Source organism: Scyliorhinus torazame, chromosome 20 (assembly GCF_047496885.1).
Source record: "Scyliorhinus torazame isolate Kashiwa2021f chromosome 20, sScyTor2.1, whole genome shotgun sequence".
In the NCBI taxonomy this organism is placed as follows: domain Eukaryota; kingdom Metazoa; phylum Chordata; class Chondrichthyes; order Carcharhiniformes; family Scyliorhinidae; genus Scyliorhinus; species Scyliorhinus torazame.
The window spans coordinates 8,803,465-9,084,900 of record NC_092726.1 but is presented as its reverse complement, the minus strand read 5'-3'; the positions used below and the strand labels follow the sequence as shown (position 1 = coordinate 9,084,900).

The window sequence follows — 281,436 nt, the reverse complement described above, 5'->3', positions numbered from 1 at the left end:
AAGGAATGTGCTCACCCTGGACCCGAGAGGACCCTGGTTAACACACTTTTGAAAGCCTCCCACTCATCAGCCGTCCCTTGGCCTGGCAACAGACTCCCCCAAACAACTTTTGAAAGTTCCTATCCTAATACCATCAAAATTGGCATTGCCCCAATTTAGAATTTAGCATTCCCCACGGCTATCTTAAAACTAAAATGGAATTATAGTCACTGGTCCCAAAGTGATCCCTCACTAACTCTTCTGTCACCCGTCCTTGCTTATTTCACAAGAGGAGGTCAGGTTTTGCCCCCTCTCTAGCCGGGCAATCCACAGACTGAATGAGAAATTCCTCCTGAATACAATGAACATATTTCTCTTCATCCAAACCCCTGGTGCTATGTCTGTCCCAGTCAATGTTGGAAAGGTTCTAGGTGTGGGGGTAGCCCCGAGTCCAGAGGTGTCAATATTTGTTATGTTGGAAGATCCGGAAGTCCAGGTGGAGAGAGGCCGATGCGTTGGCCTTTGCCTGCCTGATAGCCTGCAGACAGATTTTGTTGCATTGGCGGGACTCGGAGCTGCCGAAGCAGGGGGTATAGGTAAATGACCTGGCTAGAATTCCTGTGGTTGTAGAAGGTCAAGTTTGTTTTGCGGGGGTCGGCGGAAGGGTTCACCTTTGTTTAAGCTTCCGGGTTCGTGTAAAGGAGTCAAGAGTTATGCTTCTCCAAAAACACCTTTATTTCTTTGATCCAACTTCACACACACATCTCCACCGTGGGCCAGCACAGTGGTTAGCACTGTCACGTCACAGCTCCAGGGTCCCAGGTTCGATTCTCGGCTTGGGTAACTGGAGTCTGCACGTTCTCCCCGTGTCTGTGGGTTTCCTCCCACAGTCCAAAGATGTGCAGATTAGGTGGAATGGCCATGATAAATTGCCCTTAGTGTCCAAAAGGTTGGGTGGGGTTGCTGGACTGGGATAGGGTGGAGGTGTGGGGTGCTCTTTCCAAGGGCCGGTGCAGACTCGATGGGCCGAATGACCTCCTGCACTGTAAATTCTATGAAAGGTTAACATCCCAGCTATTACCACCCTATTTTTTTTTTTTTAGCTATTTGTAATCTCACATATTTGCTCCTCAATTTCCCACTGACGATTTGGGGGGGCCTCTCGTACAAGCCGATCAAAATGATCTCACCCTTCTTATTTATCAGTTCAACCCATAGAGACTCAGTGGAAGAACCCACGGATATGCCCCTCTCAGTACTGCTGTGATATTCTCACTAAACAAAAATGCAACTCCCCCATCTCTCTTCGCTCTTGTTTTATCTTTCCTATCGTGTCTGTACCCTTGAACATTGATCTCCCAGTCCTGTCCCTCCCTTAGCCATGTTTCAGTAATAGCTATGATATCCCAGCCCCAAGTACCAATCCATGCCCTGAGTTCATCTGCCTTACCTGTCAGACCTCTTGCATTGAAATAAATGCAATTTAATCGAGACTTCTTTTGCTCTCTGCCCTGCTTTCTCAGACCATCCGACCGGTCATGTTTTGTACAATGCCCATTTTTATTTCTCTAAGCTTTCCTGGACCCATTCACTTAGTTCTCAACGGTCTCTGTACTATGGCCCTTTTTGTTTTTTGACTTTGGTTTCTCTGCCTTTCACTTTTCCCCTCACTGCCTTTTGTTTCTGTCCCCACTTTACTCCTGTCTGACTTGCTGCATCGGTTCCCTTCCCCCTACCACATTAGTTTAAACCCTCCCCAACAGCACTAGCAATCACACACACACCCCCGGTCCCCCGGACATTGGTTCCTGTTCTGCCCAGGTGCAGACCGTCCAGTTTGTACTGGCCCCCTCCCCCAGAACCGGTAACAATGCCCGAGGAATTTGAATCCCTCCCTCTTGCACCATCTCACGAGCCACGCATTCACCCTATCTGTCCTGACATTCCTACTCTGACTAGCTCATGGCAATGGTACCAATCCTAAGATTACTACCTTTGAGGTCCTACTTTTTAGTTTAACTCCTAACTCCGTAAATTCAGCTTGTAGGACCTCATCACGTTTTTTACCTATAGCGTTGATGCCTGTATGCACCATGACAGCTGGCTGTTCATCCTCCCCCTCCAGAAATAGCCGCTCCGAGACATCCTTGACCCTTGCACAAGGGGGGCAAAATGCCATCCTGCAGTACATCTTGTAGATGGTACACACTGCTGCCACTGTGTGCGATGTTGGAGGAAGTGAATGTTTGTGGAAGGGATGCCGCAAGCGGGCTGCTTTGTCCCGGATGTTGTTGAGCTTCTTGAATGTTGTTGGAGCTGCATTCATCCAGGCAAGTGGACAGTATTCCATCACATTCCTGACTTGTGCCTTGTCAGTGATGGGCAGGCTTTGGGGAGTCTGGAGGTGAGTTAGGGGCTGGTTTAGCACACTGGGCTAAATCGCTGGCTTTTAAAGCAGACCAAGGCAGGCCAGCCAGCAGCATGGTTCAATTCCCGTACCAGCCTCCCCGAGCAGGTGCCGGAATGTGGTGACTAGGGGCTTTTCAAGTAACTTCATTGAAGCCTACTTGTGACAATAAGCAATTTTCATTTTCAGATGCTCACTGCAAGATTCCGAGCATCTAACCTGTTCTTGTAGCCACAGTATTTATATGGCTAGTTCAGTTTCCGGTCAATGGTAATCCCCAGGATGTTGATGGTGGGGGACTCAGTGATAGTAATACCATTGAATGTCAAGAGGCAATTGTTTGATTCTCTTTTATTGGAAATGGCCGTTGCCTCACACTTGTGTGGCACGAATATTAGTTGCTACTTGTCAGCCCAAGCCTGGATATTGTCCAGGTCTTGCTGCATTTGGATGTGGACTGCTTCAGTGTCTGAGGAGTCATGAATGGTGCTGAACATTGTGCAATCATCAGCGAACATCCTCACGTCTGACATGATGGAAGGGAGGTTATTGATAAAGCGTCTGAAGATGGTTCTGCCTCGGATACTACCCTCAGGAACTCCTGAAGAGATGCCCAGGGACTGAGATGGTTGGCCACAACCATCTTCCTTTGTGCCAGGTATGACTCCAAGCAGTGGAGAGTTTCCCCCTGATTCCCATTGACTCCAGTTTTGCTGGGGCTCCTTGATGCCATACATGACCAAATGTTGCGTTGATATCAAGGGCGGCCACTCTAACATCAACGTCTGGCATTCAGCTCGTTTGTCCATGTTTGAACCAAGGCTATAATGAGGCCAGGTGTTGTGACCCTGGTGTAACCCAAACTGAACGTTAGTGACCAGGTTATTGCAAAGTAAGTGCCGCCAGATAACACTATTGAGGATCCCTTCCTTCACTTTACTGATGACTTGGAGTAGAATGACAGGGTGATCATTGGCTGGATTAGATTTGTCCTGCTTTTTCTGTACAGGTCTTACCTGGGCAATTTTCCACATTGCTGGCCAGATGCCAGTGTTGTAACTGTGCTGAAACAGCTTGGCTAAGGGCGCAGCAAGTTCTGGAGGACAAATCTTCAATACTATTGCCAGAATATTGTCAGGGCCCATAGCCTTTACAGTATCCAATTCTGCTGATAGCCCACAGCATCTCATGGATGTCCAGTCCTGAGTTGCGAGATCTGTAATGAATCTATCCCATTCAGCATGATGCTAATGCCACACAACACTATGTAGGGTATCCTCAATGTTGAACTTCCATTCATGAGATGTGGGGGACACTGGCTAGGGCTGCCTTCTTGAACATCTTGAGCCCATGTGTTGCAGAAACACCCACAGTGCTGTTTGGAAGGGAGTTCCAGGAGTTTGACCCAGAGATACTGTAGGAACCGTGATATTTCCAAGTCAGGATGGTGTGTGGCTTGGAGGTTCTCATGTGTCTGCTCCCCTTGTCCTTCCTGGTGCAGAGGCACTGGTTTGGAAGGTGCTGTTGAAGGAATCTTGAGATCCTGCAGTGCAGCTTGTAGATACTATTGTTCTTTAGTAGTTCTTGTGCCAATATGAAAATAAGATGACAAAATGGATTGTTGGAAGTGATTGAGAAATCGAACAAGATGTCATGGAGGGAACAGTCCCTTTGGAATGCCAGTGAGGGGACGGGGATCAGGAAACGTGTTTGATGTTGACATCATGCCGGAGGTGGCAGAAATGGTGGAGAATGCTCCTTGTCAGCTGAAAGGTGAGAGCAGAGTGCTGAAATTGTGATGGATACAGTTAAGGGTGCTATCAGCTGCTGTGGAAGGGAATACTTGCAAAGGAAGACAGCAGTACTGCAGTGGAAAGGGGCATCAGAGGACCATGCAACTCAAACTTGGCGAATGAAATAGAGTCTTTCCGGGGAGAGGAATGGAAGAAGTGCCATCTTGTGAGGTTTAGCGGCAGACACCGGTTGGCAGTCCACATCTGGAAATGGGAGGCGCAGGTGTCAAGGTGGGGAAGAATCAGAGATGGTCCTTGGGTATGAATTTGAAATGAAGCCTAAGAATGAGATACCGTCACTGGATAAGGAGGTGAGGCAGAGGTAGGGTGGGGGAAATGTGAGTCGAACTGGAACAACAAAAGTTTCTATCTGCTCTGTGAAAATGCCCTGTCCCGGATGATCCATTTTCTTTTCCTCCGACCTCTGTACTTGCTTGAAACCTGTTTTTGTACGATATATAATCACTACAAATAATGAGAATTGGAATATAATATATAAATTCCAATTCTGGGCAGCACGGTGGCGTAGCACTATCACGGCGCCGAGGTCTCAGGTTCGATCCCGGCTCTGGGTCACTGTTCGTGTGGAGTTTGAACATTCTCCTCGTCTGCGTGGGTTTCACCCCCACAACCCAAAGATGTGCAGGGTAGGTGGATTGACCACACAGAATTGCCCCTTAATTGGAAAAAAATAATTGGGTACTCTTAATTTAACATAATAAATAAATAAATTCCAGTTCTGCTGAGCTGAATCATTGCACCGCCCCCCTCGATCTCTGCTGGTGTGTGAGATGTGCAACAGCCACAGTATGGAGCTGTTCTGCTGCAGGGAGTGTGCAGCTAGTTTCCCCTCCCCCCACCACTGGGGTCCTTCCGGCCGTGGCCACGCCCAGGGAAACCGCTCTATCTCCAGCAGTGTCCGGGCCGTCTGCCGCAAAGCCCGCGCGCACGCGCGAGAAGAATGTTCTTTATTCTTATCGCCGCAGACTTCGATTTGGAAATCAAAGGCTTCCCGGGAGGAGTAAAAGGGAGGAAAAAAAAGTAAAGGGGACGCCGATTGGTGGGGGGCAATTAGGTCGGGCGGGTGGGATAGACGGCGTGAGGACTGGGGTTCTGGAGGTTGACTTGATCAAAGATGGCGGCGGTGAAGTTGGGCCTGTATCTGATCCTGGCTTCAAGGTGAGTCTGGGCTGGTGGCCCAGGTGAGCGGTGAGCCCTCCTCCAACGCTGCTGGTGGTCGGCCCCTTCTTCAACTCGTCTGAATGAACTCAGGAAGTGTGCAAATGTCCCGTCCCTCGTCTCCTCCAGGGTCATTCCACAGGCCTGCTGAGCAGTGACATTGTGTCCTGGGAGACCAGGTGGCTCCAGCATTGTGGTGTCCCTCAGGTGGCAACGACATGGGCGGGCTCCGCCGGCAGCACCTGTCGGACCCCCAGTCTCCACCGCCTGAAAGGGGCGAGGGCAGCAGGTAGGTGTGAACACCGCCGCCTTGCCATCCTCCGCACGCCATCCCCCGACCTGCGGACAGGTCAGCCGTTCCATCACTGCCGCTGGGTCAAAATCCCTCCGGCGTGGCACGTGGACTGTGGCGGCTCCCCCACCCCTCCACACCACCTGCTCGACGACAATCCGGGATGGGCAACAAACGCCCGCCACTGCAGATGGTGAAATTTGAATTCAATAAAAATTGAAAGCGGAACAATGACCATTGTCGTAAAATTCTGGTTCACTCAAGTCCTTTAGAGAAGGAAATCTGCCTTCCTTACCTGGTCTGGCCCGCATGTGACTCCAGACCCACAGCAATGTATTTGACTCTTAATTGGCCCCCTCAAGAGCAATTAGGGATGGTCAATAAATGCCGGCACAGCCTGCGACGGCCACGTCCCGTGAAGGAATTTTTTTAAAATCCCGTGATAGAGCAAGTTTTTAAAAAAGGAAATTCTTTGACAACAGCATTTTAGAGCAAAATTAGAGAGTCCGCCGGGTCAGGAGATTCTGGCAGTAGAACCGGAGGTCTGCCCAAAGAGGCAGCTGAGAAGTCGGGTCGTAAAGGAGGAGAGAGATGAAGTGATTTACGGAAGAAATTCTTGCCGAGGACCTCGGCATTGCTACCACTGGCGGGAGTGTTTAAAATTAGGGACACTCAGGAGGCCAAAATTGGAGGATGGCAGAAATTGCAGCGGGTTTGGGGCTGGAGGAGATGACAGAGATGTGGAGAGGGGGGAAGCCGGAGAAGCCGGAGAGGGATTTTAAAATGAGGATTTTTAAAGTCAAGGCATTGTTCAACCAGGAACCAATCTGGTCAGCGAGCACAAGCGTGATGAGTGAACGTGATTTGGTGCACAGATTTCATCAAAATACGGGCAAGATGACCTCAAGCCTCCGGTGGCCAGAATGTGGGAGACCGGGTGGGAGTGTGTTGGAGCAGTCAAGCCTGGAGGTTTAAAAAAAAAAGGCAAATGTGAGGGTTTCAACAGTGGAAGAGCTGAGACAGAAGCCGAGTCGATGGAATAAACTGTGTTAGTGATGTTGCGGATGTGTGGTGGAAAGCTTATTTCTGAACCAAGCAAGTCGTGATTAGGTTGGTTCAGCCTCCGTCAGTCGCCAGGGAGGGAGGTGGAGTTGGTGCCTGCCGAGCAGGGACATTGGTCGATTTCAAATACATTCAGCGGCCGAGGGGCAGCGTGTGGGTGATAAATAAGAGGGGGGTCAAGGAAGATCCTTGGGAACACCAGAGGGTCACGGTCTGGAAGTGAGAGAGAGGAGTTGTTACGGGCAATTCTTCGGCTGCAATAAGAGTGGAAGGATATTGTAATTCACTTGGAGCAACAAACAGCTTGTAATTGCACTTCAGTTTGTTTGTGTTGGTCTTGGGTGGACGCTCATTGCGTTTGCAGCTGAGAAACAGGCCATTTGCTACAAGAGACTCCTGCCTATGTTTGTACTGCACGCAAACAAAGAACAAAGCAAACCTCCTGACTTGTTATCGTGTTTGTTAGTGAAAAGATGCGTTTCCAGAGATACATGCAGCCCGGGGGCGACAGATGGATTGACTGTTTTCTGCATTGGCAACATTTGAGTTGGAAATAAAATTGCAATATTAACGCCTGTTCTAAAACTAGCAACTTGAATCTGATGGGGAACATGTTTATTTTTATAGCAGAGCCCTGCAATGTCTCTCCTCCCTCCTTTGACCGAGCTGAACTTCATTGCTGATTTAATTCCTCTTTTTATAGAAAACCCACAGGCCGGTTGGTGAAATGCTTGTCCTGCACACGGAGATGGAGTGGGAATGGCCCGGGATATCAGAAGACTCTGAGACCATCACCAGCATTCTGCGTTCCCTGTAAGCTATTCAAAATATCAACCTTTTTTTTCCCCCCAATCAGCCATGGGATGCGAGCAAGCATCTTTGGTAAGGACAGCAGCTGTTGCCCACCCCTAATGGCCCTTGAGACGTGATGGTGAGCCGCCTTTCCGAACCACAGTCCGTAACTGTTCTGTTGCGATTTGATATGGGGGTGAGGGGTGAGAGGAGTCAACGCCATTACTATTGGTCTGGAATCAAATGTAGGCCAGGTTAGGATGGCATGAGGGACAAGCAGGGTAACCTGCTCACTGAAGCAGAGGGCATAGCAGTGGTACTAAATGAGCACTTTGCTTCTGTCTTTACCAAATTAGAAGCTGGTGACAACGGCCTAGTTGAAAATGTGGGTGTTGAGTAACTGAGCAAAATAGTGACAGATAAAGAATGGGTGTTAAAAAGGCTGGCAGCACTCCAGGTAGAGAAGTCGCCAGGCCCAGATGCGATGCATCCTTGATTGCTGAGAGAGGTAAGGAAGCAAATTGCAGAGCCGATGACAGAAATTTACCAGGCCCCTCTATACACCGGATTAGTCCCATGGGACTGGAGGATTGCAAATGCCATTGTTTAAGAAAGGGGCGAAGGATAACCCACGAAACTACAGACCTCTCAGCTTGACATCAATGGAGGGAAAACTGATGGAGGCCATAATAAGGGATAAGATAAATATATACTTCAGAGAATAATAAGTTAATACTCGTCAACATGGCCAAGGGCAGGTCATGTCTGACAAATTTAATTGAGTTCTTTGGTGAGGTGACACAGGCAGTGGATGAGGGCTGTGCTGTGGATGTTGGAAATTTGGACTTTCAGAAAGCATTTGATATGATGACACATGGCAGCTTGTTTCGCAAATGAAAAATGTTTGGGATGATGGGTCCTTGGCAGCATGGATTAGAAGTTGGCTAAGAGATTGGAAACCGAGGGTAGGTACAGATGGGCATTTCTCAGACTGGAGATGAGTATTTGAAAGCGGTGTTCCCCAGGGCGTTTGGGACCCTTGCTTTTTTCCGATTTATATAAATAGTTTAGAAGAGGGCGTTGAGGGCGAGATCTCTAAATCTACAGATGATACTCAGCTGGAGAGAATAGTGAATTGTGAGGAAGATGCTGAGTGACTGCAGAGGGACATTGAGCCGGTATTGTCTCCCTGTCTTTCTTCTACCAAAATGCATTACCTCACATTTTGCTGCATTGAAGTTCATGTGTCAGGTGGCCAACTTGTCAATGATACAAGGTTTAGGGGAGCAGAGGGACCTCTGGGTTCAAGTGCATAATTCTCTGAAGGTGGCCAGGCAAGTTGAAACAGTTGTTAAGAAGGATTGTGGCATCCTTGGGTTTATGCATAAGAGTAGAAAAGCAAGGGAGTGATGCTACACCTCTATAAATCATAGGTCAGACCACATTTGGAGTATTGTGTTCAGTTCTGGGCACCTTATTTAAGGAAGGATGTTACAGCCTGGAGACAGTGCAGAGGAGATTTACTAGAATGATACCAGGAATGGGGAATTTTAGATCCAAGGAAAGATTGGAGAAATTGGGTTTGTTGTCCCTGGAGTATAGAAGATTAAGAGGCGACCTTATTGAGGTGTTCAAAATTCTGAATAATTTTAAGAGGAGAAAGAAGGATATTCTGTTTCCACCGGTTGGTAACTCAGTGACTCGGGGTCACAATTTCAAGATGGTCAGCAAGAGAGCTCGGAGTGAGATGAGGAGAAACTTCTTTACTCCAAGAGTTGTTGAGGTTTGGAATGCGCTGCCTGGGAGAGTGGTGGAGACGGATTCCAGAGGCGGTTTCAAAAGAGAGCTGGATACATGTGTGTAAGTGATAAATCTAGAGGGCTGCGGAGATAGGGCTGGGGAATGGGACTAGCTCGATCGCTCTCCCGGGAGCCAGTGCCGAGATGATGGGCCCAATGGCCTCTTTCTGTGCTGTAAAGTACTATCATTCTATTTTCTTCCCCGAAGGATGTGAGTGAACCAGATGGGTTTTTAATCACCTTCAGGCATCTCAATGTCACCAACATTGATACCAGCTCTCTAATCCCAGATTGATTTCATGAACCAAATTTAAAATCCGCAGTTTCTGCAGTGGGATTTGAACTCGTGTCTCCTGCATAATTCACCCAGGCCTCTGGATCCCAGCAAGGTAACCACAATGCTAGCGTTCCCAGCACCAGCTCAAGATTGAGTCAAAGTTCTCGCAAACACATTTGATGACCTTAAGACAGAGGGGCAGAAGTAGGCCATTCAACCCACCGAGTCTCTCTGCCATTCTATCAAATCATGACTAATATGAAATTCTGATCCTCAACTACACTTTCCAGCCTTCTCCTCTCCCCGCCCTACCTCAGCCTTCAACATGCCCCAAGACCCAGCCCCCCCAGCCCTCTGCTGATTCTCTTTATTGCCAGTCGGATCCGTTCTCAGTTTGTGCAGGCACCGTCGACTCTTGCTGAACCAGACTGTTACATTGATATGTTTTGGTTTAAAGTAATTCTCAGTGACTTGATACATCCTCCCACACAGCGTTGAGCCCTGAAACCCAGGAAAGTTGTTGACCGGTGGTGAATCAGCTATCGTAGTTAGCCCCAGTGACCTGCGGGTCGGATGAAGTGGAGGGGATGCGGGGGCAGAATTCAGCCACACTTCCAGCTGCTGATTAGTTGCCACTGGCTACAGCTTCAGACATGCACATACGTGTGGCTGCTTGCAAAGGGCTCAGTTGCGAATGTCAAATGCCTTCTGGAAATCCAAATAGATCACGTCCGCTGGTTCTCCTTTGTCTAATTTCCTGGTTACCTCTGCAAATTCTAACAAATTTGTCAGACCTGACCTCCCTTTGACAAAGTGCTGATCAGTCCTATTTTACCGTGCATTTCCAAGTACTCCACAATCTCATCTTTAACAATGGACTCGAAGATCTTACCGACTGAAGTCAGGCGAACAGGCCTATAATTTCCTGCCTTCTGCCTCCCTTCTTAAACAGTGGTGTTACATTAGCCATTTTCCAGTCCTCTGGGATCCTCCCTGACTCCAATGATTCCTGAAAGATCATCACCAATGCCTCCACAATCTCCTCAGCGACCCCTTTCAGAACGGTCCGGGTGATTTATCCACCTTCAGACCTTTCAGTTTCTCCAGAACCTTCTTAGAGATGGTCATTCCGCTCACCTCTGACTGTCTCAAGTTCTGCTAAGTTTTGTTGTATCGATCATGTTGTACCTCACAGTTGTATTCATTCAGAGAGTCTAAGCTTGTTACATCTTTCGGAACTGATTCATTGAATACCAAATTCAAGTGCACGGAAAGTGTGCACACACACCTGGGCTTGAGCTTCACAAGTGGCAAGTTACATTCATGGCGCACAAGCGTCGGGCAATGACACTCTCCTACAAGAGAGAATCTAACCATTTCATCTTGACATTCAATGGCATTACCATCACTGAATCTTCCGTTATCACCATCCTGAGTTGACCATTGAGCAGAAACTGAACTGGACTAGCCACGTAAATACGGTGGCTACAAGAACAGGTCAGGTGCTCGGAATCCTCTGATGAATAACTCACCTCCTGACCCCCCCCGAAAGCCTGTCCACCATCTACAAGGCACAAGTCCGGAGTATGATGGAATACTCTCCACTTGCCTGGATGAGCGCAGCTCTAACAACACTCAAGAATAAGCTCAACACCATCCAGTCACCCCATCCACCACCTTAAACATCTACTCACTCCACCACCGATGCACAGTGGCAGCCGTATGTACTCTCTATAAGATGCACTGCACAAACTCACCAAGGCTCCTTTGTTCGCATCTTCCACACCCATAACAGCTACAAGGACAAGGGCAGCAGATACCTGGGAACCCCAAGTTGCCCTCCCAAGTCACACACCATCCTGACTTGAAAATACATTGGCCGTCCCTTCACTGTCTCTGAGTCAAAATCCCGGAACTCCCTCCCTAACAGCACAGTGGGTGTGCCTACACCACAGGGACCGCAGCGGTTACAGAAGGCAGCTCACCACCACCTTCTCAGGGGGCAATTGGGGATGGACAATAAATGTTGACCTAACCAGCGACACACACATCCCGTGAATGAATAAGAAAATATGTTCCTGGGTGCAAAATAAAGCAAAATTGACAGTTATCCAGATGGAGATGTTGTGTGGGATGAACAAAAGCATGGTCAGATTGGGAGGTTTTACTGCCGTCTTTGAGGAGAGAGAGGGAGAGAGAAAAGGAGAGGTTTAGAGACCACATTCCAGAAGTGAAGTCCAGGCGACTGAAGGTGACAAGTTTGGGGCTGGAGAGATTGCAGAGAAATGGGGGGGGGGGGTGCTGGATGCAATAGAACACCAGACGTATAATTTGGAAACGGATTTGGACGGGGTGTTGAGAACGAGGGATTTAGAGGGTGACGGGCGGAAGGCTCTGTCAGAGGGGACACCGGGCGGAGGAGCCTCCAGATAGTTTGCACACTGGCATGACGCATAATCTCTGAGTGTTAATTATACCTGGCAGCCCCATGGGCGATGCGACCTGATTGGCTTGAAGCAGCTTAATTACTATGCTCAGTTGGTGAGGCGCTGAATCATCCCTCTGATCATGAGCCTGAGATAACGTTGCTTCAGTTCTGCAGTCATCAGCCACTGCATTGCTCTCAAGCTGCTGCCCACAGTATTGCCAGTCACCATTGCTTTCAACAGACACAAATGTGTGGGACAAGGGAGGTGAATTCCCATCATTTGGAGCTGCGGGGCAATTTCTTTTGAAAGAACCCGATGGCTGCATCCTCTTTCTCGCGTGGTAACCTGTGTTTAATCTCTCTCAGTTCCTTCTCTGACCTGAATTGGTTGGAGGTGAAATTCTTTGTCGCCTTTCCTAACTCAGGCTGCGCTGAATCAGGTGTTAGACAATTGAGGTCAGAGTAAATTAGAAAGAGGGAGTGGATGCGTTGACCGAGCAAATTTCTTCAATGCAGTTTATACCTGCCGTGCAATCTGTCAGCAAGACATGGGCGAGTGTATTCGGGGTTGTCTAAAAAATACACGTGTTCCAAGAATTGTTGAACAGAATATTCTCAAGACGGCTGATTGAGAGGCGCTGTTTTAACCTTGGGTTTGTATCATAGCCTTGGAGTGATTCCCTGAGTCAGCAAAAAGAGGAATTCATTATTTAATCAATTATAATTCTTGCTTCAGTTTGTTACATTTAGAAACAGACTTTATCAGACATATCCCTTCAAACAATCTGTGTAACAACAATCCGATCTTGTTAAAACACGGACAAAAAAGCAGTGCCAGGCATCTTGCATCTTCCCGTCCCAGCCTCCCCGAACAGGCGCCGGAATGTGGCGACGAGGGGTTTTCACAGTAACTTCATTTGAAGCCTACTTGTGACAATAAGCGATTTTCATTTCATTTTTCATTTTTCTCCTCCATATCTTTTCATACCACCATACCATACAATCCATGCAAGGCCATTCGGCCCGTCAAGTCTGCACTGACCCTCTGAAAACACTCGACCGAGACCCACTCCCCCCGCCCTATCCTCCTAACCCCACCTAACCTGCACAACTTTGGACTGTGGAGCACCCGGAGGAAACCCACGCAGACACGGAGAGAATGTGCAAACACCCCACCGACAGTCACCCGAGGCCGGAATTGGACCCGGGTTCCCGGCACGGGGAGGCAGCCGTGCTAGCCACTGTGCCGCCACACACCTGAAACGAGACCAGTGCTTGACCCCCACTCCTGCAGTGTCAAACCTGGCAGCCCCCACTCCATGCAGGTCTTGCTCACCCACAGGAAGAATTTATTTTCCCTGAGTCTTGTTGCTGTGGGTGTTTATCAGGCTTGACTTGATGTTCATGTGGGGGAAGTGCTGCTTCTGGTCCACTGTTGATAGGCCGCCTTCCCCTGGGTTTGTCTTCTCCTGCCCAAGTCTACTTGTTCTTTCTCCAGCCCTGGAAAGTACAGCACACACTCTTTTGGCCAACTGAGCCGAGGTTATGGAGCAAACATCCACTTCCGGCGTTGTAATCATCGATGGTGGCCACCACTGACAGGCGTTTGCACCGATGGCACCTGGAGGAAGGAATGTTGACGGGCAGATTACCCATCCCGTGCATTTACGAACACAAGTGAATTTCTTCATCTGAACAATGAAGGGAATGTTCCCTTCCAGTCGGGGAACACTTCAGCAGTCGAGGGCATTCAGCCTCTGATCTCCGGGTAAGCATTCTCCAAGGCGGCCTTCAGGACCCGCGACAGCGCAGAATCGCCGAGCAGAAACTTATAGCCAAGTTCCGCACACATGAGTGCGGCCTCAACCGGGACCTGGGATTCATGTCGCATTACATTCATCCCCCACCATCTGGCCTGCCAAATCCTACCAACTGTCCTGGCTTGGTACAATTCACACCTCTTTAACCTGGGGTTACCCCATCTCTGGATCTGTAAAGATTTAATCACCTGCTAATGGTCGCATTCCAAGCATTGTCTGGCATCTTTGAATTTGTCTATATATATGTTTCTGGAACATACCTCTTCATTCACCTGAGGAAGGAGCAGCGCTCCGAAAGCTAGTGACATCGAAACAAACCTGTTGGACTTTAACCTGATGTTGTAAGACTTCTTACTGTGCTCACCCCCAGTCCAACGCCGGCATCGCCACCTCATAAACATATAAGGCACTGCTGTGAAGTGACGACAATTGGGAATAAAGTTTGGACGATTCCCAAGGCACTGACGTGATGAAGTAGGTGTCCTATTTGTCCCAAGCATGTGCCGATTTCCTCATTTTTGGCAGGCACTTCCTTTATTGTCTGTCAGGTGCTGCTGTTCTGTCACCGGCCACCAGGTGGGGCGTCAGAGTAGTTCAGGAGGCTGCCCTGTGGTGCTTTGCAAATAATGATCACAATCTGAACTATTGTCACAAGTAGGCTTACATTAACACTGCAATGAAGTTACTGTGAAAAGCCCCTAGTTTGGGGGGAGGTGTGGTCTCATGGGACAGTGTGTGTCTATTTGTGTGCATGGGGCACTCTCACCTCTGGGCCAGACGCTCTCCGTTCAAGTCCCACCCAGGACGTGATGGCCAGACAGATTGACTATCGGCCCAATCAATGTGCCTAACAGGAGACTTTCCTGGTCAGCTCTCGAATGCAATGGCAGATTACTTTGCCAAGCACAGTGATGGGCCAATCAAATATACGTGCCTGGTTGCCAACACCCTCTCAGGGCAGGGTAGCTAAAGGAGGGGATGAATCCTGTGTTACATGTACAGCTTGGGTCTCCCAAATTCTGTGGAAAACAAGCTCGATGCAGGATTAGACTGGGCCGAAACAGAGCACCTCAGGCAGCAGTGCTTCCTGTCAATCCCGCCCAATGTCTTGCCGCCCTCTGGGGCGAGACAACGTCATCATTCCGAGAGGGTAAGTCAACCCTGGTGTTAACCCATTGTCTTGTTGCCTTTTGTTTTCCAGCGAGAAGTATGTTTATCCAGACCCAGGACACACCAAACCCGAACAGCTTGAAGTTTATCCCCGGCTGTCCAGTGTTGGAATCGGGAACAATGGATTTCTCCGCACCTCGGAGTGCCTTCTGTTCACCTTTGGCCCGGTACAGTATGTCACCATTCCCATTGGTCCTGGTTTGGGAGGAAATGGAAGCCAAGTGCAGGGAAATCTGTCAATCTCAGAATTGAATATCCTGCCGGGGCCTGAGCATTGCTGGATTAGAAAATCCCACGGAACCCGGTCAGGAGAGTGTAAAATCCAGGGCCATCGTCGTACGATAAAGACACTGGACTTGCCATTGAGGTCTGAGATGAGAAGAGTCACTCAGAGGGTGAATTTCCACCCCAGAGGGTTATGGGAGCTCAGATGTTGCTTATGTTCAAGGCTGAGATTGGGAGACATTTGGACAATGAGGAATAGGGAGAGAGCAATCTCCCTATTCAGTTAAGTTAGAAGATCAGCCATGATCCATGGAACATATCGAGGAGTTTGATTTACTCCTCCTCCTGTTTCTTCAACTCTTAAAGACTGGCGTCACTAAGATTCAACGGGAAATTATTTGAAGATAGAAGGTCGACCGTGACCACCTTCAATTACAGGACTGGTTCAAACAGGACGGGTTACACCTGGGGGGGGGGGGGGGCAGTATTTGCTGGAGTGGCTAAAACTGAAAAGGCAGGAGGATGAGAACCAATGCAAGGAGTCCGAGGAGGGGGAATCGAGGACAAAAACAAAAGACAGAAAGGGGAATAAGTGATAGGCAGAGAAACGAAGGGTCAGATTCAAACAGGGCCAGAGTGGAAAATTTTGCGAGCAGGACAGGTCATGTTAAAAAGACGAGCCTAAAGATTTTGTGCCTTAACGCGTGGAGCATTCCCAATAAAGCGGTTGAAGTGATTGCACAAATAGATGTAAACGGGTTTCATATAATTGGGATCGGGGAGACATGGCCGCAGAGTGACCACGGATGGGAACTGAATATCCAGGAGTACTCCGTATTTAGGAAGGACAGACAATAAAGAAAAGGTGGTGAGGTTGCAGTGCTGGTTAAGGAGGAAATTAATGCAATCGTGAGGAAGAATATTCGCTCCGACAATGTGGAATCTGTATGGGGAGAGCTGAGAAACAACAAGGGGCAAAAAATGTAAGTGAGCAATCTCGACCCCCAAACAGTGGTGGTAATGTTGGGAATGGCATCAGAAAGGCAATTGGAGACGCATGCGATAAAGGACATCTGTAAATATGGGTGACATTCACCTGCATATGGATCGGGCAAATCACGATTAGTCACGATACCAGAAGGAAGGAATTTCTGGAGGGTATCGGACATGGTTTTCTGGACCAATACGTCGAGGAACCTCTGTGAGAACAGGCCATCCAAGGCTGGGTATTGTGTAATGAGAAGGGAATCATTGACAATCAAATTGTGCGCAACCCCTTGGGGAGGAGCGACCATAATATAACAGAATTTTGCGTCAAGGTGGAGAGTGACGTAGTTGATTCTGAGATTAGTGTCCTGAATCTTAATAAAGGAAACTACAGTGATATGAGGCGTGAGTCGGCTATGATTGATCGAGAATGTTACTCAAAGGGATGACTGTGGATAGGCAATCTAAACATTCAAGGAGCGCATGGGCGAAACTGCAACAATTGTTTATTCCTGCCTGGCAAAAAGTGAAACGGGAAACGTGGCCAATCCGTGGCTGACAAAGTTAAATTAGAAATAGGATTTGATCCAAGGAAAAAGCATACAAATCTGCCAAGAAAAAGAACAGACTTGAGGATTGGGAGCTGATTAGAATTCAGTAAAGCAGGACCAAGGGATTGATTGAGCAGAGTGCGAGTGTAAGCTTGCAGGGATCGTAAAGATTGTCTGTAAAAGTTTTGACAAGTCCGTGGAGAGAAAAGGGATTGGTGACGCTAAAAGTAGGTTCCTTACAGTCAGAAACTGGGGAATTTGTTAGAAGGGACAAAGAAATGGCTGAGCAACTAAATACATACTTTGGTTCCATCTTCACAAACGAGGACACAAGTAAGATACCAGAAATATTGGGGAACGCAGGATTTAGTGAGAGGGAGGGACTGAAGGAAATCAATATTAGTAGGGAAATGGTGTTGGGGAAATTGATGGGTTTGAAGGGTCATAAATTCGAGGCCTGATAATTACATCCCAGAGAACGTAAGGAAGTGGCTCTAGAAATAATGGATGCATTGGTGGTCTTCTTCCAGGATTCTATAGACTCTGCAACAATCCTACAGCTTGGAGGGTAGTTCATATAACTCCACCATTTAAAAAAGGATATCAGGAGGGAAAACAGGTAAGCCTGATGTGATAGTGGGGAAAATACTAGAATCCAAGACTTTATAGGAGAGCACTTTGAAAACAGTGTCAGGATCGGACAGACTCAACATGGATTTATGAAGGTGAAATCATGCTTGACAAATCTGCTGGAATTCTTCGAGGAGGTAACTATGAGAGTTGAGAACGGGGTGCCAGTGGATATAGTTTATTTGGACTTTCTGAAAGCTTTTGACAAAGTCCCACGTAAGATAATAGCATGTAAAATTATAACGCATGGGATTAGGGGAAATGTATCGCGATGGATAGAAAACTGGTTGGCAGACAGGAAACGAAGAGGAGCAATTAAAGGGTCTTTTTCCAAATGGCAGTGACTAGTGGGGTATCACAGCGATCAGTGCTATTGAGTTGGATGATCAGCCAAGATCATAATGAATGGCGGAGCAGGCTCGAAGGGCCGAATGGCCTCCTCCTGCTCCTGTTTTCTATAAGAGCCTCATTTAAAGGTGAGGGAATCTTGTTGCAAGCAAACCTTCTGGTGGCCCACAGTTTGGAGGCAGCCTGCGATCAGGCTGCAGTTGTTTTGAGATGGATTGTGTGACAGAATCAAGGGTTCCAGAGATATTACTCGATCTGCCTGATGGACGCAGGGGTGAGAATGAGCCTGTTCTGGTGGCCTGCCGAATTGTGGACGGAGTGGATTGCTTTTCTCGCTCCCAAGCTGCTTCATAACCTCCAAAGCGACGGTCGCACTCTTTCAGCTCGTGGGTGTGGGTCTGTGCGAGGTTCTATTTACTGCTACGTCAAAGATAGCAACGGCAACTTGCATTGAAATGTCACAGCAGTAAAATTACCGACAAAAACCCTCACCGAGCTAAAGAGGGAGACTGCGATAAGTTCAAACATTAGAACTGAAAGGAACATGGCTGCTTCCACTCCCTTGCCTGGTTGCAACCAAACAGAGACCAAGAGCAGAGGGAAGAGGTGGGTTTCAGGAGCGCCTGCCTGACAGGAGATGAGGAAGGTGGAGAGATTTAGGGGTGAGTCTGCGAGCTTGGGTCGGAGGCGTTTGGCAACAAAGCCATCAGTGAGAGTACGGATGAGGAGATCCGGGGGGGAACGGGACGGGACGGGGGGACGGATGAGGAGGTCCGGGGGGGGGTGGTGGATGGGCGAGAATTGGTGGAAGGTGAGGGGCCTTTGACAGCTCCGGGGACGGGACACCCCGGCAACCGCCACCCTCCAATGGGCAGAAACAACGCTGCCATTTTACTTTGAACGGTTTTGTTCCTTTGCTCCGCAGACAGCTGTTCCGGATTGACGGAGTGAAAGGAGTTTTCCTCGGGCCTGACTTCATCACCGTCACCAAGGTAAGACCACACTGCACTGCCGCCCTCTCCAACGTGACAAAAGCAGAGTGAAGGGCAGATTTGACTGGAGGAGTTGGAAACCATCCACAGTTCTGACGCCTGAATTCGGAGCAGGAGGAGGCCCTCAGCTCCTCGAGTCTCCTCTGCCGGTCAGGAAGATCGTAACCCCTCAACTCCTAATTTGATTTGCCCAATCTGTGTGAAGATTAAAGTCACCCATAATTACAGATGTTCCTTTATTGCATGCGTCTCTAATTTCCTGTTTAGTGCCACTCCCCAACATCACTGTACAGTTTGGGGGTCACCCACTAGCGTTTTTTGTCCCTTGGTGTTTCTCCGCTCGACCCATACAACTTCCACGTTGTTGGAGCAAATATCCTTCCTCACAGTTGTGTTAATCTTTAACCAGCAATGCAACTCTGCCGCCTTTATGTTTTTTGTCTGGCCTTCCGAAAGACGGAATACTCCTGGATGTTCAGTTCCCACCCCTGGTCATCCAATTGGAGACGTCAGCGAAGGAAATCCCTGCTCCCTTTTTTTTTTCACCAATTAGTAAAGTTTAAATGCCCAAGTGCGTCAGTGAATCGGGGGGGGAGATCCCGTTCAAATCCAGTTCCAAATTGTCAAAATAATGGGTAGCGACAAATGCGCTGCATTAAACGTGCAGTCATGGATGACGTTTCCTAAAATATCTGTTTTTACTGCGTGAAATAAATAAATTCTCAAGCCTCGGGAACGAGCCAGCGGATGATTAAGTGAGGCGACATTACTGAAGGATATTGCGGTTATTGCCGCAAAACAGTTGTTGTATTTCTACACGGGCCGTCCGACCAGCATCGGAATGGATTTGTAGCAGGCAGTCGAAAATGAAATCGATCCGCTGTGAGAATCGGTCATGATCTCATTGAATGGCAGAGCGGACCCCATGGGCCGAATGGCCTACTTCGCCTGAGGGTCTTGATCCCTATTCCGGCTGCCCCACTCGGAAGTCTGTTGTGTGTTTGTTCCTTCAGGACCGCTGGCCCTGGGGTTAGCTTACTCCTCTTCCATGGCCTGGTCAGACCTCATTCTACCTCCTGGATAGATATTAGCCGACCTGCCAAATGAATTAACTGAGCCGAAACCATTCTAGATGATTAAAAATAGCACATCCAATAGTGTAAAATCTCAAGCCGTCGAATTGTCTTCCCGGCCTGATTAGGCCTGGACATGCACTGCGAATATTTAGCCATCATCTCCCAGCCCAATAGCAGTTATCAGATTCGACCAACGTCAAACCTCCTGTGAAACCACTGACCAACAAGAGCTGCTTATCGTCACTCTCGATATTTGCTCTCCATGTGCGACGGAGGAGTGGCAGCTGGCTGAGTGACAGGCATCGCTGCTCGACTGTAATAATAATAATCATCTTTATTAGTGTCACAAGCAGGCTTACATTAACACTGCAGTGAAGTTACTGTGAAAAGCCCCGAGTCGCCACACTCCGGCGCTTGTTTGGGTACAGAGGGAGAATTCAGAATGTCCAATTCACCCAACTAGCACGTCTTCCAGGACTGTGGGAGGAAACCGGAGCACCCGGATGAAACCCACGCAGACATGGGGAGAGCGTGCAGACTCCGCACAGACAGTGACCCAAGCCGGGAATCGAACCCGGGTCCCTGGCACTGTGAGGCAACAGTGCTAACCACTGTGCTTCCGTGCCGCACAGCAGGGGTTGGTTACCAAGTTGAGGCCTGGAAGAGGGTTACCTGCGAAGTGATCTGCGCCAGCAGAACAGGAATAATAGGGAGGAGAGAGATCACGTCTGCGAGGTGTGCGTGAGCCCCCTCACCCTTCACAATCATAGTCGTCAGACAGTGGGAGGAACCCTGTGTTTCTCGTCGGGTAAAGCTGGCCCTGCCAGGATCGGGCAGGCTTCCAGCAGAGATGGAATATTCTGTTGATGGCTTCCTCTGAGTTACTCAATCCAACGTTGGGGCATCACGGTAGCACAGTGGTTAGCACTGCCAGGGTCCCAGGTTCGACTCCTCGCTGGGTCACCGTCTGTGCGGAGTCTGCACGTTCCCGCCGTGTGTGCGTGGGTTTCCTCCGGGTGCTCCGGTTTCCTCCCACAGTCCAAAGACGTGCAGGTTCGGTAGATTGGCCATGATAAATTGCCCTTAGTGTCCAAAAAGGTTAGGAGGGGTCATTGGGTTACGGGGATAGGGTGGAAGTGAGGGCTTAAGTGGGTCAGTGCAGACTCGATGGGCTGAATGGCCTCCCTTTGCACTGTATATTCCATGTTCTCTGTATGTCTCTGCAGAGAAACATTCCCGTCATGGATAGAATGGATCGATCAGACAAGTTAGATCATGTGAGAAACGTATACCCATTTCCGATGATTTCCAAAACAATCAAAAGTGGGATGAGGAGTGCAGCACGGTGGCGCAGTGGGTTAGCACTGCTGCCTCACGGCGCTGAGGTCCCAGGTTCGATCCCGGCTCTGGGTCACTGTCCGCATGGAGTTTGCACATTCTCCCCGTGTCTGCGTGGGTCTCACCCCCACAACCCAAGATGGGCAGGCTCGGTGGATTGAACACGCTAAATTGCCCCTTAATTGGAAAAAATTAATTAGGTACTCTAAATTTTTTTTAAAAGAAGAAAAAAAAAGTGGGATGAGGAGAAAATAATCTTCGGCAGCACGTTAGTACGGTTTGTAATGTCTGACCTATATGGATATCGGGAATCAGGTTCAGCATTTCAAAAGGAATTTGGTTAACGATTTGAAAGCGGAGAATATTACAGGGCTACATGGAATCTCGGGGTGCTGGGACTAATCGAATAATTCTTTCACAGAGCTGCCACAGGTACGATGGGCAGAATGGCCACTTCCTCTCTTAACTCTGATTGTGTTCCATGTGTTCCCAGGCAGATGGCGAGGTGGAGTGGAAGCTGCTCAAGCCGGACGTGTACGCCACCATCATGGATTTCTTTGCCTCTGGCCTCCCGATACTGACGGACGAAGCTCCACGTTCTGATACAGGTGGGTGCAGCAGCTGGGCCGCCGCTCGACCCGAACCCAGAACTCTGCGACGAGTCAGGCTGCAGCCAAAGCTAAACGCTGCTCCTCCAGTCTCCCTGCCTTCGTGATGCCTTGGATTTTGTCTCCCAAAGCAGGCAAATGAGAAGGTGGAAGGTGGATGGAGATCAGGAGCAGAAACCTTGGCCGCTTGACTCCGCTTGATCCTGGGCCGCAATTCAGCGTCACTGCTGCCGTCCCGATTTGTGATTTTGAGGGCTTGATTTCCGAGCGACCCTGAGCTGCAGGTCCTCGGGTTGTCTGAGGTGAGACCTTTGGAATAGAGTGTGTTCAGACCACGACTAAGGCCGAATCATTAAACCCTTTGCAGAAGCAAGCCTTCTGAGTTGGTTAATTGCGAATGGAGGTTGTTCTGATGTTCTTCCCTGTCTGAGTCAGAAAGCCCGGACGTGCAGAGGAAAGTTGGAGGTCGCCTCTCAGCTTTCAAGATGTGACACCCGCCCCTGCTGAACCTCACACAGGGGCACATCTTTTCATTGGAATTTATCAATAGGATGGGGTGAAGAAATGATGTGGAGATGCCGGTGTTGGACTGGGGTGGGCACAGTAAGAAGTCTTACAACACCAGGTTAAAGTCCAACAGGTTTGTTTCAAATCACGAGCTTTCGGAGCACTGCTCCTTCCTCGGGTGAATGAAGAGGTCGGTTCCAGAAACATATGTATAGACAAAGTCAAAGTTGCATGACAATGCTTTGAATGCGAGCATTTGCAGGTAATTAAGTGTTTACAGATCCAGAGAGAGGGGTAATCCCAGGTTAAAGAGGTGTGAATTGTCTCAAGCCAGGAGAGTTGGTAGGATTTCATAAGGCCAGGCCAGATGGGGGCTGAATGTAATGCGACATGAATCCAAGGACCCAGTTGATGCCGCACTCATGTGTGCGGAACTTGGCTATAAGTTTCTGCTCGGCGATTCTGCGTTGTCGCGCGTCCTGAAGGCCGGCTTGGAGAACGCTTACCCGGAGTTCAGAGGCTGAATGCCCTTGACGGCTGAAGTGATCCCCGACTGGAAGGGAGCATTCCTGCCTGGTGATTGTTGCGCGATGTCCGTTCATTCGTTGTCGCAGCGTCTGCATGGTCTCGCCAATGTACCCCACTTCGGGACATCCTTTCCTGCAGCGTATGAGGTAGACAACGTTGGCCGAGTCGCACGAGTATGTACCGCCTACCTGGTGGGTGGTGTTCTCACGTGTAATGGTGGTATCCATGTCGATGATCTGGCACGTCTTGCAGAGATTGCCATGGCAGGGTTGTGTGGTGTCGTGGTCGCTGTTCTGAAGACTGGGTAGTTTGCTGCAAACAATGGTTTGTTTGAGGTTGCGCGGTTGTTTGAAGGTAAGTAGTGGAGGTGTGGGGATGACCTTGGTAAGATGTTCATCTTCATCGATGACGTGTTGAAGGCTGCGAAGAAGATTTAGTAGTTTCTCCGCTCCGGGAAAGTACTGGACGACGAAGGGTACTCTGATGGTTGTGTCCCGTGTTTGTCTTCTGAGGAGGTCGGTGCGTTTTTTTGCTGTGGCGCGTTGGAACTGTCGATCGATGAATCGAGCGCCATACCCCGTTCGTACGAGGGCATCTTTCAGCGTCTGTAGATGTCTGTTACGCTCCTGCTCGTCTGAGCAGATCCTGTGTATACGGAGAGCTTGTCCATAGAGGATGGCTTCTTTAATGTGTTTAGGGTGGAAACTGGAGAAGTGGAGCATCGTGAGGTTATCCGTGGGCTTGCAGTAAAGCAAAGTGCTGAGGTGACCGTCCTTGATGGGGACGAGTGTGTCCAAGAATGCAACTGATTTTGGAGAGTAGTCCATGGTAAGTCTGATGGTGGGATGGAACGTATTGATGTCATCGTGTAGTCGTTTCAGTGATTCTTCGCCGTGGGTCCAAAGGAAAAAAATGTCATCGATGTATCTGGTGTATAACATCGGTTGAAGGTCCTGTGCGGTGAGGAGGTCTTGTTCAAACTTGTGCATGAAGATGTTGGCATATTGAGATGCAAATTTGGTCCCCATGGCTGTTCCGTGCGTCTGGATGAAGAACTTGTTGTCGAAGGTGAAGACGTTGTGATCCAGAATGAAGCGGATGGGTTGCAGAATTGCGTCTGGAGATTGGCAGTTGTCGGTGTTGAGTACTGAGGCTGTTGCAGCAATGCCGTCGTCATGGGGGATGCTGGTGTAGAGTGCCGAGACGTCCATTGTGACGAGGAATGTTCCTGGTTCAACTGGTCCATGGGTGCTAAGTTTCTGTAGGAAGTCCGTCGTGTCGCGACAGAAGCTGGGCGTTCCTTGTATGATGGGTTTCAAGATGCCGTCGATGTCGCCAGAGAGGTTCTCACACAGGGTCCCATTGCCTGATACAATAGGATGGCCTGGTGTCTTGGCCTTGTGTATTTTCGGGAAGCAGTAGAGATGTCCAACGCGGGGAGTGCGTGGGATGAGAGCACGTAGGGTGCTCTGAAGGTTTGGATCCAAGGTTTTGATCAGTCAACAGGACCTTGATCAGTTGATAGGAATTAAGAGCAGAAGGAGACAATTTTGCCCTTCAAGCCTGTTCCCCCATTCAATCAGATTATGGCTGATCTCTTCCTGGTCTCAAATCCATCTCCCCACCTGTTCCCCATATCCCTTTAACCTGATTATTTTAAATCAGAAATATATCTATTCTCCTTATTGAAACCATTTAATGACTCAGATTCCACCCCACTATGGGGCAGTGAGTTCCACAAATTCACCACCCTCAGCGAGAAGTAGTTCCTCCTCATCTCAGTCCTAAATCTACCGCCTCTCAACCTACATCTGCGACCTCTCGTTCGAGATTGTCCCACCAGGGAGAACATTTGGTCTACGTTTACTTTATCAATTCCGTTTAGTATTTTATGCACCTCAATCAGATCCCCTCTCATCCATCTCAACTCCAGCGAGTATAAGCCCAAACGGTTTAATCTCTCCTCGTACGTCAACCTCTTCATCCCCGTTATCAATCTGGTGAACCTACTCTGAACTGCCTCCAAAGCCGCCACATCCTTCTTCAAATAAGACCAGCAAAACTGGACACAATACTCCAGATATGGTCTCACCAGCACCCTCTACAATTGCAACAACACTTATCTTCTTTTACACTCCAGTCCTTTGGCAATAAACGCCAACATTCCATTTGCCTTTTTAATTACATGCTTTACCTGGTTACTGACTTTCTACGATTCGTGAACAGTGACGCCCAGATCCCTTTGCCCAGATGCATCTTGAATCTACTTTCCATTCAGATAACACTTTGCCTTTCAAGTTTTTTCGGCCAAAATGGATAACCTAATTTTCCTAGATTAAACTCCATCTGCCAAATTTTTGCCCAATCGTCGAGCCTAGCTATATCCCGTCTGTAAAATCAGTACTTCACTGCCTCCTTTCCCACCTATTTTGGTGTCAGTTGAGGTCGGAGTGAGGGTCCTTTTGGAAGCAAGAGATTCTGAGGAAACTGCTATGACTCTTGTAGCCTCTTGGCCCTCTTGGGAGTCACAGGTGCGGCCACTGGGGTCCAGGGGCGAGTGGGTTGCATGTCCTCTGTTTCGAGCGGTGCTCGGCGAATAGTCACGATTTTTAAAAATGTAGCGATCGACCCACAAAATGGGAACACGACCCCGCGAATAATGTGTATTCCTCGTCGCGGATTGGCTGAAGTTTTTCTTTGCTCCCCTGTTGTTTCTAGCTCCTTCGGAAGAAGATGATGAAGTTGTCGCCATCATCAAGGAGTTGTTGGACACCAGAATCCGGTGAGTCGCAGTGGAGCACCGCAAACACACTTCAAATATTAACGCGTTCGTCTTGATTCCCATGGCAAGAGTCAGTCAACACTAGATGTTGCCACAGAAGGTGCTGGGTGGTGGGCCTTTCTTCCAGCAACCACCAGCAAATTGTTTCCTGCTTCAGATGCTGTTTGGGGTGGGGGGGTCCCCTCACTGGACAATTGTCCGTACACCGATACTAATTGATCAAGAGCTATTTGTCTGCAGAGTGGATGTTTAACAGAGCTCCTGGCCTGCAAGTTGAGCTGGGCTGTGTTGTTCGCATGCACTGAGCAGAGAGCAGGGAGCTCACTTACTGCGCCTGTTTTGCTTCGCAACGATTTGTTCCTGTTGATGCAACCTGCAGGTCACAATCTTCCAGCTCTGGGGGTGACTGGAAGAGCGAAATGTCCTGTCCTCATTGAAAAATCACCTTACCCACCGGTTCCCACTGACCAAACGGAGATGGGGTACGTCCCTTTTCATCAGCTCTCACTGGATTGGGATGAAAATTACACCCAGAGTGTCGGAAGGTTTTGCAAATCTCCGATTGACAATCCTCTTGGTTAGCTTCTTCCTTCTCCCTTTAATCATGTTTTTCATGACGACGATTGCGGGAGCTCGCCCACAGGTGTCTTGGCCAATATTGATCCCTCAGTGAGCACGACTAAAGTGGATAAACCCAGACATTATCACACGGCTGCGTGTGGGATCTGAGTGTGCAGACGTGGGCTGTCGCTTTTCCAACACCACACCAGTGTCTCTGCTGCAGAGGGGGCAAAGCACTTTGGGGTGCCCTGAAACAGTGAAATGCGCTATCTCAATGCAAGTCTATCGAGCGCACTGACATTCCAAAACGTTGACCTGAAGGCTGCTCAGAGAGCTGGACCCGCAGTCCTCGGAATGGAAATGGGCACACCATGAACTACCCGGGACCTGTGAGTGAGACTCTGCTGTCGCAATCGTTTGTGGTCATCGCCCCGGAAGGTGGCCATCATTCCAAACTGAGCTAAGTTTTCCACCTCCACCACTTTTTAAAAAAAAAAAACCCCAAGATAATTCATTATCTGCTTCTCGTCGAGGAGTTTAATTTTGGGTGTTCAGTGAACCTCCAGTGAGGTCGCAGACAAACGCACACAAAGGTTCAGCAGACTCGTACCTGCAATGGGTGGTTTGTCTTCTGTGGCTAGGCGAGGCACTGGAGTGCAGAAGAGTAAGAGGCGACTCGATTGAAACACACAAAATCCTGAGGGATATTGACCGGGTGGGATGCGGAGAGGATGTTTCCTCTGCCGGGAGAACCTGCAACGAGGGGGGGTCACTGATTTTTTTTTTAAAGGGTCACCCATTTAAAACGGAGATGAGGCAGAACCTTTACGCTCCGAGGGTGCAGTTCTGTTCCCCGAAGCAGAGACGTTGAATATTTTTAAGGCAGAGTTGGATAGATTCTTGGTCAGCGAGGGGGCGATGGGTTATTTGGGGGGGGGGGGGGGGGGGGGGGGGGGGATAGGCAGGATTGAACTGACTCAGATCAACACTGAGCTTGCGAAACGGCGGAGCAGGCTTGAGGGGCTGATTGACCTAATCCAGCTCCGTGTTCAGTTTGTAAACATGAGTCATATCCTGTATCCTGCTGTTATCGTCCTTTCGTTGCCTTTACCAGCTGTGTATGTTTTGCCCCCCCCCCCTCCCCGGAGTTTAATTGTGACCAAAAGATAAGGTCCGCCACCACGCGCTTCCAGGTTCCCTTGCTGCCGACATGGCTGAGGTGAGCAGGGTGGATGTATTTCAGGCGAGGCTGGATGTGGGAGAAAGGAATGTGGCAGGGGGCTCGGGTGAAGCAGACACACCGGTTTGATTGAATCTGTGGCACTGCGTAGCATGTTTCTGTGCTGGAAGGAATTGATCATTTGCTGTCTCCATTTCTGTTGCGGTTTGGTCACCGCCCCTGTTCTGCGTTACCAGCAGGTGGCAACCAAGCACCAAGTCCTCCTTCCCCCTCATCCAATTATATTCACAGAGTGGAGTGCCTTTCCTCAGCGTAAAAAAAAAAGAAATCAAACCACTACTTTTCAGATAATTCCAGCTCGAGGGGGCCTGGCTAAATGTCACGTGCGGCCTGATCCTTGTTTTGAGTAGTGCCCGTGTTGGGAACAAGGTCCGGGATTCGGAGCTCCGGCGGGAGCTGGAGTCAGTGTGCCACACCCGCGAGACTGGGCGTCAATGGAGAGCACGTTTAGAGAGGTGGTCACACCACAGCTCGAGGGACTTGAGGAAAAAGGGGAATGGATGACCCACGGGCAGTACAAGGCGAACAGGCAAGTATTGCAGGCACCCCCCTGGGGTCCCGCTCCCAAATCGGTTTTCGATTTCGGAAGCTGGTTCCTCCAGGGAGTGCAGACAGAGCCAGGCTTCTGGCTCCACGGGCGGTTTGACTGTACATGTTTGAGGCTATGCCCCCCAGTTCGAGTTTCACCCGCTAGTGGAAACAACCTCCCTGCTTCTATCTAACCTATTCCCTTCATCATTTTATATGTTTCTATAAGATCCCCCCTCATTCTTCTAAATTCCAATGAGTATAGTCCCAGTCTTCTTAGTCTCTTCTCGCAAGCTAATCCTCTCAAGTCCAGAATCAATCTAGTGAATTTCCTCTACACCCCCTCCAGTGCCAGTACATCCTTTCTCAAGTAAGGCGATCAAAACGGTAAACAGTGTTCCAGGTGTGGTCTCACCAACACCCTATACAGCTGCAACATGCCCTCCCTGTTTTTAAACTCCATCTCTCTCTCTCAATGGAGGACAACATTCCATTTGCCTTCGGAATTACCTGCTGCACCTGCAAACCAACTTTTTGCAATACATTCACAAGGACACCCAGGTCCCGCTGCGCAGCAGCATGCTGCAATTTTTTACCATTTAAATAATAGTCCGTTTTGCAGCTTATTCCTCCCAAAATGGATGACCTCACATTTACCAACATTGAACTCCATCTGCCAGACCCTTGCCCACTCACTTAAACTATCCGTACCTCTCTGCAGACTTTCAGTGTCCTCTGCACACTTTGCTCTACCACTCATCTTGGCCATGATGTGGAGATGCCGGCGTTGGACTGGGGTGAGCACAGTAAGAAGTCTTACAACACCAGGTTAAAGTCCAACAGGTTTGTTTCGATGTCACTAGCTTTCGGAGCGCTGCTCCTTCCTCAGGTGAATGAAGAGGTATGTTCCAGAAACATACAGATAGACAAATTCAAAGATGCAAGACAATGCTTGAAATGCGACCATTAGCAGGTGATTAAATCTTTACAGATCCAGAGATGGGGTAACCCCAGGTTAAAGAGGTGTGAATTGTGTCAAGCCAGGACAGTTGGTAGGATTTTGCAGGCCAGATGGTGGGGGATGAATGTGATGCGACATGAATCCCAGGTCCCAGATGAGACCGCACTCATGTGTGCGGAACCTGGCTATAAGTTTCTGCTCGGCGATTCTGCGTTGTTGCGCGTCCTGAAGGCCGCCTTGGAGAACGCTTACCCGGAGTTCAGAGGCTGAATGCCCTTGACTGCTGAAGTGTTCCCCGACTGGAAGGGAACATTCCTGCCTGGTGATTGTTGCGCGATGTCCGTTCATTCGTTGTCGCAGCGTCTGCATGGTCTCACCAATGTACCACGCTTCGGGACATCCTTTCCTGCAGCGTATGAGGTAGACAACGTTGGCCGAGTCGCACGAGTATGTACCGCGTACCTGGTGGGTGGTGTTCTCACGTGTAATAGTGGTATCCATGTCGATGATCTGGCACGTCTTGCAGAGATTGCCATGGCAGGGTTGTGTGGTGTCGTGGTCACTGTTCTGAAGACTGGGTAGTTTGCTGCAAACAATGGTTTGTTTGAGGTTGCGCGGTTGTTTGAACGCAAGTAGTGGGGGTGTAGGGATGACCTTGGTAAGATGTTCATCGTCATCAATGACGTGTTGAAGGCTGTGAAGAAGATGTTGTAGTTTCTCCGCTCCGGGAAAGTACTGGACGACGAAGGGTATTCTGTCGGTTGTGTCCCATGTTTGTCTTCTGAGGAGGTCGGTCCGGTTTTTCGCTGTGGCGCGTTGGAACTGTCGATCGATGAGTCGAGCGCCATATCCCGTTCGTACGAGGGCATCTTTCAACGTCTGTAGATGTCTGTTACGCTCCTCCTCGTCTGAGCAAATCCTGTGTATACGGAGAGCTTGTCCATAGCGGATGGCTTCTTTAATGTGTTTAGGGTGGAAGCTGGAGAAGTGGAGCATCGTGAGGTCATCCGTGGGTTTGCGGTAAAGCGAAGTGCTGAGGTGACCGTCCTTGATGGAGACGAGTGTGTCCAAGAATGCAACTGATTTTGGAGAGTAGTCCATGGTGAGTCTGATGGTTGGATGGAACTTATTGATGTCATCGTGTAGTAGTTTCAGTGATTCTTCGCCGTGGGTCCAAAGGAAAAAAATGTCATCTATGTATCTGGTGTATAACATCGGTTGAAGGTCCTGTGCGATGAGGAGGTCTTGTTCAAACTTGTGCATAAAGATGTTGGCGTATTGGGGTGCAAATTTGGTCCCCACGGCTGTTCCGTGCGCCTGGATGAAGAACTTATTGTCGAAGGTGAAGACGTTGTGATCCAGAATGAAGCGGATGAGTTGCAGAATTGCGTCTAGAGATTGGCAGTTGTCGGTGTTGAGTACTGAGGCTGTTGCAGCAATGCCGTCGTCATGGGGGATGCTGGTGTAGAGTGCCGAGACGTCCATTGTGACGAGGAATGTTCCTGGTTCAACTGGTCCATGGGTGCTGAGTTTCTGTAGGAAGTCCGTCGTGTTGCGACAGAAGCTGGGCGTACCTTGTACGATGGGTTTCAAGATGCTCTTGGCGTCATCTCTGGTGCCAGAATCAGGGATGTTCACTGAGCGTCTGCGGGGCATCTGAAGAGGCAGGGTGACAATTAGACGTCCTCGCGCAAGATTCTCAGTCGGCAGTTCGGAAGGCAAATGCAAGGTTAGCATTCATGTCGAGAGGGCTAGAATACAAGACCCGGAATGTACTTCTGAGGCTGTATAAGGCTCTGGTCAGACCCCATTTGGAGCATTGTGAGCAGTTTTGGGCCCCGTATCTAAGGAAGGATGTGCTGGCCTTGGAAAGGGTCCACAGGAGGTTCACAAGAATGATCCCTGGAATGAAGAGCTTGTCGTATGAGGAACTCTGGGTCTGTACTCGTTGGAGTTTAGAAGGATGAGGGGGGATCTTATTGAAACTTACAGGATACTGCGAGGCCTGGATAGAGTGGACGCGGAGAGGATGTTTCCACTTGTCGGAAAAACTAGAACCAGACGACACAATCTCAGACGAAAGAGACGATCCTTTAAAACAGAGATGAGGAGGAATTTCTTCAGCCAGAGGGTGGTGAATCTGTGGAACTCTTTGCCACAGAAGGCTGTGGAGGTCAAGTTACTGAGTGTCTTTGAGACAGAGATAGATAGGTTTTTGATCAATTAGGGGATCAGGGTTATGGGGAGAAGGCAGGAGAATGGGGATGAGACAATATCCGCCATGATTGAATGGCGGAGCAGACTCGATGGGCCGAGTGGCCTAATTCTGCTCCTATGTGTTCTGGTCTTATAGGTACAAAGGGAGCAAATCTACAGAGGCCCTTGTGGAGTATAGAAAGTGCAGCTTTGACCAAAGAGGGGGCATGTAAAGCACTGATGGACAAGATTAGGGAAAATCCCAAGATAGTCTTTCAGTATATTAAGGGGAAGAGGATAACCAGGGACAGAGTCGGGATCACGGGAGCAATCTGAACATGGAGCAGACGGACATTGGTCGGGTGTTGAATGAGCCCTGCACACCTGTCTTGACTTTGTAAGAGGAGGGTGTGGGTACAGAATTCAGACAGAGGGACTGTGAGGTTACTGAGCAGTTTGGCACAGGGAGTGAGGAGGTACTCGAGGTTTTGCTGGGCTTAAAAATGGACAAACCCCCCAGGACTGGATGCGTGGTGTCCCAGGCTGATGTGAGAGGCAGAGGAGGAAATTACAGGGGCTCTGGCCCAGATTTTTAATTCCTCTCTGGCCACAGGGGAAGTGCCAGAGGACTGGAGGACAACTAAGAAGGGTGGTCGAGAGAAACCAGGGGAGAACAGACCTGTGAGTCTCACGTCTGTGATCGGGAATCTATTGGGGAAAGTTCTGAAGGACAGACTACTTGGAGAGGCAAGGTTTGATCAGGGACAGTCAGTGTGGCTTCGGAGGGAGGGCATGCCCAATAAATTTGATTGAATTTTTGAGGTAACCAGGTGTACGGATGGAGGTAGTGAAGTTGATGTAGTTTACATGGATTTCAGCAAAGACTTGGACAAGGTTCCACATGGGAGACTGATAAAGAAGGCTAAGAGCACATGGGATCCGGGGTAATGTGGCAAATTGGATCCAAAACTGAGACAGAGGTGGGAGGAAGATGTTTGTGTGACTGGAGGCTGGTGTCCAGTGGTGGGCCACAGGGATCAGTGCTGGGTCCCTTACTATTTGTGATAGATATAAACAATATAGAAGAAAATGTGGGGGGGGGGGGGGGTAATAAATAAGTTTGCAGATGTCACAAAGTGGTTGGAAGTGAAGAAGGTGGTCTTGGGGAACAGCAGGATATAGATGGATTGGTCAAATGGGCAGATCAGTGGCAGATGGAATTTAACCCTGAAAGGTATGAGGTGACGCACGTTGGAAGGAGTAACGCGACAAGGGAGTACTCAGTGAATGGCAGGACACGAGCAAGCTCAGAGGAACAGAGCGATCTTGGGGTACTTGCCCACAGATTCCTGAGGGCGACAGGACAGGTTAACAGCGTGGTTGAGAAGGCATGCGGGACACCTGCCTTTATCAGCCGTGGCATAGATCGTAAGAACAGGGAGGTTATGTTGGAGCTGCACGGGACTTTTGGTGAGGCCACAGCTGGAGTACTGTGTTCAGTTCTGATCGCTGCATCACAGGAAGGATGTGATTGCACTGGAGGGGGTGCATAGAACATAGAACAATACAGCGCAGTACAGGCCCTTCGGCCCACGATGTTGCACCGAAACAAAAGCCATCCAACCTACACTATGCCATTATCATCCATATGTTTATCCAATAAACTTTTAAATGCCCTCAATGTTGGCGAGTTCACTACTGTAGCAGGTAGGGCATTCCACGGCCTCACTACTCTTTGCGTAGTGGGGGTGCAGAGGAGATGCCCCAGTGATGGAGCATTTTAGCTGTGAAGAGAGGCTGGATAAGCTCGGGTTGTTTTCTTGGAGCAGGGTAGGCTGAGAGGGGACCAGTTTGAGGTGGATAAGATTATGAGGGGCATGGACAAGATGGATAGTGAGCAGCTCTTCCCCTGAGTTGAAGGGTCAATAACGAAGGGGCATCATTTTACGGTGAGGGGCAGGAGGTTCAGAGGGGAAAGAAATCACCTAGTGTTTGGTGATTATTTGAATGCACTGCCTGGGAGGGTAGTTGAGGCAGGAAATGACACTTTAAAAAGAACTTGCGTGCCCACTTGAAATGCCAAAACATTCGAGGCTCTGGACCAAGTGTTGGGAAGTGGGATGAGTGTCGATTTAGAGTCGTTATTTTTGTCCATGCAGGCTTGATGGGCCGAAGGGCTTCTTCAATGCTGTATGATTCTGTGAATGTGTAACTAAGTTTTTAATTTAAATTTACACTTGGAACGTGTTCCCCCTTTCATTTGGCTACTTTTTTGTGAGCTTAGTGCCAATAAGTCTGGAGGGCCTCCTTGCAAAAAGCTCTGTTTTTGTGGGGGGGGGGCGGGTTTGTACATTTTTATTGGGGTTTTACAACCCTTGAAGTGAAGAGATGGGTTACGAAGGGGTTAACAGTGTCCTGTTATTCACCTTGGGGTAACACGGACTGCAACTGGATGCAGTTGTACTTGAAAGTAGACTCCAAACTGTGATGTTAGTTCAATACGCTTTATTGAACTTGTTAAGCAGTGCACACAGTTCGCTGTGGGTTTGACACTCTACTAATCCAAGCGTGCTTACTATAACTAACTAGACCAGACCAGCTCTGAGCCACGTGTAGAAGGTGCTAACTGATATACACACCCTGACTGTCACTACAGTTGTCACCAGTGGAAAGAGGCAGAGTGTTGATGCCTCGTGTTTTTTTCGTGGGAGACCACCCTCTAATGTTCTGCCTGGTGATTGGTTGTGTTCTGTCCTGTGTGTTGATTGGCTGTACTGGGTGTCTGTCACTGCCTGTCTGTATCTCATTATGTGCATGAGTGCATATCATGACAAACAGTTTAATGATTTTGGTAGTGGGGGGAAACGCCAAGTGGAAAAATGTGCTGCTGCCTTGCAGCAAGAGTCCAGTGTGCTTAAAATGCGGTTTCAGGTGTCTCGGCGAGAGATATCTGGGGAAAAAGCATCGGTTGGAAGAGAACCATTTGCAACTGGGCCAGTCTGAGCAAAAAGCTTTGGCGTAAATCTTCACTTTTTGTGTGTGCATGTAAGGAATAAAATAAATTGTGCTGTTATTTGTTTTGAGATATTTGCAAGTTATTTTTTGACTGGTGCAATGTAGTTTATTATTCCTTGGTTAATATATGTTTTATTCTTTACTTTAAAAGTTCATCAGTTAGCTCCTGTGAATTTGTTCGGTAACTTAAAAAAAAATAATTCAAAGTTAGGATCCACCCAGCCAAGTTTCACCCGAGGGTCTGACTTGTCCGGTGATAACCTGAGCTGGGCGTTTGAGACCTGAAACATGTTAACCGTGATTTCTCTCCCCTCCTGCCCGACGGCACCCCTGGGCGTACAGGCCCACAGTTCAAGAGGATGGAGGTGATGTGATTTACAAAGGGTTTGAAGATGGGATTGTCAAGTTGATGCTGCAGGGTTCGTGCACGAGCTGCCCCAGCTCTATCATCACTTTGAAGAGCGGAATTCAAAACATGCTGCAGTTCTACGTCCCAGAGGTGGAAGGCGTTGTTCAGGTAAAGGCATTTAAAGAGGTGAATGTACACTGGGTGATATCACTCCCCAGCTTGCACACTATGTTTGGGCAGCTTGCGAGTGGGCAATGTATCCTTCTTAACCTGCACGTGGCGAAAGTTTCAGAACATCAGAAATAGCAACAGGAAAAGACTCCTCATGCCCGCTCCACCGCGCAGTAATATGATGGCCGAGCGTAATCCTCAAACCCCACTTCACCAGAACCCTTGATTCCCCGAGTGTCCGTCAATCTCGATCTTAAATATACTCAGCCACTGAGCATCCACAGCCCACTGGCTGTGGAATCATAAAATTCACCACCCTCTGAGTGAAGAAATCTCTCCACGTCTCAGTCCAAAATGCCTGATACCGTGGCCCTCGAGTTGTAGGCTCGCACCCTCGCCGCATCTGCAGCCAGTATCACTGGGATAGACACCAGCGAGTGCTTCTCTTGGTGTGTCAGTGGTGTGTCGGCAACTGAAAGGGAGAGTAAATTATCAATAGATCAGCTCAGACGATTCAGAGCTGGTTAATCAATGGGGGTCGACAGAGCTCTTTTGTGGCTTCCACATGAGGGAAGTGTCCAACATTAATAGACCTCCAACAAAGAGAGGCCTGTGCAAGAAAAAGGAACAGCGAGTTTATATCGCGTCTCATCCCATTTTTGCAACACTTTGTACATAATTAATTCCTTTGGAGTCCAGCCAGTGGCTTGTGTAGCTACCCGGAAATACTTTGAGACATTACCTCTGGCAAAATTCTTAGCAGATGCCACAGCTTGGCTGCCCAAAGAACTTTTGAAAGGCCCCTCCTGACCATGGTGGTGTTGGGTTGAGCACGGGGGTTAGCATGTGGTTTGGACATCAACTTGTGGATGATTAATTTGTGTCTCGGGATTGCAGGCAAGGTCAGGGCACCAAAGTCAAGGGTCATGGGGTTTACAGCATTTTAAGAGGCCCTTCAGCCCATCATGCCTGTGCTAGCCATCAAACGCCTATCTACTTCAATCCCAATTTTCAGCATTTGTCCGTAGTCTTGTCGGCTATTTCAGGTGCTCATCCAGATACTTCATAAATGTTGTGAGGGTTCCCGCCAGTACCACCCTTTCAGGCAACGAGGCCCAGATTCCAACCACCCTCTGGGTAAAAAGGCACACGTTCCCTCTTACCTCTCACCTTAAATCTATCCCCTTGGTTGATGACCCCTCTCCTAAGGGGAATATATCCTCCCTATCCACCCTTCATAATTTTATACACCTCAATCAGGTCTCCCCTCAACCTTCTCTGCTCCAAGGGAAACAGCCCCGGCCTATCCTCTTGATAGCTGAAACGCTGCAGCCCAGGTAATGTCCCGGCGAATCTCCTCTGCACCCTCTATCCAAGCTTGGCTCGTCGAGCAGCCTTTCCCCTCAGAGTCTGACGCTTGTGGGCTACGGAGCAGCTCCAGCCGTTCAAGCGCCTAATTTAGTCTGATTCTCTGGTGCAGTGCTGAGGGAGTGCTGCACTGCCGCTTGAGAGCTGCACCCTCCGGGTGGAATGTTCCAGTCCCGCCCGCCCCCCAGGCCTATGGATGTTTAAATGGACGCCAAATGGATGCCCTGGATTCCTATAGCGGGCGGACCCGGAATATTTACCCCTGAATGTTGGGACAGGATCCCACACCATGGTTTGAAGAAGAATAGTCGAGTTGTCCCTGTGTCGTGGCCAGCATGTATCCCTCGAGCAGTGCCACCACAGCAGATAATCTGGTGTTTCAAGTTGCTGTTTGTGCGATCTTTCTGTGCGCAGACCGGCCTCCCTATTTCCAGATATTTGCAACAGTGGTTACCTTTCTGGTCCCCGCAAGGTGATTGGACGCTTCTCAGTGTCGTCGGTGCTCGGTGGGAAAGGCAGCAGCCAATTTGCGCACAGCAAGCTCCCACCAACAGCGCTGCGGTCATGACGAGATCATCTGTTTCCTTTTGAGGGAGTCGTGAGAGCTTCACCATCACACAGAAATAAAACAGGAAAATGCTGGGATCATTCTGCAGGTCGGGCAGCACCTGCAAAGAGAGATCGTATCCCAGCTGCAATAACCTCAAGAATTGGTTCCACCAGTTCAGTTTTATCCCAACTATAAACAACTGTTTAAAGAGTGCTTCGGGGTCAGCACAGAGGCGCAGTGGTTAGCACAGCTGCCTCATGGCGCTGAGGTTCCAGGTTTGATCCCGGCTCTGGGTCACTGTCCGTGTGGAGTTTGCACAATCTCCCCGTGTCTGCGTGGGTTTCGCCCCCACAACCCAAAAATGTGCAGAGTAGGTGGATTGGCCGCGCTAAAATTGCCCCTTAATTGGAAAAAATAATTGGGTAATTTAAATTTATAAAAATAAAAAGAGTGCTTTAAAACGGTGGTTCCGGATGGCAGGGTGGCACAGCGGTTAGCATTGCTGCCTTGGTGCCGAGGACCTGGCTCCGGGTCACTGTCCGTGTGGAGTTTGCACGTTCTCCCCGTGTCTGCGTGGGTCTCGCGCCCCCCCCCACAACCCAGAAAGATGTGCCGGGTAGGTGGATTGGCCACGCTAAATTGCCCCTTCATTGGGTATTCTAAATTAGAAAAAAAAAACGGTATTTCCATACTAGGCTCTGGAGTCCAGCTGCTGGGACAAATCCTTCCCTGATGTGACTGGTGGGTCACATGACCCCCCTCCCACAGAAAATGTCCCTAAAAGGGGCTAGCTTACCCATGGGCTCGATGACCTTTTCACAGAGCTGCAACAATCTTCCTTAAACCAGGGGACGTGGTGTTACTCTCTTTTCACTCTGAGCCTTCCTCAGTCTGAACAGAGCTTGATGATAGTACCTTCTGCCAAAACAAAACAATGAAGTCTCACGACCAAGGAACCGCGTGTTTGATTCCTGCGTATTGTATTGCCAGGTGAAAGAGGAGGAACAAGACGCTGACAGCACCTGAACGGTCCCTGACCACACCAGCTGCTGAACGGGTCATTCAACCATTGCACTCCGACCAAGAAGCTGCCTATTGATCAGCAACTCCTTGTGCACATGAACTATTATTGGCACCTGTATTGGCTGCAATTTGTGGTAAAGTAAAACTATCCTAATATATTTTGCAATAAAGAATTAAAGCTTCAGTTTTTCAGTTGGTTTTAGACGTTTTCTTTGACGGCTATACAAGCTCTGTCTCAGGACAGTAATGTCTCGGTGCTGTTTGACTCTGGTCTGCTTTTCCGCCCAGTTCTCTGCCCTGCCATCCCCCCCTTCTTGGTGCTGTGATCCCCCGACCCCTCCTTACTAAGGTTTAGGTTTGCACAGTAAGCATTTGAGGGGCTAATGGACAGCTTGGAGGTCTTGAGGTGACAGTGGGTCGTACCCCTGCCCTCTGAACCTCAAGCTGTGGGTTCCGGTCCCACTCCAGTGTGAATGTTTAATTGGTGATGCAATAGTTGGTCATGAGACACTTTGGGAAGCAGAGAGGAGCTACTTTAAGAGAATGTAAAGCAGTTCATTCTGGGAGGGTTCGGGTCTCGGCTTTCCCACCTTGGAGTCCGAAGCTCGCTCGCAGGCTTAGTTCCGTCTTCCTCGGCATACAATTATTGGAATTAACACCCAGGATTTGATGGCCGACCCTTGCAACACTTGCCAATGGCGGGCGGTGAGAGTGGCAGAGCTGATGACCCTCTTTTAAAATAGTTCCCAGTTCATTCAATTGAGGAATGACAAGAATCCAAAAGTTTTTCTTTTTATAAAGTTACAGTGCCCAATTCTTTTTTTTTTGCCAATTCAGGGGCAATTAAGCGTGGCCAATCCACCTAACCTGCACATCTTTGTGGTGAGACCCAAAATAAGGAATTGTCAAAGAGAGACAAAGTCTTCGCCGTCCTTTTTCACTCTGTAATGTTGCTCACATGCCGTAGGAACTGGAGCTGAACTTGATTTGTTTGGAGAAATCACGTGATAAACATGACCCAGCCCATCTGACGGGTGGTTGCTGCTATTTACCACACACCTGAACACACACCAGAGTTTGGCGATTGTTCTGGGGGGGGGAGTAACTAGTTCTGTCTCTATTTTTAAAATGTTCACGATGCCCTGACCCCGCTCCACGTGGACCCACAGATGAATTGTCAGGGTTGCTGTGCGGGAGCGATGAAACGTGGCCCCATCCTCATAATGCCATCTGTAGCCCCAGGGAGTGAAGTGGCGTCATGAGTTTCTATTCGGTTCTGAGCACTGGTGTGAATTTTCAGAAGGTTAAATATAGTTCCATTGTATTCCGTCTGTTAATAATTTCTTTGACTGTTGAACAAGCCGTACACAGATCTGTGTGAACTCGCTGAATATTGGAGCTTCTCAAGGCAGGGTTTTCTTTTTAACCCATTCAGGGGGTGTGGGAGCCACTGGCTGCGCCAGCATTTATTGCCCATCCCTAATTTCCCTTGAACTGAGTGTCATTTAAGAGTCAGTCACTTCACTGTGGATCTGATGTCACATGTCGGCCTCTGAGGAAGAAGGGCACCACATTAGCACAGTGGTCAGCACCGTCGCTTCACGGCGCCAGGGTCCCGGGTTCGATTCCCGCCTTGGGTCACTGTCTGTGCGGAGTCTGCACGCCCTCCCCGTGTCTGCGTGGGTTTCCTCCGGGTGCTCCGGTTTCCTCCCACAAGTCCCGGAAGACGTGCTGTTTAGGTAATTTGGACATTCTGAATTCTCTCTCTGTACCCGAACAGGCGCCGGAATGTGGTGACTAGGGGCTTTTCACAGTAACTTCACTGCAGTATTATTGTAAGCCGACTTGTGACACTAATAAAGATTATTATTATTATTATCATTATTATTAATATGGGTTTCTGTGACAATTAGCAGTGGTCACCATTAGACTTTGAAATCCAGATTTCTTAAAAAAATTGATTCCAAGGGCAGCACGGTGGCGCAGTGGGAATCACAGCTGCCTCACGGCGCCAAGGTCCCAGGTTCGATCCCGGCTCTGGGTCACTGTCCGTGTGGAGTTTGCACATTCTTCCCGTGTTTGCGTGGGTTTCGCCCCCACAACACAAACGATGTGCAGGGTAGGTGGATTGGCCACGCTTAATTGGAAAAAATTAATTGGGCACTCTAAATTTTTTTTTAAAATGTCGCTGTCTACGGTGGTGGGATTGGAACCCAGGTCACCAGAACATTGTCCTAGGTCTCTGAATTACTGCTCCAGTGACTTAGGCTGAGAGGTTGCAAATTTACAACAGACTTGAGGAGAAACTACTTCTCCCAAAGGGTGGTGAATCTGTGGAATTCGCTACCCCAGAGTGTGGTGCATGCTGGGACAGTGAGTAAATTTAAGGAGGAGCTAGACAGATTTTAAATCGGTAATGGGTTGAAGGGTTACGGAGAACGGGCAGGACGGTGGAGTTGAGGCCAGGATGGGATCAGCCATGATCACATTGAGGGTGTTAGGCTAGGGGGGCTAAATTGCCTCCTCCCGCTCCTAGATCATGTGTTCTCGGGTGGCGATGCTCTGGCTGCTTTCGCAATCCAGCTCTTGGCCTGCAGCGTTGTAGGTAGCAGATGAGGAACATGTCAGCCATGTTCGGAGCAGACTCGATGGGCCGAATGGCCTAATTCTGATCCTATACCACTGCCTTCCCCCTGTTCAGCCAGGTTTATTCATGCTGGAAGTTGGGAGACCGCCCATAGAAGAGGTGAATCGAGTTAATGTTCCAGGCACCTGGAACCAGACAGCCAGCCAGCAGGAGGTGTACACAACTTACACCCTCACATCCAAACACCCAGCTTTTATCACGGCTGACCAGCATCCAACAGAGTTTCCTGACTCTTGTCAGAATGAAAAACTTCAGAATCCAAATGGCCTCCTTCTCCACTGCAACAACGAAATCTGGTTGAGGTGATTGGTTGAAGTGCAGCCACAAATTTGACGTCAGTACTTCGTCGTTGCTGTGGTGCGCTCAGGAGAGACCTGGCTCCTGGGAACTAGACTGGCAGCCATGTCCCTTGTACCTGTCCAATTCAGACACTTTTGGCCAGTTTACTTAAAGGTCTTACCGAGGCGTCTTTTAATCGCGAGGAGAACAAAGGACAAACATGAGGATAAATTCAACAATCTGTGTTAAACACACATTTGACCCATAAAATAACCCAAAATATGTAATACGAGAAACACCCAAGATTCAGTTATACGATCCACCAAGATGGCTTCATTGAAATGTGAGTCCGATTCTTGAGTTCCTCAGGTCCGCCGTCACGAAGATGTCATGATATTCAAACACACACATCATGATAGACACACCAACAGACAAATCAGAACACACAACACCACAACCAATCACAGACAAGGACAGGGACAGTATAAAAGGACAAACACGACACCTGGTGGCCAGTATTGGCTGGAGACCAGGACAAGGACAGACCTGTTACACGACACACTCAGGGAGACACAACGTGCAGAGTATCCAGAACGAACTGTATAGAAGTTAAAATAAAATAGAGTTGTACCAAATACAACTGTGTTGGTTCATCTGTGCATCAGAGCACCCAACACCACAGAAGGTGAGTCTCACTGGCGCTCCTTCCTTCCCTCTCGGATGTCTCGATTGCCTCTGCTTGGAGCCTTCACTGCTGATGTGCCGCGGGGCCTGTTTTATAACCCCTCCCTTCACGTCCTTTTCCCATTTCCTCTGGCTTGCTGCCAATGAGGCCTCGTGACGGGATCTCAGCACCCAGTGGTCCGGTTGACAGGACACGTGCGCCCGCCCCAGGTGTCCATCCTTAGTGGTCTGGTCTGCACATAACTTGTCCCCCTATAAGGTGACGGCAGAAACTGTAGCCGCTTAAAATGGCTAACTCCCGATTTAAAATGGCGAACGGAAGAGGCTGATGGGAAAATCAGCCAACAGGACTCAAACAGACAGCTGCAGGTAAAACAGTGTATTCGCCTCTGGGGAAGTCAGCCCAGACCGATACCTGCAGCCATCAACATCACAACAACCCAGCCATATGCATATAAAGTAGCAATCCCGGGAACAATATGCTACAAATTATTAACACAAAGCTGACCCAGACCTTTTGGCGCCAGCAGGAGCTGACAAAGAGAGGTAAACGACTGCCCCTCCCGTTCAAGGAATCGCTCCAGCATTGGAGAATATCGAACCAAGTGATTGGGACCAAGTCCAATCACTTTGAAACCAGGTACAAGGTCCGCCCCGGGAGGCGGGAAGCCCCTGGGGACTATAAGAATAGGGGCCAAGTTCAAATCGACCCTTCTTCTCCTCTCCGCACCCTTCGAGACCCTTCTTCTGACCTTCTCCAACAGCCGCTAGAATCGTAAGTCTTACTCCCAACGATCGCTACAAGATAGACACTCCTGACTATCGACCTGTACCAGCTTCGAATCCCGCAGGCTCAGAACCCATACGAAAGGCCATTCGTTTCCCTGACCTGGTGGGCCATTTCCAAAGTTAAGTATTGGCCTGTTAGTTGTAGGAAGTAGCTTAGAAGTAGAATTAATGTATAAGTATTAATTGCTATATATAATAAATGAGCGTTGATTTAACTCTTACTAAGCGGTGTGTTGGATTATTGATCATTACTCGGACTTGAACCACGTGGCGGTATCAGAAAGATACCTGGCGACTCAAGAGCAAAGGTGACAGAACAAGAGCAATTAAACTAAGGCTAAAACGAGCCACAAAACACTGGGTGCCCGAGAGTCTGGCTGGATCTGGGCTGAGGACAATAGACCGGTGCATGTCAAGAGGGTGCCATGATCTCTTGATGGGCGATTGACAGTACAGGACCAAACATGCCCAGGCAGCCTGTCTGAGTTTGTACATTAGAACTTGGCCAAGTCCGAATCCCTAGCAGGCCGTTGGCTGTAGCCGACTGTAGTTTTGACAAAGTTTTGACAAAGAGTCACCCAGACTCGAAACCTCAGGTTTCTCTCCAGAGATGTTGTCAGACCTGCTGAGATTGTCCGGTATTTTCTGTTTATGTTTCAGATTCAAGCACCTGCAGTAATTTGCCTTTATCTGACTGCAGTTTAAAGTGTCCAATTCTTTGATTTAGGATGCCCAATTTTAATTGTGTTCAAAACGAGGCCTGATCGGTTACCACACCCTCCTCCTGTCTTTTTCCATCTATAGCTACCATGGCCACCTCGATCCCCTTCTTCGAATGTTTTTCCTCGGCTCCTCCTCGATACATCTTTCCCATTCACTTCAACTTAGCGAGTTGCACATTATAATATAATAATCTTTATTGTCACAAGTAGGCTTACATTAATACTGCAATGAAGTTACTGTGAAAAGCTCCCAGTCGCCACACCCTGGCACCTGTTCGGGTACACAGAGGGGGATTCAGAATGTCCAATTCACCTAACAAGCACTTCTTCCGGGACTTGTGGGAGGAAACCGGAGCACCCGGAGGAAACCCACGCAGACACGGGGAGAATGTGCAGACTCCGCACAGGAGGTGACCCAAGCCAGAAATCGAACCGGGGACCCTGGAGCTGTGAAGCAACTGTGCCAACCACTGTGCTACTGTGCTGCCCACCCTCTTGACACCCTCTTTAATGTCAGAAGACGACCAGACCTGCACGTCATGTGATCGGCTTGGCTGAACCAAGGTTCAATGCAGGTTTAGTGCAACATCCAAATGGAATGCAACACAGCTAAAGCAGTCTTGTCACGCTCCTGACCTGAGTGGCTGGGTGCTTGAACGGATTTAATGTTTACAAATTGCAACAGGTCAAACCAGTCATCTGTCTCCACTTCTCAAAGTGGAGCCAATTTTGCGAAGCAGGTGAAATTATAAGAACGGGTGTGGTGGTGGTGGTGGCATCCATCGTAACGGAGTGTTGGGGAACGCTGAGATTCACACTCGGAATTTTGCCCCCGACAATGAGGGGTTCAGTGTTTGATTGTTGAATCTGCCTGTGAACTCTCAACCCCTGCTGGCGTGAAGGAGTGAATTAAAAAGCTACAAGCATTGGACGGTAGGTTTGGGGGAGGTAAATGGAACTTTTTTTATTTTTTCTCCTTCACGGGGCAAAGAACTAGGTGGCGGAAGTAAGGCAAGGTAAGGCTGGCAGATGCCTCCCCCATCACGTCACCTGGGATTTGAACCTGTGTCACCAGGGCATTTGCCTGGCCCTTTGGCTGACCAGCTCAATACCATCCCCACTTTGCCACCATCAGAGAGTGCTTAAGATCTGGAAAGTGCTGGTGGAGGCACCAAGGGAGAAATTGGATTGCCTGGAAAAAAGAGGAATGTGCAGGGTGGTGGGGAGAAAGCTGGGGAACGCCACGGGATGAGTTGCTCATTTGCCGATCCAGTGCGGACATGCATGAAGACCAGACGGGGTTTGTGAAGGGGAGACAGTTGAACGCGAATGTGCGGAGGCTTTTGAACGTTATCATGATGCCGGCGAGGGAGGGGGAGGCGGAGATAGTGGTGGCGATGGACGCTGAGAAAGCCTTCGATAGGGTAGAGTGGGGGTACCTGTGGGAGGCGCTGAAGTGGTTCGGGTTTGGGGAAGGGTTTGTCCAGGTGGGTTAGGCTGTTGAATGAGGTCCCGATGGCGAGTGTGGCCACAAATGGGAGGAGGTCCGAGTACTTTCAGTTGCACCGAGGGACGAGACAGGGGTGTCCCCTGTCCCCCCTGCTCTTCGCACTGGCGATTGAACCCCTGGCTATGGCACTGAGAGGGTCGAGGAACTGGAGGGGGTGGGAGGAGCATAGGGTGTCGCTTTATGCGGACGACCTGCTGCTGTATGTGGCAGACCCGGTGGGAGGAATGCCAGAGGTAATGAGGATCCTTAGGGAATTCGGGGACTTTTCGGGGTACAAGCTCAATATGGGGAAGAGTGAGCTGTTCGTAGTTCAGCTAGGGGACCAGGAGAGGGGGATTGGCGAGCTCCCACTAAAAAGGGCGGAGAGGAGCTTAAGATATTTGGGGGTCCTGCATAGGCTTAACTTTACAAGGCTGGTGGAGCAAATGGAGGAGGAGTTCAAGAGGTGGGACGCGTTGCCGCTGTCCTTGGCGGGTATTAATCATAGAATTTACAGTGCAGAAGGAGGCCATTCGGCCCATCGAGTCTGCACCAGCTCTTGGAAAGAGCACCCTACCCAAAGTCAACACCTCCACCCTATCCCCATAACCCAGTAACCCCACCCAACACTAAGGGCAATTTTGGACACTAAGGGCAATTTATCATGGCCAATCCACCTAACCTGCACATCTTTAGACTGTGGGAGGAAACCGAGAGCACCCGGAGGAAACCCACGCACACACGGGGAGGACGTGCAGACTCCGCACAGACAGTGACCCAAGCCGGAAATCGAACCTGGGACCTTGGAGCTGTGAAGCAATTGTGCTATCCACAAGGCTACCGTGCTGCCCCGCAGGTAGGGTGCAGTCAATCAAAATGACGGTGCTCCCAAGGTTTTTGTTCCTGTTCCAGTGCCTCCCCGTGTTTATCGCGAAGGCTTTTTTCAGGCGGGTTAACAGGAATATAATGGGGTTTGTGTGGGCGGGAGGGACTCTGAGGGTGAGAAGGGTGTTCCTGGAGCGGAGTAGAGATAGGGAGGGGCTGGCGCTGCCCAACCTCTGTGGGTACTACTGGGCCGCAATGCGACGATGATGCGCAAGTGGGTGATGGAGGGGAGGGGGCTGCATGGAAGAGGTTGGAGACGGCGTCCTGTGTGGGTACGAGCCTGGGGGCGCTGGCAACGGCGCCGCTGCCGCTCCCTCCAAGGAGGTATACCACGAGCCCGGTGGTGGTGGCGGCCCTCAAAGTTTGGGGGCAGTGGAGGCGGCATAGGGGGGAAGTTGGGGCGTCGGCGTGGACCCCATTACGGGGGAACCACCGGTTCGCCCCAGGAAGAACAGGTGGAGGGTTTTCGGGGTGGCTCAGGGCAGGGATACAAAAGTTGGGGGACCTGTTTGTGGACGGGAAGTTGGCGAGCTTGGGTGAGCTGAAGGAGAAGTACGGGCTCCCCCCCCGGGGAACACCTTCAGGTACTTACAGGTAAGGGCGTTTGCCAGACGGCAGGTGGTGGAAATCCCGCAGCTACTGCCACACACAGTACAGGACAGGGTGCTCTCGGGAGGGTGGGGGTGGGTGGGAGTGGGGAAGATCTAGGAAACTTACCAGGTGATGCAGGAGGAGGAGGAGGCCTCGGTGGTGGAGTTGAAAGGGGAGGAGTTGGGAGAGGAGATCGAAGAGGGGACGTGGGCAGATGCCCTAGGGAGGGTGAATTCTTCCTCTTCGTGCGCGAGGCTCAGCCTCATACAGTTTAAGGTGCTGCACAGGGCACACATGACCGGGACAAGGATGAGCCGGTTCTTTGGGGGTGAGGACAGGTGTGTTAGGTGCTCAGGGAGCCCAGCAAATCACACCATATGTTCTGGGCATGCCCAGCGCTGGAGGAATTTTGGAAGGGCGTAGCGAGGACGGTGTCGAGGGTGGTAGGATCCAGGGTCAAACCGGGCTGGGGGCTCGCAATATTTGGGGTGGCAGAGGAGCCGGGAGTGCAGGAGGCGAAAGAGGCTGGAATTCTGGCCTTTGCGTCCCTGGTAGCCCGGCGAAGGATTCTCCTTCAGTGGAAAGATGCGAGGCCCCCAAGCGTGGAATCCTGGATCAGCGATATGGCAGGGTTCATTAAATTGGAGAGGGTGAAATTCGCCTTGAGAGGGTCGGTACAAGGGTTCTTCAGGCGGTGGCAACCGTTCTTAAGACTTTCTGGCAGAACGATAGACATTGGTCAATGGCAGCAGCAGCTCGGGGGGTGGGGTTTACTTTATTTTTGTTTATGTTATTTACACTGGAGGGTCTGAGGGGGTGTATACACCTGTTGTGTTAAGTCGGGGTGTTAATGTTAATTTATTATTTATGTACGGGGGAAGGGGTGTGGGGGGGGTTCCTTTTTTAGATTGTGTTTTGTACTTAACCCTGTTGGGTTCCTTTTTCTTTCTCATTTTGTTATTGATATTTTATGAAAACTTTTAATAAAAATTACATTTTTTATAAAGGGGGTCGAGGAGGAACAAGGCATTCTCTGTCGACCCGAATGAATTTTGTAAATGGTAGAATGACCAGGGGGAGGGCTCAAGGTGTCGGATCGTCCCTGTGAACGGACGCTGGAATGTGGCGAACGGGGGATTTTCACAGTAACTTCATTGCGGTGTTAATGCAAACCCACTTGTGCTACCTTGGGCAGCGCGGTAGCACAAGTGGCTAGCACTGTGGCTTCACAGCGCCAGGTCGATTCCCCGCTGGGTCACTGTCTGTGCGGAGTCTGCACATTCGATGGGCCGAATGGCCTCCTGCACTGCATGTTCTACGTTGTACTTGTGACACTGATAAAGATTATTATTGTTCCTGTTGGAGAGAACGACCCAGATCAGCCTCGCTCTTGCCTCAAGTGCAGATTCAATTCTCTCTCTTTTCCACTACAAACATTGCAGCCTGTTTCTTCCAGTCCTCCAGGAGGTTGGAGAGAGGTAGGGCTGCATTCTTGCTCAGTGAGCAAGTGAATTCCCCAGTGCACAAGTGATTTATTTTGTAATTGAGCAGAGGTCTGACCGGGCTGCAACTCGTCCTTTGGCGGATGGGGAGGGGGGCGGTCAGCAAGATGCATCTTTGCAAGCTGAGCACACAGCTTGCAGGATCTGCTGCCACGTCTCCAGCGGAGCTGTCAATCATCCGGGGAGAGGCGGCAGACCCGGAGCTGTCAATCAAAGGGGGGGAGGGGCCTGCCCCGCCCACCCCCGCTCTCGACGTCGGCTTGACGGGCAGCGGCGGCGGCCAATGGGCGGGCGGGGCGCTGCGGGGCGGGCCAATGGGAGCGGTGGGCCAATGGGAGCGGCGGGGCCCGCCCCGGAGGAGGAGGAGGCCGATGGGCGGGGCGGTCAGGCCGCCGTCTTCGCAGTCGGCGGAGGAGCTGAGGGAAAGGCGCGTGTGTGTGGGAGGGAGAAGCGGCTAGGATGTGCGGTGAGTGCCCGGGCCGGCCGGAGGGAGGGATGAAGCTGGGCCTCAGGCCGCGGGGAAGTCTCCCCAATGGGGGGGGAGTAGCCGGCCCACAGCCCCCACTCTGATAATGGCGAGGGAGGGGGGCACGGTCAGGTAGGTCACCCTTGGCAGGGCTGCCAACCCCCCACTCTTGGGTGATCCGTTGAGGTGCCCATGGTGCTCGTTGAGATCGCCATGGGGATCGTCGCGGTGCCCACGGGGATCGTCGCGGTGCCCACGGGGATCGTCACCGTGCTCATGGGGCCTGTTGTGGTGCCCATGGGGATCGTCGCGGTGCCCACGGGGCTCATCACTGTGCCCACAGCTTGTTGTGGTGCCCATGGGGCTCGTTGCGGTGCCCACGGGGCTCGTCGCGGTGCCCACGGGGCTCGTCGCGGTGCCCACGGGGCTCATTGAGATCGCCATGGGGCCGTCGCGGTGCCCACGGGGCCTGTCGCGGTGCCCACGGGGCTCATTGAGATCGCCATGGGGCCGTCGCGGTGCCCACGGGGATCGTCGCGGTGCCCACGGGGCTCGTCGCGGTGCCCACGGGGCTTGTTGAGATGCCCCCGCCCTGTAGTGATGCCAGGCCTGGTGCCATGTTGGCACGTCATAGTTCACCATGGCACCAGGTTCAGGGCGAGTGGGGCTGGCCGTGCCGCCACCTCGGGGTTCATTGCGGTTGGCATGTGAGCCCCCCCCCCCCCCCCCGCCCCGTTTGCGACACCAGCCTGGAGGGGTCTGTTGCCGCCGTGACGTCGGCCCATCCGGGTTCGCCACGGAGGCCGCCGTGGCGCCCGCTGCGGGCGGTACCACAATTCGGGCCCCAGCGGGCCCGTCGTCGTTTTGCCACATTTATTTCACCGCGACACCCCACACTAGGTCCAACCCAGCTGGGCTGTGGCACCCGCCATGACATTGATGGTCGTGGGTCTGCTTGTGATGGGTTGGTGACGCCGGCACCGGTGGGTGCGATGCCTGCACAGATACTGTGATTGAGCTGACTTGACAGTCTGATGCCGTTGTGGTCTAGATGAGGGGCAGCACGGTGGCGCAGTGGGTTAGCACTGCTGCCTCAAGGCACCGAGGTCCCAGTTTCGATCCCGGCTCTGGGTCACTGTCCGTGTGGAGTTTGGACATTCTCTCCATGTTTGTGTGGGTTTCGTCCCCACAACCCAAAAGATGTGCAGCTTAGGTGGATTGGCCATGCTAAATTGCCCCTTAATTGGGAAAAAACGAATTGGGTACTCTAAAATTAAAGAAATAAATTGTGATCCAGATGTGACAATATTAGTGGTGCACGTTCTGATGCTCATTGTGGTACTCTGATACTAGCCGTGATGCAACAGTTTTCTCGTGGGACTTGCCCTGGCAGTGACTGGGATGCCAACCATGACAGTATTTGTGGTGTTCACTGTAAAGATGGGGTTGTCTGTGATTCTTGCTGAGACATTTAGCCAACCTGACTGTGAACCTTTATTTATCAAGTCATTGACAAAATGTGGGCATGGCTGTTGAAGGCAGCATTTATTGCTCCTCCCAAATTGCTATTGCTAGGATGGTGATTAGCTGTCTTATATGGAGGCCAGAGCAGCGGATTGCCGTCCATCGAAGGGACGAAATAGGTTTTTACAGCGAACCCGTAGTTTCGTGGTCAACGTTACTGGGGTCAGCTTTTTATTCCGTGCTTTATTTAAGTCAATTAAAAATTCTCCAGTTGCCGCAGTGGGTTTGAACCCATGAATTCAGTTTTCTCGTCCCAAGCCTTCAGGACACAAGCCGCTGGGCTACCTCCTCTGTTGTGACGTTGGCTATATCGTCAGGATGTGAAGCAAAGTGCATACCTGTATGCTGCAATGTGCCGACTCCACCTAGACAGGTTCCACCTCATGTGGCTTGTACCATGAGCCAGGATTGTCGTTTGACTTTGAAGAACACCCATTCACCACACTGAATATGGGACTCAATCTGATGGGGTATGCCATGCCCATCCTTGAAACATTGCGTTCACAACTCTCTTCAATGTTTTGACAATTTTGCAAAAGCCATTGGCGTTTCAACACGTGTGTTCTCTTTTTTTTTTAAAAACTATTCCGCTCACAGTAAACATTTTCCCTGCAACAATACTGTCCTGAGGTGAGGAGGCAACACTGGCGATTACAGGGCTCAAAAAGATTGGCTCTGGCTTTTCAAATGGAGCTGTGTTTACTCATCTCATCCCGCTGTCCTTTCTCTCAACTTTAATATTCTCCCTCCCTTTCGAAATAAATATCCGATCCCCATTCCTCGCCCTCAATAGCCAATTAGGGCAGCACGGTAGCACAAGTGGCTAGCACTGTGGCTTCACAGTGCCAGGGACCCAGGTTCAATTCCCCACTGGGTCATTGGCTGTGCGGAGTCTTCACGTTCTCCCCGTATCTGCGTGGGTTTCCTCCGGGTGCTCCGGTTTCCTCCCACAGTCCAAAGACGTGCAGGTTAGGTAGATTGGCCATGATTGCCCTTCGTGGCCAAAAAGGTTAGGAGGGGTTATTGGGTTACAGGGGTAGGGTGAAAGTGAGGGCTTAAGTGGGTGGGTGCAGACTTGATGGGCTGAATGGCCTCCTGCACTGTATGTTCTAAGTTCTAATTCTGTGTGGGAGGTTATGCTAGATCTGTGTAAAACACTAGTTTAACCATGGCTGGAGCGCTGCGTGCATTTCTGGTCACTGCACTAAAGGAACAATGTGATTGCGCTGGGGATGGTAAAGTACGATGGAGTATGAGGATGTTACCCGACCTGAAGAGTTTTCTTTCGAGGAAAGATTACACCGACGAGGATTTCTTCTCTTTGCGACAGAGTAAGGAGTGGGGAGACCAAATCCGAATGTATAAATGAGGATGGGTCCCAACAGAGTGGGCAGGAAGGTCCTATTCTTTGTTGAGGGGTCGACTCAGGGTAAGAGGGAGGAGAAGTTCTTAAGTGGGAAATATTTTGCCCAGAGGGCGCTGGGATCCCGGAACTCTCAGTCTGAAAGGGCGGCCGAAACAGAAACTCCTAGGAATTTGGAGCCGGAGGAGACCATTCTGTCCCTTGAGCCTGCTATGCCATTCAATAAGATCGGATTGTAAACCTCAACTTCACATTCCTGCCTCGCCCCTCCCCACAGCAGCCTTTCATCCCTTTGCTTGGCAAGAAACTCGCCACTCTGCCATGAAAATATACATTTACCCTGCCTCCACTACTGCTCTCTGGGGAAGGAAGTTCAATAGACTCGCTACCCTCCGAGAAACTAAATTCTCCTCCTCAATGGGCAACCCCTTATTGTACAGTGATCCCTTGTTCTAGATTCTCTCCCGTGGGAAAACATCTGCTTCACATCCAACCTGTCAAGCCCCCGAACGATCTCATATGTTTCAATAAAGTTTCCTCTTACTCTTGTAAACTCCAGCGGATCTAAGCCTGGCCTCTCCAACCTTTCCTTATCAGACAACCCGGCCATTCCAGCTGTTAGCCCAGTAATTTGAAGGCGAGTGCTGTCACCTACAAGGCACCCAGACCACGAGCTGAAGAGTGGGGTTGGGCCTTGATTTCTCTTCATCAGACACACAATGGACCAACGGTCCTCCTGTGTCCTGAAACCTTGACCGCCGGAAGGAACTTCACTCATTCATCGATCAGTGGACACAACCGACCACTGTTTTCCCCCATCTCAGACTGATGATCCGGCCGTTTTCGGCAGCTCGACAGAAGTGCCGTTTTGGGTGCAAGAATTGAAGTAAGTGGCTGCCCATCTGGCAAGCTGGAAACAAACGCTTCAGAGCTTGGCATGGGTAAAACCTTGCTTCCTCGTCGAGGAGATCAGAAATGAGAATGCCGATCCCATTTGCCTCACTCTTGTCTCAGCCATGATTGGTGGAATGCTGCCATGGTGGAGTCACGGCACAATGGAAATTTGTGCAGGGTGCGAACTCAGGTTTGGCAGTGCATCCAGCTCCCTGGTGATTAACCAACAGATCAATCCTCAGTCTATCCTCATCAGAAAGATATTTCCTGAGTGTGGGAGGATGCTTTAGACTGAAAGAAAATGGAAAATCAAACTTCTCCCACCCCCCCACCCCCCCAAAAAGCGATGAGTGGGACGCAGAAATCCTGACCCAAGCTCATCCATTTCGATGTCCCGTCCCGTCCCCCATCCAGCTGTCCTCCCAGGTTTGCATGATGCTATGTGCTGATGGGTGTCACCCTCAAACAATGCTCCCATTGAGTTCTGAGCAAAACTCCCAGTTCTTTCCCCAGAACAGTACCTCAGCTCTTCCAAACGCCAGTCGGACTCTGCGGATCAAATCACAGTTTCAGTGTCAGGTGAAAGAGAGTTTTTGGCCCAATTCCACCAGGAAATGGGTCAAGACTGCCCAGTTGTGCCAGCCAGCAGACAGAGGAAACTTTCAGCTTGTTCATGTGGCCCGCATTCAAACCGTGGTCCCAGACGTGAAAGCATGAGAGTGCTAATTCATGATCTGAATCAGCCCCAGCACTGCTGTACATTTTCAGTCTGCCCTAATGTCGCCCTCGAGAGTTTGGGTGAGGCAGCTGAATTGCTCTCACAAGTACACCTTTCATTATTGTGCTGTTCAGAATTCTGACAGGTCATCGTAAACCTGTTGTTTGAGTGTGCGTGGAAAACCGATCCCTTTCAACTCATTAATAATGCTCCTCTGATTATCAGACTTCTAATTATCATTTCTCTTTTGATTGCCGAGTCCTTTTCTCTTCAGTCTGCGCTGACTTTGTTTCATTTCCACTATCTCTTGGTGGAACAGAACGTTCTGGTTCTTGTAAAAAAGGAGCATTCGTGTTTTCAGCAAAAACAGAAAGTGCTGGACAAACTCAATGTCTGGCAGCGTGTGTGGAGTGAGAGACAAGAGTTAATGTTTTGGGTCGGTATGAATGACTCTTGTTCAGTTCTGTAAACGAGTCAGAGAGACTTGGATCCCAACTCTGCTTCTCTCTCCAAGCTGCCCGACCTGCTGAGCCGATCCAGCATTTTCCCTTTTTATTTCAGCTTTCCAGCACCTGCAGGATTTTGCTTTGATCAGGTGCCAGGGCCGGAGTAAGTTTCAGGAACGGAATCGAGGTCAGCGACTGTCTGATATCAAAAACGAGATGGAGACTGGCAGGTGGCAACAGAAATAATTCGGGGGGGGCGGGGGGCAGAGTTCCGTTGTGAAATTGTTGAACTCGGATGTTGAGTGGAGGAATCTAGGAAGTGTCTAACCAGAAGGTGAGGTTCTGCACCCCCAGCTTGGGCTGGGCTTCACCACAACGTTGTCAAAGGCCGAGGAGTACGAGCTTGAGAGCCAAGCTGTTGAACAGAAATGGCAAGTGACTGGAAGGTTGGAGCGGAGGTGTTCCGCAAAGTGGTCATGCACTCTGCGTTTGCCCAGCGTCGAGGTGACCGCTTTGTGAGCAGCGAATACAGTCGACCGAATTGAAAGAAGTACGACTGAATCGCTGCAGTGAGGTTAAAGGGCTGGTCCTCCACCTCCTGCTGTTTGTTGCCCAGGAAAGTGTTGTTACGGGGGGGAGGGGTGGGGGGGCGGGTGGGGGGGGGGGGGGCGGTGAGGTGCCAGGGGAGATGGAGAAGCGGAACAGGATGTTGGGGAGTGAACAGCCCTTCGGCATGCCAATTGGGGAGGGGCGGACGCGTTTGGTGACAGAATGGTGCTGAATCTGGTGGAGGGTGGCCCTTTGAATATGGCGGCTGGTGGGGTGCAAAGCGCGGACGAGGAGAAACCCGCTGGTGGTTCTGGGAGGGTGGGGGAAGGGGTGAGAGCGCAAGTGCGGGAAATGGGTCAGGCACGGTTGAGGGCCCTTTCAACTGGAGTGTAGCGGGGCGGGGGGGGGGGGAGCATCTTCAGATGGGGAAAATATTCATTTGACCTGTCTTCACAATAGAGGTTTCCCCGTCACTCTTTCTCGTTTCCTTGTCCAGAGAAGTTAAAGAGGCTGTCAGCGATTTGAGGGTTTTCAGATGATAGGTTTTGATCGGGCAAAGACAGGGTCGCGTTTCCACTTGTGTGAAAGAGTAAAGCTGCTGCTATTAGGAGAAGAGGAGTACACAGAAATCCAGTGAGGTGCTGAGAAGGGTGTCCTTTGCCCAGAGTGGTGAGAATGTGAAACTCGTCACCACAGGGAGCATTAAACTCATTGCCCTGATACGTTTTAGGGGGTGTCACTAAACACAGGAGGGAGCACGGAATGGAGGGTTCAATGAGGAAGGGTAGGAGGAGGCTTGTGTCGAACAGAAACATTGGCACCAGACAGGTTGAGCTGACTGATCTGTTCCTTTCCGGTGTAACAGGTAGAATAGTTTTACCTTCACTCGTGAAGTTACACAGTGACTGTGAGACCCGATCAAATCAGTCTCTGGCTGAGCAAATTCAAAATGTGGAGGCAGGGGTCAACCTTCGGGAGCATTAGGTTCGGCACTGATTTCACAGTCCAGACACTCTGTTCTGCAGGAAAGACCGAGGGTTTGTGGAGCGCTTGGTCCTTGTTGCAAGGTCAAGGGACTGTGAATGCAACTGATCAACACTGTGCGTCGACAGGAACATTTCTGTCGCCGCTCTCGGTATGTTGCTGGATTGAGAGAATTGCATTGCACCAAATTATATTTTGGAAAAACAATATCAACAAATTCATTGCCAGGAAAATTTGCACCGCGGCAATGTGTAAACTGCATTCGAGGGACATGGCTTGTTTCTGATCGACCGTGCAGAAGCAGAGTGGCATTCTGCTTGACACGAGCACCAAATCAGTATCTGGGGAATTGGGACAAGCAGGGAATCTATTGTTGTCGTCAGCCCTTGCCTCAAACTCTTGAGTCCTGGCCATTGACTTGATGCCCGTCTCTGGCAACAGTCTGAATCCAAATCAGACTGTTATCAGTCTTGACGTGATACCAGATGCCAAGTTGAGTTCTGACCACACTTTAAGGACTTCAGAAAACTGCGACTTCCACCTCTGTCACATTTATCAGCTCTGCCCAAGCTCCCCTTCTGCTGAAATCCTCCCTTGCTGCCCCTCGACTCCGACACCCTGGAGACCAACCTATCATCTTCCACCTTGTACTTATCCAAAACCTTGTTGCCCGGCTCATAACTCTGACCACGTCCTCTCCTTCCGTCCATCCTTGCACTCACTCACCCACGGTGACCTCTTGTGCACAAGCACCTCAGTTTGTAAATTCCTATCCTTGCATTCAATTCTCCGCATAGCTTTGCCGCTCCCTATCTGTAACCTCCTCCAGCTCCAAAGCCTTCTGAGACCCCTTTGCTCCTCCAACTTTGCCCCCTTGCGCATCTCTGACTTTAATCACTCCAACATCAGCAGCCTTGCCTCGGTCCTGAACTGTGGACTTCCCAGTTCTCTACCTGCTTCACCTCTTTTTTTCTTAAGGCTCCCTAAAATCGTCCCATATTTTTTGTCTAATGTCTCCTCGTGTGACTGGATGTCCACTTCTGTTTGCTAGTGTCAGTGGTATGTCAATTATGTTGTTGAGAAGGGGCATTTTTTATTAAGTACACTGAACACATGCAAAGAGAGACCGCTGGGATTGGAATAACAGATAGTACTCCTGTGAAGTACTTCCTGTGGAGTACCTTGGAAGTTAGGTTGAAGATGCTACATAAATCCAAATAATTGGTGTGTGAATCTAATGATACAACTGAGAACTTCAGTTAAATGAAGTAAAATCCAGTTTCACCTTGAGTAGAAAGTGGCAATCGTGATGAGTCGGTCACCATCCCATTCCTGAGATCCTTTCCAGATTCAACCAATCCTTCATATCCATTGCTGAAAAATTTAGACCTGAATATAATTTCTGTCTTGCGTTGTCGATAGTCCAGCTAAGTATTTTCTGCCGATTTTATAAAAATAAAAATTCCCTGAACACTTGAAAAAATATTTTATCAAGATTAAATATAAACCCCTCCTTTCGACATTGGAAGATGCAAAAAAGTGTAATTGCTTTACTGGACGTGTTGGAAACAGAACCCAGAATTTGGAATCTCCGAAGAGAATTTCCAGCAAAAGCATTGGGCTTCATAATGTGCGAATTGTACAACTGTTTTTTGTCTCAGTTTGTATGATGTGAGGTTTTTAACATAGATTAACATAGAATTTGCAGAAGGAGGCCATTCGGCCCATCGAGTCTTCACCGGCTCTTGGAAAGAGCACCCTACCCAAGGTCAACACCTCCACCCGATCCCCATAACCCAGTAACCCCACCCAACACAAAAGCCCGGCCTCAGCCATCCGGTGTCTCTCGAGCACCGGCTGTACTCCTGTACACCGGCCTCTGGGAGTGGTGGCTGTCGACACATGGCAGTAATATTTGTGTCTTTCTTCCCCGGGGTCTCCTGAACTCATTGACTGTCGCATGCGGGCAGTCCCAGAGCTGGAACCACAACTGAGGCACAATGTACCGATCTGTAAAGCAGACCAGTGGAAACGTCCAGTTCGCTTCTACTTGAAATAAACTCCAGGCACGAAGCCCAAGGATTAGGCGGAATCCTGTGCAGGGGTATTTAATAATTAAAATGAGTACAAAACCAAGATCTTGATCTACATTGCACAGCTAAGAGCAGGATGTATCCCCTGGATGTTTGTCAAACGGCCTCCAAACCTGACAACCACCTCCTTGTTTGGTTTGTTTAAAGTTGGGTTTGATATGTTGCATGAGGAATGTGCTTCTGACCTGGCTGTTGTGTTGCCGTATCTTTGCCAGACTTGCCATTGGCTGCCGGCACACCTATTGTTCAGCAATAAAAGAGTGCTGGAGTCGATGGAATGCAATGAAATTCCAGTTGTGCAATGCTGCTTGTAATTATTAATCTTTTATATTGGAATCTTGTGTGCAGGGTGCAAATTTCTCAAGATGGGCTGCTTGACTCAGTGACAAAACTCAGTGACAAAAGACTGCCCAAGTCAGTTCCCTGAACTGAAGGTGAGGTCAGGTGATTTTGCCGCGGGCCGTCGAACAGGGTCAAGGCTGATTTCGGGAGATCCTCGAGCCACAAGGGATTTGGGGGTTTGTGGGCAGCAGACAGGAAAGTAGTGTTGAGGCCACAGTCAGATCTTCTTTCATGGGCACAGCAGGCTCAAATGACCTGATTCTGCTCCTGTTTGAAATTTAAAAAAATACGCAGCTTGTTACACACACTTCGATGGAGAACAGGATTCTGGAATGTACCAGGGGCGGTGACAGCAGAAGGGATGAACCCAGAGCTTCAGCAGACAAGTCGCACAAGAGTGAAACTGGAGACGTGTGCGCTGCAGAGAGCAACAGCCATCACGGGGACCTCCACATAATGGTTTCACCCACTATTAGCAATGATCGGAGCTTCTGTTCTTCTATGCAAGAGAATATGTCACACTGAAAGGTTACTTGGCACAGAAGCATATGATTTAAAAAGAAACTGGTGGGGATAATAATAATAACCTTTTGTTGTCACAAGTATGAAGTTACTGTATGAAGCCCCTTGTCGCCACATTCCGGCGCCTGTTCGGGTAAGCTGGTACGGGAATTGAACCCGCGCTGCTGGCCTTGTGCTGCATCACAAACCGGCTGTCTAGCCCACTGAGCTGAACAAGACAGACAGAATCGATGGAGGGAGAAAGAGTTTGTGTTTTGGGTCGACGACCTTTCGTCAGGACTGGGAAGATGTTCGAGGTGGAACACGTTTTAAACATTTGAAGAGACGGAAAAAGGTGGCAGAGGAGGAAAGGACTAAAGGGAGGGCTGTGAGAATCTAGAACTTGTTATATTTTATCCGTTGCAGTCATGCTTTTTCTAGCCTGGGTTATGGTATATATTTGCTGCAGTAATATCATGAAAGAATCGTGGTTGAGGTATCCAGACTGTCTGCTAACGCTGTAATTAAGAAGCCGTAAAAGATGAGGGCATGATTGAATCTAACCATTTACTTCTTCATATATAGAGGGCTGATGGAATATTGTTCCGATTGCTGGAGGTGTCGTATTCAGCAACCCCTTGCAGGAGGATGTGGGAAGGACCCGTCTAGTGTATTTACCATTCGTAGGGCAGTGACATTTGGGGCAATCACCACAACTGTCATTGTTCACTGTGAGCCTGGAGTTAAAGGAAAGAAAGGGAGATGATGGCTTAGGAGCAGTGTCAGTGGACTGGTTATCGAGAAGCCCAGGCTAATCCTCTGGGGGCATTGGTTCACATCCCACCATGGCAGCTGATGGAGTTCAATTTCAATTAATATAATGTGGAGTTCAAAGCTCGTCTCAGTAATAGTGTCTGCGAAGCTATCACCAATTATTGTAACAGAAGGTGCACTCGTGTCCTTTTGGGAAGGAAATCTGCCGTCCTTACCTGGTCTGGCCGACATGTGACTGCAGACACACAGCAATGTGGTTGAATATGAGCTGCCCTCTGAAATGGCCCGACAAGCCGGTCAGATCAAGGGGCCATTAGGATGAGGAACAAATAAAAACTGGACAGGACTTCAGGCACCAATTACCTGTGTGTGTAGGAAATATTTTGTCTCTTTAATATCTGGGAAGAGCGCTTTAATTCTTCAAAGGCCACACAAACATGTCTTCAGTTCCGCTGTGCCATATGTTCCGTACCCGACAAAGCTCAGAGTGAATGTTGTGGGTCGATGTTCAGTGTTGAATAGCTTGGGCTGAATACCTTCTCTTACGTTCAGTGATCCGTGCCGACAGTCCCACTCTGAAACAAAATATTTTGCATGGGTGTGGAAATGCTTTGCTCCAACGTTGCGCCTGGGAGTGCAAGTCAGGCGGGGAGACTCAGGCTTTTCTCTGAAACAAGCCAGAGAGTGTCCCACCGCTTTACGGAGTAAGTTACATCAGGCCTGACTTTCAATTCAAGAATTGAGACCACAAACACAACGGTGGTTTGAGGGGAGGCTGCCCTTATGCCGATTCTGCAATTGGGTAGAAATGCACTCTTGGACAGAGATGTGTACGTTGCAAAAAATAATTTCATTTGTGCAGTTTCGGCACTGACATTGTCGATATGCGAGAAATGATGAGGTGTGAGGAATGAAGAGAGCGATACCTGACCGACGAGACTTCCTTCGGTTTGTTGGTTTGGCTTTCAAGCTAAGCGAAAGAGGCCCCTCTTGCCCGCCGTGAGTAATAGTGTGGCAGTGTGGAATGTTGAGAATGTCAGCCTGACTGCGGAAGGCACTTTTGAAGTTCATTTCTGAGGAGCAGTTTTATTTTTTCTCAACCCTTGGAAGTTTCAGTCCACCCTCATGTTACTGGAAATTGGGACAAGTCTGGCTAAACTGTGTAAAAATCATAATGTGTCAATATCTTGAATGCCTCCCTGATGTTTCATGTTCTGTTATTTTTCATTCATAGAAACTCACTTGCACAGGGAAGGAATGTTAATCTTTGTACTTGGCCGCTTTCAACACCGGTCCCCCTCTCTTCCTGCTCTATCGGCACTTGAGAACAGGAGATTGAGATGTGTTTTCTGTTTGCAGGAATCTTTGCGTACCTGAACTACCATGTCCCTCGGACCAGGCGGGAGATCCTGGAAACTCTCATTAAGGGACTTCAGCGTCTCGAGTACAGAGGATACGACTCCGCTGGCAAGTGCACTGATTTTGGTTTCCTTGCTGGGAGGGAGGGAGGGAAGGGAGTTGTAAAGTTGGTCACGTGCACCTGCCCTCTGGCAATCCTGGGAGCCCGGGCTGACTGCGTCAGAGTGACATTTCTGTGGGATCATGTAATCAGCCCCCAGCAGTTGGAAAACAAGGTATCATTGAAACTCGCATCTGCAACCTGATCGATCAGAAAACTCCTGGGCAATAAATATTTATGTACAAATTTCAACATCCGAACACTTGAAGGTCGCTTGATGGGGGGAGAGGGAGGCAGTCCAGAGTGAATGCTTTCTACTTGTAATGCTTTTAATTTTTATTTTTGCTCGTCTCTTCCCTCCCGTTTCATAGAAGAAAACATTCAAAAATGTTAGATTGTTTTTGTCTTCAAAAATGAACTTGGCCATTCCGCTGTCCCCAACACCCCGGTGATCTTGGCTGACATGGAGCATCTTTGAACTATAGAACACACAGTGCAGAAGGAGGCCATTCGGCCCATCAAGTCTGCACCGACCCACTTAAGCCCTCACTTCCACCCTATCCCCGTAACCCAATAACCCCTCCTCACCTTTTTAGTCAGTAAGGGCAATTTAGGTGGCCAATCCACCTAACCTGCACGTCTTTGGACTGTGGGAGGAAACCGGAGGAAACGCACGCAGACACGGGGAGAATGTGCAGACTCCGCACAGACAGTGACCCAGCAGGGAATCGAACCCGGGACACTGGCGCTGTAAAGCCACAGTGCTAGCCACTGGTGCTACCATGCTTTGAGGGGAACTTCAGAAACAGTGGAGCGAGAGAGAGGACAGAAATACAACTTCATACCAGCCTGGAAATTACCCCACAGTTACAAAATCCCAAACAAAAAGACTGCAGGCAAAGGAGAGAGAGGAGAGGATGCTGGTGGTGGTTGTGGGGGGGGGAAGACTTCTTGAGTTCTTCAAATCTTAAATTACCATTTGCTTCTTGTCCTTTCTTCAGACTCGGCTGCTTTCGAGTTTCTTTTCTATCGATTTCTCCAACGTATTCCCTTTTTACCCTTCCCCTTCCAGGTGTTGGGATCGATGGTGGAAATGACAAGAACTGGGAAAACAATGCCCGCCAGATCCATCTGATCAAGAAGAGCGGCAAGGTCAAAGCGCTGGAAGACGAAATTGAAAGTAGGTGTTTGGGTGCGTGACGGGCAGCTCGCTCAGTGGCAGCTTGATCTGCACAAAACTATCTGGCCAGTGTAGTGAGCAACGAGGAACGGTGATCACCCACTCGACCGCAGGACCAGCCCAAACAGTTTGTTGGCCGAACCCGACGGGAGACGTGGTCGATTTAGGTTGTCAGTTACTTATCCTCAATGCCATCCGATCTGATTGTCTTCCTATTTCTTCTGAAGTGGGTCTTTCTGCCCACCCCTTTTGATGTGGACAGTCGTCGAGACATCCCCGGGCTAACCTGGTGGCCCATTCTTAACAGGTAGCGCACAGCAGCATTGGCTGAAGTCAGGGGACGGAGCCTGCCTGCTCGTGGAAGTTAGAAAATGCCTCCCAAGACGAAGGCAAGAGGTTAAACGTTCCTGCTGTTTGGCACGCTCTCGTAAGTGCATATTGGCGGAAGGAGTCAAAGGTGTTTGAGCTGATACATTTACAGTTTGGTGTAGGAGTTGCCATAATTCTGCATGACTTTCTTGCATTGAGAAAGAAGAATGGGATATGATCCTGAGGGAACTGGGCAGGGTGGATGCTGAAAGGGTGCTTCGCCTGTGGGAGAGACGAGAACTAGTTTAAAAATAAAGGGATCTCCCATTTAAGACGGCGACGACGCAAATGTTTTCTCGCGGAGGGACGCGAGTCTTTGGGACTCTCTTTTCCCCAGACAGTGGTGGAGACAGGATCATTGACCATATTTAAGCCTGACGTAGACTGATAGAATATTTAAGGGTACAGGTGGGAGGCGGATTGTGGAGTTGAGGCCATAATCAGGTCAGCCACGACCTGACTGAACGGTGGAGCAGGCTCGAGGGGTAATGGCCTCCTCCGGCACCTGACTCGTGATGTTACTGAACCACACGTGACAACAGCAATAGACTTCAAAAGTACTTCATTGTCTGTCGCGTGCTTTGAAATGCCCAGTGCTTGCGAAAAGCTGTCTGTGAATACAAGTCTCTGGATTTTTTTACCTTCATACGGAGTGAAGAACATAGAACATACAGTGCAGAAGGAGGCCATTCGGCCCACCAAGTCTGCACTGACCCACTTAAGCCCTCACTTCCACCCTATCCCTGTGACCCAATAACCTCTCCTAATCTTTTTGGCCACTAAGGGCAATTTATCATGGCCAATCCACCTAACCTGCACGTCTTTGGACTGTGGGAGGAAACCAAATCACTTGGAGAAAACCCACGCACACGGGGAGAACGTGCAGACTCCGCACAGACAGTGACCCAGCAGGGAATCGAACCCGGGACACTGGCGCTGTGAAGCCACAGTGCTATCCACTTGTGCTACCGTGCTGCCCAATGAAGAGGAATCACAATTCACTCCCCAGTATCTGTTGAGTCACCTTGGTGTTAATTGTAGTTTCTGGGGGGGGGGTGCAAGAAACGGCCCTCGGCTGCCTTTCCCGATTAACGAGTGAGTCTCGGCAGAAACCGTCAATGTGTGGATACCAGATAAGGGCAGGATCTGTCCCGGGGTTTAAATCTGTGATGAGTTTAATTGCAATGCTGATGCACAGTAGAATGGTACACGCACAAGGTATCGAAGAACTGCTGCCGGCTACACCTCCGACAGGGAGGGATCAAATTGGGATGAGATTCGGATATTAAAAAGCTTAATTGCCAAAATAAATATTCTCATTATTAAGTGAGGAACTTGAGTAGATTATTTCCCGAAGCATTTGACCTGAAAGCCAGGATAGAAGGTGCACCAGCTGATTGCGGGCATGACGAAGCAAGAAATAGAAATAAGTTGAGATGCAGGGATATCTTGAAATGATCGAGGCAGGAATCTGATGAAAGGATTCACACGACCAGGCATACGACGTACGTAAAATCCACATCTTGCGTAAATCTTATTCTGCGCTGAGAACTCCGCTTTAAATACAAGAATGGAGTTTTCCCCTCTCTCTTTCCCAGTTGTGAATCCCGACAAGATCAAGAGGACATGTTACAATTCTGAGACTAAGTGTTGGCGCACCCTGGAGTGGGCGCGCCAACGTGAGTCAGAAAGACCACTTCGGGATATGCCCGGGGGTTGGGAGTTGAGGTGCAAGTGGATGAAGGGAGTAATAACAGAAATGCTGGGAATAGTCAGCAGATCTGGCAGTGACCCCGAAGAGAAAAACGGAGTTAACAGGGCGGGTCACGACAACGGTTAAAAGGAGCATTTTTACTGTCAGAATAATGCAACACAGAAGGAGGCCATTGTGACCTTCGACTCGTGTCCCATTTTCCAATAGTTTTTCCTTCGCGTACACAGGCAAACCTCAAAGAATTTGCTCAAATACAGAGCAGTGAACATTTGAAATGGCCACCTAGGTTGTTCAGTGAAAGCCACAGTATTGGACCTTTCCAAACGATACTTAAATGAACTCATTGGGTTGCATGTTTTCCTGTATTTAGGATGGATCAGCTGAATAACTTGCACGTCGATTTTGTGAATGTGGATTGAAAATTCGCTGCTCGGAAGTGTATGAGAGCAGCACTGGGAAAACCAGATACATGTGTGGACTGGGGAAACTGGCAAACCATCTCTAACCCATGTTCCCCACTCCAATCCCCAATGCTGTCCCATTGTTCTTCCTGCCCACTGCTATTAATTATATTCAAGGCACATCAGTGCTTTTTATTATGCAGATAATAACCTTTATTATTGTCCCAAGCCGGCTTACATGAACACAGCATTGAAGTTACTGTGAAAAGCCCCTAGTCGCCACATTCCGGCGCCTGTTCGGGTACACAGAGGGAGAATTCAGAATGTCCAATTCACCTAACAAGCACGTCTTTTGGGACGTGTGGGAGGAAACCGGAGCACCCGGAGAAAACCCACGCAGACACGGGGAGAATGTGCAGACTCCACCCAGACCGTGACCCAAGCCGGGAATTGAACCTGGCACCCTGGAGCTGTGAAGCGACAGTGCTACCCACTGTGCTACCATGCCGCCATCAAACAGAACGAATATCAAAATAAAAGTTTAGACCATGCAGAGCACGTGATAAAAGTTTAATACCTGATAGACCCATGATTGACTGATGGAGCCGGTGAAATTGCAGATTATCCAGCATGATAAGAGATCTCTTTGAAACACAAAATATCTCTGAATCTGGCAGAGAATGCTCCACTGCAGAGTAACCAACCTGGCTGGGTTGAGACACAGTTTAGTCAGAACTAATCTTCCAGTACCCCTGCTGAGCAATGAGTCATCAACACAGATTACATTTTACTATAAATCGTAGGTAAGCATTCAGAATGCTCTCTGCAGTTTGTGTTCCCAGAAGGAGAGAGACCCCTGCCCTGAACAGCTATGTATGTCTCTTCCTCAAACTTGTTTATACTGAAGCCGGGCCGTATTCCTTCTCGCTCTCATGGTGGTCAAAACAGAGGCTTTGAGGCTGTTAACATTTTGGTTTTCTGAGGAACAGCAGCTTACGATATGTGAAGGAATTAGCTGTCAATGATCTTGACTGTCGCAATGCCTAATCCTTTCCAGAGCAAGATTCCATAGATTTTGACATTGATTTCAAAGTGCATCTCGGCATCGCTCACACCCGTTGGGCAACCCACGGTGTCCCGAGTTCCGTCAACAGCCACCCACATCGGTCTGACAAGAACAATGGTAAGTTCTGACCCGTTTGGTCAATAGTCTTTTGGGGGACACTGTTGTGAGAGCTGACGTGAGAGGCTTGGGAATATGGTAAGAAATGGATTTGCCTCGGTTTCTCTTTTCAAGTCACAAAAGCAAACATTTCTGTGTCTTGGCGAGAGAAGACTCCCTTCTGTCACTGTGTATCGAGACCCAGAGCCACTCTTGAGGTTAGGACAGATCGTCCTTCTCCATCGATGTGGTTAACGGAGACTCAACAGTTTTTCTGTCCCTTCAAACCATGTTCCATATTTATGTCGCTGTCAGTACTCTGAAGACTTGGTGCAGACCGGGAGCTGCGTCCATTGTGACACCTGACATCGTGACACGTGACTGATTTTCCTCTGTTACTGGCCTGTTCTCATTTGGGGGAAAATGTGTTTCGTCGTAAATCCTGCGATATTTAATTTGGGTAATGTTCGACTCATGATTTCTTGTCCAGCAGTTAACATCGTTCCACAAAACAGTTCTTGGCTTCAATTGAAAAATTTCAAATTCACCTCTCCCCAATTCAGCTCCTCCTATCTGATTTTCACCATCCCGGGTGAAGTCATGAACCTTAAAGCTCCCATGTCCTCTTGAAACGAAGGCAGAAGTGGCAGGTGTCCAGCTCTCCCGGTAGTCACCTGCAGCAATTGGTAACAGAAAAACTGGGGTTGGATGTTAAGCTTCTCGAACCTGTTGGATCATTCAGTGAAATCAATGTTGATTTGTATCTCAGTTTCACCCCGTTGGACTTGGCTAGCGACCATCAATTGCCCTCGGGTTTGAAGTGATCAGCTGAGCGAGCATCTGTTGCTTGCACTGGGGGAGCGTTCCGCATGCTGATCTCCCTCTGTTTGAAGACCCATTCCTTAATTTACCTCCCAAAATACCTGTTCCCTTTTCGCAGTCACCCCTCCAGCCCCCGGAAAAATTGTTCATCTCTACCTACCCTATCAATTGCTTTCAAAATGGTAAAATGGTCCGATCGCCATTTCCATTTGCATATCCTAGTTTATGTCTCCCCACAGCCTAACCCTTTGAATCATGATAAGATTCTGCTGAAGCCAGTAAGTCCTTTCCCGGGTACTGTGGGCAGAACGGCACAGAGCACTCCAGTTGTGGTCCAACCACTTGAGCAAAACCTCCGCCCTTTTATGTCCCAGTCCTCTGTTTATGAAGTCTAGCTTTCCATTCATCACTGCATTTCAGCTAAGATGTGCATGACCCCCTACAATCTCTTTGGACTGTTCCTTTTGGTTTCTGAAAAATTAAGCAACACTACCCCTTTTTGGGGTCTAAAGTTGGCCGTGTTTAAGTCCATCTGCCACAGTTGTCTTCTCGCTGAATTAGCTATGGTCTCTTGGGCTGCAATGTCATCAGCTTGACGTGTTTTCTGACGTAGACTGATAGAATATTTAAGGGTACAGGTGGGAGGGTGTTTTCTGAATAACTCATAAGAGTGAGCAGTTGAAGGCCCAGTTCAGATCCTTGGGCGTCGTCACCAGTCATTTCCTTTCATTTTGAGTACACAAACTTTTCCCCGCTTTGTGCTCCCATTCAACCCATCTCCTCACCAGGTCAATCTTTTTCCTCCAACTCTGTGAACCCTGATTTTTCTTGATTGAATGCCTTCCAGAAATTCATGTAAACGAGATGCATCGATGTCTTCCTCCCTCTCTCTCTCTCTCTCTCTCCAGCTTGTGTTCAAGCCCATCCATTAGTCATGATTTACTTTTTTAATCCATGTTGACTCTCTCTCATATCATCTGAAATTTCTCGAAATGCTGAATCACTCTGCCCTTAATTTGATTCCAAGTACTTCCTGCAATAAATGTTGGCAGCCCCCCAATTTCCTGGTTTCCATCTCAACGTTTCAAAACAATTAAGTTGACAGAAACGACTCGTGTTGACGTAACGCTTGTATTCTTTACTTTCAGAGTTCATCGTTATTCACAATGGCATCATTACAAACTACAAGGACCTGAGGAAATTCCTGGTGCGTACACATAGAATTATTACTGATAGGCATGGCTTCATTCGTGTTTATTGACTGGGGGCGAGTGTGTGCTCGTTAAGGGGATGGCAGCACAAAGACCACGTTGCTGAGCCAATAACCCAGAGGCCTGGGCTAAGGCTGCGGAGACGTGCAAATAATCACAAAATCACCAGATTGTTGTCAAAAAAACCCCATCCGGTTCGGAAATGTCCCACAGTGAAGGAAATCTGCCATGCTCGTCCGGCCTGGCCGACACGTGACCCCAGACCCACGGCGGTGCATTTCACTCCTAACCGAGTGTGAAACGGTCTGACACCGTTGACAGCGACTCACCGCTCCTTGCTCAAGTGGCAATTGGGGATGGACAGTAAACGCTGGCCTCGCCAGCAAAGCTCGTATCCCAAGGAAGAGCAGGGGGGAAGAAATTCTCCCCCCACCACCATCACTTCGACTGTTCCTATTTAACCCAGGTGACTGCTTACATGGGGCGAACAATGTCGACCATTTCCCATTTGCCACGGGCACCGACTCCCGCAAAAGAAACCTTAATTTTCCGAAGACGATCTGAACCACCTCACACTTAAAACACCAAGTGAAGAACTTGCCAGTTCACACTCCACCCTTAAAATGACCTTCCCAGGGCCTCAGTCCAGTCATTATGATGTATACACCCTGGTAGCAATCTGAGTCTTAATCCTCATTGTACATTTGGCCCTCACGTCACATTACACGTTGCGGTGGAGCCCAGATTACTGACCGAGCAGAGAGGGGATTGTCCTGTCATCGTTCCGTCATTGCAGTGTACCGCAGTGACCAGGAAGCTGTGCTTCGTGACTCGTGTTTGAACTTGGGCAAAAAGCCACTGCAGTAGCCAGCAAATCTACAGAGATAATAGAACACGCGCAGTCTGTTTGCACTGTATACTGTGGAGTAAATGCTGGGTCGCCGATGATGAAAAATGAAATGGAAAATGACGAACATTTGTGTCAGCTTCTCCAACTACCTCTCCCTCTTTCTCACAGGAAAGCAAAGGCTATGAGTTTGAATCGGACACTGACACTGAATCCATCGCAAAGCTAGTCAAGTACATGTTTGACAATCGCGAGAGCGACGACATCAGCTTCGCCACCCTTGTGGAGAGAGTCATTCAGCAACTGGTAACATATTAGTCTACTTTTTTTTTTCTTGTGGTTGGGGAAAGTCGGGTGAAGGCGTGCAATAGTGTCTTTGGACCTAAGGAAGCCAGTCTAATCTAGCCTTCCAGATCTCCCAACAGATTCCTTACCTGCTTCCCAGACACATGACCCTCCACCATACTTCCAAATAGGAATTTTTCCCGATCTTTATTGAGCTCTGATACAATTTTCTGTTTTCAACAACACCTGCTCTTGCAATATTCCCCTTTGCTTTTTAAACATCGTGCTTTAAAATCACTACGGTCTGTTGATACTTCCCGCGCTTTCTAGCAAAGTACATTCAAATTTTCTTTCCTGCACAGTACTTGCCCCTTTTAAAATATTTATTTCTCTTCTCCATCTGTCTTTTTCTTTGCCTACTCCCCTCATTGTCTTCTCCACGTCTCATTGTCACTGTTTTACTCTTGCTGGCTGTATCTTCACCGTAAGAGCCAGAAGTGGGGATGTTCATCGAGTATATCGTTTTCAGCCCCGTTCGCAACTTCTCAGATACTGAAGCAATCCTTCTCTATATGCATCAAGACATAGACAGCATCCAGGTTTGAGCTGAGAAGCATTTGTGACACAAGTGGCAGGAAGTGACCATCTCCAGCAAGAGAGAACCAAACTCATCTCCCCTTGGCATTCAGTGGCATTGCCATCACTGAATCCCCCATCATTAACATTCTCGGGGTGACGATTGATTAGAATCTGAACTGGACTCACCATATAAAGGCTGTGGAGAGTAACTCCCCTCCTGACTCCCCAAAGCCTGTTCACCATCTACAAGGCACAAGTCATGGTTGTGATGGAATATTCCCCACTTGCCTGGATGAGTGCGGCTCCAGCAACACTTGAGAAGCTCGACACCATCCAGGACAAAGCCCCACTTGATTGTCACTCCATCCACCACCTTCAACGTTCATTCCCATCTCGTTGAGGAAGCACGGCATCTACAAGATGCACTTTAGCGACTCACCAAGGCTTCAGCAGCATCAACCGAAACCATGAACTCTACCGCCCAGAAAGACGGGAGCAGCAGCCACATGGGGACATCCACCTGCTGGTTTCTCTGTAAATCACACACCATTGGACTTCTAAATAGTTCACAGTTGCTTGGGTGTCAGAGGCCCTTCCTAACATGGCTTTGGTTGTGTACATGGGCTGCAGCGGTTCAGGAAAGCAGCTCACCTCCACCACCTTCCAAAATCGTCCTTTTATTTTTTGGGAAAAGAATTGTCCTGAGGCGGGGGCTGAAATGCACGCTGGCTCCTGTTGCCCTGTGCATCTGGCAGTCTCCACACAGGTGCCATCTCCCTTATCACCTGTCGCGTTCTGCTCACCTAACCCTCAGAACCTTTAGTCTGTCTCCCTGTTTTGCCACTTCACATGACCAAATAGCTGAGTGCAGTAGGCCATTCGGCCCTTCGAGTATAGAACATAGAACGATACAGCGCAGTACAGGCCCTTCGGCCCACGATGTTGCACCGAAACAAAAGCCATCTAACCTACACTGTGCCATTATCATCCATATGTTTATCCAATAAACTTTTAAATGCCCTCAATGTTGGCGAGTTCACTACTGTTGCAGGTAGGGCATTCCACGGCCTCACTACTCTTTGCGTAAAGAACCTAGCTCTGACCTCTGTCCTATATCTATTACCCCTCAGTTTAAAGCTATGTCCCCTCGTGCCAGCCATTTCCATCCGCGGGAGAAGGCTCTCACTGACCACCCTATCTAACCCCCTGATCATGCGGCATCATTCTTTGAAACTATTTCCTACCATCACAGTCACTGATCAGAACCTACTCTTGTGACATCCTGGTGGTTTAAATGTACCACTTTTCGCTTTGCAAATTGTCAAACGTGAGTCAGTGTTAGCACTTATCTCTGAAGCTTCAGTGCGAGTTCAAATAGCACTCCGGAGGCAAGCACGTCATCTGGGATGATACCTTCAGTGTGTTACCGAAAGAGTAACGCTTCATTCGTAGTCTATTTGGGGAGATAATAAATCAAAGTTCCGCCTGCCTGCTGAGGGGAACATGGAAGATAGCAGCACACGTCAGTGAAAAGCAGAGGAATTCTCCTGGTGTCCTTCAGCCAAGAGTAACTCGTTATTCCTCGCGGTGCTGGTGGTGGGACCTTGCGATGCATAAATTTGCTGCTGGATTCTCACACAAAGTAACATTTATAAATTGTGCGTGATCGATAAATTGCATCGCGACATCCTGTGGATGTAAAAGATCGACAGAAATGCAACCTCTTTTTTTCCCCAGTGGTTGGAAACCGCTCAGAAAGGGTGAGAGAACAGAGTGGTGGATGTGGATTGATCTTTTATTTTGCTCCCAACTCAAGGGGCTTGCTCAAACTCAACAACCTTGATATTTGTTTCTACCAAAATGTGTACGTTGTTTAACATTGCAGCTACCATGAAGGGCAACTCGGTAACACAGTTGTTAGCACAGTTGCTTCACAGCTCCAGGATCCCAGGTTCGATTCCCGTCTTGGGTCACTGTCTGTGCGGAGTCTCTCGCTCTCCCCGTGTCTGCGTGGGTTTCCTCCGGGTGCTCCAGTTTCCTCCCACAGTCCAAAGATGTGCAGGTTAGATGGATTGGCCATGATAAATTGCCCTTGGTGTCCAAAATGATTGGGTGGGGTTACGGGGATAGGGTGGAGGTGTGGGCTTGGGTAGGGTGCTCTTTCCAAGGGCCGGTGCAGAATCGATGGGCCAAATGGCCTCCTGCACTGTAAATTCTATCATTCTATGTTACAAGGTCTTGAGTGTGGTGTGAGCAGGAGATCTTGAAATCTTAGCGACTGCACAGCAGATGAAATGAGCGCTGACTGTACTGCAGTTGCAACAGGCCAAAAGCATGATTGGAAACCAATTTTTTCTTGCAAGCTATGAAAAGAATACTTGCACTGTCAGTTTCATTGTGCAGGCCAGCTGTCTGATGTTCATGTGCTGTACCTTGAATATTTGTCTTGCGCACACAGCCTGGGTGCACTTAAAGTCTGTGGCGAGTTAATGTATTGGTTTATTATACTGTTGTCAGTCCTTCTGAAACATGAGAGCAGGAGGAGGCCATTCAGCCCTTCGAACCTGCTCTGCCATTCATTCTGTTCCTGATCATCCAACTCAACAGCCTAATCCCGCTTTCCCCCCCCCCCCCCCATATCCTTTGATCCCCTTCACCCCAAGTGCTGTATCTAACTGCATCTTGAAAGCATGCAATGCTTTGGCCTCAACTGGTTTCTGTGGTAACTAGTTCCACAGGCCGAAAACTCTCTGGGTGAAGAAATCACTCCTCATCTTTGTACGAAATGGTCCACCCCGTATCCTCAGACTGTGACCCCTGGCTCTGGACACCCTCCACCATCGGGAACATCCCTCCTGCATCTACCCTGTCCAGTCCTGTAAGAATTTTAGAGGTTTCTCTGAGATCCCCCCTTCTGCAGTGTTTTAACGTGGGGTTGGTAATAAGTTCAGGACAATTCACCTGATATACTATGTCCCCCTCCAATCTTCACATAAAAATTGCGATTCGTGGACCTCTCTACCGTGTGGTATAAAATCTGAATGGTGTTGGAAAGTGCTGACGTGGAAGTAGCCAACACGTGCCACAGCAAGAAGAAAATCAGAATTTAATGTAAATTTTTCATGTTACTCTAAGATCTAAGCCAGGGTGCTTCATGACAGCACGGCACTGATCCAGTGTCAGGGATTCGTCGGACATTCCTGAGCGACTTGAACGTGCCTCGTCAGCTTTGTGGTGAGATTGGAACCCCTCGATTGGAATACTGCCCTGACCTGCTCAGAGAGGTTTCCAACTTCCTCCACTTCCTTGGATACTGTGTTTGTCATGCCGTGAGCACAAAGCCTACTTTGTGTAACATTTTTAATACGCAGCACCACCCAAAACCTCCTGCTGAACCCAGTTAGCTCCCCAAGGGACAGGATCATTTGGATTGCATCCTTTGGGTGTAACTCTTTGTCAACTTGGAAGAGAAAAAGTGCAGGCTGTGTGATTTTAGCCAGTTACTGTTTTTGATTTTGATTGAGCTAGATGGCGATGCCTGCTCTTAACCCTGATCCAAGCACGTGTTTTTTTTAAATATAGGAAGGTGCATTTGCTCTGGTGTTGAAGAGTGTCCACTACCCAGGCGAAGCTGTTTGCACCAGGTATGTAGATTGGAACGTTATGGCCATGCTGTATTTTTCTCTGCTGCTTGAAGGTACCAGTAATCCAACAGATTCTGTATATTACACGTTTAGTATTCTCTTTCCTGTTTGGTGGTGGGGTGCGGGGGGGGGGGGGGGGTCATTGGGACTCTTGGGTTCTGGCACAGCTGCTTCTCTGAGCGAAAAATGTTTAAATATGTTTGACTGGTAGAACGAACGCAATCAGGAGCTGATAAATCCACTGAAAACTCCACCTGCTTCACCATTTCTGCTGAAGTGGCCAAGCTGTGGACCTCTGGACAGGAAGATCCAACGCTGCGCACCGCAGAGAAGGGTGGCGGACTGGAGCTGGAAATTAATTACAGATTTTGGGGTGGGAAAACAAACTTGTGAAAAGACAGCTTTCAAAGAAGCAGTGCAACAAATTAAAATCAAAAAATAATGGTTGAGGAGAGATGATGAAGTGGAAGTACCTCTGTTGCTGAAAACAGTGATCAGAATATGCTGACTTGATATATCTATGCTCATTAATGTGGCTCGTGTTGCCCTACAAAAGCCGAGTCAAATTATAAAGATGATGTTGGTGTTGAATGACCAGTGGGAAGCAGTGCAGAGCACCGCGAGTTCCACATCTGCTCGCTGGTACACGCAGCATGATATTTTCCTGATCTCGAGGGAGCAGGGCTTGAAGCAGCTGTGGCCGCAGCAATACTTGACTCACTCCGATAACCAAGGGCCCAAAACGTCGCCGCTTGATGTACCCTATTGGCAGCAGCTCCTTGCCTTTCCAGCTCCGATGACCGACCAGCGTAATTATTGCACAGCTGAATCACTTGGTTGCTGAATTTAGAACGTGTCAATTGCTCAACTCAACGCAGCTTGGCATTAATAGTCAATGTCTAACATTTCTTGGCAATTTCTAAGTGGACGGGCAGTAAACAGACACTTGCCACTAAAGTCTGTGATGTTGATATGAAGACATTTGGTACAATTTAGGCAAGTTGTTTTTTTTCCCCGTCCTATCAGCAGCAGCCTTTGCTCAAGTGAAGTGACCCCCTTGCCAGCGCTGACCATGTGATGCACCCAGAGCCCAGAAGTCACACTTGAAACAAATCAAAATAGAGGATTGCAGCTTTGTTGCATGAATTAACAATTGGCTGACGAAAACCTGGGGGCTTTGAAAAGCTTGCATTCCAGCCGAATGATTGAGTTTGTGATTTTGGGCTTCACTGAGAGAATGAAGCATTTATTTTTTGGGTTGAGAACATTGACCTCTCTTTTATGCTTCGACTGATTTATTCAAGCGAGCTGACTGACTGTTCCACAGTGCGACTTTGATCATGACCAGTCAAACTCTTCTCAAGAACATAAAAAATATATATATTTTTCAGCCGTGGTTTTGTATTTTTTTTCGAGCATAAATGAATATAGATTGGCAGTTAGTTTATAAACCTCATCAGCAGCGTATTTTGATCTCTGGACAGGCCAGGGCTCGTTGGACAGTCTAGATTAATGTGGCTTTGCAGAAACTTACCAAGCCTGACCTGTTGGCATTGCGTCGGGGCAAAGGAAATGTCAGAATGGGAGGAAAAGCCATGCCAACCTCATTGCTGACTTTTCATCCTCCGTTTGAGCAGCTGATGCCTCCCAATGCCGCCAACCCCCCTCCCCCAAGCCCCCGGCTTTAACTGTCGATCGAATCAGACAGCCAAGATTCCAAAAGGTTCTGACGCCCGATTGTGTGAGGCTCGATTTTGTTCAGCCATCGTGAATCCTGTGACACAGTCGCACCTTGTCAGAATTTCCCCAGCGTCTGTCGGCCTCTAAACCCCTCCGCCGATACCCTAGGAGCAAATGTCACTTCCTAATTCCCTGCCTTCATCAGAATCGAAGCCTTCCTTGAGGCAGTCTACTCACTCGCCCTTTTCCATCGAAGTTTTAATTAATGCTGCAGACATGCATCTGTGCTTAATTAACTAGACCAATGATGAAAGAGTCTTTGTTTGACTGAAGCCTTTGCTCAGTGTTTTTTTTGGGGGGGTCAACAGGTCAATGGTAAGATTCCAGTTGAAGCCTTGGGTCATTAAAATAGCTTCTCTCTGCGCTTCATTCAGAGAATGCGTACTAATGTTGCTGGAACTATCTGAAGCCACAGCTTGGTGAATGAGGGGCTCCTTTGCCTAATTTGCCACTTGAATCATCTCTCTTCAGTTCAGATGAAGTTCACATGTCATTTTTGCTGTCTAATTTCCAAGTCAGACTTGATCATGAAACACTGGAAGTGCTACTGATTCTGCATTTAGAAGACAGTGCAGAAGGAGGCCATTCAGCCCATCGAGTCTGCACCAACCCACTTAAGCCCTCACTTCCACCCTATTCCCGTAACCCAACAACCCTTCCTCACCTTTTTGGTCACTAAGGGCAATTTATCGTGGCCAATCCACGTAACCTGCACGTTTTGGACTTTGGGAGGAAACCGGAGCACCCGGAGGAAACCCACGCAGACACTGGGAGAACGTGCAGACTCCGCACAGACAGTGACCCAGCGGGGAATCGAACCTGGGACCCTGGCGCTATGAAGCCACAGTGCTAGCCACTTGTGCTGTCCATTGATGCCTATGCATTGCTGTGCTGGCACTGAATTATCTGTGTATTTTCAGGTTGGCCGAGGGCACGGATGATGCAATTCCCTGATGTAATGGCTCGTGTCAGATAGAACTGTGTGCGCTCTTACTGTTGTGTTGTGTTTTGAAATGTAAAACTTCACCTTCCCTGATTGAAGCCGTGACGTTTGCTCTTTCACCACGAGTTCGTCCTGTGTTGTCCTCGTCTTCAGCCGGGGTTAATGTGAAATTCCAATCTTCCCACTGTGACGTATTTGGACACATGGAGTTGCTCAGAGCAGCATGAGCTGATTGAATGTTGGAGTGGATTTGAGGGGCTGAATGGCCTCCTGTTCTTGCGCCCAGTGTTGTGTTTTCCTGCTGAGGAATCTGTTAATCTGTTCCTTTCCTATTTTCAGGCGTGGGGGCCCTCTGCTGATTGGTGTGAGAAGTGAGCACAGACTGTCGACTGACCACATCCCCGTGCTGTACCGCTCAGGTAAAGGACTTTGGTCGCCTTTTCCAGGATGTGACCCACGTCTTGTTACGGGATCCTGTTTCAAGTTGTTCCCCCTCGTCAGGCCCATGGCGTAATTCCAAGACCGGCCTTTAATACGTGGCACATCCTTATTTCAATCTAAGGTGCTTTATTTATTTACTGTGGTCCCTCCCTGGTCTCAATATGCTCCACGCAACACCCTGGCTGTGAGCCAGGACAGGCTCACCAACCCTGTAACCAGCTGACAGACTCTGATTTGAAGGTAGATTAGGGCAATTTCCTTCCAACCTCCCTGGGAATTGTCCAGTTCTTCTTGTCACTTCTCTGAACACAATTGGCCTTGAATTGGAAAGTGCTACGTCGCAATCATGAACGATGTCCAAATATCCAGTCACAGCAGTCTCTGATAACTGGAAATCAGAGAGTGAGCATTGTTTTTAATCAGGTTTGTCAAAAGTGAATCACAGAATGGTTACAGCCCCGAGCAAGGCCCAATGTGTCCATGCTGGCTCTCTCCAAGAGGAACTCAGTCTCACTCCCCTACTCTCCAGCCCTGCAATGTTTACATCTTCAGGTAATTATCCAGTTCCCTTTTGAAGTCATGATTGAGTCTCTCTGCAGTGCATTTCAGATCCTCACCACTCTTTGTTATCCCTGGTTCTTTTGTCAATTACCGTACATATTTTATTTCAAGTGCAGGTATTTTTTCACATGTGTTTGCGTACGTCATGGGATGAAATCGGAGAAGTTTTTGGCGCAGGAGGATGTCATTCAGCCAGTCAGTCAAATTGGCTTAATTGTAGTTCAATTGACCCTTCCACCACATTGCCGTTCAAAGGTGGGAAATGTGACGTTGAGAGGCATTCTCAGCTGGAATTGGCCTGATAGCAAGCTGCATCAGAGATCAGAGTGGCCGGGAATGTCTTTGACTTACCATTCTCAGCCACGTAACTGTTGTAAGGTTACGACGAGCGTTTGTAATGCTGGAGAGCAAAGACAAAGAGCGTAATTATCTACTTGGCAGTGGCCGCCCGAGCAGCTGATTGAGCATTCGTCCAAGCCTAAAAACCGGTCATCTTGTGTGGGTGAGGTACCTGGCCTGCGGTTCTCGAGGTCGGGGGGGGGGGGACCTGAGATAAAATGAATTGAGTCTCTCTGATGGCCGAGTGGTCCACGGGCACCAAATGATCTGGCGTTGAGCCACAGAGATCAAGAAATGTTTGGTTTTGATCCCGGGTCAGTGCTGAGTTAGTTGAATTAGTATGAAGTGTCACCTCGGTGCCGCTAACCTCGAGGGGGGCAAATCAGCCAGGGTTTCCTGCTCTTTGTGGCTGTGTTATATTGCACATGGAAGAGGTTTGCATGATATCCCGAGGGTCATGTTGGCTATAATAATAATAATCTTCAGCATGTCTTCCGGGACTTGTGGGAGGAAACCGGAGCAACCGGAGGAAACCCACGCAGACACTGGGAGAACGTGCAGACTCCGCACAGACAGTGACTCAAGACGGGCATGAATGACTTGGAGGAAGGGACCGACGGTATACCGACTAAACCTGCTGAAGAAACTAAGATAGGAAATAAGTTGTGATGAAGACGACAAAGGGATGGAGTCTATTGTGGGAAAATGTGAAATTGTCCGTTTTGGAAGGAAGAATAAAAGAGATAATTATCTAAATGGTGAGAGATTGCGGAGCTTGGTACAGAGGGATATGGGAGCTCTCGTGCATGAATCACAAAAGGTTTGTATGCAGCTCAAGCAAGTAATGAGGAAAGCTGTTGTATATCGCAGGGGGAATCGATTACAGAAGAAGGGAGGTTATGCTTGAGTTGTACAGGGCAATGGTGAGACCACATCTGGAGTATTGTGTACAGTGTTGGTCTCCTGATTTCAGGAAAGGTGTAAATGCACTCGAAGCAGTCCAGAGAAAGTTTACTCGACCAATACCTGGAATGGGAGTGTTCTCTTATCTGGTTGGAGAGGCTAGGCTCGTATCGGCTGGAGTTTGGAAGAGTGAGAGGTGACTTGATTAAAACGTACAAGACTCTGAGGGGGATTGACAGGGGTGCATGTGGAGAGGATGTTTCCTTTTGTGGGACAATCCTGTGGGGGGTGGGGGGGTGGTCACTGTTTTAAAAATAAGCGGTCGCCCATTTTGGGCAGATACGACTTTTTTTCTCTTGGGGTTGAGAGTCTTTGCAACTCTTCCTCTAAAGCGGGCAAAAGCAGAGTACTTGAGTATTTTTAAGGCAGAGCTGGATTATTGGTGAGCACGAGGCTGAAAATCACAATCGCCAGCCAAGATTTACAAATCTTCGTGGTGTCGTCGCGCCAGCGTCCCGGGTTCGAGGCTTGGGTCACTGCCTGTGCGGAGTTTGCACGTTCTCCCCGTGTCCGCGTGGGTTTCCTCCGGGTGCTCCGGTTTCCTCCCACAAGTCCCGAAAGAACATGCTTGTTGAGTGAATTGGACATTCTGAATTCTCCCTCCGTGTACCCGAACAGGCGCCGGAATGTGGCGACTCGGGGATTTTCACAGTAACTTCATTGCAGTGTTAATGTAGGCCTACCTGTGACACTGATAAAAATCATTATTATTGTAATGCTGATGAGGGCCTTAGAACAGGCTGCCTGCAGAAGGTGCGAGCAGCAAAGGCAGGCCATGGGGAAAGTGGAAACAAGTCATATTCTTTCTGCTTTGGCATGCAGAGGAATGTGATGTGTTTACACAAAGAGTTGAGGTTTCCCTGATCAGTGTTACAGGGGCTAATGTCTGGATCAGGTTTTGTTTTGTTCAGATGAGAGAACACTTTGAGGTTTGATCCTTGGGCCTCTGATCGTTTATGCTGTGCGTATGTATTGATTCTCGTGTCCTGCGTCCTACAGGCAAGGATAAGAAGGGAAACTGCAGCCTTCCTCGCACTGACAGCACCACCTGCTTGTTTCCGGTGGAGGAGAAAGCCGTCGAGTACTACTTTGCATCAGATGCCAGGTAGGCTAACTTGTCCGGGGTGTGCAGCGGAGCTGGCGATGCAGAGCATTGATGGTTCATGGGCAGGTTTATGGTTCCTCATTCCCCAGTGGGCAGAGCCAAGCAGGTTCCAATAGGATTTGTGTTTGGCACTGAACAGGGAGTGGAAATTTTAGTGTCTGGCTGGTCTCTGCCTGGTGTCGGGCAAAGAATGGGTGGGGGGGGGTGCGTGGAGACCAAGCGAGAAACCTCGAACGTGTGCCCCACGTGCCCGCTGTAACGTGTTGCCCTACTCGTGTCCCAACAGCGCCGTGATTGAGCACACCAACCGAGTGATCTTCCTGGAGGACGATGACGTGGCAGCAGTGGTAGACGGGCATCTCTCCATCCACAGGATCAAACGCAGGGCGGGGGACCATCCAGCCCGTGCCATCCAGACCCTGCAGCTCGAACTGCAGCAAATCATGAAAGGTACGAGGGCCCCAAGGGCAGGCGCGCAGCCGGGAGCTGCATCCTGGACACTTAGCTTGTCAGATATTCGGGCGCGATCCCTTGACCAGATGGAGGGGTGAAATAAGTGCAGATGATGCTGGAAATCCTCGGCACGTCAGGCAGCATCCACGGATGAGGAAGGGTCAAATGTCCTCGGCAGCCTCTGCCGGTGATATTCTGTGCTTGGCCGTCAGGGTAACAGGCCACTCAGCCACCTGGGCTGTCCCTTTGTGCTGGACGCAAGTTTCCAGTCATTCCTCCCACTTTGTGATCAGCCTTTTCAGCACATCTTTCTATTCCCCCTCCGTGCATTCCTCTGATTTCCTTTGACAGCATCCAACTTATTTGCCTCAGTCCCTTTGTGCGGTAGGCTGTCCCACGTTCTAACTGTTGACTCAACATGAAGCCAGACGGTGAAGTCGGAAAGCAGACACCAATCGTGCGAGATTTATTTCCACAATTCCAAACGTGCACGTCCTCCGTAACCGACACCCAATGTCCGAGAAATCTCTCTTTTCATTCTTTGGAGTACCAATAAAAGAAGCTGATGGATTATTAGACAGATTAATAGCCCCTTAAAGGGCACTTAAGTCTCTCTTTATACTCTTCGAAAAATTAAACAAAAATCGATAAATTGAATAAAAACGAGGGGGTCGGGGGGGGGCCTGTAACCAAAAGGAAACTTAAACCAACGTGTCATTCCCAGGTGTGATGATCAGCCACCATGCCATTGGTGGCAGGAGGCCTGAAGTGTACCACCGGTGGATACCGTGTGCCCCCTCTCCGGGACCATCCGGCCGCCAACATAGCCCCAGTAGAAGGGCAGATGGTCGTAACGGACGATCCACATCGACTGCCAACTGAATCGCTATTTTTCCTCTTTCAAAAATATCATTAAATCAAACAAAAATGACAGGGGGTGCACCCTCTCGTAACTAGAACAAATCGTCCAAGGAAACTTAACTAACTAAACCTGACTGTCCATAACAGGCATGATGATGCCCCCCCAGGCTCCGTAGCGCCCACCGGTCACGCAAGGCCTGAAGCGTATTTGTGGACACCACGTGCTCCCTCTCTATGCCACCCGGTCGTGAATGGAGCTGTGGTCGAGGGAGCGGGGGGGGGGGGGGGCACAAGCAGTTAAAAAGATCTTCTCCCTCTCCCTCGACCGCCCACAGCCTGGACCTGTGAACGGTCAACCTGGCCAGGCCCGGGAATCTCTCTTTGTGCTATTTTGAGGGGTTGTTTGGCCACTGTTTTGTTGATGGTTGCGGAAGCTCCCCACAACTATCTTTTCCAAGGCACTATTCAAATGACCGCTGTCCGCTCTCCCCCTAAAGGTCTCCTCCTTTCTAAACAGACCAGCCCCAACCTGTCCATCTTTCCCTGATTCCCTGTCGCCTCAGAGGTGAACAGGAGTCACCTGGGACACCTTGACCCACAATTCGTCCTTGAGCTGGACCTTGTGGCGTTGACAGACTGCACCTCAGTTAATAAGGCAGGATAAAACCGAGTGCTGTTTGAAGTCAGCAGGGTTTGCAGACGCACAGTCCGGTCTTGCCAGCCAGTGTGACCGAACTCTTCCTTGCAAGGTGATCATTCCTGTGATGAACAGTACCTGGTAAAAGTCTAGAGAATTGACTTGATCCCTATTCTTCTTCTCGCGCGGCAGCAGTTGTACTGGACACGGAATTGAATCTTTTTGCTGTTCCTCTTCAGTAAGTTGACTTGGGTAAAATAGTGCGGTGGCCTGCCACTGGATCAGGGGTCCAGAGGGCAGGTCAATTAATCCAAGGACTGAAGTAATTCAGTTTAATTTAAAAAAAATATATATATGGAATTAAAAAGCTTGTATCGGCCATGGTGACCATGGAACTATTATCGTAGACACTCAGCTGGTTGACTAATGTGCTTTCGGCAAGGAAAGCTGCCACCCTGAGCCAGTCTGGTCCACATGTGACTCCAGACCCGCTGATGTGTTTGACTCTGAAATAGCCTTGCGGCCCATTCCCGAACAAGCATTCTGACCGACTGCAGCTGCTCAAGAATGTAGCTGTCCAGCACCTTGCGGTGGGCTGCCTCTCCAGCAGCGCTACCATCCCATTGATGAATGTTTAAAAAAAATATGCATACAGGTCAGAATTATTTTGTGCGGAGCACACAGATCTGGCAGAAAAGAAACTTTCATTCCATTAGTCTGGGTTGGAGTGGATCCCAGGCCCAGATGTTTAAAAAGCAAGCATGCAACTGCCCCTGAGTGCTCCAATCCTGTAATAAATTCCATGTGTCCTGACGGAAAGTGATACCATCTGTGCCATTTCAAAATTTACAACTTCTGCCAAGTTTAATTTCAGTAATTTTTCTGCTACAGAGAGTTAAAGTATAGTTTTGCGATGTTTCCCTTTGGCACTAATCGGGTCTCTGTTTGGCCAGGTCTGTTGGCGCAATAATTTGTGCCCACGTGACAAAATCTGTTCACGTGTCTGGTGTTGGAGGGCTGCTTAACCTTTCGGTGAATCGGGAGCTTTGTCCAGTTTTATGTGTAGAGGACGCGCATCAGAGGTTGGTGCCCCGCAGAAAGCAGTTTCCAGTCTTGAGTGCTGCTGCTGCTGGACAAGCAGTTTGTTCGCAAATGACCACGTTTTGCCTGCGCTCTCCCGACCTTCAGCTTTTTAGTTAGATTGCAGCAGCTTTGAATGGGTTCAGGGGACGTGAGGGTGACTTTCAAGTTGCTGCCCTGTGCTTGGAAAAGCCCAGGGCGGAAAAATACCTCAGCAGTGTGTAAGGGTTAGTTAACCGGCTCAAATCAGGAGAAAAATATAAAGACAATTCTGCTGATTCCAGAATTTCTAATTCACCATTTATTTGTTGTTTTTTTTAAAAAAACAAATCCAGATTGTGTACATGTAGTGCCGCCAGACCGAGAAATGCTGACCCTGAAGGGCTGGATATGTACATTGAGCAATGCATCGTACAACTCTCGCCGAGTGTGTTGGTGATGATGATGATGTTCTACCCTAATTTCACTCTCGTCTTTTTCCCCCCCCCCTCTCCCCCCGCTTTTATTTAAAGGCAACTTCAGCTCCTTCATGCAGAAGGAAATCTTTGAGCAGCCGGAGTCTGTGCTGAACACCATGAGAGGAAGAGTCAACTTCGACGACCACACAGGTAACCCAAGTTGAGGGCCGCTTGCTGCCACTGTTTGAATTTGACACTTCGCTGTACATATTCTCCTGTCAGTCCTTAGCTCACGGATGCTGAGACCTGGAGGTGTGCCGATCACCTGCCCTGAGGTCTGTTGTACACCGTGGATTCATGCCCATTTGCCTGAACCGGAAAGGAGAGGGGAGGTACCTTTGTCTTGTTGCAATTGCTGCACCCATGTGAACATCAGCCCCTCAGGTGCCAGCTTTGCCCACTGTGCATCTCATAGTTGATATTTCATTGTGAAATGGTAATACCATCTGTGCCATTTAAATTGCCTTGGCATGTTCACCTGTATTGTTAAATCTCAACATTTTTGGTGGGGGCGGCGGGGGGGCGGTTTTGGAGCAACTTAGCACGGTTTTTTCACAGCCTGACCTACCGTCCGTAAATGCTGAAGTTTCCAAAGGGCCATGAGTTTCCAAAAACCCGAGCAGTGATTCTTCTCGTGTGAGAAGATTCCCCCACACCGGGAAAGACCCTCTTGTCATCTCCCCTGCCCCTTCAGAATCACCTCTCATTCGTACGAGCTCCAATGAATATGGGCCCATTTCTTCAAATGCCAACCCTTTTGTCCCAGGAAACGACCGAGTGATCCTTCTCTGAGTTTCAATGAAAGCATACCCCTTCTTCAGTAAGCAGACCAAACTGTCGACGCTACCCCATGTGGAATTTCCCCACTACCCCGCACAGTTGTAGCAAGATCTCCCAACTTTTATACTCCAATTCCTGGCAATAAAGGCTGAGATTCCGCTTGCCTCCTTGCTGCAACTGTATGTTAATATTTTGTAATTCGTGTGCAAGGACAGAGCTGCATTGATTTAATCTCCGTAAAGCTGCCCCCTTGTTCACCAAGCTGAATTAAAATGACTCTGACTTGGCATCGGTTTGGCACTGCGCAGAGTGCGAATCCAGTGTGCACAAAGTACTGGCTGTGGGGGTGGGGGAGGTCCCATCTAAAAATTGCACTCGCGTTCTTCACTAGGTTAGTGGTGACGCCGACAGACCACTTTGCAATAGTTCTGGATGTGAAAGACAGCCCAGCCTATTGAGAAAGACCCCAAGTTCTGCCCCGAGTTATTTACTGCATGACAACTGAGTTTTCCCCTTGGCTACCAGGAACAGGAGGACACCCTCAGCCTGTTCGGCACCATTCAACGACATCGTGGCTGACGTATGGCTTGAGTCTATGTATTTGCCTTGGCCCAATATCCTTTCCCACGTTTGGTGGGAATCTGTAAACCTCAGTTTTATTGCCAACAATTGATGCAGCATCAGTTGCCACCTGCAGGAGAGTTGTAAATTTCACCCATCCTTTTGCCTGAGGAAATTCTTCCTGAAAGTCCTGCCTCTAATTTTGGCACCATGTCCTGTACTGTCCAACCAGTGGAAATGGTTTGCCTGGGTCTGCTCCACCAGTTCCCTTCCACATCTTCACAACCTGGATCAAATCTATTAAATTCCCAGCAACACAACCCGAGGTTGTGTAATCTCTCATCCTCAGTGTCTTTTTGTGTCGAGTCCATTCCAAATGTTGATGACCGTTTGTGACGGACTTGCTGACAATCCTAAATTTCCCTCAGGCTACTTTGAATGTCTGTGCCTGATCCTGATCGCACCAGCTAATACAGAATGGGAGCAATAAGGTGGTGGTGGGGGGGAACTGCAATAGAAAAAAAATCTAAACCGATGTCCTGAAGGTGTCCCATGTCTGAAAGGAGGAACGATTAAATGTTTTATGGCCGGATCATTCCATCAATTTGCATCATCAGGGACAATAAAACAAAAAGTACAACAGAACATGCCTTTCACGTTCAGGCGTTGACTGACCTGCCAGAAATTGCAAGCGTTGTAGAGGATACAGGGAGGAGCAACAAGATTTTAAAAGGCTTTTGAGACTTCAAAAACTTAAGCTGTGCCATGTGGGAGAACGAGGGTGTGGGTGAGATGGACTTAATGAAGCGTCGAACCAAATCGATACGTTGACGCCAAAGTATTGTCTTGTTGGCCAGAACAGGATAATACTTCCCTGATGGGCAGTTTTCAAGTGGATCCTGAAGAAATAGGCCGGAATTCTCCGGCCATTGGGATTCCTTGTTCCCGCCAGCCGTGCACTCCTGCCCATGGGTTTCCCGGCACCATGGAGTGGCTCCAATGAGAAATCCCATTTGACTAGCAGCGGGAGTAGGGAATCCCACCGTCAGTGAATGGTGCGTCACCGAGAAACACACGGCCGTTGGGGGGGGGAGGGTGCGGGAGGGGACGCAGAGGGTCCAGCACAAGATCTTTATCTCGACGTAATGCTCCAGCAGCCAAAAAGAGGTTGAGGTAGATCAAGTTGCGATAGGATACCTGGCCAAGTTGAGTTGCCAAGAGCAGCGTCAGGTTCAATGGCCAATCGGCCTTTTGTTACCTTTCGTCTGGGTGTAGATGATAATTAACGTTGTGCCTCATATTTCCGGAAAGGCAAGTGCTTAGTGTTTGTTTCTGCTTTCACAGTGATCCTCGGTGGCTTGCAAGATCACATCAAGGAGATTCTCAGATGCAGACGTTTGATCCTCATCGCCTGTGGGACGAGCTTTCATGCTGGTGTTGCTGTAGGTTATTTTCAATGGTATCTCAGTGTGAATTATCGAGTGTCACCATCTTTGTTGGAAGCTGCGACACAGTCGCAATGTCGGGATTGGGTTTTTGAAAAGCAAAAAAAACAAGTGGTTTGCTGCCCTGGTATCCATGCTGACATGGTTAATTTAGCTGCCTGCAAATTTGCACTTGCAGTACAACAATTCTTCTCCCGCCTGGATGAGCGAGAAAACAGGCCACGTGGTGAGTGTTGAGCATGATCAAGCTGGAACATTATCGGGCCCCGTCTCCGTTCTTTGGTGAGCGAGTCGACCTCTGCTTGGAGATACTCAACATCTGTGGAGACAGAAACCGAGTTAACATTCCAGGACAAATCTGACTCCTCACAATTCTGGGTGTTAACAGCGAAGTCTTGGCTCTCATTTCTCGAGAAACAAGTGAGGCGCGTGTCTGACGTGATGGGGCACAATGTGATGTGACTTCCTCCTTTTCACCTTGTGCTCTTGATTTTAACGTCGAGTTGAGACGGGACTGCTTCACCCTGTCTGGGCTGGGTTTGAGTGAGTGCCTGACCAGACACTCCGAACCCAGCTGCCAGATACCACCAGAAGCACTGTTTCGGTACAGAAACTCAAGTACTGACCATGTTTGCTTGTGGGTTTGCAGACTCGACAGGTGCTGGAAGAACTTACAGAACTGCCCGTCATGGTGGAGCTTGCGAGTGACTTTTTGGACCGAAACACGCCCGTCTTTCGAGATGATGTCTGTTTCTTCCTCAGCCAGTCAGGTACTTCAAGATGAAAGCTGCAAATCGCTGCACCTTTTAACTTTCTCTGCCAGTACAAACACTGTTCTAGGGTCAATTGCGATAAAACCGGAGTGAAGTGGATGTGGCTGCGGATGTTCGAAGTTGGCCTGGCAATGAAATCCTCTGGTATCCCCTGCCACGTTAATTCTTTTCTTTATTAGATGTTTCCCAATTTAGGGTAATTTAGCGTGGCCAATCCACCTACCTGCACATCTTAGGGCTGTGGGGGGTGAGACCCATGGAGACATGGGGAGAATGTGCAAACTCCACACGGACAGTGACCCAGGGCTGGGATCGAACCTGTGTCCTCGGCGCAATGAGGCAGCAGTGCTGACCATTGGCCTCATGAATTTTAAACACTGAATCAAAAACAAATTAGGCCATTCAGCCCTTTTCTCTGTGCCAGCTGCCTGGAAGAGTAACTCCCCTCGTCCCAGGCAGCCCTCCCACACCTTTTCCCTGTGTCCTTGTAGACTATTTTCTCTCCAGGTTATTATCCATTTCCCTTGAGTCTGCCTTCACATCACGGCTCGGGTAGTCTGTTCCACAGGCGAAGCACTCACTGTGTAAAATTGTTTTTCCTAATGTTGCCGCTGCTGCTTTTGTAGACTTAAGCCGCTTAACCTCAAATCACCTTAAATCGTTGAAGGGTAGGGTTTGGATTTGTGGCTGTACTCCTCCTCCATTTTATTCCCAGTCTAATTGAAGACATTTCCCATAGAGGAGGATGGGAGAAGTCATTCGTTGCATCATCTCTGATGGGTGACCTGCGTGTACTTGACAAGCCCATTCGCTGGGAACATGCAAATATTTCGCTGGGAGCATGCAAATATTGGGTAGCGGCCACAATTCTCAATCTGGGCATGTGGAGTATTTCATATTAACATCTGGTTGAACCTATGGGCTGGGGCTTAGAACCATAGAAATGAGGGCGGGGGTGCCATTCGGCCCGCCTTGTCCATGCCGATGCAAAGACACCCGGGTGACCTCTTCAATCCCATCTTGCACAGTCCATAGCCCTGCAGCTTACATCACTGAGTACCTTTTAAAAGACTTCAGGTCTCTGCCTCCATCACCAACTCAGGCAGCGAATTCCAGACTCCCACCACCACCCTCTGCATAAAAATGTTTTTTCTCATATCCCCCACCCCACCCCCTAATTTTTCTGCCACTTATCTTGAATCTGCAGCCCCTGGTTTTTGAATTCTCTGCCAAGGGAAACAGGTTCCTCCTGTCCATTCTATCTCTATCCCTGCTCTGACCCCGTCAGGGGCCAAACTCTCTATTGTATACTGTTCCCCTCCTACCCTCCTACACCTTGGAGTACAAACTCCCCAGGTAATTGGTGGGCAGGGGGCGCGCAGAGCCTCCCCCCCCCCCCCCCCCCCCCGAATTGGGAGGAACTTCACAGGATATCACAGGGTGTCCCTGCGGGGTGAGGAGCAGTGTCATTGTAGCATTGTGAGTGGAGTAAATAAACCTAGTTGTTATCCTGCCTTCCTGGTGTTGTCTGACGTCCTTACCTTTGGCTATCTCTACCGCAACCGTGTCACCCCCTCTGCCTTCTCTGTTCCAAAGAAAACACCCCAATCTGTCCTCGGAGCGACAATTCCTCAGCCCCGGCAACATTCTAGTGAATCTTCTCTGCTCTCTCTCCAGAACAATTACGTCCTTCCTGGAATGTGGTGACCAGAACTGCGCACAATACTCCAGTTGTGGCCTCACCAGTGTCTTGTGCGGCTCCATCATTATATCCCTACTTTTGAATTCTAAACCTCTGCCAATGAAAGGGAACATTCTGTACAACCTTTTCTACTGGTGCTCCTACTTTTAGAGACCTGTACGCCAAGATCTCTCTCTCCATCTACCCCTCTCAGTATATTCCCGTTTACTGTGCATCTCTTCTTCTGTTTGACCACCCGAAATGCATTGCCTCACACTTAGCAGAGTTGAACTCCATCTGCCACATTCCTGCCCACTCCCCCAACCCACCTTTTCATTTAGGAGCTTACAGCTCTCCTCTACACTATCCACTACATGACCAATCTTTGTGTCGTCTGCAAATTTCCCAGTTGTTCCCCTCAACACTCGTCTAAATCGTTAATATATAAAACAACAGCAGGGGTCCCAACACCAAGCTCTGTAGAACACCACTTGACACAGATTTCCATTCGCAAGGGCAGCCATCAACCTTTGTTTCCTGTTACTGAGCCAAGATTGGATCCAGTTCGCCACATTTCCCTGCGTCCCATGGGATTTTACTTCTTTGACCAGTCTGCCTTGTTGTGAAGCTTCTGTTTTTGCATGCAAGAAGAACGTTTTGAGGAAATAAAATGCTCTGTTACGGTCAGGGATTTAACCGGAGCAGTTTGGCCCTGTTTGGAGATGCCAAGGAACATTGCCATCAGCCAGCCAGTCATAGAGGGTGGCAGGGATGGGCGAGCACGATGATGTAAATCTTGTTGGCTCGGATCATGTTAAAGTTTTGGAAGTGTCGACAGTGCCTGCCCGTGAAATACAACTTGCAGGGAAGACTGTTTTATTTGGCAGAGTATTTTTGTAAGAAATGATGGTTTAGAATTCGACTCCGTGAAACTCAGCTCCCAAGTGCATCACATATTCCGATGAAATTCCTCTGGTCCTGTATTCCACCAAGGGCATGAATCTGCATGGAATAAGTGTGTTAATGCCTCCGTTCTAATCCACACAGACAAGTTTAAACCAATTGCGTTAATAATTGCGAAGCACGCAGTTGAGGCATAGGGGTTGGCCATTCAGCCCCTCCAGCATATCCATAAAATCCAGACATCATAGAAGGAGTCTCATCGAGTCTCCACAGGCCCTCCAAAAGAGCACCCCACCTAGGCCCAGTACCCCCTCTCCTACCCCCGTAAGCCCACCTAACCACATCTCTGGACACTAAGGAGCAATTTTATCATGTCCAATCCATCTAGCCTGCACATTTGTGGACTGTGGGAGCACCCGGAGGAAACCCACGCAGACACGGGGAGAACGTGCAAACTCCGCACGGTCACCCCAGGCAAGATTTGAACGCAGATCCCTGGCACTGTGAGGCAGCAGTGCTAATCACAGTGCCACCCACATATCATGGCTGACTTGTCATTTACCGCTATCCATTCACCTCTGCAACCTTGTCGAACAAACATCTAGCAATCTTAACTTTTCAAGTTTTCAATTCAGTTTTCCAGATTTCTTGTCCAGTCGAACGTCCATACATCACCCAGCCTAGCTCAAAGTCTACTGGGGTGTCTCCGAGAAGAATTAGTTTCTCTGTATTTACCTCAAGTTCCCTTAATCATTTTAACGATCAAGATTAGATCATCCACCCCACCACAACCTTCAGAAGTCAAGAAGATACAAGCTAAGCTTGTGCAGCCAGTGTTCATAATTGAAGTCTGGCTTTAAGCCCTGGCATTGTTCTGATAAATCTGCGTTTCGAGGTCAGCTTTCCTTGCCTGAGGTCAGCTCTCCCAATGGAAGAATGTACAGAGTTGCTGCCAGGCCAAACAACAGCGTAGCAACACTTCCCTCTTGGGATGACTCAGTCAATGAACCTTGCCCGTGACACATGGCGGAAGCGTTGTGTGAAAAATGGATGGAAGGGAACATTGCGGTCTGCTTGACACCCTGGTTCGACTTGTTTGTTTATCTCCAGGAGAAACAGCCGACACTCTGATGGCACTGAGGTACTGCAAGGAGCGGGGTGCCCTGACGGTGGGCATCACCAACACAGTCGGCAGCTCCATCTCGCGAGAGACGGACTGTGGTGTGCACATCAACGCTGGACCTGAAATTGGAGTCGCCAGCACAAAGGCAAGTGCTTACCATTGTATCGTGGCCCCTCTCTCAACCCCCCCCCCCCGATAAACATTCCTGCAGCCGGTATCTTTCTGTCGTTATTCTGTGTCTGGATTTCCCTTCCGCCGGCCAATTGGTTCATTCATTTGCATGCTATGCTTCTCGGAGCTGGGACGTAGCTCCATGGGAGGCAGGGCCATCTCTGACCTGTCGCTTCACATCTGGAAGCAATAAGCTGCGCACAAGCACATTCAGGCTTTCTGCGAATCCTCCCCCCTCTCTGCTGAGGTTAGCTGCTTTCTGCCGGGACGTCGCGAGTGCTTCTGTTCAAGAAGCATTCTTCAGGCGTGAGGTTAGAGAGCAATATCTTTGTCTGAGCAGCCCAGTCCTCTCCTGAACCAGCCCTGCAGTCACATCCATGCCAGCCACTTGCCTGCCTCTGGAAAGATGAACTGCGGTTTTACCAAACCTTCCAGCTTGCAGTTTGTCTGTCAGCTGCCATCTTCCCTGTTTCATATGTGTCAGGCGCTTTTCGTTCTTGACCATTTTTACACCCTGGTGCACTGTGGTACGAGCACTGCCTCTGCTTGCGGTCGATGTGCCGTACATCTTTGTGCTTTTACTTTATCCACAGGCTCTGCTTAAAGTTGCAGATTTGAAGCCCCCGCCCCATCCAGCGACTAATTGAACACACAGAAAATGTGAACGAGAGTGGGGATTTATAAACCTGTGCAATCACGTCCTCTATGCCAGATAACCTGGCTTGGTTCCATGTTTCCTATTTCCACCCCCCCCCCCCCCCCACAATACATGTGGGTAACAGAAATGCCCTCGACGTGGCCCCCCTGCCTCTCCTCTCTTCTCATCCTCGATACGCTGCTTGTTTGTGTTGGGGATCTGCTTCTGCTTAGCTCCGATGGTGAGCAAATGAGGTCAGCGAGCCACATCTTTCTTCGTTAAAACTACTCCAGGCCTTGACTGTTCCCCTGAGGATTTGATCATGGAAAACAACTGGAGTATGTTGGAGGCAGGGGCGAGGGGGCGTCTGCTGTGGTCTTTTCATTTGAGTTTCCACATCAGCGTCAGTTCACCCTGGACCCTCTGCTCCTGTGCAGGGTGTAAACCTGGTACTTGTCACTCAGTACCTTCACAGAGCTGCAACTCGAGAAGTGCGCAAGGGAAGTGAGCAATTCCCCTTCGCCCCCTTTAATGGCCCACAGCTGAAATTATTCTCAAACGCTGCTCATGCCACTGATCTGACTGCTGTGGTTAACTCAGTTGAAGGACCTTTGTTTGATTTTATTCTTCATTGTGTTCACTCATTGTGTAATGAAATGGTTTGACACTGACATTATGGCTGCTTCCCTTTGGCAAGGCAAGGAAGCACTGGGGTGCAGCCTGCCAGGTTAACCTTGACCCGAGACCAGGTTTTCGAGCACTCCTGTCTGTGAACATCTTATTGGCTGATGTTACTTTCTATTGCAAATGTAACCGTTCCCCTTGGTCACTCTGCAAGTTCCAGATCCACTGTGATGGACTATTGCAGTTGAGGCCCGACGTGTTACCTCGGATCCTTGGGCAGGATTTACTGGCCCGACCCATCGGCCAGGGCCTTCCAGCCCCCACTAATGTCGATCCCCTCCGCGGGTTCCCCCTGGCAGTGAAACGGGTGAGATGTGCACATTGCCATTCCCTCCAGTGTGACTGGAAGAGTTAATGTTTTGGATCCCTGGGCTCTGTTCCATCCATCAGGAAACATCGGTGCTATTCTTCCCTTTCTAATCTGGCAAGGCTGCTCAGGGAGAGAATTGAACCTGGAACTTACTTGCTCTGGAAGCTTGATAATCCTACTCCGTGGGCTGCTGTGAAACTGCACCTTCTGACACAGTTTCCATCGCACATCACTTGTTCAGTGAAAGAGTTCCAGGTTTGCATCCCCCCTCTTCTCTCCAGAGGCATATGCTGAGCAGGAGATATGACCAATCCAATTTAAACCATGTTGGCATGTTGCTGAACATGCTTCAATTTGCTCTCGTGACTGATGACGAGCAGTTTTCTTGTAAGCTTCCAGAGGCCTCGCCCAAGATCAGCTTGCTTTTTGTTGTTGTTGTGCTGTCCTGAACACCACCGAAAGTATTTGGATTTGGGTAGTAATGTGCTCCCTTCTGTTTCCACCCAGGCCTACACCAGCCAGTTTGTGTCTCTGGTGATGTTTGCACTCCTGATGTGTGAAGATCGAATTTCCATGCAGGAGCGAAGAAAGGAGATCATACGGGGTTTGAAGGAGTTACCAGGTAAGCAAGGGGACGCTGCACTGAAATATCAGCCCAGGTTTTAGTGCTCAGGTCCTGCAGTGAGACTTGAACCCACAACCTCCTGACATGTCGGCAAGATTGCCACCCACTGACCCACAGGCTGACGCAAACAATAAACAACATAAATTTCCAGATCCTATTTTGCTTTACCTGATTGAGGAAGCAGACTTTTCACTGGGATCATTTCCAGGGCTGGCTTATATTTCTCTTGCACCTCAAATCTCAAGTGTAAATATACAAGGTCTGACACACAGACGGTGGTTAAGAGGACCCTGCATCGAAGGAGGCAATGTCCGAAAGAAGTCAACCTTGGAGCATCTCTCTGAGCATTGCAATTGTCCACGCTTCCCGTGCACTGCCACAGAAGCACGATACCTGCCCGATGCAAAACGATCACCGTGAAACACAGTGTAAGAAAAATAGAAGCCCACACAGCCCATCGAACCTGTTTCACCATTAAAAGTGATAATGCCTGAACCTCTATACCGTCGAGTCATACAGCACAGGAACAGGCTCTTTGGCCCTCCAAGCCTGCACTGACCATACTGCCCGTCTAACCTCCAAGCCTATGCCGACCATCTGATGCCAATCTCTCCCAGATGCTTCTTAAATGTTACAAGAGTACCTGGCTCCATCACCCTCTAAGGCAGTGGGTTCCATATTTCCACCACCCTCAGGTCCCCTGTAAACTACTTACTCCTCACCGTAAAACCTACGCCCTCTGGTCTTCGAAAGCTCTGCCATGTGGAAAAGATTCTTCCGATCTACCCTATCCATGCCTCTCATAATTTTGTATACCTCTATCAGATACTCACCCCCTCAGCCTCCTGTGTTCCAGAGAAAATAAACTCAGCTTATCCAATCCCTCCTCTTGGCTGAAACTTGCCATCCCGGGCAACATGCTGGTGAATCTCCTCTGGTGCGAACTCGTCCTTCCGATGGCGTGCCGACCAGAACTGCACACAATATTCCATCTGTGGCCGAACCAATGTTTTGTTAATTTGTACCAAGACCTCGTATATTTTATGCCCCAGGTAATGATGGCAAACATTCCGTATGCCTTCTTCCCCACCCTATGTACCTGTGCTGCCACCTTCAGGGATCCATGGACTTGTCCACCAAGGTCCCTTTGTTCCTCAATACTCCCAGGACCTGCCGTTCACTCTGTAACTCCTCCCCTCATTAAACCTCCCAAAATGCATCCCTTCACACTTACCTGGATTCAATTGCTCTGCCCAATTTACCAGCTGATCAATATCAATCTGTAGCCTAAGACTATCCTCCTCACAATCAACAACACCACCAATTTTTGTGTCATCTGCAAACTTACTAATTATATCGTCTATATTTAAATCCAAGTGGTTATTTTAAATAACAAACCGCAACGGCCCCAGCACTGATCCCTGTGGTACATCGCTGGTCACAGGCTTCCATTCATAACATTAAGCCCCCACCTTCACCCTTTGCCTCCTTTCAACAAGCCAAATTTGGATCCAATTTGCCAACTTGCCCTGAATCCCATGGGCTCGAACCTTTTGGACCGGCCTTCCGTGTGGGACCTTCTCGAAGTCCTTACTGAAGTCCATGTAAATAAACAACATCAACTGTGCTCCTCTCATCAATATGTTTAGCCACCCTTCAAAAAAACTCAATTAAATTCGTCAGACAGGATCTCCCACCAACAAGTCCGTGCTGACAATCCCTGTCTTTCCAAGTGCGGATTAATCCTGTCCCTCAGAATTTCTTCCAATAATTACATTGATGTTCGACAAACTGGTCTGTAATTACCTGGCTCATCCCTGATGCTGTTGAATAAAAGTACCACATTAGCGGTGCTCCAGTCATCTGGCACTTCACCAGCGAAGATTTAAATATCTCCGTCAGGGCCCCAGCAATCTCCTCCCTTGCCTCCCTCAGCAGCCTGGTCTACATCTCATCAGGCCCTTTATGCCTTCTAAAACATCCAGTACCCCATCCTTAACGTGCCCTAAACTTCACCGTCCCAGCAAAAATCTCCAGCTACCATGTCTTTCTCCTGAGTGAGTATTGGTGAAAATATTTATTTAAGACCTTGCCCACATCCTCTGGCTCCACACACACATTGCCCTTTTGGTCACTAATGATCCCCTGACCATGGCCATACTCTTGCTCTGAATATGCTTATAAAATGCCTTGGGGGTTTTCCTTAATCCTATCTGCCAGTGACATTTCGTGACCCCTCTTTGCCCTCCTAAGTTATGTTTTAAGCACCTCCCCTGACACACTCTGTACTCCTGATGGGCCTCCCCATTTTTAGTGCTCGGGACCTAGCATACGCTTCCTTTTCTTTCTCAAAGCCTCAATATGCCCTGATATCCAAGGTTCCCTGGACTTGCCACTCTTGCCATTCATTCTTAGAGGAACATGTTGGCCCTGAACTCTCATTATTTCACTTTTAAAAGCCTCCCACTTTCCAATTGTAGATTTTGCAGCAAGTAGGAGCTCCCAGTCTCCGTCGAATGATCTTGAAATCTGCCTTCCCCCAATTCAGACGCATGATTTCTGGAATATCCTTATCCCTTTCCATGATGACTTTGAAACTTATAGTATTATGGTTACTATCCCGGAAATGCTCGCCCGCTGACACTTGGACCACTTGCCCAGCTTTATTCCGCGGATGAAGTCCGGAGCTGCCCCATCCCCAGCTGGACTATCTACGTGCTGGCACAAAAAGCTCTCCTGGGTGCACTTTAAAAAATTCTACCCCGTCTAATTCTTTCACACCCCGGCGATTCCAGTTAATATTGACAAAGTTAAAGTCTCCTCCTACTTATAACTCTATTCCTCTCTCACCTCTCTGTGTGGTTTGCCTTCCGATCTGCTCCGCTATCTTCCTCTGACTGTTGGGAGGCTTGTAGTATAATGCCATTAAACTGATTGCCCCGCTTATATTTCTGAGCTCCAGCCTTATGGCTTCACTTGAAGAGCCTCCTGAGGCATCCCCCCACATTACTGCAGTGATGGTCTCTTTTATCAATAATTGCAATGCCGCCTCCTCTCTAACATCCCACCCCCCAGATATCACACCTGAAACTCCCATACCCAGGAATGTTGAGTCCTGTCCTCCTTTCAACCATGTCTTAGTTATTGCAACAATAGTGTTTTTCCACTTGCAGATCAACGCTGCCTTACCTGACGGGCATTAAAATAATTGCAATCCTCCCATGTGCCTTATCATGCCCGTGACTTCTCTGCCTGCTGGACTGACCTAGTTTTCATCCTATATTTGATTGGACCTCACTCCCAAGTGTGAGTAAGCAAAGTCGTCGTAGTCTCAGACGACCAGGGGAATTTAACCTGAGGATCACCACACCTCGGGCGAGGTTGAGGAGGCGGGGCCTTCATGAATAACCTCAAGCCGGTACGGGGAATTGAACCTGCGCTGCCGGCCTGGGTCTGCGGCACGAACCAGTTGACCTCGAAGCATTTTGCAGATCTCAGTGAGATCACGCCTCATTCTTCGGTCCATTCAGTTCAGTTCAGTCTTTCCTCCGAACACAGCTCTCTCATCCTGGAGTGCACGCCTCAGTACAGAATCACAGGCACAAAATCTGCCTACATTCGTGACCAAGTTGAAAGGAATGTGGAGTCGAATTTTGACTTCCAGGAGTGAGCTGATCAAAGGACCACACATCCGATTTTGAGTAGGGGATTGTAACTGACACATAAAAGGAAATTCTTCGGCTGAATCAATTATTTTATCTCTCTCTCTCTCTCTCTCTCTCTCTTTGTCAGACCTCATTAAAGAGATCCTAACTCTGGACGAGGAGATCCAGAATTTGGCACGGGAACTATACCAACAGAAATCGGTTCTCATAATGGGCCGAGGTTATCATTACGCCACCTGCCTGGAGGGGGCACTGGTGAGTTACTGCATGATCTTACTTGGCCACATCTCATGAGTGGGAATGTGAGTCTCTCCAGATCAGGCGAAATGTTGGAATACGAGGTGTGCAAGCCACTCTTGTCAGAACAGACATCCCAATCGCAGCCTCACTAAAGTTCCCTTTAAAGCAGTTGCTTTGCCTCTGTATAATGACGTCTGACAGGTACTAGTGTTTCACAGCGCTATATAATTTACAAGTTGTAAAGGTGGATGTTTCGAACAGGAGGCCAGACAGCCCAGCTGGCTAATAACGAGTCCCTTCACAATCGCCCACATCTGGAGTCCGACAACGCGAGCCGCTCCAGAGAGGTTCAATTAAGGATTGTTGCTCGCTAATGTCCGGAAAATTGACTTTTGAAAAGAACACCCTTTCCTTTCAAAAGAGTTGGGTTTATGCCAGGACTCGCTCTCGTTCCTACCTTTGCATAGCTAAGAGGCCGCTGGCCATGAAAGCCACAATGTAACACAGTGCGCGGGAGAGACCTCAGCCAGCCTCCTATTTGTCGCTCCCTCTTATTCACCTGTAACGTGGTGAGTAGTTACCAGGGGCCGTTTTGTGTCACTGCCCAGCACGGTGCTTCAGTTAACTTGGCAGGCTGAGAAGGGTCGGGGGGAGGTGGAGAATGAGCCATCGCCTGGTGGGGTGATGGAAATAATCAATGCAGGCAAGTTGGGCCATCCAGCTGTACCGGTGCGAGGTCTGTGACTGGAGCTATCAATTCTCTGCCTATTTTCCCTGGCCTTGTCATATTCTGCCATAGAAACATAGTCAAGCAGACCAGGAGGAGAACATTCAGCCCTTCGAGCCTGCTCCGCCATTCATTCTAATCCAGCTGATCATCCAACTCTAGTCTGTCCCCCCCAATATCCTTTGACTCATCTAGCCCCAAGAGCTACAACTAACTCTTTCTTGAAAAATACAATATTTTGGCCTCAGTTGCTTCCTGTGGTCGCAGATTGCACAGGCCGACTGCTCTCTGGGTGAAGAGATTTCTCCTCATCTCGGTCCGAAATGGTTTACCCTGTATCCCCCCCCCCCCCCCCCCCCCCCGGCCGCTGCCACTGGGAACATCCTTCCTGCATCTCCCCTGTCTAATCCTGTTAGAAGTTTCCTGGATGTGTTGGGAACACATCCAGTTCCATTTTGGAATGGTGTGATTTCTCAGTGAGAGATTCACCGCATGAGCTACTGAGGGGCTGTATGAATAATTCTGGACAGAAGCCAACACAGCTCTGCAATGTCTTGGGACTTGTATAGATGTCGGCCTCCCAGAGTTAAGTTGAGGGCACACCAGGGAAAACACAGCATTCTGAGACACAATGAAAACTATTCTCTCCGCAACTAGACTCGTTTCAATTAAAGTCACAGAAGTAAACAAAGACCCCGATGGCTGTCTGGTTTCAAAAACAAAATAGTGTTGATTGCACACATCTATCGGAACGCAGTGAGCTCTGTTATGTCGAATTTAAACCACGCAGCGCTTTGTTACCTTGACCAACTTGCAGGATATTTCTTTTGTGTGGAGAGCAGGCCGAGGGGATCAGAAAACCCATCGCCGCACTGTTTTGATTTTATAGCAGGCCATGGCAGTGCTTTCACTGAGACGCGCGCACTTGAAAACAGCGGGTCACTCCTGCCATCGCGTCATGTTCGTATTTCTTACTGCACACAAATGGAATAAAAGCCAATTCGAAATAATATGAAAATGCCAACAGGATAAAGCTTTCATCGGACAAGTTGTTTTGGAAAATCTCAGTGCGCTTTGGGAATTTTTAATCAATAACAAGTTGTCACGGGTGGAGAATTGTTCCTTAGTAATGGCACAAATCTCACATTTGTTTGGAAACATCAAACCGGATCTAAAAGTTCAGCTTACACACGCTTGCCTTTTGTCACGAGTTTGTGTTATCCCTGGAGGGTCACTTTAAAGGCCGATGGTCACTTGGGCCACTTCCTCGAAATTGACATTACGTCCACTAACAACAACACCTTGCATTTATCTAGAACCTTGAACATAGTTAAACGGCAAGTCATGTTAGGAAACATCAGGCTTGCTAGTGCAGGCAAGGAAGAGGTGTGGAGAAACGCAGCCAAGAAGGCTTTGAAAAACAAGTCTGAGAATTGTAAATTGTGGCTTGGCATGTTTGTCGAACTGGAAGCCAGTGTTGGCCAGCGAACACACAGGGGAGTGCATTAAAACCCGCGAGCCCCAGCGAGACCCAAGCAGCCACTTGTAAACAGCGTGAGGGCAGCTTTGGTAAGGTGCACAGCTGGAACAGCTTTTGAAGGTTGACAGATAATGTAGCAGAAACGAATTAGGAGCTGGCGTCAGGGCCTCTGACCCCCTCGAGCCTGCTCCTCCATTCGATCACATCATGGCTGCTCTGATTGTAACCGCAACTCCACATTCCCGCCTACCCCGATTACCTTTCACCCCCTTGCTTATCCAGAATCTATCTGGCTCTGCCTTACAAATGTTGAAAAGACTTGGGTAAAAAATCCGTTTAGCGGGTGTTTCTTGGCAGTATCCCCGTTATTCAACAGTTTGTTGTTCTTTTTGGCCTTGGTGGGGAATTCCCCGTCGAAGCCACACTTGCATCATTTCGCCCACCGATGAACATAGCTCGCCAATGCCAGAAGAGTACACGCGGAGCGGGGCGCCATTTCTAAAGGTAGCCCCAATCTTTCAACCCCCTCCCCCTTCAGCATCCCTTCCCCCCCCCCCCCCCCCCCAGGTGCCGTTAGGCCTGTTCCACATTTGTGTGGACGAGTACGAAACGGCGCCTGGTTGAGGCCTTGCCTCGCTCATTAAAAATGCTGATCTGGAGGGCGAGACCCTGATCGCGACGTCTCGTGAGAAGTGTCCAAATCTTGCAGGAGGCCTCTCGCGAGATTCCATGGGCCTCCGTTTCCACTGCCTGTTGTGGAAGAGAGTTCCAAAGGCATCACTGAGAAGTGGTTTTGATGTTGTAACGATGGACGTTGTGCAGTATGGCTTGATTGTAAATTGCCAGAGTTAAACTTGGACAGCACGAGACCTCCATGAAGATGGAGCCTGACCTTCTGCCAGCTGTGACGATGTGAGGTTCCTGGATATATAAACCACAGAGGAATTTGATCAAATGGAGCTCCAAGTTAGAGAGACTCATTCTTGGGTCATGTTCAAACTAGTGGGTGGCACGGTAGCAGAGTGGTTAGCACAGTTGCTTCACAGCGCCAGAGTCCCAGGTTCGATTCCCGCCTTGGGTCACTGTCTGTGTGGAGTCTGCACGTTCTCCCGGTGCCTGTATGGGTTTCCTCGGGGTGCTCCGGTTTCCACCCACAGTCACATCAGGTCAGGGGTGAATGAGCTGGATGCATAGAAGACATAGGGTAGCAGTGGAAGGGTGTTTTTCCAAATGGAGATCTGTAAGTCGTGGTATTCCGCAGGGATCAGTTCTGGGACTCTGCTCTTTGTAATATATATAAATGACTTGGAAGAAAACGTAGCGGGTCTGATTAGCAAGTTTGCAGGTGATACTAAGATTGCAGGAGTTGGGGATAGTGATGAAGATTGTCAAAAAATACAACAGGATATAGATAGGCTGCGAAATTGGGCAGCGAAATGGCAGATGGAATTTAACCTGGACAAATGCGAGGTGATGCATTTCAAGGTGGGAGCTATAAAATAAATGGCCCGACCATTAAGAGCGTAGAGACACAGGGAGATCTGGGCGTGCAGATCCACAGATCCTTAAAAGTGGCAGCACAGGAGGAAATGGTGGTGAAGAAAGCATATGGAATGCTGGCCTTCATAGGACGGGGTATCGAATATAAAAGCAGTTATATAGGACGTTGGTTCGGCCACATTTGGAATACTGTGTCCAATTCTGGTCACCACACTACCAGAAGGATGTGGAGGCTTTGGAGAGAGTACAGAAAATGTTTACCAGGATGTTGCCTGGTATGGAGGGTTTTAGCTGTGAGGAGAGATTGGTTAAACTCGGATTGTTCTCCCCAGAGAGACGGAGGCTGAGGGGCGACCTGATAGAAGTTAAAAATATTATTAGGTGTATAGAAAGGGTGAACAGTTGGAGGCTTTTTCCCAAGGCGTAAATAACAATTACAAGGGGGCCCGGTTCAAGGTGAGGGGAGAAAGGTTCAGTGCGGGGGAAGTTTTTAACACAGAGGGTGGTAGTGGCCTGGAATGCACTGCCAAGTGAGTTGGTTTAGGCTGATCCGTTAGTGACCTTTAAGACTTTGCTGGATAGGCACATGAACAGACGGGGTATGGAATGGAAGGATACAGGCGGTTGGTCTTGAAGGGACTCATGATTGGCGCAGGCTTGGAGGGCCCAAAGGCCTGTTCCTCTGCTGTATTGTTCTTTGTTCCAAAGATGGGCAGGTTAGGTGGATTGGCTATGCTAAATTGCCTTGAGTGTCCAAAAAGGTTGGGTGGGGTTACGGGGATGGGGTGGAGGTGTGGGCTTGGGTGGGGTGCTCTTTCCAAGGGCTGGTGCTGACTCGATGGGCCGAATGGCCTCCTTCGCCGCTATAAATTCTATGATTGGTAAGACAACACATGGAATACTGTGTTCAGTTCTGGTCACCCTATTATAGGAAGGATATTGTTAAACTAGAAAAAATGCAGAATAGATTCATGAGGATGCTACCAGGACTTGATGGGCTGAGTTATAAGGAGAGGCTGGATAGGCTGGGAATTTTTTCCCTGGAGCGTAGGAGGCTTAGGGGTGATCTTATAGAGGTCTATAAAATAATGAGGAGCATCGATAAGGTAGATAGTCAACATCTTTTCCCAAAGGTAGAGGAGTCCAGAACTAGAGGGCATAGGTTTAAGGTGAGAGGGGAGAGATACAAAAGAGAGCAGATGGGAAAGCATGGGCGGTGAACATCTGGAACGAGCTGCCCACAGGCAGTGGTAGAGGCGGGTACAATTTTGTTCTTTAAAAAACATTTACATGGGCAGGGGTGGGTATAGAGGGATATGGGCCCATTGCGTGCAAGTGGGACTAGCTCAGTGATTGAAACTGGGCGGCATGGACAAGCTGGGTTTGAAGGGCCTGTTTCCATTCTGTAAACGTCCATGATTTTATAAATTGAAACCAACATCCCCAATAGCTCCCCAGAGGGTCAACACCTGCAGTGCCATTGTGGAACAGGGAGCAGTCCAGGGCACTCCCCGGGCGTGTCCCTCTCCCCCGGGGGAAGTTTGCGTTTTTCTGAACCTGGTGTAACCCTCGACGAGTATGACTATTCAGTGAGGGGGTGTCATGTGATGGGGTGGGGGGGGGGGGGGGGGGGGGGGGTGACACTCGCTAAGTATATTAAAAGATATTTAAATGAGGTTCCGGTGCTTTCTGGGCCTGCACCTTGTAACATAAACAGTGAGGGGCGGCAAAAGTCAGAAAAGGCGATTTCGCCGGCGAGAATCGCCTTTTCCGATTCTGCTGGGATTTTCCCCTCGTCGCTGTTCTCGCTGATGGCTATCGCGCGCTGGAATCGCCTCCACGGTTGGAATTGAAACCAACCCCCGCACATACAAACATCTTTGTTCAACACAGATCTAACTTGAGGTTTTACCCTTCCAGGCACTAGAAACATTACATTGAACCCACCAAAAACTGTACCCAATTTCTAATGTTAAGCAAAACAGTCTCGATCCCTTAAAACTACCTTTGTTTTCCTGACAGTCGGCAGCAACAGTTCCCTCAAATACTTCGACAGCCCCCAGCAGCTGAACGCAGTTAATTTTCTTCTGTTTACGAAATGCAACTGATTTATAGGCAATTCCTCGAAAACTAATTGGGGAAAATGAAAAGCACAATGTTGCTTCCGCAATGAGCTTCAGGGACAGAGAATTAACCCTCTTGTCGAGATGCTGCACCACGCGCATCCCACTAGCGTGTCCTTTTGATGCCATTAATTAGACAAAGCACCGTCTGAAAATAATTGTTTTACCGAGACGCTAAAGGATTCTGGCTGTGCTTGCAGAGAAAATCAATTGGAGCCATGTGCCAAGGACGTGAAGTATTTGGACCGTGCATATTGTCTTCAAAACATATTAAATGCCTGGTCCAAAAAGAGCCAAGTGGTCATTTCGTGACACCTCCCAAAAAGGGCGATAGCTGAGTTCAGCACAACAGCAGGCTCACTGACGGAAATAACACAGCAGGCACCCACACGTCACTGCGTGTTTCGTTGTCGTGAGTTTGTGAGCTTCCTGGAATACTCGGCCGTTTATCAAGGTGGCCAGTGAGGAGTTTTGTGTGCCTTGTGAGATGATGGTGTGGCGAATGAAGCCTCTCTAGTTCACCTGCAGCCTCTGCTTTCTGTACCAAATGTCGAAAATTGTTCCTGCAGAAAATCAAAGAGATCACATATATGCATTCTGAGGGTATCCTGGCTGGTGAGCTGAAGCACGGACCCTTGGCTCTGGTGGACAAGCTGATGCCAGTTATCATGGTGATCATGAGGGACCACACTTACACCAAGTGCCAAAACGCCCTGCAGCAGGTGGTCGCACGGCAGGTACTGCATTAACTGTGTCCTCAGATTTTTAAATCTTTTCCTAACGTCACATTTCTTAACGTCACGTGGCGTGGGCAGGAAAATATAGAGAGAAAGGCCCAGGCATTACATTGTGGGATACTCCAGGATCAAAGTTTAGGATGCCAACCAGGTTGAGCAGAGCAAAGGAGCTGGCACGGTAAAGTAGCAACATTTGCCTTCAGTCGAGATATTAATGAGACACCTCGTCGGCCTGTTTCAGCTGTTTATTAGTGATCCTGTTACATGGTATTGCACAGGAACAGGCCGTTCAGCCCAACCAGCCCGTGATGGCCCACTTGAGCCCCCCCCATCGTTCCTCCTCTAAATCTATCACTGTTCCCTTCTCCCTCTCACACTTGTCTAGTTTCCCCTTAAATCCATCGATGCTATTCACTCCAACCACTCCCTGTGGTGGCGAGTTCCACATTCTCGCCACGCTCAAGATAAAGGGGTTTCCCTGTTGGGCAGCTTGGTGACTGCCTGATATCGACGGCCTTGAGCTACGCTCTCCGCCGCAAGAGCGTCTCTGTGTCCGCCCTTTCCCTGATTTATAGGCCTCCATGAGATCCCTCTCTCGGCCTTTGTTTCCCGAGGAAAATGACACAGCCGATGAAGATAAGCAGAGCAGACTGGTTGGTTGTTGGAAGTTCCTGTGTTCTGGGCAAAGTTCCTTCCTCAACCAGTGCAACTAAGAAACAAGATGATAAACTGGGTCCCTCAGCCCATTGCATTCCGGGACCAAGCTTTTAATGCAATGGCTGATGTCATCATCCACATAACTCTGGTCGCTGAGCTCCAAAGCCTTTCCTCTGTGCACAGAGCTTTTTTTGTGTCGTTTCTGACATGCTGGAAATGCTGTCTGTATTTTCATATGCCTTTCTTTCAAAAGCCTGGAATTGGCAGACGAGGGGAAGACAGAGAGAAGTGTCAGCTTCCACAACATTGGAACCCTGAGCGAGAATGAGTTACAGTATGAGACAGCGCAACACAGCGAGGACGTAGAGAGTCAGAACAGTAGGTAGGACGATGCATAAGGAAGGAGAGAGCACAGTTCAGAGGAGTGTTGGTCAGAGTGGTCACAATAAAATAAGCATCAGAGCACAGAGAGAGGCGGGAGTATCTTCATCTGCAGTTTGTTGGAAATATGATTGTGTTGTCATTGTTTCAGGGTCGTCCGGTGGTGATTTGTGACCGGGATGATTACGAGACCATAAAAAGTGTGAACCGGGTGATTAAAGTGCCTCACAGTGTGGACTGCCTGCAGGGGATCCTCAGTGTCATCCCACTCCAGCTTCTGTCCTTCCATCTCGCTGTCCTCCGAGGATTCGACGTGAGTGAATGCTTTTGGCATGTCCAGTTCAATTTCTTAACGTCACGTGGCGTGGGCAGGAAAATATAGAGAGAAAGGCCCAGGCATTACATTGTGGGATACTCCAGGATCAAAGTTTAGTAATTTCATCGGAAATACCACTGTGGTTGCAACGGTGTTAGCACCTACCTTCACGAAAGCCGCAGAGACAGGAACGCCAAACCTGTTGAGCATTCAGCCACTGGCTTCCTTCTGTATCATTTCAGGTTTGCATTAAAACTACACGGTCTTGAGGTGAAAGTCAAGACTGAAGATACAAAATAAAATCAGAACATGCTAGATTTGCCCAGTAGGTCACTCGGCATCTGAAAGAGAATGTCTCGCAGCAGGCCATTCCGCCCTAATGGGAACCGTGGGTTCCGGCTGAGCCTTACTTCCACGTGCTGACTCAAACCAAATTGTTCATTCCGGAATGTTCTGTTTCAATTTGCTCTAACCTTCCCTCAACCACCATCCCGGGAATGACCGGCGGGGCATGTGCTTTGCCTCATCGCTGTGTCTGGGAGGTTGTCGGTGCGTAATAGCTGCCATGTTGGTTTACGGCATGGCGGTCCTCGAAACCCCACCCCACCCCCCCTCCACGTGAAATCCTTCGAGATATTTCAGCTTTTGTAAAAGCGCTTGACAAAAATTACAGGTGTTTGAAAGCAAGCATCAGAAGCTGGCGCTAAAGCTCTTTGTTCATTGGTCGCAGAAACATGAATCCAGCAAAGCCTCTAAAAATAGTGAAGAGTACACCACTTCCCAAGTGTGAGTGGTGTGTGATTGACCCTAATGGCCGTGGGCGAGGGGGGAATTGGCTGGATTCTATTAGTTAAAACTATTGGCTGACCCTTCGACTAAGGGGAACAGCGGCTCCCTATCCAATCTGTCCATGCCCCTCAATCTTGTCCACCTCGATTGGGTCGCACCTCAGTCTTCTCTGCTCCAGCGAAAACAACCCAAGTCTGTCCAATCTCTCTTCATAACTTAAATGTTCCGTCCCAGCCAACATCCTGGTCAATCACCTCTGCACTCCGTCCAGTGCAATCACATCCTTCCTATAATGCTGCGACCAGAATTGCTCACGGTGCTCCGGCTATGGCCTCACCAAAGTTCTATCCAACTCCAACATGACCTCCCTGCTTTTGTAATCTATGCCCCGATTGATAAAAGGGAATGTCCCATCTGTCTTTTTCGCCACCCTATTAACCTGTCCTTCTGCCTTCAGAGAGCGATGGACAAACACACCAAGGTCCCTTTGTTCCTCATAACTTCCCAGTGTCAGGCCATTCATTGAATAATTCCTTGTCATATTACTCCTTCCAAAGTATATCACCTCCCACTTTTCAGGGTTAAATTCCATCTGCCACTTTTCTGCCTATTTGCCATCCCGTCTATATCTTCCTGACACCCAAGACACTCAACCTCACTGTTAACCCCCCGGCCAATCTTTGTGTCACCCGCAAACTTACTGACCCTACCCCCACATAGTCATATATGATCTGCTATCACTGTCACTGTGGCTTCACAGCGCCAGGGTCCCAGGTTCGATTCCCTGCTGGGTCACTGTCTGTGCGGAGTTTGCACGTTCTCCCCGTGTCTGCGTGGGTTTCCTCCGGGTGCTCCGATTTCCTTCCACAGTCCAGAGATGTGCAGGTTAGGTGGATTGGTCATGATAAATTGCCCTTAGTGGCCAAAAAGGTTGGGAGGAGTTATTGGGTAACTGGGATAATGTGGAAGTGAGGGCTGAAGTGGGATGTGCAGACTCAATGGGCCGAATGGCCTCCTTCTGCACTGTATTTTCTATGTTGTTTGTATAACTGACACACAATAGGCACCCAGCACAGATCCCTGTGGTATACCCCTGGACACAGGCGTCCAGTCACTAAAGCAGCCGTCTGTCACCATCCTCTGTCTCCTACAGCTAAGCATATTTTTAATTTACCTTATAAAGTTACCCTGTGTCTCATTTGCCTTCTTTGTAATAATAATTACAATCTTTATTGTCACGAGCAATCTTACATTAACACTGCAATGAAGTTACTGTGAAAAGCCCCTAGTCGCCACACTCCGGCACCTGTTCGGGTACGCAGAGAGAGAATTCAGAATGTCCACTTCACCTAAAGCACGACTTTCGGGTCTTGTGGAAGGAAACCGGAGGAAACCCTGGGAGGAAATCGGGAGCACCCGGAGAAAACCCACACATTCACGGGGAGAATGTGCTGACTCCGCACAGACAGGGAACCGAACCTGGAACCCTGGCGCTGTGAAACAACCGTGCTAACCACTGTGCTACCGTGCCGCCCATGTAAGTCTCCCATGTGGGACCTTGTCAAAGGCTTTGCTGAAATCCATGAAAACGACATCAACTGCATGAAGAACAGCCCTTCGAGATTCAATATCCTTTCCACAAGCAGCAAATGGGCTCTCACGGGTGAAGAGTGACTCGTTGGGTGATGTGGCACAGGGTTGCTGGCGGGACGTGTGGAATTGTATCGGAATGAGAAGAACCATGCAAAGAGCGAGGGAAGCGGGGGTGAAACACAACAGCAATGAAACATCAGGAACTAACCATCTTTCATGTCCTCCTGCAGGTTGACTGTCCCCGGAACTTGGCCAAATCAGTGACCGTGGAGTGACCAGATGGTGCAGATCACACATCAAACACAGGGGGCCAATGCTTCTTTTGTAACCTGAACGTTCTTAACTTTTATATTTTAGGAAGTGTGTAAGCAAACCCACTGGAATAATCTTCCTATTTTACTGTTTAGAGTAGTTAAAATAGTGTGGGCAACGAGCACATCGGTGGAGCTATGTATCTCTGTCTCGTGAGAAAAGGGCACGATCGCTGTGCAGCGGGCTCTTATACTTTTATTTTGTTTGGTTTTATCTATGTTCAATGTTTCTTCAGTTATGATGGAATCTCAGACCAGGGTTTCAGCCGCCTCCCCTCGCTTCCTTTACCCGAATTGTCAAATGTTCACCACCCTGAGGGGGCGGGGCAGGCCGGTGGCCAGGGTGTACTGAACTCCAATTTCTCCGTGAGCGGTACAGGTGACTTTTCTTTGGACCAAGAATAACCGATCAAGTCGGTGACCTGGGGAACACTGCAATCCCTTGTGGGGCGGGGGGGGGGGGGGGGGGGGGGGGGAGATATGTCTTACAGGAGGCGTTTAGGTGGGACCTGTACTTGCACATGCTCAGAGATGTGACAGACCAACACTGAGCCAGAAACTGGCTTTGGAATTCATGTGTTGGGAATCCGGCCACCTGGGCTGGAGTGGGAGAAGCAGACCCCCTATTCTCCCCGCGCCCACGGGTCATTTTCTTACTGTCTCCATTTTCAAACGTCTGAGAGCTCTGGATTGTTTTGTCCTTGGCTGCTATCAGCCCTGTGATCTGAAAACTCCGATCTGTCCAACGTGCTCCTGCGAGAGGAGAAATGTTCTAAACTTCAAATCATTCGTTCCACTTGGTGATACGGGGGGTGGGGTGGGGGGGCGTACTGTTTTTTTTTTGTCAGTAGCTCTTGGGAGCTTGTTTTGCAGAGTTATTCTCGTGACAGACAGCATAACCCACAGTCATGTAAAACACATCCTGAAGGAGTGAAAGTCCAAAGTTTGCTGGGTGTCGGGGTTGGCTGACCCAACTCTGTTTTATCGGGAGGAGGGGGGGGGGGGCGCAGTCTGCGGAGAACAAAGGTAGCTCATTCAACTTGCACTTTCTCCTCCTGCCCCACTCCCCCACCCCACCCCGGTAAATCTCTTACCTCCAAAATGGGGAAAGAAACGCAAACGCCCCTTTTTTAAAAAAAAACTGACAAAATGATAAGTTTGACCGTGTGCTGAAACCCTGCTGTGTGAATGATTCATTATTTATGATGGCTTAATACTTTATACTGTGATTTCTTTTTTTAACCTATCCGGGTCTTTAGCATGAAGTAGAAGCTGTGGCACTCCAGGAAATCCATGGATTTTGTTTGAAAACGTCAATCATTGTGTTAAAAAAAAACTAAATCGCAAATCCAGAAATGAAATGAAGGCAAACTTTTCCAATCATTGTACAAAAAGGACATTGAATCCGTCCCAGGACAATCTTTCTTAGCTCCTGGAGTAAGGGACTCACGAATGTGAACACGAGTCGGTCTTTTACTCCTGGGCAGGCACGTCACTATCCCAACGATGGTACGAATACGGTGGACGCAGAAGTAGGATTTCAACCATTCCAACTCTGGGTAATGGCATAGTCCCGTTACGATGAGATCTCCAAGCACGCAATGCTTCAGGAACCCAGTACCAATGGGTTTCGCAGGTAAAAAGTTGAAGGAATGTGTGGATGGAGTAATGAAGGCTGCTCTCCCCTGTGTAAATATCAAAAGGCACCATGTTTAAACTATTAGCTGCTCAGTTGTGAATCAGTTTTGGACTTGCTTTTGCTGACTACGACACACTGATACTGGTCTGCGATGCCACGCAGTGTTTCTGTTCTTCCATCCTGAAGAGCGAGAGAAAATCTCCCCCGATGAAGGGTTCCCCCTCTGTCCCTCCTCCCCTTCCTCCCCACCCCACTCCATCCCCTGCACACCCCTGATGTAGATACCTCCCAAGATTTTTATTGACCTTGCTGCGAGCTTGGGGTTTGATTCCAGCTTCACTGTAACTGAATTGAGCCTGAAACCCGACCCTTGGGGCATTATACTAACTGGAGTATTTAAAGAAGAAATAAAATCTGCTGACCTGGCTGATGATGAGTGAGGCTGTGTGGAGTTATCTGTGCACTGAAGTTGCGCTGGGCTAATCAGAAGCAGCCTGGGGTGGGTGGACTGCAGACGATGCCCCTTCACAAACTGATCAAGAGTGGCCATGATGAATTACTGTTCCAAATATGAATGGGGACTGGGAGGTGGGGGGGGGGGGCAACATGGGACATTCAAGGATATCACACAGAGAGGATCAGGTCTGGTGCAATACACGTGAGCCTCCCCAAGCTGTCTCCAGTTAATATAGATCATTGTTAAGAATGGCACCCCCAGACAGAGCTCCCCATTTGAAATGTGGCTGAAGGACACTTCTCACAGTAAAAGGCGGGCAGCAAATGCCGAAGCAGAATGCCTGACATCCGGGATCAACATAATGCACCACTGACCTGATCAGTCTGAAGTGGCGACTCTGTTTCACTGTCCACAGACGCGGCAAATGCTGTATGGCTAAGCCTTTGGGGCGGGCCAGTCAGTGGCCGTAGGGTTGTGGACGTGATAGGTTCTGCAAACCCTGATCCAGTTGCTGTGTTCCACTGAAGGCCACCTTCCCTTTGCAGGAGTTGAGTGGGAACGATGGACTTGGCTGCACAAAGCAGTGTTTGAGACTGAGGGAAGGGGGAGTGGGCAGGACTTTCCTCTGACCCCCCAGGTGCTAAAATCTCAGAAAGCACAGAGAGAGAAAACCTTTAACAACTGGTTTCATTTTTTGGTTCAATGTAATTGCTATTTTAATTTTTCAAGCGAGTTCAGTCACCTGATGCGAAGTCCGGGTGATTGATGATGTGTGCGCAGCTGGGGGCCCAGGGCCACCTGCACATGGGAGGGAGCTGTGGTGGGGAATGTCTTGCCTGTGTGCTGAAGCTTCCTGTGCCCAGGCAGTGTAGCCCCCGGGTTGGGCTCCAAGTCACCACTCGTGTCTTCCTCCTAAGAAGTCACCAAAAAGGCTCGATCTGCGTTGCGGTTGTCTTGAGGGTCAGCCGAGGGAAGCGAGTGAGACGGGTGCCAGTCTGCAGGGTGTAAATGACCGGGAAATCCAGGCTTCGGGGCCACGCACAATATCCCTGCTGGAATGAATTTGAAAATCACAAATCCCCCTTTCCTCCATGTTTTGTCCCATCCCCCGCCATGCTCCACCTCAACAAGAGAGGATAAGATGTAATTTCCACAGGGAGGAACACAACTGTGTTCAACCCAGGGAGCAAAAGGCTGACCGACCTACTTAACTGAAACAAGAAACAGTAACCCAAATGCTACTGCTGCAAGTGTGACCGGCTGCTTCACTGGCTCTGAGTCGGTGGGGTCAGGAGGACGGAGGCCCTGGGAATGGTGGGGGGTGCTCGCTGGCAGATCTGCGTGTTTCAATGGCCTCCTTGTACACCAGGCCCAAGGGCGTGTCCCGGCTGATGTGCCATTCATGGATCATGATCATAAAGGTTGCGGTGCAGGAGGAGGTCTGGAGTCACATGGAGGCCAGACCAGGTCAAGTTGGCAGATTTCCTCCCTGAGCCAATCGACAATGGTTTCATGGTCATCTTGAGATTTTTACTTCCAGATTTTTCAAATTTAATTTGAATTTCACCTTCTGCCGTGGTGGGATTTGAACCTTGGTCCCCAGAGACCTGGGTCTCTGGATTACCAGTGCAGCAACAATATCAGTACGCCACTGCCTCCCCATCTGTGGACTGTGCAGTGAATATTGCCAATGCCTCCAGTTGGCAGTCCGTCAGTCACCTGAAGGAAGGGTTATTCGGAGTGGAGGCGGCCTGGAGTTGTCAATGCATAAAGATTTTGCTGACCCCTTTTTGGTTTCAGTGTACGAGGTCACGGTGCTGTCGCATCGGCGAAGGGACCTTCCTGCGGTCCTGAGACAGGGTGGACCGAATCCTTGAAACCCCCAAAATCTCAAACTACCGGCAAAGGTGTTTCCAGTCGACATTAAAAGAGTGACCACAGCGGTATAAACTCTTCAAGATTTGCCCCTATTGTTTCAAAACTCTGAACATTTGCAACATGAGCTGATTAATAATAACTGAAGAGAAGGAGGGGACCTTTTATTTCCCCTCTCCTTGGAGCAGCGGCTATTTGAGAAGCTAACTGGTTTTAACTGAAAATAATTTTTTTTTTTAACAAACAATTTTATTGAGGTATTTTTTTGGCATTGGAAACAGTTACAGCTAACAGAAATGTGCAAACATCAATATAAAACCACTACTTCAATCAAACCATACTGCACATGCCCACTCCTCTCCCATAGACACTACCCGCCTATTTAGCCCTCCTACTCTACCCTAATCTCCACCCCCCCCCCCCCCCCCCCCCACAGCTGACGTTCACTCTCCCGCGAAGAAGTCGATGAATGGTTGCCACCTTCGGGCGAACCCCAGTACAGATCCCCTCAAGGCAAACTTAATTTTTTCCATACCCAGAAAACTTGATATGCCCGAAAGCCATAGTTCGGTCTTCGAGGGTTTTGAGTCCTCGGGCTATTAGGGAAGCAAAGGCCAGAACATCTGCCTCTTTCTCCCCCTGGATTCCCGGGTCCTCCGAAAATTGCCACCCCTGGACTCATCACCACCCTTGTTTTCAGCACCCGGGAGATGACCCCCGCAAATCCCTCCCAGTACCCCCTAAGCTTAGGACATGCCCAAAACATGTGAACGTGGTTCACTGGTCCTCCCGCGCAAGTAGCGCACTTGTCCTCTACCCCAAAGAATTTGCTCATCCGAGCTACCGTCATGTGGGCCCGGTGAACGACCTTAAATTGAATCGGGCCGAGCCTGGCACTTGTTGCGGTTGAATTCACCCTACTCAGCTTCCGCCCACAGCCCGTCCTCCATCTCCCCGCCAAGCTCGTCCCGTTTGAGTTTCAGTTCCTCCGTCTGGGACTCTTCCCCCTTCATGAAAATGAAATGAAATGAAAATCGCTTATTGTCACGAGTAGGCTTCAATGAAGTTACTGTGAAAAGCCCCTATTCGCCACATTCCAGCGCCTGTTTGGGGAGGCAGGTACGGGAATTGAACCGTGCTGCTGGCCTGCCTTGGTCTGCTTTAAAAGCCAGCGATTTAGCCCAGTGAGCTAAAGCCAGTCCCCCCTCGCTGCGGCTCCTTTCAAGCACCGCCTTCACCCGCGGGGATTTTCCCGCCCAGACAAAGCTCATGATGATTTTGCCAGTCCTTTTGAAGAAGGACCGTGGGATAAAGATCGGGAGGCACTGGAAGATGAACAGAAATCTAGGGAGGATTGTCATCTTTACAGTCTGCACCCTCCCCCGCCAGTGACAGCGGGAGTGCATCCCATCTCCGAAACTCCCTCTTCATTTGTTCCACCACCCTCGTCAAATTTAACTTATGCAACCTGCCCCAGTCTCGTGCCACCTGTATCCCCAAGTACCGGAAACCTTCCTCCACCAACCTAAATGGCAGCTCCTTCAGTCTATTCTGGCCCCTTGCCTGCACCACAAACATCTCACTCTTGGCCATATTTAATTTGCACCCTGAAACCGGCCAAACGTCCTCTGTTTCCAGTATATTTTCCATCCCGGCCAGTGGGTCCGACACGTACAGGAGCAGGTCATCCGCATAGAGAGTGGGCACCCCTGTCTGGTCCCGCAGTGTAGTCTGAAATAATCTGACATCCTGTTCGTCCTAACGCTAGCTTTTGGTGCCTGGTACAATAGTCTGACCCAATTAACCAGTCCCTCCCTGAATCCAAACCGTACAAGCACCTCCCACAAATAGCCCCACTCCACCGAAGGCGTCCATTGCCACCACTACCTCCACCTCTTTGCCCGTCGGGGGCATCATGATCTCATTAAGCAATCTTCTCAAGTTAGCTGTCAGCTGCCTGCCTTTCACAAACCTGTCTGATCGTCCCCAATCACCTCCGGTACGCAGTCCTCAATTCTAATCGCCAAGACCTTGGCATCCACATTGATCAGGGAGATTGGCCTGTATGACCCGCAGGATTCCGGGTCCTTGTCCCGCTTCAGTATCAGTGGGATGGTGGCTTGCGACATCGTCGGTGGCAGGGTCCCTCTGTCCTTTGCCCCATTAAAAACCCTTGTCAGGACCGGTCCCACTATCTCCGAGAAACTTGTAAAACTCTACTGGGTATCCATCCGGTCCCAGGGCTTTCCCCGACTGCATGGCCTTTAGGTTCCCCCAATACCTCCTCTGCTCTAATTGGGGCCCCCAGCCCGTCCACCAGTCCCCTGCCTACCTTTTGGAAGGTTCGTCCATCCAGGAACCTTTTCATCTCCGGCTCTTCTGAGGGTTCTGAAGTGTACAGCTTACTATAGAAGTCCCGAAATACCTTATTCAGTCCGGCCGGGTCCTCCACTCTGCTCCCCTCCCCATCAACCACTGTACTTATTTCCCTGGCCGCCTCCCTCTTCCTGAGTTGCTGCACGAGCAATCTGCTGGCCTTCTCCCCATGCCCATACACGACTCCCCTCACCTTCTTAAGTTGTTCCACGGCCCCACTCGTGGATAGCACCCCCAGTTCCACCTGCAATCTCCGACTCTCCCTGAGTAGGTCCTCCCCCGGGGACCCCGCATGCTCCTCGTCTATCAGGTAAATTTCCCAAACCAACCTGTCCATTTCTGCTCTGTCCACCCTGACCCTGTGAGCCCGAATTGAGATCAGCTCCCCCCTCACTACTGCCTTCAGCGCCTCCCACAGGGTCGCTGCTGAAACCTCCCCCGTATCGTTCACCTGCAAGTAATTTTGCATACACTTCCGAAGTCTCTCACATATCCCCTCCTCCGACAACAGTCCTACGTCTAACCTCCATTGCGGGCGTTGGTAATTCGCTCCATGAACCCTTTCAGCTCCCTTGCCATTGCTGGGAGTCTGCCCATCATGCGGACATGACTGGTCCAGCCCCGGGTCAAAGTCCCCCGTCCTCCCCATTATCAACTTACGTGAGTCTCGGTCCGGGATCTTCCCCAGCACTCTTGATAAAGTCAAGGTCGTCCCAGTTCGGCGCATATATGTTCACCAGCACCACTCTTCTCCCCTCCAGCTTGCCCCTTACCATAAGGAATCTGCCCCCGCCGTCTGCGACTACGCCCTCAGCCTCAAATTGAACCCGCTTATTGATCATAATTGCTACCCCCCTGGACTTAGAATCCAAGTCCGAGTGGAACACCTGGCTGATCCAGCCCCTCCTTAGCCTAGTCTGGTCAGACACTTTCAGATGTGTCTCCTGCAACATAATTACGTCCGCCTTTCGAGCTCGCAAATGCACGAACACACGTGCCCTTTTAACTGGCCCATTTAGTCCCCTGACATTCCAGTTGATCAGCCTGGTTGGGGGGCACAACCCTCCACCCCGCCGGTCAGCCATAACCTTTCTCAGGCCCGCCCCCGGCCCATGCGCCGTGCCATTCCTGGCTCGCCTCTTGGCTGCCTCCACCCCCGACCTCCTTTCCATTACCTACTTCAGATCCCCCCCACGTCAGCAAAATAACTCCCCTCCCCCACCCCCCTAGCAACGTCCCCGATAGCCCCACCCCTGCCATTCACTGGCTGTATTCTTCCCCCCCCCCCTCCACCCCACCTGACTCCCTTGACTAACCAATCTGCTAGCCCGGTGACTCATCGCTCCGGCGCCCACTTGTCTCACTCCCATTGTTTCCCCGACCTCATCACCCCCCCTCCCCAGCACACCATCCCCCACTCCGACCCACTGGAGCAGTCTCACTAAGATGGGAAAGATCAAACAAGATGTAAACATCAAACAGCACCGCGAGGCTGCTCCAGGTACAATACAGTTCCAGCTGTGTACACAGAAAAGTTAACCCACCTCCCTTTCTGAGCACCAAAAAGAAAAGAAAAATATATAACACCGCAATACAAGGAAAAAGACAATTCGAATGGGGGGGGGGGGAATACCCTCCCCCCACATCCCCCACAGGCAAAAACTGCCCACAAAAAAATACACAAGGCACCTTTAAAGCAGTAAACAGTCAACCTGCAGTCCAGGCACAGTAGGCGTCCCTTCAACCAGTAATTCTCGGACCTTAGCTTGTGTCCGTGGGACTTTTTTTCGAGACCAGCCCCTGATCCCTCACAAAGTCCATCGCTTGTTCGGGCTCGGAGAAGTAGTGGTGTTGGCCCTGATGCGTAACCCAAAGACGGGGCCGGGCACTTCACGTGCTTTTTGAACAACACCTTAACTTGTTTAAAGGCCTCCTGGTAAATGCGAAGGACACTGTTATTCCACGTGCTGCTCTTAGCGCTCTTTGCCCACTGCAGCACCCGCTCCTTCTCCACAAACCTGTGGAACCTAATCACCATCGGACCGGGGGGGGGGGGAGCCCCCGGACGCACCTGTCTCGCCTGTACTCTGTGTGCCCCCTCCAGCTCCGGCGGTCGCGGACAGGCTTCAGCCCACATCAGCTGCATCAACAGGTCAGCCACGAACACTGTGGCATCAGCTCCCTCCGCCCCCTCCGGGAGGCCAATGATCCTCATATTTTGTCCACGGGCTCTATATTCCAGCTCATCTACTCTGTCCAGCAGCCTTCTCTGTCTCTCCTTCAACCCATCGACATCTAGCGCAGCAATCGTCTGCGCGTCCGCCTGCTCCTCCACTGCCTCCCCCAGCTCCTTAACCTTTTCGTCCTGGGCATCCAGTCTCTGGTTCAGCTGATCCACTGCCTTCTGAAGTGGGTCCAAGTTATCCCGCTTCAATGATTCAAAACTGCTTTTTATCACCTGCAGCATGTTTTCCAGCGCCTGCTGGATCTCAGGGTCCGAGGTCCCCAGGTCTGCCATCTTTGCTCCCGGGTCAGCTTCCCCTGCACCTTGCCTTTATCCCTTCCTCTCCCGTTTGCGCTGCTTTCTGCTCTCCCGCAGTTCCATACAGCTCTGCCCGTTCCTCAGCACCTCCGTGGCCGTCTTTCCAGCGCTCCGCAGTCCCGCAAAACCGGGGAACCAGGTCCTCAAATCCCGCCTGAGTGAGAGCCCCCGAATGTGCGGCTCACTCACTCATTGCCGCCCGGTACGGAAGTCTGTGAACAGAATGATTGATGCGACCTCTTGCTTTTACCTCGTTCATCTGCCTCTTTTTTAAACGACACATACCAAATCAAACGAGCATCTTAAACCACCCAAGTTTGTGTGATATCCAATTTTTAAAAAAACTTAAGCTCTTCTGCAAGACTCTGGCCAGTATTTTATTTTCGTCGTTAGAATTGTCCAGACTTGATCCGCTGAAGTTTTCCAAGGTTAGCAGGCAGGCGTTTTGTTATTTACTATTTACAAGTGCAAAAGGTGCAGGACCCCTGATGGATGGATTCTGTTCCAGCCCAGAATGATTGGATGGAAAGGTCCTTCGTGAATTAAGCTGTAGATCCGAGCAAAGTTTTGCCCCCGTAATGCGAAACCACCGCTAATCTCACGCACAAATGGGTTGGTTAAAAACAAATGCTCCGGTGCACACATTGAGCTCACAGGGTTATTAAGTCATTAAAACCAGCAATCCATTTTAACTTGCATTTTCCATTGAGTGCTTCGCAACAGACGAAGAATGACAAATGTGGAGTCACTTGCTTTCTTCTTAAATTTAAGAGGACCCAATTCTTTTTTTTCCCAATGAAGGGGTAATTTAGCGTGGCCAATCCATCTTAACCCTGCACATCTTTGGGTTGCGGGGGTGAGTTCACACAGACCCGTGGAAAGTGTGCAAACTCCACATGGACAGGGACCTGGGGCCGTGATTCGAACCCGGGTCCCCAGTGCCGTGAGGCAGCACTGCTAACCAATGCCACGTACCGCGTACCGTGCAGTCACTTGTTCCGATGAAAGCCAATTACAGCGGATGTTGGAATCGGAAACAGAAAATACTGGACAATCGCAGCAGATCTGGGAGAGAGAAGGGAGCTAATGTTTTGAATCTTTGTCAGAGTCATCCAGACTCCAAACTTGAGCTCCTGTCATTTGTTCACCTTGGCAACAACATACATTTAGAACCATGGAGCACCCACAGTGCAGAAGGAGGCAATTTGGCCCACCGAGTCTGCGCCGACCCTCTGAAAGAGCACCCCATATCATTCACCCATCCTTGGACACAAAGGGAAATTTAGTATAACCCATTCACCCAACCTGCACTTCTTTGGACTGTGGGAGGAAATCCATGCAGACACCGGGATAATGTAATAACATAATCTTTATTACTGCCACAAGTCGGCTCACAGTAACACTGCAATGAAGTTACTGAAAATCCCTCAGTCGCCACACTCCGGCGCCTGTTCGGGTACAGAGGGGGAGAATTCAGAAAGTAAAGTTCACCTAACAAGCATGTCTTTTGGGACTTGTGGGAGGAAACCGGAGGAAACCCACGCAGACATGGGAGAACGTGCAGACTCCGCACAAGAGTCACCCAAGGTGGGAATCGAACCCGGGTCCCTGGTGCTGTTGAGGCAGCAGTGCTAATCACTGTGCTGCCCAAGGCCATCATCAAACTCTGGATTGCTGGTTGGGTGTTGCACGCTGTAACAAGACGGACGCAAGAGACATGACAACACAACTGTACCAACACACCAAGTTTATTGGACTAAATTTACATTGAGGGAAAATAGAATAGACAGAAAAAAACTACCCCCCCCCCCGCCAATCTTTTTTTCTGGAAACAAAATGGTATGGGTCTGTTGGTTAATTTCCATGCCTACTTGCCATGGGGTGGGGTCATCCTCAAACTCTCCCTTTCCACCTCACTGGCAGCTCCAACCTAACTTGGGCTGAATGGATACTTTGCTGGGCCGACATGAATCGCAGGTTGACTTGATCTTTCTCGCACTTGTAAAAGATCTGTCGAACAATAACATGGTTTGGCCGTGGCCTGTGAGGTTTGCCTGACTTTCCACCCCAGCTTTGATGAGGTGGACATCCCATGTTTCAAACGGAGAACGAGCAACCCCTGCCCTCTCTCGCCCTTTCCCAGCTGCACGCGTGCAGCATTCAGAATTGAATTCTACCCACAAAAGATTGCAAATGACTTGCTGGCATCAGCAGGGATGAGATTGGCGTTATTCCCATTTGAGCACAGCTGTGAGCCTCTTCCTTTTACCTGGGTAGATTTCTCCGGGAAAGTCGCAGACACACGCGCGCTGGACCTTTTTACGTGTAAATCTGCAGCGACGATTTCATTGGCTTGCACCTTCCACTGGAGCTGCAGCGAGCCATCATTCTGAGATTATGTGCGCAGGAAGGTTGCGCGTTACGACCACTGCATTCCCAACCAGTTCATTCAATTGAAGCAAACCAGCAATGTGCTCCAGGTCAGAATTGGGTACAAGCTGAAGGCTGACTCCCAGGCAGACACCTTATTTACAGTGCGTTCGAATGGATATTATAGTTCTTTATTCAGCCTTCCTTCATCAGAATTACACTCAACATAAAACTTACTGGTGGATGTTCGAAATGGCAAGTGACCCCCCCTGGCGAAAGCAGGACGTCCTCTGGATTCCAGAGAAGCCAGACTGGAATTGGACCCGGTGAGGTGATTCAGGATCTGAATGATACATCACACGGTGTGCAGGCGATTTAAAAAAAAAAAAAAATTTAGTGTACCCAATTCATTTTTTCCAATTAAGGGGCAATTTAGCGTGTTCAATCCACCAACCCTGCACATCTTTGGGTTGTGGGGCGAAACCCTCGCAAACACGGGGAGAATGTGCAAACTCCACACAGACAGTGACCCAGAGCCGGGATCGAACCTGGGACCTCGGTGCCGTGAGGCAGCAGTGCTAACCCACTGCGCCGCCGTGCTGCCCTGTGCAGGTGACTCTTTGCAATCCTGTTCCACAGTGGGGGTCAGTATTTGTAAGAATGACTTGAGTGTCTTGCGGCTCACATGCCCAGGGGGTTTGCCAAAAGTGGAGAAGTCAAACAGTGCAACACTTTGTCACCAGTCTCGATTAAATCTGTCCCAATCAGTTTGTAAAATTGTGTATGTTTAATAGTCGTTTTGTTGTAACTCTGAAAGTCAGGCGTTCGTTCAAAACCCAAAGAAACATTAAACAGAACAAATATGCAGTAAAACAATTGTTAACAAGCACAGCTTGATAAACATGCCATTAACATCAACTTGGCTTCTGTACAATAATTTACTGATTCAACCCACCCCTTGAAATAAAAAGAATTCCCATCGTGGATTTGAAACGCTGAGCATGGAGTGGAATGAACACCAAAGGCACAAGATGAACTTTTTTCCTTTTCCACAGATGCTCAACTCAGACCTTTTTCTTGGCTTGTGATAAATTCTTGAGTTTTTACTTCCCCCGTCACCTCCTCACCTCTCCTTCCTGCACAAAACTACCAAAGCCCTGGAGATGTTTTTTGTTTGAAATGCTCCGTGATGCCAACCATTCAGCTGCCATGTTTGCGTCCAGCACTTGTGATGGGGAGTCCAGACCTATTCTTTGCACCAGCTTCTCAATGTGTGGAGTGTGATTTCCCCAGGCAGGATGGCAACGCTTGGGGGCGGCACGGTGGCTGCAGCGGTTAGCACTGCTGCCTTGGGGCGCTGAGGACCCGGGTCACTCTCCGTGTGGGGTTTGCACATTCTCCCAGTGTCGACGTGGGCCTCACCCCCACAACCCAAAAAGATGTGCAGGGTAGGTGGATTGGCCACGCTAATATGGCCCTTAATTGGGGAAAAAAAAAAATTGGGTACTGTAATTGTGTGGCAGACACTTGCAAGGGAAATCTGAGGGCTGTGATGGGGGCATCGTAGCTGCCCTCTAGATCAATGGCCAGGTTACGAGGTAAACAACTCGGGCGAAAGGCCATCGCAGCAAGGTGCGAGAGAATTCAAAAGAGCTGCTTATTTGTGGGGGGGCTGGCAGGCACGGTGACCTGAAGGTTCCCGATTAATGTAAGAATCCAAGTGTTTCAGGAAACGGCCCCCCCCCCTCCCTCCCACCGCCACCCACCCCCCCAGCTGGCGATGACTGCCCAACATGTTGAGCGCAGCGGCCCCACACTGTCTCGATGCCCGGTGAGGGGATGGCCTCGTAAGCCACCCAGCCGTCGAGGCAGCTCAGGGAGCGGCACCCACACACGGAGAGGGCCACCAGTGAGAGGGCTTAGGGCAGCAGCACCAGGGACCCGGGTTCGATTCCCGGCTCTGGGTCACTGTCTGTGCGGAGTCTGCACGTTCTCCCCGTGTCTGCGTGGGTTTCCTGCGGGTGCTGATATACCCGGGATAATTAGAAAGCAATTCGATCATCTGCCTGGGGTGACTGCGAGAACGCTGTCACACAACCCTCAGCAGGGCCCCGGGGAAAGTGCAGGGGAGTGGGATTAATTGGAGACCTGTGTCGGAAGCCGGACAGTCCAAAAGATCTCCTTCCATGTTGTTCAATTGTAGAACTCTCCAGTCCCTGGTTCTTAAAGAGAAATTGTTCCGCCACATTCCCATCAGCAGCTCAGTTGTACCGTAATGCTGTGCTCCACCCTCATAGTGTTACATCCCAACATTCCCATTAGGTCTTATTTGAACGCACCATTCCAGCTCAGCCCCATTCTTTAGTTTGCACCTGGCAAATCCTATCACATGGAGCTAGAATGTCACAAGGCTAAGAGCAGGAGGAGGCCATTCAGTCCTCCTAGCCCAGTCCACCATTCATAGGACCCACAGAACCCCTACAGTGCAGAAGGAGGCCAGTCAGCCCATCAAGTCTGCACCCACCCTCCGAATGAGCACCCTAATTTCGGCCCACTCTCTCCCCCCCCCCCCCCCCCCCCCCACCCTGTCACCCCGCCAGACCTGCACAGCTTTGGACAGTGGGAGGAAACCCACGACGGGGAGAACGTGCAAACTCCGCATGGTCACCCAAGGCTGGAATGGAACCCGGGTCCCTGGCGCTGTGAGGCAGCAGTGCCAACCACTGTGCCACCCGATCTTGGCTGATCTTTACTTCAACACCATTTCCTCGTTGCACTTGACTTTTTGAATGTGTTTCAATCTATGGATCTCAAGTCTTGAGCAATGCAGTGGCATTATCATATGCCTCTGGTTTCCACGGTGCGCTGGCCTGTGCCTCTGACAATGTGTCTGTGGATCCTGCTGAGGGGCTTTTGTCATGCTTGCGGACGAGCAAAGGCCGTATTGTCCCAATTAAATATTCCATCAGCTGACGCGCGTCAGAGGGTGGGACGGGCTGTTACTTTTCCAAGGATGTGGCTTTGCATCCATCCACACAGTTTCACAAGAAGGAGGATCTAAGTCATGCACGGGGACCGGTGGGCGGGGTTGTGCTGCCCAGTGGCGGGAGCTTGCGGCCCTGATGTGGAATGCACTGCAAGGGCGAGCTCCTTTGAATCATTGTGACCTTGTTGGGAGAGATCCGTGCCGCACTAACTCCATGAACCTTTCCATTTTCCTGTCCCTCCTGTGAGAGGGAGCAGTGGACACAGCAGAGTTTCTTTTCCTCCCCGGACACCCTGTAAGTCTGCCAACTTTTCATTCGCCTTCTGGCCACCGGAGGGCACCCCTGCCCACCCACTCAGTCACAAGGCCACTTGGGCAGGGGCAGCTGTTTTCAGGGAGGCTGTCTGTGGATGTAGGGGCTGTTTAGCACAGGGCTAAATCGCTGGCTTTGAAAGCAGGCCAGCAGCACGGTTCAATTCCCGTAACAGCCTCCCCGAATAGGCGCCGGAATGTGGCGACGAGGGGCTTTTCACAGTAACTTCATTTGAAGCCTACTTGTGACAATAAGCGATTTTCATTTCATGTGAAGCTGATAGTCTGGGGTTGAGAGTGGACGAATTGTGCATTATTTCCAGTGCAAATGTGTTTGATGCCACTGCATTGCACTTTTTCCAGAGCTAAAGGTTTCCATCGAACTGATGTTAAGCCTGTGCAGTTCTGAGTCTCCAGTCTCCAGTTCCTTTGCTAAGCAGTAATAATACTTCCGTTCGTATAGCACCCCAATGACAATTCACACCGATTTATTTTGAAGTTCATTGGGGTCTCCAGCGATTAAACGCAAAGAGTTGGACACTGCTGCAGGGAACCCCATGAGAACCATGGTTTGTACCTGAATGGTCTTCTCGTTTTTGTTGCTGAATGACCGGAGCTGGTGCCCTCTGCAGCCAAACTGAAGCGGCTCACTTTACTGGACTCAGTTCTTGAGGCTGGAACCCAGCACCTCGGATGTGAGTGGCGACAGTGTCAGCGGACTACTGGCCCGAGGAAGCATTCACAAAGAATGTTGCTTTTCCCAAGGCGCTCAGAAGGACAAGTGAGAGAGTTGCGAGGCTACATCAGGGGGCAGCTCAGAATCAACCACACTGTGTGTCACATGTCGGCCAGACAGGGCAAAGGCAGCAGAGTTCCTTCCCGAAGGGATGTGAGTGAACATCACCTGATTCTAAGAGGAGACTTTCAAGCACAGACAGTGTGATGCCAATCCCTCGCCACAGTACCTTACCCAGTGCAGCTTGCCCTGGGCCAGACCAACGGGCTTGGTGCCAAAAGGGGACTTTCTGAGTGGCATTCTCAGTACTGGATTTATCCAGAGGGCCCCACACACGTGCGTTCCACTTCTGGGGTCAATAGTTTGTTCTGTTTAATTTGCCTGGGGATTGACAGGTTTCTGTCCAATCGCACGTTCCCAGGCTCTGCATCACAGACGAAGACAACTCTGCTGACTTGACCCATCCTGACTCGCCTGCCCAATTATTACATAATAGTCTGGCCTGCCATCAAAGATGTGACCTGCCAGGTGGAGGTGTGAATAGAACCCCTACCTCTGACAGCCTGCCCTCCAACATCACCTTTCAGCTGCAGACAACTTCTCATTCGCTGGATGATCTTTCTGTCCTGTCCAGCCTATCATGTCTCTCTGTTTATCAATATAACCACGTCCATTGTTCCTTTGGACCTTCCCATTGCTCCTGAACTCTAAATACCTCTCCCTACACACTCTACATCGAGACTCGTTGCAACGCTTCCTGCTCTGATTACGTATTTCCTCGGACCTCGCTGTCTTGGTCGTCTTCACTGCACGCGAGGTTTCAGCTGACCAGTGAGTTAGCTCACCTGTTGTCCCATGTTCTTACTGATCTCCTGCACCCTGAGCCTTGGCCCTGTAACCACGGGTTACACAAGCCACACCGCACAGCGCCTGGGATCACTCTCCTACCCCTTCTGATGACGTGTTGGACCCAAAATAGACAAGGGGCAAACCAACCCTCATGAACGTGAACCTTGGGCTCTGTCTTGAGTAATCCAGAGACCGGGGGGGATTGAAACCCACCACGCAGGAGGGTGAAATTCGGATTTGGTCAAAAGCCTCACGTTGACCATTGTCAATTGTTGTAAAATCCCATCTGGTTCACTTCTAGCCTCCTGGGAAGGAAATCTGCCGTCCTTACCCGGTCTGGCCGAAATGTAACTCCAAACCCACAGCAGTGCGGTTGACTCTGAGCTGCCCCCTCTCTGAAATGGCCGAGCCAGACACTGAGTTCAAGGGCAATTCGGGATGGGCAATAAATGCCGGCCCTGCCCAGCGATGCCCACAATGAATGAAAAGAAAGGTAAGTGATTCGTGTCAGTTCAGTCCAAGTCGTGTTCACAGAATGTAGCAACTTGCCAATGCACCATGATAACGAGAAATGTGGTTTTACCATTGGGATCTGACCATCTTGGCCATTTTTGTTACCTTGCATGACCAGCATGCCTGTTAGATTGAAGTGATGCTATCCACTGAAGAACTCGAGGCCTTTCCTGCATTAATAACAAGGCCTGGTAAATTCGCTTGAGCACTGTGCCATTCCAGGTGACCTTGGTATCACATGAGCACAGTAACATCTGCTTAAAAATGTCACCGAACACGTTCAAATGATTCCAGGTGTTGACGGAAATCGTTTGCAGGACAGCATGTTTGAAAATCCACATCTTGCTCGAGGATGCAAAAGCAATCTGTCTCGCTGACAGGTGAATGAGCTCCGTGGAGCATGCAAGGTAAGAGCAGGTTGTCAGTGAGGCAATACTGAACAGGCAGGGTTCCAGGGTCAGCCTCCAAATGGTGGGTTTGGTTCAGGCAACAGTTTGAGGAGTTTGCCCAGCAGTGCGCAGAATCGGTCTCTTTAATCTTAGTCCAAGCAGACCACTGTGATTATGTCTGGTAAATGCAGGTTCATTTTCCATTTCCCCCACAAATAAGGATTGTTTGTTTGTTGTCCAAAATGTGGAAGAGAGGGTCAATGATGTCAAGGCTTCGTCACATGGGAGGTGGTGGGTGACACGGATGGCAAGGGTTCGGAGAAGCAATGAACAGGTGTGATGCCTGAGAGCAGAGCACAGAAGGGTGTTATTTCCATTGACAGAGCGGTGAGTGAGTGCTTTCCTGCCCTTCGAAACCGGGGAAAGTATGATGCCGAGTAAGGTGTGGAAGGGTGAATTAAGAGTCAAGAGAGCCAAAGAGTCAAACAGCCCAGAAAAGGCCCTCCAGCCCATTGCATCTGCGTCAGTCAAAACAAACCACCTAAGTATGACAATCCCATTTCCCAGCACTTGGCCTTGCCTGCCCTGGGATCGCAGGCACACATCTAAATACTTCTTAAATGTTCTGAGGGTCTCTGCCTCCACCCCCCTTTCAGGCAGCGAGTTCCAGACCTCCCCCCCCCACCCCCTCTCCTCTGGGTAAAAAGGATTTTCCTCACATCCCCTCTAACCCTCCTGCCCCTCACCTTAAATCTCTGCCCCCTGGTCATTGATCCCTCCGCCAAGGGGAAACGTTGCTTCCTGTCTATGCCCCTCATCATTTTATACATCTCAATCATGTCTGGTTTAGCACAGGGCTAAATCGCTGGCTTTGAAAGCAGACCAAGGCACTCCAGCAGTACGGTTTGATTCCCGTACAAGCCTCCCCGAACAGGCGCCGGAATGTGGCGACTAGGGGCTTTTCACAGTAACTTCATTGAAGCCTACTTGTGACAATGAGCGATTTTCATTTCATTTCATTTTCATTTTCATGTCCCCCTCAGTCTCCTCTGCTTTCCATGGAAAACAATCCAATCTCTCTTCATGACTAATTGGAAGGTCTCTGAGTTGAACCTGTCTGTGCGTTTGGCATCAGGACCTTTTTCTAACCAGCATTATTGATTCCACAAGGTTACAAATCCACACGAGCTCCACAATAATTTCAATGCACCCATTTCTCAGGATGCCTGTAACTACGGGCTTTCCACGCTCCCTAATCCCAGGGAACCCTGATTAAGCACAGGAAGTGCCCAGGTTCATGGAATCTTCCAGCAATTGAACCCTTTTCCAGGATGCCCAGTCGGATCCATGTGAAGAAATGGAGGCACAAGGTGATTCTCGCTTCCTCGGGGCATGAGGTGTCTCTGTTTGCCCCCTCTGCCCCAGGGCGAGGGTGGTGGCAGGGCACCCTGCTTCCAGCCGTCGATTCAACAGAACCGTCAAGTGGGGTCTGGAGCTGCGACTGACCTCGGTGAGTGGGGAGGTTGAACCCGCGCACCCACCCGGCACCACCCCAGGGACAACGCCACCCAAGTGCTCCCTCACGCCTCGACCCGCGAGGAGGAAGCTCTGTTCCTGACCTTTTTAAAAAAAGCCAAAGTGGAGAGTGACCACAGCGGTTTTCCAAATGTTGCCGAGCAGGAGGAGGACCAAGTCAGTTCCTGGAGGGATTTGTGGTCACCATACTGCCGGTAGCTGGACAAACTCTGAACAGCTCCAAGCTGGACACTGGCTGAATGAATCCGTGGTGCTTGTATTTACCGCCTCCCCCGTCCACCCCCCCTTCCTTCTATCCTCTTTGACAGAATTTCCTACCTCGCTCCATTCTCCCCGCCCAGCCTGCAAATTCCCAACTCGCGTGGAGCCGCTCTCTCTGACAGGTTGAGGTCAGGGTGAGGGACAGTGGGCGGGGGGGGGGGGGGGGGGGGGGGGGGGGGGGGGGCGGAGACAAACAGCTCTTGCCCGCTTTTCCTTGACCGTGCCCCCGGCAGTGACCTCCTGCCCCAGCCAGAACCTCCACAGTTTGACTCCCCTTCTCCGCCCGCCCCCCCCCCCCCGGCTGAGGCAAGGTGACCCCAAGGGTGGGGCCGAGGCGAGATTGAAAACCGCGGCCAATTAGCTTGGTGCTCCGAGGACCGGCCCCTCAATACCAACATGTCCGGGATGCTAGTTTCTGACTCTTGCAGTGAGAGCGACAAAATCTCCAAGGAACATTGACATCCTCTCCCAGAAATCCATTTGGAGAGAAGTAAGAACGCAAGAATTGACCAGTCAGAATGCAACACAATATGGCCAAAAGTTTGACGTCGAATTTTGACTCCCAGTTTAGTTGCAGAGAGATTCTAAAATGCAATAAGATATATATAAAATGGTAACTGTCGCATATCAATAGATCACACATTTATAAGCAACAACTGATCAAGTTGAAGGCAACGATGACAACCTCGAACCGGCACAAGTTCAAAAGGATACCTGCTGTGTAAGCTGGAGTTTGGTTCGGCGCAGGCGTCCTCCAAGAGGCCGACAAAAAAAAGGAAACAGTCTCCTTCAGGCCGGTTGGGGACCTCGACACAGTATCTCTTTGGCGCCCTTCCCATCTGCTGTTGGAACGAAGGGTTAACCACGGGACTTGCCTGTGGTTTAGAAAGAAGGGCGAGGAGGTGGGCGCGATGGGGGAGGAGCCCGTGTGGGCGGCGGTCCTGGCGGAGGTGGAGGCAGGGTGGAGGTTGGCGACGAGGATGGCGAAGGAGTTGTTGACTGAGTGGGCGACGGCTCAGGCGACGGGGCGGGCGACGCAGGAAGACTTATGCTCGGGCGGTAGATGGGAGGTGGCCCATTGTTCCACGTGTTGTTGTAGATTGGGTAACTGGGTGGCTTTGCGTTGGTCTTTACTCTTGTGAAATTGATGCAGCGACCCTGAGGGTAAAACAGAAAGGCAAGTGGTTACTCAATCCAGTCCGTGTGCCGCACGACAAAAAACCCGATTGGCTGCTCCGACATAATTTTGCCCAAACTTCCAAAAGACGGTTCTCAAATGCATCAAATAAAACAACAACTTATATTTCTATCACCACTTTAGAGGAAGCTGCACTGATTCGTTTAAAGACAAAGTACATGTGCATGAGGAAATGGGCAGCACGGTAGCACAGTGGTTAGCGCAGTTGCTTCACAGCTCCAGGGTCCCGGGTTCGATTCCCGGCTGGGTCACTGTGCGGAGTCTGCACGTTCTCCCCGTGTCTGCGTGGGTTTCCTCCCACAGTCCAAAGATGTGCGGGTTAGGTGGATTGGCCATGCTAATTTGCCCTTAGTGTCCAAAAAAAGGTTAAGTGGGGGTTATGGGGATAGGGTAGATACGTGGGCTTGAATAGGGTGCTCTTTGTAAGGGCTGGTGCAGACCTGATGGGCCGATTGGCCTCCTTCTGCACTGTAGATGCTATGATATGCGGCCAGGTGACCAAACGCTTGATCAGAGGTGTTGGTCTCAAAGGAGGGAAGGCAGGTCGAGAAGCCTGGAGATTCAGGGAGGGAATTCCGGAGCTGAGAGCCCAGGCAACTCAAGGCACTGCCACCAATGGTGCAGCAATTCCAACTGGAATGCAGAAGTGGGAAGGATTAAAGAACGCAGAAATCAGGAAACCTCGCCACTCGGCCCATCCAAATTCTCCGATATTCTAGGTCCTGTGATCTGACCGTCTGTGATATTTCGTATCCCAATTCCACACACCTTGTTGGAGCCGCGCGTCCGGCTAAAATTCCTTCTTGAAGGCTTCACGAGAGTAGAGCCTTGCAAATTATATTCCAGAAGACACCAGCCCCAGCTCTGAGGAAGTCACCTCCGAGAGGGAGCTTCAATTGTGGGCCTCTTGACGATAACACCCCCTCCTGCTTTTTTGTGGACTGGAACATCTCATGTTGCAGCATTTGATTCCCAATGCCTCAAGATGTGTTGTATGTGATTAAATCAGGAAAGTGTCTATTAAATAAACACACCACACACTGCAGCCTTCTTTCCCAAGAATACAGTCAAGGTATTCAGTAACAACCTTGAGGATATTCCTGCAAGGGGCTGGTTTAGCACACTGGGCTAAATCGCTGGCTTTTAAAGCAGACCAAGGCAGGCCAGCAGCACGGTTCAATTCCCGTACCAGCCTCCCCGAACAGGCACCGGAATGTGGCGACTAGGGGCTTTTCACAGTAACTTCATTGAAGCCTACTTGTGACAATAAGTGATTTTCATTTCATTTCAAGGAAAGGTGGATAATTCTCTGCCAGTCTGGTCTACTGGTGTGGACACTACCTTATAAACTGGCCCACGCAGGACATGGGTCATTTAGGAAGACAATTTTGCTGCATCTCGTTAGTGCAACAGTCAATGGAATGCATCATTCACGTCATTCCCAGGATCTTCAGTGCTGACTGGCGTCACACCACTCAACGACACCTTGGATTATCCTTCCGGACACTTGACTCTCCTGTCTCGTTTGGAAAGAGATACAAATAGAATCTGGCCAAGGTGCATCTGCCTAAAAAGGAGACCGCGCTCTCTGTCACAAGGCAGTGGAGGACTTGCCAAATATCACGCAGGAAGGTCGGAGAGACGGTCAGATCAACAAAGCTGTTACAACAAAGGTTTGTTGGGTGAGCAAGAGTCTGTTGGATCAGTGAGTTAGTAACATCGTTGGCTCGGAGTAACTGCTGAGTTCACCAGTAAGAAGAAAAGGATGAGCGAGTTATACTTTGGTCGCATCCATCACAGCCTCAAGACCTCCCAAAGAGCTTTCCAGCCAAATGAAATACTTTTTAACGCGCAGTTATTGTTGGAATGTGTAAATCGAAGCAATCTGTGTCAAACAGCGATGGTGTAAAAGCATGGGTGAATATTTATGGGGATGAGATAGTGACACCAGCAGTCAAAGAAGAGAAGATGGAATTGCCTGCACACCAGAACGATGTCGTCCCCTCGAAGCTCACACTGTAGTATGGTAGAAATGAAGCTTTTTTTTTTGAGGAAACTACGCCGAGTGAGACACGAATCGCTCCGAGGTAATGGGAAACCTTTCCAATCTGGAACAGGCTGCACACTACCCCAAGATAAATCCGAATATTATTCACAGTGGAAACCAAGGTGATGACCAGAACATCTGCTTTAGTGATGGCGATTGAGGGACAAGCATTGGCCAGAATACTGGGTCAGTTCAAGACTTGGGTCAGTGGATGAATATGACCATTGGGTTTCAGACTCCTCTCCCAGACGGACCACCCTCCCTGACGAGCACCCAGGTCAGGGTTTTTATCCAGGCGACATTCCCCGCCCCCAATGATGATGCTCCGCTGTTGAATGGAGGACAGTCTTTGGCCCCCAAGGGGGGAGGTCATAACAGGGTTGAGGTACCCTCAATAATGATGCTTAGAGATTAAACTGTAAAGAAGGCTTTATTAGACTAATAACTATACTACAGCTAGAGACGAGAGCTGACTGTTACACAGACCCGGTCCAAGCCCGGTCTTAAAGGGGACATCACCTTACATGATGATAAGGCAGTAACCGTTCATCACAAGGGTTGTTGTCACTTTTACATCATTGCAATCTTGATGAAGTCAGTCTAACACTGGACTCAGTCCCCTCCTGCTGTCAGATTACAATTACTCCCGTTTACGATAAGAAGAATTCAGTCTGCTTTTCTAACAGTCTGATCTACTTGCCAAGATGCGTGAAGCACCATTTCATTCCCACTCCGTCTCCTCACCGCTGCGTTCAGTTTTATCTGTCACGTGTCCACCTATTTTCCCCAGCCTGCCTCTGTGCCCCTGAAGTCTCTTTGCTATTTATCACTTTGAAGAGGTGCCTTGTATGTCAGGAAGAAAACGTGCATGGTCCTAATAACCTTTCTCTGGGGAGAATAGCTCTGCCCTCCACTCTGAAAAACACTCTCACTCTCTTTTTTCCATCCCTCAGCCAATATTGTCACTCTTCCTGTCACCCCGCCGGCTTCAGTTGTACTGCAAGTCCATTTGTGACACTTTATCAAACACCTTTTGAAAGTCCGTGCGCATAGCGTCAAGCACGGAATCCTCATCGACACTCCCCATTACTCCATCCAATCAAATTGTGCAGCAGTGGCTGGGGGTGGCGCTGGAAGAGGTATTGTGGTGCGAGGCGCTGCGGAGGGTGATCGCCTCGACTTTGTGCGCGAGGTTGGGGCTGACACGGCTGAAGGTGGGATACAGGGCGCACCTCAAACAATCCACAATAAGCCGGCTGTCCGAGGGGGTGGAGGATGTCTGTGAGCGGTGTGGGAGGGCCCCCCGTGGACCACGTACTGATCTTCTGATCCTGCCTGAAGCTGGAAAGGTTTTGGAGGACATATTCAGTCCTATCTCGGGGGTGTTGCAAGTGGATGTGGAGCCCGGTCCCCTGGAAGCCACATTCAGGGTGTCGGACGGGCCAGAGTTGCAGGCGGGAGCGGGGGCAGACATCTTAGCCTTCGCCTCGCCGAACAGTTGTCGGCAGGTCTTGTTGGGGTGGAGGTCAGCTTCTCCTCCCTGTGTCTCGGTGTGGCGGGGGGGAGTTTTTCACCCTGAAGAAGATGACGTTTGCGTTGAGGGGGGTGAGGGAGGGGTTGTGCAATTTCTGGGGTTCGTTCATCATGCACTTTCAGGATTTGGTTACTATGGACCGTTGAGGGATTTTTTTTTCGTTTGTTTGTGGTTGTTTTTGAATTGTGAAAATGTTGAAAAACTGTTGAATAAAAGTACTTGTCAAAAGAAAAATTGATCAGGAACAATTGGCCTTAAACACGTCCATCCCTGCTGGTTGCCATTCACTTCTCTTTTTCTAATTGGTCATGTGTTTTGTGCCTGCACTAGCTCCGCGCTGCCTTGAATAGTTTCCCCCCCGCTAACATGAGGCTGACGGACCTGTAATGAGTGGTTTTATCCCTCTCCCCTTCTGTTCAATAGAGGTGCAACATTTGCTCCGTTCCAAGCCACTGGGACCAGCCTCATAGTCAAGGAGGTCTGATTGATTGTGCAGAGCCCGCACATCCATTTGCAGAGTGCGATTAGCTTGGGAATGACCGAGGACCAGAAGAGAGTGCCTTGAATCGAGACTCTGCTGAACTCCTCCTCCTGGGGGCACCAGTCGGCTGGGTGGAATGGGGTAGCGCCATGTACCCTCTTCCTGCCTTCGCTGTGGTTGTTAGCTGGAGCAGGCAGACCCATTGAGAATGGGAGATAAGTGTCGCGATGGATCTGGGCATTATTCATCAGCAGTTCCCTTCCTCCATCTGATCCTTTCTTGATCACAAGTTTACACATTGTTGGAATTAATGAAAGAGTCGAATTGGACCCCTCCGGAAGGCCGCTGCCTTAGACTCGACATGTATGCTCAAGCTGTCAGGAGTCGCGTCAATGCCAGATTCATCAGTCGCATTCACAAGACAGCCCCGAACGTCACCCAAGCACAACGCAATGCCATCCGCGCTCTCAAGACCAACCGCAGCATCGTCATCAAACCAGCAGACAAAGGAGGGGCCGGGCCACTGTCGTACTGAACAGAACGGACTACTGCAAAGAAGTATACCGACAACTGAACAACCAAGAACACTACATACAGTTACCCGCAGATCCGACCAAGGAACACATCCGCCAACTTAACAGACTGATCAAGACCTTGGATCCAGATCTTCAGAGCACCCTACGTGCTCTCATCCCACGCACTCCCCGCATCGGAGATCTCTACTGCCTCCCGAAAATACATAAGGCCAACACACCAGGCCGCCCTATCGTTTCAGGCAATGGGACCTTGTGTGAGAACCTCTCTGGCTACATCGAGGGCATCTTGAAACCCATCGTACAAGGTACGCCCAGCTTCTGTCGCGACACGACGGACTTCCTGCAGAAACTCAGCACCCATGGACCAGTTGAACCAGGAACATTCCTCGTCACAATGGACGTCTCGGCACTCGACACCAGCATCCCCCATGACGACGGCATTGCTGCAACAGCCTCAGTACTCAACACCGACAACTGCCAATCTCCAGACGCAATTCTGCAACTCATCCGCTTCATTCTGGATCACAATGTCTTCACCTTCGACAACAAGTTCTTCATCCAGACGCACGGAACAGCCATGGGGACCAAATTCGCACCCCAATACGCCAACATCTTCATGCACAAGTTTGAACAGGACCTACTCACTGCACACGACCTTCAACCGACGTTATACACCAGATACATCGATGACATTTTTTTCCTTTGGACCCACGGCGAAGAATCACTGAAACGACTACACGATGACATTAATAAGTTCCATCCAACCATCAGACTCACCATGGACTACTCTCCAAAATCAGTTGCATTCTTGGACACACTCGTCTCCATCAAGGACGGTCACCTCAGCACTTCGCTTTACCGCAAACCCACGGATAACCTCATGATGCTCCATTTCTCCAGCTTCCACCCTAAACACATTAAAGAAGCCATCCCCTATGGACAAGCGCTCCGTATACACAGGATTTGCTCAGACGAGGAGGAGCGTAACAGACATCTACAGACGTTGAAAGATGCCCTCGTACGAACGGGATATGACACTCGACTCATCGATCAACAGTTCCAACGCGCCACAGCGAAAAACCGCACCAACCTCCTCAGAAGACAAACATGGGACACAACCGACAGAATACCCTTCGTCGTCCAGTACTTCCCCGGAGCGGAGAAACTACATCATCTTCTTCACAGCCTTCAACACGTCATTGATGACGATGAACATCTTGCCAAGGTCATCCCCACACCCGCACTACTTGCCTTCAAACAACCGCGCAACCTCAAACAAACCATTGTTTGCAGCAAACTACCCAGTCTTCAGAACAGTGACCACGACACCACACAACCCTGCCATGTCAATCTCTGCAAGACATGCCAGATCATCGACATGGATACCACTATTACACGTGAGAACACCACCCACCAGGTACGCGGTACATACTCGTGCGACTCGGCCAACGTTGTCTACCTCATACGCTGCAGGAAAGGATGTCCCGAAGCGTGGTACATTGGCGAGACCATGCAGACGCTGCTACAACGAATGAATGGACATCGCGCAACAATCACCAGGCAGGAATGTTCCCTTCCAGTCGGGGAACACTTCAGCAGTCAAGGGCATTCAGCCTCTGATCTCCGGGTAAGCGTTCTCCAAGGCGGCCTTCAGGACGCGCGACACTGCAGAATCGCCGAGCAGAAACTTATTGCCAAGTTCCGCACACGAGTGCGGCCTCAACCGGGACCTGGGATTCATGTCGCATTACATTCATCCCCCACCATCTGGCCTGCGAAATCCTACCAACTGTCCTGGCTTGACACAATTCACACCTCTTTATCCTGGGGTTACCCCATCTCTGGATCTGTAAAGATTTAATCACCTGCTAATGGTCGCATTCCAAGCATTGTTTGGCATCTTTGAATTTGTCTATATATGTGTTTCTGGAACATACCTCTTCATTCACCTGAGGAAGGAGCAGCGCTCCGAAAGCTAGTGACATCGAAACAAACCTGTTGGACTTTAACCTGGTGTTGTAAGACTTCGTACTGTGCTCACCCCAGTCCAACGCCGGCATCTCCACATCAGAATTAATGAATGCACAACATGTCATTGCCCGGATAGTCCTGCAGAGGGAGCAGGTGATCCGATTTTCCACAACCAGACATTGGAAATGGAATTAGAATGCGAGGAGATTTTTCCTTTGTTCCATCCCAATTCGGAAATACTTTTGTTTTTGTTCCTGGGATGTGAGCGTTGCTGAGAAGGCCAGTGTGTGCTACCCAGCCTTCACTGAATTTGAGAAGATGGTCATGAGCCACCATCTTGAATTGGCGCAGTGCATCGTGCTGTTTGGAAGGAGGTTCAGGTTGTTTTTAACCCATACTCTTTTTTTCCTCTTGAAACAGGGGGTGGCACTCAAGGTTTAACCATTCTAATTGACAATCAAATAGAGTCGATCGGAACAGGTGCGGGTCACTCGGACCTTCGAGTCTTCTCCGCCATTCAGATCGGTCACTGTTGACGTACCATGTCAAAGTCATTTTCCTGCATTATCCCCATATCCCTGGACGTCTTAAAAACCGGGAATTCTACCTCTGTCTTGAACATTCTCAATGGCTCAGACAATTCCAAACGTTCACTGCGCTCTGGGTGAAGAAATTCCTCCTTATCTCAGTCCGGAATGGCCGGCTCCTTGTTCGGAGACTGTGTCCTCTGGTTCTGCACCCCCCCCCCCCCCCCCCCCCCCCCCCCCCCCCGCCTCAGGTCAAGGGCAACGTTCATCCTTTCGAGCCCCGGAATCATTTTTAAAATACGGTTGAATGAGATCATCTCTTCAAACTCCACAGTGTACAGGCCCAGTCGCCCCACCAGCCTAAACCTTGGTCGCACTCCCTTCCTGACGTAAGGAGACCAGAACTGTGGACAATACAGCATTTATTGCCCATCCCTAATTGCCCTTGAAGGTGGGGGTGAGAGCTGCCTCCTTGAGCCGCTGCAGCCCGTGTGGTGTAGGTCCATCCACAGTGCTCTCAGGGAGGTTTCCAGTCATTTGAAAAGCGCCACAGCTGGGAAAGGCTTCCAATCTGGGCGAACGAGGGTTAACATTAATACAGTACAGTACAGTTGGCCGCTGCCCAATAACTTTGTTTGTGCTGTGCTGGAGTTAAGACTCAGCACAGCGTATGTAGGCAGTGGTCAGACAGTAATTAATGCAAGATGCTGACTGAGTTGCTGACTGACTGCAGGCAGCTTGATGTGATGCTCAGCGGAGACGAATTTGCCAAATCAGCAAGAAACGCAAAGTTCTTTTCCTTGGTCTGAATGCTCATCGAGCCCCGCGCACTGATACAGAAATAACCGCTGGAGCTTTAGAACACGCCTCATTAAAAATAAACATGCACGAGCAACGTTGTAGAACATAAGATGGAGCCCACCACCACTGCCCCCCCCCCCCCCCCCCCCCCCCACAAAACACACTCCTTTTTGATTTGGGGCATGTTGATGTTGTTAGTGAGGGGATGGCCGTGTCTGAGAGGACCGCCTCACACACTGAGCATGGAGACAGTGGTTCCATCGTCATTCATCTGGAACACTTCCAGTGTTTCCAGTCACCAAATAACTTGAGGTCGCGCACACACAGCTGTGGTGCTCCGAGCCAGGCGGAGGGAATGTGCCTGAGGTGGTTGTTTGCACGGTGAACGGGTGTGGGGGGGGGGGGGGGGCCTGCTCCACCAATGACGCGAGTCTTTTGTTTCTGACCGTCTTCAGTCCTCAACGGTTGTCTCCGTTACGGATGGAGCTGGGACACCAAAGCCTCCGTCAAGGGCTTCAGGGCTTCCTGGAAACTTAGATAGGAGCAGGAGTAGACCATTCAGCCCCTCAGGCCTGCTCTGACATTCATTCAGATCATGGCTGACTTGATGGTGGCCTCAAATCCACCTTCTACCCCCCCCCCCCCTTCCCACATAACCATTGTCTCCCTTGTTAGTCAGGAATCTATCTAGCTCCACCTTGAGAATATTCAATGGCCCTGCCTCGACTGCTCTGTGAGGAAGAGAGTTCCAACGATTCACCACCACCCCTCCCACCCCGGAAAAAGATTTCCCACCTCCGTCTTAAACGGGAGACCCCTAATTTTTAAACTACGATCCGTTTGATCTCGCGAGGCGCAACGCCCGTCGGGAATCCCAGGGAAGGCCTCTCCCAGGATCTACCGGCCACGTCCCACTCCAATTCTGGCGGCTCGTGGCAAGTAAATCGTGCCCTGCACATTTGTTCCTTCATCCAATTCGTTTCCGTAACTTAGAAACGCTTGAGGCCAATCCGAAAAAGACCCATTTATGCCAACTCTCTGCTTCCTGTTGGCTAGCCAACCTTCTATCCATGCTACCCATGTCAGTCTACACCATGAGCTCTTACTTTGCACAGTAATATTGGATGTGGAAGCTTGTCAAAAGCTTCCTGGAATTCCAAGAACAGCACATCCATAGATTCTACTAACTCAGAAGCCACTTCTTACAGTCCTGGAGTAGGCCATTCAGCCCAGTGGGTTTATAGAATCCGGGAATCTCTACAGTGCAGAAGGAGGCCATTCGGCCCATCGAGTCTGCACCAGCCCTTCAAATGAGCACTCCAGTATGTCCACTCTCCCTTTGCCTGCAATCCCATAACCTAACCTGCACATCCCGGGAAAACTTGCACGGCCAATCCACCTCCCCCGTACGTCTTTGAACTTTGGGAGGAAGCCGGAGCACTCGGAGGAAACCCACGCAGACACGGAGAGAATGTGCAAACCCCGCAAAGGCAGTGACCCAAGGCAGGAATTGAACCCGGGTCCCTGGCGCTGTGAGGCAGGGGCAGGGGTACTGACCCACTGTGCCGCCCCGTTCCTGCACTTTGTCTCTGGAAATGGACTTGTGTTTCCTGCCACGTCCCTGCTTTTTGCCCACAACCTCATCAGTTCCTTCCCCTCAATTGCCAGCCCAACTCCCTTTTCGAATGATTTATCGAATCCACTGACACCACCTCTTCAAGTCGAGTGTGCCAGCTCTTGACAACTCTGAGCGAAAAGATGTCAAATCCTTTTTGACAGTGATTTGAAATCTGCGACCCCCTGTTTGATGACCCACACACCAGTGGGAACTGCGTAGGTCGACTCGATGAAAACCTTCATATTAAAAACCTTCATTCGGTCACCTCTTCATCGCTGTTTCCGAGAAGACAGTCCCCCCCCCCGCTTTTCTCAGTTCTCCTCAAAACTGAATTCCCTCACTGCTAGGAACATCCTGACTGATCTCCTTTGTAATCTTTCTGAGGCCTTTACACTCTTCCTGAAGCTGGGGGGCCAGAATTCTACCCAATCTTTACGCAATGTAGCTGATTGGGATTTGGCACAACGATGGTATGTGTGTGCCATCAACAAAAAAATATGGCTTTGTGCCACTAAAAGCTGGTCAAAGGACTTATGTCTGAATCCTACACGAGTGGGGTCCAGTTAGCTGCATGAGTTTCCATTGGGTTTTTCGGTGGCAAATCCTCGATGGAACGGGGAGATGTCAACATGAGCAATGAGAGTCTAGCTTTGAGTGAAAATGGAATGAAATTGTCATTCACATTTCTACAGAAATTCTTGTGTCTTGGGCAGTGTTTCGCAATGATTCATGAGGCACCGAAGAGGCGGAAGCAACAGCAAAATAATTTCTGGAAGGTGAGGGTGAAAGATCAGTTCAAGATCTCACTCCCATTTTTCACACCATCCGGGAGTACCAACTCCCGATGGAGCAGTTGTTGTGACTGAAGAATAGCGTGGATGGTTCAGCAAAGAGTGCAGACAACAAGGATGAACCAGCAGAGGGTGTGTGTTGATATAAGACGGGAAGGTTGGCGCAGTAGGAATGCGAAGGGCAAGGGCTTGAGGGACATGACGGTAACTGTGTTGAGGTGAATCCTACGGAGCCAAGGGCACCTGGAGAGGAATATGAGGCCATGGGGAAAGGTTTGTACAAATGAGGACACAGGCTGGAGCGTTCTGAATGGTTTTCCGAGTGGGGAGATTGGCAGGTCAGCCACCGGCAGACCTAAGCGTGGCGACAGAGGCTCTCTCTCCAGAGAGATGCGGCGGAGCTGTCAGGGTGTGGTAACTTCCCAAGATTCCATGTCACTCCATGAGGTGGCAGCTGGGGGTTTGATGGAGTCAAAGGCCCATAAAGGATGTGGCAGCCAATGAGATCGCTTCCTTTTTGAAGCAGGAAGTTCATCGGGGTCTCGATACCAGGCAGGCCATTAGAGATTGCAACAATGATATAAGTAACCTTGAAGGTTGATGGTCTCCATGTAGACGTTGACACTTTGCTTCCAGACGATGAGACTGAAGGGTAATGTCTACGTGATGAAGAAGGTATGACGAGGTGGAAATCTTCAGATTTTACCAAGTAGCCACTGGAGGCACGGTAATGTCTTCACTGCAATAGGATTAAGTGGAGCCAGGCCAGGGCATTGCCATAGCGGTCTTTGTGCCCATCTGTACTGACCAGTTCAGATTAAAAGGTCTACTCAGCACAGACAGATCTTCAAAATAAAACCATGCACTTCCCATGTGTTTGCTGACAGCTGCTTTATTGCCTTTTCTTGAGCTCGATCATGGTTCCTACTCCCTTCCATATGTTCTTCCCCGCTCCCGATTTCCTTCCTTGGGTCTCTGTGGCTGAGAAGACGGGTATTGTGGAACTCAACCCATCCACATTAGCCATGATCTTATTCAAAGGAGGAACATACTCGAGGGGCCAAATGGCCTCCTTCTGCTCCTGTTCCGTCGGTTATCCCTTGGAATTTCTTCTTTCGAGCTCTGGAACAAATCTAAAGTTTTTGTCCGCTGCAGATGGTCATATTGAGATCAATCCTTATGTGGAGCAGGCACCGTCAGATGTCTGTCTGAAATTTTCCTTGCTCCGTTTTCACCCTCTCCGCCTGGTGGAATGCCGGATTGGAAATTGAGGCGACAAAGTCACACAGAGAGAAAGTGAACTCATGCTAATGATCCCCATTTGGATCATTTGTATCTGCACCGGGTAACCAGGAGAAATCAGGAAGAACCCATCGCCGAGATAGACGACCTCGAGGGACCCATGGCTACAGCATGAACAAATTGAAGATGATCGGTACAATGGATGACCAACTCAGCAACTGATGGTATTTAATGAACAAACAATTTGACGGGAATGGATTCCTGGAATTAACTGTGGAAAAAATGGAATATGTTTTGTTAGCAAAACAAAGGCAGTTTAAAGGGATTTATATTTGTATCGGTAAACACTGGAAATACAATGTAGTTTTAAGTGGGTTTAATTTAATGTTTCTGTGCCTGGGAAGGTAAAACCTCTAGTTAGATTCATGCTGGACAAAGGTGTTTGTATGTTGAGGTGTTCGTTTCAATTCCAACTTTGGGGACGATTCTCAGTCCGTGTAAACGTCAGCGAGGACGGCGATGCGGGTGGAAAAACCCCACGAGAATCAGAAAACAATTCAGATCCTGACACTCCGATAAATGTGAGAACATTCCAACTTGTGATTCTATTGTGCTTAGAGAGGGCTACGGCATGAAGAGTAAATGAACCAGCTGTGGTTGCATACCAACCCTGGTCTAGAGGTTTTAGTTTAGCTAGTATGATTGCAGTTGGAAATAGGTAGTGAGAGAGAAGGCAGCCCTCAGCTCAAAGTAGTTGGTTTTAGAAGGCACATCTCTCTCAGCCTTGCTGGAAGTAAAGTCATACCATGGAGCAATGATTCAGAAAACAGACGCCAGAAATCTAAAGTCTAATTAAAGAAACTAAAGAAACAAAGGGAAGTTTCCAAGAAGTCTGAAGTTAACACAACAGAGTAAACTGGAAACCAGAACAGATTACTGTTCAGTGATGTCACAGAGAATTGAAAAGGCATTGGATCGTGAGAGGTCAGAAAGCTATCAGCAGCAGTGTTGAGGTTTGTGAGGAACTGCTACAGTTTGGGCGACATTATTTGAAATAATTGTGGAAATTGGCGGCTGGAGTTTGCATAAAAGCCTTTGAGACAAAGGGAACTTGAAGGGACGGGGGCATGTAAAATCCGAAAGCGAAATCCTGATGGAAGCAGCAGAGGGAAAACATAATTTAAAAGAAGATTTGAAAGTGTGACTTTTGAAGACGCAATTTGAAATCACTGGTGTGAAAGCCGGTGTTCAGTGAGACAAGGTGGCTCAGGGTATAAGAATCATCTGGGGAGGATTCTATGGTGAAATCCACAGACACTCACTTGGGTTCAGGGAGAAATGTGTCTCACCACAGTCACCCTGTGTCCTTAAAAGGGACTTTGTGTGTTAATGAGGTCTCGTTATAGGGTAAGATGACCTTTGCAATCCGTGTTAATCTGAAAATCCGAGAGTAATTATTAAGGTAATGGGGTAATAAAGGAATATTGTATCATAATCCAAATTTTTCGTGCCGACCATGCTGCCTGACTAAACTACAATCTTCTACACTTCCTGGGTCCGTATCCCTCTATTCACATCCGATTCATGTGTTTGTCAAGATGCCCCTTAAATTTATTTTCCTGTTGTTAAAACAAATTAGCGGCCCAGTCTCTCTGCTCCTCCACGTTTTATTACGGTCTTTCAAGACATAGTTCCATTCTGGGATCTTCCCGCCCGGTTGCTACACCAACTGGGATCATAACACTTCCAGACTGCAGACCCTGATGTGTCACGCCGTGAATATGAGCTTCTTAAATTTCTAATTTGTTGGAAGCCCTCAACCCAGTTAACTAATTAATCACAAGGGTTAAGTCGGCCAGGCCGCGAGAACAAGATCAAGCTCAAAATCTACAGTCAGGAAAGAAGGGCTGAATTATTATTGCCGCAGATCACGTTGAAATTCCCCGCACCGGCTGAGGTTGTCCATGAAGGCCCCGCCTTCTCAACCTTGGGCTGCAATTGAACCAATGCCACTTATTTGTCATGTGTGATATTCCAAGCGGAATCTCACGTCTTTGTCCTCTGTCTTCAGGTTGATCCCCTGTCAGGGGTTACTGCTTCAGGCCACTGAGGTGACAGGGGAAACAGTGGCCTGATTCTTGGCTTGCTGGTAAATCCATTCCTGCGTTTTCTTTAGAATAAATGCTAAGCTAACCGAGGCCTCATCAGCCTTTATCACCTTCGAGGCCAGGCTCTGAATCGTTCAATTGTCTTCCTTCACTCATCTCTTTCCCCACCCCCCATCAGCTCCCCACCCCACCTTCACCCTTCCTCCGCACCCCCACTAACCTCCTGACCGCCTTGCCGAGACAATATTACTGTGACAATATCACAGCTGCGATATGAGACAATCGAGTTCCTTGATGGGACTGACCCAGTCTTGGGCCATCCCAACATTTCCCAGAAAATAAAGCTGTTAATCTCCGCCATCTGTTCCGTGGGAGAGCTCTCCCCCCCCCCCCCCCATCCCCCCCCTCCCCCCCCTCCTCCTCTGCTTGACCCAGTATCTCCATTCCGTGTCTGGGTCAAACAAGGATACACACACACAGGTCATGTGCCCGAACGTGTGATGATGGACCAGGTCAATCCTCTCAATCAAGGAAGAACACTTTCGATGTTTAAAGGGGAGGTATTCTGGGAACAGAACGTTGGGAAGAATTAAGAGCTTTTTTTTAAGTTAGTATCCATCAGTCATAACTGTTCACTACACCTCTCAAAGGATAAAACCAGATGTCAACCAGAGAAGTTATGTAACAACACTGTTTAGTTTGGCAAAGTTACAAACTCTCTACCCCCATTCTGTCCAAAATACTGAGCTTCTCCTGCAGAAAAATGTATATACTGCCCATGTGTTTTGCTGACAGCTGCTTCGTATCCCTTTTCTTCAACTCGCTCCTGGTTCCCGTACTTTTCCATATTACTTTCCCCTCTCCTGATTTCCCTCCTCAGGTCCCTGTGGCTGAGCAGGCAGCGGGTGTCGGCATTCTCAAACCGTTTGGCTGCTGATGGAGAAGAAGAGGGCCAGCCCAACAATGGCCAGCTCCCTCCAGTTCTGCTTCAAAGAGTCCTGCTTCAAAGCAGCCGCCGCCCCTCTGTGGTTTTATCATAACTGTCAGAACTGCAAGGGTTAATGAAGTGTCGAAAGTAGCCACCAGAGGGAGCTTATACATTTGCAACGATATAAGGCAGTGATGCTGAGCCTTGTGGGAGAGTGTGTGCAGGAGTTAGCTCGAGAGAGTCAGAAGTACAGATAGTGTAAGTGAGAGCAGATCATACTTTATATCAGTAGTGAGATTAGCTGTAGATGAGTGTAGTTTAAATGTTATTAATCAACTGTGTATTCTTTAGGAGTACGTGTCGAATTCAGGTTAGTAGTGTTAATAAATGTATAGTTTTGTTTAAGCTCAAGCTATTTTGTGGTCTTTGTGAACACTACGCCAACCATCCTGAAATAAGTAACACAAAGAACTCCACACCCTCTTGGTACTTCCAAAGTCGACGCACTAGCTGAGCTCAGCGATGGATGTGTAATAACACACCGCTCCAGGCTGTATGGGGGATGGGAGGGGGTCGTGGTGGTATACCCCTGCTTTTCACCAACGCCACTCAATCCACCACTGATTTGCTGAGGGGAGTCACTTTTCTCATCTCACGTTTCAGCCCAGTCCAGGCTGCCATGCTCTCCAACCACTTGTAGAATGACGGGTTAATAATTATTGTCGTGAGACAGCGATGCCTCCCACGATGTACATCTGCATATGACCGTCTTGTCTCATGTTTTTTTCTCGCAAAAGGGGTTCTGACTCTAAAACTTGGTCAAATCCCGCTTCAACCGAAACAGAAATAACCATGGAGGTCGTTGGCTGTATCTCCCTTGCCTCCATCAAAAGCCACTTACTGACACTGACCAGAATGGCAAACCCCCGAGACGGACATGGGGAGCGAGAGAAACCAAGCAAATTGAAGTCAAATTTAAGCCGTGAGTTTAAATGTTGAAATGGCTTCAGGAATAATGGCGTGGCTGAATTTTTATGGGAGACTAAATTTGCAGCTTCAAGCAGGAACAGGAAAGAGCTGTTGATTCAGCTCCACAAGCCAGTTCCATGCCATTCAATGGGACCCTGGATGATATCCCTCAGTATCACCATCCCAAGGACTTTGTCCCGGTCCATTCTGACCTGAATATATTTAGCAGGGACAAAACTTCACTTCTAATGAAATAATCACCGCAGTAAAATCACAACAAGATGCAAACCCAAAGGATTTCATTTCTGGGTTTGTCATTTGTCAATAATAATAATAATCTTTGTTATTGTCACAATTAGGCTTACATTAACACTGCAATGAAGTTACTGTGAAAAGCCCCTAGTCGCCACATTCCGGCGCCTGTTCGGGTACACAGAGGGAGAATTCAGAATTTCCAATTCACCTAACAGCACGGCTTTCAGGACTTGTGGGGGGAAACCAGAGCGCCCGGAGGAAACTCACGCAGACAGGGGGAGAACGTGCAGACTCCGCACAGACAGTGACCCGAGCCGGGAATCGAACCCGGGTCCCTGGCGCTGTGAAGCAACAGTGCTAACCACTGTGCTACCCTGCCGCCCAAGTTAGTGGCTCTTTAGCTCACACGAAAATTGAATCCCCTTCTGTTTGGTTCTTAGAACAGGAGTTCTCTCCCATGACACCATTTGTCTCCACCTTGACCCTCTCCCCCTTTATCCATCACATCACAATTTCTGCCTCTCCTCAAGACCTGGCAAAGAGTCATGTTGAGTTGGAGACGGTTACTCCATTTCCCCCTCCGCACAGGTTCCGCCAGACCAGCTGAGTCTCTGCAGCTTTTCTTTTTTCGTTTTCATTTCAGTTTCCCTGCCTCTGTTGCTCCAGTGACAGCGTTAATCGGTTCGTTTATTTTAAAATGGTGTCACGCCCCGACTGAAGCAGCAGAGCGAGAAACCCGAGGGCAACTCATGCAGCCTACCTCCCCTCGATCCCACACAAGTGTCCTTTCACGGAGTGAGGGCCCATTGAGGGGGGAAGCGGCGGCTGGCAATCCAGCAAGAAAGATTCCAGGGAAACCCGCCAAAGAGGCCGCTTAAAGGACAGCACACTTTGTCTGACAGTACGTATCCCGAGGTGGCGGGAAGGGGAAAACGCCGGAGACATCGGCGGGTCGGGAAGATCTTGGCCAATGGCGAGCCGCCATTGTGGGGAAGGGGGGGGGGTGCAGATGACCTTTCAACTGTTCTGATCGAAGGTCACAGGCCTGAAATGTTCACTTGCTCTCCGCAGATCCTGCCTGATCTGCTGGGTATTTCCGGCATTGTCTGTTTTTATTTCGCATTTGCAGCGTCTACGCCACCCAGAGCACGTTTCCTTCCGGCCATTGAGCGAGCTGCTGTTGGCTGGAGTTTGCTGTGCGCGAATTGGTTGCTGCGCCTCCCACACACCAGCATCAAACCACTTCACTGACGTCGGGCCATCCTGGGACCATGGGGGGGGGGTGCTCCATGAACGGAAGTCTTTCTTTTCCAGATCTTTCAGGTCAGTGAGAGCAGCGACGCTGAGCTCCTCAAGGGATCCTTCAGCTCCGTCCGAACAGGAGATTAAAGCGCGGTTCCTGCCGTCATTTCCCGCAGCTGCGGCCATAAAACAGTCCAAGGCCACCCAAGGTCCGCTGGCGTTGAATTCGCAAGCCTTGAACGCGTGAGCTAAACTCTGCCGTTCCTTGGAGCGCACTGGGGGAGGTGTGGTGATTTACATCGGCCATTTTCAATGCGCGGAGCAGAGGTGCGGAGCACAAAGGCAAGGGGAATATGGAGTAGCTTTCCAAAACACCGGCTTCGACTGGACTATTGCGTCCAGTGCTGTGGGGACTGTTCCCATTGCTGGTTGGGCCAAGCTTCAGAGTACACACAGGTTTAAGGTGGCTGGCAGAAGGAGAGGTGACATGAGGATAATAGTCCTAATAGCGCTGAGCTTCCAATGGTAGCTCTCACAAAGGCATTGGCTACGCACCCAGCGAGAGAACAAACCGGGCAGGGTTGTGGGGGTGGGGGGTGGGGGGGAACGGTCAGGGGGGGGAAGTGGGAACAGCTTCACTGGTTTTGCAGAGAGATGGGCGGTATGAGCACAGCTTTGAGGATCTGGAATACACTGTCTGGAAGGGTGGGGAAGGCGGGTTCAATCGAGACATTCAAGAGGGAGCAATAGAATCTTAGAATCCCCCCGGTGCAGAAGGAGGCCATTCGGCCCATCGAGTTTGCACCGACCCTCTGAAAGAGCTCCCGACCGCGGCCCCCACCCCCACAACCCAGCCTATCCTTTTGGACACTGTGGGCCAATCGATTGTGGCCAATCCACCTAACCGGCACACCTTAGGACTGTGGGTGGAAACCGGGGCACCCGTTGGAAACCCACGCAGACAAGGGGAGAACGTGCAGACTCCGCACCGACAGTGACCCCAGGCCAGAACTGAGCCCGGGCCCTCAGCGCTGTGAGGCAGCGGCGCTAACCACTGTGCCACCGTGTTGCTGCATTGGATGTTTTCTTTAAATATAAATTGAGAGTACCCAATTCTTTTTTTCCAATCAAGGGGCAATTTGGCGTGGCCAGTCCACCCTCCTTGCACATCGCTGGCTTTTTTCCTTCTGCCCCCGTCATCCCTCGTCACATTTATTAAGCGGTCTCTCAGAATGAATTGTAAACCGTGCATTCCCCTGGATTATGCGAGGTGGGTTGGAGATTAAGGGAGGACATATTGCTTCAATCACAAATCCCGAAGGCAGGGGGGTGGGTGGGCGAGCTGGCGGAATTCCTGACGTTGGAGAAAGTCCAGTCCGTTCTGCGGGGGTCGGTGGATGTGATGTGGAGTTGGTGTGATGTGGAGTTGGTGTGATGGGGAGTTGGTGTGGAATTGGTGTGATGTGGAGTTGGTGTGTGAGCAGGGGGAAACCGCTCATCGATTTCTTCAAGGAGAATTGAACGGTCAGCAAGGGGATGGGGGAGGGGCGGGGGGGGGGGGGGGGGGCGGTGTTAAAATGGGGACGGCGGGACGTGGCGGGGTGATGGTGTCAGGGGGTTGGAGGTTTGTGGTGTTGATGTGTTGCTCTTCTGATATTCTGGACTCTGTGTACATATGATAAATGCCCTTGAATAAAAATATTTCTAAAAATCTGAAAAAGCTGAAGTTTCTGTCAAACTGGGAGGAAGAGGACACAGCCCTTCCACAAAGGGAGTGGGTGCCTTTCGGGATTCCGGTTCTGCAGGTGAGGATTTCCAACAGCACCGAGCTGGGAATCCACACCGGCTAATATCTTCCACATGCACACCATTAAAACCAGGCAGCTCCTGGCTCACTTTTGGCCCCTCAACCCTTTCCTGTCTCTTCATTTTTAATTGGCCACTTCTTCAAAGCACCGCCCGAGGGCATTGTGTCATTAAAATATTCAATTAACAAACAACAGACAATTTTCACAAACCAATGGTGCCTGTTGTGAGTTAATTGACCAATGGTCTGTCAGTGACTTGCTTGCCCCCCCCCCCCTTCTCCCTTCTCCTGCCATTGCCTATTCCGGTCTCTGCATAATCTCTCCTGCCGTCCTCTTTTTGCATCCTTGAGGGAGGGGGGGGGCACAAAATGTGAAGCCAGTCGCAACCGGACTGAGGACAACAGTCGTGCTGAGGTTGTGACAGTGGCTAAGTCATGGCATAAACAAAAGGAGCCCTTTGCCCAAACCGTGGGTGCTGGTGATTAATGCACAGTTGCTGAGAAAACTCTACTGAATTTGATGGTGGACCATCCTCTCCGGTTGGTCAAACCTTCACAGAGTCGAGACAATCCCCGCAACGCTGAAGGAGGCAATTCGGCCCATCGCACCTGCACCGACCCTCCAAAAGAGGACTCGACCTCTCCCCCCACCCTATTCTCCCCGCCCCCCCCCAAGTAAATTTTTTTTTCAAGGGGACTATTATTTCTTCTGCCCATTGCAAAAGAAGCTGCTCTCCCTGTCATGTTCTGTACACTGAATGATGACCGACAGAACATTAAGTTTGAATAATTTGTCGTAGAACAGCTGCGTGATAAGATAAGGAGGATAAATAAAATAATAAAGTAGAAACACTAATTATTGTGGAACTACTGCAAAATACGTCTATCCTCCAACGCGACCTGCTCCCAACTCCCAGACCACAGGGGCCTGTGATGAGTTTACACTGCCACCTAGTGGCCGGAGGTCGTGCGTAGCATTATGTACAAACCTGCCTTCTGCATATCAGCCTCACATATTGGCACCAGATGCCTGTTGCCTCCGGTCAGACTGCTCCAGCTCCTGCTGCAAAGCTGAGGTTTCCTCAGCAGCACCTTGATACCAGTGGCTTTGGATAGACCTTGTCCGTCTGGGGCTCGTGCCGTTGCCATTTGACGGGATCTCTGCGGAGTTTCTCGGGGGATGTAGGTAACGATGGGCTGGATTCCTGCTCTTGCCCGATGTGACGGAACACATTTTGGCTGGATGTGCTGATGCTCACTGGCCAGCTATGTTCTGGTGGTCGGCCAGTGGATAGCTCAGAAACAGTGGCAAAGTCCCATTTCCGGAGTCTGGTGCCGGACGAGACTCGAGCCCCTGCAAGATCCTCCAAATTGGGTGGCGAGGCTGGGGGTCCAACAATAGTGCCTGCCCCTCCAAACTAACTTGCTCAGCATCGAGGAGCTAATCGTTCAAAACCAAGACCTGTCATTCGTATACCCGACGTCAGATTCCCAAACTGGGCTGCCCAGACCTCGGGCATGGTGGGAGACACCCAGGCATCCATAGGTTCATCAGATATAGGAGCAGAATTGGGCCGTTTGGCCCATCAGGTCTGCTCCGCCATTCTATCATGGCCAATCTCATCCTGCCCTTAACTCCACCATTCTGCCCGTTCTCCAGAACCACTCAACCCATGACCAATTAAAAATTTGTCCAACTCCTCCTTAAATTTACTGCTGACTCGCGAGGGTCCATGACATACCGTGGCCGGTGCGGTTGCCCAGTGGTTAGCACAGTTGTGTCACAGCTCCAGGGTCCCAGGTTCGATTCCCCGCTGGGTCGCTCTCTGTGCGGAGTCTGCACGTTCTCCCCGTGTCTGGGTGGGTTTCCTCCGGGTGCTCCGGTTTCCTCCCACAAGTCCCGAAAGACGTTCTTGTGAGGTGAATTGGCCACGTTAAATTTCCCTTGGTGTCCAAAAAAAATTAGGTGGGGTTACTGGATTACGGGGATGGGGTGGAGGTGTGGGCTTGGGTGGGGTGCTCTTTCCAAGGGCCAGTGCAGACTCGATGGGCCGAATGGCCTCCTTCTGCAATAAAAATTCCACGACCTGTGACCGACCGACTTGGTCTAAGCAAGGAGGCAGCGCGGGGAGAAGAGGTCATGGCATCGGCGAGAGCGGACGCACGCACCCTGCCGCCTCGTCAAACGTGATGAACCCCCGACGGCAGCGGCAACCCGGCTCAGAGAGCATCCCACTCTCCATCTCTCCCGAGCACGTCGATGGGCAGAGATTGCGTGATGGTGAAGTACTTGACGGGGTGGGCCCAAATGAAAAGACTTTTGCTGCACACCTGTGGGAGAGAAAAGGCCCTGGCAAGGTCCTCCTCTCCCTGCAGAAGCATTCATCGCTGTCGCTCGCTGCGCGTGGGATCTTGCTGTGCACAAACTGATTTCGTCCACACGATTTAGTGAAATTCCTGACCGGGGGGGGGGGGGGGCGTGGTTTTTTCCCCCCCCCTTGAACGTATCAATTTTCCGTTGGCTTTAATCTTCACCGAATGTGGAATAATGAGGCCCAGCATTATGAAGTAATCAAACTTAAACCTCAATGAAAAGGAGGGGCTTTTTCAAATGGGATGTGTGTTGTGTTCTTCTGACTTGAGCTGTGTTGGAAAAATGTTTTTTTTCACTCTAATGCTCAACATTTGGCGGGCATGACTGTTTTTCTATTGAACTTGGCCTGATGTTGAATAATCCTTATGTCATCGAGAACTGGATTTGCGCTGACATTTAGGAGCCGGCTGCTGCCAAATGAAAAAGCACTCGGTTGGGGATGATGCTGTTTCATTTTTGTCAGACCCGCTCACCGTATTGAGAATGAGGATGTCCGAGTCAACCACCTGACTCGCAAATATGTCGCCCCCGTTCCTCCACCGTGGGTGGGTCTGAGCCCTGGAAACCCTCTCCCCAACAGCACAGTGGGTGGACCGACACACGCAGGGACTGCGGCAGTTAAAGATGTTCAGCTCACCACCACCTTCTCCAGGGGCAATTGGGGATGGGTGACAAATGCTGCCCCAGCCACACCCCACGGATTTTTAAAAAAATTCAGTCCAACGAGGCTTGGAAAGGAGGGCGGTCTTTCATCTGACCAGTTCAGTGGCTTTACTTACCATCTTCACAATGTGTTATTTCAGTTTCACAGCCTCTCGTAGCTCTTGCGAGCGGGGAAAATTGAGTGAGAAGTGATACTGCGGGGGGGGTGGGGTGGGGGGAAGACGCAGGCGCAGCTTTTGCTAAAGCTCAACCTGACTCTTCCAGGGCAGCCGCGGCCAGCCTCCTGTGCGTCCCCACTCAACGTCCGAAACCGCGACCCGTACGAAATCCTGCTCGCTGACCTGCTCCAGCTCCCAGCTCAACAGGGCCTCGATTTTTAAAACTCTCACCCTTCGATTCCGGCTTGGGTCACTGTCTGTGTGGAGTCTGCACGTGTCTGCGTGGGTTTCCTCCGGGTGCTCCGGTTCCCTCCCACAGTCCAAAGATGTGCAGGTTAGGTGGATTGGCCATGGTAAATTGCCCTTAGTCTCCAAAATTGTCCTTAGTGTTGGGTGGGGTTACTGGGTTATGGGGATAGGGTGGAGGTGTTGACCTTGGGTAGGGTGCTCTTTCCAAGAGCCGGTGCAGACTCGATGGGCCGAATGGCCTCCTTCTGCACTGTAAATTCTATGATCTCTTCTTTGCAAATCCCAACCGGGGCCCTGTCTCCCTCCCTGTCTGTGGGATCTGCTCCAGCCCAACAACCCGCTGGGGCAGCAACCCCGCAGACACTCGCTCCGTCACGGACGGCCGCGCCCTCAGCTGACTGGGCCGTAAGCTCTGGAAGTCTACCCCCGCGCCTCCCCACCTCACTCCCCTCGTTTTCTTCCTTCAAGATGCTCCTTAGAACCTGCCTCTTTGACCATGGGTTTGACGTGATATTGCCTTGTCTGGCTTTGAGTCAAATTCTGCTTTGGAATGTTCCTGTGAAGCACCTTTGGTGGGTTTGCATTAAATTTTGCTACATAAATAAAAGCTGTCACGGTTGTGGTATGTCTGGATTGCTCTTTCAATACTCCTTTCGAGTGCTTGGCCAGAGGAGACATCCCACAAAACTATTTCCTGAGACGGGATTTATCCATGGGAGTACAGACTTGACATTCCATCGGGGATATTCCACAGGGCGTGGTTTTTCAAAAATATTTAACGCTCCTTGAGTTCAGGGAGTGAACGGGCGGAAACATCCCCGACCGCACTTCAGGTGAACAGCTTCTAAATGCTTCAGATCGTGTCCAAAATAAAAAATGGGACCAACTCTGAACATCGCCCTGCAGCGCGGAAATGCCAATGAGGCCAAGGCAACAGACACAGCGAAGGTTGAATGCCACATCTGATCACAGACAGAAGTCTTACAACACCAGGTTAAAGTCCAACAGGTTTGTTTCGAATCACTAGCTTTCGGAGCACTGCTCCTTCCTCATTTGATAGCAGCGCTGAAAAGGACCTGGTGAAAATGACCCGAAAATACCACCGGGCAGCGCGGCTTGAAGGCGAGATCAGGGGCGAAATTCACCCCCAACGGCGCAATGTCCGCTGACTGGTGCCAAAAACGGCGCCAATCAGACGGGCATCGCGCCGGCCCAAAGGTGCGGAATGCTCCGCATCTTTGGCGGCCTAGCCCCAACATTGAGGGGCTAGGCCGACGCCGGAGGGATTTCCGCCCCGCCAGCTGGCGGAAATGGCGTTTGTTGCCCCCCCAGCTGGCGCGGAAATGCAGCGCATGCGCGGGAGCGTCAGCAGGCGCCGACAGTTTCCCGCGCATGCGCAGTGGGGAGAGTCTCTTCTGCCTCCGCCATGGTGGAGGCCGTGGCGAGGGCGGAAGGGAAAGAGTGCCCCCACGGCACAGGCCCGCCCACGAATCGGTGGGCCCCGATCGCGGGCCAGGCCACCGTGGGGGCACCCCCCGGGGTCAGATCGCCCCGCGCCCCCCCCCCCAGGACCCCGGAGCCCGCCCACGCCGCCTGGTCCCGCCGGTAAATACCAGGTTTGATTTACGCCGGCGGGACAGGCAATTTCTGGGCGGGACTTCGGCCCATTCGGGCCGGAGAATTGAGCGGGGGGGTCCTGCCAACCGGACCGGCCCGATTCCCGCCCCCGCCCAATCTCCGGAGACTTCGGCGGGGGCGGGGGCGGGATTCACGGCGGCCAACGGCCATTCTCCGACCCGGCGGGGGGTCGGAGAATGACGCCCCAGATTCGCAATTATTGGTCTTGTCCCGATCCCATCTCGTACAACACAAAGCGCTCAGTGCACAGAGCGTCGCTCTGGCAATGGAGTCACAAATGTGCAGGGCAACAGGGCAGAGACCTTTCCTAGAATGAGGTCTTGTGTGTCCTGCGCGCGTTATAATGAAACAAAGGCATCAATCGCTCATAAGGGATTGCACAAAACGTTGCGGGTTCATTTATGAATTCTCGGCACACATGTGGACATGGATAGAAAGTTCAAAAGACATCAGAGCCGTGCGTGTGTGTGCTCCGCTCCAGGCCAAAGTGAAACTGAGGCTGCATCACGTGACCCACCTCCCTGACCGTGACGTCATGTCACTAAGGTCAATTTAGCACGGCCAATCCACCTAACCTGCACGTCTTTGGACTGTGGGAAGAAACCTGAGCACCCGGAGGAAACCCACGCACACACGGGGAGAACGTGCAGACTCCGCACAGACAGTGACCCAGCGGGGAATCGAACCGGGGACCCTGGAGCTGTGAAGTCACAGTGCTAGCCACTTGTGCTGCCCTAAATGTAAACCTTTCTCATCCCTCTCCAATTCATTATTTCTTTCCTTCCTCCCTCCATTGTAGCCTTCGTACACGTGGCCTCGCAAAATAATCCTGCTTTCCAAATAGTTCAGAAACTTTGAATGGTAGTTCGCGCTCCGATGGCCTCAACTCCTCTCAGCAAAAACAATTCAAATTTGATGAATATTCACGCTCTGCTCTGCAGTAAATTCCTTCGCTGCCCGAGTCCCTTGTCGATCATGAGTGAGGCTGCCAAAATCCAGCTCCAGTTAATTTTTGTCAGGAACCTTTCTTCGGCATTATAACAGGGACAGGATTCTACTGCTGTAGCACACTTAAAACAGAAGGAAAACTGCCTCCCTCACAAAATTCCCAAGCGTCAATAAATACTCCCAAGTATTGAATTCGACATTTTTTGTTAACCATTTCCATTCCTGGTGCATAAGCCAGCGATTCCCATACGTGTGTGTATGTGTGTACCTGTTCTTGTTTGGCCTACCCTTGTTGACATTCAGATGCAACACGAAGCCAAAATAGGCCTAACTGAAGCCCCAGAAATTCCTGGATCAAACCATGTTTATAGATCAGTTTGTCATGTTTTGGGACTGTCTGTTTAAGATGTGAGGGTGATCATGTGACTGACTCCGAATACTGAGGGGTGGGGTGGTGGACAAAGAGTCCGAGGGTACTGGGAGTAGGAACAAGGGGCGAAATTTTCCCCCAACGGCGGGATGTCCGCCGACTGGCGCCAATCAGACGGGCATCGCGCCGGCCCAAAGGTGCGGAATGCTCCGCATCTTTGGCGGCCTAGCCCCAACATTGAGGGGCTAGGCCGACGCCGGAGGGATTTCCGCCCCGCCGGCTGGCGGAAATGGCGTTTGTTGCCCCGCCAGCTGGCGCGGAAATGCGGCGCATGCGCGGGAGCGCCAGCGGCCTCTGACAGTTTCCCGGCGCATGCGCGGGAGCGTCAGCGGCCGCTGTCAGTTTCCCGCGCATGCGCAGTGAGGAGAGTCTCTTCCGCCTCCACCATGGTGGAGGCCGTAGCAGAGGCGGAAGGGAAAGAGTGCCCCCACGGCACAGGCCCGCCCGCGGATCGGTGGGCCCCGATCGCGGGCCAGGCCACCGTGGGGGCACCCCCCGGAGTCAGATCGTCCCGTGCCCCCCCCCCCCCCCCCAGGACCCCGGAGCCCGCCCACGCCGCCTGGTCCCGCCGGTAAATACCAGGTTTGATTTACGCCGGCGGGACAGGCAATTTCTGGGCGGGACTTCGGCCCATCCGGGCCGGAGAATCCAGCGGGGGGGTCCCGCCAACCGGCGCGGCCCGATTCCCGCCCCCGCCCAATCTCCGGTACCGGAGACTTCGGCGGGGGCGGAGGCGGGATTCGCGGCGGCCTACGGCCATTCTCCGACCCGGCGGGGGGTCGGAGAATGACGCCCAAGGTGTTCATACATGTGGACATGGTCAAGGGTATCTGTGGTGACTGTGTGTCGACCTGTGGTCTCCAAGTTTCACAAGAAGCTGTTAGGAATGTCAGGCTTTGTAGAAGGTTATACTTTAAACTGTCCATTTAATTACAAGGTAGAATGGAGTTTCGGGTCTGAAGGATAGCTAATTACCATTTCTACCTGGTTGTAGGGATCATGTGATTCCCACTGCCACGGAGATGGGCTTTAAGAGAAGGATTCATGCCAACACATCAGGCGGAATTTAACGGAAATATTTCTAAGTTTATTTGTGGCGGGTTTTGCAGGGAGTTCCCCACCGGCTCTGCTGGCAAGTTCCCCACCGCTATCAAACAACATTTTGGGCGCGACCTGCTGGCTGTTCCCACCGGCGGGATATTCCAGGCTCACGCTGGCGCACGAGTTTTCTGGCGACGAGGGATGCAGTCATCAGGGTCACGGGAACGCCCCAATTCTTTTTTTCAAAACAGGATCTTTGACGTCGACCTGAGGGGGCGGTTTAAGGCCTCACCTGGAAGGTGGCACCTCTGATAGCGTGACCCTCCCTCAACATGGCACTGGAGTGCCCAATTCCTGAGGCAGTTGGCTCGCCCATTTTCATCAGTCACGCCCATCACCCAAGAACGAGATGTGCCATAGAATTATGCCATAGATTATGCCGGTGTGAATTAGCCTGGCGCCTTCACGTAGCTCTTTGCGGATCCTTGTCTGAAACCCGTGGAAACACAAACCTCGGAACGCCTCAGCTGAAATGGGGGGAAAGAGCTTGGAAACTGGATACACCTCATTCAACGCGACTGAAGTTGACCAAAGTCCCAGACTGAAAATGGTCCGCAGGCACCCGGCCTGAAGTTGGACAAATCGCAACCCGCAAACCAAGAGTGTGTGTCTGAGCTTCCTGCTCCCCGTTTGCAATGAAACAATCTGTGAGGCCTCGAGGAAGCTGACAGAGAGCCAAAAATAAAAAAAGAACGAGCACCCCCCCCCCCCCCCCGAACGAAGTGGGTGACGCCTCCTCTGTGAGCATGTGGAAAATATTCGGTTTGGCAGCAAAGCCCCCAGTTCAATCGGGAGCCTCCGTAACCGTTGACTAACTTGGCAATTTCCGCTTTCAGCCCTCCACTGGGTTTGCAAATGTTTTTACTGCTCTCAATCAGAGCAGCGCAAGGCAATCGTTGCTTGTGTTGTGGAGAAGTCCCCTGGGGACGGGTTGCTGCTCCAGATGAAATATCACCAAGGCACAGCTCCCTTCCACCAGCTTTTCAGCCTTATGAAAACCAGCTGTTACACTGACATCACCAGTCAACACTGGAATCACATGGCCACTTGGCTTTGATGTGCTCTGAAAACTTTCACAATTGCCCGCGATTCGCAACATTTCACGGAATGGTTTTTTTCCCCTTTTTGTTTTGTCCCAGGGCTGACGTTGAAAAGGCACAAATGATTATCTTAAGTCATGTGACACTGACCACATTCTCCCACCAGACATAAACAGACGATTGAGGATGAGGCAGAGCTGCTTCTTGGCTCCAAGCTCAGTGATGGAGGCACACCAGAAAGGCTGCTAAACCTCCCTGCGCTGTACAGGAAGCTCCGGCAATTGAAGATGAGTTTCTTCCACATGCCACTGTGAGCAATTGGCGATTGATAGGGGGGGGGGATTCTGATGCCCCTGTACCTCCGCCACTGTACCCTGCCGTCCCAAATTGGGAGCTGAGCTTCAGAGGATGGGGCAAACCCTCGTGACCCTTTTACTTGCGACTGTTGGTCCTGAACCTCGTTTGGAGGCAACATGTCATATCCGGAAAGCTCCCCAGGCCACTCTTAACTACATCTGGCCAGCCGACCGACAGACTATCGTGTTGGCAACACGAGAACATTCAGCCTGGAGCTGATGGGACAATGCTTTCTGTCTTTCTTGCACCGTGTCTGCGTGGGTTTCCTCCGGGCGCTCCGGTTTCCTCCCACAAGCCCCGAAAGACGTGCTAGTTGGGTGAATTGGACATTCTGAATTCTCCCTCTGTGTACCCGAACAGGCGCCGGAATGTGGCGACTAGGGGCTTTTCACAGTAACTTCATTGCAGTGTTAATGTAAGCCTACTTGTGACACTAATTAAAGATTATTATTGGAATTACTTTTGGAAAATTATTCCAATGAATCTTGTTTGCCCAAGAGGAGGGCTTTGAATCAAGCCCGTCGAATGTTACAAGGTGACTCAAGTTGCCTTGCGGAAAGATTACATCATGGACAAGTTGGATGGATCACCCTTGGGAGGTGGTAACTAAAGATGGGCTGGGGAGGGAGGGTCTTGGTGTAGGGGGCATTGAGGGAAGGGGTGTGGGGAGCCAGTGTGCATGAAACAGTTTCGGTGACACCAAGCAGACGGATGGACTCCCAGGAGGGTTCCCGCACCGTCGGAGGACAGAACTCAGTTACACTGAGATAGGAGGAGAGGCCCCGGGGCTACTCTGCAAGTATTGAATATCATACTCTACCTTGTCTCCAGGCTGAGGCCTCATCACGGACACCCGATCGTAACCTTTCCGCAGAAGGACCCATAATGCATCCAACTTGCCCTGAAATGACAAGCACAGTCAATCGTGGCCTTATTCACAGAAACAACACATCCAAATCCCGCATTATTAATTTCCATGTCTATTCTGTTTCCCTCATCCCTTCCTGTTTAGTGAAGCCGCGAGACCTGTAAGCAGTACCTGTTTATTTTAATCAAAATGCCACTGCTCCTCAACTGGGGGTCTCCGACCAACACTCAACTTGTTACCGCTCAAATTAGACCTGCGGCACTCTAATTGAGGGAAAAGAAGAGCGAGGACCGTTCCCGCTAAGTGTTTTGTTTCACACTGCGAAGGACTTTGACATTGGCAGACACCGAGATGTTTTCACTTGTGGCCGACTCCAGAACAGGGGACCACAAGTGTAAGATGGTCACCAAAGGGATCCATTGGGGAAAACAAGAGACACTTCTTTACCCAGAGTGTGGTTAGAATGTGGAACTCACGACCATAGGGAGTGACTGAGGCGAGTTGGAATAGATGCATTTAAAGGGAAGCTGGTTAGACGCAGGATGGTGAATGGAGGGGTGTATTGATGGAGTTGAATGAAGAGAGAGGGAGGGAGAATGGGAGGAGGTTCGCTGGAGCACAGTCAGCAACATGGATCTCCTGGGTCTTCTCACCACGGGTCACATGACTGTACTGGCCCAGCCGTTATTCCCAGTGTGTTCTGAAATCTCCTCCAATCCTGGCTTTTTCCACCCCCCCCCCCCCGATTTTAATTGCTCCATCAATGAACCTGCCTTCAGCTTCCTGAGCCCCCAGCTCTGCAAGTCCCTGCCTCAGCCTTGCTCTCCTCTTTAAAGCTTTAGTCTCTGGCCAAGCCTTCGGTCAGGAGCCTGAAGATCTTCTTCTTGGCCCAGTGTCAAATGGTCCACCTTTTTTTTGCATTCGGCAAAAGCATTGGGACCAATAGTTCTCAGGTACATCCTCCACGGCAATACTTCAACCGATCAGAAATCGTTGCTCCCTATGAAATTTGGTTTTCCTGCATTTGTCCTGGTAAATGCAAGATTGAAAGCTTCAACAGCGTGTCTCCTTTTTGAACAATATTCCTGTTTCATAATCTTCCCTTTGAGACACCTTGGGATGTTTTGCTCCATAAAAGGTGCAAGTTGTTGTGATAATCAAACAGGGTGTTGGAACGGTGGGGGGGGGTTATACATCAGACTGTATACCCGCAAGCAGCCCGGTTTTAGCGAGGTGGATGGTCAAAGCGGCACTAGACTCCTGAATCAACTCACCAAGACATCGCACCTCACCACTTGCACATTCAAGCTGCCTCTGAGATTTTCCCATTGAAACCCAGCCAGTAACCAGGCTGCTGTCCTCAGTGAGAGGAGAGCCGGAGAGGAAACGCACCGCAACCCACTGCAAACCCAAACCAAAAACTCACGGCGTCACAACCCTGACTCGTGTGCGGGCCCGGCAACAAAGATGTCTTTCAGCAATGACTAAGATGCTCTTCCTTCACCCCCGAGCTCAGGAGGTTCTCACTCCATTGCTCACTGTTCATGTGTGTATATGTGCTTCTGCGATTTTAGTTTAGACGGGCAGCATGGTCGGTACAGGCTTGGAGGGCCGAAGGGCCAGTTCCTGTGCTTTACTTTTCTTTGCTCTTTGTGTGTATGTGTGAGTCTGTGTGCGTATATGTGTGTGTATGTATGTTTCTGTGTGTGCGTATATGTGTATGTATGTTTCTGTGTGTGCGTATATGTGTGTGTATGTTTCTGTGTGTGTGTGTTTGTCAGTGTGCGTGTGCTTGTGTACATGGGGTTGTGTATGTTACCCAGGCATGGCCAGGACTCCCTGCTGAGATTCACATCTGTGAGTTGCCAGAACCCATTGTCACCTGTGGAATCGCTAAAAGAGGGTGGAAATCTGAAGGCTGTCCAGCTGAATCCTCAACCGAGTGGAGCATTACTGACCAAGTATCATTCACAAAATGGTCCACTGGTGCAAGACGGTCCTTGTTGAAGGGTAACACTTTGTTTTTCCTCCCCGACCCAGCCTGTGCCTGCCACCCAGGGTCATTTGGCAGATGCTAGTCAGGAGTCTCGGGACTTTGCCTGTGATTTTCCAAGGCCACCTCCAGCCGGGGCTCTGCCAGAGTCAAACCTGGAACTCTGCCTTCTTGAGCAATTCAAACATTTCGGGCCAAGATGATGCTGCCTCAGGGGTCAAACCTCAGGAGCAGCAGTACTTTGTGCCTTTTGCAAAGACCACAGCCGAAGACACTCGCACCGTTTCCAAGCCAGGATTGTTGGGTAATCACGGGAGACAAACAGATTTGTTTTTAATGCATTATCTTGACATTTCAGATTGCAAATCTCAGTAATTAATCTCCAGTACTTGTTGCAGAGATGGTAGGTGCTGTAATCAAAACCATGCTGCACACGTTTCCTGTTTTCCACCCCCTACACACACACACACGAAATGTAGTTATCTCAATTTCTGCTGGGGTTTGTGAGGCAGGAAGCAAAGCCTTGTTTTTTTCCCCCGACCCAACCTGAGGAATAGAACCCTTGCTCTTCGGACTGCCGTTAACCTGACCGTCCTTGGGTCGCGAGGGACATTGTTCCAGGTCAGCCGCTTCAGGACACCAAGTTCCACTGGGATCGTGAGACAGGCCGACGAGCTCTCGGAATATACAGTGGCAGCTTTCTGTTCGCACGTCCGGGGCAATCCGAATGTGCCTCCCTCTCCCCTCCCAATGAGTCAAATAGGTTGCTCGGGACGACGACATCCAGCAGCCCTTGGAACATGTGGCACCGTGTTGCTCGTGTCCCTGCCGGTAAGCTGAATAGTTGACCAGCTCAAGCCCTTCGCATCCTGGATTCGGGTGGAATTAGTTTGGACGAGTAGGTGCGTCAACCCTTCATTCATTATTTGAGCATCAGAACCCAACAATCCTGCGCGAAGCATTGGGTGTACAGCAGAGAGGTCATTTAATGTTCCTTGCCAGCTCCCTTCCACCTTTTTGCATCTCACCCTTTCAACCCAGCCCTTTATTCTTTCCTCCCTCGTGTTTATCCAGCTCAGTCGCTGCCTGTGATGGTGAGGACCACTTTCTCAACACTCGCTGGGCAAAGATGTGCGGGGCTAATGGGTGACGATTTGTGGCTCCTCGCTTTGATCTCCCACACAAGGGGAACAAGTGGCACTGACCTTTTCTGAATGTAACCTGCGCTCTGCACTTCACTGAGCAAGTAAACAATCATTGTCATTGTCTGTCCTCTAACGAGAAAGGCAAGTTATCCAATCCCTTCAAAGCATTCCTGTGATTAGTGAACATTATTTATTCAGCAGATGTCAATGAAACAGAAAAGGGAAGGAAATCTATTCCCGTCCGTTTAAGAATTTGCTTTCTCAACGCAACCCATAGCAGACACACACACACACCAACACACACACTAACACACACTTACACAGACAAGCACACTACCACAATGACACACACACTCAGACACAGATTTTTTGAACCGACTTTCACCTTCGAACCTCATGCTGCCTCCAATAACTGGCCCCCTAGTTAACAAATTAAATTGTCTATTCAATGCCCGGACGTGTGGTCTATACTGACAGAGAGGGTCTGTGTCCACCACCTCCCCTGCTACAGCACTGCCTCCAGTACAAGCAGTCAGAGACTCCATTAGCATTTGCGGAAATTGGGTTACGAGATTCGACCACCGCCCCGAAGCCCCCGCAATTTATTTGCTCTCCCTCCCAGCTGGTATGGGGGAATGCAATCCTCCTCTGCAAGGGGAGGCGGTTACCTTGATTGGCGAATACCATTTTCTGGGGGAGTTCAGCCTGCGACCTCCATTGTTGTGCATTCCGCACTCTGCGAAGTCATACTCTTGCTCCGGCATGATCACCCTCGCGTTCTTGGTTTTTTCCAGTTTGGCACCCTCTTCTGTTGATCCCTTCTCTCCCCAACGAACCTGGAAAGTTAGAAATCTGCGGTGAGAATAAATCCCTGGGTTCTTTTGTTCCTGGATGCCGAGAAGCTGGAAGGAAGGAAGCGGGCGAGGGTCTTTGTTATGACAGCTGGGTGAGGTGAAGCTGAGATCAGCAGCCTCCCCCGCGTGACGAATGGCGCACGATCGGGGGACATCCACCAATTGATTAAAGGCAGCCGAACAATGGATGAAGTGACCTTTTTGCAGCTCTGCCTGGTCTGCGCGAGCTTGGACATTTCTGCGTCCTCTCCCAATGGCACTTCACCAAAAGACAACCAATCTCTTGGTCAGAAACCGGAGCAGCAGGTGGACATCGGGGCCCGCCCAGCTGCCCCACCCATGGTAGGAAAATGACCCTGAAGTGTTCCACCAGGTTGAGCCTGATCAGGAATACAGGAGTCATCCCGGAAGAGTTTAGTTGAAGGTGAAGTGAGGAGACAAGAGGCAAAGGGAGAGGGACGAAGAAGGACATTTCAGGACGTGTGAGGAACTGGGGTGGGGACTGGAGGGCAAGGTGATGATGTAATTCTCCCCCAGTTGGGGCAGGTAGTCAGGCAGGAGTGGGGGGGGGGGGGGGTTGGGGGTGGAACAAGCCTGTTGAAGAATTTACAGGCGCAGCCACGTGGAAACGGGACATCTCTGTGGGGACTGCCGTTGTGGCGCCAGCATCGAATTAACGCTTCTGGAAGACATCCTGCAGCAAGCAGCCAACGTTTCCAGGAAAGAACTGGAGCCAGGTTCAGAAAAATGTCACAAAGGGGCAAACAGGAACTAATGGCGGCCGGCACTTGAGTGAACGGCTCCAACTCTGAGGAAGTGGAATGGTCTTCGGCTAGTTTCCCGGGAAAAAAACTTCCGGCAGGTTGAGAAGTGAAAAAGCAAGATCTTGGCAGAGGGAAAAGATCTTGGAGTGAGGAGCGGTGTTGGCACAGGAAGAGGGGCTCGGGACAAGAATCATGGAATCCCAACAGAGCAGAAGGAGGCCGTTCAGCCCATCGAGTCTGCACCATCCCGTACCTAGCCCCTATCCCCATATTCCTACCTAAACTCTTTGGACATGAAGGGGCAATTTGGCACAACCAATCCACCTGACCTGCACATCTTTGGACTGCGGGAGGAAACCGGAGCACCCGGAGGAAACCCACGCATGAAACGGGGAGAACGTGGAGACTCCGCACAGACAGTCGCCCGAGGTCGGAATCGAACCCGGATCCCTGGCGCTGTAAGGCAGCAGTGCTAACTACTGCGCCACCATGCCGCCCGATGTCAGCAGACATCTCACAATTGTAGTTGAATGGGCCTCCAGCCTCGGCCCATTGGAAACGCAGTGAGTGAGAACCACCGCGTGAATACTGTGGTCTCAGATGACTCAGCCGTCCCTTTTAAACTCTTTCCCTGAAGTCCTCCCCTTCTGCTGTCTCTCCACCGCCTCGTATTAACGAAAATGAAAAATGAAAATCGCTTATTGTCACAAGTAGGCTTAAAATTAAGTTACTGTGAAAAGCCCCGAGTCGCCACATTCCGGCGCCTGTTCGGGGAGGCTGGTACGGGCTATTACAGAAGCATTATCACTTAAGCGGCTGCATTCTTGGCCTGGTGGTGGATGATTTAGAGTGCTGTAACTGGCAACTTATTAAAGAGAAATTGATATGTAATGGGAAGATTAAGCAAGTGACAGTGAAATTCAACAGTGTTGGAAAAATAACTCAGCTCAGATTGCTGAAAATCTGAGCTTGAGCTCAGTGCGTCCCTCCATTTCCAGTTGTTGACAGGGATGTGGCTTCATGGATCTCTGGTTATTGGGGAGGGTCGGGGTGGGTTCGTTTGCCGAGGAAGAGAGGGGTCTTGGAGACACGGGGGTGGCTTTAAACACAATTGGGGTTTAGCGATGTACCCGAGAGCACTCGGTTTGACAAGAATATCTCTTTGAGGTGATTTGGGATGAATTCTGCGAAACTTGCTTCCTTGAGGAAATAATCTCGTTTTCAGCTTTCGAAGCTGGGGCTTTGGGTAATCGAGTGGAAGCCGGAGCCTAGACGTGTCCTAGGTAACGTGTACCAAAGCTACTCTGATGCAGTTAAAAAAGTGAGTTATAGGGCAGCACGGTGGCTCAGCGGGTTAGCCCTGCAGCCTCACGGTGCCAAGGTCCCAGGTTCGATCCCGGCTCTGGGTCACTGTCCGTGTGGAGTTTGCACATTCTCCCCGTGTCTGCGTGAGTTTCGCCCCCACAACCCAACGATGTGCAGGGTAGGTGGATTGGCCACGCTACATTGCCCCTTAATTGGAAAAAATGAATTGGGTACTCAACATTTATTTTAAAAAGTGAGTTATGTGCTCTCGAGCTGAAAGACAGAAAGAGCTCAGCCTGGGCTTTCCCCAACTGGGAAAAGATGAGGGCATTATTATGAGGTATATATTAGAACGGGTGGGGGGGGCTAGAAATGGGAGTCTGTACCTGTGTTCCCGGGGGTTTGGGCACGAACCTACGGCTCCAGATTCCTCTTGGGACCCCGTGACAGAAAGGTAGTCGCAACAGCACCAAAGTAAAGGGTCGAGAGAACCACAGTTCCACAAATACAATAGAGAACAAACAGACAACGGGGCAGCCCAATCCGCAACTTCATAAAACACACCAATCACACGTAGACGAGTGAGAATTGACGTGTTCAACCTGGCAATGTATGAGCTATGGACTTTAATACAAAACGCGGCGTTGGATCCGAGGGTGACCTAATATGCCGCCGGCAACCAATGCCGAGCCGCCCCCACTGTCTGCAGGGGCTTAGTGGAAATCCGACCCCCCCTCCCCCCCGCAGATTGCAGTAGACGTTTTTATTTCTATTCTGTAAATCATAGAGCATTTGCAATGTGCTGTCTTTCTTGGAATGCTGAAATGACCGTAACTGTGCTCTGCTTTTATTATTTTTGACTTGAATGATAGTCCATAACCACGCCATGAATTATGTTGACTGGTTCTATTTGTCTCTTTGTCACAATTTGGCACGTGATGAATTTTCAACAAACCAATCACCTATTTATCGATCAGCGGATATTGACTTTTTCATACAGACAGAGGACTGGATGCCTATCACTGGAGAAAGAACATCTCATCTTCCGGTTAGGCACGCTACAGCCTTCCGGTCTCAACATCGAATTCAACAACTTCAGATGATCAGCTCGACCCCACCTAGACCCATTTGTTTTCATCCCATTTCATTTTAACTGTCTTTTACCATTTCTTTCTTTCTTAATATATATTTAACCCCCCCCCCCCCCAATCGTATCCACCTTTCCTTAACCTTTCTCCTCTTTGCTTCCCCCTTCCCCTCCCCCTTCCCCTCCCCTCACATCTACAGTTCACCCTCTGATGTTAGTTTCTCTGCTGTTTGGCCTTTCACATCTTTTGTCCTCTCTGGGGACTGCCATTAGCACTCTTTCCCCTTGGTTTCTGGGGCCATTAGCACTCTTTCCCTGGGTTTCTGTGGCTATGACTCATCTTTCATTCTCACTCCACAGTATAAATATTTCCCACTTTCTCTGTCTGTTAGAACAAAGAACAAAGAAAAGTACAGCACAGGAACAGGCCCTTCGGCCCTCCAAGCCTGCGCCGACCATGCTGCCCGTCTAAACTAAAATCTTCTTCCAGGGTCCGTATCCCTCTATTCCCATCCTATTCATGTATTTGTCAAGATGCCCCTTAAATGTCACTATCGTCCCTGCTTCCACCACCTCCTCCGGCAGCGAGTTCCAGGCACCCACTACCCTCTGTGTAAAAAACTTGCCTCGTACATCTCCTCTAAACCTTGCCCCTCGCACCTTAAACCTATGCCCCCTAGTAATTGACCCCTCTACCCTGGGGAAAAGCCTCTGACTATCCACTCTGTCTATGCCCCTCATAATTTTATAGACCTCTATCAGGTCGCCCCTCAACCTCCGTCGTTCCAGTGAGAACAAACCGAGTTTATTCAACCGCTCCTCATAGCTAATGCCCTCCATACCAGGCAACATTCTGGTAAATCTCTTCTGCACCCTCTCTAAAGCCTCCACATCCTTCTGGTAGTGTGGCGACCAGAATTGAACACTATACTCCAAGTGTGGCCGAACTAAGCTTCTATACAGCTGCAACATGACTTGCCAATTCTTATACTCAATGCCCTGGCCAATGAAGGCAAGCATGCCGTATGCCTTCTTGACTACCTTCTCCACTTTGTTGCCCCTTTCAGTGACCTGTGGACCTGTACACCTAGATCTCTCTGACTTTCAATACTCTTGAGGGTTCTATCATTCACTGTATATTCCCTACCTGCATCAGACCTTCCAAAATGCATTACCTCACATTTGTCCGGATTAAACTCCATCTGCCATCTCTCCGCCCAAGTCTCCAAACAATCTAAACCCTGCTGTATCCTCTGACAGTCCTCATCGCTATCCGCAATTCCACCAACCTTTGTGTCGTCTGCAAACTTACTAATCAGACCAGTTACATTTTCCTACAAATCATTTATATATACTACAAAGAGCAAAGGTCCCAGCACTGATCCCTGTGGAACACCACTGGTCACAGCCCTCCAATTAGAAAAGCATCCTTCCATTGCTACTATCTGCCTTCTATGACCTAGCCAGTTCTGTATCCACCTTGCCAGCTCACCCCTGATCCCGTATGACTTCACCTTTTGTACCACATGGGGCTGTTCAGCACAGAGCTAAAGAACTGGCTCTTAAAGCAGACCAAGGCAGGCCAGCAGCACGGTTCTATTCCCGTACCAGCCTCCCCGAACAGGCGCCGGAATGTGGTGACTAGGGGCTTTTCACAGTAACTTCATTTGAAGCCTACTTGTGACAATCAGTGATTTTCATTTAAGTTCAGTCTGCCATGAGGGACCTTGTCAAAGGCCTTTCTGAAGTCCATATAGACAACATCCACTGCTCTACATGCATCAATCATCTTTGTGACCTCCTCGAAAAACTCTTATCAGCTTTGACAAAGAGTCACCGGACTCGAAACGTTAGCTCTTTTCTCTCCCTACAGATGCTGCCAGACCTGCTGAGATTTTCCAGCATTTTCTCTTTGGTTTCAGATTCCAGCCCTCCGCAATAATTTGCTTTTATTCCTATCAACACTGTGCTTTCTGCCACTCACTCTCCCAGGGATGGACAATGAGGGGCATTGGTCGCTCTCTTTACCTCCATTCTTTTGATTCCTCCCACGCCCCGCCCCCCGTAATATGAAGCGTCGACAGTTGGCCACTTTTTCTTCGGCATTCCTTCCGAGTCCGAATCGTCCTGCCAGAGAGAGAGAGAGAGGATGATTAGCAGGCAGCAGGAACATGTGGAGCCAAGCTGGCCTGGCGTTGCCAGATTTGTCAAAATCATTGCTGGCAATTGGACAAGAGGAAATGCCTGGGCTCTTAAAAGTTCCCCAAAGCAGACCGACCCTTGAAACCGGGGTTGGGGGGGCGGGGGGGATCGTTGACCCAGCCACTCGACTTGGAACCAACTGCTGAAGGGCACTTTCAAACGCATGGGAGCGAAATAGAGAGGGAGGGGAGGGGAACAAATTACCCGAGCTTATTGAATTTGTGCACAACATATTCTGTGCACGACCTGCGCGACCTTAATTTTTTGGGGGAGCGTGTATAAAAACAGGAAGAAGCCTGATATCATGGCTGTTGGGATGAGCCAGAGGAGATTTATAACACTTGCTCGATTTTGCAATCACCCTCTCTGTTTACAACCAAAAGCATTAAAACCATTTCGAAACAAAAATTGTTCCATCAAGTTTATTTTCTTTGACTTTCAACAGTATCCTCAAGCAGGCTGTCTTTATCCCGCCTGTGTCATGACTCTCTCTGCCTGCTGCCCTTGAAGATTAAGCTTGATCCTGCAGGAGCATTGTGACAAATACAAGGAATTTTGTCCTTCGCCCGCTCTGCATATTAACTGTGCAGGTCCTGGAGACACAGGATTTGATTCTCCCCCCTCTCTCCGAGCACTGCCGGTACAACCACACCTTCTCCCCTGGCAACTCGGTCAGCACCCAATCTGGGTTCAGAGGCGCTCTGAGTTTTGAAGCAGTAATTTTTATTTTTGCACTGCCCTAGATTTAATCAGTGGGTGGGGGGGGGGGTAACCGGATGTGCACGAGTCAACATTTTCCATACAGCTTGCACCTGGAGACATCAAAGGGGCACCAAAGGCCTTTTCCGCCAGCTGGCGGGGCGGAAATTAGTCCGACGCGGGCCTAGCCCCTTAAGGTTGGGGCTCGGCCCCCCAAGATGCGGAGCATTCCGCACCTTTGGGGCGGCGCGATGCCCGACTGATTTGTGCCATTTTGGGCGCCAGTCGGCGGACATCGCGCCGATACCGGAGAATTTCACCCCATTTTTTTCTCCGGATCTTGAACTTCTTTCGCGAAAGGATGAGTGGGCATGGTTAACGCTGTCATCTGGGCAGGGCGGGGGAGCATTATCGCGGCTGCACCGTCTCCTCCGGGATTGGGGTGCCATCGTTAAAGGGCCCCCAAACAGCACTGAGACTAAACGCCCCCCCCCCCCCGCCCCCCCCCCCCCATGGTGCCCCAGCCTCCGCCACAGACATATAACAGATTCCCCGCAACCCCCACCACTGCTCCTGTCCCCTGAGAATCAGCACCGGAATTTCCCCCACCACCTCACCACTGCAGAAATATCGCCAGCAATTCCCCCCGCCCCCCCCACTCCCCTCCCCGCCTCCAGTTCCTGCTCTTCAACCCCCACCATGGAGCTCCTGCTAGGGCCTGCCCTGGCACAGCTTCGCCCTGCCAGATTGTCACTGTGCCCGCCTGTTTAGGGGCTGGTTTAGCACAGGGCTAAATCGCTGGCTTTGAAAGCAGACCAAGGCAGGCCAGCAGCACGGCTCGATTCCCGTACCGGCCTCCCCGAACAGGCGCCGGAATGTGGCGACGAGGGGCTTTTCGCAGGAACTTAATTTGAAGCCTACTTGTGACAATAAGCGATTTTCATTTCATTTCACCTGCGACAGGGCTCAGTGCCAGGGCTGTCAGAGCTACCCTCTCACCGCCGGGGCCTATACCTAACTCTGCGCCCCTGGAGGGCCCCTGATTCTAATTCGGCCAAACCTCGCCGACGGTATGAATACTTAGTGAGGGGTGATCAGGTGGGGCAGGGAGGGGGAGCGTCAATCATGTTGCAATGCCTCAGAATCTATTCAAATAAGGTTTACTCCCTGATGTCGCCAGCGAGGAAAATCGGGAAGTGTGATTCTCTCCGGATTTTCCGCCTGAGGAGCTGATCCCGCGCGCGGCTCGCGATTATTTTCAAGTGAATAAGTTTTCATTAACCAGGTTACAATCTCAGCCAGGTCCCGTCGCCTCTTTTTTCCTCACACTACCCATCTCAGCATTGTGGGGGGGGGGGATATAGATATCGGTCTGTGACACCGACACAACTGGAGCAGGAGCAGAGGGTGCAGCGAGACCTCCCCGTCTTCACTCTGCCTCTGCCAGCAACCCTCCGCTGCCACCTTCTGCTTTGCTTGTGACGTCATCACAGGCTCATAGGTGCGCAGAGAGCCACCGTTTCCTCCTGGCCCAACCTTTCACCCTTGGGAGATGGACGAGACCAGGACCACATCTGAGCATTGGCTGAAGGGGGCAAAGCTTCTCATCGTTCCACAGAACCTGCGGCTGTTCAACAGCGGAACGCCGAACCCTCCAATTAAAAGGAGAATCAAAATGACATTGTCCCAACTGAAGGCAATTGTCAATTGGCATTTTCCTTTTTAAGTCAAGGATGCGAGAGTCATCATTGAAGTCCGTCTCTAATTGCCCTGGAGAAGGTGGTGGTGAGCCACCATTTTCAATGGCTGCGGTCCATGTGGCGTAGGTACACCCACAGTGCTGTTAGGGAGGGAGTTCCAGGACTTTGACCCAGACTTGGAGGGGACCTTGGTGTCCCCACCATGGTCGAGTGTGCAGCACCCAGGGGCCGGCTGGATTCTGGTAACCAGAGCCGCAGGGCAGCTGACAATGCCCCATTCTCTCTGGCTGCCGGGATTGGGTCTCTTGCGATGTTGAGCAGAGAACGAGGTGGCAGAAATGGGAGAGCTGTCGCACTACGCGCCCAAACTTCCACCCTCGAGGGGTGGCCTCTTGCAACACCCGTGTGGCATTTCAATATGTGAAACTCTCAAACGAAAAGGTCAGTGACGGCTGCCGGCACCTGGTCATCAGGAATGACAGAGCGTGCCATCAGACCAAGAGTGAGGAGGTCCCAGGTTCGATCCCGGCCCCGGGTCACTGCCTGTGTGGAGTTTGCACATTCTGCCCGAGAGTCCCGAAGATGTGCAGGGTCGGTGGCTTTGCCACGCTAAATTGTCCCTTAATTGGAAAAATATAATTGGGTACTCTAAATTTAAAAAAAATAGACTGACCAAGAGTAACATTTTTTCTATCGCTTGCACACATTGACCTGCTTCTTAGCATTGCGACACTGCGAAAATGTAGCACCCTTATTTCAGTCCGAAAGAGCAAAAATATGAGTCATTCATAGATTATCCTAGAAATTACAGTGTAGAAGGAGGCCATTCGGCTCATCAAGTCGGCACCGGCTCTTGGAAAGAGCACCCTACCCAAGGTCAACACCTCCACCCTATCCTCATAACCCAGTAACTCCACCCAACACTAAGGGCAATTTTGGACTCTAAGGGCAATTTATCGTGGCCAATCCACCTAACCTGCACATCTTTGGACTGTGGGAGGAAACCGGAGCACCCGGAGGAAACCCACGCACACACGGGGAGGACGTGCAGACTCCGCACAGACAGCGACCCAAGCCGGAATCGAACCTGGGACCCTGGAGCTATGAAGCAATTGTGCTATCCACAATGCTACCGTGCTGCCCCCTGCTAAACATCTTTCTCTTCTCCCACTAATACCTTGTACAGCTGGTTTGACAGTCTCGAAAGTTTCCAAGTCGAGGTTTGAAAAGTTCAAGTTCTTCTCTTCGGAGTAGAGGAGGCGCGTATAAAGTTACGCCAGGTCGAGATTGACTTTGGGTCGGAAAGCTCGCGGGGAGAGCACGAAGGAGGTTCGGACCCAATTCCTGGAGAAATGGTTTTTTCACCCAGACGATGGGAAAGGGGCAGAACTCGCTGCCTGAAAGGTTGGTGCAGGCAGACACCCAAGTCACATTTGAAGAAGGGCTGGGATGTGCACCTGCAGTGCTGTCACGTACAAGGCCACAAGCTGGGGAGTGAAGTTGAGTTAGGTTTGTTCGTCGGTAAGTGCAGCAGGGTGGTGCAGTGGGTCAGCACTGCTGCCTCACGGTGCCGAGGACCCAGCTTCGACCCCGGCTCTGGGTCACTGTCCGTGTGGAGTTTGCACGATTGGCCACGCTAAATTACCCCTGCATTGGAAAACATGAATTGGGCACTCAAAATATTTTAAAGAAAAAAAAGGTTTGTTCTTCAGTGCAGAGAGATGGTGGGCCAACTCTGTGCTGTAAATTTCTCTGATTTTCTTTCTGTGAGGTACCCAATGAATGTGCCCATGAGTGTGGGCAGACAGCCTGACTTCTGGTGTGTGACTGACTCCGTATTGTGGTATTTTCGACAGAATCACCCGAGGCTGGAATCCAACCCGGGTCCCTGGCACCGTGAGGCAGCGGTGCTAACCATCGTGCCACCGTGCTGCCCAGGAGCGGTCCTTGGATATTTTTTGAGCTAGGTGGTGTCATAATATACACCAGTGTATCATGGTGCAGACACACACACTGATGGACACACAGCAAGACCAATCAACACACACAACACCGCAGCCAATCACCAGTGAGAGCACACGCACTATAAAGACAGGGGACATCAGAGTTCCCGCTCATTCGAGCTGCAGCTTCCTAGTAGGACAGAGCTCACAGCCTGCGACACAGACATTCACCATGTGCTGAGTGCATCGACTGGTTAGGACAAGGCAAAGGTCTTTAGTTAAAGCTGGTATTGTATTTACCCACAGTTCAAGTATGTTTAAATAGTTAACCTTTTAATAAAATAGTGTTGCACTACTTCAAGTGTTGGTGACCTGTATGTGATCCAGAACACCCAACACATCAGGTGGATTCCTGACTAACAAAGGAGTCAAAGGTTATCGGGGCGGTGGGGCGAGGGGGAAATGCGGAGTTGAGGCACAATCAAATCAGCCGTGATCTCTCTAAACGGTGGGACAGGCTCGAGGGGCCTGAATGGCCTCCTCTCGCTCCTTGTTCGTATGCTCGTATCCTCCACCTCATCTTCGCTTCGTTGCCCTCTCCCTTTTTGTGCGCTGCTGGGAAACTGTCGAGTGACAGATTGTGCCGTGATCTTGGTCTGCCCGATGCTGTGAATTGTAACTGCTAATAAAACATTCATAAACTGTGCTGATCTTTAATCAAGGTGGAGAAACACCTGGATTATAGCGGGCTGGCTCCCTGCCTGTGGAATAGAACCACCTGAATGTGACATCTCGACTCTCGAAACTTAATACCAAAGTATTCGCTTGGACCTTTTCAGCGTGTATTTACAGGTAAAAACCAGACCAAGTTCCCTTTCGCGTGTATTGTTCGTTTCCCTCATGTTCTTTTTATTAATAAATTTAGAGTACCCAATTCATTTTATCCAATTCAGGGGCAATTTAGCGTGGCCAATCCACCTCCCCTGCACATCTTTGGGTTGTGGGGGAGAGACGCACGCAGACACGGGGAGAATGTGCAAACTCCACACGGACAGTGACCCAGAGCCGGGATCGAACCTGGGACCTCGGTGCCGTGAGGCAGCAGGGCTAACCCACTGCGCCACCCTGCTGCCCTTCCCTCATGTTCTTGGCTGCTTTATTTTTTTAAAAAAATTTTCCTCTCAGTGGGTCATGGACTCATGTGCATTTGTATAGCGCCTTTGGGTAGATAGAAACTAAACTAATGACTCTCTCACAGGAAAATGAAATTAGCATAATCTCTGTCTTAAACAGTCGACCTCTTGTTCTTAGACCGTGTCCCCTTGTTGCAGTGCCTTTTCCAAGTGGACACAGAGTCTCAGCATCCATCCTGCCAAGTCCCTTCAGAATCTTACATGTCAGTCACCTCTCTTCTAAACTCCAACGGGTGGAGGCCCAAATGCTTCTGTTCAACCCTCCCTCATGCGGTAACTGCCTCATCCCAGCAAAGGGTTGAGTGAACTTTGTCTGAACTGCTTCCAAGCCAGTCGTTGTCTTCTTCCAAATAAGACCAGAACGGTTCACATGAGATTTGGTCGCACTGGGCAGCTGCAGTAAAACCACCCTACTTTAACAATCCATTCTCCTTGCAGTAAGTGCCATGTTCCCGCTGCCTTCTCAATCACTGGTACCCCGCATTCTCATGTTTTGGGCTTCACGTACCAGGACACCCAGGTCCCTCTGTACCTCGAGAGTACAGGATGGGTGACTGCAGAATCCCCCAGCGGATATCCCATGGGGAACTGTTCCCAGGTCCAACAACGTCGGTACAAAAGACACGAGGACTCCCTAAAAAAAGGCAGCCTTCCCGAAGCTCTGCACTGCAGGCCACCTCTCCTGGGGAAACCATGCCGCCTACAAGCCCGTGTCCCCGGGCTGGCCTGGTCGTTGACCACACCAGCCTTTCCTGGGTTGTGTACAGAATGGTTAGTTCCTCTAACTATGCCCCCAACAATGTATCTGAGCTCCATGTCAGAGCATAAGCCCCCACTGTGTCAGTGTAACATTTTCCATTGTTCATGTAGCCATCCTATAGCTCTCTGAAATCTTTATTCATCACTGCCAAATTGGGAGTCGTTTTATACTTGGGTCTGTGTCCAAATCCATTTCAAGGCACAATGTCGAGAGACTGAGAGTAGCTCCGTTCAATCAATTTGGGCTGGATTTCATGTGAAAAGGCTGGTGCTTCCCGAACTGCACAAAGCAATACTTGATGCTACACACACGTGTACATGTGGAGAATCTTGTATCTTGGAGTCTCTCTCTCTTGCCGCTGCTACACATTGTCATTACCGCGTGGCTTTGCAACATGGACCAGAGAGGAGGCTCCTGGTGGAAAGGGCCAAGTTTCATGTGGCATGCTGTCTGTTCCATGGTGAACAGAAAGACCTGCCCCTATTCATCAGCTCAGGATGTCCCGAAGCACTCAAATTACTTTTGGAGTGGAGTCACTGTTGTGATGTTAGAAACACGGCAGCCAATTTGCACACAAGAAGGTCTCGCACATGTTGACTGAGCCATTCTGCCCCCTTCACTCCTGACATGATTGAGCCTGCCTCCAATTACCATGGCCATCGGCAGCTCCGCAGCATCTCGTCCAAGTGCCGATTCCAAATATGTCCGGGCTATTTCTCTTCTAACCATGGCACAATTTTTGTTTTATTTTAAACCGACCAAACAACAACCGCTTTGTGGATCGACTAAAAAGTGATAAAAATCTGGAATGAACTAAGTAAGAACAAACCGTGCGTCTGGGCAGTAACTTTCACATCTGCCACATTCTCAAGCCAATGCACGAGCCTCAACTTGTGCTGTCTCCATTTGATATCAGGTCCGTTAAGTTAACGCCGCATCCTATTCTGTGAACAGGACAAAGCTGGAACATTTAACAGCAAGGCACCAACGGGCACACAACCGTTTCGGGAAAGTCCAAGAGGAGCCCATTCAACAACAACAGCAAAAAAACACCTTTGACACAAAAGGCGGCACGGTAGCACAGTGGTTAGCACAGTTGCTTCACAGCCCCAGGGTCCCAGGTTCGATTCCCGGCTTGGGTCACTGTCTGTGCGGAATCTGCACCTTCTCCCCATGTTTGCGTGGGTTCCCTCTGGGCGCTCCGGTTTCCTCCCACAAGTCCCGAAAGACGTTCTTGTGAGGTGAATTGGACATTCTGAATTCTCCCTCAGTGCACCCGAACAGCCGCCAGAATGTGGCGACTCGGGGATTTTCACGGTAACATCATTGCAGTGTTAATGTAAGCAGGCTTGTGACAATAAAGATTATTATTATTAGGCGCTCGTGATTAGTGCTTCTGGGAAGCGAAGCGTTTGGATTTGAGGAGAGTACTGAGTCGGGAACGGGTCCAGATTTCTGAAGCTCTGTTTCTAAAATTCCTTCTTTCCTTATTCAAATGTCTAACCTCTTGCGAAAACCCTCATAGCATGACACACATGTGTTCATTTCTTAAGTTAAATATTTGTGTAGGCAAAAGGCAAAACTGGAGGGTTCCTTAATGGCTTGAGCAGATCGTTTTAATGGGGCCACACTTCCTTTGTGAAACGCAGCTCCTACAATAATTCCCATGTGTACTTTTATTTCGGGACTGTAAAAATGACTGCATTTTTGTGGCTATTTTCATATGTTATCTGAGGCGACCGACTTGCTCTTTAATTTGTAAAGTTAGAGCGAAAAAGGTCTTGGCACCCAGCAAACGGTAATTAATGCTCAGCACTTAAAACACTGCCGGTTGAGATACTGTTTTGAGAAGTGTCTGCTCAATCCGTTCGAGTCACACAAGAGCTGACATTTGCCCTAATCTTTTCACCCTTTCCTCCCCTCACACTGTCTGCCTTCCTATAAAAAATTGATCATTTCAATTAAGTGTTGTAAATAATTAATGCTGGCTGCCGTCCCAAACTTGTTCGGAGTGAATTATATTTTCAGCTTTGCAAATATTGAACAAAGTCACAAACCAAGCAATATCGTAGCATATGGGTTTCCCACAAGGTTTAATCACTTCCATCAGATGGCGTCTCCATTGCAAGTACCATCTTTGTCGTTAGTTGGCCGTATCTTTCAGATACTGTAGTCCTCGGAACTTCCCTCCTCCACTTACTGTCCAATTTTACATCTCATTTGCTCCACTTTTGATTCCTTAAAGAGGTGTGAGCCTTGGCTAAGTGCTGGCATCTCCCACCTCGAGATCAGCAGGTTTAGGATTCAAATCCCATTCCAGAGACATTTGGACGCGATTTTTCAGTCACCCCCCCCCCCGCCCCGCCAGTGGGGCAGCGATATCTGGTGGAGTGACCAAAAGTCAACCGATTCCCGGCCGCTCTTCAAATTTTCCTGTTGCGCCCACAGCGATGCCCGCCTCTGGCGGGGCTGGGAGATTGCACCCAGTAGTTTGGGTCGACTCTTGGGTGCAGTACGGAGAACGTGCCGACCTGTTGGAGGTGCCGTTTTCCCGAGGAGGTGTGAAAACCGCGTTAGAGATGCCGCGACGGGCGAATTGTTTGCCGTATTCGCTTTTTTTTTTAAACGGCTGCCGCCTCCGGGCAAACCCTTCCACAGAGTCCCTCGAGGTGAACTTTATTTTCTCTAGCCTGAGAAACCCTGCCAGGTCACTCACCCCACCCCTGGTTTCACGCACACCCCGAGTCCCTCCATTCTAACAATATCCGTCTCCGGGCAACCAGGGAGACAAAGGCCAAGACATCGGCCTCTCTCTCGCCCCCTGACACACCAAAGATCGCCACCTCTGGAAGCGGGACCACCTTTACCTTCAGGACCCCCCGGACATAACGTCGGCTGACCCCTGCCAGAATCCCCCAAGCTTTGGACACGCCCAAGACACGTGGGCATGATTGATGGGCACCCCCGTACACCACCTACACCTAACCTCAAAGAACATCCGTGCCAACGTCATGTGCGCCCTGTGGACCACCTTAAGCTGAATAAGACTATGATGTGGAGATGCCGGCGTTGGACTGGGGTGAGCACAGTAAGAAGTCTTACAACACCAGGTTAAAGTCCAACAGATTTATTTCAAATCACTAGCTTTCGGAGCACTGCTCCTTCCTCAGGTGAATGGAGAGGTATGTTCCAGAAACATATATATAGCCAAAGTCAAAGATGCAAGACGATACTTTGAATGCGAGCATTTGCAGGTAATTAAGTCTTTACAGAGCAAGAGAGAGGGGTAATCCCAGATTAAAGAGGTGTGAATCGTCTCAAGCCAGGACAGTTGGTCAGATTTTGCAAGCCCTTGGAGAACGCTTACCCGGAGATCAGAGTCTGAATGCCCTCGACTGCTGAAGTGTTCCCCGACTGGAAGGGAACATTCCTGCCTGGTGATTGTAGCACAATGTCCATTCATCCATTGTTGCCAGGCAGGAATGTTCCCTTCCAGTCGGGGAACACTTCAGCAGTCGAGGGCATTCAGCCTCTGATCTCCGGGTAAGCGTTCTCCAAGGCGGCCTTCAGGACGCGCGACAACGCAGAATCGCCGAGCAGAAACTTATAGCCAAGTTCCGCACACATGAGTACAGCCCCAACCGGGACCTGGGATTCATGTCGCGTTACATTCACCCTGCAGTGTTCGCTGCAGGTGAGGCTTTTCTCACCCTTTACAACTGGTCTGTACCTGAGTTGACTCAATGTTCCTGTTGTGTGTGTGTGTATACGAGCGGTGTGCGAGAGAGACTCACAAGAAGCCATGTTACATTGTACTTGCAGTACAGAGACTAGCCATCCAGCCTAATGGTCTGCAATGCCCTTAATGTCCCCGATACACCTCCTTCCTCCTCATTTACTTCATCCCACCGGATCCACATAGCTTGAATTCCTCCCTCGCTCAAGGGCTTATCTCGATTTGCCTTAAATGCATCTAAGTTATTTGACTCAATGCCAACTCATTGTAGTGGGTTCCACAGCAGCAGAGTGGTTAGCACAGTTGCTTCACAGCTCCAGGGTCCCAGGTTCGATTCCCGCCTTGGGTCACTGTCTGTGCGGAGTCTGCACGTTCTCCCCCTGTCTGTGTGGGTTTCCTCCGGGAGCTCCGGTTTCCTCCCACAGTCCAAAGATGTGCAGGTTAGGTGGATTGGCCGTGCTAAATTGCCCTTAGTGTCCAAAAAGGTGGGGTGGGTTATGGGTATAGGGTGGAGGTGTGGGCTTGGGTAGCGTGCTCTTTGCAAGGGCCAGTGCAGACTCGATGGGCCGAAGCCTGTGATTCTTACTCTTCTTTGCAAAAGGGAAGTTTCTCCAAGTGGTTTCCACCCAGCACTCAACAGTTGTACAGAGCTCCTCTGCATCTCAATTCTATCCGGCCAGATGTAAGCCCCTGCCATTTCCTTGCTCTTTCTTTTGTGTGGGCTCGTTAACCTTGTATAGCTGCTCTGCGTGATTTGTGTGTGTGTGCCCCAAATCCCTGTGCTCCTTTCCACCATACAGAGTTTGGACACTTATAATAATCACAAGTAGGCTGCCATTAACACTGCACCCGGAGGAAACCCACGCAGACAGGGGGAGAACGTGCAGACTCCGCACGGACAGTGACCCAAGCCGGGAATCGAACCTGGGACCCTGGAGCTGTGAAGCGACAGCGCTAGCCACTGTGCTACCGTACTGCCCACGAGGGGGGTCTCCTTTGCCCAGAGTGATGAGAAACACCCTGCTCCCCCTGACAAAATATATTGGCCCACATTCATCCGCGTGAAAGCTCAATTGCTAACCGCATGTCCGTTCTGCAAGGTCCTGGATGACTTTGTTGCTGCAGCCCAGGGGAAGCGGTGCAGCTGTCGGGGGAGTTTGGCCTGGGAAAAATGTGCTGGATACAAGAAAAATGGAAGATGAGGAATTTCCCCAGCATTTGTCTGAAAATTTAAATTGTTCCAAGATGTTTGGGAACCGGTTTCATGATGGATCCTATTGAGAGGTGGATCACCGCAGCTAATCGCCTGTGCTGAAGCTGAGCCACATTGTTAACTAGTAGCACAGTCTGTTCTGTGTTCCTGGTCTGGATGGCGACAGCCTGATTGTTTGTTTAGAACCACCCTGTGTGTCAGGAGGGACAAGTGGGTGGCCCTCTGGCATCCCGTTAAAGCTGTTATTCTGACCTTTTGATCTGTGAGTGCACTGCTGCACTGCAAAGGGATCTGCCGTCCTTCCCCCCCTCACCGCCCCCCCCCCCCCCACCCTGAAATGGCCCAGCCAGACACTCAGGTCAAAGGCAGTTAGGGATGGGCAACACATGGTGCCTCGTCCCAGCGACGCCCACATCCCGTGAGAGCTTTAGAAACAAAATCCTCCGGATTCAGTGGGAGGATCGTCAAGCGAACTCGACCGTCTCCCAGAAGCCCGCTGCACAAGCAGCCGGGCAAAGCTCGTGCAAAGACAACCCTGAAGGGCCCTGTTTCCGATCGGTGGCGAAGCGTCTCCCCCACCGCGTCCCGTTTCCTCAACATCCCCAATGGGCAGTGATTCCAGGAAATGTCGCAGAGGCAAGTCCTGAGTCAAGGTCACCCTGGAATCGAAGGGCAGCCGGCGGCGAAAGCTGCTGTTCTCCATTCGCATGCCAAAGTGACCAGCCCGGCATCGGTACAGAGCTTCCCCAGTGTGCGGACTTCACAATCTGAACCCAGAGGGGGAGAAGGAAGTGTTTCTCTTCAATGGTCCAATGTGTCAATACTGCCGTTACGCTGAATCAACGTCTCCCTTGTGAATTCTTTGTACTCCCCCCTTGATCGTTTCCTCCACATACGTAGGCAAGGCCAGCGTCCAGGAAACTGTGTGTTTCACATGCGCTGAGATAACCAAATAAGTGGGATACACTGAGGCTTCACTGCAGACAGTGGTGTGAGGCTCCAGGAAATAGTGCTGCTGTGTTGATGGTCAACAGCCAATAAATAGCTCTGAGCTTCCTCATAGCCTGGCTGTGCAGCTGGAGTCAGTGTCCCTATAGAGGGAGCGCAGTGAAGGTTCACCAGGCTGGTGGGACTGTCAGACTAGGAGAGATTAAATTGGTTCAGGTTATATTCATTGGGGCAGCACGGTGGCGCAGTGGGTTAGCTCTGCTGCCTCACGGCGCCGAGGTCCCAGGTTCGATCCCGGCCCCGGGTCACTGTCCGTGTGGAGTTTGCACATTCTCCCCGTGTCTGCGTGGGTTTCGCCCCCACAACCCAAAGAGGTGCAGGGCAGGTGGATTGGGCACGCTGAATTGCCCCTTCATTGGAAAAAATGAATTGGGTACTCTAAATTTATCACAAAAAAAAGATTATATTGATTGGAGTTTCGAAGAGTGAGAGGGAATCTCATGGAAATTTATGGGTTGGGATTCTCCGATCCCGCGCTCGGTTGGAGAATCGCTGGGGTGGGGGGGTGGGGGGGGCACGGGAATTGCGCCATGCCGCTCTGACGAAAGTCCGCCGATTCTCTGGTGTCCGCGGTGCCGCCACCGCACCGGTTGGGGGCCGGTGAAAGCGACGATTCTCCGCACCTCGACGGGCCGGGTTCGGCTGCGTCCCGCCGGCGTGGGTTACGTATGGTCCCACCCGCCGGGCACTCGGAGTTCTAGGAAGGGGTGAATACCTGGGCCTGGAGGCCCACTGATGCCGCAGTGGCGCTTTTGACACCAGTGTCAGAACTTGGCCGCGGGATCGGAGAATCCCAGCCAGGGAACCCTAACAGGATTAGACAGGGTAGATTCAGAAAGAATGCTCCTGGTGGTGGGGGAGTCCACAACTAGGGGGTCGTAGTTTGAGGATAAGGGGGTAAACCTTTTAGAATTGAGGTGAGGAGAAATTTCTTCACCCAGAGAGGGGTGAATCTGTGGAATTCACTCCCGCAGAAAGTAGTTGAGGCCAAAAGATTGTGTGATTTCAAGAGGAGTTAGACGTAGCTCTTGAGGCAAAAGAGGTCAAGGGATGATGGGATTAAACTTGATGATCAGCCATGATGATAATGAATGGAGGAGCAGGTCCTGCCCCTATTTTCTACGTATGTTTCTTTGTGTGCTGGTGAACGCTTGGTGAAATATTGCTGCCTCTGCAGCGTACACTCTGATCGAGAAACCTTTTTCCACACAGTGAGCGGTTAAAGAACAAAGAAAATTACAGCACAGGAACAGGCCCTTCGGCCCTCCCATCCTGCGCCGATCCAGATCCTTTATCTAAACCTGTCGCCTATTTTCCAAGGATCTACTTCCCTCTGTTCCCCGCCCGTTCATATATCTGTCTAGATGCATCTTGAATGATGCTTTCGTGCCCGCCTCTGCCACCTCCGCTGGCAAAGCGTTCCAGGCACCCACCACCCTCTGCGTAAAAAACTTTCCACGCACATCTCCCTTAAACTTTCCCCCTCTCACCTTGAAATCGTGACCCCCTGTAATTGACACCCCCACTCTTGGAAAAAGCTTGTTGCTATCCACCCTGTACATACCTCTCATAATTTTGTAGACCTCAATCAGGTCCCCCCTCAACCTCCGCCTTTCCAACGAAAACAATCCTAATCTACTCAACCTTTCTTCATAGCTAGCACCCTCCATACCAGGCAACATCCTGGTGAACCTCCTCTGCACCCTCGCTAAAGCATCCGCATCCTTCTGGTAATGTGGCGACCAGAACTGCACGCAGTATTCCAAATGTGGCCTAACCAAAGTGCTATACAACTGTAACATGACCTGCCGACTCTTGTACTCAATACCCCATCCGATGAAGGCAAGCATGCTGTATGCCTTCTTGACCACTCTATCGACCTGCGTTGCCACCTTCAGGGTACAATGGATCTGAGCTCCCAGATCTCTGTGTACATCAATTTTCCCCAGGACTCTTCCATTGACCGTATAGTCCGCTCTTGAATTACATCTTCCAAAATGCATCACCTCGCATTTGCCTGGATTGAACTCCATCTGCCATTTCTCTGTCCAACTCTCCAATCTATCTACATTTTGTTGTATTCTCTGACAGTCCTCCTCGCTATCTGCAACTCCACCAATCTTCGTATCATCTGCAAACTTGCTAATCAGACCACCTATACCTTCGTCCAGATCATTTATGTATATCACAAACAACAGTGGTCCGAGCACGGATCCCTGTGGAACACCGCTAGTCACCTTTCTCCATTTTGAGACACTCCCTTCCACTACTACTCTCTGTCTCCTGTTGCCCAGCCAGTTCTTTATCCATCTAGCTAGTACACCCTGGACCCCATACGACTTCACTTTTTCCATCAACCTGCCATGGGAAATTGGGTGCTTGAGAGCGTGGTGGAGGCAGGTCCACTCTTGGCTTCCAAGGGGCAATTGGGTTATTTTCAGGAAAGGGAGAATGTGCAGGGTTACGGGGAAAAGCCAGGAGAGCGAGGCTGGGGTGAATTGCTCGTTCGGAGAGCTGCCGCAGACCCGATGGGCGGGATGGCGCCATTACGTGCTGTAACATTCTGTGATCCTTAAATTGTGTGCACGTGGGCCTGCCTGGCGAGGCCGCAGTTTAATGTCCGCTCCTCGTTGCTCTTGGGAAGGTGGTGATTCACAGCAGAAACACGGGCTGCACGGCAGCACAGTGGTTGGCACTGTTACTTCACAGCTCCAGGGTCCCAGGTTCGATTCCCAGCCCCGGGTCACTGTCCGTGTGGAGTTTGCACATTCTCCCCGTGTCTGCATGGGTTTCGCCCCCACAACCCAAAGATGTGCAGGGTAAGTGGACTGGCCACGCTAAATTGCCCCTTCATTGGAGAAAAAGAATTGGGTACTCTAAATTTAAACAAAAAAAGAGATGAGGAGGAATTTCTTCAGCCAGAGGGGGGTGAATCTGTGGAACTCTTTGCCGCAGAAGGCTGTGGAGGCCAAGTCACTGAGTGTCTTTAAGACAGAGACAGCGAGGTTCTTGATGAATAAGGGGATCAGGGGTTATGGAGAGAAGGCAGGAGACAATGCTGTAGTGGACCTGCGCCACCTTCACTAAGAAATACTATTCCTCCAGCACATGGCGGACAGAATTTCCATCTCAATGTCTTCCGACGCTCAGAATGCATTTCAAGTCAGGCTCGCTCAATTTTGAATGTGTGTGACAATCTGGAGGGAAGTCAAAACGGAACCTGATTTTTCCTGATAGCTGTGCACCGCACCTCCGGGGGCTAGACACGCGCTGGAGTGGTTGGCGCTGTGCCAACCGGCGCCGAAGGGCCTCCGCCGGCCGGCGTGAGTTGGCGCCTGAGCAGGAGCGCCAGCGTGTTCTGGCGCATGCGCAGGGGGGTTCTTCTCATGGCCGGCGCGGGCGGAAAGGGTGCCCCCACGGCACAGGCCAAGCCCGCAGATCAGTGGGCCTCGATCGCGGGCCAGGCCACCCTGGGGCAAAGCAAACATGGGCAGCACGGGAGCACAGTGGGTAGCACTGTTGCTTCACAGCGCCAGGGTCCCAGGTTCGATTCCCGGCTTGGGTCACCGTCTTTGCGGAGTCTGCACCTTCTCCCCGTGTCTGCGTGGGTTTCCTCCGGGTGCTCCGGTTTCCTCCCGCAAGTCCCGAAAGACGTGCTTGTTAGGTGAATTGGACATTCTGAATTCTCCCTCCGTGTACCCGAACAGGCGCCGGAGTGTGGGGACTAGGGGATTTTCACAGTAACTTCATCGCAGTGTTACTGTAAGCCTGCTTGTGACAATAAAGATTGAAAAAAAAAGAGTCTGGTACACAAAGGGTTAATGTTGGACTGAGTCGAGGACGGCCCCCACACGGGGATATAGGAAGGCACATTACCCAGAGGGTCAGTGTGGTGTTGGACAGAGACTTGATAAGATCCAGGATGGAGATGTCTTGCGACGTGGCTCTGAAGCAAGAATTATTCTTGAGGTTGTTTGTCCCCCGGTGTGTATCGCTGAAGGAGAGGGTGAAACTGGGGATGACATAATATCATTGAAACCCTACAGTGCAGGAGGCCATTCAGCCCATCGAGTCTGCACCGACCCTCTGAAAGAGCACACCACCTCAGCCCACTCCCCTGCCCTATCCCCGTAACCCCACCTAACCTGCACACCTTTGGACTGGGACTGCAAACGTGCAAACTCCACACAGACGGTCACCCAAGGCCGGAATAACGAACCCGGGTCCCTAGCGCTGTGAGGCGGCAGTGCTAACCACTGCGCCACCGTGCCGTCCCAATATGCACGATTAAAAAGAGGAAATTGTGGATTTAGTTGATGAACTGATCTGAACTTCCCACCTGTCAGCTCGCCCCTACAAAGGGGAAAGCCGCCTGTGGTCATCTGGGACTGTGGCGACTTTACTGTTCCGTGTCCCCTCTTGGGGGTGAGTCCAGAGCCAGGGGGCACTGTTTTAACATTCGGGATCACCCTTTCCGGGCAGTGACGATGAGAATTGTTTTGCTCTCCCGGAGCGTTGTGCACCTTTGGGACTGTCTTCCTGAGAAGGCGGTGGAGGTGGCGTGCTTGAGCACCTGTCAGGCGGAGGTAGATCGTTCCTGTTGGGCAAGGGAGGTAGTTGGGAATGTGGAACTCGTGACGCAAACAGATGAGGCAAGGTGGGATTGAATGGGCCGGCAGGGTCGAGGGGCCAAGCGGCCTACTCCTGCTTCTACTTTCTCTGTTTGTATTGTTTCTGGACCATAGGCACACTCTGGGTTACCCAGTCCAACAACGTAACCACTGTGCTCCCATCACACAGAATCAGACAGAGGCGATTCCATTTGTAACACTCCATTCCCAGAGCTGTGCTCTTCCTTTGTAACCTTCAGTGAAGTTGTTTTTCTCCAAATATGTATCGGCCTCATTCATTCTGCCACGTCATTGTTGAGCTTTGCTTTGACAGTGAATTATTTCCCCGCCCCCCCCCCCCCCCCCCCCACCTCCCCCTTTCCAGTCTCCCCACCCAACACCACCCCCACACTTTGCTTCAGGATTGTCGCACTCTACAATCAAAACAGGAAGTACTGGCTGGAGCTTCATACCAAACTTTGTTTGCTGAGCGCTTTCCAAAAAAGATGGGATCGAGTGTAATCGAAGCAAGATGCAGCAGGACCGGTGCCCAAGGCCGACGGGCCCAATCCTATTGAGGCCAGCCTTTGTGCCTGGTGGGCCTGTTGCGTTTCGAAACCATAGCTCTGTCTGCAAAAGAATGGATTTCCAATCTCACGACACCTCGAGCGCAAAGGAAAAACCCCCTCCCGCCCGCCCCACGTGAGTTGGATCTGTGGACGTTCCCCGAGAATCAGAATTGGGACTCGGCGGGGTGGGGGCTGGGAACTTGCAGCCAAGTCGCTCGTGGGGGACTTTCTGCAGCAGCTGGGGAGCAGAGGAGATCTCCGGGCGAGATTTGTGCTGCTGTTGTTGCTGCCGAGAGGTTTCTGCCTCACAGCAAAGCCTTTCTCCAGATTACACGCATCATTAAACTCTCAAGGAGGAATCTCTCTGCCCACAGCGGTGGAGGAATGTGGAATGAGCGACCACGAGGAGCACTTGGAGGAAATAGCACAAACGCACTTGAAAGGGAAGTCGGACACGCTCGCGAGGGGGAGGCTGGGGGAGAAGTGCTTGCTCAGCATGTAAAATATTGGGATGGGACATGCTTCCCTTGAAACAGAAGGCTCAGGGCTTTAATGATGGAAGGTTTTGATGGGGTGGATACAGAGGGAACGGGCGGCAGGGCAGCACAGCGTTTAGCCGAAGGAGGGGACTATATCGCGGGCCGCGTCCGGGAACGGCATCCGCCATGAAGCACGGCGCGGCGGCTGCAGGCAATTCTCCAGGCCATATCGGCAGCTCGAGCCAGGTGCGCTACGCTGCCTCCCTGCTAGCCCCCCAGGCGAATCGGTGGCCGATTTGCACCAGTTTTCCTGGTGTAAAACACCACCCTTTTCACGCCAGAATGGGGACATAGTCTCCAAATCGGAGAATGCAGCCCCACATCTACTGGCCCCCTTCCCTTTATCAACTCTACTGGTTACATCCTCGAAGAATTCCAGTAGATTTGTCAAGCATGATTTCCCCCTTTTGTAAATCCATGCGGACTCTGTCTGATCCTGCCACTGTTTTCTCAGTGCTCTGCTATTAAATCTTTGAGAATGGATTCTAGAATTTATCCCACTACCGACGACAGGCTGACTGGTCTATAATTCCCTGTTTTCTCTCCACCTCCCTTTTTAAATATTGGAGTTACATTAGCTACTCTCCAATCTGTAGGATGGTTCCTGAGTCTATGGAATCCTGGAAGATGACCACCAAAGCAGCCACTATTTCTAGAGTCACTTCCTGAAGTACTCCGTGATGTGGATGATCAGGCCCTGGGGATTTATCCACCTTCAAACCCATCAATTTCCCCAACACCATTTCTCTACTAATATTGATCTCTTTCAGCTCCTCCCCCTCACTAAATTCTGCGTTCCCCAACATTTCTGGTGTCTTATTTGAGTCCTCATAATATGAAGACAGAACCAAAGTATGCACTCAGTTGCTCAGCCATTTCTTTGTCCCCCATTTGTCTTCGCCAATCTTCAGTCGGTTTTTATGTTCTCTGCCAGCTTATGCTCGTACTCTATTTTCCCCACCTATTTTTTTGTAAATTTGGAGTACCCAATTCATTTTTTCCAAGAAAGGAGCAATTTAGCGTGGCCAATCCACCTACCCTGCACATCTTTGTGTTGTGGGGGTGAAACCCACGCAGACACGGGGAGAATGTTCAAACTCCACACGGACAGTGACCCAGAGCCGGGATTGAACCTGGGACCTCGGCGGAGTGAGACAGCAGTGCTAACCACTTATTTTCCCTTCTTAACCAATCCCTGGATCCTCCTTTGCTGAATTCTAAACTGCTCTCGGTCCTTAGACCTGTTGTTTTTCTCGGCCAATTTGAATGCTTCTTCCTTGGATCGAATACTATCTCTAATTTCCCCTGTGAGCCATGGATTGGCCACCTTCCCCGTTTTACTTTTGTGCCAGACAGGAATAAACGATTGTTGATGAAAACTTTGATCACATTACGGTGTATCGGCCACCGTCTTGTCATGAGCTTTGAGCTGGCTGTCAACATGTTGCATGTTGGGTAAATAATAATTGGGGATAGACTGTGCTGAAACAGCGAAGAAGAAATGATTTCTTGCTGAACTCGGCCCCTCCACCCCACTCCGCCATTCAGTGAGATCGTGCCTGATCCACTGATCCCTATAGTGCCGAAGGAGGCCATTCAGCCCATCGGGTCACGCTGACCCTCCGAGAGAGAACTCGACCTAGGCCCATTCCCCCGCCATACCCCTGTGACTTTGGACACTAGGGGGCAATGTAGCTTGACCTATCAACCTAACCTGCACACCATTGGACCATGGGAGGAAACCCACACGGACACGGGGAGAACGTGCAGACTCCGCACAGACAGTGACCTGAGGCCGGAATGAACCCAGGCCCCTGGCCCCGCGAGGCAGCAGCGTTGACCACTGGGCCGCCCATCCGATCATAATCTCAACGCCACACCCCTGTCTCCCCCGATAACCTTTCACCCCCTCGCTGATCAAAAATCTATCTGACTCCGCCTTAAGAATATTCGAAGATCCTGGGCGGGGGGGCGGAAAATCGCCGGGGGGGGGCGGTGTGAATCCCGCCCCTGCCGGTTTCTCTGGCGTCGAGGATTTGGCGGGGGCGGGAATCGCGCCGCGCTGGTTGGCGGTCGCTGGCAGCGGCGCCCCTCCCGGCAATTCTCCGGCCCGCGATGGGCCGAGTGCCCGCCTGTTTTTTTTGCCAGTCCCGCCGGTGTAAATTAGAGCAGGTCCTTACCGGCGGTACCTGGCGGCGCGGGCGGCCTCCGGGGTCCTCGGGGGGCGCGGGGGGATCTGGCCCCCCGATCCGCGGGCGGGCCTGTGCCGTGGGGGCACTCTATTCCTCCGCGCCGGCTGCTATTCCTCCGCGATGGCTGGCGCGGAGATGAACCCCTGCGCATGCGCTGGGATGACGCCCGCACACGTTGGCGCTCCCGTGCATGCGCCAACTCGCGCCGGCCGGCGGAGGCCCTTGGGCGCCGGTTGGCGTGGCGCCAAGCCCCCTCCCCGCCGGCCGGCGCGGCGCGAGCCACTCCGGGGCCGGCCTAGCCCCTGAAGGCGTGGAGGATTCCGCACCTTTGGGGCGGCCCGACGCCGGGGTGATTCACGCCACTCCTCGGCGCTGGGTCCCCCCGCCCCGCCAGGTAGGGGAGAATCCCGCCCTCTATGTCCACTGCCTTTTGAGGAAGAGAGTTCCAAAAACCCAAGACCCTCAGAGAGGAAAGAATTCCCCTCATCTCTGTCTTAAATTAGTGACCCCTTATTTTGAAACTGTGGCGCCTAGTTTCTCCCACAAGTGGTAACACCCTCGCCACAAAGGTAGACTGGATAGTTGGTTGCACAGCATGACGCAGTTAGGAACCCTCAAACAAAGACCACTGGGACACTTGACATTTGTTAGCCTCGACAAACGACACAGAAAAACCGGCCCAGACTGGCCCCGAACAGTTTTGAACCCAGCATTTACAGGGAGATAGCTGTCAGTCATTGGAATGCCCAGTAAGTTGAGACAGGGGATCTACATCACGAGTCACTTATTGTGACAGCAGATATCGAGGAGTCGACCATTGGAAGGCCATGGTACGCAACAAAACGGGCCAGTTGGTCAAAGCTACTTGACACCCATTGTCAGAGATTGTGAGTCTGCGTGACCAAGTGGGTCATCGAGGCGGCACGGTAGCACAGTGGTTAGCACTGTCGCTTCACAGCTCCAGGGACCTGGGTTCGATCCCCGGCTTGGGTCGCTGCCTGTGCGGAGACTGCACGCTCTCCCAGTGTCTGCGTGGGTTTCCTCCGGGCGCTCCGGTTTCCTCCCACAAGTCCCGAAAGACGTACTGTTCGGTAATTTGGACATTCTGAATTCTACCTCTGTGTACCCCAACAGGCGCCAGAGTGTGGCGACCAGGGGCTTTTCACAGTAACTTCATTGCAGTGTTAATGTAAGCCGGCTTGGGACAATAATAAGCACACACCTTCAGTCACAAAAGAACAGGGACTCAATGTATAAAAGGCAACAGAAGAACTCATGGACAGAGTGCTGATTTAGATTATCCTCGAGGTCTCGAAACATGAACTCTGTTTCTCTCTCTCCACAATGCTGCCAGACCGTCTGTGTTTATCCAGCATTTTCTGTTTTTATTACTGGATTGATTAGGACCGGGTCTCTCGGCGTTCGATTGAATGGACGATCGAAAACATTTCCCCAGTCTCCGGCAACACACCCGCCATGCCAGTAACCTGAAATTCGGCAAGAGTTCTTTATCCTTCCGCATTGAACACAAATGTTGACGTTCGACATCTTCATGGCTGGTGTGCTGCAGGAATTTCAGATGCATTGGTCTCCCATTCCCCTGAGATTGAGGGGGCCAATTTCCCAACCAATCCACAATTGGGGAATTTCCACCCCCCCCCCAAGACTGAGGGCAATCCCTCCGCCAAATCATTCTCACCCGCCCACCAAGCGTCGAACCCTCTGACGTCCCTCAGCTCACAACAATGCTTCCCCAAATTCCAATCGCAACAACACCATTCCCGAATGATTCCCACTCTTCCCGAGCCGGGTGCGGAGCCCCTCAACTGGACTCTGCGGTGGGGGTGGGGGTGGCCTTCACCCAGGTTGTGACAGTTTAAAAAGTCTGAGATACATCTGCAAATGAAACGGAAGAGGGAGAGCGCGGCACTTACGTCGTCATCCAAGGGCGGTGGTGGGGGCTCTTTGATAATCTGAAACAAGACACAAGGGGAGAGAGAGAGAGGGATAACAGAAATTACAAACACGCTGGAATGGCTGCACAGTACAAGACATTGTGTGAAGACTGGGTGTGATGTAATGCCAAGTAACTTGGGCCCCTGCTGTGCAGTGCAGGAACATAATCACGAGAATGTTTCGCACTTTCTTTCAAAGGGTCTGTCCAAATTTATGGGGCATCGCTGGTGCTGACCGATGTGTTGAATTATGCCAGCCTTTGAACATTGTGTCGTTGGGACTGAAAGGTTGGGCCCCTTGCCAGCCAGGCTTGCCACCTTCCATGTGTGCACTTTCCTGGGTGTTTACCGGCACTGAGAAAGACTGCCGCACGGAGATCTCTCACTCCACCACGGGGACTGCAGCGGGTTCAGGAGGGCGGCTCATCACCACCTTCCCAAGGGGCAATAAATGCCGACCCAGCCAGCAACATGCACACCCCACGAAAACAATACTAAATAATCCAGGCTGATTGAGAGGAGTGAATCATTTCAGAGTTATACTTTTGTGCATTTCTGTGTGCCAGTAATCATAAAATCATCTCTCTAATCTGCCTTTTGGCCTCAACTACTTTCTGTGGCAGCGAATTCCACAGATTCGCCGCTCTCTGGGTGAAGACATTTCTCCTCACCTCAGTCCCCCCCCCCCCGTATCCTCCGACTGTGGCGCCTGGTTCTGGACACCCCCACCATCGGGAACATTCTTTCTGAATCTATCCTCTCCAATCCTGTTAGAATTTTAGAGGTTTCTATGAGATCCCCTCTCAATCTTCTAAACCCCAATGAATATAATCCTCACCGACTTAATCTCTCCTCATGTGACAGTCCCGCCATCCCAGGGATCAGCCTGGTAAACCTTCGCTGCACTCCCTCCACAGCAAGAACATCCTTCCTCAGAGAAGGAGACCAAACCTGCCCACAATGTTCCAGGTGTGGCCTCACCAAGGCCCTACACAATTGCAGTAAAACATCTCTATTCCTGTACTCAGGTCCTCTCGCTATGGAGCCCAGCGTACCATTTAGCTTCTTTAATGCTGTATCTGCACGCTTACGTTCAGCGACTGATGCCCGTGGATACCAAGGTTGTTAAGTAATGGGTTAAGAGACATTGCAATTAGTTGTCTCATTTATGTTAAGTATCCATTAATTGACACTGATATGTAAAGGGGCTTCAGATGGCCTCTGTCAGGTGATGTATAGTGAGAGTTTTGTGCAAAGGCTGTTGGAAGGAAAGAAATGTGTGTTTGTGAAAAAGGAACAGAACTTTAGACTCTTCATATCACAGCATTTAGATTGTTTGGAGACTTGGGCGGAGAAATGGCAGATGGAGTTTAATCCGGACAAATGTGAGGTAATGCATTTTGTAAGGTCTAATGCAGGTAGGGAATATACAGTGAATGGTAGAACCCTCAAGAGCATTGAAAGTCAGTGAGATCTAGGTGTACAGGTCCAGAGGTCATTGAAAGGGGCAACACAAGTGGAGAAGGCATACGGCATGCTTGCCTTCATTGGCCGGGGCATTGAGGATAAGAATTGGCAAGTCATGTTGCAGCTGTATAGAACCTTAGTTAGGCACCCTTGGAGTATAGTGTTCAATTCTGGTCGCCACACTACCAGAAGGATGTGGAGGCTTTAGAGAGGGTGCAGAAGAGATTTACCAGAATGTTGCCTGGTATGGAGGGCATTAGCTATGAAGAGCGGTTGAATAAACTCGGTTTGTTCTCACTGAAACGACGGAGGTTGAGGGGCGACCTGATAGAGGTCTACAAAATTATGAGGGGCATAGACAGAGTGGATAGTCAGAGGCTTTTCCCCAGGGTAGAGAGGTCAATTACTAGGGGGCATAGGTTTAAGGTGCGAGGGGCAAGTTTAGAATAGATGTACGAGGCAAGTTTTTTACACAGAGGGTAGTGGTGCCTGGAACTCGCTACCGGAGGAGGTGGTGGAAGCAGGGACGATAGTGACGTTTAAGGGGCATCTTGACAAATACATGAATAGGATGGGAATAGAGGGATACAGACCTAGGAAGCGTAGAAGATTGTAGTTTAGTCGGGCAGCATGGTTGGCACGGGCTTGGAGGGCCGAAGGGCCTGTTCCTGTGCTGTACTTTTCTTTGTTCTTTGTTTGTTCTAGCAACTAAAATGTCTAACAAAGGTCTCGCTGAGTATCCACCTCTCTCAATTTACACCCATTGGAATAATAATCTACCTTCCTATTTTTGCTACCGAAGTGTATAACCTCACATTTATCCACATTATACTGCATCTGCCATGCATGTGCCCACTCACTCAGCCTGTCCAAATCCCACTGAAGCATCTCTGCATCCTCCTCACAGCTCACCCTCCCACCCAACTTTGTATCATCTGCGAATTTAGAGATAATACATTTAGTTCCCTCATCCAAATCATTAATATATAATGAGAACAGTTGGGATCCTAGCACAGATCCCTGCGGTACCCCACTATTCACTGCCTGCCAAATGGAAAAAGACCCATTTATTCAAACTCTTTGCTTCCTAACTGCTAACCAGCTTTCGACCCCTCTCAAAACATCACCCGTAATCCCTTGTGCTTTAAAGTTACATAATCATCTGCCATGTGAGACCTTGTCGAAAGCCTTCTGAAAGTCTAAACAAATAAGGTTCTCCCTCGTCTACTAGTTACATCTTCAAAGAATTCCGGTAGATTCATCAAGCATGGTTTTCCTTTTGTAAATCCATGCTGAATTTGTCTGATTACACCCCTGCTTTCCGAATGCTGTGCTATGAAATCCTTGATAATGGACTCTTGCAACTTCCCCACTACCGACGTTATGATCACTGGTCTATACTTCCCTTTAATCTCTCCACCTCCCTTTTTGAACAGCGGGGTTTATATTAACTAACCTCCAATCTGTAGGAACCATTGAAATGAAATGAAAAATGAAATGAAAATGATGATTGTCACGAGTAGGCTTCAATGAAGTTACTGTGAAAAGCCCCTAGTCGCCACATTCCGGCGCCTGTTCGGGGAGGCTGGTATGGGAATCGAACCGTGCTGCTGGCCTGCCTGGGTCGGCTTTAAAAGCCAGCGATTTAGCCCAGTGTGCTAAACCAGCCCCATTCCAGAATCCCTTATTTTCCAAAATTCTTTGGATGTTCAAAACCATCCAGGGTTGTGTCAGGGTCAATAAGGGGAACATAATTCCAAAGGCAGACCGTCCAATAACCCGAGGAGACAGATTTAAGGGAATTGGGAGCCTGGACAACAAGGGCGCTTTTCTCTCCACAGGACCAGCTATGATTTTGAAAGCACTACCCAAAAGGAAAATACTGTAACTTTCAAAAAGCAATTGGATATATATACTTGAAGCCCTGAGGACAGAATGGTGGGTGGAACTAATTGGTTCTTTGAAGGGGACAGCACAGATCCAGTGGCCCGAATGGTCTCCATGCGTGCTTCATATGTTTTTTGTTCTTTGAATGTAGAACTCCAGCCTATTTTGACTCTACACATCTCAGCTCGCGGTGATGTATCCCTCAGGGGTGCTGCATAGGATAAGAGTATCGTTGGCTTGGTCATCATTTATCATCCGGCCCCAATTGCCCCTCGAGAAGGTGGTGGTGAGCCACCTCCTTGAACCGCTGCAGTCCCAGTGATGTAGGTACACCCACGCTGCTGTTGGGGAGGGAGTTCCAGGATTTTGACCCAGCGACAGTGAAGGAATGGTGATATATTCCCGCGTGGCTTGGAGGGGAAGATGCAGGTGCTGGGGTTCCCCGTGTGTCTGCTGCCCTTGTCCTTCTCGGCGGTCAGCTCCGACAATTAATTGGTGTCTCATCAATGATGGGAAAACTGTGGCTGGTGTAATGAGATTGCAAAGCTCTGGATTGATCCCAGGACTTACCACAGTGCAGCACAGAGGCCAGAACCACCAGAGGAGAACCAGTGCCAGGAGCAGGAACAGGATCAGGAGTGCGATAGCCAGAATTGTCCCGTCAGACTGCAACGGAAACAGAACCGGAGAGCTCGATTAATAAATCCTGACCAGACACTGAGGACATGCCCTTGTTAACCCAACCTGCCCGTGGTGTAATCAAATGCTGAAATGTTGTCACAAATATTTCCCACCTGTGACAGGACAGTTAAAAAAAAAATTGCTTGTCAATTTAGTGAGTCTTCTGATAAACAGGTGACTAGAGATGTGGTCACCATAAAACTGCCAAGAGAGATAATTTGGTGGGAGGGAGGAAAGAAGCAGCTGATTACCATGAAGGTGTCTCTGCTTTTGAGCTGTGTGTCGCATCCACCCATTTAAAACAATTGCAGCATACTGCTATGCAGAGGGACCTGGGTGTCCTTGTGCATGAATCGCTAAAAGTTGGTTTGCAGGTGCAGCAGGTAATTGGGAAGGCAAATGGAATTTTGTCCTTTGCTAAAGGGATAGAGTTTAAAAACAGGGAGGGTATGTTGGAGCTATATAGCGTGCTGGTGAGGCCACACCTGGAACACTGTGTACAGTTTTGGTCTCCTTACGTAAGAAAGGATGTATTGGCGCTGGAGGGGATGCAGAGGAAATTCACTCGGTTGATTCTGGAGTTGAGAGGATTATCTTATGAGGAGAGACTGAGTAGACTGGGACTATACTCATTGGAATTTAGAAGAATGAGGGGGGGGGAATCTGGCAGAGATACATAAAAGTTTTGAAGGGAATAGGTTAGATAGAAGCAGGGAGGTTGTTTTCACTTACAGGTGAAACTAGAACTGGGGGGCATAGCCTCAAACATAGGGGGAGCAGATTTAGGACTGAGTTGAGGAGGAACTTCTTCACCCAAAGGGTTGTGAGTCTGTGGAATTCCCTGCGCAGTGACACGGTTGAGGCTACCTGGTTGAATGTTTTTAAGGCAAAGATAGACAGATTTTTGAGCAGTAAAGGAATTGTTGAGCGGGCGAGTAAGTGGAGCTGAGTCCACAAAAAGGTCAGCCATGATCTCATTGAATGGCGGAGCAGGCTCGAGGGGCCAGATGGCCCACTCCTGCTCCGAGCTCTTATGTTCTTCTTTCTGTTTATTTCTGTTGTTGGGGACCACGTCATTGTGGGTGCAGAGGTGCATACGTTTTCGGGTTTGGTTAAAGATTGCTGATCTATCGGGTCCACTTGTATCTGACAGCCCCACACAGGTTGGTGTCAGGCACCTGAGTTTTCACTGACTGTTTGTGTGGCCAGCCTCTCGTTTGTTTGTTTCATCTCCGCACTCTCTCTCTGGATTCCTCTTGTCTTTTTATTTTCCTGTACTTACCTGCCTGGAAAAACTGTGATAGGCTGACGGTCTCTCTCTGGGTTGCGGCCACAGGGGTCACTAACTTCAGCATTGCCCGTGTCTGCTTGCGGACAACCTTTTCCAACGTTCTGGGTCGCAACCTCATTTATTTGTGGCCCTTCTTCGGCCCAAATGACATTTTTCTCTTTATTGTTTTAATGAGTTGTCAGAGAGGTGATTTGTGCTCAGGAGGAGCCCATTCGGCTGGGCGTTCCTGTACTGGCTCTGGAGCACAGCTACCTAGTTAATCCCAATTTCCTTCAGCTCCGACTGGGCCACAAAAGGGAATTGGATGAATCCTCAGAGGAGATTTTTTTAAAGTCCAAGAATGCGGGGAGAGTGGGAGTAACTGGATTACTCTTTCAACGAGATCTGATGCGGCAAAACAGCCTCCTTCTGTGACGTATATTGTGTGATTCCATAAAGATGCAATGGCAATGAAAGTTGCCTTCACCCAATGTCTGCTCATACAAGCTTTTTTTTTAACCTTCAGGGACTGTACCAGGGGAGCAGCTTTGGGAATAGGAGCTTAGTTCCGCCCAGTCATGGGTGCACCTCCCCTTGGTTCCCCGCCAAGTCTCGAGCCACCCTGGAAATACAGTGGCCATTCCTTCACTGTCGCTGGGTCAAAATGCTGCAGCTCCCTCCCTAACAGCACGGTGGATGTACCTGCACCGCACAGACTGCAGCGGGTCCAAGAAAGCAGCTGGCCACCACCTTCTCAGGAGACAACTAGGGGTGGGCCGGGCCAGCGACGCCCCCATCCCCTGTCAATTGTCATTATTTATTTTAAAGCCCCCAATTGAAACTCCGGAGGCTGGTCTGGACGGGGTGAGGGGACAAGTGGCTGATCCAGGGCTCCAGCTTTTCCAGCGCACAAAAAGAAATTTGGATGGGAAGGAAAGGGTTCAAGTCTTGAGTTGGAAAGCTGCGCAGTGACATCCTTGTGGTTTCTGTGGGGGTCTGAAGAATGGATTTGTTGGCAGACTTCGAGGCAGGAAGTTTGCACATGCATGTCGAGGTTGAAACATTTGGGCTGACAGACCGTGGTCAAATGAAAGGACCGGCATCGTCCCTGCCGGTTGAAAAAGCCACCGAAGGAACCTTTTCTCTTGAATTCCATGATTCTGGTCTTCCAGAACCACGGCAAACAGATCGGAAAAGATCAGAGCTGTGGCAGGGCTCCAGGGCTTGTGTTGCAAAGCAGTATCGCTGGCCAAGTGTTGTGGGGGTAACCTAAGGTCTGCGGCAAAGCGAGTGAAGAGACTGCAGATCTTTCAGAATGAAAACTTTCCTCCTTTGTGTTGGTCAACGAGTTTGGTCTTTGTCCTTGCTGCTCCGGCTTCTTGGGAAAGGGATAGCCGCTACCAAGAGGAACTTTTCAATAATACAGGGAGGATTTTTTTTTCTCATCTCTGTGGGGATATTGGCAGAAGTTATCATCGGGTTACTGTCCAGCCGCCAACTTTCGAAACGGAAGTGGGAATAACTCACAGCATCAGAGAGTTTGAGAGTTTCATAATCACCATGTTGTTAAAGCGAAAGACAAAACAGTTACGCGGGAGCCAGCGGCAGTAAGTGGGCCTGGAGGACTGGTGGTCGGGCACAATGGGAACCTGGACATGTGTCGCCCTCACCCCAACCCCACCCACCCCTGCCCCCCTCAAAACCGGCGGTGAGCGACCACCCCACCCAATACAGGCGGAGGACGTGTGAGAAAAATCAAATGAGGTGAGTTGTTGACTCTCATCCCATTCCCATATGCCGGGGGTGAGCAGGATCATTTTGAGACCTCTGGGAATGGTGGTCACCAACTACCTTTATGCGAGTGGTCCCAGTCCCAGGTGAGAGTCCCGTGCTCAGGGTTTACAAGCCGTGGCCAGCAGTGGAACCAGCTAAGTTTCAGTGGCAATGGCAGAAGAGTTAGAAACTTGTGGGGCTATAGATGCTCACAGTCGGAGGATCCTGGGTGGTTCCATTCAGCACACTTGAGGAAGGCAACACCGCACCCGTCCATCTTCAATTCAAGTCATAGTGCTCACTGTAGTTGGAAATGGGATGCTCTTGTGAAGAGGAAAGAGCACAGAACTTGTGAAGAGGAAAAAGCACAGAACTTGTGAAGAGGAAAGAGCACGGAACTTGTGAAGAGGAAAGAGCACAGAACTATGAGGCATGGAGTAATCAGCAGAGGACCTGCCCTTGAGTAAATAACCACCATTACCATTCCCATCACTGAATCCCCCACTCCCAACAACCTGGGGGTTACCATCACCAGAAACTGAACTGGACTAGCCATATAAATGCTGTGGCTGCCAGGGCTGGGAATCCTGCAGCGAGTAACTCACTTCCTGACCCCCCACCAAAGCCTGTCTACAAGGCACAAGTCAGGAGTGTGATGGAATACTGTCCACTTGCCTGGATGAGTGCAGCTCCAACAACACTCAAGAAGCTCAACACCATCCAGGACAAAGCAGCCCCGCTGATTGCTCCCCCTTCCACAAACGTTCACTCCCTCCCCCACCGACGCACAGTGACAGCCGTGTGCACCATCTACAAGACGCACTGCAGGAACTCGCCAAGGCTCCTTAGACAACACCCTCCAAACCCCCAACCTCTACACCGAGGACAAAGGCAGCAGGCCCCACCACCTGGAGGTTCCCCGCCGAGCCCCTCACCATCCCGACTTGGAAATATATCGGCCGTTCCTTCACTGTCGCTGGGGCAACATCCTGGAACTCCCTCCCTAACAGCTTTGAGAAGTTGAGCATGACTATCATGCTCTGAGCTCCTCAGCTGGAGGTGGGTGAGGGGGGTGGGGGCGGAGAGAGAGAGAGCGAGAGAGAAGAGGGGCAGTAACAGCCATGGTGGGTGAACAGTAACCCTGTCACCTCTGTGGAAATGCAGACTGGACAAACTCTGCAGAAATCATTAACTATCTGTCTCTCAAACGGATGTCCGCCCAATATTTAGTCTTCTTTCCCCCAGTTTGATTTCCCGCAGGTGCAGGTTTTCTTTGGGTTGTTTGTTTAAGTTCTCATTTATTTTTGTTGGCAGTCCTCTGAAAAGGGTTAGGTTCATTTTTTTTCCTCTTGGTGACCGGTTCTGGTTGCTTCCTGAATGAAAGCTGGTGGGTTAAAAAGCAACTTTACCTCCGCCCAAAATTGTAATATCAATTTGGAGTAGCCAATTATTTTTTTCCAATTAAGGGGCAATTTAGCGTGGCCAATCCACCTACCCTGCACATCTTTGGGTTGTGGGTGGGGGTGAGCCCCACGCAGACACGGGGAGAATGTGCAAACAACACATGGACGATGACCCGGATCCTCGGCGGCGTGAGGCAGTAGTGCTAACCACCGTGCCGCCCCCGCCCCCGGTCTTCCCTCCAGAATAAAACCCGTCGACGGACGCGTCCCGAGGCGCTACGCTTGAGGACTCCGAGCTGGAAATCTGACAGGATGGGCCAGTGATGGTAAACGAAGGCCGCTTGCGGTGGGCCACGCGGCAGAGGCTGAGTCCGCCACCCCCCCCCACCCACCCCCCTCCGATGAAGCCGACGCGGCAACGGAAAAACACGTCCAGCCCGGTTACAGTGAAGCAGGGTTTCGTTGAGGTGAATAGACAGAACGAGGTCTGGAGTCGGACCTGAGCCTTTTTGAGGAGGCCCATGCCATTTTTAAATGACCCTCCCCGAGAACATAGAACATACAGTGCGGAAGGAGGCCATTCGGCCCATCGGGTCTGCACCGACCCACTTAAGCCCTCACTTCCACCCTATCCCCGTAACCCAATAACCCCTCCTAACCTTTTTTTGGTCACTACGGGCAATTTATCATGGCCAATCCACCTAACCTGCACGTCTTTGGACTGTGGGAGGAAACCCACGCAGACACGGGGAGAACGTGCAGACTCCGCACAGACAGTGACCCAGCGGGGAACCCTGGCGCTGTGAAGCCGCAGTGCTATCCACTTGTGCTACAGGGCTGCCCTGCTCGGAGTAAAGGAGCCTCCGCACCCCCCCCCCCCCCTCCGTTTGGCAGGCCTTTGAGCCAAACATATTAAATCACGCACACGAGTTACTCACTCGGGTACAGTCACAATGTTTCTGTTTCACAGCAGATGTCATGTGACTTCTGGGTCCCCCGTCACGGCGGAGATTTAAGCAGGAGATTTAGAATGGAAACACATGTGATTTCAATCAGAAACGATGGTAAGGCAGGAGAGATAGCGAGAGAGGGGCCTGCAGCTCAGGCTTCCAGCTGGGGACGTGTAATGTAGCTGCCGTCAGGCGGAGCAGCTGACTGTAATTGAAAACAGGCATGCGACTTCCGCCTGCATTGAAATAATATTCACTCCCAGCGTGGCGACACGGGAAGGTTGGGAAGGAGAAATGAAAACTCCAAATGAGCAGCGGGTCAGTCAGCACCTGAAGGCCGGGCAGGTTCGCAGTCCAGATGTCCGAACCCGGTGCCGTTTGGGAAGGGAATCCAGCTATGTAATGCCAACATTTGCAGTCCCCCCCCCCCCCCCCCCACACTGGTTACCTTGTTGCTGGATCCATTTCCTCCCACAGACACTCCGTCCTGGATAGTCAGAGGTTTTTTCCCCAGGGTAGAGGGGTCAATTACTAGGGGGCAAAGGTTTAAGGTGTGAGGGGCAAGGTTTAGAGTAGATGTACGAGGCAAGTTTTTTACGCAGGGTAGTGGGTGCCTGGAACTCGCTACCGGAGGAGGTGGTGGAAGCAGGGACGATAGTGACATTTACGGGGCATCTTGACAAATACGTGAATAGGATGGGAATAGAGGGATACGGACCCCGGAAGTGTAGAAGATTGTAGTTTAGTCGGGCAGCATGGTCGGCACGGGCTTGGAGGGCCGAAGGGCCTGTTCCTGTGCTGAACGTTTCTTTGTTCTTTGTTCTGTCATTACCACCCCCCCCCCCCCCCCCCCCCGCCTCCCCCGTTTAATCCCCCTCAGAAAGCTGGAAGTGAAACCCCCCTCGAGGAGCAGTCCGCTCCCCATCACGAAGAATGACTTCCCACAGCATCCGGCAACTGGGCACCACCCCCGCCCGATCAGAATTTAATCGTTCCTCTCTGTGCAGGACCTCAATCCTTTTCCAAAACATGGCACAGAGTTACCTGGAAGGCACTGCGCACAACCAGGCCGCCTGTGGCCACCTCTTCCCACCCTCCTCGCTTCGAGGGCCATCAGTCGAATCGTTCTATTCCTTTCTGCTCCATGTTTTTATCAGGGTTCCCCCGACTGTACCTGTGCTCTCCTCACCTCAAGCGAGTTCCACACCGGTTTATTTGATCTGAATGTGCAGTGGAATCTCCCATGGCTGGTGGCTGAGGAAAACTGGTGGCTATCTGAACACATCAGATCCCTGGCTCAACCTTTTTGCCCTCGCCTCCTCTCCTGCGTGGTCCCTTTAAGATTGCTACTCAAGGGACATCTTAAAGGGACTGTTGCCTGTGCCCCTGTGTGAAACATTCCCAATGCACAGCTCGAAGTTTCCTCAAAACGTACATTTTCCAACATGCCTCTGGTCACCTCCCCTGTCACTCTTCGAAAACCAAGACTTTGTCAACTTTGGAAGCGTCTGAGAGCTCAGCAAAAATCCCAAAACAAATGAAACGGAGGATTGAATCCTGGCTGTGAGTGAAACTTGGGAAAAGCCTCATGCGAAGGGCTTTGCGGCAGTGCCTCAGTCATCCTTTGTCCTGGCTGTGTGGCTAACAGGAGGTTGAGCTGTGTTTTCTCACAAGCCCCGGGGATCGTACTGTGTTAATGCCGAGCTACACTTGAAGAATACTCAGCTTCACGCACGGAATTATCTCTTTTCCTCTTCTGCACACCCGGCTATTTTTAGACCAAATTGCACAAAATCTCGTTTGGCAGATAAACTGTTCAATCTGCTGTTTACCAAAACACACTGTTCTGGACGATGGCTAATAACTCACAGTCACTTCTATTCGAGCTTAGTGTGGAGGCATAACGGGGGCGGGGTGGAAATGGATCCTGTTGTTTTTTTCGAGGAGACGGTATCTTGCGGCAGCATTTCTGAGAATTGGGTGGGAGGGGGGGGGGGGGGGGGGGAACGGCTGTCCAGGGGGTAGGACGTCCCCACACAGGGGATGGTTGGAACACACACAGTCAATGGATGTATTGTTGATCAGCTGACCGAATGAATTATTGCTCCTTCGGCAGAAGAAGGGATCTTTCGAAAACAAAAAAATCCTGCTCATCGACCCATTGCTTTGAGCAGATTGCACGTCCACATCTGGTTAGGGCACCTTCGTGCTGACCAGCTGCACTGCCTTTTTCAGGGAGCTGGGTTGAATCGTCGAGCCCCGTGCCACTCTGAAAGCCAGGGGTGGCGAGGGGGCTTACCGAGCGGGAGGTGGCACTGACTGGATGAAAACGTGCACGCATAGAGATCAGCACTTTCCACGGTCACCTCTGTCACGGGGCAGGAGGGGGTGGTCCCTGCAGAGGGAGGGCGCTTGAGCCTTACCATGACCGGTGAGCAGCACAGGGGATGAAGTGCATCTTCACCCCTGGGGACATGGGGCGGGATTCTCCAATCCCGCGGCAGAGTGTCCACGCCGTGGTAAACGCTGTTGCGTTTTACGATGCTGTGAATGGGCCGCTCCCACGACTAATTCTGGCCCCTACAGAGGCCAGCACAGCACTGGAGCGGTTCGCGCCGCTCCAGCTGCAGATCCCGGCGCGAACTGTGCGCCGCGGGATCCGCGCATGCGTAGTTGCGCCGGCGTCAACGAGGACATGCGCAGTGGCCTCCTTCAACGCTCCGGCCCCGATGCAACATGGCGCAGGGTTACAGGGGCCGGCGCATTGGAAAGGAGGCCCCCAGCCACAGAGGCCGTCCCGCCGATCGGTGGGTCCCTATCGCGGGCCAGGCTACATCGGAGGCCCCCTCCGGGGTCGGAACCCCCCCTCCCCCCCCCAAAGGCCACCACCCGACCCTTACACGCCGAGGTCCGGCCGGTCCAGAGCAGGTTAGAACGGCGCCGGCGGGAATCGGCTCTTTCCTTACGACTGCTCGACCCAATCGGGCTGAAGAATCGACGGGCCGGCCACGTAGAGCGGCCCTCGACCGGCGCCGCGCCAACCACACTGGCGCCAATGGCGCCGATTCTCCGCACGTGCCGGCTTCCGGGCGGCGTGGCCCGTTCGCGGGGATTCTCCGCCCGGTCCAGGGCTGGGAGAACCCCGCCCATGGTTTCAATCTGCTACGTTCCCTTTGGAGTATTTGATTTCGTTGCCGTGCCCCTCTGAACGGTTGTTAATCCGTTAATTTGGTCATTTGCTTTCTCGAAAGAGGATAAAGCCAGAGGGACACAGCCGGGGGGGGTTGTGGAGTTAGGAGCTGTACGCTTGCAATGCCTCACTCTGCAAGTAAATCGAAAACTCAGTCAAGATTGACTTCCGCTCTCCTCCTTCATCAACTGTCTGGAAGATGCTAGGGGGACCGGGATACTCTACTCTCTGGGATTACGGTGGGCACCATCATTGCTGTACTTTGAGCAGAGTCGCTCTGCCTCCCCAACCCACTGGAGAGATTTCCGAACTTAAGGCTGTTGCCAGTTGAATCCATCTTGGGAGAGAAGCCCTGAGCGAGCTGAATGTCAATCCATGCAGAGGTAAGGGAATTGAGAAACGCCCTGCCCAGCCTGGAGACAGGCCCTCGTGATCTGGTCGCCATGGGGACAGAAACCTAAAACCAAACCTTCGGAAAATCAAGCGACGGTTTTCCCACCTTGATACGGAGATAGGGATAGCTTCTATCGGGAGACAGAAACAGAGAGAGTGAGAGAGAGACAAAAGTAGCTATTGCTGTGAAGAACAAGGCAAATGATTAATGGGGTTTTGGAGGGGGGTGGTGGAAACGGGAGCTAGAAATTTGGTTTTCAGTTGGTGACAGCAGAAACTTGCACTCCAGCCACCAGGAAGGGTCGGCATTTATGCCAGAGGCCAGCGTGAACAGATTTGCAGCCTGAGAATGGAATGCAGATGAAGACCGGACTGACCACCCGTCTGACCACCTGCTCCCCCAGTGGGAAACCCATGCCTGTCTAGAGCACGTCTAGACCAATGTGGCACGTACGTTGGTCCAGACATGCTCTGGACCGGGGCAACTTGTGAAGAACTGAAGGGCAGATCGGGTGGGGGTGCGGGGGGCCGTAGTGACTAGGCCCTGGAACACCACTCACGGCAGTGGGCAGGTAGATATTCTCTGTGCGGCAGCATCCAAGATGTGGTTGTCCCCTGGCCCAGAGCAGCTTCCAGGGATCTTTCAGCAGCAGCTTGTTCCAGGAAGATGAGTCTTCAGGCTGCAGAAGGTACTGTTGGATGGCGAGGATCTGAGCTGGGATGGGGAGGAGAGGGATGAAGAAGTGGGGCGGTTGCAGAGGTTTGGGGTGGGGGGGGAAGGGGGAAGGTTGGTGGCTGTTGGGGAAATAGGGAGATGTTGCCGGGTCATGGAATGGACAACACGGTATAGGGTGCAGCTGAATGGCCTTTGCCTGCTTCTGAAGGCCACGACATTGATACATGGAAGGACGAGATAGATCCCGTCATTTATACCCTGGAAGAAGTCTATCGTCGGTACTCACGCAGCGCACTGTCGTGATGGTGACGAAACTGGAGATGAAGCTCAGCCCCTCATTCATGCTGACCTGCAAGAAGACCGCTCTGCAAGGAGAAACATTTTAAAATTAAGCTCTCGACGCGGGCCAAGAAGACAAAAAAGCCAAATGAATTAAGAAAGCTCTCGGATTCACACATCTTCAGAGCTCCCAAAGCATTTAATGTACAATGAATTGATCTGAAGTGAAGTTACTGTCGTTTTGTAACGAAATGAGGTTGGGTGTAAAACAATCTTTAATTGCATTGGAAATTAAGAAGGGGAGCTGCTATATCAGGGGCAGTCTCGGCCTGCAATTTGATAATGAACGATAACACATTGCTGAATGACTAGTTCTCAGTAGACGTCTCATCGGGTCATCCCACAGGGCAATATTCTAGCTTTAGGCTCAGCACAGAGCAATTTAAGAATCGTTTTCTTGCTGTTGACTCCAACAAATCATGCTGACACAGGCATTGTGGAAAAGCTGTGTTGAGATCCCTGTCAAGCTCTGAGCACTAACTCTGGCAGAACAAGCCGACAAGACTCATGGATTTCCCACAGAGCAGGAGGAGGCCATTCTGCCCATCGGGCTTGCACCGACCCTCCGTAGGCGCGCCCCAACCAGGCCCCCCAGACCTATTCCCGTGACCCCCACCTGACCTTTTTTCTTTTGGACACTATGGGGCAATTTAGCGTGGCCAATCCACCTCACCTGCACATCTGCGGGAGGAAACCGGAGCGCCCGGAGGAAACCCACGCAGACACGGGGAGAAGGTGCAAACTCCACACAGACAGTCAACCCAAGGCCGGAATTGAACCTGGGACCCTCGTGCTGTGAGGCAGCAGTGCTAACCACTGTGGCACCCCAGAACACTCTGCTATCAAACAGCAAGATGTGGATCTGAGGGAACATCCCGGTGATATCGCCCTCAGACCTGTCACCAGCGTGCCCCCTGTAAGTCCCTTAATCCATCCGGGAAGCATGGAATAAAATCAGGAGTGAGAAGACAATGCTAAAGCTTTTATCCTCATTCTTCAAGACAGTTGGATATCTGGTTCCGTTCCTGCGACTCCACATTCAGCCAGACTCCGAGGTCAGTGTGTAACTGGACTCCTTCTCTCCCGGTTTATCTCCCCGCACTGATTCTGACTTGGCCGCTTGCTCGATGTCCCTCAATCCGCGGACTAGAGCCCAGAAGGGCCGCAGGCTTCCGCCAGGGGGTCTTCCTCGAATTGGGCACTGGCACCATTCAACCTGCGGACACCCGGGAGCGGCTGAATGTCCCGCTTGGCACTGCGATCGGGGGTGCGATCGGGAGCGCGATCGGGAGCGCAATGGGGAGCGCGATCGGGAGCGCGATCGGGAGTGTGACCCAGAGTTTGATCCAAAGTGTAATCGTGGGTGCAACCCGGGGACTTCCAGTGACGGTGATGTGCCGAGCGGAGGCACGTCCGGTGGCTCTCCTCCGAACCAGGGCAAAAGAAAATTTACTTTTTGTTGAATTTTGTCCAAATTGCAAAGGAAGAAAATCCCTCAACAGCGAAAGGAGGTCAATGAAGGAAATATGCCAGCGAACGGGGGCTCGAGGGGCCGGAGAGACGGCACAAGCGGCGGAAAGAGCCGCGACCAGCAGGCGGACGAGACGGCCGACCCACGAGGCGAAGGGGCCCCGGCCACGCAAGAGCGAGGATGGTCAGCGACCCGAGCAGCAGCCCCCCCACCCTCCCTCGCCCTCCTCCGCTCACCACCTGGAGACGGATGGGAGAGCTCCCCGATGAAGGAGCTGGCCGCCATGAAGGAGGCGAACAGCTTGGCGATGGCAGAGGCGATGGTCACCATGCAGAAGGCCATCGACTGGCTAGGGAACAAAGTGGCGACTCAGGAGAGGGCGATCCTCGACATGGAAACGGCCTCGACGGACCAGAGCGACAGAATCGTCGCCCTGGAGGCAGACGTCAAGAGGCTGGTGGCGGTCCAGGAGAACTCGAGGGGGAAAGTCGAGGACCAGGAGAACAGGTCCTGAGGACAAAATATCAGGATCGTGGGACCAAAGGCCCGACGGACCACGTCGCCCAAATGCTGGGCAACTTAGTCGAGAGAGACAGCTACCCCAAACCCCCAGAGCTCGACAGAGCACACAGGTCGCTTAGTCTGAAACCCAAGGCCGGAGAGCAGCAGAGGGCGATGGTCACAACGCTCCCCGATATGAGGACCGAGAGAGGATCCTGCGGTGGGCACGGCAGACTAAAGCGAGCACCTGGGAAGACAGAAAATCAGAATCTACCAGGACAGCGGGGCAGATCTGGAAAACGGCAGGGCCGAGTTTAACCAGGCGAAATCGGCCCTGTGCAAGAACGGCGTACGTTTCGGAATGCTGTTCCCAGCCAGGCACTGGGTCACGCACCAAAATAAAGAACACCACCTTAACTCCTCGGAGGAAGCGAAGTGAATGAGTTTGTCAGAACCAAAGGCCGGGACAAGGGACAGGCACGCCAATGATGAGAGTTGTACAGGGAAATACTCTGGAAGAGCAAAAGACTCATTGGACAGTGAGCGTGTTTGCGCGGGACTGTGCTGCCTCATTCCGATCTTAAAGAGAAGATTGGGTCTTAGAAAGGAGCGGGGACTGGGGAAGGCAGCTGAGGGTTTGAACAGGGCGAACCAACAGTTAGTGGGCATAAGGAAGGGGCTAGATTAGCCCAGGGAGGAGGGCCACCCCACACCAGCAGAAATAGCTGGGAGCTGCTGGTTGGGGGGGTGGGGGGGAAGGAACACAAAGGGGACAAAGCAGGAAAAATGAGTTGGGTGTCGTACCAGCTTCGGCGAGGGAGGAACCGGCTGATGAAACAAGACGGCGCCGCAAGCAGCCACATTGGAGGGTCCCAAACAGAGGGCGACCCAGGAGTGCAGGGGCGCACCCGCATACTGTTTACGCAGTTGGCGGCCATGTTGGGTGCCCCCTGGACAAAGGGAAACCCCAGAGCTTAGGGGCCCGACCTCCTGGTGTGAATGGACGGCCCCTAACACCCACCAGGTAAGTACGGTTGATCCTGCAGTGGCAGGATTACCCCCCCCCCCCCCCAAACCAGGATTATCACCTGGAATGTCAGGAGACTTAACAGCCCAGTGAAAAGAGTCTTCACCCACCTGAGAAGCCTGGAGGCCGACAGAGTCTACCTGCAGGAAACACCCCTGAGGGAGAAGGACCGACTGCGGGTAAGAAAGGGCTGGGTGGGACAGACCATTCATGCCAATGGTGGACCCTTGGCGGTTCCTGCACCCTGCTGAGAGGGAATTATCATTCTTTTTGCCGGTCCACAAAGCATACTCGAGAATAGACGTCTTTGCAGCGGGGAAACCAGTGCTTCCAGGAATCGTAAGAGTGGAATACTCCACGATAGTTATCTCCGAGCACGCTCCACATTACATGGATGTGAGGTTGGCGACGGGCCCTGCCGAGCATCCCACGTGGAGGTTAGGCACGGATGTGGAGGTTAGGCACGGACCCGCTGGCCGATAAGGTCTTCTGCCAAAAAAATATCAGAAGCCATAGGCGATTACGTTACAAATAACCGGAAGAATCACCTTCCACGTTCTGGGAGACATTGAAGGCGGTGATTAGGGGAGAGATTATAGCCTACAAGGCACAAAGAGACAGGGAAAAGGGGGTGGCCAGGCAACAAGGAGAGTTTCAGAGGCATCATCAGAGTTTATCCTTCAGGGTGGAGGACATTCACAAGCAGCAGGTCAATGGGGAAGGGCTTGGGAAACATTTCTTGCAATGAGTCCTCAGAAGAGATGTTTCTTTCTTATTGACCGACTAGCTCCCTGGAAACGGACAACCTTTCTCATCTGCCAGGTGAATAGGAAAGAAAATGGCTGGCAGCTCTTGTCCAACCCTTCAATTGAGCAGTCCGATCTGTTTGGGTAGATAACAAACACATTTGTATAAAGCAGATTATGAAATACTTGAGTGAGGCAGTACTCCATCAGTCATTTCTTCAGTTTGGACTTCAGCTGCTGTCACGGAGCCAGCACTCCAGGCTTTAAAGATCAGCTTTGGCCTCAATACAATGGAAATGACGGGGAAGGTTAATCCCGGCCAAGTCATAACCTCGAAACACACATCTGCCGGTCAGACTCAGGCCCAAGAAAGAAACTCGCTCTCTCAGAACACGCATCCTGGAGAGGAGGAGGAAGAGAGCGCGCCCCCCCCCCACCCCCCCCGCCACTCCCCACCCCCAGAGTGCCGTCTGTTCAGTCTTTCCTGGTCGCTAATTGTGATGTGATGTTCCCGGTCTCGAGGGAGGGAGTGCTGCTGCACACCTACTGGCTGATGCGTTGAATCAGGCTCCCCCACCCTCCTGCTCAAGTAGACGTGGAAGACCCCATGGCACTCGGCTGAAGAGCAGGGGGAGTCGTCCCGCCGCCCCCCCCCGCGTGTCCCGGCCAACATCCGGAAAGACGATCTGATCGCTGCCTCTGGTGGTTGGTTGTGCGCTAACAAATTAGCTGCCCCATTGTGAGCGATATCATAGCTCCTGGAATACAAAGGACAGCGGCAACATGGATGCAAGATGAGCTGAGTGATAGGGAACAGAGGTTGGTGGACGTTTATCTGGGCAGCAGGAAGGTTTGTCATGCAGTTCCCCAGGCCGGCAATCCGGCTTGTCCTGATATAGATGTGAAAGACCTTGGTGTCCATGGGGATAATTTCAAACTGTTGGCAGATGCTACAACACTTGGAAGCGTCACAAACTGTGAGGAGAACTTCGAAAGGGCACAGGCAGGTTTGTGGAGTGGGTGGACAGCTGGCAAATGACTTTCGACGCAGCGGAATGGGAAATGATTCATTTTTGGAGGAAGAAGGTGAGGAGATGATATAAAATGAAGGGTGCAATTCTAAAAGGGGAGGGCAGGAGCAGAGGGACCTAGGTATACATGTGCATTAGTCATCGAGGATGGCAGGTCAGGTTGGGAGACTGGTTAATTGTGCACACATTGTCCCAGGATTTACTCAGAGGGGCACAGAGTACAACAGGTTCCACATCCTTGCAACCACTCTTGGGAATCTTTTCCGCTCCCTCTCCAATGCCTTCTGGCACCCAGAACTGGACACAGTGCTCCAGCTGAGGTCTCACTCCTGTGTCTTACACAAGTTCAACTTCAGCTCCTTGCGCTTTTCTTTCAAAGGCACCAAGGAATGGCCAGGAAATTCTGGCTGAACGTGGATCAGATATTTCCGATCTGTGTCCCTCCCGTTCTCGATCCCTTCACGAGTGGGGACACTTTCTCCCGATCGACTCTGTCCAGACCCCTCGTGGTTGAGAACACCTCCATCAAATCTCCTCTCCACCTTCTTTTCACTGAGGAAAACAAGTCTTAACTTCTCCAATCTATCTTCGTAAGACACTTGAGGAAGACACGTGTTTGACTCGTCTGGGCCATTGTGTCTACGTCTGGGCACCAGACATTAGAGAGGGCGCAGAAAAGATTCACGAGGATGGTTTCAGGGACGAGGGACTTCAATCCGGAAGTTCGATTGGAGATGTTAAAATTGTTCCTTGGAGAAGTGAAGGCTGAGAGGAGATTGGATGGAGGTGTTCAAAGTCATGAGCAGTGAAGACGGGGAGCAGAGGGGGAGAATGGGTATGCCTGTTCACGGGTGGGATCACTCATTGAGGATAATCGGCAAAAGAAGCACAAAGTGATCCGAGCGGAATCTTTCCCAAGGCAGCGAGTGGCTGGGGTCTGGAATGCACTGCCTGAGAGCGTGGCGGAGGCAGGTCCAATCGAGGTGGCTGGAAGAGAATTCTGCGGGGGGTTACAGGAAGAAGGTGGGAGAGTAGCACGGGAGAGCAGGTGCAGACGTGATGGGCCGAATGGTCTCCTTCTGCATTGCAACAATCCTGTCCTGACAACCGTGACTATAATCCAGAAGTACTTCACTGACTGTGAAGATGCCCTGGTGGTCATGATAGGTGCTGTTTCAATGCAAAGTCTCCCTTTTGCTTCGAGCTGATCGGAACAGTACCTTACCTCGAGATGCAGCGGGTCAGAGGACCTGATTATGGTCTGTCTGACCACTGGCATTCCAAGGTGCCAAGAATTCTGAGCAGCGACCAAAACATTTTGGGGGTGGGGTGAGGTGAGGGAGCACAAATCCCAATGTACCTGTCAACCTCTTCCAGCACCGGTGCGGGGCAGAGCAGGTAGGTGTCTTCTACCACCAAAGGCGTCTGAACTGGAAGAGATAGAAAAAAATGCCATTGAGTCCCTGTGGGGGAGGCCAGACCATTTCACAAATTCACACACACACACAAACGTTGCCCGCAGGCCAGATTCTCACAAGCTAGCAAGTAAACTTGGTCAAAATATTTTCAGCGGTATCCTGCCACAACACCCCCATCCGCGGACAAGACTTGGTTTGCATTTAAACCTCAGTGTGACTTTCCTTTCCCAAAAAAAAACAAGCCGTATTGTCCCCATTGCCGAGGAACCCACAATGTATCTTTCCTGCAATTATCCATTCCACGCGACTGCCAAACTCATTGTTAAACAAGAGGCTTTGTTTACTGGGTCGGGGAGATTTGTCTTGTAGTTCTGACTGGGAGGAATATTTCAGCCTTGTCACAGCGGGGGAGGGGCTGGGAAACGCGGCGAGCCATTCAGCGGACAAGTGACTTTGGCAGGCCCAAGGAGTCCCGCCGGTGAGATCGGACCCGAAATTTCCCCAATGTGTACCTTTATTTGGAAGTGATATGTTCCATTCTCATCGAACTGGCCCCATCGAGGGTGACAAATTACTGCATCAATCAGCATGCCACCATTGCCTTTCGTTGTTGAGAATGACATTTTCAAATTCTCATTCTTCTTTTCAAACCCCTCCAAGGCCTCGTCCCTCCCGATCTCCGTAACCTCTTCCAACAGCACATTCTCCCCGTGTTTGCGTGGGTTTCATCCCCACAACCCAAAGATGTGCAGGGTAGGTGGATTGGCCACGCTAAACTGCCCCTTAATTGGAAAAAATTAATTGGGTACTCGAAATTTTTTTAAAATGTAATCTCTTCCAACACTACAACTCCTCCGAGATGTCTGCGCTCCTCCAATTCCGGGCCTATTGGCCATTCTATTTGCTCCACCATTCAGCTGCCTGGACCCTAAGCTCTGAAAATTATTACGATCCCAGACCAGACTCCAGCAGTGGCTAGGATACTTGACCAAAACCCCAACATTTTACTTTATTTGTAAGATTGTTTGGAAAGAATACTTCACTCCAGGAGTGATTGGATGAAAAAATAGGGGTTTAGTGTCTTAAAAAACATTATTACTAACGCAACGTTAAACCTTGAACATTACGCACGAAAATAGCTTACAATTACCCCTTAAACAACGGGGTTGCACGGTAGCACAGTGGTTAGCACTGTTCCTTCACAGTGCCAGGGACCCGGGTTCGATTCCCGGCTTGGGTCACTGTCTGTGCGGAGTCTGCACGCTCTCCCCGTGTCTGCGTGGGTTTCCTCCGGATACTCCGGTTTCCTCCCACAATCCCGAAAGACGTGCTGTTAGGTAATTTGGACATTCTGAATTCTCCCTCCGTGTCCCTGAATAGGCGTCGGACTGTGGCGACTAGGGGCTTTTCACAACTTCATTGCATGTTAATGTAAGCCGACTTGCGACACTCATAAAGATTATTATAACCACCCCAATTAATTTTCAATTTCCTGGCAGACTTGCAACTTATCAATTTGCCCCCAGAGCCTTCAAGATCCAGCGTTAATTTGTAGCTCTTTTCTGATGCATCAATGTCGCTGCGGAGACGAGCTCAGTGAGGGTATAGACAGCAGCCGATATGGTTTCGCACTCTTCCTTTTTTTTCCAGATCCTTAAACTTCTTCTGCTGAGCCAGCAGGAGTGTGGTGCATGGTATTGCCCTGGTTTGCATCCTTGGAGATGGAACGTGCACAGTATCTTGGCTGGCCAGCATTTTGAATTCAGCCAGGACGAACAATTGACGGACACATCTGGTTCTTGCCTGGAAGAGTCCTGCGTTCAATCAAGTTAAATCTTATTCCCAGTGCATGTGAGGCCACGACAGGGTCTGGTCTCAGTTTGGCTGTCATTCAAAATCCAATATAGAGTTCACAGGCTGTTGCGTGTGGGAAATGGAAAATCAAACTGCTCTTCTGGTTTGGACGAGCATTGTTGGTGCAGAGGGATCTTTGACTTGGCTCTTCCCTGATCTGGAAACTCATGGGGTTGGCATTGGTGGGCCGAAATGGGTCCCCAGATCCCACTTCTCACCTCGAGGACTGTAAACGTTTGGTGGAAAAGCACTCAAGCAGGCAAGTGGGTTGAGGGCCTTCACTTGTGAAATCGTCAGCGGCAAAGCGGCACGGTAGCACAGTGGTTAGCACAGTTGCTTCACAGCTCCAGGGTCCCGGGTTCGATTCCCGGCTTGGGTCACTGTCTGTGCGGAGTCTGCACCTTCTCCCCGTGTCTGCGTGGGTTTCCTCCCACAGTCCAAAGATGTGCGGGTTAGGTGGATTGGCCGTGATAAATTGCCCTTAGTGTCCAAAAAATGTTAAGTGGGGGTGACTGGGTTCCGGGGATAGGATAGATACGTGGGCTTCAGTAGGGTGCTCTTTGTAAGAGCTGGTGCAGACTCGATGGGCCGAATGGCCTCCTTCTGCACTGTAAATTCTACGATTCTGTAACACCTCTATATGGTCTTCAATTGCCTCTCAATACTCGTAGTCTGACCAAACCCATCGGGGTGGAAAGCGAAGGCTTTTGCTGAGGTGTGTCGATACAAATTAGGGCTGCTTTAAATTGTCGCTCTGCTTTGCATCCCGCCTTTTGTGCGCTCTCCCTCGTCGAATGTAATTCCATCATCGGAAAAGCTCAGGAGAAAAAAGTGTTGAGCTGACCCGAGGACACATTCAGCGGAATCCGAGTCAGGGCTCATGTTACGTCCCGCTCCACCTTTCATTTTTCCTTCCCGAGGGTTCTTGGGCGGTGGAGACTCCAGCTTTGTTTGAAACAATGCAAACCTCTTCAGCCGGGACAACTTTTCCAGAATTTAATTTTCAAACTTGAGGTGAAAGTTTAGCCAAGGCCATCACCCTGGGGGCCCCATGCCTCAGAATCCTGGCCGCACAACTTACAACTTGTCCAGATATTTTTTTCAAAGGATGTGGGCCGTTGTTGGTTAGCCCAACATTTGTGGCCCATCTCTAATTGCCCCTTGAGAAGGTGATGGTGAGCTGCCTTCTTGAACCGCTGCAGTCCCAGTGGTGTAGGTACACCCACTGTGCTGTTAGGGAGGGAGCTCCAGGATGTCGCCCCAGTGCCAGTGAAGGAACGGCCAAAATATTTCCAGGGTGGGGAGTGACTCGGAGGGGAACCTCCAGGTGGTGGGGTTCCCAGGTATCTGCTGCTCTTGTCCTTCTAGATGGGAAAGGTCACGGGTTTGGAAGGTGCTGTTGAAGGAGAAGCTTTTGTGTTGTTCATCCCATAATCACCAGATAATTAATTACAAAGAGCATCTGATATCTCTCAATGAACATAACGCAGCAATTTTATAAAATAGTAGCCTTAAACGATAACTTTGATTTATACAGTGCCTCTCAACATGTCCCAAGGTGTTGCACTGGATAGCGAGCTTAACGAGGAGATGTTAGGATTGATTGGTCCAAGTGGTCAAAGAGGAGAGAGCGAGCTAGAGGGAGAGACAGAGCTTCGGACCCAGGCAACTGAAAGCAAGGCTATTGCCGATGGAGCGAATGGGGATGCTCAGGAGTCCAGAATTCGAGGAACAAAGATGTCGCGGACAGGTTGTGGGGCTGGAGGGGATTCCAAAGTAAACCCCCGCTGGTACAACACGTGACTGCTGGCACAAGCGGAGGCGCACCCAGTAGCCCCTGGAAAACCCGTAGCCTGTGGTTCGACTGGTATCAGATCCACTGGTGCACTCTGAACAGGGTGTGCAGATTGGGTCGGGGCTGGAGATGGGGTGCGGGGTGGCGGGGGGGGGGGGCGCGCACAGGAGGATCCCGCCCCTGAGCAAAGCCGAGAAAAACGTTCTGCGTGTTGTCGCTTTTTGAACTGAAGGGGAATCAAAGTTGCCGGAATTATTCGATGGCCGAGGGGTCCTCGCCAAAGCGCCCAAGGTTTCAAATTTCCCAGACATACTTACGGAGGGTCACGGTATCATTGATCTTGAAGCTGCAGCGGACTTTATCCACGCTCCGTGCATGGGAAAATCCATTCCCCTTCACTACGACTTGGAATGTTTCTGGGAATGAGAGAGTACGAGTGAGAAAAACAATCGAGTTCCACAACAAATCGAGCTCTTTGCCGGTGACCGGCATGGACGGGTATATTTCAAACTATCTCTCAGGTCAGCACACATTGAACAATCCTGTTTCCATCTTGGCTTTTGGCTGCAAACAAATTAAACCTCTACCGTGGTCCCAGCTGAGATCAGGATAACTCCGGGCATTCCAGCGATGCGCCGGCTGGAATCTTTGTGCTCAGCTCTCCATCAAATAACCACCAGACAAACCAGTGTGTGGATTCCATTTCTTCAAACATGCAAGGTGGCCCAAACTGTTTTCTTCTCCAAGGCGGAGAGGTTTTAAATCCCTAATTGAAAGCAAGCTCTTGGAATTGTGAGCCTTCCAAATATTGCTTTTTCCTTCCCTGTGTTCAACTGACACTTGTAACCGGTTTGATTAGCGAGAGGGGAAAGAAGTGTGGGTAGGATCCAGTTCCTGACATCATGCCTGGTAATTTCGCAAGAGGATAGGAAGGGGAAAACAACCTCACTGGCTAACGAGGTTGGACGTTTAAAATTCATGACCCAAATGCCTTGCAAGTTACGGTTTCCAATCAAGAGGTGTTTGCCCCTGAGCCAGCCATGTATCCCGATGAAGGCACCCTGTATGAATGTACACTGGAATCTTAACTGTATCGTTCCGACAGCAGAGAATAAATGGCCAAGGCACACACCCTAGTCATTTCAGGTCAGTTTCAACAAGCTTGCTGGCTCTGCACACCATCTGATTACTGGTTGGAAAAATGGTTGGCTTCCTTCTCGTAACAGAAAAGTTCAATGAGAGGTAATCTGAATGTTGCTGTAAAAAACTACAAACCCTCACTTCTCAGGATAGTTACACTCTGGTGGAAATGCGGGACATGGGGCGGGATTCTCTAATCCCGCGGCAGAGTGTCCATGCCGCCGTAAACGTCGTCGCGTTTTACGACGGCGTGAACGGGCCGACCCCACGGCTAATTTTGGCCCGCAAAAGGGGCCAGCACGGCACTGGAGCTGCTGATCCCGGCGCGAACTGGCCGCCGCGGGATCTGCGCATGCGCAGTGGCGCCGACGCCAACGTGTACAAGCGCAGCGGCGCCGGTGCCAACACGCGCATGCGCAGCGCTGGCCCCGGCGCAACATGGTGCAGGACTACAGGGGCTGGCGCGGAAGAAACGAGGCCCCCAGCCAGAGAGGCCGGACCGCCGATTGGTGGGCCCCGACTGCGGGCCGGGCCACATCGGAGGCCCCCCCCCCCCCCCCCCCCCCGACCGGGGTCGGGAATCGCGCGCCGGCGTCGGGGCGGCGTGGCACGATCCGCGCCGGTCGCGGGGATTCTCCGGCCCGGCCTCCCGGGCTGAGAGAATCCCGCCCATGATTCTGCATCCTTCGAGCACAGACTGCGCAGCTGTACCTGAAGCAGCGGTGCCATTGTAAATGGTTGCTTTTCCATGCGCAGTGTCTCACTCTCTTCTGAGCCACACAGACACCGGCTCCCAACTCCCTCACCATCAAACCCTCTTCACAATGCCCGCCTCCAACGCCCCTGACTTTGCGAACTGCAGCCCAGTCTCCTATCCCTGCGTTGAGTCACCTCCAAATGTGCAGCTGTCTCTGCAATCTCTCCCAGCAAGTTTCTGTTCAGCCCGAGCCTGCAGAGGTGAACTTTCACATCCAAATCCTCTCAGCAGAGAGACCGCACACTTCCACCTCTGTAATCGCCCCTCCTTCTGCCAACCTGCGGCTGAAACACTCATCCATCCCTTCATAACGCCTCCGCTGGATAACCTCCAATCCTCCATCCATTTAACTCGTTTGTTCCTATCCTATCCCACACCAAGTCCCGGTCATCTTTTCCTGCTGCTTACGGTGAACTAGATTAACTCCCAGAGCCCAAGGCATCAAACGAATACGGCAGCTCGGTAGCACCAGTGGATAGCACTGTGGCTTCACAACGCCGGGGTCCCAGGTTCGATTCCCTGCTGGGTCACTGTCTGTGCGGAGTCTGCACGTTCTCCCCGTGTGTGCGTGGGTTTCCTCCGGGTGCTCCGGTTTCCTCCCACAGTCCAAAGACGTGCAGGTTAGGTGGATTGGCCACGATAAATTGCCCTTAGTGACCAAAAAGGTCAGGAGGGGTTATTGGGTTACGGGGATAGGGTGGAAGTGAGGGCTTAAGTGGGTCGGTGCAGACTCGATGGGCCGAATGGCCTCCTTCTGCACTGTATGTTCTATGTTCTATGCACTCCTCACATTTAAATCTGCTCATGGTCTTAATCCTCCCCTGTCTAAGTAACCTCAAAACTTGCATCCCCCAAATGCTCCATCCCTTTTGCAACCTCCTTTGCCCTGCCATTGCCGCTGTGTCTTCAGCCGCCATGGTCCCACGCCCCGGCCCCTCACTGCTAAATCCACTTCTCCGTCCTCCTTTCAGACTCTGCAAAACACACATCAGACCAGGCTGTTGATCCACCCTCCTCAAACTTCTTTCTGTGCCAGTTCGTCTTCCTCCAACTCTTGAAGATGTTTGTGCTGAAGACACGGAAGGTAAATTTTGCTGCTGGGACCAAGGGCATGCTGAAGCTGTTGTTGTTTCGAGGCGATCACAGATCAGGCTCCGTCTGCTTCTCCCACGGGAGTTTTCGCCAGATGTCACCTCCAGAGAGAGAAGGATGTCCTGTCGGTATCCAGGCCAACATTCCTCTCTTGGTCAATACGAACGAAAAGGCAGCTTCCCTATTCATTGCCATTGCTTCCTGTGCGATGTTGCTCTGCTCACCACACAGGCCGAGCAACAGTAACTGCACTTCACAGTAACTCACTGGACACAATGTGCTTTGAGAAGTCAGAGAGATGTGACTGGGAGGTATCCAAATCCAAGTCTTTCTTTCCCCCCTCCTTCTGTCTGGGGCTAAAGGGATCAAGGGTTATGGGGGGATCACGGTATTGAACTTGACGATCAGCCATGATCATAATGAATGGCGGAGCAGACTCGAAGGGCTTCTGAAAGTTAAGGACCTTTTGAAGTGAATGTTGTGATCGTATTCAATTTTTCTGGGGTAAGATTGAGCCAATCAGGAAGAGGAGAGCATTGGGTGCCACCAAATTGCCCCCAAGAGTCCCGAGGTATGGAGAGGGAAGAGGAAGCCAGATGCGCACTCCTGGAAGGGAGGGTGAGTGTGGGCTGGAAGATTTCATAGAATTTCATAGAATTTACAGGGCAGAAGGAGGCCATTCGGCCCATCGAGTCTGCACCGGCTCTTGGAAAGAGCACCCTACCCAAGGTCAACACCTCCAACCTATCCCCATAACCCAGTAACCCCACCCAACACTAAGGGCAATTTTGGACACTAAGGGCAATTTATCACGGCCAATCCACCTAACCTGCACATCTTTGGACTGTGGGAGGAAACCGGAGCACCCGGAGGAAACCCACGCAGACACGGGGAGAATATGCAGACTCCGCACAGACAGTGACCCAAGCCGGAATCGAACCTGGGACCCTGGAGCTGTGAAGCAATTGTGCGAACCACCATGCTGCCCATGGATGAGGCAACATTGCAACAATCACCATCTCTAACATTTAATCTCTCGTGCGAACGCTGGCCGCTCAGTGAGCCACTGGGGTAGCTTCTGGTTGGTTGTGGCCACTCATCATGAAAAAGCATATTTCATCTGAGAATCCTTTCTTCCCTGAATACACCATCGGTGGAGCGATGAAAATTGGGAATGCGCACTAGGTGAGAATTGGAGAAACGTGGAGCTACCTTGGTGGGAGTTACAGATACGGGAAGGGGACAAGGGACCAGGAGGGACCTGGCGAGGAGGAGGAGACGTTGAAAACTGAAATGGTTTCTGAGATCAGCAAACAGTGGGCTGATGGGTGAGCAGGGTTGGTTGCAAGATCGAATACAGGCAGCTCAGATAAAGGGGAAACAAACTGTTTGAAAGCCACAATGAAAACACAAGGGACACTATCTCTCTCTCTCCACAGGGGAAGGAGCTGGGAGAGGCATTCACTTCATCAACATTCAGAATGCTGCATTAAGTTCCAAACTTCGAAAGAAAAAACTCGTTATTGCCAAAAGTTCATTGCCATCGGCATGTTTTGCAGTTAATCCCAGTTGGAAAGGTTCCATTTGATACAACACCAGGGAATGAATCCATCCCAGGCAAGGCTTCAACACCATGACAGTTTGGCTACATTGATGACCAAGGTTGTGTCAGTGAATGAAGGTTCACAAGGAGGGAGGCTGGGTGATTGGTGCAACAGCATGAGATAACCTCACGGTCGAGCTTGCTTCCACCAAACAGTCCAACATCCATTGACGTATGCTCACAGCGACAGCACCAAGTTTAGCTCATTCCCTCTCTCCAGGAGGTGCAAGGTGAGGCCAACCACTCGGACGAATGCCCAGCAACTCTGCATGGATACTGAAGACACAACGTTGTTGGACACGAGCATCACAATTCTGAAAAGAGCGACTAAATCACGGGACGGGCCAGTCGGAGCTTGCTCTTTCCAAGAGCTATCCATCTGGTCCCACCTTCTCCAAATTCTTGCATCAGTTCTCCACCTTGAGGAATTTGAAAGCTGCAGACCTTATCTTCACGTGGGGATAAACTCTGTGACTGATTCCGTAGACTGAATGTGGCGACAGGGGTCAGGACCACGGGTTCCGTGAATAGCTCCCTGCCAATCCCCGGGAACAATGGGCCTTTCTTACGGGGTGAGAATGGGAAGACTGTGTGGCTGAAGGCTGGACTGGATTGAGTGACTCTGGATAAAAGGGTAACATTCAGCGTGCTTGGTGGTACCCTCCAGTACTCACCTCCAGCACAGATGCTCGAGGGCTCAGCTGCTAGGATCTCGATGCAAGATTTCTTCAGGATCTGTCCATCGGGAAGAAAGAAGGAAGAATGAGCAATCTTGCAATGCTTTCCACTCTGTAGCCAGAGCCGGGGAGGTACAATTACTCCTAAACATTAACATATGTGCGGGACTGACGGCTGAAAGACAAAAAGAATAATAATTGCGCTTACTTTGAAAAAGAAGATGTGAACTCTCGGGAATGAGAGAGTCCCAAAACGTTTCGAGCCGGGAAAAGAAAAGCAATGTAAATTGTAAATCATCAGTGAGCCAGGTGGGTTTTTGCAACAAAAGTGTTTTTTTTTAATGCAATGGGTTTATGCCTTGCCCACCCTTCCAGTCAGGGGGTGCCAGATTCCCAGCCCCCTCTCAGTGAAAATGCTTTCCCCTCAACTCTCCTCTCATCCTTCCACCAATGATTTAAAATCGATAGCCCCTGGATACTATCGCCACTGCTCAGCGGAATAGGTCCTTCCTATCCATGCTCTGCAGGCACCTAATCATTTAAAAGACCTCAGTTAAATCTCCCGTCAGCCTCCTCCGTTCCAAATTAGACAAACCCACAAACCCAACCTGCCCTGCTCGCTAAAATTCTCCAGTCCTCAATTCTCTTAAATTTAATGTGCAGATTCAGTCGGCAGTTAAGAAGGCAAATGCAATGTTAGCATTCATGTCAAGAGGGCTAGAATACAAGACCAGGGATGTACTTCTGAGGCTGTACAAGGCTCTGATCAGACCCCATTTGGAGTATTGTGAGCAGTCTTGGGCCCCGTATCTAAGGAAGGATGTGCTGGCCTTGGAAAGGGTCCACAGGAGGTTCACAAGAATGATCCCTGGAATGAAGAGCTTGTCGTATGAGGAACGGTTGGGGACTCTGGGTCTGTACACATTGGAGTTTAGAAGGATGAGGGGGGATCTTATTGAAACTTACAGGATACTGCGAGGCCTGGATAGAGTGGACATGGAGAGGATGTTTCCACTTGTCGGAAAAACTAGAACCAAAGGGCACAGCATCAGACTGAAGGGTCCTTTAAAACAGAGATTTGGGTGGCAAGGTGGCGCAGTGGTTAGCACTGCTGCTTGATGGCACAGAGGACCCGGGTTCGACCCCGGCCCCGGGTCACTGTCCATGTGGAGTTTGCACATTTTCCCCATGTCTGCGTGGGTTTCGCCCCCACAACACAAAGATGTGCAGGGTAAGTGGACTGGCCACGCTAAAGTGCCCCTTCATTGGAGAAAAAGAATTGGGTACTCTAAATTTAAACAAAAAAAGAGATGAGGAGGAATTTCTTCAGCCAGAGGGGGGTGAATCTGTGGAACTCTTTGCCGCAGAAGGCTGTGGAGGCCAAGTCACTGAGTGTCTTTAAGACAGAGACAGCGAGGTTCTTGATGAATAAGGGGATCAGGGGTTATGGAGAGAAGGCAGGAGACAATGCTGTAGTGGACCTGCGCCACCTTCACTAAGAAATACTATTCCTCCAGCACATGGCGGACAGAATTTCCATCTCAATGTCTTCCGACGCTCAGAATGCATTTCAAGTCAGGCTCGCTCAATTTTGAATGTGTGTGACAATCTGGAGGGAAGTCAAAACGGAACCTGATTTTTCCTGATAGCTGTGCACCGCACCTCCGGGGGCTAGACACGCGCTGGAGTGGTTGGCGCTGCGCCAACCAGCGCTGAAGGGCCTCCGCCGGCCGGCGTGAGTTGGCGCGTGAGCAGGAGCGCCAGCGTGTTCTGGCGCATGCGCAGGGGGTTTCTTCTCATGGCCGGCGCGGGTGGAAAGGGCGCCCCCACGGCACAGGCCAAGCCCGCAGATCAGTGGGCCTCGATCGCGGGCCAGGCCACCCTGGGGCAAAGCAAACATGGGCAGCACGGGAGCACAGTGGTTAGCACTGTTGCTTCACAGCGCCAGGGACCCGGGTTCGATTCCCGGCTTGGGTCACCGTCTGTGCGGAGTCTGCACATCCTCCCCGTGTCTGCGTGGGTTTCCTCCGGGTGCTCCGGTTTCCTCCCACAAGTCCCGGAAGACGTGCTGAATTCTCCCTCTGTGCACCTGAACAGGTGGCGGAATGTGGCGACTAGGGGCTTTTCACGGTAACTTCATTGCGGTGTGTAAGCCTACTTGTGACAATAAAGATAATGATTATTATTAAACCCAGGCTGCAGAGCTTTTCAAGAATTGCCCCAGTAACTGGTCGGCATCATTCTTGCCCCTGATTGAATCAGGGAAAACACTGCAGAATTCAGCCTTAGTGCTCATACCAAAACCTGCTCTGGACACTTGACCTCAGCTTAGTGCACCAAACACCGCAGTCTGCCTCTTGTTTGACTGACTCTTCTTGTCACCCCCTCACCCGTCAGCTTCGCCCTTGCTGCCCGCTGCCTTTTGCCAATATGTGTCGGCTCTGACTTGTGTGCCTCAGTGACGCAAAAACGCCAAGCCCTGGGTGCCAAGCCCTCATAGTTTCCATCTCGCTCAGAGCTCACTGCAGACCAGCCCAGATCGGGGCCCAGCGCCTCAACCACTTAACTCGAAGCAGCTGCCTGCAAACGCCTGCCGTCAATCAGGACAATTAGCAGCCACGCCGGGCCGTACTCACTGAGTCGATGATGCCCTGGAGAGCCTCGAAGCCATCGTTTACTGGGAACACGTGATCCTTGCTGTCTGCAATCCGTGCCAACTGCAGGGAAAAGGGAAAGGAAGGAAGGTAGCGGGGGATGGGGGAGCGAGCGAGAGAGAGAGAGAGAGAGAAAACAAAGAAATAACCTCAATATTCCAGGTGGGAGAAAACATTCTTTTCCAACAACAAGGTGGAACACACAAAAGTTTGCTGAAAGAAAGAAGCACAGTCAATACTTTGGGCAAAAGTAAAAATCAGTTCCAAATTAATCTTTTCTCATCGGGAACCATCAAACTTTGATTCCTTTGGACAATACCTAACTCGGAAAGAAATGGAGAAAATGAATTAATTTTGTGGTGGCTTAAATCCCTACGTGGGCGAAAAGGATGGCACAGAGGCACCCATTGAAGATGGTCACTGAAAGCTGTCCATAGTGTTGCACAGTAAGAAGTCTTAAAACACCAGGTTAAAGTCCAACAGGTTTGTTTCGATGTCACTAGCTTTCGGAGCGCTGCTCCTTCCTCAGGTGAATGAAGAGGTTTGCTCCAGAAACATATATACAGACAGATTCAAAAATGCAAAACGATACTTTGAATGCGAGCATCTTTGACTTTGTCTGCATATATCTTGTGGTGAACGTATTGTACGAACCATTCACCATGTATTACACTGTATCACGCTGTTGCCCTTGTGGACTCCGCCCCTGGCTCCGCCCCTTGAGGGGAGGTATAAAGAGCAGCAGCCCTGTAGGCGGCTCTCACTAGCAGAGCAGTCGCAGGCAGGCACTGTTCTAGTCGATTAAAGCCACTGTTCACTTCACCTCTCTGGCTCGAGTGAATTGATGGTCGCATCATATATGTTTCTGGAACCTATCTCTTCATTCACCTGAGGAGGGAGCAGCGCTCCGAAAGCTAGTGATTCGAAACAATCCTGTTGGACTTTAACCTGGTGTAAAACTTCTTACTGTGCTCACCCCAGTCCAACGCCAGCATCTCCACATTATAGTGTTGCAGTCCTCGCGTGGCGGGTCCCCTGGCAGCAGGGGGTGATGTTGGGAGACAGCACCGAACAGGGAACGGGTCGGGCCCTGTGGGCCCCTCCTTGCATGGGACAGGGGTCTTTTAACAGTTGTCACGAGGTGAGGGAGAAAGAGGCGGGGAATAACCCGGAGAAGTGCGGCAAGAGCTTTGGGCAGCTTGCAGCCCCCCAGAGCGAGGCCCACCGGACTTGGAAACTTCGTCAGGCCCACTGGTAACATGAGAAGCCATATGGGGAGAGAGAGAAGGAGAAAGAGAGAGAAAGAGAAAGGGAGACAGACAGAGAGAGAGAGACAGAGAGAGAGACAGACAGAGAGAGAGAGAGAGAGAGACAGAGAGGCAGAGAGAAACAGAGAGAAACAGAGAGAGAAAAACAGAGAGAGGCAGAGAGAGAGAGAGACAGACAGAGACAGAGAGAGAGAGAGAGACAGAGAGAGAGGGAGAGAGACAGAGAGAGAGAGTGAGAGACAGAGAGAGTTGGAGAGACAGAGAGAGTTGGAGAGATAGAGAGACAGAGAGACAGAGAGAGACACAGAGAGAGAGAGAGAGACAGACAGAGAGAGACAGAGAGAGTGAGAGAGAAACAGAGAGAGGCAGAGACAGAGAGACAGAAAGAGAGAGAGACAGAGACAGAGAGAGACAGAGAGAGAGACAGAGAGAGAGAGAGACAGAGAGAGATAGAAGAGAGAGACAGAGAGAGAGACAGAGAGAGAGAGAGACAGAGAGAGATAGACAGAGTGAGAGAGACAGACACAGACAGAGAGAGAGAGAAACAGAGAGAGAGAAATAGAGAGAAGACAGCCAAGTACTGCAATGCAATGGGTAGTAAGGGTTCTCACTTCCATCCCTCCAACTCCAGCCTCAGATCTTCCCATTTGTGCTAACCATCAGGCGGCTGATAAAAACGTTGTTATCCACCGAGAGGCAAATGGCCGAGGCCCATCAGCTATGAAGGGATTCAGGAATTGTATTTGGCTTGAAATGAAGTTGCGGTTCCCATTATTGCAGAGTGCGAGGCAGTGGCCAAGGGGTTGATGTGAGGTCACACCCCTGGGTGCGCTGAGCAAGTGCAGAAGGACATCAGCGACCTCAGAACGGGATCAAAAAGTCCCCTGGAGTGAACCGTTACATTTCCCAATCCGTGCAAAGCTCAGAAATCAGTCAATGAGGAAAGAACAGAAATCCGGGAGCAAACTGGCTGGGAGACGCGAGTGGCTTGAGCCACAACGAGCTCAGTCCACCCACTGCTAGCATCTCAGCACAGTGTTGCCGCTGTCAAATCCGATTCATTGTTCCCAAGTGTCATGTGAGAGTACCGTTACGAAATGGGTGTTTATTACTGCAGTGATGTCAGAGAGTGGGTGGAGCTGGGCTGTCTGTCAGCTTTTTACTTTCGTTTTAGGCTGTTTGCTGCAGGGTGTGTTTTAGTTTTATTTTCAGAGCTGGATAGCTGCAGTCACAGCCAGAAGGGTATTAGTCTCTCTGTCTGTAATCGAAAAACTGTAAATCGATCCTGGTGATTTAAAAGGGCAGCACGGTAGCACAGTGGTGAGCACAATTGCTTCACAGCTCCAGGGTCCCAGGTTCGATTCCGGCTTGGGTCACTGTCTATGCGGAGTCTGCACATCCTCCCCGTGTGTGCGTGGGTTTCCTCCGGGTGCTCCGATTTCCTCCCACAGTCCAGAGATGTGCAGGTTAGGTGGATTCGCCATGCTGCTAAGTTGCCCCTTAGTGTCCAAAATTGCCCTTAGTGTTGTGTGGGGTTACTGGGTTTGGTGGGGTTACTGGGTTATGGGGATAGGGTGGAGGTGTGGACATTGGGTAGGTTGCTCTTTCCAAGAGCCGGTGCAGACTAGATGGGCCAAATGGCCTCCTTCTGCACTGTAAATTCGATGAAAACTAATAACTGCTCTCAGTAGTGACTTTAACCTGATGTGCTTCTGTTAAAATTTCTTTTCTAAGTCTTCTGGATGTTAAAAGGAAAGCTTAAAGGATTACTTAGTGTTGTGGTCTTTGGGGGTTGTATTTGAATTGATGGTTGCTAAGATGTTCACTGTTTGTTTTAAAAAGGTTAACTTGAGTTCATAGAATAAACATTGTTTTGCTTTAAAAATTACTTTTCCATTTCTGCTGTCCCACACCTGTAGAGTGGGCCGTGTGCTCCCCATACCACAATCTATTAAAAGTTGTGGGTCAGGTGACCTCCATGGTACACTCTGGGGTTCTCTAAACCCTGGCCCATAACACAAGCAAGAAAATATTGGTTCTGAAATGGATCTGAAATCCACTTCTGCCACCTGACTTCCCTTTCCTGACCTAACACATCGCTTCATCGACCAGCCAGCGTCCTACTCCAGTGGGGACACAGCCACTGAGTGCGGCAGCATAAACCCACTTTTGGCAAGAGTTACTGAACAGCTAGCTTCCAGGAAGGGAAATTCTGGCTCCCACTTGCTCAGCCTTGGCTTCAAGGACATGAAAGCCACCACCTTGGCTCAAATCGGCACTCCCCTGGTCTGTGGGTGAGTCAGGAGCAGTTCAGCACACCTTGAACGGTCTCTGCTCACGTCTCACAAACGTTCCTGCCCAAATGGAGATGAAAACGTACTTGCTGAAAGAAAAACCCTTGGCAGCAATGTTGATTGGAAGGTGGCAGTAAAGGTTTTGCGACGATGAGCTTTTCAGTTCGTGGATTGGACGAGTGCCGCACCTTGGCCCGCGCAGGTTATCAGCACTCGTGGAGTACGTGCGATGTCCCATCGCTTCGGGAACCTTGCCTGTGTGGCTGTGGACGAAGACCACAGGAAGATTCGGGACACAGTCATCAATGCCAGCACCCTCGGTCTCCCCTGATGAGCTGCCCAACAACACAAAACTGTGGCGGTGATTTCCTTCCAAAAATTCCGACTGTGCTAACAATGAGGGTGCATCTTCCGCCAGCAATGCTTCCAATTCAGCAGCAGGCTTTAACTTTGGCCAAGTTTTATTTCCCTTGATTTGAAGGGATCATTGGAATGCCTGCTGCTAAGCGGGACACCTCATTTTCCCAACTGCTTTCCAAATGATTGACTAAAAAAAAATACAGGTCGCCAGGATGCTCCTGGGAATGTCTGATGCCAAACCCAGAGCTCTTTGGGGAGCAGGTTCCAAATCCAGATTCCAATCGCGAATGGGCTGTTGGTCGCTATTTTAAAAGGTACACAGGTTTCAGCGCAGATTTCTTTCAATGGAGAGGGGGAATTTACTCTGTTGGACCAAGCAATGCAAGGGCCTTATTTTGTTCCAGGTTTGTTTTGTTGCAAGGCGCGAGGGCAAAAGAGTGACTTTGCTGGGGTTTCTCAACATGACAGTGAGGCGATGTCAGTTTTCAAACGCAATAGTGAAGACATCTCAAAAGTCTGCCCAGCCCAGGGATGACTGGGGAATCACCTTGACACGTCCTGAGCTTGATGAAGGTGCTACTGCAATGAGATCCCCCTTACTCCAAGTGGAACAGTCTGTTTCAAACATTGCCTCAATCAAATAGGCCTCAATTGAAAAGGCCACGAAGAGGTATAAACAGTGGCACACAAAGACTTTCTGCAGCAGTGACAGTCCCTGAGCCCGAACCCCAAGGAGTTAAAAGTACAGCAGGACCGTTGGGTGACTTGACCAATGTGGTACACATCGGATTAGCACAGCCCGGGGAGCAAACGCGACTACGCACCTGTGTTTCATTGAAGTCTTTCACACCGACACAGTAGATCGTGGCTCCGAGACTTCGAGATCGGTCTGCCTGGGGAAAGAAAGAGACGGGCCCTGTGAAAATCTAAAATCGCTGAAGCGGCTATCAACAGGCTTACATCAGACGGGCTCACTATTCACCCCATTTCTGTCTGTCTGTCACAGAGCAGAATTTCAGCCTACCTTCACGCAGCATCTAGGTTCTGCGACCAGAAGGGATTCCGGTTCCCTCAGAGTTCGACAGATGACCACCGCCGATTGACTCCACTGACCTCAATGAGCCCGAAATGAGATCCACTTTCAGAACACATTGAGATTTCCTTTCTCCCAAGTTTTATACCCGGCATCCTGCAACCTCTTCCTCTTCTACTTCTCCGTGCTATGTTGGAACTGTGACCTATTGTGCTGCTTTCTATTCCTGGATCTAAAAACCAGGAACCAGGAAAAGCAGCTCACACGTCAGCTGCCCCTGAATCTTATCCTGTCTTGTGTCCCACGCTTTCCAACTTTGGCGGTTTCCTAAAGAGACCTTCAGGATATTTATCCTGAAGCTTCACAGTCGGAATATCATTGCCGGGAACATCGTGTTGCCAAGAGATGTTGCTCTTCAAAGGAGTCTCTCAAACCAAGGTTGTCAAATGTTCAGGAAACATTCCTTTCTCAATCGAAACTGTCAACTAACAAAAGCACACCAAACAAACCAGAAGGGCTCATCGTGTTGAAAGGTGTTAGAAAGACGGACACAAGGAAAGAGAGCAAGAGGGAGGAAAAGAATCATTCACAGGATGTGTGCGTCGCTGGGCTAGGCCAGCATTTACTGCCCATCCCTAATTGCCCCTTGAGAAGGCGGTGGTGGAGTGAATGTTCGTGGAAGGGGAGCAATCAAGCGGGGCTGCTTTGTCCTGGATGGTGTCGAGCTTCTTCAGTGTTGTTGGAGCTGCACTCATCCAGGCAAGTGGAGAGTAGTCCATCTCACTCCGGACAGGCTTTGGGGAGTCAGGAGGTGATTTACTCACTGCAGGATTCCCAGTCTCGGTGACCTTCTGCTTCAGACACACTGGTTTTGCAGCTCGTCCAGTCAAGTTTCTGATTCACCTGCACAATTGGACTTTCCTGTGGGCTGATGCCCTAAGTAGGGTAAACTCATCGTCCTCGTGTGCCAGGCTAAGCCTGATACAATTTAAGGTGTTACACAGGGCGCATATGACTGGAGCACGGCTCAGTAAATTTTTTGGAGTAGAGGATAGGTGTGCGAGATGCTCGAGAAGCCCAGCGAATCATACCCACATGTTCTGGTCATGCCCGGCACTACAGGGGTTTTGGGTGGGGGTGGCAAAGGTGCTTTCGAAGGTGGTGGGGGTCCAGGTCGAACCAAGCTGGGGGTTGGCTATATTTGGGGTTGCAGAAGAGCCGGGAGTGCAGGAGGCGAAAGAGGCTGATGTTTTGGCCTTTGCGTCCCTAGTAGCCCGGCGCAGGATATTGTTAATGTGGAAGGAAGCCAAGCCCCCGGGTGTGGAGACCTGGATAAATGACATGGCAGGGTTTATAAAGTTGGAACGGATTAAGTTCGTTCTAAGGGGGTCGGCTCAAGGGTTCACCAGGCGGTGGCAACCGTTCGTCGAATACCTCACAGAAAGATAGAGGGAATGGAAAAGAAGAAGACAGCAGCAGCAACCCGGGGGGGGGGGAGAGAGGAATCAGAAGGGAGGGATGTTATTGTATATGTATAGGTATTTGGTATATGTAATTGTATATTGGATTGTTGGATTGTATTTTTGGAGAGTATTTATCGTGGACAAGGCAGTTGCCATTTAGTTTTGTTTTTGATTTTGTTCAAATATTATTTATTTATTTGTTTAAAACTGGCCATTGTTATTTATATTGTTTTATTGATGTATAAAGGAAACACTATGTAATGTTATGTTTGGCCAAAAAATCTTGAATAAAATATATCTTAAAAAAACAATTGGACTTTCCCTCACAGAATGGTTACAGCGCAGAAGGGGTCCATTCTGCCCATTGTGTCTGCACCAGCCCTGCAAATGAGCGATTCGCCCAGTGCCCTTATCCTGCCTTCCCCCACAGCCCTGCACATTCTTCCCTTTCAACTGACAGTCAATAACCCTTTTGAATGCTTCATGGAGAATTGAACAAGCCAGTAGAGGTGTGGAGAAGGGACAACTGAAGCATCACCGATGACAATAATGAACTGAACTATGATAACAATTCCCATTTCTGTTTGTGGATATTTCCTGTACGGAATGGGCTGCATCCTTGTCTGCTGATTGACAGAATGCATTCAATGTGTGAAGCCTATTGAGACTTGGTAATTAAATGCAAATATTTTGATCAGCCTTTGGAAATATCTGACCCGGCCCAGAAGACCACAGGGCGTAGCAGCAGGAGTAGACCACTCGGCACATCGCGTCTGCTCCGCCATTCAATGAGATCATGGCTGACCTGACAATCCTCAACTCCACTTTCCACCACGGCTTCCACAGAACGTGGGAGCCATTCACCCAATTGCTCCGGGATTTGTTTGTGGCCATCAAACGAGCGGAAGAATAGCCAGGTAGCCGGGAACCAGGGGAGAGTAGCCAAAGCGTGAGAGGGAGAGACAGACCGGGAGAGGAGGGGGGGGGCGCTCAATCTAAGAGGAAGGAAAGGCGAACCACAGCGGGGGGGGGGGGCAACACCGACACCAGACCCATTCGAGGAGTGCCCTCCGGAATTGTCTCTCCGGCACAAACAGATGCCTACTTATGTGTGTAAATAATTTTGCCAAGTGTACAGAGTTGCTGCGGCTGGGCGGGTGCACTATACCCGACCAGTTACATTATTTGATTTTGTACTTCTCTCGTGTTGTCACTGTTTTTTTTTCTTTTCTCCTCTCCATTTGCGATTTGTGTGTGTCCTTCCCTTCTATATAGATATATATATCATATCCTGTGTACATAACGGCAAATATACTTTGTTCAAAAATCCAATAAAAAATATTTATTTTTAAAAAACTCCACTTTCCCAACTTATCCCCATAACCCTCGATTCCCTCACTGTCTATCTCAGCACCGAACAGGCTTAACGTCCAGCCTCTACAGCTCTCTGCGGTAAAGAATTCCACAGATTCACTCCCCTCTGAGAGAAGAGATTCCTCCGCATCTCTGTGTGAAATGGGCGACCCCTCACTCTGAGTCCTCTGGTCCTAGACTCTCCCACAAGGGGAAACAACCTCTCAGCATCGACCCTGTCAAACCCCCTGAGAATCCGATATGTCTCAATAAGGTCACCTCTCATTCCTCGAAACTCCATTCCCTTCAAAAGAAACCTCAAGATCAAGATTCAAGTCTGTACTCATTGGAGTTCAGAAGGGTGAGGGGGGATCTTATTGGAACTTACAGGATACTGTGAGGCCTGGATAGAGTGGACGTGGAGAGGATGTTTCCACTTGCCAGAACCACAATCTCAGACTAAAGGGACGACCCTTTAAAACAGAGATGAGGAGGAATTTCTTCAGCCAGGGGGTGGTGAATCTGTGGAACTCTTTGCCACAGAAGGCAGTGGGGGCCAATTACTGAGTGTCTTTAAGAAAGAGATAGATAGGTTCTTGATAAGGGGATCGGGGTCATGGAGAGAAAGCGGGAGAATGGGGATGAGAAAATATCAGCCATGATTTAATGGCGGAGCAGACTCGATGGGCCGAGTGGCCTAATTCTGCTCCTATGTCTTATGGTCTTATGGATTCTGAACTGCTCTTGGTGTCCCGACTTTGGCTTCCTGAATGAAAATTGACACGCTAGAAAATAAAAAGAAATCACCCTTTCCAAATCTTGCAGGCTATTATGGGCCAGGGTTTAGAGAACACCAAAGTGTATCGTGGAGTTCACTTCATCCACAACTTTTAATAGATTTTGGTTATGGGAGCTCAAGGGCCCACTTTAATGCAACAGAGATCTAAAGTCTTTTTAAACAAAAACAATGTTTATTCTATGAATCCAGTTAACATTTTATGACTCACAGTAAAAATCTTATCAACTACCAACACTGATACTCCCCCCAAAGATACAGTACTCTGTAGGTAACCCTTAGTAACTTTCCTAACAACATCCACAAGTCAAAGACCCTTTTTAACAAAGTCAGTAGGTTTGCATTCCTTACAGAAACAGGTATTACTTTGAAATTATCAAGTGATCTGGAGACATTCTTTAGCATGCAGAGAGAGACCAAAATAAACCTCCTTGATTTGAATGCAGCTCTCCCACTGAAAATTGAAACTAAAATTCAGAGCCAAAATCAGCTTCCAGCTCAAGCCGAAAGTAAAAAGCAGAGCCAGAGCCCACGCACTCACATCACTGCAGCCACTTGAGAAGACAAACATTTCTTAAAGAGACATTCCCATGACAAGGCCGTCAGCTCAAACAGGAGGGGTCAGCAGGACAACGTTCTCTCAGAGAGGGGGGGAGGGGAGGTTTGAGGAATGACCCGACAGGAGGGCCTCGCGATGACGCAAGGGTTCCGCAGAACGGACGGAGGGAGATATTCGCACTCGGCCGTGAGACCGAGACGTCAGGCCTTAAAGGTGACCGTCGGAAGCAATCCCGTCGGGAATCCGGGAGACACGTCCTTTACCCAGTGAGTGGTCACCCAACGGGATTTGCTGCAACGAGGCTTGTTCAGCCAAATATCATAAACGCATTGAAGGACACGCGAGGTGAACAGGAGGGCTAAAGGAAGAGACGGGTATGCGGACCGAGTTGGTCAAAGAGCTAGCGTGGCCAACCCACCGACCCGGCGCGTCTTTGGGAGGGTTGCTGACATTCAACCAGGTGGAACTAATAAAATTTAAAACGGGGAGAAAGGTGACCCCGGCAATTAATTAGCTGAGGGATATCGATCCCGGGAGAAATAGGGAATTGAGATTCAGGTCAAAGCTGCAGCAGTCTTTGCGGGAATCAAACTATTATTTTATCAGGCAAGTTTAACTCTGCAGAGTTGAAACTTTCCTTTCCCACAGCCTTGTTTTGAATATCGCGCATTGTTAATTTCTTGCTCAACGCGTTCTTTTGAGCCAGTGTTGGTTTTTAAATTCCCTCCCCTTGTCCCGGCAGTGCGGAGGGGGAAAGATCACAATCCATCATCGAATCTGGCACAAGCCGCTTACCTCTCGCTCAGCGTAGAAGAAGAGATTTTCCATCAGCTCGCCATCTGTCAGAGCAATGATGACACTGGCAGTCCGGTAACCTGCGTTGTGAAATGTACTCGGTTACTTTCGGAGCTCTTGCTCAAAACGCTCAAGCAGCAAGAGAAATAACCTTGCGCTGCTGACACTGGACCTCTAACCTCTCACTCTAACCCACTCAGCGGTGAATTTCGACAGCAGCCTTGAAAGGGCCCAAAGCGCAGGACAAGGAAACATGGAAACGTGGAAAATAGGAGCAGGAGGAGGCCCTTTGAGCCTGCCCCGCCATTCAGTATTGCTCAATGTCAGCCTCCCGCCATCTCCCCATACCCCTGGCACCTTCCGAGTCCGGAAATCTATCCAATGTCCTTCTTAAATATGTTGAGTGACTTGGCCTCCATAGCCGAAACCCTGCGGGAATGCTGGGAATAGGAGAGTTAGCATTCTGGGTTGATGGCCTCTCTTCCAAACTGGGGGAAGATGGAACAGGTCTTTTTTTTTTAAATATGTTTTATTGAAATTTTTTTCCCCAAACAACAATTTTTCCCCTCTTACAAAGCAAACGCAACAATAACAATACAGAAATTTTTAACAACACACAAGTAACAAAGCCCCTTTATCTTTGACCTAAACTAAACTAAACTAAACCCCCCCCCTCCCCCTGGGTTGCTGCTGGTCATCTGTCTTCCCTCTAACGTTCCCCTAGGTAGTCGAGAAATGGCTGCCACCGCCTGGTGGACCCTTTAGCCGATCCTCTCAGGGCAAACTTTATCTGCTCCAGTTTAATGAACCCCGCCATATCATTTACCCAGGCCTCCAGTCCTGGGGGTTTCACCTCCTTCCACATGAGTAGGATCCTGCGCCGGGCTACTAGGGACGCAAAGGCCACAACGTCGGCCTCTTTCGCCTCCTGCACTCCCGGCTCTTCCGCAACTCCAAATAGAGCTAACCCCCAGCCTGGTTTGACCCGGGCCTTCACCACCCGCGAAATCACTCCCGTCACTCCCTTCCAATACCCTTCCAGTGCCGGGCACGCCCAAAACATATGTGCGTGGTTTGCCGGGCTCCCGCCACACCTCCCACATTTGTCCTCCACTCCAAAGAACCTGCTCAATCTTGCTCCCGTTATGTGTGCTCTATGTAGCACCTTAAATTGAATCAGGCTAAGCCTGGCGCATGAGGAAGAGGAATTTACCCTGCTTAGGGCATCAGCCCACATACCCTCCTCTATCTCCTCCCCTAGTTCTTCTTCCCACTTTCCTTTTAGTTCGCCCACCGACTCCTCCCCCTCTTCCCTCATCTCTCGGTAAACCTCTGACACCTTGCCCTCTCCGACCCACACCCCTGAAAGCACCCTGTCCTGTATCCCCTGTGTCAGGAGCAATGGAAATTCCCTCACCTGTTGTCTAGTAAACGCCCTCACCTGCATATATCTCAAGAAATTTCCCCGGGGCAACTTATACTTTTCCTCCAATGCTCCCAAGCTCGCAAAAGTCCCATCTATAAATAAATCTCCCACCCTCCTAATTCCCAACTGGTACCAGCTCTGAAATCCTCCATCCATTCTTCCTGGGGCGAACCTATGGTTGTTCCTGATAGGGGACCCCACCAGGGCTCCCCGCACCCCTCTCTGTCGCCTCCACTGTCCCCAGATATTCAGTGTTGCCGCCACCACCGGGTTCGTGGTAAACATTTTAAGTGAGATCGGTAGCGGCGCCGGATGGAACAGGTCTTGAGCAAAGGAAAGCGGGGGAGGGTGGGATGAAGACTGACAGGGAAGGGTGCAGGCCTTGAACCGGGGTAGTGCTGGAGGGTGCCAGGATAGTGCCAGCCCAGGACCAGGGTAGTGCTGTGGTTGCCAGCCTGGTCTTGGGAGTGCCAGCTTGATACCAGGGTAGTGCCATGGGGACGGGGGTGGGGAGACGGGGGGGGAGGACAGGGGGCAGGCTGCTGGGGGGAGCACCTGGCGAACTCGCTGGCCCGCTGTGCACTGGGGCAGCCTTTAAGAATGTCCCCCTCCTCCCCCGGATCATTGAACGTCTGCGTTGCAGGAGGGGTGGGTGGACCAGAGACCGCCTGGCCAGCGAGAGGCCGTGGAGCTTGTGAACTTTGAGCATTCTTTTTCGCAGTCCCACATGACAGTGCGGAGGGGGCCGTCATTGCTGATGGCGGCTTCAGCACCTCTGTTCCTTCTGACATCAGCCTTTGCCGACACGGGGGCAATCCAGCCTCGGCGTTAGGTTGTGCTTGACAATTGCCCCAGTGAAATTCCTGGGGATGGTTTACTCTGCTAATGGCGCAATATAAATGCAAGTTCATCTTGTTGACTAATACACCAATTTCATCATCACTGCTTACAACAATGGACATCCCATGTGGTATGACCTGGGTATGCCATGATCACACCTGGACAGCCATTCCACTTACCGTCGGCGCTGGAGTAGTAGATCTGTTCACTGGCCTGGAAGAAAACGAAACGCAGGAATCAGAGGGGTTGACGGAGGTCAGAATCGTGAGAGAGCGGCATGTCGAGCCGTGCTGGGAACCGCTCCAACCTGGGGCTGGTCTAATCCCCAACCGCCTAGCTCAGGCCCCGACACCAGAGCCTTTCACTCAGAGGCGAAGTAGTCCATCCGCACAGACCACAGCAACCCCGCCGCCAAGCCCTTACCGCCACCCCCCCCCCCCACCTCCCCCACCCCACCTTCCCCCCACAACTATCCCAGAAAGTACAAGAGGTGAATCAGCATGCAGACTGTACCCTCTCGAAGCCTTCGTGCATGTAGGTGTCCCCTCCAGGCTGCACCATTTGAAGCTCTTCCAGCCCTTTGCGAATCTCTTCCCTTTCGGAGGAAGACAATGGGGGGAAAAGGGGGTTAGATTTCTCACAGGGAAGTAATCAATCTCATTATGCTAACAAAAACAGGTCTGCTTGCCTGCGCTCTCGCCAGGAAAAGTACTGGAAGGAAGTAGTTTCTTTGGAGAGTGGAAGTTGGCCTTTGGACAGCAGGACTGATTGGAAGAAGTGCCGTGAAATTTCATCCTTGCAAACGCTACACGTCTAGCAGGTGACCTCACCTGCCTTTTGGAAATGAACCATTCTGTCCGGCCTCCTCCTTGACGGCTAAAGTCAGGAATTCGGGAGAAACCTTGTCACCCGAAGAATGGTGCGAACGTGCAACTCACCACAGGGAGTGCTTGAAGCGATTGATATTGTGAAGGGAAGGCCGGCCAAACACATGAAGGAGGAGGGAATAGAGTCTGCACCGGCTCTTGGAAAGAGCGCCCCACTAAAGCCCACGCCTCTGCCCCCACCCTAAACCCAGTAACTCCCTCTGACCTTTTTGGACACGAAGGGCAATTTAGCGTGGCCAATCCACCTAACCTGCACCTCTTCAGACAGTGGGAGGATTCCGGAGGAAACCCACGCCGACACGGGGAGAAGGTGCAAACTCCACACAGACAGTCCACCCGAGGCCGGAATTGAACCCGGTGCTATGAGGCAGCAGTCACCCCTGCCACACACTCCCCCTCCCCTCTGTTTTTGATGATTCCAGACCAGCGTCAACCACAGTTACTTGTGACAATAAAAGTCCATTCAGACGAGTGAATGGACCGGTGCCATATTTGGGGATGGTACTGACAAGCATACCATTTAACCACATTGAGCTCCTGGTGACTCGGACATTGGAGCTGGGAAGTGGGTATAATTGGCTTTCCTGAGCAGCTGGGAGCTGCTAATCACCCCATCTAAAGGCACCATCCGCCCCCGCCTGCTTTCATTGCTGCACTCCAATCCCAGAAGGAATGTCTGCCGAACAAAACTGTTTCCCCGATCCCAACCTTCAAAAGCCAGCCTGGTGGTTTCCCAATAGTCTGGACTTCCACCAGCAACGTGCAGTCAGAGCACACGACATTCACGTTTAACCCCTCGAGCGCTGCCCGGTACATGGTGGGTCGGGATGATGTGTGTGGCAAGCATGTTCTCCTTCCACCCGCTGGGAATCGACATGGATGTGGCATGTCCCTTGTCGCGGAGGGAAGCAGCACTGGCAAGTCCGTCTGTCAGACACGGGGCGTCCCTGACTGAGGGAAAACCACACGCGTACCCAGGGAACGTGCCAGCAAGTCCAGGATACTGAAGACAGCAACAAGGTGACTCAGAAAAGCCCCCAGTGCACCGCCTTGCATTACCCCTCCTGCCCTCTCCTCACCGGCCCCCCCGTTATGAGGTTGCTGCTGCTCTTTGCAAGCTCCACTTCTTCATCTCCTGTCACCTCTCCCCTCTTGCTCTGAGGTCCTGGTGCTGGGCGGACCCGAGATGTGTTGGAATTTATTCAGAGGGCTGGCAATGAAGACCATCCCACCTGCTGTCTTCCCGAGGATCCTTCCCGGTTCCCCGAACCCCTCAGCGCTGTGCTGCCTTGAGGTTTGGCGAGCTTCTGCAGGTGCCTGGAGTCTTGGCTCCATACACACAAGGAGCCTTTGGGTGAATGCTCTTGAAAAGGTTCACCTGAATTACCGAAAGGTGTTACTCTGCTCTGCACAATGGGACCCTTAGCGGTGCAAGGCAAAAATCGACATCAAGGTAGCACAGTGGTTAGCACAGCTTTACAGCTCCAGGGTCCCAGGTTCGATTCCCGGCTTGGGTCACTGTCTGTGCGGAGTCTGCACGTCCTCCCCGTGTGTGCGTGGGTTTCCTCCCACAGTCCAGAGACGTGCAGGTTAGGTGGATTGGTCATGATCAACATGCAGGGGGTGGGGGAGTGGGTCTGAGTAAGGCGCTCTTTCGGCGGGGGGGGGCCGAATGGCCACCTTCTGCACTGTAGGGATTCTATGGATTCTTTTTGAGGAAGTGAGTTTTTGTCATGTCGGATCCACTTAGTGTAAATTAAATGGTAACCCCACTCGGGGAATCGGCCAGTCCCTTCACGGGGAAGTGGGCAAACCCTTGAATGGAAAGGGAAATTGCCGGATTATGGGGATTATAGTGGGGGAGCGGTCTTTTGAAGGGGCAGCAGAAGAACGATGGGCTCATTTCCTCCTCTTGCTCCGCCTGACTCCATGAGAACACTGACCCTGTGGACGTCACTCACCTGTCCTCTGTCAGGGTCATGAGCGTGGTGCCTCTGGTGGAGAAAACGATGAAAGACATTCTCAGCTGAGGGCTGGAAAAGAACAAAACGGCTATTCAGAATGCGTGAAAGGAAGGGATTGAAAACAGTAGCTGATGTTCGGCGAGGGGGATTTAGCGTGGCAGCCATTTCGTGTCTGCACTGGGTGCAGGGGACCATCTCTCTTTGTTGCTCAGGGGGGTCCCGAGAAAGAAACAGCCGGCTTCTCTGCGAGTGTCCTTCTTCAGAGGAAGACTTACCTGATGAACTTGTGAGCCAGGTGGTCAACGAAGAAAAAGATTTCATTCCAGTGATGTTGAACGCTCCCAGATCTGAAAGGCAAGTTCAGGTTCATCGATTAGTGTCTCAGACACATTTTTAAACAATTCCATCTCAGGTGTCACCTTAAACATTTTGGCGAAGAAATCACGCTTGATAAACCTCCTTGACCCTGTGAAGGAACAAACAAGCTACGACACCCATTGGGTTGTGCGGTCAACCAATCGGTGAACACCTGATAAAGCTCCACAGGGAAAAAACTAATTCAACTGGAAACATTGAGAGTTAGAACTCGGTTACAGATGAGAAATTGTCTGAAGGATAGAAAATCATGGACTAGTGGCCAGAAGGTTAGTGTGGTGGTGACCCAAGGGCTCAGCCTCAGACTGAAGGGATAATCCTTTAAAACAGAGATGAGGAGGAATTTCTTCAGCCAGAGGGTGGGGAATCTGTGGAACTCTTTGCCGCAGAAGGCTGTGGAGGCCAGTTCACTGAGTGTCTTTAAGACAGAGATAGATAGGTTCTTGATTAATAAGGGGATCAGGGGTTATGGGGAGAAGGCAGGAGAATGGGGATGAGAAATTATCAGCCATGATTGAATGGCGGAGCAGACTCGATGGGCCGAGTGGCCTAATTCTGCTCCTAATATCTTATGGTCTTATGGACAGCTGTCAAGTGTTACATATGGAATGTATGCACTCCACGGTGAGGAGTAAGTGCGGGAGAAACCGAAAGCGAGCTTGCAGTCTGGACATGTGCCTAGCCAATCCAGAGCAGCAATCAGTAGCTGGACAACAGTTGCAGATGCCGAACGTTGTGGTCAGCAAGTGTACAGTGCTCTGGCCAGACCCATGTGGCTTGAGTCCTGGGTCCACTCCTAGCCACTGAGGAACGTGGAAGGTGTTGAAGAGTTGGGAGGCTGTACGGGGATGACCACAACACTGATGGGTAACGTCAGCAGACCCAGTCCTGAGCACAAACTGGAAAAGAGGTATCTTTGCGAACACGAGATACAGGAACATGAAGTAACATCAGAAACGACCCCAGGGTGTATCTACCAGAGACATTGGAATCGAGGCATCCAGGAACTTTCAAACCTTTATTAACTTTCTCCAACCATGGACAGGGATAGATAATAATAATCTTTATTAGTGTCACAAGCAGGCTTATTTAACACTGCAATGAAGTTACTGTGAAAAGCCCCTCGTCGCCACATTCCGGCGCCTGTTCGGGTACACAGAGGGAGAATTCAGAATGTCCGATTCACCTAACAAGCACGTCTTTAGGGACTTGTGGGAGAAAACCGGAGCACCCGGAGTAAACCCACGCAGACACGGGGCGAACGTGCAGACTCTGCACAAACAGTGACACAAGCCGGGAATTGAACCTGGGTCCCTGGCGCTGTGAAGCGACAGTGCTAACCACTGAGCTGCCGTGCCGCCTTCCGGAAGCATCTCTCTCTCAGTTCTAGAGACACGTGATCTGACACCACTAATGAAGTGTGTGGGCTGTCAGCATCAGAGCTACTAGCCTTCAGACTACAATTAGGGCCATGGAGACATGGCGACACAGTGGTTAGCACTGCTGCCTCACAGCGCCAGGGACCGGGTTCAATTCCTGCCTCGGGTGACTGTCTGTGCGGAGTCTGCACGTTCTCCCCGTGTCTGCGTGGGTTTCCTCCGGGTGCTCCGGTTTCCTCCCAGTCCAAAGATGTGCAGGATAGGTGGATTGGCCATGCTAAATTTCCTTTAGTGTCCAAAAGGTTGGGTTACGGAGATAGGCAGGGTGCTCTTTCAGAGGATAGGTGCAGACTCGATGGATCGAATGGCCTCCTGCTGCACTGTAAATTCTATGATTCTCGGAAGACCTTTCTCCCCCCCCCCCCCCCCCTATCAGAGTCCCTTAACCTGAGACTGTGTCCATGAGGTGACTGTATCAAATGTTTTACAAGGCAGATGGGATGCCAAAGGTTAAACTGGAATTGCGTCCGAATATGAGAACAGGATTTGAAGGAAAGCCAAGACAAATATCATTGCACTCACTCCTAGAGGGGGACCTCTGAGCAGGACTGCGGAGAATTGTTCTGCAAAGATGAGTGGTCTTTCTCACTGCTGAGTGTCAGAAACATTGTCCTGGGTGTGCCATTGACATTTTTCAAAGCTGATAAATGCTTTTGGCATTGAGCGGGGAGAGGCTGCATGAGCGATAAATGCCAGTCCTAGGCTGGATTCCCAGAAATCCACGGCGCAAAATGTTTTCAAGCTACAGTGCAGAAGGAGGCCATTCAGCCCATCAATTCTGGACCAGCCCTTCCCAAGACCACCGGACCATGTTCACTTCCCCCGTCCCGCCCTGCTCTATCGCCATAACCCCGTAACCTAACCTGCTCAACCCTGCACCCGAAACTGGGTCCATTGAAAGGGCGGCACGCTAGCACAGTGGTTAGCACAGTTGCTTCACAGCTCCAAGGTCCCAGGTTCGATTCCCCGCTTGGGTGACCGTCTGTGCGGGGACTGCACGTTCTCCCCGTGTGTGCGTGGGGTTCCTCCAGGTGCTCCGGTTTCCTCCCACAGTCCAAAGACGTGCAGGTTAGGTGGATTGGCCACGCTAAATTGCCCTCCGTGTTAGATGTGGTTATTGGGTTTCGGGGTTAGGGTGGTGTGGGCTTAGATAGGGTGATCTTTCCTTGGGCCTGTGCAGACTCGATGGGCCAAATGGCCTCCTTCTGCACTGAAAGTTCTATGACAGGGACATTGATCAAGTGAACTGCTTTGTCCTGGATGGTGTCACACTTCTTGAGCAAGCCAAGCCACAGGTGTCTAATCAAACACCAACCACATGAATCTGGACAGCGGGGGATGTTTCCAATGACTTCTTAAAGGGGCGGAGTGAGGTCGGGAGGCAGCAGGGCCGAAGGAGAGAATTCTACAAGTCAGGTTACAGTTCGCTGAAGACGCAGTCATCAATGGTGAAGTGGTTGGGCTCGCGGCTGGCCAGGATTATACCAGACCTGTACAAGGCAGGAGTGATGCTTCCCTCTCCTAACCGGGGGAGGGAGGGTAATAGATGGTCCAGATTCAGGAGCTGGGCCATTCATCAGAAACTCTCCCCTTGCCTCTCACAGACATCCCGTGCCTGGTTCAATGATGGGACCAGATCGGGGGCTGAGTGACTTTGGCAGCGCTCAAGATGAACAAGCTGTAAGATTATTGGTGAGCACGTCAATACCGACTGTTGATTCGACATCAATCGGCCGGGTTAATTTGATGCCCTTATTATTATGAATAAGACACGCCTCGGTAATCTCCCACATTGTCAGGCAGGTGCCAATGCCACGCTCGAACATTTCAGCTGGGTCTGCAGCGACACATGGAACACAAGATCGTCAGCTTCCTTGTATCCACAGCCATTTCCTAATGACACGTGGAGCTATGATTGGAGGGGCCTGGGAAGATGCCACATCGGACCAACGCTCTGCCCTTCTGGCTGAACAAACCACAAATTATTTCACCTTCTGCACCCACACGCAAGCTTCCACCATGGTTGATCGTGGAGAACTTCATTTTCCTGCTGTGTGTTACCTGCTTATCCACCGCCATTCGCAACTGGACGTGACTGGCCTTGAGAGATTAGATCTGATGTGTTAGCTGTGGGTTTGACTAGCTCCGCCTGTGGCCTATTGCCTTTGGTGTGCCGTATGCAAGTGACCCTGTGTTGTGCCATCTCTCGGTTCACTCTGAGGATAATCTGGTGCTGTGCCTAACCCACTCGATACAGCTCGTGGTGATCCAGGGGTAAGGAACGTGCTGGACCAGGAGGTTAAATATTGCCACGGCGCACGTTTCTGCTTCTGTTCGCCCTCAGCACAAGATGGAGCCCCAACTCAGGGCTTGCCGATGTGGCCGAACGTGTGTCAGGCACCATGGTGGAGAAGGTCCTGGTATTTCTGTCAGACTATAGCTGAGTCACTTTTATCAAGGTTTCCATGGACTGATATGTCTGTCATAGCAAAGTTAGCAAAGATCAGGCCAAATAAATGAACCCATCATGTTGCTTCCATTAGGAAAACAAAGATAGTTTTCAGGGATTTATATTTATATTGGTAAACATTAGAAATCAGGTATAGTTTTAAGTGGATTTAATTTAATGTTTCTGTGCTAGGAAAGGTGAAATTAGATCTATACTGGACAAAGGTGTATGTAGGTGTGGGGTTGGTTTAGTTCCAAATATAGTGCTTAGAGAGGGCTACAGAGGAGTACATAGAAGTAGCAGTTGTTGCATATTGGATTGGATTTGTTTGCTGTCACGTGTCCCGAGGTACAGTGAAAAGTATTTTTCTGCGAGCAGCTCAACAGATCATTAAGTACATGGGAAGAAAAGGAAATAAAAGAAAATACATAGCAACAAACGGTCTTTTTAAGGGTGAAGAGCTTTTCAGTTTTGCTTTTAGCTGGATAAGGGCTGGTTTAACACAGGGCTAAATCGCTGGCTTTGAAAGCAGACCAAGGCAGGCCAGCAGCACAGTTCAATTCCCGTACCAGCCTCCCCGAACAGGCGCCGGAATGTGGCGACTAGGGGCTTTTCACAGTAACTTCATTTGAAGCCTACTTGTGACAATGAGCGATTTTCATTTTCATATATTGCAGTTGGGAACAGGACACCGGACAGAGGACATCCCTCAACTCTACCAGGAGAAGCTGGACAGGACAAGGGAGTTGCAAAGATGCATGCTTCCAAAGTGCAGGTTACAGTCCAGATAACCAGGAATTGGGACAGAAAGAATTTGTCACGGTGAGTGGAATTGAACAGAGACCAAGGTATTGTTCAAAAGGTATTGTTCAGAAGGTATTATTCAGAAGGGACGGCACGGTGGCACAGTGGTTAGCACTGCTGCCTCACAGCACCAGGGACCCGGGTTCAATTCCGGCCTCGGGTGACTGTCCGTGCGGAGTCTGCACGTTCTCCCCGTGTGTGCGTGGGTTTCCACCGGGTGCTCCAGTTTCCTCCCACAGTCCAAAGATGCGCAGGTTAGGTGGATTGGCCACGCTAAATTGCCCCTTAGTGTCCATAAGGTTAGGTGGGGTTACGGGGTTAGGGTTGGGCCGTGGGCCTAGGTAGGGTGCTCTTTCGAAGGGCTGGGTGCAGATTCAATGGGCCGAATGGCCCTCATCTGCACTGTAAATTCTATGATTCTGTGAAGAAAGAATAAACAAAGTGTTCTGAGTTAAGGAGATAATTGCAGCAACCAGATTTAAAGGGGGACAGCAGGCTTCAGAGGTGAATGAAATGTTTGATTCCATTTCAGTAAAATCTGGAAATCAAGAGTTAAAGTAATTGTGAACAGTTTGTACAGCAGCCAGGACAGAGAAATCCTAAAGGGGGTTGGTGTAAAACCTGGACTGGATTCACTGTTAAATGTGGAGTAGTCTCTGCGAGTCATTTATGCATCCTGGTCTAGATTTCGGAATGCAAACCACTAATGGAAAGCATTATTGTGAGAGAAGATTTTAAAATATGTGTTTTTTTATTAATAAATTTAGAGTACTCAATTCAGGGGCTGTTTAGCACAGGGCTAAATCGCTGGCTTTGAAAGCAGACCAAGGCAGGCCAGCAGCACGGTTCAATTCCCGTACCAACCTCCCCGAACAGGCGACGGAATGTGGCGACTAGGGGCTTTTCACAGGTACTTCATTTGAAGCCTACTTGTGACAATAAGCGATTTTCATTTCATTTCAATGAAGAAGCAATTTAGCGTGGCCAATCCACCTACCCTGCACATCTTTGTGTTGTGGGGGCGAAACCCACGCAAACACGGGGAGAATGTGCAAACTCCACACGGACAGTGACCCAGAGCCAGGATCGAACCTGGGACCTCGGCACCCTGAGGCAGCAGTGCTAACCACTATGCCACCGTGCTGCCACTTAAAATGTGTTTTTGGGAGGGAGTGGAATTTGGAAACTCTCATGTGACAATCATCTGGGGAAAATCAGAGGAAAAATTCACAGACATTGACTGGAGAGTTTATTTGACCACAGCCAGTGTGTTTAAAGGGACTTAAAATCTATGTATAATTAAGTTAAGGGGGGAGTATTATATCAGAATCCAATGTTTTCATGTTTAGTAAATCTATTTTTCTTGTTGTTGAAACTAATTGACTCTTCCTCCAGGTTCTAAAAAAAAAATTAACCGTCCAATTGGCCAATTGTGGGATCTTCCCACCCAGTTGTAACACTGACTGGGATGGGGACACGAGCTGATGGAAGTCCAGTTTGGAGACCTATCCTTCTGGACTTGACCAGCTTTTGCCTGTGCTGGGACTCCTGAGCCTCCCTCGAGTCATGGCTAAACAAGACATCTCTTCCAGAGGACATCGTGTTCCCCTCAAAGCCCTCTCCAAATGCTGTTCAACTTCATGCCGAGATGGTAGGCAATTTGCTCGATCCTTTTTGAGATTTCACGAGGCCTCTGCCACTGAAGAACGTCACGAGCAAACAGCAGCATTTTGGAAATGACTGGAGGATGGGCTGTGGTCTGCATTTACATCTGGTGACCCCAATACGGTCATGCCAGCTCTTGAGCCTGGACTGCTGTGTCACGGATATTGAATGGGGATATGCCCACCCCAGTTGGGATGATGTTTGGCTTTGATGGAACCGGAAGATTCTGCTGGTGGGAAGGGCAAGGGCGACATGAGTCGCAAAAAGTTGGTTTTCAGGTGCAACAGGTGATTAAGAAGACAAATGGAATTTTGTCCTTCATTGCTAGAGGGATGGAGTTTAAGACTAGAGAGGTTCTGCTGCAATTGTATAAGGTGTTAGTGAGGCCACACCTGGAGTATTGTGTTCAGTTTTGGTCTCCTTACTTGAGAAAGGACGTACTGGCACTGGAGGGTGTGTAGAGGAGATTCACTAGATTAAGCCCAGAGCTGAAGGGGTTGGATTACGAGGAGAGGTTGAGTAGACTGGGACTGTATTCGTTGGAATTTAGAAGGATGAGGGGGGATCTTATAGAAACATATAAGATTATGAAGGGAATAGATAGGATAGATGTGGGCAGGTTGTTTCCATTGGCGGGTGAAAGCAGAACTAGGGGGCATAGCCTCAAAATAAGGGGAAGTAGATTTAGGACTGAGTTTAGGAGGAACTTCTTCACCCAAAGGGTTGTGAATCTATGGAATTCCTTGCCCAGTGAAGCAGTAGAGGCTCCTTCATTAAATGTTTTTAAGATAAAGATAGATAGTTTTTTGAAGAATAAAGGGATTAGGGGTTATGGTGTTTGGGCCGGAAAGTGGAGCTGAGTCCACAAAAGATCAGCCATGATCTCATTGAATGGTGGAGCAGGCTCGAGGGGCCAGATGGCCTACTCCTGCTCCTAGTTCTTATGGAAGCATGGATATCACCTCAGCTTTTTCTGTGCCACTGGGTCAACTTTCTGGAATTCTCAAACGGACAGCTTTCGAGGTGCTTCGTCAATGTCAAAGCCGGCAGGAATTCTAAAGGAAGGCCCAAACCTTCGCCACGCATGCGACAGTGTGTTGTCAGGGAGTCCCAGTTGTCGTGGCAACAGGAAAACAAGCAGGTTATTCTCTGCAGCTGTGGACGGTGATGGAAGAGGAACTTTCTTTCCATCTGCAGCTGACCAGGAATCTCCCTCACTCCTCCAGCCAGCCGTTGGCAAGTGCTGGAAGGATTCACCGTCTGAGAGGCAACCTGTCTGGCCTCGTCATGAACACACTATTGTTGGTCGTCATGCCTGAGACTGGGGTCCAAACCCAGAACTTTGACACAAGGAGGTGTCCCACTGCATCATAAGTCCTCGCAGCTCAAGGTGTGTCGGGATGGGCAATATATGCCACCTTGCCACCCAGTTTCTCACCTTATTCCGGAACAAAGCTGGACAAGTACTGAAATGAAAGATTAATCTTGCTCAATGGGCTTATCAGAAAGATAAGCGATCCAAAGCTATTCAACAAACCAAGTAATTTCAGAACTTTCTCAAATCAGAGGAACATTTGAGGAACAGTTTCATGTCCTGAAAGTTTTCAACCCCAAGAAACTTGACAAAGGAATGAGGTCAACTCTGTTTGAAGCCCATGAGCTGAGCAAATTGCTTGTTTCATTCCTGATTGAGTTGTTCAGAGAGTATTTAAGACACAAGATATGATTGGGTCACGTTGTGCAATGGTTAAGTTGGAGGCAGGATTATGCTGAGGTAGAATTGAACAAAACTGGATCATTCTCAGTTCAGCTTGTCCTGTGAGAAGGTTGTGAGGTGGGCCAGTCTGGAAGTTGTTTTGGGCTCAAGGGTGTGTTGTATTCGAGAGCAAAGTTGCTCTGAGATGGGAATGCAGCTGTGCTCTGCCCTCCCAAGGTGTTGGAGAGTTTGGGGCAAATTGAAAGGGTTGGAAGAGGCTTTTAATCCAATACGAACTTCAAAGTGTCCTGAGGTACTAAGTGGACAAGTGTAGTCACGGGGATGAAGTATGTGGAAGAAAACATGAGTTGCAAGTACTCGGAGTAAAAACAGTTTTAAGAGTGGAATAGGATGGGGTTGAAAACATTTTGAAGCAATTGTGAATGGGTCCCTCCGAATGAAGCTTGGCCTGTTCATATCACATTGAGCAAAGATGACAAGTCCTGTCCAATGCATCCATAGAGCAGGAGGAATCTGTTATGGCTCTAAGTTAATTCTACTTTTTCATGAAGAATATAGCCAGGTAATTGAGGTGGGAAAACTAAAATTAATTTTTGGGAGTTAATTGACACAATCTGATCTTGGTGCAATTTGAAAGTAGCTGGCTGCTTTTCATGCAAGTGGGTGGATTTGGGAGTTAAACAACAACTTGAGCTCAATTCTCTGAAATTCAAACAACTGCTGTCTTGCAAAATGTCTTTGCCTGCACAGCTGCACCGAATAGTCTTGTGATCTAAGCATCATCAGCTGGTTCTATTGGGAAGTGAATAATTTAGCTGACAGCATTTGAGATCATTAAAGTGGTTCTATTGACATGCAATCTGACTACAAATTGATTATAAAAGCAGGGCGGTCATGTTGGAGTTGTATAGAACTTTGATGAGGCCACAGCCGGAGTACTGTGTGCAGTTCTGGTTGCAGCATTATAGGAAGGATGTGGAAGCATTGGAAAGGGTGCAGAGGAGATTTACCAGAATGTTGCCTGGGATGGAGGGAAGATCTTATGAGGGAAGGCTGAGGGACTTGAGGCTGTTTTCGTTAGCGAGAAGAAGGTTAAGAGGTGACTTATTTGCAGCATTTAAATGATCAGAGGATTGGATAGGGGGCACAGTGAGAGCCTTTTTCCTCAGATGGTGATGTCTAGCACGAGGGGACATACCTTTAAATTGAAGGGAGATAGATATAGGACAGATGTCAGAGGTAGATTCTTTACTCGGAGAGTAGTAAGGGTGTGGAATGCCCTGCCTGCAACAGTAGTGGACTCGCCAACACTAAGGGTATTCAAATGGTCATTGGATAGACATATGGACGATAAGGGAATAGTATAGATGGGCTTTAGAGTGGTTTCACAGGTCGGCGCAACATCGAGGGCCGAAGGGCCTGTACTGCGCTGTTATGTTCTAAAGTGAGGGGTGGGAGGTTCAGGGGGGATTGAGGAAAAGCCTCCTCCCTTCTCCCCCCCCCCCCCCCCCCCCCCCCCGGGTGGTGACGGTCTGGAATGGACTGCCTGGGAGGGTGGTAGAGGCAGGATGCCTCGCATCCTTTAAAAGAATTACTTGGATGAGCACTTGGCAAGTCTATGGGCAAAGTGCTGGCAAGTGGGATTAGATGGGCAGGTCCGTGTGGGTGCAGACTCGCTGGGCTGAAGGGACTCTTCTGCACTATTATTCTGTGACTGAACACAAAGCAAACAACATAGCTGGTGCTGTGTTTATCAGACCATGTGACTGCTGCACCCCAGCACTGCCTGTCATCATAAGCTTTTTTCCCCCAATTGCCGATCTAATTACATTCTTCATTGCTAAAATAAGTAGAATCTCACGACTGGAGTGTAACAGTTGGCTGTGCTCATTGCAAAATGTGATAACTTAAAAGCTGCATTTGTTCAATTGAGTTGGGTTTGCTGGAATCGGATGTGTTAAAAGTTCAGGGTGCCCTCTCCCAAGATGCCGCCCAACCAATATTACTGACAATTACATTTAAAGCAAGTGAACGTGTCCCAGGCAGGGTGACATCAAGATCTTTTCTTCAAAATGAGCGATTGATTGACAACCAGGGCAAGTCCAGGATGTGCTGGCCTTGGAAAGGGTCCAGAGGAGGTTCACAAGAATGATGCCTGGAATGAAGAGCTTGTCGTATGAGGAACGGTTGAGGACTCTGGGTCTGTACTCGTTGGAAGTTTAGAAGGATGAGGGGGGGATCTTATTGAAAATTACAGGATACTGTGAGGCCTGGATAGAGTGGATGTGGAGAGGATGTTTCCACTTGTAGGAAAAACTAGAACCAGAGGACACCATCTCAGTCTAAAGAGACGAAAGTTTAAAACCGAGATGAGGAGGAATTTCTTCAGCCAGAGGGTGGAGAATCTGTGGAACTCTTTGCCGCAGAAGGCTGTGGAGGCCAGTTCACTGAGTGTCTTTAAGACCAAGATAGATATGTTCTTTATTAATAAGGGGATCAGGGGTTATGGGAAGAAGGCAGGAGAATGGGGATGAGAATATATCAGCCATGATTTAATGGCGGAGCAGACTCGATGGGCCGAGTGGCCCAAGGTCTTATGAGACCTTTTCAGTGAGGCCTGCATACACTCTCAAACTAACATCCGCTCAATTCTGTAGGAGCGTCACATTGAAGTAGTTCAGCCTGGAGCTGTTGCACAAGTTAATGCCAATTATCAGGCTGGTGTTAGCTCTTTTTTTCCCCCACGTTTTTCAACTCCGTCAATTCCTCATTTGTCTTTTTGCCTTGTTGAAAGGGAATGATCTTCATGTCCTGAGAACAATCTCCCGTTTCTTCATTGACAAGGAGCAGGAGTGATCGTGAGGGCTGTGGAGGAGCCGGCAAAGTATTTGACTGGAGTTTCCATTGAAACCCAGCTGCGTGTGGTGCTGTCAATGGGGGCCTTGTTCAACAACAATATGGCCATACTCTTCCACCCTGGGCATCTTGTCCTCTTCCGTTTCCAAGGATGCTGGCAAACAGTGCCATTGTTTCATTGCAGAGCAGCAGAAGGCTGGGCCCATCAAAACACAAGTGGGTCTGTCTGAGGATTCCCTCTCTGTGCACACTAATCAAAGAGCCTGCAGGCTTGGGGCGTTACTGCTACGAGTTCCACCAAAACAAAGCAAGTACTGAAGGGAGCTGCAAAGCAGCAAGATTTATCCCACCCCTAAAAGCAATGTGAAGTGTGAAGGCCACACTCTGCAACTTTCACACACTTCTCGTGGCACAGGCCACCACAACGCATGACTAGCCCCCAATTACATCCCTTCAAACACACCTCCCTCCGCCTCGAGGTGGGCGAGGCGCGAATGTTTCCATGCTTGGGAAACGTTACACAGCACCCAGCGGCCAATAGTGTAACCGAGAGTGAGGGTGCAGGGAAACATTCACAAGTTCACTAAAGGTTGTGATTGATTGCTTGACTAATCCGTGCTTCCCTCCGTCATTTTGCTCCTGCAGCTAAGGAGTTAGCTTGACAAAGTAAGTGTGCTGTCTGAACTTGCCAACGAACCCACGGTGACCTTCTCACTCAGTCTTTTTGCACTGGACCATTTGCTGTCCTGGTCTTCCATTCTGTGCACCTGCAGCGGTCATTGTCCTGGTCCATGTTTTGTCCCAACACCCCGACTTGATGCCTGACTGGCGGTGGGTGCCACATTTACTCAAGGTCTTCCACGAGTTTCTTCAGGCTGCAGTCCTGACTGTTTCTTGACCTCTATTCTTTGGTCATTTGGACAGATGTTGACCAATAATGTTCACCTACTTTGTGATCCCAAAGATCTTTGCCCTGCATCCAAACTTCGAACAAGCTGAAAGTCCATGGCCTTTTTTGTTTGCATCAACAGAGGAAGACCAAGGTATGCCCGTGGTTAGAAAAACGTTGAATAGATAGATCAGGTAAATCCAGAACTGAGTAACATTAGACGGTACAGGGGCAGTAGCAGTAAAGCAGACCGCTTCTCCAGCCTGCTGCATCATTCATAGACCATAGCTGACCCTTAGCTGTCCTGTCCATTTCCCAGGCCCCTTGATATCCTTGCTTCTATAAACTGTTGATTCCGTCGTGAACGGGTTCGACAGCCCAACATCCTCTTGGGTAGGGATTTCTAAAGATTCGCAGCCCTCTCCAGAAAATAGATTTCTCCTCATCTGCCACCGAAATGGCCGACCCCTTAACCTGGGACCATGTCCACTAGTGCCCCTCCCACCCAGGCTTTGATCTCTTCCAGACCCTTCCATTAGGCAGAAGGTACAGAAGTCTGAAGACCCGCACATCCAGACATAGGAACAGCTTCTTCCCCACAGCTACCAGACTCCTCAACGACTCCCCCTCGGACTGATCTGTTCCCTGTCAGAACACTGTGCACCACGCCCTATGCTGCTCTCCAATCACTATTTGTTTATCTACCATTTGTCAATGTACTCTTGTGAATTATTTTTTTATTCGTCTACTTTGTACGTCCCCCTCGGCCGCAGAAAAATACTTTTCGCTGTACTTCGGTACATGTGACAATAAATACCAATCAATCCAATCTGGACTCTGCAATCGAGGGAGAAAAAGCCGCCCAGCATCAAGTCCATGAAAGATTTTAAATGATTTCAAGTCGATTATGTACCGATTTTAAAAAGAGTGAAGCGGTGATATAGTTGTGTTGTCACTGGACCAGGCGACCAGGGTAATGTCCTGTGGACCCAGGTCCCACACACCACACATCTGGAAATGAAAGCCTAATGACGACCATGAAACCATGGTCGATTTGTTGTGTAAACCCATCTGGTTCACTAATGTCCCTTCGGAAGGGAAATCTGCCGACCTTACCCGGTCTGGCCTACCCGTGATTCCAGGCCCACAGCAATGTGGTTGACTGTTAACTGCCCCTCTCTCTGATCCGGCCGAGTCAGACGCTTGAGTTCATGGGCAATTTGGGACGGGCATCAAATGCTGGCCCAGCCCAGCGACGCCCGCATCCCACCAGGAATGAAAGAAGAGGAGTTCTATTAGACAGACCGAGAGAATGAACTGAATTGGAATGATGAGCAAAGATACAGCGGCAGACACTGGAAATGTGGAACAGAAGCAGAAAGTGCTGGAAATAATTAAACGGGGAAGCCTCTCTTGGGGAAAAATTGATGTGGAACATGAACTTACAGTATGATGCGTCAACAAAACGGGGAGAAGGAATAAAGAAAGAGCCTCCGAAACATTCATCTGAAGCTCGCCGGCATTTTTTTTAGATATGAATTTCTAGGATCCGGGCGTGGTTGGCTAGGTCAGTGTTTATTGGCCGTTAAAGCAATCCGCTGTTCAGCAGGGCACACGCAATTCCCAGGCCATCCATTTCCTTGGCATCTGTGCAGGAGAAAAATCGGCCGCATGCTTGAGGGTCTGTTGTTCGGGGAGGGAGGCCGGTGCCCAGCGAACCCAAAGCTCAGCTACAAGGGCACTGCCAAAGGAGGCACGCAAGTCCCCCAACATCTGGGAAACTATGGCGACCGCAGCTGTGGGCGGGAATCCGCCAGCACTGCCACTAAACCTGGTTTTGGAAGCTCCGGAGCGAGGGCCGGGCCGACAAACAAGGTGTTGGCAAACAGGGAGAGCTTCATGTGTGACCGTTGGTGACAGGCGTTGCTTTTCCAGATGGAACCATCCGACCTTCCCATCACTCCAAGGCTGCACCCCATCTCTGGTGTGACGGATCAACGCGACCAGGGCAAGGATTTCCAAACCCTCACTAAAGCTCCCAATGTTTCAATTAATTTCCTGAATGAGAGATGAAAAAGAATCCGTACTGATCGGGCACCCCCTGATGCTTCTAGAATTGGTGATGAACTGCACTCCACAGCTCACTCAGTCGGTTTCTCGTTTGAATCATGGAATCCCTACAGCGCAGGGGGAGGTAATTCGGCCCATCGAGCCCTGCGCTGACCCGACAACCCAGGCCGACAACCCCCACTAACCTTCGGACTAACAATCCACCTAACCTGCACATCCTTGTGACTGTGGGGGGGAAAACCCACGCAGACACGGGGAGAATGTGCAAACTCCACACAGACAGTCGCCCGAGGTTAGAATTGAACCCGGGTCCCTGGCGCTGTGAGGCAGCAGTGCTAACCACTTGGAATGACTGAAGCAGCCAGTTGCAACCTGAAGTCCTTGGGATGCCCAAGCAGCCCCCCTCTGATTCACTCCCACTTCCTTTTTCATATGAGGCAGCATCTCGTGTCCAACACTCCCGCATCCTCTCTCTCGCATCCCAGCCAGTGTCAGTAAATGAGGAGCACAGCCTCTTGCTGACCCGGCAGGCAGGTGACCTGCCGTCACCGAATTTCCCATCATTTTAGTGTCACCAACCAATGGTCTTGGGGGGGAAACAGGAGATTTGGGTCATTGCAGTTTTCCTTCACTGCCACGGAGGTGAGCAGCCTCGGGGAGGTTTAAACTGAGTCTTCACTGTTGCCAGGCAGAGGACACCCAATAGGCGTACAGACCTACCACTTAATTCCAAATAGAGATGGGGAACAGTGCTTTGAGTGTCCTGCCCAGATGCACTGTTTGCATTCGGGAAGGATGTCCTCCTACAGCCTCCCCTCCACACCATTATCCAGCCTGTGTGAAAACTGATCTGAAGTAACCTTTGAAGGGCCAGATGCACTCGCTGTCTGTCAAGTGGGTTCTGACTTTCTGATGTGGATTGTGGTCGGTAAACGACTGGAATGGTGTGACGGGTCGCAAAGTACTGGATTTCTGAAATTCCCTTTGAATGAAAGCGTTAAACGAGGAAATGGGTTCCATCTGAGTATTCCTGCTTGCCGACACTACCTAGAAACCTGGTGGAATTAGCCAATCCCCCAACTTAACCTGTTCATCGGAGTTCTAATGTAAGGTCACTTTCTCTCCACTCTCTCCCCTCTCTGTCTCTCTCCTCTTCGCTCTCCTCCTATCTCTCTCTCTCTCTCTCTCCCTGTCTCTTTCTCCTCTTCTCTCTTTCCTCTTCTCTCTCCCCCCTCTTCCTCCATCACTCTATCTCTCTCTCTACCTCCTCTCTCTCTCTCCACCTCCTCTCTCTCTCACTCTCGCTCCTCTTTTTCTCTCTCTCTCTCTCTCTCTCTCTCTCTCCTTCTCTCTCTCTCTCTCTCTCTCTCCTTCCCCTCTCTCTCTCTCTCTCTCTCTCTCCTGGTCACTTGTCTTTTGAATTCTCCCTCCTGTTCCGGCTATGACCTGTCCCACACTGTCCCAATGAGTAAGCTCAGGGAATCCCAGTCCACCTTTGTGAGCCTTGCAGAATCCCATTCTGCAAACCGCCAGTGCTGTCCTGGGTTTGGCTGTTGCCATTTACACCCCCTCACACCCCCCTCACCCCCACCCCCCACACTCCCTCCCCCAGATCCACCTTCTGTTTATAAAGAGCACAATGATGCACGATCAATTGGGCAAAGACGAGAGTTGGGTACAACTGAGGCTTCTTTACTCTAAGATGTGTGGCCTCCCACAGCAGCTGGCGAAATGGCTGCCGCACGGAGGACAAACATATGTATACTCCGCCTACTGGGCGGAGCCAGCAGGCAGGGACTACCGCTGTACCTGTAGTACAGGGTCTTACCGTACATCTCCTAATATAAGTACAACAGTGACGATCACTACCGCAGATGCTGGAAATGTGAAATAACAACAGAAAAGGCTGGGAAATCTCAACGTCTGACCGTGTCTGTGGAGAGAGAGAAAACCGTAGCATCTCCAGTCCGCATGACCCCTCCTTTTCTCCTCTCTTTCTTTGCCCTATTACCACCACCTTTCGGCAATTTAATCACTGCCCCACCCCCACCGTATCCTGTCGCAGTCCTTCTCTTCCCCCCACCCCCCCGCAACCCCCACCCCGCGCTCTTCCTTGCCAATGCAACCTGCTTGAAACCTGTTCCGCCTCCCACTTTCCAACGTTCCAACGTCCCACTGGCCGGCCCATCCATAGGTAACTCTGACTCCACCAGGAACAACGGCCTGAAGCCTTCTGCAGATCGAGCAGCTCTAATTCAGTGTCAAATGGACGGAATGCCACTAGCAACGAATGTATGAAGCATGTGCATTGTGAGCTAACCTTCCAACGGTCAAGTTGCGATAATCGTCCCGAGAGCTGCCTTTCCCGTTGTCCGTCGTCTTCTCCCACGCCAAGAAGCCATTCCTCCAAGTCACAAATCTATAAAAGCCATCCCTACTTCCAGCAAGTCGGATCAGAGTTGAGTGGCCGAGGACTCCAGTCGCTGTGTCTGTTTTCGGAGCTGATTCCTTGCTCTGCTGTCCATGTCAAGCTGATCTGATTCCAGTGTGGACACTTTTTTAAAACATTTTATTTTGAAAAAAGTCCGGTTCAGGGGAGCATTTTCCTCTTCCCGTCTTCTCCCACCGACCGAGTGGCAACTCCTCCTGAGAAGGAGTATGCATTTCTTTCCAAAGTAATTGCCTTTTGCAAGTGCCCTGCACTGTGTCGGTTTGTAGCAACGCACCCCACTGCCAACGAATGACTTTGCAAGTGTAGCCTCTGTGTAATGGAGGTGCACACAGCAAGATCCCACAACAGGAACAAGATAAAAGTCCAGTTAAGTGGTGTTGTTTTCGGGATAACTATTGGCTGGGCCCCCGGTGGAACTCGCCCTGTGATCGTATAGTCCACATGAGAGTCCACTTGAACATCGCAACTGAACAAGGTACCTCTGACAGTGCGGCACCCCCGCCCCCCATACAACCTGGAACTTGCGCCAGTGAAGATCTCACTCCCCAGCCAGTCAGCCAGCCGATGCTGGGTCACCGCTCCGAGAAAGGGAAGATGGCAACATCAAGGAGAAAAGGCTGGAAAATCTCAGCAGGTCTGGTAGCATCTGTCGGGAGAAGGGCTCCCGTTTCGAGTCCAGATGACCCTCTGTCAAAGCTGATAAGAAAGCTTTCATGAAGATGGCAGCATCAGTTTTGAATGCAGCTTATTGTTCTTCCGTAGGTGGCAACACTCCTGCAGACGGCCAACGAATCCAGGAGCAACGCTGACCTGACCAGCAAAAACGTTCCTTTTTCAGAAAACAAATGTATACCATGAACAGAACTGCATCGACCGAGTGCAGGAACCTTGCCAATTTGTCTGGATTACAGCACAGCCAACAAGTGGCTTGTCTCGGGGTTCCATCATAGCTGAATTCCCAGTGTGGGACCTAAAGTCAAAACCTGATGGCTATGGCTCAACCCCCCCCCGGTTCCAGCTTCAGATCAGCCTATTCACACATTTTCCTTCTGGAAGAACACATATGTTAGTCATCCTCGACTATGCAGCTTTGAATAAACCACACACCCTGGCATCTGCTGTTTCCCGGCAATGTTTCATCAGCTTGAGATCTGGGCAGAGTTGTTAAAATGCCCGGTTCAATCCTCCTGCGCCGACGCCACCTGGGGCGAAGAGTTAAAGATCACCGTGAAGGGAGTTCCTCCCACCGTCGACCTTGCGGTTCCTTCCGAGCCACCCCCCAGCCGTCTGCACACTCTGCTTTTCAGGTAGAGGGCCCACAGTTCTCTTCAGCATCACATTACTGAGGTCCCGAGGCTGCCCAGAAGTTTGGATTGACTGGGGTGTGAGTGTGTGTGTGTGTGTGTGAAGAAGCAGGTCCATTTGGAATGTTGCCCGAGCCACAGGAAGTTAGATCAATTCATGACTGACCATGAAGAATTCTGAGACGCCAATACGAATGATTGCCGGCAGAACTGTCATCAATGACAACAATTGAGTTCCCGCTTTGCGATATCTGCAGCCCAGCTGCACACAAAATGTTTGTTCTCGTTGGGAATATATTAAAGAGTGAAGAATCAGGACTCTAAATAGAAACGGATGTTGCAATTCCACGTGATTGACAGCAACAGGGGAGCATCCAAAAGTGGAGGCCATGGCTCCGTGGGGAACACTTCCATCAGGTGACCAAACTCCACTCTGCACACTTGAGCATGAAAATCTCGGTTGCAATGCTGAGCGAGTGCTGCAGGCACCGCCTGTTGAAGATGGAGTTAACCTTTTTATCGTATCGAGTCTGGTGTGTCCGATTGTGGGATTCCTTCAATGAAAAAGAAAAGTTGAACCCAGACCAACCCGATGACCCAATACATCTTTCTAGTGGCCTGCAGTGTGTGAAACGATCTGCACCACCCGTGATTCCCAGCCGGGATCATTCACCAGCACGGACAATCAACAACAATTAACACTGGCACGTCATAAAACGCCCCAAAGAGCTCCACAGCAGTTTCCAAATGAGTCATGGCAGCAAGCAACACACGGCGTCAGGTCAGAGGCAGCCGAAAACCTGCTCAAAGTAGGCGATCTTTCAGGGGGAAAGCGAGGGGGCGAGGCCAGGAGGTGGAATAGAGTGGAGGGGTTGTGGGGCGAGAGGTGCTCACAAAGTTAGAGCAGCGCCATGGTTTGGGGGAAGAGGGGGAGGGGAGATTTGAAGACAGGATTGAGAATTTTTCGACCTTGTTTGACCGGAAGTCTATGTAGGTCAGAGGTCACAAGGGTGATCGGGAATGGGACCTGCTGCCGGTTGGCACGTTGGAAGTGAGTTTTTGGATGAACTTGAGTTTTAGAGGTATGACCGTGGGAGATCCGGGCAGTGAAATAATCAAGTCTTGCCTTCCTTTATTTTTTTTTATAAAGGGAAATGTGGCAGTCAATCTGTGCACAGCAAGATCCCACGAGCTCCAACGTGAGGGTGGCCACATCACCTGTCTTTTTGCGACGCTGGTCGAGGGGCCAAGGTTGGCCAGGTCGCCGGGGAGAAAACTACAGTTTTCCTGGCAGATTGGTTCGGTCCAGCTGAGGGAGCAGACAGGGAGGGCCTCAGCCTGGCACCTGACTTGGCTCCTGTAGGACTGAGCTGGGCTCTCAGCAAGGGGTTTCTGGTGCGCGGGTCCTGAAACGGAACTTGGAACCGAAGAGCTACCAGCCGAGCCACAGCTGCATGGCGAGGCAGATGTTGCCCTTCATACGGGTGCGGAATCTCAAACCAAGGTTTTTCAAAGACTTCTCACTTCTCGCCGCCAGTCAGCTGTCACCGGTACCCGACCAAAACCAAATCTCAACACATTCGACAATGGTGTCACGTGTCAGGCACGAACAAACTGAGGGGTCAAGAATGGGACAGCCTCCACTGGGAAGGAGCTCTCGGTATAGGCCCAAAGCCTGACTCAATTCCTGCGACCTTCCCCGGGAGAACTCCAGCTTGGACAGTATCGCGGCAGACAAGGATTTGTCTCACTTTGTCACCTGCCTCTCAGCGAATCACAGTGAAGGGCAGTGATATTTGTCCTGCACACCAGGATTGAGGCCTGGTCTGGCCTGTCCAATGCGAGTGCTCTTCCAGCAGAAAGCCACAAAGTATTAAACACTGGAGCAGCACAGACTGTTCAAGCTCCCAGCAACATTCCCAGCAATATCATATTTTCCACTGAACCCCTCGCACTAAGTAATGAGATTATGGTGCTGCGATTGCACGCTGGTGCCAAGCTGTAAACGTCACTCCAGGAGGAAAAACTACAGCAATTTTCTCACCTGCTACTTCACTTCACGCCCTGCAGGCATCTTGCAACCAAGTGGGAAGAAAGGGGCTGCTCTCAAATATCACATTCGACATCAGCAAAAAAATGAAGCAACATGGACACAGGGACTGAAGGAGGTGACGTTATTTCTGGGCGGGCTTTGTTGAAGGGCCCAGTTCTTGAGGGGCAAGTGACCCGAAGTCATGTTACATCTTTGCCATCAGAAACACTGCAAGGCTTGTTAGAAGTGGGACTGCACATGGGGGGAAAACAGACACTTGGCTCTGGACGGGGAAATTGGGACCAAGGGAGTGGGAGGGGGGGGATGCCGGGTGCCGGGGGTAGCTGAAAGTCTTGTCAAAGTTTTGAGAAGCCTTTGCAAGAGGAAAAGGGAAATAGGCGTGTCGAAAGGATTCAGCATGGGGATTCCAGACAGCTTCGACTTAATGAAGAAGTATTTTTGGGGAAAAGGGCTGCAGTTGGTGTCAAGTGTTGTTGACCATTAGGAACTGTCGGGCAGGAGATACAGAAGTCTGAGAACACACACAAACAGACTCTTTCTTCCTGGCTGTTACCAGACTCCTAAACAACCCTCTTATGGACTGACCTCATTAACACTACACCCTGTATGCTTCACCCGATGCCAGTGTTTGTGTTGCCCTATTATGTATTTTCTTTTCTTTCATTTTCATGCGCTTAATGATGTGTTGAGCTGCTCACAGAAAAAATACTTTTCACTGTACCTCGGTACACGTGACAATAACAAATCCAATCCAACATCAAATAGCAACAAGTCCACGTGTCTCAAACAACAAGTTTATTTTTCCAGGTGCTGCCCCCTTTAAGAGAGGATTGATTCCCATCGATGTCAAGACGTGGGTTCGGATGCTGCTGTCTGGATTCCACAGTTACTGCAATAACATGCTGTAATTCCAAACCAATAACTTTGCAAAGCGGTGCCAGTGTGATGTCTGCAGATTGCTGCGGTAATGATATCAGGTCTGTCATTTGCCTTTCTTTGTGCAGTCTCCCAGGCCATGCCCAGCTACCATTCGCACCCAGTCGGAATGAGCTGCTGCCCTCGGGCATCCTGTTGCATCCATGTCTTGAATTTAAATTGGCTGTTTATTTTGCAGCGGGTACATGCACAGGCACTGACATTTCGGACCGGACAGTTATCAAGAACAAGCAACGGAAACAGATGTCAAATTTCTAAAATTCACAACCCACGATCAACTCATCTCAGCATTACCCTGAGACAATAGTGGCCGGGATCCGCCTGCTCCCAGATTCCCACCCCAAGTCAATGGATCTTGGGCTGGTCCGTCCAAACTCCTGTCCCACCCGTGGCTTCAGCCTCTGCTGCCAAGTTCTAAACCCTTCCCCGAGGAGGAAAACAAATCCCGTCAAAACTCCCTCAGCTTTCAATGAGGTTATCTCGGTGTTGATGAAAGCGATTGAGTGTTAACCCATCCTGCTCAATGTCTCCGCCTCGGACAAGCCTCTTATCCCAGGATTCAGCCTACGCCGAGGCAGGTATATCCTCATCCCAGGATTCAGCCTACGCCGAGGCAGGTATATCCTCATCCCAGGATTCAGCCTACGCCGAGGCAGGTATATCCTCATCCCAGGATTCAGCCTACGCCGAGGCAGGTATATCCTCATCCCAGGATTCAGCCTACGCCGAGGCAGGGATACCCTCATCCCAGGATTCAGCCGACACCGAGGCAGGTATATCCTCATCCCAGGATTCAGACGACACCGAGGCAGGTATATCCTTGCTTTTTGACAATGTTGTGTACACCATTCTAGGTGTGGTCTCACCGATGTTCTGCACTAGTGCAGCAAAACTTTCATGTTCTCTGGGCCCCTTGCAACATATCATTTTGCCTCGCAAATTGCATGCAGTCCCTGCATGCTGCCTTGGTGAGTTTCTTGGACGAGAACACCCAAATATGTCCGAAGGTCAACATTCCAGAGCTTCTCGTCACTTTCTACCGTTCCTACTGAAATGATGGTTTGAAAGCAACCTGCCTTTACAGCACTTTTATGTTAATGCGCACAGAATTGGCCTTTGAACACCTGCAGCCGGGGAGGGAAGGACGATAGTCGACAGCAAGAATGCAAAAGGGAGATAATGGAGACGGTGGTATGGGATGAGGGTGTTTCGGAGAGCACAGAGAGAGGATTCCAGAGGGTACAACAGAATGGGTGAGTGGCGTTGCCACAGCGGAGGGCGTTGTAGATAGAAGTGGAGGAAGGTGCGTGTGGGAACAAAAGGTAAGATGAAACCATGAACAGACACTAGGACAGGGACGGATACGGCGAGATGTGAGAGCCAGGATGGGCATTGCAAGAGACCTTTCTGCATAGGTCTGACTGTGCTGTGAATGACCTGAATCGCACTTTGCGTTATTGCAACCAGAGCCGATGAAGGGTGGCATGGTGGCGCAGTGACTAGCACTGCTGCCTCATGGCGCCGCGGCCCCGGGTTCGATCCCAGCCCCGGGTCACCGTCCGTGTGGAGTTTGCACATTCTCCTCGTGCCTGCGTGGGTCTCACCCCCACAACCCAAAGATGTGCAGGGTAGGTGAATTAGCCACGCTAAATTGCCCCTTTAATTGGGGGGGGGGGAGGAAATGGGTACTCTAAATGTATAAAAAGAAAACAAACATCCAGAGATGATGGGAGGGGGAGGGTTTCAGACTCCTGGGGCACTGGGTCCAGTTCAGGGGGAGTTGGGACGAGGCGGTTACACCTGGACAGGACCGGGACTGATGTCCGCGGGGGAGCATTTACTAAAGTGGCTGGGGAGGGTTTAAACAAAAAGGGCAGGGGGATTGGCAACCTCTGCAAGGAGTCAGAGGATGAGAAAACAAAGACAAAAACAAAAGGCCGAGAGGGGAGGGGGGGAGGGGTAAGAAAAATGATAGGCAGAGAAACCAAAGGCCAAGTTTAAACAGAGCCTCAGTGGAAAAATATTGGGAGCCAGACAAGAAATGTTAAAAAAGACGAGCAGAAATAAAAGTTTTGTGCTTTAACGCGTGGAGCATTCGCAATAAAGCGGATGGACTAATGGGTATGATATAACCGGGATTACGGCGACGTGGCTGCAGGGTGACCAGGGATGGGAACTGAATGTCCAGGGGCATTCCGTATTTAGGAAGGGCAGACGGAGAGAGAAAGGTGGTAGAGTTGCATTGGTGGTGAATGAGCAAATTAACCCATCAGTGAGAAAGGATATTTGCTCCGACAATGTGGAATCTGTATGGGTAGAGCGGAGAAACACCATGGGGCAAAAGAAGTTGGTGGGCATCATTTGTAGACCCCACTGCAGTGAGCATGTGGAAATGTCATTAAAAAGGAAATTAGAGACGCTTGCGATAAAGGAATACCTGGAATTATAGGTGATTTTAATCTGCACAGAGGTTGAGCAAATGAAATTAGCCACAATGCCACAGAGGAGGAATTCCTGGAGTTTTTACGGGATGGTTTTCTGGACCAATACGTCGAGGAACCAACTGGAGAACAGGCCATCCTGGATTGGGTATTGTGTAATGAGAACGGAATCATGACAATCTAGTTATGCGAGACCCCTTAGGGATGAGCGACCATAATATGTAAGAATTTTTCATCAAGGTGGAGAGTGAAGTGGTTGATTCTGAGACTGGGACCCTGAATCTTAATAAAGAACACTACGATGATGTGAGGCATGAGTTGGATACGATCGATTGGGAAATGTTACTGAAAGGGATAACAGTGGATAGGCAATGGCAAACATTCAAAGAGCGCACAGGTGAACGGCAACAATTGGTTATTCCTGCCTGGCGCAAAAGTAAAATGGGAAAGGTGGCCGATCCATGGCATTCATGGCTTCCAAGGGAAATTGGAGATAATGGGCGGGATTCTGTCAGGCCGGGCCGGAGAATCGCTGCGACCGGTCGGAGGCCGCTCGCCACGGCCCCCCCTGCAGATTCTCAGCCCGGGGTGAGCCGAGTGGCCGTAATACAAAATGCGAGTCCCACCGGCGCGGAGAAGGGAGACACTGTGCATGCGTGCGTTGGTGCCAGTGCCACTATGCATGCGCGGACCGCGCGGCGCCCAGTTCACACCAGGATCAGCAGCTGGAGCGGTGAGGGTCGCTCCAGTGCTGTAGGGGCCAGAATTGCTGATCCTGAGGCCATGTTGACGCCGTCAGGAAACGCGACGGCGTTTACTACGGCGTCAACGCTTAGACTCGGGATCAGAGAATCCCGCCCGGTATTCGATCCAAGGACGAAACATACAACTTGGGTGAGGAAAAAAACAGGCCTGAGGATTGGGGACAGTTTAGAATTCAGTAAAGGAAGACCAAGGGATTGATTAAGAATGGGAAAATAGAGTATGAAAATAAGCTTGCAGGGAACATCATAACTGATTGTAAAGATTTTTTTTTACAATCTATATTGTCACAAATAGGCTTACATTAACACTGCAATGAAGTTACTGTGAAAAGCACCTAGTCGCTACACTCCGGCGCCTGTTCAAGTACACAGAGAGAGAATTTAGAATATCCAATTTACCTAACAAGCACGTCTTTCGGGACTTGTGGGAGGAAACCAGAGCGTCACGCAGACACGGGGAGAAAGTGCAGACTCCGCACAGACAGTGACCCAAGCCGGGAATCGAACCTGGGACCCTGGCACTGCTAACCACTGTGCTACTGTATAGGTATGTGAAGAAATAAAGTTTGGTGAAGACAAATGTAGGTCCCTTGCAGGCAGAAACAGGGGAATGTACAATAAGGGATAACAAAATGGCTGAGCAACTAAATACATACTTTGGTTCTGTCTTCACAAATGAGGACACAAATCAGATACCAGAAATGTTGGGGGAAGCAGAGTTTAGTCAGAGGCAGGAAGTGAAGGAGATCAATATTAGTCAGAAATAGTGTTGGGGAAATTGATGGGTTTGATGGCTTTTGACAAAATCTTGCATGAGAGATTAGCGTGTAAAATTAACGCACATGATTGGTTGGCAGACAGGAAACAAAGGGGAGGCGGTGGCATAGTGGTATTGTCACTGGACGAGTAAACCAGAGACCCAGAGTAATGCTCTGGGGTCCCAGGTTCAAATCCCGCCACTGCAGATGGTGACATTTGAATTCAATAAAAATCTGGAATTAAAAGTGTAATGATGACCATGAAACCATTGTTAATTGTCACAAAAACCCATCTGGTGCACTAATGCCCTTTCATGCACTATGTCCATTTTCAAATTGGTAGGCAGTGACCAGTGGGGTACCGAAGGGATCGGTGGTGCTAGCTATTCGCAATATATATATATGTATATATACAAACAATTTAGATGAGGGAACAAAATGTAATATCTCCAAATTTCCAGATGGATGGGAGGGTGAGCTGTGAGGAGGATGCAGAGATTCATCAGTGTGATTTGGACAGGTTGAGTGAGTGTGCAAATGAATGGCAGATGCAGTATAAGTTGGATAAATGTGAGGTTATCACTTTGGTAGCAAAAACAGGAGGGCCGATTATTATCTGAATGGCCAAAATGAAATGAAAATTGCTTATTGTCACAAGTAGGCTTCAAATGAAGTTACTGTGAAAAGCCCCTAGTCGCCACATTCCGGCGCCTGTTCGGGGAGGCTGGTACAGGAATTGAACCGTGCTGCTGGCCTGCCTTGGTCTGCTTTCAAAGCCAGCGATTTAGCCCTGTGCTAAACCAGCCCCTATAATAATTGCTTATTGTCACGAGTAGGCTTCGATGAAGTTACTGTGAAAAGCCCCTAGTCGCCACATTCCGGCGTCTGTTCGGGGAATATCAGGTGAGGGGAATGTGCAATGAGACCTGGGTATCATAGAACATATAGAACATTACAGCGCAGTACAGGCCCGTCGGCCCACGATGTTGAGCCGACCATTTATCTTTATCTAAGATCAACCTAACCTACACCCCTTCAATTTACTGCTGTCCATGTGCCTGTCTAAGAGTCGCTTAAATGTTCCTAATGACTCTGACTCCACCACCTCTGCTGGCAGTGCATTCCACACACCCACCACTCTCTGTGTAAAGAACCTACCTCTGACATCTGCCCTATACCTTCCTCCAATCACCTTAAAATTATGTCCCCTCGTGACAGCCATTTCCGCCCTGGGAAAAAGTCTCTGGCTATCCACTCTATCCATGCCTCTCATCACCTTGTACACCTCTATCAAGTCACCTCTCTTCCTTCTTCGCTCCAGTGTGAAAAGCCCTAGTTCCCTCAACCTTTCTTCATAAGATATGCCCTCCAGTCCAGGCAGCATCTTGGTAAATCTCCTCTGCACTCTCTCCAAAGCATCCACATCCTTCCTATTATAGGGGCTGTTTAGCACAGGGCTAAATCGCTGACTTTGAAAGCAGGCCAAGGCAGGCCAGCAGCACGGTTCAATTCCCGTACAGGCCTCCCCGAACAGGTGCCGGAATGTGGCGACTAGGGGCTTTTCACAGTGACTTCATTTTGAAGCCTACTTGTGACAATAAGCAATTTTCATTTCATTTTTCATACTGAGGCGACCAGAAGAGGACACAATATCCTCGTACTGAAGGTACGCGTGCAGGTACAGCAGGCGGTAAAGAAGGTAAATGGAATGTTGGCTTCATAGCGAGATGATTCGAGTACAGGAGCTGGGATGCCCAGCTACAATTATACAGGCCCTTGGTGAGACCAAACCTGGAGTATTGTGTGCAATTTTGGTCCATTTCTGTGGAAGGATTTTCTTGCTCTCGAGGGAGTGCAGCAAAGGTTTACCAGACTGATTCCTGGGATGGCAGGACAGACGTATGAGGAGAGATTGAGTTGGTTAGGATTGTATTCACTGGAGTTCAGAAGAATGAGGGGGGAATAGAAATCTAGAAAATTCTAACAGGATTAAACAGGGTAGGTGCAAGATGATGTTTCCGATGGTGGGGGGTGTCTGTCAATATCTGAGATATATAAAAGGCCATATCCACCGCCTCTACAAAGCTTAACGTCTCAGCAGCCAAAGTGCTTTCGACCACTTTCCTTATTTTCTTTGTTTCCCACGCAAGAGGACAACATTTACCATTGTTCCCCAAGAGGAAAATTATAAAACCTCCTGTGCTTGATTTGTATAGGACGCATCAGTATAAGCTATGAATTTTAAGTGCCTAAGGTCACTTAAAACCGGGAACCTCAAAACATACTCCTGCATTTTTAGTTTGGCCAAATGCTTTATTTGCTCTTATTAAGTCTTCCACTTTGGGATCATTCATTTTTGTCCTCAACTCTAAGACATCAAAACTCACATCCGGTCTAGTCTGTCTACCTAACCAATTCAGTTGCCCAATTAAACTTCGCAGTTGCTCTTTTTCCATCTTTGAAACCTTGCATCTTTTTGTGAAAACCCGGCCACGATTAATTGCTTTTGGGCTGATGCTTTCCAAATAAGATTGCTGACGTAAAGTTGCCCCTAACTTAGTCTGTCCAATTTCCAGTCCAATATATTTAAATGCACCGGAAGCCTGACTTCCGACCCTGAATTCTTTCCTCAAACCAGAGATTACAAAAGCTTCAAAATCACTAGTCCCACCCCACAAAAATTATTTGACATGCACCATAAAGATGCCAGAAAGGTTCCCTTTATACTGCCAGTAAAACATTAGCGGATCTACTTTCAACTGGTAACAGCCTAACTTTAACAAAACTGACCTAACCGAAGAATACCAGGCTCTAGATGCAACATTTAAACCACATACACATTTGTTCAACTTCAGAGTACCCCTTCTGTGTTAGCTGCTTCTTTAGGAGGACGGAGAAAAATGTCTCTCTGGAGCTGATGCCCCTGCAAGAAGGCAGCTTTCATATCTATAGATTTGCATTCCCATGCCTTTGTGGCTAAAAGAAGATCTTTAAAATTAACCTTTCCTGCCTTTAAATCCTGATCGTCTAAGTTTTCTTCAAATCCCCTTGTCACAAGCCTGGCCTTTGCCTTATAAGTTCCATCCGGAAGAACCTTTTCCGTGCAAATCCATCTGTGGGACAGAGCTCTTTGTCCCCTACCCGGTACTTCCGTGTATACCCCAAATTCACTCCGACTATGCAGTTCTTGCTGTTTAGCATCTTTGATAACTTTTCATATAATTTATTGGAAGCCACCAAAATCTCACGTGCATGTGGGCTTCTACTCCTATTAGTATTCGTAGTCTTACTCATGTTCCGAGACCTTGATAAACTACGTCCCCTCTTCCGCCTGATAACTTGTTCTACACTGCTACTGCTTGATCTTTCCAATCTGCTGTGGGATGTCCTTTCAAAATTCTCGACCTTTTCACTAACCGATGTACTATCTGAACTGGCACTGTGTTCCTGTGACCTCCATTTTTGAACTTTGTGTTCTCAATCCATTGTCTTAACTCCCTCCCCTGAATGCTGTACATTCAACCAATGTTTATACTTTCCAGTGGCCTTCCCTGCTCTAATAACAATTGCATCCTTCCATTGACTAGACCCTTCAGGCAAGTATGTCACCTTTGTACCAATTTTTGGTAGTTGTCCTTTCGGAAAAATGGCCTTATCCCAGATCTTAAGGTCCACATCCACAATGTTGTTAAAATCCCTGGCCAAAGGTAGGGTTACTATCGGTCGTGCTGGTGTCCTTCTGTACTTCCTACAAACTTCACAGCAATCACTAACCTGTTCTATCAGTTTAGTATAGTCGTCAACCCTTACCCCTGCATCTTTTAATAAATTTTTCAGCCTCCGAGGAGACGGATACGCAAATTGCCTATGCAGTTTTAATACAACAAGCTTTTTATCAGCTAAAGTCCCATTTTCAACTGCCATTAACACACCCTTCACAATTGTACTTGAAATATTATTTTTCAGTAATGGAATACAATAGTGTCCCGACTGTGTAAATTGTAAGTCCACCGTCTTTCCAAAATCTGTTGCCTTATCCTGTTCCATATCCAGTTTCATGTGTGCTTTCTTCATCGACGGTCTGCTCAGAAGCAAAGGTATCTCACTTGATACAACATCCGTGCCAATGAAATGATTCACTCCGGCAATATTGCAAGGGATCACCACTCTTTTCAGCGATTTCAGAGTAATATCATCCCCAAACCTGAAACTTGTGGAACTTTCAAATTCCTTAACCTTGTTACGACTTTCAGCATTCAAGGAGTCCAGGGAACAATTCCACACACAGTACATGTGCAGCCACTGTTCAGTACAGCACAATGGAAGGATTCTGCAACCAACACCCTCATTACTGGCGTAAAACTGCTTGTCAATAGGACAATGTCGTCTCCCTGAACACTATCTTTTTCCTCTTCTGACTCTTCCGTGTCATGTGTTGCTTCAAACACTCTATCATAATGTTTTGGACAGTTGAAGACAGAATGGTATTGAGAGTCACATCGAAAACATCGATTTATCATGCCCTGTGCATTTCTGGGGTTCATCTTCCGACTGTAAGTTCTAACTGGGTTTCTGTCTTCATAATTTCCTTGTCTCGATCTCCTTCTATAGTCTTGGGCCCTGTTCGTAGCCGTAAAATTTCTCCATCCGTAGTGTATCTTCCATATTCTGCTTTGTAGCAGACTGACCTCTTTGAATCATCAGAGCCATTGGAATCGAATGTTTGCCCAGAAACTTCTTTAAAGCTTTTGTCATCTGATCGAATAAGGTATCCTCATCTGTAAACTGAACTCCTGTCAAAACCAGGAGCCTATCCATGTTGCTCACTCTAGCACAGTCAAGTAATTTAAAGGCCAACACAGACTGTGGAAATTCCAGATTGTGTTTCTGCAGCCTTTTATATAGTCTGCCAAATTCCGTAAATGACAGGCACCGGAATGTGGCAACTAGGGGCTTTTCACAGTAACTTCATTTGAAGCCTACTTGTGACACTAAGCGATTTTCATTTCATTTCATTTCATTATATAGTCTTCCATGGAGAATTCCTCTATTTTCCCGAACTTATCAAATTCCGACCATGCTTCATACGCACTTAACAAGTCATCTTTCTTGTAAATCTTATCCATATATTGTAAGAGTCTCCAGAGCTTCTTCTGAGTCTAACTCGTCCAATTCCAGCTCAGAAAGCACTTTGTTTCGGATTTTACTGCCATATGGTAGCGAAAGAGCCAATGCCATACCTCGTTTTCTCTTTCCCAAAGCAGTTACTTTAGTCCACATAACTACTGCACTTCTCCATTTGTCGTACGATTCCCTTTCAGAGAATAAGGGAGGATAGTCTTTTCCAGCCATCTTTATCCTCGGTTCAGCCATGTATCTTTTTTTTTTTTCCTTCTCACTCACTCACTGATCAGGAAAAGTTGTATCTTTCAAACCTTCACATTTGCACAGCAACCATCCTCTGCTGCCATGGGTAGACGTTTTAGTTGCTGTGAAATGAAGAGTCTAAAGATCTTGATCCTTTTCACCAGACACCATTTATTTCACTTCCACAGCCTCTGCACAAAACTCTTAACACACCACCTGACAGAGGCCACCTGAAGCCCCTTTCCATATCAGTGTCAATTAATGGATACTTAACATAAATGAGACAACTAATTGCAATGTCTCTTAATGCATTACTTAACTCTTAACTCATTACTTAACAGTCCAGAGCCAGGGGTCACAGTCTGAGGATACGGGGTAGATCATTGAGGACAGAGATGAGGAGAAATTTCTTCACCCAGAGAGTGGTTGGCCTGTGGAATTCATTACCACAGAAAGTAGTGGAGGTCAAAACATTGTATGTTTTCAAGAAAGAGTTCGATATAGCAATTGGGGCGATGGGGATCAAAGGATATGGCGGGAGGGGGGGCAGGATTAGGCTATTGAGTTGGATGATCAGCCATGATCAGAATGAATGACGGGGTAGCTTGAAGGGCCGAATGGCCTCCTCATGCTCCTATTTTCTACGGTGTCCCTTCTGAGCCACGCGGTTTCGCAAACTGAGGAGAAGGAGCAAGTCCGGGACCTGTCCAAGGAAAACAGGGAAAAATCTCTGTGCAATTCTCTCTGGTGGGACCTGAACGTCCTTATTGTCACGGCAGGCATTTGGCTGGAATTGACTCCTGTAGCTGAACACCGGACAATTATTCCAACCTGTTCTTAAAAAGAAATGAATGAATGAAAGTGAAATGGAGATGAAACGGAAATGAAAACCGCTCATTGTCACAAGTAGGCTTCAAATGAAGTTACTGTGAAAAGCCCCTAGTCGCCACATTCCGGCGCCTGTTCAGGGAGGCTGGCGCGGGAATTGAACCGTGCTGCTGGCCTGCCGTGGTCTGCTTTCAAAGCCAGCGGTTTAGCCTTGTGCCAAATTTCCCATCCTCGGGAGTATTCTTTACGAAAGGTGTCCGCCGTGTCACTCAGAATGCGGGACATCCCAAAACCAGGAACTTTGACGTGATGCCAACATTTTTGTCTGTGAGATATTTAAGCGCAGAGGAGCTAATGCAGTGCCAGCTGTCAGCTCAGCAGATTTTCTTTTCGGAAAAGTGACTTTCCCCCCCCCCTACGCTTTACCCTGATCTCCATCTCTGGAATTCTCTCTCAAACCTTGTGATCCTTTCTTGTGATGGTAGGAAAAAGCTCCTTGGACTCCTTGTTTATTTATATTTTAAAAGTCTCCCTGTTTAAGAAAAAAGGTCTCCTCATTCAAGAAAGGATATAATTGCATTTGGCATAGTCCACAGAAGGTTCACGTGACTGATATATTGGGATAGTGGGGTGGGGGAAGGCTGGACTAGGATGATGAGGTGGTCTTATTGAAACATGTACAGCATCTTGAGGAGTCTTGACAGGGTGGATGTTGAAAGGATCTTGCCCCTTGTGGGGGAATCTCAAACCTGGGGTGGGGGTGGGGAGGGGGACACAAGTTTAAAAATAAGGGGTCTCCTGTTTCAGACTGAGATTGGAAGAATGTTTTTCTCTGAGGGTTGTGAATCGTTGGAACTCGCTTGCCCCGAGAGCGGTGGAGGCAGGGTCGTTGAATGATTTGAAGGTGGAGGTAGGTAGATTCCTGACCAACCAGGGAGTCCAAGTTTAATTGGGGGGGGGGGGGGTAGCGGGAATGTGGAGTTGAGGCCACGATCCGCGAGGTCATGACCTTATTAAACGGCTCGAGGGGCCAAATGGCACGCCCTTCCTCCGAATTCATATGTTTGTATGAAGAAATTAGTGTTGGTCTTGCTACACTCAGATGAGTGGGTTCCAGACCACGGAAAATATACAAAACACAGGTGCAGTTGGAAATCAGGACTGACTGAGGAGCTTTCGTGAATAAAAAATTGGCTTCACTTGAGAAGTCCAAATCATGCCAATCGGTGGTGACAGACTGACCTCTGTCGCCCTCGAGGATGTCAGAAAATGGAGAGGACAGTGCTAAGTCAGACAGACGGATCCTCCCCCATTCTGTGATGACGACATGATCCCAATGGTCTTCATTATGCTTTCTATTAATGAAGATACATCACCCAGTGTACAGCCGAAGGACGGATGTCAGGATGGAGCAGAGAAGGCCTGGGGAAGGTATAATAGAGGTGTTGAAAAACGACAAGGATTTTGAGAGAGTAAATGGGGAGAGACCATCCCGACTGGTGTCTGGATGGCTGAGTTGACAGACTTAGAAGATAATTGCCAAAAGGGAAAGGAAGGGGAAGGGCAATGAGACAAATATTTTTCTGCACAGCCAGTTGTTGTGGTGTGCAACACACTGCCTGAAAGGCCGATGGAAGGAAATTCAATAATTTCTTGAAGGGACATGTTGTACAGTTTTGAAAATGCTGAATTATTGGAACAGAGTCGGAGGACTGGGAACAATTGGATAGCTCGCGTATTCCTGGAGGAACGATAGCAGTTCGCTTAAGCTTTTAGGTCGTTGGCCCCTTCTGTGATTTGGTGTTATTGCGAATCTGCCCTGAGGAGTGCAAGACAAAAAGCTTGGACGACATGTGTCTTTTTTCAGAGTACTCAAGTTCTGCACTGTCGAGCAACAACCTGGATCGCTCTTTCAATGCATAGGTGTGATGGGCTGAATGGCTTCCTCCCTTGCTATTTGACCCTATGGTTACTCGTTGGAGTCCGGTGCACACTCGTCACTAGATCCAAACAGGGTGAAAAAGAGAGGGACCTGTGTGTCAGCATCCAATCTAACCACCAAGGTCAACATCTTTGGCTCATAAAGACGGCCAAGATTGCCTCGTCTTTGTTTAGCAATAATGAAGCTTTGACTCACTCCAATTTCAATCTGGAGCCGCCTCTTGTTTTTTCTTTTTTGGCTCCTAGAAAGACTCTCTTGACAGAGAACACAGTTAAAACAAGGACCGGGGGAGGGGGGGGAGGAGTGTGGGGCTGGAGGGAACACAGCTTTTGGACGGTCCTCACTGGTCGAAACATAAATCGTCAACACTTTCTTTCGAGGCACAGACAAACAGAACTGACCCTGATGTGGCAAACAGATGTGGACGGGGCAAAGCTTGCGCAAGAAACTTGACAGTAAACTGATTACCCACACAAGTACTTGCATGGCCATTATCAGAGGTTGAAAAATGGACAGCGAGGACACCGTTTGCTCCAAGCACAAGTTTATCTTTTCGGGAAAAAAAAAGTTTTTTCAGAACAAAATTTTAAATTGCCAACTAAGTAACAAGTCAGGAACCCTTGGGGGGGAAGAGAGGAAGTATAACATGGGAGACCAGCAATTCTTTCTCAGTGGTTGCTGGTGGGAAAGTGAATGGTTTAGCAAGCCCACACAAATCTGCTCTTGCTTATTTTTAAAATGAGACAAGAGGAATGGCAGGGTAAGGGCCAGCTCCGTGTGCAGCTGGCCTGTTTAAAGCTGCTTCTTGCCTCCCTTCCTCTCTCTCCCATCCAACAGCTCGGTCGGTTTTTGTTCCCCAACCCCCAGGTTAGGTTTGGAGCTGAGTGCTGATTTTAAGTTTGCTGCTCAAGCCCCTGTTTGTGGGGTGGGAGATGGGGGAGGGGGGGTTGGAGCTGATGCAGGAGTGTGGTGGGCCCTGTCACTCCTGCTGTGAGGGGCAGAGCTGCACATCTGCAGCCACTGGGAGAGAAAGAGGGACACACACATCTGCTCACAGCCAACAAGCTGCCAACTCTTCCCAGGCACCAAGCCCTCTGTCAGCCCCATGGCTGAGCAGGACTGTCAGTCAGCACCACCATCACCATTCCAGACACCAAAGTCCCAATCAGTCCCCAAAATAAACACAGGCAAAATAAAACAAAAACTTTTGTCCAGAACTAGCCCCCTGTCCCAGACTGACGAGCAGCGGCCCTGGGACAGACACACACACACAGTGAGCTACTCACTTGTCCAGGACAAAGTACAGGTCGAATCCTCCATAACACGAAGGGGTGACGTCGCTCTGAGCGCCGCAAAGTGACAACAGCGTCCCCAGCAACAGGTATGTGAGCATGATGAGGGAGGGAGGAGGTGAGGGACAGAGGGAGGGGGTGAGGGAGGAGGTGAGGGACAGTGCTTCCCACCGAGCTGAGCCTCTCCCTCCTCATTCACTAACACTCCTGTGTGTGTGTTCAGCTGGAGGGAGAGAATCCCGCTCCTCACTCACTGCTGCTGCTCCAGGCTGACTCTTCCCGCACACACAATCCACAACTTCTTTCCCTCTTCACCTTCCATCGCCACCAAGTGGCGGCAAGCATTAAATAGGCGGGAGGGGGGTGGGTGGGGGAGCTCGCCCCGTCCTCGCTGGGGGCCAGAAGCCCGCCCACTCTCTTCACAGCCCTCCCCATCCTTCCCTCAGCCCCACATCACAACAATCTGTGTCACTAATACACTCATATTGTAATCTTCATTGTCACAAGTACACTCATTATAATAATCTTCATTGTCACAAATACACTCATTATGGTAATCTTCATTGTCACAAGTACACTCACATTATAATCTTCACTGTCACAAGTACACTCACATTATAATCTTCATTGTCACAAGTACACTCACATTATAATCTTCATTGTCACAAGTACACTCACATTATAATAATAATCTTCATTGTCACAAGTACACTCATTATAATAATCTTCATTGTCACAAGTACACTCACATTATAATAATAATCTTCATTGTCACAAGTACACTCATTATAATAATCTTCATTGTCACAAGTACACTCACATTATAATAATAATCTTCATTGTCACAAGTACACTTACATTATAATAATAATCTTCATTGTCACAAGGAGACTTATTATAATAATCATCTTCATTCCCACAAGTACACTCACATTATAATAATAATCTTCATTGTCACAAGTACACTCATTATAATAATCTTCATTGTCACAAATACACTCATTATGGTAATCTTCATTGTCACAAGTACACTCACATTATAATCTTCATTGTCACAAGTACACTCACATTATAATCTTCATTGTCACAAGTACACTCACATTATAATCTTCATTGTCACAAGTACACTCACATTATAATAATAATCTTCATTGTCACAAGTACACTCATTATAATAATCTTCATTGTCACAAGTACACTCACATTATAATAATAATCTTCATTGTCACAAGTACACTCATTATAATAATCTTCATTGTCACAAGTACACTCACATTATAATAATAATCTTCATTGTCACAAGTACACTTACATTATAATAATAATCTTCATTGTCACAAGGAGACTTATTATAATAATCATCTTCATTCCCACAAGTACACTCACATTATAATAATAATCTTCATTGTCACAAGTACACTCACATTATAATAATAATCTTCATTGTCACAAGTACACTCACAGTATAATAATAATCTTCATTGTCACAAGTACACTCACAGTATAATAATCTTCATTGTCACAAGTACACTCACAGTATAATAATCTTCATTGTCACAAGTACACTCACATTATAATAATAATCTTCATTGTCACAAGTACACTCACATTATTATAATCTTCATTGTCACAAGTACACTCACATTATAATAATCGTCATTGTCACAAGTACACTCTCATTCTAATAATAATCTTCATTGTCACAAGTACACTCACATTATTATAATCTTCATTGTCACAAGTACACTCACAGTATAATAATCTTCATTGTCACAAGTACACTCTCATTATAATAATCTTCATTGTCACAAGTACACTCACATTATAATAATAATCTTCATTGTCACAAGTACACTCACATTATAATAATAATCTTCATTGTCACAAGTACACTCACATTATAATAATAATCTTCATTGTCACAAGTACACTCATAATAATCTTCATTGTCACAAGTACACTCACATTATAATAATAATCTTCATTGTCACAAGTACACTCACATTATAATAATAATCTTCATTGTCACAAGTACACTCACATTATAATAATAATCTTCATTGTCACAAGTACACTCATTATAATAATCTTCATTGTCACAAGTACACTCACATTATAATAATAATCTTCATTGTCACAAGTACACTCACATTATAATAATCTTCATTGCCACAAGTACACTCACATTATAATAATAATCTTCATTGTCACAAGTACACTCACAGTATAATAATAATCTTCATTGTCACAAGTACACTCACATTATAATCTTCATTGTCACAAGTACACTCACAGTATAATAATCTTCATTGTCACAAGTACACTCACATTATAATAATAATCTTCATTGTCACACGTACACTCACATTATTATAATCTTCATTGTCACAAGTACACTCACAGTATAATAATCTTCATTGTCACAAGTACACTCACATTATAATAATAATCGTCATTGTCACAAGTACACTCACATTATTATAATCTTCATTGTCACAAGTACACTCACATTATAATAATCTTCATTGTCACAAGTACACTCTCATTCTAATAATAATCTTCATTGTCACAAGTACACTCACATTATTATAATCTTCATTGTCACAAGTACACTCACAGTATAATAATCTTCATTGTCACAAGTACACTCTCATTATAATAATCTTCATTGTCACAAGTACACTCACATTATAATAATCTTCATTGTCACAAGTACACTCACATTATAATAATCTTCATTGTCACAAGTACACTCATAATAATAATAATCTTCATTGTCACAAGTACACTCACATTATAATAATCTTCATTGTCACAAGTACACTCATTATTAAAATCTTCATTGTCACAAGTACACTCACATTATAATCATCTTCATTGTCACAAGTACACTCATTATTATAATCTTCATTGTCACAAGTACACTCACATTATAATAATCTTCATTGTCACAAGTACACTCATTATAATAATCTTCATTGTCACAAGTACACTCACATTATTATAATCGTCATTGTCACAAGTACACTCATTATAATAATCTTCATTGTCACAAGTACACTCATTATAAGAATCTTCATTGTCATAAGTACACTCACATTATAATAATAATCTTCATTGTCACAAGTACACTCACATTATTATAATCTTCATTGTCACAAGTACACTCATTATAATAATCTTCATTGTCACAAGTACACTCACATTATAATAATCTTCATTGTCACAAGTACACTCACATTATTATAATCTTCATTGTCACAAGTACACTCATTATAATAATCTTCATTGTCACAAGGACACTCACATTATAATATTCTTCATTGTCACAAGTACACATTATAATAATCTTCATTGTCACAAGTACACTCACATTATAATAATCTTCATTGTCACAAGTACACTCATTATAATAATAATCTTCATTGTAACAGGTACACTCATTATAATAATAATCTTCATTGTCACAAGTACACTCACATTATAATAATCTTCATTGTTACAAGTACACTCACATTATAATAATCTTCATTGTCACAAGTACACTCACATTATAATAATCATCTTCATTGTCACAAGTACACTCCTAACAATATTTTTCATTGTCACAAGTACACCCACATTATAATAATCTTCATTGTCACAAGTACACTCATTATAATAATCTTCATTGTCACAAGTACACTCACATTATTATAATAATCTTCATTGTCACAAGTACATTCACATTATAATCATCATTGTCACAAGTACACTCATAATAATAATTTTCATTGTCACAAGTACACTCACATTATAATAATCTTCATTGTCACAAGTACACTCACATTATAATAATAATATTCATTGTCACAAGGAGACTCATTATAATAATCATCTTCATTGCCACAAGTACACTCATAATGATAATTTTCATTGTCACAAGTACACTCACATTATAATAATCTTCATTGTCACAAGTACATCATATTATAATAATCTTCATTGTCACAAGGAGACTCATTATAATAATCATCTTCATTGTCACAAGTACACTCATTATAATAATCTTCATTGTCACAAGTACACTCACATTATAATAATAATCTTCATTGTCACAAGTACACTCACATTATAATAATCGTCATTGTCACAAGCACACTCATTATAATAATCTTCATTGTCACAAGTACACCCACATTATAATAATAATAATCTTCATTGTCACAAGGAGACTCACGTTATAATAATAATCTTCATTGTCACAAGTACACTCACATTATAATAATCTTCATTGTCACAAGTACACTCGTTATAATAATAATCTTCATTGTCACAAGTACACTCACATTATAATAATCTTCATTGTCACAAGTACACTCGTTATAATAATAATCGTCATTGTCACAAGTACACTCATTATAATAATAATCTTCATTGTCACAAGTACACCCATATTATAATAATAATCTTTCTTGTCACAAGGAGACTCACATTATAATAATAATCTTCATTGTCACAAGTACACTCACATTATTATAATCTTCATTGTCACAAGTACACTCATAATAATCTTCATTGTCACAAGTACACTCACATTATAATCTTCATTGTCACAAGTGAAAAATGAAATGAAATGAAAATCGCTTATTGTCACAAGTAGGCTTCAATGAAGTTACTGTGAAAAGCACCTAGTCGCCACATTCCAGCACCTGTTCGGGGAGGCTGTTACGGGAATTGAACCGTGCTGCTGGCATGCCTTGGTTTGCTTTCAAAGCCAGCGATTTAGCCCTGTGCTAAACAGCCCACACTTATTATAATAATAATCTTCATTGTCACAAGTACACCCACATTATTATAATAATTTTCATTGTCACAAGTACAATCACATTATAATAATCTTCATTGTCACAAGTACACTCACATTATAATAATCTTCATTGTCACAAGTACACTCACATTATAATAATCTTCATTGTCACAAGCACACTCATTATAATAATCTTCATTGTCACAAGTACACTCATAATAATGTTCATTGTCATAAGTACACTCATTATAATAATAATCTTCATTGTCACAAGTACACTCATTATAATAATAATCTTCATTGTCACAAGTACACTCATTATAATAACAATCTTCATTGTCACAAGTACACTCACATAATAATAATAATCTTTATTAATGTCACAAGTAGGCTTACATTGACACTGCAATGAAGTGACTGTGAAAATCCCCTAGTCGCCACATTCCGGCGCCTGTTCGGGTGCACAGAGGGAGAATTCAGAATGTCAAATTCACCTAACAGCACGTCTTTCGGGACTTGTGGGAGGAAACTGGAGCATCCCGGAGGAAACCCACGCAGACACGGGGAGAACGTGCAGACTCCGCACAGACGGTGACCGGGAATTGAACCCAGGTCCCTGGAGCTGTGAAGCGACAGTGCTAACCACTGTGCTACCGTGCCGCCTCATCTGGCAAGATAGGATGGCAAAGAATCACGTTCTGACTCCTCCACTTTTTCCCTCCCTCCCTTCTCCCCGACTTACCTGCCTCCCCTCTTTTCACATTAATTCCTCTCGCTTTCCCCCTCCCAATCCCACCCCCACATTTCATCCCCAGTCACTAAGGAGTTGCCAGGATTGGCCTGTAGTCTCCAAGGATTACGATCAGCCTCCTAAGGACACTACTGTGCCCTGGGGAATCGGCAGGACATTTTTTTAACAAAAGGATTTGTTCTTTTTCAATTTTTCTCTCTTTTTCCATACATAAAGTTACTGAAATTAGGGCAAGACGGTGGGGGGGGGGGGGGGGGGTGCGGTGTGTGGCACCATTTAATTGGGTAACGGGCATTTTGATTTCCAGCCGGCATATGAAGACCATACGACACGAGGATGGAAGTGTTTGCTGACTATTGGCTGGAGGGTTGGGGCAAGTCCTGTGGTGAAACCTCCAGGAATGCATAGAATCACAGTTGGCAACCCTAACGTTGACTGTTGGGACTGGCTGTGCTCGATCCTGGCTCTCGGGTAGCCTGCAAAGCTATCTGTCCCCGCCCGCACCCCCTCCCCGTCTGCCATCATCTCTGCTGGGGAGACACAGTGGAGGTAGTTGGCGAGGCCCTTCCCTCGATTGCCCTTGAGTAGCTTGCTGGGGTATGTCACTGGACCCGTAATCCAGAGGCCCGGGCTAATTCTCTGAAATGGAGGTTGGTTAGCTCAGTTGGCCGGACAGCTGGTTTCTGATGCGGAGCGACGCTAACAGGTTATCCATGAGAGGTCCCGCCTTCTCCACATCTCCCCGCAACTGAGGTGTGGTGACCCACTGGTTACCTCTTCGTTCTCTCTTTTTCTTTCTCTCTCTCTCTGTGCAGCACGGTAGCGCAGTGGTTAGCACAGTTGTTTCACAGCTCCAGGTTCCAGGTTCACTTCCCCGCTAGGTCACTGTCTGTGTGGAGTCTGCACATCCTCCCCGTGTGTGCGTGGGTTTCCTCCGGGTGCTCCGGTTTCCTCCCACAGTCCAAAGATGCGCAGGTTAGGTGGGTTGGCTGTGCTAAATTGTCCTTAGTGTCCAAAAAAGGTTAGGTGGGGTTATGGGGATAGGGTGGAGGTATGGGCTTGGGTAGGGTGCTCTTTCCAAGGGCTGGTGCAGACTCGATGGGCCGAATGGCCTCCTTCTGCACTGTAAATTCTACGATTTTCTCTTTCTCTCTCTTTCTCTCTTTCTCTCTCTCTCTCTCTCTCTTTCTCTCTCTCTCTTTCTCTCTCTCCCAAAAGGGAGAGCAGCCTATGGTCCTCGGGGAGTGTAGCGACAATCTTTTCATTTCCCATCAAGGTTTCCTGGTCGGGATGGGAGTTAAGTAACACTGGCAGGTCTCCCCAGAGGAGGGTCCCTCGGACAAAAATTGCCCCAGAGTCCTGTGGACACCCTGACTGGCACATCTGCCTGGTCAGTGCATCAAGGAGTGCATCTCGTGGGAGAAGTGGAGCATTGCCTGGGAAGCTTGCCGGAGGCAGGGACCCTGCCGAGGGAACAGAGCTGAGAGAGAACCAAAATTGAAGTTGCAATATGGAGAAAACGACTGGGTTTTTTTTTTTTGGCGAGCAATAAGGCGAAATGTAATAAAACTATTCATTTAAATTAGGCACAATTCATTTCCGTGCCTCAGGCTGAACTGCAACGTGGCAAAACCTAGAAAAAGGAAAAAAAACAACTCAACAGAACAAATAACGATCAGGGTGGACAGCTGGAACTGGGACAGTGAAGGAAAGATCAAGACTGACCCACAAAGAGTGAGATTTTTCCCTTGTAAATTTATTCTCCCTGTTAAGCATTGGTGGATGGAGAGAACTGTGTTCAGAACTTTAGTATATCTTGTGGCTATTTTCGAAGTGTTCTGATGACATGTTGCTATCAGGTTTTCCTTTGCGCACCCAGTGCGAGCTGAACATTTCTATCAAGAATAAAATTGAATTGATTGATTGCAAAGGTTCCTGTCCTGCACTTTGAACACGGGGATGGCACAGTGGCTGCAGTGGTTCGCACTGCTGCCTCACGGAGCCGAGGTCCCAGGTTCGATCCCGGCTCTGGGTCACTATCTGTGTGGAGTTTGCACGTTCTCCCCGTGTCTGCGTGGGTCTCACCCCCACAACCCAAAGATGTGCAGGGTAGGTGGATTGGTCACGCTAAATTGCCCCTTAATTGGGAAAAAAAAAAGAATTGGGCACTCTAGATTCATGTTTTTAAAAAAATAACCAGAAGCTCCCATTCCGGAACACGACCTTGGGTGTAATTTGACGGGAAAACTTTGGGCCCGTTTTGTATCCCGCGTGCACATGACAAGTAAACTGGTTTGTACACGAGTGATGGGCTGGGATGAATGATTTAAAATTGTCTGGACTGACTCGAGAAGCTGAGGTTGTTCCCCTCAGATCAGAGACGGTTGAGAGAAGTTGCGAAGAGTCATACTGAACTCAAAGCGTGAACCCTGTTTCCATTTCAGAGATGTTGCCAGACCTGCAGGGTATCAGGCGTGGAAAGGATTAATGTGGGACTGGGCAACAGTACAGCCCACAGTGTGATGTAAAGAGATACTTGACCTGAAACTATGGGCGGTTATGGACTGGACAGAGACCTGTGTAGAAGCAAGCATGGAGTTAGCTAATAGCTTTGCTCTATCCCTTGTATGATCATTGCTGTGTTAGCAGACAGGAAACAAAAAGTTGGAATAAATGGATCTTTTTCCGATTGGCAGACAGTGACTAATTTTGTTATGCTCTTGACGTAGCAGAAGCTGCTTCCTTGATGTGCACTCTGACAAAGGAAGGTTCAGACTTGGAGATAGCTTTAACACGTTTATTAAACTATCAACAATTCTCCTACTTGGATTCGACGCTACTGTTAATCCTGCTATAGCTACTCAGACTGACTAACCAGTCTGCTGCAATCCATGTGGTGGGTGTGATGTTCAATCAACCCTGTGTCTGTACTCACTGAGTGTCTCCACTGGAAAGAGGAAGATCATGTGTGCAGTGTACTTATGTATGGGTTGATGTAATGCCCCCCCTGTGTTAGTGCCACCTCTGTGTGTATCGTGACTGCCCATTGGCCGTGTCCTATCTTACTGACCTATTGGTTGACTGTCTGTGTGTCATGTCTCTGGTGTTCCCTCTGGTGTCTATCTAGCTGTTGTGTATGTACATTAACCCTTTGTGTACTTACAATGATGTATATCACCGCAGGGATCTGTGCTAGGACCCCAACTGTTCACATTATATATTAATGATTTCGACGATGGAACTAAATGCATAATCTCCAAATTTGCAGATGACACCGAGTTGGGTGGGAGGGTGAGCTGTGAGGAGGATGGAGAGATGCTTCAGTGGGATTTGAACAAGCTGAGCGAGTGGGCAAGTGCATGGCAGATGCAGTACAATGTGGATAAATGTGAGGCTATCCACTTTGGTAGCAATCCCATGCACTTCAAACGTACACACTGATCTCTTGTGTGGGACTCTGTTGAAAGCTTTCTGAAAGTCCAAGTAAACCACATCCACTGGCTCCCCTTCATCAAATCTACTGGGTACATCCTCGAAGGATTCCAGTAGATTTGTCAAGCATGGTTTCCCCTTTTGATAAATCCATGCTGACTCTGTCCAATCCTGCCACTGTTTTCCAACAGCTCTGCTATTAAATATTTTATATGGACTCTAGCATTTTTCCCACTACCAACATCAGGCTGACTGGTCGAAAACTCCCTGTTTCCTCACTTTTTAAATAGTGGGGTTACATTAGCTACCCTCCAATCTGCAGGAACTGTTGCAGAGTCTATAGAATCTTGGAAGATGACTACCAATGCACCCATTATTTCTAGAGCCACTTGCTTCAGTACCCTGGGATGTAGATTATCAGACCCGGGGGATTTATCGACCATCCATCCCATCAATTTTCCCCAATACTCCCAGAAGGCGGCCGCCCACATCGAGCAAGACGCCACGGCCAGGAACAAGGCCAGTCCCCATCTCCTCCCGAGAGCCCCAACACACTTCCTGAAAGACCTGGGGGCTGAGGAACCGCCCCTGCCGCTACACTGTGTCACGGGGCCCAGGACTGCACCTATCCGGGTGCTATTCAAGCATTTTCCCCACTACCGATGTTAGGCTTACTGGTCTATAATTTCCTGCTTTCTCTCTACCTTCCTTTTTGAATGTCGGAGTGACGTGAGCTAGCCTCCAAGCTGCAGGGACAGTTCCAGAGTCTATAGAATCCCGGAAGATGACCACCAATGCGTCCACTGTTCCCAGAGCCACCTCCTTTAGCACTCTGGGATGCAGATTTTCAGGGATTTATCCGCCTTCAATCCCATCAGTTTTCCCAGCACCATTTCTCTTCTAATGTTTATCTCCCTCAGTTCTTCCCTTTCACTGAACCCTTCATTCGCCAATATTTCCGGGATCTGATTTGTGGCCTCTTTTGTGAAGACAGAACCAAAGTATGCATTCAATTGCTCAGCCATTTCTTTGTCCCTTATTATGCATTCCCCTGTTTCTGTCTGTAGGGGGCCTACATTTCTCTTCACCAATCTCTTTCTCTTCACAGATCTGTAGAAACTCTTAGCGTCAGTCTTTATGTTCCCTACAAGCTTCCTTTCAGACTATACTTTCCCCTTCTTAGGGTGGACAGTCGGGGCCTCCATCCAGTGGTGGACAAGGTGCGGGCCATCCGCCAGGGCCCCCATCCCTTGTGACCTGACGGAGCTCCCCCCTTTTTAGGTCTGGTGAATTATTACGGAAAATTCATTCCCCTGATGGTGACATTGCCCATCCTGCGCCACTAACTATTGATGGAGTGACGGCGATGAGACTTGGCTCCCTCGCACCAGAGGGCTTTACCAAGACGTAAAATAGTGCCTCGTGTTGGACAAGGGATCCATTTCCACCCATCAGAACCTTTGCTCATTACATGCGATGCCTCACTCGCTATACGGCGTCAGAGTGGCACTGACACACTGCATGCCCAACGGCTCAGAACGGCCAATCACCTCTGCATCCCGCATACTCACTTGTCCCCCGACGTGGGGGCACGGGTCTGTTAGCGTCAAGACTGCTCGGCAAGAGACTCACGCCTGGGCCCAAAATTCCGCAGTACGGAGACAGAATTTTGGGGTGGGAGCCACCGGGATCCCTGGCGAGGCTGTCCATGCAACAGGACCAGTGTCCTACGCGGTCCAGACCCAGGGAAATGAAACACACTGCCAGCTGGACTACATGCATCGACGGGACCAAGAGACACCGGAGCGAGATCCAGAGACACCAATGACCCGGGGGGGGGGGGGGGATCTGTCCCCCGAGCAGCCTAGGAGGATACCTGAGGCCCCGCCGAGGTCAGACCCCCACTCGCTATACCCGCTGGTCTTTGGAAATCTGGAAGCTGATGTAACCGCCTCAACCATCGGTCCATCCAGCAACAACAGCGACAATGACGCTGGATCCAACATGGACACTGAGCCACCAGACAACCACATACTGGCAGCGAGAGCACCGACAACCTCGCCGGACAAACAACCCCAACTTCGTTACTCTTCACCAATACGGCGGTCGTTAGTGCAGTGCACTACCCGCCCTCCGGACTGGCCAAGCCTCCTCTGGACCCTCTCCCGCTACCCAAGCGATCCCTTAGGGGTCAGAACCTACATCTTATCAGATTCCCTTCCTACACCTGGGAATGCCAACTCCCCAGGGGATTAGGGGGTGGAGCTTCCTCCCAATTATCCCAAGCAGGATAGAAACCTGGGCCTGGGAGCGGGTCGATGAAGAAGACCCTGAGGGGGAGTGGAGTAGAGAGTTATTGTATTGTGGAGTAGTGAAATAAACGTTGTTGCGTCCTGTCTATCTGGCTGTAAGTCCTTGCCTTAGGTCACAACAGTTCCTCATTATAAAATCCCTTGTGCTGTAAGGGACCTACATTTGTCTTCACCAACCTTTTTGTCTCCATGTACCTACAGAAGCTTTTACAGTCAGTTTTTACGTACCCTGCAAGCTTACTCTTGTACTCCCTTTCTTAATCGATCCTTTTGTCCTCCTTTGCTGAATTCTAAACTGCTCCCAAACCTCAGATCTGCTGTTTTTCCTGGCCAATTTGGATCATAGAAATCACAGTGCAGAAGGAGGCCATTCGGCCCATCGAGTCCTTAAGCCCAACCCGACACCCTATCCCCATAACCCAGTAACCCCACCTCACCCTTTTTGGACACTAAAGGGCAATTTAGCATGGCCAATCCACGTAACCTGCACTACTTTGGACTGTGGGAGGAAACCGGAGCACCCGGAGAAAACTCACGCAGACACGGGGAGAACATGCAGACTCCGCACAGACAGTGACCCAATCTGGGAATTGAACCTGGGACCCTGGCGCTCTGAAGCAACAGTGCTAACCACTGTGCTACCGTGTCCTGATGGTGAGAGGTACCATGCCATGAGGAAGAAACCTAAGAATCTGAGTTGTGAACATGGTGAGCAACAATAATATTTAATACAGTGAGATTTCCATATTGGACAGTTGACCGTGTTCCCAAGGTATTCCCCAACTTCACGCATGCCCATGCACACGCCTACACTTCCATAACCTTTGGTACCCTCACACTATGTCGAGATGTGTGCCCAGGATGCTCATCTGAGGTGGAGCCAGGAAGAAATTCTGCATGTCTGCATCGACTCTCACAAACTTCTACAGATGTGCGATAGAGAGCATCCTATCCGGCTGCATCACAGCCTGGTATGGCAACTGCTCGGCCCAAGATCACAAGAAACTGCAGAGTGTGGTGAACTCAGCCCAACGCCTCACACAAGCTTGCCACCCTCCCATTGATTCTGTCTACACCTCCCGCTGCCTCAGGAAGGCAGACAGCATTGTCAGAGACCCGTCCCACCCTGGCTTTGCCTTCTTCCAGACCCTTCTATCAGGCAGAAGGTACAGAAGTCTGAAGACCCGCACATCCAAACATAGGAATAGCTTCTTCCCCACAGCTGCTAGACTCCTCAACGACTCCCCCTCGGACTGATCTGTTCACTGGACGAACACTGGGCGGGATTCTCCAAACCCTCCGCGTTGGAATCGCGCGGGGGCGGAGAATAGCCTATCACGCCGGAAATCCGGCACAACAGTGCTTCCGTGATTCTCCGCGGACCCGCCAGTCGTGCGAGCGGTCGACGCGGTGCCGGTCGGGGGCCGTTGGAAGAGATGCCGCTTCCTTGTATCTAATACTGTCTCTAATCCCCCTTGTAATCCATTCTTTGGCTATCTTTCCCATTTTTCTTCTTGGGCCAGGCAGGAATGAACAATTGTTGTAGTTTCCCCATGAGCTCCTTGTCATTGCCGATTCACTGTCATCCCTTTTAAGTAACTTTCCCCAATCCATCATAGCTGACTTATGCCTCACACCATAGTAATTTCCTTTACTTATATTCAGGACCCTGGTCTCAAATAAGCCACGTCATTCTCCATCTTGATGAAGAATTCTAACATATTATGGTCGCTCATCCCCAAGGGGTGTCGCACAACTAGATTGCCAATGATTCAGTTCTCATTACACAGTCCCCAGTCTCGGATGGCCTGTTCTCCAGTTGGTTCCTCGACGTATTGGTCCAGTAAACAATCCCTTATGGGGGCGGCACGATGGCGCAGTGGTTAGCACAGCTGCCTCACGGCGCTGAGGTCCCAGGTTCGATCCCGGCTCTGGGTCACTGTCCGTGTGGAGTTTGCACATTCTCCCCGTGTCTGCGTGGGTTTCGTCCCCACAACCCAAAAATGTGCAGAGTCGGTGGATTGGACACGCTAAATTGCCCATTAATTGGAAAAAGTAATTGGGTAATCTAAATGTTATTTAAAAAAACAATCCCTTATGCACTCCAGGAATTCCTTCTCTACGGTATTATTACTAATTTGATTTGTCCAATCTCTTTGAAGATTAAAGTCACCCTTAATTACAAATGTTCCTTTATTGCATGGGTCTCAACTTTCTTGATCAATACCATTCCCAGCATCACCACTGCAGTTTGGGGGTCCACATGCAACACCCACTAATGTCTTTTGCCCCTTGGTGTTTCTCTGCTCGACCCATACAGATTCCACATTGTCGGAGTGAATATCCTTCCTCACTGTTGTGTTCATTTCCTCATTCACCATCAATGCAACTCTGCCGCCTTTTCCTTTTTTGTCTGTCCTTCCTAAATACTGAATAGCCCTGGATGTTCACTTTCCATCCCTGATCGCCCTGCAGCCACGTCTCAGTAATCCCTCCTGAACCATACCCAATTCCATCTTTTCGTTCACGCAGGATGTACAGGAAAGAAGGCGACCTAATTTCCCTTCCTGGAGAAGATAGGAAAGCCTGGCGTTCATCATTTTGCACATATTACAGCAGCATTTCCAAAGTGGACAGGTGAATGCCTTTGGGTTACGTTGGCACAACAGGAGGCCATTCAGCCCCTCGAGCTCCGCCTGCTCCGCCGCCATTCCTCGAGATGTTGGCGATGTCTGCCAGGCATCACGGTTTGTTTGTCCTCCGGAGACTCAGCGGGTCAAACTTGGAGGTGCAGGTTTTTGAGAAGACAGGACAAGAGTGATCCTGAGGAAAGGAGGTTCTTGAGCCAGAATTCTGGCCTCTCTCTTCGTACACCTTTGATCAGTTGTCCACAGTCGAGTTTAAAAGTGGTCATTATGGATCTGGGAGGTGGGACGCCCCCCTCATGACCCAGTTTGTGGCCAATTCCTCCCCAGAACTGATATCAAATCTCCCCCTTTTTCCCATGAGTCCTTCAGAGTGTCCTGTCAATATAGAGTTCATATCCAATCAGTCCTGTTGCCCGCTCTTTCCTCGTGGCTCTGCAGGTTTATTACCCTCAAATGCCCATCCAACGCTCTTTGAAATCATTCGCCTTCTCTGCTGCCACTACCCTTGGAGGCAGTGAGTTTTAAGTCTTGCTGTGTCACCTTCGTCCTCAAATCCGCCCCCTCTTGTCCCAGTCCTGAAATCTGTGTCCCTTAGTTGCTGAGCAGCAAGTGGGAGCAAACATTCTTTCTCTACCTTTTACATGGACCTGTCACAATCTTGCCCGGCAGTGTCGACTCTCCCCGCAGCCTCCTTTCACTTCAAGGAGAACAAGCCAAGTTTCTCCAACCTCAATCCATGGAACTAATTCCCCTCCTCCCTGGAAGAATCTCCTCTGCAGATTCTCAAAAACCTTCGCATTCTTCCTACAGCGTATCAGCTGCTCTCTCAAGATGTCCCACC

At 49.8% G+C, this 281,436-nt stretch overlaps 3 protein-coding genes across 4 annotated transcripts; 2 read left to right on the top strand and 1 right to left on the bottom strand.

Annotated features, from left to right (window-relative positions):
• Window positions 1-5,089: 5,089 nt before the first annotated feature.
• LOC140396857 (NFU1 iron-sulfur cluster scaffold homolog, mitochondrial-like) lies at window positions 5,090-37,721 on the top strand. Of its 2 annotated transcripts, none has more exons than XM_072485642.1 (8): window positions 5,090-5,358; window positions 7,416-7,525; window positions 15,030-15,165; window positions 18,665-18,731; window positions 21,639-21,753; window positions 25,507-25,570; window positions 34,414-34,588; window positions 37,500-37,721. In XM_072485642.1, the coding sequence occupies exons 1-8, from the start codon at window positions 5,315-5,317 to the stop codon at window positions 37,533-37,535; spliced, it is 747 nt and encodes a 248-aa protein (XP_072341743.1). In that variant the 5' UTR covers window positions 5,090-5,314; the 3' UTR covers window positions 37,536-37,721. The 2 variants fall into 2 exon arrangements, with proteins under 2 accessions (XP_072341743.1, XP_072341744.1); XM_072485643.1 differs by having other exon boundaries at window positions 5,096-5,358; window positions 15,030-15,170.
• A 9,766-nt stretch (window positions 37,722-47,487) lies between these two features.
• Window positions 47,488-107,315, top strand: LOC140396854 (glutamine--fructose-6-phosphate aminotransferase [isomerizing] 1). Its single transcript, XM_072485632.1, has 19 exons — window positions 47,488-47,586; window positions 59,134-59,241; window positions 60,306-60,413; window positions 63,955-64,080; window positions 66,030-66,088; window positions 67,111-67,245; window positions 71,386-71,447; window positions 74,470-74,549; window positions 77,434-77,539; window positions 77,826-77,989; window positions 81,083-81,178; window positions 83,714-83,811; window positions 84,464-84,584; window positions 88,282-88,439; window positions 90,604-90,718; window positions 94,514-94,641; window positions 101,026-101,193; window positions 102,383-102,544; window positions 105,160-107,315. The coding sequence occupies exons 1-19, from the start codon at window positions 47,580-47,582 to the stop codon at window positions 105,202-105,204; spliced, it is 2,046 nt and encodes a 681-aa protein (XP_072341733.1). The 5' UTR covers window positions 47,488-47,579; the 3' UTR covers window positions 105,205-107,315.
• Window positions 107,316-124,622: 17,307 nt separating this feature from the next.
• On the bottom strand, window positions 124,623-266,969 carry LOC140396853 (anthrax toxin receptor 1-like). Its single transcript, XM_072485631.1, has 18 exons — window positions 266,658-266,969; window positions 232,538-232,609; window positions 232,260-232,331; window positions 229,925-230,006; window positions 229,591-229,624; window positions 227,146-227,225; window positions 221,971-222,039; window positions 217,207-217,287; window positions 214,568-214,628; window positions 209,619-209,717; window positions 205,595-205,664; window positions 199,406-199,484; window positions 189,354-189,449; window positions 185,409-185,447; window positions 163,139-163,237; window positions 157,769-157,936; window positions 153,915-153,995; window positions 124,623-125,239 (listed from the first exon to the last, which is right to left on the bottom strand). The coding sequence occupies exons 1-18, from the start codon at window positions 266,762-266,764 to the stop codon at window positions 124,964-124,966; spliced, it is 1,665 nt and encodes a 554-aa protein (XP_072341732.1). The 5' UTR covers window positions 266,765-266,969; the 3' UTR covers window positions 124,623-124,963.
• Window positions 266,970-281,436: the final 14,467 nt, after the last annotated feature.

Coding starts and splice junctions, on each gene's coding strand:
- LOC140396854 (XM_072485632.1), top strand. Junction 66,089..67,110: donor AGGACCTGAGGAAATTCCTG/GTGCGTACACAT, acceptor TCTTTCTCACAG/GAAAGCAAAGGCTATGAGTT. Junction 84,585..88,281: donor TTTCTTCCTCAGCCAGTCAG/GTACTTCAAGAT, acceptor GTTTATCTCCAG/GAGAAACAGCCGACACTCTG.
- LOC140396853 (XM_072485631.1), bottom strand. CDS start 266,764: ATGCTCACATACCTGTTGCTGGGGACGCTGTTGTCACTTTGCGGCGCT. Junction 205,665..209,618: donor CAATGATACCGTGACCCTCC/GTAAGTATGTCT, acceptor TATCTCTTCCAG/TTCAGACGCCTTTGGTGGTA. Junction 125,240..153,914: donor GGCCTCAGCCTGGAGACAAG/GTAGAGTATGAT, acceptor TTTTACCCTCAG/GGTCGCTGCATCAATTTCAC.
- LOC140396857 (XM_072485642.1), top strand. CDS start 5,315: ATGGCGGCGGTGAAGTTGGGCCTGTATCTGATCCTGGCTTCAAG. Junction 7,526..15,029: donor ACCAGCATTCTGCGTTCCCT/GTAAGCTATTCA, acceptor TTTGTTTTCCAG/CGAGAAGTATGTTTATCCAG. Junction 21,754..25,506: donor AGCTCCACGTTCTGATACAG/GTGGGTGCAGCA, acceptor TGTTGTTTCTAG/CTCCTTCGGAAGAAGATGAT.